Below are 267,397 nucleotides of genomic sequence, written 5' to 3' on the forward strand. Positions count from 1 at the left end.
TATTCAAAGTAAATAACTTTTTATGCTCAGAAGTTTTCACGGTGTTGATGCTGGATCATCTTCGGTCTGGAGAATCATGCTAGTTTAGCTCCAGTGCAAAGAAGCAAACCAAATTCTGACAAAATATGAAATCCATGCTCAGGTTCCAGGGTATTTGTACAAAGATGAGGCGCTTTGAAAGGCCGTATCATTTCTAGCAGAGTTTAGGAGAAACACAGACTTCTGCCCAGTAACAGGAGCAGTCACAACCCCAGATTTATTTCAACAAAATAGTGAAAATACAGTTTATATAGCGCACTCTCTTCTCAGCTGTACATGATCAGTAACATTCATTTACAACCAAACATACAGTAAAAAACCCTTCTGCTTATATATCATTAACACAATCAACACACACTAAAAATAAGAAGAAGAGAAGCATCTGGGTTCAGAGAGGTAAAGTAAGAATAAAAATCTAATACTCCAGTTATGTCCTGTAATATAATACATTTACTTGTTTCATTTCAATCCTATACATCTAAGGTTTAGTCCATGTACAAATGTATTTGTTTGCTTACAGAGCAACAACTATTAAACCATTTTTGCATTCTATACAAAACTTCTCGTCCAAAGAGCATGAGCCAACAAGGAATGAAAATGCACATCTAGCATATAAATATATTTTCCTTTGACAAGCATTATTGATCTCGCTCACTATGTACAACGACAGGAGTAGCAAATCCAACCGCTGAGACTGTACAAACCAGACGACGCACACGCACCGTCCATATTGCGTAAAAAAACAGGCAGACGCAGCATGATGCGCATTTCAGCGAGAAGAAACACTGTAAACCGAGAATGTGTGTAAACACGTCAGATGCTGAAATCATGCGTCGCCGCCGAAACGTCCTGATCTCACACTTCACGAGTGTGCATCTTTAAAGTACCAGAAAGGTTAGTCTCTGATCATGTTTGATCTGTGTTGGGCATGCACACGGTGTGACGCTCAATCAGAGCTGAGCAGATGCCGAACAGTGGCCGGAAAGTAAGACGTCAGCTTAAAAAAGCATTTGGAGACTGTGGGGCTTCATTTCTGAGAGATCTTTCTTCACCGGTCACTTAAAAACATCCGTCTCGAGTTGGTCGATGATCAAGAAGAGGCTTGTTTTGTCATTAAATGACCTCCAAACCTGTAGAGTACCATCTCTGTCCGTGAAGCGCTGAGATCCGGTCACACGGCAGAAACCTGCTCATCTGAAACACACACAGGAGAACAAGCACATGACGCTGGGTTCAAACCATCACTGAGCGCTTCATCAACACTGACCCACAGCAATGCTATTTACAGCAGCCGATGGCACTGAAACACGGCCAGGCCACATCTCACCCCACTGTTAACACAGGGAAAGGTTCATGCATGTGGTAAGTTGGATTGTCATGACTTTGTGCACTCATAGAATTTAGGGGTCATTCATACAGAATGTTTTTTTCTACTTTTGTGTGATATGTTCATCATGTTTATGTTTCTCATAAAAAACTCTGTGTTAAGTTAAAAGAATTTCAACTTTTACACACAGCGCCGCTCACAAGTTCCGAAACAGTGGACCAATCAGAAGAGACCGGAGGCGGGGCAAGCGTTGCAAGCTTTTGTTTCCAGAAGCAAATTGGCAAGACTGTTTTATTTGACAGCAACATTGCAGAGGATGCATTCTGTGCTGCGCTGTTTTACAATCCAATCCTGAGCTCTGCATTTAATGTTTTTAGATGCATTTTGTGAGAATGCCCCCTTATACTGTAAAGCACTTCTACATCACCACAGTATTGACAGATACAGTACAGACCAAAAGTTTGGAAACATTACTATTTTTACTGTTTTTGAAAGAAGTTTCTTCTGCTCATCAAGCCTGCATTTATTTGATCAAAAATACAGAAAAAACTGTAATATTGTGAAATATTATTACAACTTAAAATAATAGTTTTCTTTTTCAATATACTTTAAAAAAATATTTTTTTCCTGTGATGCAAAGCTGAATTTTCAGCATCATTCCTCCAGCCTTCAGTGTCACATGTAACATCAGGCGATCACATGATCATTTAGAAATCATTCTAATATTCTGATTTATTATGAATGTTGGAAACAGTTCTGCTGTCGAATATATCTGATCAATAAAAGGGTAAAAAGAACTGCATTTATTCAAAATAAAAATAAAAATTCTAATGATATATATTCTAATAATATATTTTCTTTACTATCACTTTTTATCAATTTAACATCCTTGCTGAATAAAAGTATTGATTTTATTTAAAAAAAAAAAAGAAAATTACTGACCCCATATTACTGACCAGTAGTGTATATTGTTATTACAAAATATATATATATATATATATATATATATATATATATATATATATATATATATATATATATATATATATAAATATATTTTTTTTTTTTTTTACTTTTTTTTTTACTTTTTATTCATCAAAGTATCCTAAAAAAGTATCACATGTTGAGAAAAAATATTAAGCAGCAGAACTGTTTCCAACTTTGATAATGAATCATCATATTAGAATGATTTCTAAAGGATCATGTGATAATGATCCTAAAAATTCATCTTTGCATCACAGAAATAAATGATCATTTAAAGTATAATAAATGTAAAAACAATTATTTTAAATTGTAATAATATTTCACAATATTACAGTTTTTTCTGTATTTTTGATCAAATAAATGCGGGCTTGATGAGCAGAAGAAACTTCTTTTAAAAACATTAAAAATAGTAATGTTTCCAAACTTTTGGTCTGTACTGTATATGAACAAACCCTTCTGGAGAAGCATTCGAAATATAGATAGGAATAGATCTGTAAAGTTTGATTTACTGCTGAATTTGAGATTTCTGGATCAAATCTTTTAAAGATATGGAACTGATGCAAATAGATGAAGTGCATTTAAATAAACCCAGTGCAGTCACTAATTCTATCCTTTAAAAAATGTTAGTGTTCAATGTAAGTCTCTACATTGGCAAATAATATTTTTAAAAAGGAAAGAAAATTCCTAGCAGGGAAAGGCATTTAGTTGTTTTCTTTTCATTAGTCTGAAACAGCACGTCATAAAAGTGTCCAAAATTACACAATTGACAAGTGCAATGCCTTGATATCACTTTACAACAAAATTCAGCACAAGAAATACTAGTGTGATGTAGAAGTAGCCAAAGATGGTGTTTTCTTGCTGTCAAATATCCTTCAGGTCTTGTGACTGAGGGGTGAAATGTGAGCCGGACGTGTTTCTCTGCTCTGCGGGGTTTGAGCACATACCCTCCTCACTATCGGCGTGAGAACGGAGAGTAACACTGGCGAGGCTGTGGCGCAGCTTGCACCTCTGCAAGGCCACGCTATACTCGGGCGGCTTTACGTGGGCCGGCCGCAAGCCTCCTCCGTCCTGCACGTCGCCCAGCGTCAGGCCCTGGTACCCCGGCGGAGTCGGGGGCGGCGCTTTGAACCTATCGTCTTTGCAGGGTGACGTTACACAATACACTGGCAGGAAGCAGGAGGAGAGGTGCAGGAAGTGACGTGATGAAGGGGAAGGAGCACGGAAAGAAACAAAACACACAGACACACACAAACACACAAAGCAAACATCAATGAATGAAACGGGGTACGTAACTCAAAAAGACATTCACTGAGACACTGACACAACACAAGCAGATTCACATTAACCCTCGAGCGCTCGACCCAGCTCCTCACATCTGTTCTCGTGCAGTAAAAGTGCTCTGTTTTTAATTTTCTGACACTCAAATGTGTCACAGCGACGCTCCTCAGTGGTAACTAGATTACAGCTACCGATATAACTAGCTACTTATTTGATCATGTGAGTTTTTTTGCTAACATGACTGATTGAATACCAGGATTTAAAAGGATGATCACTTCCTGTGTGACACAAATTTACAGAATGTTCCATTGTTTTTCAAACTGAAAATTCAATTTTTAGTCTATCTACTTGTTTTCATTGTATTTATAAAACACACACACACACACATAAAACTGACCCCCTAACACTAGCTATGAAGACACAAGCGAGCCAGCTGCACATTAATCATCTCGCGAGAGGACGGTGGACTCGTAGACTGACGCTCACCTATGAGCCCCTTCTCCGTGCTGGACGTGACGGTCTTGTACGAAGCCTCTGTGATTTGCTGATCTTGCGTCTTGCGTTTGACGGTGCTGTAGCTGCCCTCGTAGGTGTCCGACAGGGAACTGGAGGACGTCCAGCTCTGTCTGAGCTCAGATCCGTCTCTGGAGCAGCTGTCCTCCGCTGTCCCCTCTGCGATGGGGGCGCACAGGGGCGTGTGGCGATGGCTGAGCAGGTCCAGAGCTCGCTGGCCTGGAAGAGTCTGGAGGTTGTCGTGAGAGTTACTGGAGCAGGAGGTCCAGCTCCCGCGGCCGCTGTCGGCCAGCTCAGAGACGGAGGTTTGCTCGGGAACCGTCAGCTCCTCCGCGCTGCTGGACAACATCAAGCTGCTCTCCCTCACGGCAAGGTGTTGAGCGGAAGATGAACTGGGACGAAAGAAAAACACTGACTAAACACACATACATCGCATTCAGCTGTGAAACATAATGCAAGGTTAAAATATTTTATGCTGTACATATGAATTCAAACTGGGTTACATATCGATTTATCAATACATAAACATTTGCATTTGAGGGATATTGGACGATATTATAATCTTGTGTTTAAAGAGGCAAGTCTGTATACTGGATGTGTTAAATTTACATTTAATTTAATTTAAGCAGATGCTTTTATCCAAAGAAGACAATGGAAGCAATAACCTTCCCGTGATGGACAGAGAGAAGACGCATTAGTTAACTTTGAATTAAACAGCAGATAAACTTTGTTATGTAACCAAAATACCAATAATATCCAGAAAGAAAAAAATCTTAATGCATAATGCGGTACTTTTGATTATAAGCAAGCCCAAAATAGAGCAGGACTCTTATTTTGAAATGTATTACTACTTTCAACTGCTGGGACTTTTGTTATACCATTTAACAGTAAATTTAAGTCAAGTGTATTGAATGGAACACAATATGTCAATATGGTCTCTAAACGTCAATGTCTTTTATTAGTAAAATTCAAAGTTTGAAAATGCAATTTCCAAAAGCTCTCCATTACTTTAATAAAATCATAATAATAAAACAAAAACTGCTCCCACTCATCGGAATAAGGAAATAACTTTTCCTCTACCTTCTGATCACAGTGCTGTGCTTGCTCAGTGTGTCTGTCTTGTTTTCAGTGCAAATGTCTAAAGACTCTTAAATAAGATACATTCACTTGGGTAGCAACATAAAAAGTAACTCTCATTACAGCACAGACATCATGAGTCCAGCAGAAACGATTAGCACAAGCTGCTTCAGCTGGAGACGCTCTGAGGTGTTGTGGGATACACTACCTCGTGCCGGGCTGACTGCAGTGGGCTGGAGTGTGTGTGGGCGTCTCTGACCGGACGCTGATGGAGGGCGCTGGGGGCATGGAGTCCACTGAGCCGTTACTGACGATGCTGGAGCGCGAGGAGATCTCGCTGGAGTCGGACAGGTCAGACCTGCCGGAGGGTATGAGGGCATAACCTGTGAGAGAGAGAGGAGACGGACCTGAGAGCACAACACAAAGCTCTGCCTTTAATACACAACTGATGGAAAGCTCACAGTCAGATCATTACAGAGAAACAGTGAAGAAGAGCTGACTCGCTGAGCAAGCAACGATACTGTCATCATTCACTCACGAAACATAACCAGACCGTATCACACATTCAAGCTTTCTTGACATGCACCTTCAATGATTCAAATGCACAGATGAATCTGAATAAACGACGACAGGAGCTTCATCCTCGACTGAGTTAAAGTTTCTGTCTGTCTTCAGACTGTCTCACTGTCCTAGTTCTGTCCCTGGACTCGCTCCTGTCTCTCAAGAGTCTGAAGGGGGACCTGAAGCGCTTGTGTGTCTCTTCCTGTCCCTGTCTCTGTCTGACAGGTCATCCTCAGGATCTGTCTGTGGAGGAAAGCCTCACCTATGCCACCCGAGCGTCCTCCTGCCGTCCTGACGCCGACCTCGCTGGCCAGAGACGAGGACGAACCCGACAGGTTCGGCTGAGCGCAGTTCTGTCTGGGAGCTCCGCCCACTGTGAGGGAATGATGGGAATATTTCAGAAACACTGAAGCATGGATATCAAGAAAGACACAATTAACACTGTAAAGCATGACATTGTTCTGTCTCGATAATTTAGCAGCCTTCGAAATCTATGTATCAAATATAACTACTGCTTCCGTTTAGAGTAAATACATGACAAGACTTGAGAGCCACTCCTGAGCTGAATACGGCTGAAGATCAGGGTCGTACCTTTGCGAGGAGATCCCTGTGGAGAGACGGTAGGACTGGAGCTCAGGGACGAGACGGTGGCTGTGTCGTCTGCTCTCTTGATGCTGATGTCATCGGCTGCTTTCTTCAGCACCTGAGGTGAGTGTGGACCTGAAGAGAACAGCAGACTGTGTTTCAGAAAGCACTGACACAGTTCAGACAGCAGAGGGAGCCGCTAATCCACCATAAACACAATGATGCTCTGTGGTTATTTGTATGGTCACATTCGTTCGTTTCGTTTGATTTGCTACCTTTCTTCAGAGTGGTAGTGAGGACAGAGCAAGAAATGATGGAGAGAAGAAGGTATTATTATCCCTAATGAAATTATACAACCCACCTCTCAATGTTTTCGCACTATGAAGCATGATTTTCTTACTCGGTATTTATGTCGTTTTCCATTTCAAATATGGAAACATTCTTAAATCAAGATACATTAACCTGAGAAGCAAAATTACATAAGAAAAAAAAAGTGTTTCAACTTGAAACAAGAAAAAGCTATGTCGAGTTTCTCTTTGCATAAAGTTAATTTCTCTTACCCATAGACCCATTTTTTAAGTATAAACATTTAGGAAATAATTTTTTTAGAAAACAACACCTAATATTTTTTTTCTTAGTAGGTTTACTTGATAAGAATACAAAAAAATGTGAAGATCTGGTTGATTTTTCACAATTGCTCTGATAATGTTTAAAGCAAAAAACTATTAACATCTCAAATGTATTCAGAGGCTAAAAAAGTAAAAAAACATTTTAAAAAATATAAAACTCAAAATAAATAATTTGCACATGAAATACTTGAAAGTTGTATTAATTCTTAAAATTTTAAATTCTGTACAGTATAGGTTTTAATAAATTTAATACGTTTTGTATTTGTATCTTTGTGTCGTTGATGTTTTGTAGTGGAAGTGATGCTCATTATGAAAATGGTAAATAAAATATACTTCAACGTGTGCCCTTATTTTGGTTATTATGTAAAATTCTGCATCAATTATTATGAGGACTGAAATAATCCAGATGAAGATGATGATCGCAGTATTGTGTTGCTTCAGAAAGCTTGTGATGGGTCACGTACTGAAGGAAGCGGACAGGTCTTTGGCGATGCTCTTCTTGCGCAGAGGGTAAAGGCTGACGGGAGGAACCTGCAGCACCTGAGAGACGCGGTTCTGAGGCTTGGCTGAAGACACACCGGAGGAGCGCATGGACACCGGGGACATGTCTGATTTAGCTGACCGCCGCTCGCTCAGGTTCTTAGACACTGCAGGGGAAGAACACACACACAGCTGAGTTTCACTGGGGGACATCATTCATTTTGTCAGAGGCTATAGGAAAATCTCCAGTGCTCCATATTTAAGTTGAGACACTGCAGGCAAAAACACAGTTTTTTCATGCACCTGTCAATTTTGAGATTTTGGGCTTTTTGGTTTTTCATAAAGTGCTTTTTCAAACTAGTGGAAGGAAAACATCCAAAAGACACTGTTAAGTGTTTCTTTTATAGCACTTTATCTGTTTGTGTCAATAGATTTCAATTACAATACATATTTTTAAAAGCCGTTTTCTCAAAATGAGTTTTTTCTTCAACACTGAGCCATAAATCTCCACTTCAGTAGCACTTACACACACCAAACTTGACATTTTTATTCTTGTCTATATTCTGAAGGTTTTTACAGAGGGATTTGTTCATATATATTTTCCTTGATTATATACAACATTTTATTCCCCCCAAAATTGTGAAAATGTATTGTTTTCTGGCTGTTCAAAGTATTTTCTGAATTATGGAGTGACAAAAAAAGATAACCAGAATTCCCTCTGTAAAAAAAAAAAAGTGACTCTAATATGTCAAAAAAAATAAACAAATTTTTTTAAACTGACTTCATCTAGTGTTCAGATTTTTGAACTAGACGTTTATGCAAATTAGCACATATTTAATTAAATAATGCCTCATTTGCATATTTAAACATAACATTTTTTAAAACTTGTAATACAATAAATGTTTGCAATAATCAATGTAATCAATCAACAGGTGATAACTATTAGTTTTTTTTTTTTGCCCTATTCACCTGCAGTGTTTCGCCTTAACTGTTTAATTTCAAAATGTAAAGCAAAAACAGAGAGTTCTGGTAAACTATACTATATAAAATGTATAGTTGATAAGGTGGTTGTTGAGTTTAGGGCTGTAGAATATGGTCATGTATGATACGCACGTGTGCTGTAGGCCGCTTCACACTGCAGAGACATGATCTGGAACTTCTCCTCGTCCGTCTCCACCTCCAGGTGAGCCAGGTACTGCTTCACCTTACGTGCCATCTGGGCGTCCTCGTACAGCTTCTTGGCGTTGAGCAGAGAGCTGCGGCGCACACGCTTCTTGTGATTGCCCTGAACGTCCAGCAGGTTTGAGTTAGTGCTGCCCTGACTCAGAGACCTGAGGAAACGGAGCGGATGAGGAGTGAGACAAATACGCCAGATGCTTCATTCCTGCCTTCACTTATAAATGGGAGGACAGCTTTTATTTTTCTGGCCTTGCAAAGAAAAAAATGAAAATCGATTTCTGTGTTTTTCATGTATGGTTATGAGGTTCTTGTATGTACACTAGAGGTAAAACGTTTGGGGTCAGTAAGATGGACAAATAATAATAATACATTTATTCAGCATGGAATTGATAAAAAATAATTTCTTTTTCAAATAAATACTATTCTTTTGTACTTTCTATTTATCAAAGAATTCTTAAAGAAAAAAAAATTATCACTGTTTACACAAAAAAATATAAAGTTTTTTCAACACTGATAATAATCAGAAATGTTTCTTGAGCAGTAAATCATCATATTTTCATGATTTCTGAAGATCATGTGACACTGAAGACTGGAGGAATGATGCTGAAAATACAGCAGTGCATCACAGGATTAAATTATATTTTACAAAATATTCCCATGGAAAACAGTTATTTAAAATGTAAATAATTTTTCACAATATTACTGTTTTTACAGTTTTTTTAATCAAATAAATGAGCAAAAATAGCCTTGGTGTGAAGAGATTTAAAAATCTTAATTTTTCCAAACCAGTAGTGTATTTGTAGAACTCTATTTGTAAAAGTCCTTCCATTTTTTCGTGAATATGAAACATTGAACCTCATATACTTGCCACTCGTAGCGACCTATGACTACAGCAGCGTAACGTGGCCATGCAATGTGTTCAGTTCCATTAATGCAAAAAATCCACAAATAACTCGAAAGCGAAGACCATGATCCCTTACGTGATGATCAATGGTTTAGAGAATGAGAGAGAGAAAGGAAGAGACGCAGGAGATGTTGTGTCCAGGTTAATGGTCATGACACATTCAGGACATGCAGGACAGCACACTTACCCTAAACTCTTCCACCTCTTCTTCCTGTAAGCAAAGCCAACGAGAGGCAGAAAACAGGTGAACAGAAAGAGAGAAACACTCAGACAGACAGAAGCACCACCAACAAATACTACACTTGATCCTACAAGAGAAAGAAAGAAAACATACGCTGCAAGTGTGCGAGCGACTCGATGGCATTAAATGAATGACTAACTTTAGGTGAGGTCAGATTATGAAGTAGGGATGTCCTGAGCCGATATCAAGGATCGAGACTGGGACCGATCAAGCATTTTTTAACTGTTCAGCTATCCTAAACCCAATCCTTTTTTTATCAGCTGTCATGCCTGTGACATTCACCTTCAACAACATTTTCTTTTAATAGTAACGTGTACCAGTGATGCGCGGGTCAAGGTATAAACAACCCGCACCTGACCGATGTTTTCAACTAACCCGCCCCCAACTCGGACCGCAATAAAAAAGAAAAAGAAAATATTGTACCCGACCCGCTTCCTGACCCGCATTTTTTAAAAGTACTAAATGCGTCACCCCTTTATATTCATTTAATTACTTAAATAGGCTATAGCCTACAGGATAATAAGCGTTATGACCGCACATATAAGACTCGGCACAAAGAACTGGTAACGATTATGAATGTGTCTAAATTAGCAAGGAGACATGTAATTGTTTAGTAATAAACTGCTGTTTTCTGTGTCGATGAAGTTGTCGAAGCGGACTCGCCATGAACGCCAGAGAGAAACACACATTTCATATGGATTACATAATCAGAGAGTAGACTATTTATTTTAGTTTGAATATTTTCGTTTAAAAGTAGACATTTCAAGCTTTCTGTAATATATAGACTATATTTCTTTTTAAACCCACCGACTAAAAGATTAAGACACTACCTGACCCAAAATATCACCCAAGTTTCTACAGCTTTTTTCTTAGCTATTTCAGAATCTGGGGAAACTTACTGCAGTCTGTAGAGCGATATGAATGTGTGATGTACGGCATGATAAATGCTCCTCACTTCTGCTGCCCAAACTTTGTCAGCCTGTGGGTCATTTTGGTTTATTGAAAAACGATTGCATTGGTTGACATGTTTCTTGATGATGTGCTTTTTTTCTTGCATCAAATGCAAAAAGCTGTCTCTGCTTCGCCATCTACAGGAGTCCATTCGCTATTAAAAGTGCATTTTCTCCTTTTCGTGGCCGCGGCTGCTAAACCTGTGCGAACAGCGCGGGCGCTCTCAAATTTGATATTATTGGAGGCGTTCATGCACCAGTCAACAGTTTGATTAACGTACGACTCAGCCTATCGACTAACGCGTTTATTGCTCTCCTCTGAACTATTGGACATAAGTTAACAGTATGTCTATGGACGTATCCATGTATTCATTATGCAGGGTCGAATGAAAAAGCAGGACAGATGCTCAATTAGCGTGAGGCGCGACAAAGGGTAAAATTGCTGTACAGTACAACGTAAAGCGGGACAGGTGGTCACTCTATTCGCGCCAGTTATTCAGCTAATAAAGTGTAGGCCTATGTATTTCAAAATTGTGTCTAGTACTATATAAATTACAAAGGTTTAATTGGCATCTTTATTTCAAATGACCCGACTGACCGCGACCCCAATATCATTAAAAATATTTTTGGATGACTCGTAACCGCGGATCAACCCGCGCATCACTGACGTGTACTGATGAATTGTTCACAATAAAAGCCGAAGTAATTTTAGATTTCTTGTGTACTTTCAGTTCATGCTCTCTATGGCTGTGTGCGAACGTCTGCAGCCGTCACCTCTGTCTGAACATGAGCGCTGGGTCCATGTTGGCTGACGTCATGCGCACCACATTGCGTATCTCCTTGCCGATCATTCGTAACTTCTCGAAATTCACCAGGCCGTCAACACTGGAATCGTTACCTGAGAAAGATAAGAGATGACAGACAGTTTTAAGACTCATGAAAACAATACAGACACAGACACATTCGTCTGAGCGATTTGTAGGTAATCTACCCAGCACTGCACATGTGTATTTCAGAAGGTGAACTCGACCTACTGACCTTCGTGCAGGAAGGTGAGGTCTTTCTTGACCACAGGAAACAGCGGGATGATGGGAGGCTGTACGCTCTGGCTGCTCAGGATGTTGCGGTATTTGGCCATGTTTCGTGATGGGTCGAAGATGTCCTGGAGATCACGGAACAGTTTCTCATACTTGCTGGGTAGTTTCTCCCACGTGCTTCTCAGTCGAGCTACTGGAGCCAGATTAAGACCACTGAAGAGCACATAAAAACACAGCACATGAACATCACGTACGGTTCTGTACGGTCGAGTTCACACAATCAAACAGATGTTGAACCATTTCAAAAATAAGAGCGATCATAAAACTGCATTTTATGTTCTGATGAAGCTGCGCACACTGTGGAGCAAAGAGCATGTTAACTTTTTAACATGATCATTTTTGTAAATTGTCAGTTATGGATTATTTTGTCTTGTGGATAGTTTAGAAATATGGGTACAGTGTGTCTATTCTGACTGAATATAAATGTACGCGACTGTGGAAAAAAATATCTTTTTGCAAATGTTTCAGCAGCATCAAAGTTTCTTTTTATTATTATTCATATAAAAAATACAAAATAAAATGAAGATGTAAAAAAAAAATTATTTCATTTTTGTGTCCTGCAAAAATGCATCCCCTGGTGATAACCATAGCAATGAACAGGAACAACAAATATTTAATATGCATATATACCAAATAAAAATAGAAGTGCAATAAGCGATATAAATGCACACTAACAGATTAATAGAATCGTATTAAAATGTTCATAACATGCTGTTGCAATTATTTGAGAATGCATTTATATCTTCTAATCACATAAAACTGATCAGATACTAGGCTTATCTGAAGCAGAGCTGGAAATGAATGAGGCTTGGGGTAAAAATTAGTGAAAGCGCTGAATGAGAGGTTCATGTATCTTTAATAGACTACACACTCTGAGCGAGTGTCAGGTGTATCTCATATTGAAAAAGTGAAATACTTTTCTTACAATCACTGCGAAACAGCTCAACGGACTCACCTAATGATGGCAAACATGGAGTTGAAGTTCTTGCACTCGCGGCAGTGCAGGGCGATCTTGATAAAGTGCTTGATGGTCTTCATGCGTTTGAGCGCGTTGGGCTCGCGCAGGATCTCAGAGGCCACCCAGAAGGTCTCCTGGTTGATGACCTCCTCGAACTGCTTCAGATGGTTGCTGCCGCCTCCACCGCCGGGGTCCAGCTTAAACAAGTCGTCCACATACTCGGTGGACTCGATGTTACGAAACAAGCCGAAGTCTCTCATGGAGAGCTGCGCTGCCACCTCCACAGTACTGAGCTGCAGGAGCCCGATCTGACTCTCCCTCAGGAGCTCCTGAGCGTCTTCATCAGAGCAGAGCGTCTCTGTCTCCATGTTGTTCTTCAGGTAGTACCTGAGCAAACATACAAACGATGGGACTATTGTAAAGTCTTGTCACGCAAGCGCACATCACGGTGTCCCTCATGGATCCATCAAGATTTATGGATTTGAATAGCATAAAATGTTTTGTATCAATTTGGATTACACAGTATTAACATAACTAATAAACTAAATGTGATGCACACTGAAATCAGAATGTAAATGAAATCAGAATTCTTCACTCAAAAAGGAAAACATAGTATAGTTTATTTTTAACTATTTGCATTTATTTGTATTTTACAGTCATTTTCAAACCTTAAAAATTAATTGTCCACCCAACTCACAACTACTGCTTCTGTCTCTTTTTTTCTTGACAAGAATTGCATTTATTTTGGCGTTTTATTTAAATATGTCATTAAAAATGAATTGTACAGTCAGCCGTTATAAGTGTTTGTAGAGTCTGCTCTTCAATTGCACGCAAAAACACGGCGGTGCATGCTGTATATAATTTCATATAAAGGCACAAAACAAAACTATGAGCCTGCACCGCCATTGTTATGTCAGCAATTAAGCCACAAAGTTACCAAAAACATGATTAAACCTGCTTTAAACATGTGCACGTAAGTATTTGTTTGATATTTGTCAGATTTATGAACATATCTCTGATATGCTATTGTTCATTAAAGAACAAAAGAATAAAGAGCCTTCTGTAGCTTTAAGGATTCATCTACATCTAATTTCGATTTTAATGTAACTTAATTCTATTTCTGACTATTTCCTACTTGCTGAAGATGACATTTATTATAATGGGTTTATGTGAAGATTGATTAAAGTTCACTTAAATTGAAAGTTGTTACTTTTTAAAGTCTAATAAATGTTAAAATGGATAGTTCTACTATCTACAGTAATTATACTGTAATGTTGAATGGCTACTCAGTGATAAAATATCAGAAAAAAAAGTAGTAGTATTGCCACTAAACAAATATAAAAAATAAACTGTATTTATGTAGTTTCTACATTAATTTGGAAATGTAATGTGAAATTAAATTATTGCAATGAGAATGTATATTTAAATACTTTAATGTTAGGTGGGATGAATCGCTATTACCTGACTTCTAATATCAGAAAAAAATGTTTTTTAATCGACTGACAGCACTCATTTAAATCAAAGTGGTAACTGAGTCAGATCAAAAGCAGTCTGATTATATTACCTAAAATGTGTAATGTAATTGTGTTTCTAACTAAAATTTTGTCATGCAATTTAAATCAGTAACAGACTACAGTATTGTAAGTGATCTACTCAGCACTGTCTCCTGGTCACACGTCTTCACTCTGAAATGCTGTGAAATCCGCAGAAGCTTGTCCCTCCTTTAACCCACGTTTGAATGCGTATGAATGGATGTCAGTGGAGCGATGAGCTGGTTCTGCTTACCTGCCGTTGAGCTGGATGCGGTCCGCTAGTTTTGAGAGCTGCTCGGGCAGTCGGCGCTGTTTGATGACTCCTTCAGGACTGATGGAAACCTCACACAGTGAGTATGTCTCTGGAGCGGCGATGAGGCTGAACTCACTGACCACATGTGAGACGACATCTTTAGCTGTGGTGTCTTTACTGATGATGATATAGCAGCTCTGCTGGTCGGCCTTGAACACGCGGATCACCTGATCGGGAATGTCTGTCAGTGTCCAGAGGAAAGAGAAAGAGGAGGTCAGTGGCTCAAAGGTGTTCGGCTTCGAGCTGTTCACTATTTACAGATGAAGTCTTATCGGCTTGGAACACACTCCAACACACCGATGCATGTTCGCATGCTTCTGAACAAACATTTCATGCCACAAGCCCATAATCACGTGCAAACCAGTTCAAAACAGTGAGTTCAGGACGAGTACTTACAGTAGAAACCAGCCACTTCGAGGAGCCAAGAAACACACAGAAAGGGAAGACGGAGAAAGAGATATGACACATGATCCAACCGTGAAAACATCACAGCTAATCTAAACTAATAGAAAGTCTCTCGTAGCAAACATCACGCTGCATAGTAAAGCAAAAGTTCACCAAAAAATGAAAATAAGGTCATCAATTACTCACTCTGGTGTTGTGCTAATGTCATATGCCCTTCTATCGTTTTTAGACCACGAAAAGAGATTTTTGCAAACATTTAAAAATGTAATGCACACACTCTTGTCTATATAATGGCAGTTTTACTGTATATAATGTGCTGGTTTCCACATTCCTGCGCAGAGGATCTGAAACCAGCCACAAGCTTTCATTTAACACAACCCAGAGCTGAAGTTACAGTAAGGGAACATTTACAGGAATCCTTCCAACATCCTCATTAACAAATTAATATCATTTAAAAGAGCATACTTCAATGCGAACTGAGTGTAATGATTTCATTCAGCTAACTGCATGTCATTCACAATTAAATGAAAAATGTATATTATATGCAATTAGATGAACTTAGAGTATTTTTGACCAACTTGGTAACACTTTAGATTTGGGACCAATTCTCACTATTAACTACTAACTACTATTATTAACATTTAGGCATTTATTAATACTTATAAAACACATATTCTGCATGACCATATTCTACATCCCTATCTTACCTTATACTAACAATTAATCAGCAGCAAATTAGAAGTTCATTGAGACAAAAGTCATAGTTAATGGTTTGTTAATAGCGAGTAATTTAATACTTCTATTGTCTTTGAAATATTGCATAAATATGCATACTAAACTGCAAATAAGTGCATTTAAAATATATTCCTTTTACATGCAATATCGAATAAGGCACTATACAGTTCAAATTAAAATCAAGGACTTTATATGTGTTTAAGTATGTTAGGCAGCATATCAAAATAGGTGCACCTTAAAACAGAAAGGATTATTAAATGTAATAATTTCACACGTAATTTTAAAGTGATGCATTTAACTTGAAATTATTGCAGTGCACTTTTTAAAAGTGCATTTTAGTGACTTAAAGAGAGACAATTTCATGACTATGTTTCTTAAAAACACTTAAGAGGCCATTTATTTTATTCATATTTTATTATATTATATTTACTGCAAGTACAGTTTTTATAAAAATATACTTTTAGTACTTGAAGCACATTGCAAATGCTCATTCAATGTAATTAAGCACAAGTCTTTCACTCATGATGCCTGCCTTCATTCACACTGCATTACACACACAGTCTGGGAATCCTGAGCAACTCTTGTGTTCAATCAAGCTTTGTGTACCTTCAGCACATGCACTTTATGATGACGCATGTCTATGGTCATTGAATCAGCTGCGGGTGGCTGAACTCGTGCTCTGATGGTGTGAGGTCTTACCTGAAGGGTTGGTGAAGTCCAGAGCGCTGGCGGCGGGATGCAGCAGGTCAGGACTGCTGGACGACAGACTGCCCGGGATGGGCATTATGGCCACGCTGTGCCTGCACTGCTTAGTGCCCACGATACTGTCGTCCTGAGACTGAGACATGCCACCGTCACTGCAGACACAGAGAGAGACGGATTTCATCCAGCGCTAACACTAACACTGCACGTCAATGAACACACACACACACACACACACACACACACAGATAGATGGAAGAGATGGTCACTAGGGTTTCTGCAGGTTTTATTTTAAGACCTTTTTAAGACCAAGTAAAGAAAGTTTACGGAATAAATGAAATGGAACACAATACATCAAAATGGTCTCGAAAAATGTCTTTTATCAGGAACGCATCAAAGTTTGGAAATACAACTTCCAACAGACCTCCATTACTTTTTAATTCCTCGTACTAAAGAAATAAATAAAACATATGCTAAAATGGCTTCTCTCCAAACCACTAGAATTTCAAAATTAACTTACTGAAACTTCCGATCACATGACAAAAAACCTGATGTTCATCAGTATTTTTCTTTTTAATGTTTAAAATTACTAAATTAAAATACATTTACTTGAGGATCAAAATGACATAAGAAGTCTTGCTTCCTGTGACCACAATGAAATGAGTTGATGATTAAATCAAAAACAAAGATCTGCCGAAATCAACTTAATTCACAGGGAAAACTTTTCTTTCCCCAGTGACAGATATTATTTGTTCTTGTTTTGAGCATTAACTCACAGAGTTTTCTTCAATTTCTTAAGAAACATGACTTCATACTGTCACAATTCCTGCTCTGTGTCTTGCGTTTTGTGAGGACTTTTATGTTGAAATGTAGTCTTTGGTTCATGCTTCCTTCCTGTGTTTGGTTTCTGTCTCTCCTTGTCTCGTTAGTTCCTATGGTTACCCTGATGAGTCACACCTGTAACTAGTTATCCCCATGTTCTCTGTGTGTTTCAGTCCTTGTGTTCAGGTCATGGTTTGTGAGTTGTTGTTTGCTGGTTTTCCTGTTCTTTTTTTTCTCAGAGATCTGCGCAAATCATAATACATATGTTTGCATCTCAAGTAAATTTGTCTCTATTTCAGAAGTCCAAGATATTTCTATTAGAAAATAAGACAAAAATACTGAGGAAGATATGCATTTTTTAGCAGTGCATGGGATATTTAATTAAAAAGGATAATTATGAGATAAATAAAAGAGTTTAAACTATGAGATAAAAAGTCCAGAGATAAGTCAAAATCGAAATACATCTTAATTATGAGAAAAAAGTAAAACATTATGAGAAAATAAAATTGACATTAAGTCATAGTTGTGAGCTAAAAGGTAATTTCATGACACTAAGTCACAATGAGATAAATTCTGAAATATAGTAAAAAGCAATTATTCAAAATTATGATATTTTTCATTTTTAAATTTTTCATGTCACCTGGCTCTATATTAGACTAGATGTAGTGTTCATTTTGTGTGAAAAGATTGTATTTGTGTTTTGTGTTGAATTTGTGAATTTTTTTGAATGTAAGACTTTTTTGCTGTGATTAAGACCTTTTCAGGCCTTAATTTGTGTAAGGGTGAGACTTGAGACTTGTTAAGATTCTTTAAGACCCACAGATACCCTGCATATGGACATTTAGGCCGTTTTCACACTTGACTGACTGAATGGGATGAAGCCAGACCAAATGTGGATTGGCTAAAACAATAACTAGACAGCTATTCAGCAACCTATTAACATCATCCAGCAACCCTTAAGTGACGTCAAAGGAAAAATAAAGACGCTTTAGAGAAAGCATCACTGATGAATTAAGAGAGGAAATAGAGGTATTTCTGATTTGCTGTTGACACACGCATTATCTGCTGCAGACGTATTATAATGGATCGGAGACTTGAGCTGCTCGCCGATGGCCGTGAGAAATGCTGCTAAGTCTAATCAAACTGAGATGTGATGCCAGAAGCTTCAGTGTGAAAGCGCTCTAAACAGACATGAGCACAAACACAGAATGAACACACACCATGAATGAGACACAAGGCTTAGATGAACAAACACAGCAGAAGAAGACGAGAACACATGACGTCTCAGACGAGAGGAAACAGTGCTGTCTTGTGTGTAAACTCAGTGCCAATCAGACGCCGACCTTTACACAGACGACCTGACTAACATGCTGCTGTCTTGCTCTCAGAGCAGAGAGTAAAGTCAGATCTGCTCTGAGAGGACAACACTGCCTCTCCATCCATCACTCGACTCCATGACATCACCATCAACACATCTGATACTGCGGGAAACATCAATACAAGTGCACAAAGAACGCCCAAAAACACTGTAGATACAAAGTACATCACTTCAGATACACATGTATGCAAGCGCATTGCCACCACAAGAAAAAAAATCATTTAGTAAATCACAATCATGAGAAAGTCAAAATTATGAGATAAAATGTAAAATTATGTCATACTACGCCGTAATTATAAGATATAAAGCATAATTGAGGGAAATTGAAAATGATGAGATTAAAAGTAAAAAGATAAGTCTAAATTTAAATACTATTTCTTAGTTATGAGATAAAAAGTAAAAAAAAAAAAAATAGACAAAACTAAATTTTGTATTTAAAGTCAGTTATGAGATAAGTCAAGATATGATCAATGTAAAATTATGTCATACTACGCCGTAATTATGAGATATAAAGCATAATTGAGTGAAATTGAAAATGATGAGATTAAAAAGTAAAAAGATAAGTCTAAATTTAAATACTATTTCTTAGTTATGAGATTTTACATGATTATATGATAAAAATATGAGATAAACTGACCGTCAAAATTATGAGATAAAAAGTCAAAAGATAAGTCTAAATTGAAATAGTGTATCTTAATTATGTACAAAAAGTACAAAATTATTAGATGAAACAAAATTCATTTTAAGTCATAATTATGAGAAGTCAAGTTATGACATACTTTCATAATTATAAGATAAAAATAATATTTATGAGATAAACTGACATACTAAATCAAAGTTATGAAAGAAAAAGCTGACATTTATATACTTTACCTTATATATATTTTTGACATTTTAAGTCATAATAATGAGATAAAAAGTCAAGTTGTTACACAAAGTCATAATTAAAGTTTGAAATAGAAATAGATAAATAGTAATGAGATAAAAAGTCAAAATTATGATATTGTCGTAATTATGAGATTTGAAAAAAACAATTTCTGAGATAAAAGACAAAATTGTGTCATTCTAAGTCATAATTATGAGACAAAAACTTATTTAAAAAATTAAACTTTTCTTAAATTTAAGTTCAAAGTCAAATTCAAGTGCTTTCAGCACCTTGTACAAAACCTGTTTAATTTTTTGTTCTTTTGTGGCAGAAATGGACTTCTATACACATGAATATCACACCTACACCTACAGACGGATGGAGATCTACAGAAAGTGTGTGTGGAGTCACATATTGACTAAAGCTGTGATTGATGAGGAAGAAGGCGCTTTTGTCATGTTGTGCCCGGTTAGGTGTTGTCTTTTATTGGTCAGCATCTTTTCCTTATGTAAATAACAGTACAGTGTCAGTTCCTGTGGAAGTCATTCTTTTCACTTCCTGTTTCTGTTTGTCACAGGACATGGCAGTGCATACTAGAGTAACACTGTAGCATTATTCTGTGTTTAGCATGTAACCCCAACTGTATATTTAACATCATACTGTGATTAGCTGTTGGAAATGTTGTGCCTGGTTAGTATGTGACGCAGATCTTAGTGAACGCAGAGAAAGTGATACGTGTTGTGAACATGCACAAGGATGCTAAGTCCACAGTAAACACAATAATACGCTTGATATGAGGATGAAACAGCATGAAACACAATGTTCTCTTCTGGCAGAGGTTGTGAGGCACTACTCCCATTATGCCTTTATGATTATTTCATAAAAGAGAGAGAGAGAGAGTGTTAAGCAGGTGTCTCTTACCCAAACAGTCCCCTGTGCAGTGAAGCAGTCATAAAAACAGAAAACACGTGATGTCAACCAGTACAAGCATCAAGCACCTAGATGAACCTCAAACACAAGCCTGTGAAGTGCTCAAACACACTCTCACGCTCAGTCACACACACCTAGCAGGCTCACTTTACCTCAACATCCAAAAATAAAACATGCACTGTGCATGAACGACATGATGCATGTTTTAGGACTTTTAGATTGTCTGCATTGTGACACTGTACCATGTCCTAACTAGACATGACATGCGATAAAAGGTCTTTTCAGGGTTTTTTCAGGTTTTATAACACTTGCACTCTCTGTTCTATTTCTATTCTCTGTACTTAAAAAAAACACTCTAACACTAGTTCTCTTTTCTTTTTTTATTCTATCTACTTGTTTTCTTTGTATTTATTGAATAAATAACTTCACCCTCTTACAGTAGCTCTCTCTATTCAATTTCTTTCTATGTATTTTTCATTCTTTTTTTAAAAAATGAAAAACTTGCTTCTGTTGTTTTCTTATTTGTAAATCGCTTTGGATAAAAGCATATGCTAAAAGATTAAAAGTAAATGCAATGTGAATGTGTATTGTTAAAAAGTTTTAGTAATGATTATTTGCATTTATTTAAAAGCATGAAAATGACAATGGATTTACCCAAGATCTTGAAAATGAAAGTTGTGCTTTACCATCATGAAAATACTGGCACAACTCTTGCTAGTCTTAAAACACTGATTTACTTTATGCAGAATAATTGTGGGATGAAATATAAGTAAAATGTTTTCATGAGCTCCTGTAGTGACCAGTGTATCTGCATCCTCCATCCTCTGTTCATTCATAAAGGCACCAGACCGATGGATGGAGGTCTGTTTAAACCCTGTGAGGAAGTCACGCAGTGAAACGCCTTCAGAGACCTTCTCTCTGTGGTGCCAGTCGTGATGCTGTACAAAAAACCATGTCTTTACCTGAAGGGTTTCGGGGGCAGGATGCTGAATCTGGTCTTCTCCAGCATCTTACGGATCTTGTTGCGTCCTCCAGACACCGTGTTGGCCTTCATCTTCTTGCGGCTCTTTCTGTCCGAGGGAAACTCCAAGTCACCAGGTAGATCAGGGATGGAGAAGCGGTTGATCCTCCGCTCCTGAATCTTAGGGATGTGAGGACCGCCGTTCTTCTTCTCGTTCCTCACGCGGCTCTGAAGCTCTTTGAAAACTGCAACAAAGTCAAATGGATCTGCTTTTCACAATACACATGGTTTCATAGCAGCTTTACAGAAAGTACAGCCTGTCATTAAAACACTTCAACTTCAGCTTTCATTGATATATGTGTAGAGTTTGATCTTTTGGAGACACATGGTGGAAACGCTGCTTTATTTGCTAAATGTGTTTTGTGGTGCTCCAGAATTTATTTTATTTTGCATTAAATTAAATTAGCAGCTCGGATGGAAACAGCTAATTCATGGGTGCTTCCTCAAAATGATTAAAATAATCCTCAAATCCTCGTTTTCTCAAATTCAAGAAGCTGTCACATCTGCGGAAACTACTTCAACACCTGTTAGCACAAGTTAGTTCTGAGACATACCGAAGATATTTGTCTTCACAGTCAGAGAGAGGTGCGTGTTGTTCTTCAGGAAATCCATGGCTTTGGAGTACGAGATGTTCTCAAAGTTCTGCCCATTGATCTCCAAGATCTGAGGACAGACGAGACACAATGTCTTCATGCTGAAATACCGATATGGTAAATGTTGCTCCGTGCAGAGCGTGTTCCTGTAATCTGTACCTGATCTCCACGCTTGAGCCCTGCTTCTGCCGCTTTACTGGCCTCCTCCACAGTCTCCACGAAGATGCCGAAGCCGCGCTCACTGCCGCCCTGAAGGGTGAAGAACAGCGGAGACTCTCTGGACGGCTTCTGCAGGGTGATCTGACGACACTTGGCTTTAGCAGCGCACGCAATGTTCAACAGACGCAGATGACCCTTCATTTTCTGAGACACAAATAAACCAAACATAAATATATTCCATTTTATTTCTTTAAATAATTCATTATACTGTAAATATGTTCACAATTTGTAAATATTCTGATAATTGTTAATATTTTTATTCTTTAGGTTTATTATTATGACTTGTTGTTGTGCTCATATCATTTTTATTGTTTTAAATTACATTTCCATGGCATTTCATGATTTAATTTATTCCCAGTAGGGATGCACAATATTGAACTTTGCCGATATCCAATATTTTGAAACTCATTTTAGCCGATATCCGATACCGATACCGATGCCGATACCGATATATTTTCTTTCGTTTGGAAACAACACAAAGTTATTTTTTTTATTTTGGTTGGTTTTGAGCTAAAACTTACTTGTTAGAGCTAAATAAACAATAATAAAGTTGTTTATATCATGAGAGTATATTGAACGTTGGCTTGGAAAATAACTTTTTTAAAAAAAACAATCACTTTGTTGCATTTATTTATATTTATTTTCAGACAGATGCAGTGCTTATTATATTATATTACATAACATATAAGTGACCCTGGACCACAAAACCAGTCTTAAATGTACATTTTTCTAAATTCAGGTTTATGCATCATCTGAAAGCTGAATAAATAAGCTTTCCATTGATGTGTGGTTTGTTAGGATCTGACATACAGGATAGGATTTGTCTTAGATACAACTATTTGAAAATCTGGAATCTGAGGGAGCAACACAATCTAAATATTGAGAAAATCATCTTTAAAGTTGTCCAGATGAATTCTTAGCAATGCATATTACTAATCAAAAAATAAGTTTTGATATATTTGCATTTGGAAATTTACAAAATGTCTTGATGGAACATGATCTTAAATATATTTTTTCCCATACCCATACAATGTCTTTTTGGCTATTGCTAAAAATATACCCCAGAGACTTAAGGCTGGTTTTGTGCTCCAGGGTCATATATTATTTTATTATTATATATGTTATTTTAATCAGTCGTATCATTTGTATAGGAACCCTGTTTTATTGAATCAGTCTGGTTCTGTCTGACGTCGACACTCACCGAGGAGTCCAGTAACTTCTCAAAGTCCTCCAGGAACTGAGTCATTACCAGATCGCCTTCAAAGTTGTTAAAATGATTGTTTACCCACAACAACACGATTCTCGTCACCTGCCAGATCCCAAAATATGTTAACACATGCAACCCATTATTTACCACAAAAACAACACTGTAAGAAACAGAAAGAACGATGCACACACACACATACTGACCGTGTCTCTGAGACTGTCCACTTTGAACCATTCCAAAAGTTTCTTGCCCACTTCCATGGGGCTGGACAGGAAGGTGCGGTACGTCAGGAGGAAGTCCTCAATGTAAGTGGGATCCACCACTGATGGCTCCTCCACCAGATGCATGATCAGACGCTCAGGAGTGCCCTGATACAAACAACACAATGATACAGAGCATGCATGCAGACAGGGTGGTTTCTATGCTATGGTATGAGTGAAAAGAGCCCAGACGTCATCATCAGGAATCTCGTGAGCAGAGCTGGGTAGATTACGTACAAATTGTAGTCTGTTACTGATTTACAGATTGCAGGCTGAAGATTAGGTTACTCATTTTAGGTGATGTATTCGGACTAGTTTTTATCTAACTAGTTTTAAACGTATTATTGAAAGTAACATACTGATATGAAAGCAAAAAGAACTAAAATAAATTGCAACTTTTGCATTTTATCAACATCATAAAATGCATTAAATATTACATAAGACCAGGGTTCCCAAAATGGGCTTAATGTAAGAAATGCAGTGGGTTTTTGTGTTGATAAAAAAAAATATTCATTAAATAATTGTATTATGTTTGTTTACCATCATGTCATTGTGACAATTTACCGACATCTGATAAATGTATGCATGTGCATTGTTAAATTAAAGGAATATTAACTTCCTTAGAGATATTTCAAGAAAATATTTTATTTTAAGGGGTTTGACTGACACATTTTTTTTGTTAATCTTCCAGGTCTAAAATATTTTTGTCCTGCAGAATCAACACTTAAGCATAATTATTTGTTTCAATTATATGTTTGTAAATTGATTCACATTGCATTTGTGAATTAAGTTCGAGCTAAATGGTATGACACACAGTAGGATTTTTAGAAAAGAAAAAGCATTATGGAATCTGATAACGTAGTCCAGATTGCATGTAAACCCAGAACTGCTTGTGAGTGATGCAGACATCACAAAGAGCAGCCGTTCTCCAGAGGATCAGAAACTGAACCTGACCCTGAACGCCTCTGCTCTGAGAGCTCTGCCCCCACACATCCAACAGATGACGGGAAGCACCACTTCAACACCAGGGCTAAGAGACAAACCACAAATGCACACGCAGCCAAGTCCAGTCTACTGTAGTTAAAGTCACACAGAAACCCAAGCCACCACAGGTCAATAGGGTCACATTTAAAAATGAACAGCATTCACCAAACTTCCCCAGCTGATTAATCAAAGCAGATTAAAACAGTACAAGTTTTCCAAAATGTCATGTTTGAATATGTTAAAGAGATTTCATCAAAAATATTAAATAGGCACTCATTTGCATACATTTCCAGAATCTGAGAAAAACCCAGGTTCTTGTTTGATTTTGCTGACAAATGAAACGTTTTTGCAGAGGGATTTTGGATTTATCTGTTTATCACTGCAGACCGAAAAAAAGAAATCCTTACCATGTTTTCAGGAATATAATATTATACGAGTCAGGTGAATGATATATGAACAAACCCCTCTATATACACCTTCAGAACAGACTATAAACAGGAATAAACTGTAAAGTTTGGTGTATGTAATTGCTGCTGAAGTGGAATAAAAACCTCATGGCTTTTAAAGATATAGATTGAAACTGAAATATTCTAATGCAAATAGATAAAGTTTCAAATGTGCATTGTGGATGTTTTCTTTACAGTAGTCTGAAAGAAGAAATATCTCTAATTGACTAGCACATAAAAAAAGAGTCTTGTCTTAAGTCAGGTTTTAAACCATGGTAGATGAGATCTTTACCAGGGCTTTACTTTGGGGTAGTGTCTCAATGTGATGCTTACTTTTCAAATCGATCATCATTTGTTATGTTTGCCATATCCTTTTGACCAGCTTTAAACTGACCGTACTATTCGTACAAAAGCTGCCCAAAGCAATGAACAATTCTTCCTCACCTTAATGACGATGTGGCCCTTCCTGGTGCCGCTGCGGTCCAGCTCTCGGTGCTCCTTGACCATGACGATCTCGCCCTCCTCCTCCTCCTTGTGTGTGTTCTGCTCCACATGGTTGAGGATGCGGCAGTAGTCCTCTTGTGCGATGCACACAAACTGGTCCACAACAACATGAGGAAGAGCAATAAATTGATAGTAGAGCAGGAGGTTACTCTGCACCAAACACGGATAAGTATTGCACCAACTCATGAGTGGAGCACGCTCGGTGCAACATGTCTATGAGAATGAGTGTGATCGTCAGCCTCACGGCTAAAGAGGAAGTCGAGGTGGAGTCTTTATTTTAGGGAATTAGCAGTGCTGCTATATCAGGAGGCATCTGCATTTGAACCCTGACCACAGCACTGTGTGATATGTCAGTGATAACACTGCTCACTCATAACTCTGATTGAACTGAACGGAGTGTGAGTATGTAGACATTTAAAGCTTTTGTCCAAAGTGACTTGCATTGCATTCTAGGTAAATATTTTTTTATTGGTTCATGCATTATACACTGGGAATTGAACCCATGACCTCGTTAATTATTTATCTTTCAGTCAGTTCCTTGTACAAAGCTATTAAATGTTTTCAGAAGATTTCTGTGATAAAGCATGCAGCTTCTTCAAAACGTTTCCAAAAAAAAAATAAGCATACAGGTTTGGATCAACTTGAGGGTTAGTACTTCCGCAGACCATTGATGTCAACAAGAAAGATGTGTCACGATGATATAGAAGGAAACAGCGAGGGTTTGTGAAACTGGCACTCCGTGAGAAAGTTTTAACCTGTTGACCAAACCCCCAATTATGGGACTCACAGCTGAAAGTGCTCTACCTAACTTCAAATTGTAACAGTTTTCTACTTCAGTGTGTTTCACACATTTTTTTGGTTTCTTTGGAAAAAGACCAATTGGGCTTTACTTTTAATCAACCAGAGTTGATAATGCTAAAAATATTAAAAGTTATAGACACTGAAGTGCCTTAAAAATGTTTTTGAGTTTATATAAAAAATCATGAAATCAGTCCTGGAGCAATCTAGAAAAGTAATGGGTTGAAAGTCACGTCTCATGAGTTTCTATTTCAAATCTGAAGAAGATACCATGCAAAAATGAGATTCCTGCAACCATTTTTCCGATATTATGTCTAGCCCCCCCCCCCCAATATAATAAGATATTTACCGACTGTATTGAAGGGTTTTACAAACTGTTTTAGTCATTAAACATACCACTGCATAGTTTTTCCAATTATAAAACAATAGACAGAAACTTATGCATTATATAAATTATTTGAGTACAATAAATAAAATAAAAAAGATTTAACTTTGTATGCCAATTACAGAACATCCTGAGAAATTGCTAGAAAGCAGCATTTACAATGATTTCTGTTCATATAGTCAATTATCACGTGTTGACGTGCTGATGGCCAGTTATAGAGATGGTTATCATATAAATGCGCCATAAAGTCAATGATCACACACACTATTCATTTATATGCCATTCACATTGACAGCTGTGATTGCACAGTAATAGCGAGCTGATTTGGACTGATTTGCGCTCAAACAGATGGTTATCATGCAGATACAGGCACATTCAACATAAAACACACTCCCGCATATATGAAAGAAAAAGTGATCGCTATAAGTTCCGCCGCCATCCGATGACATGTGCGTCAGAGCGCGTCACGAGCGTCACGAGAGAGCGCCAGAATTAAAATAAACAATCTTCCGCATATCTTTCACTTTATTTTTTGGATCATCTCATTCTGTTTTTGACACTGTAGGCTACAAAACCATGCCATTTTTTTACTACCAAGACGCAGTTTCTGACCGAGAGTTATTCAATCATGGACACAAACACTACTGTCCATGAAGAACTGCTTCGTTGGACAAAACTTATGACTCATTATTACGATTAATCTGGTGTGTACTGCGTTTCTAATGTTCATGTTTTTATGTGTACTGCTTACACAAATGTAGCAAATACAGTCTTTATAAGCTTTCCATTGAAAAACAGCGATCTGTCGTCAGTGCTTGAGGCTTAGATCCTTATAATGATATATAGTTTGTTAAGATTAAATTTGTCCCATTCATTTAATCTATTCATAAATATTGACACTTGCAAACAAGGAGAGTTCAAGACGCCCATGTTTGGGTGCGTGTTAAGAGATTAACTTGTGCATTGTGATGCAGATATGTGTTGACCAATGAGAAGTTCACACAAGTGGTTTTCGCTGCACATTAAAGGGATAATTCACACAAAAATGAACATTTGGTCATCATTTACTCACCTTCGTGCTGTTCCAAATGTCAAAGCTGTTTGGACATCAGTGACTTTCAAAATATCATCCCTTCTTTTGTATTTTTATGTCATAATTGACATTTTATTACATAATTTCAACTTTTTATTTCAGAATTATAGCTATATGTTATTTCTGACTTTGTCATAATTTTGTTTTGTTTTTATCTCATAATTGTTCTTTATTATCTCATAATTCTAACATAATATGATATAATTTTGTCTTTTTCTCATAATTAAAATTTAATATATTATAATTTTGTATTTTTATCTCATTAATAATACATGGAATTTTATAATTTTGACTTTATCGTATAATTATGACATAGTACAACAATTTTGAATGTATAGTAATTATGAGATAATTATATCTCATAGTACATTCATATAATCAATCATAGTGTGTCTAAGTATGACTTAATCTCATATTAATCTCAATTAATTTAATAGTTTTTACACAGTTACACAGTATGTCATCATTTCAAATATATCTCATAATTCTGACTTTGTATCTCATAATTCTGACTTAATTCACAATGTCCATTTATAAAACATAATTCTGATTTCCCAAAGCATGATGTTTTTTTAGGAGCCAGAGATGGGCTTGCATGCATGCTCTCACCTGGCAGTCATCTCCTTTAGTGCACACAACCCCGTTCATGAACTGTCTGTCTAGAGAGGGTGAGATTCCAAAGCTGTTGCCCATGCACAGGATCTCTGTTCGGCCGTCTCCATAGCTGATCTCTACAGCACCATTCAGGATCACGTACCACAGGTCCAGCTACAAACACAACAGTGCACTATGATCACAAGACAGACATCAAATGAGCTTTATGGATGTCAGATCGGTTATTACAGATGATGGTATGGTGGTGAAGAACAACTGAGATGGCATTCCAGGGATCACATATATGTCAATAAAGATGATAGCTCCAGGGCATTTTTACTGGATATGGATATTTTGTTTATACGGCATATTCTGTGTGTCTCTGTTGATTTGAGCGTCTGCGTCTCAATATATGTGGATATTAGCATGTGAACTTCATCTCTAGAGCTCACTTCACCAGCTGTACGCTGAGAAAATCAACCATCGAATACACACTGAAACTAAAATTAAAACTGAAAGACTTTTACGACAACCTGTCAAAATAAAAGCCTGGTTTAACTTGAGGAAATTATGACAGAAATATATTACTATTGTATACTAAAATGTAATTCGCAAGTAATAATAATGATAATGATTATGTTAATAATAATAAGGTATTTTTCATTCATTTACACAGTTATACAGTGCTTTTGTGCAGCATCTTATTTTACAAAAGAAATAAAAATGCACTGCTTGTTGGAAATTAATTATATTTTCATTTCATTACATTTTAAAATATTGATTGAATTTTTATTCATTTAATTAGACCTCATTTCTTATGATAAATGTGTATTAAATCATAAAACACAGAATCCAGGAAAAAAGGAAAACAGAATCTAGTGGAAAATAACAGATTTCATCTAAATTAAAATGAAGCACTGTGGCGTTTAATTGTGAACAAACGAACAAACGTGGAAAAAATTTCCTTCCCCATTAATGCTTAATGAGTGAATATTAATATTTTATGATATTGAAATATTATGATAACATTTTTGACCATATCGCCTAGCCTGAAAAAGTGAAGTGGCTCCGTTAATGTGAAAATGTGTGTGTGAACACTTTGTGTGTTTGTCTCCTTCTCGTCCACACAGAAGTGTGTTTGTCCTGTTGACCTTCACTGTAGCCCACACACGAATAAGACGGCTAAATGCGTTTCCGCTCTCAGCTCTTATAAACTCATTTGTGACGTGCTTCAAAGAGTCTTCCTGTGGTCTGACATCTAACATAATTACTCGGTTTCATGATAGACTGCTCAACCTCAAAAACACCATACACAATGCTCTTTAGAGGGCTGGATTGTCAACCAGCGACTGCTTTTATTGTTGTCTTCATGAATCGTTTGATTTATGGAATGGGTGTCAATACCCAGTCCTACTAGTAATAGTGAAGCTGACATAGCACGTCTCTACCTCCTGCTTGTCCTGAAGAATGACGGTGCCTTCCTGTTCAACCACCTCGAACATCATGACCCGACACAGCTCTCTCCTGACAGACATGGTCATGTTAGCAAACGCCGGCAGCTGATGCATGAACTCCAGGAGCTGCTCTGTAGAGAGAGATGTTGATGAGTGTGATGTCTGCCTTTCATTTAGACTAACATAAAAACAAGAAGTGATTACTGTGCATCAAGTAAAGCATTGAACGGTTTGGACACACTTTGATTCCAGTAAGCAAGAGCACTTAAACAAGGTTCCTGCAGGTTTTATAACAATAAATTACGGCTTTTTAAAGACCCTTTCAAGACCAAGTAAAGAAGGAACAAATATGTCAGTTCATGATGCTGAAAATTCAGATTTGCATCACAGGAATAACTTATGTCTTAAAGTATATTAAAACAGAAAACTGCAATAATATTTCACAATTTTGATCAAATAAATGCAGCCTCAATAAGCAGAAGAGACTTCTACATTTCTCAGAAAACGACTTCACAATCTTCATTTTGCACATTTTGTAAATGTATCAAGATTTAAAATAAGTTTAGATATTTGAATCCGAAAATAAATTGTATGCAACGCATGCAACATTTAATGCCACGACTTTATCAATTTGAGACTTTACGCTCTGATTTAAGACCTTTTTAGGCCTTATTGTGTGGAACGGGGAATATGAACTGAATATGATCTTAAGACCTGCAGAAACCCTGTAGCCTGCTCTCTTTCCTCAACAACCGAGCGCTTTACCGATGTCGTCATCGGTCCGATCCACCGCATCCTTCTCCAGACACTCTCGCACCAGATCTCTGCCCAAAAGAGCCTCAGAGGAGCGCTCGATATCTTCATCCTCCTCCTCTTCCTCAGAGTCCACGGGAGCTTCAGGGAGGCCGGACAGATCCACGTCTCCCAGCTCGCTCTCCGTGGCCTGTGGAGGAACACACAGCATTGATTGCGCTGCAGTTATTAACATCAGAGACATTCAGAGCAAACTGCATCTGTCATGTGTTTACTGGCTTGTTGTGCATGTGTGTACTGAAGGTGAAAGGTTAGGTTTAACGCCTAAAGAAGCTGTTCTGGAACTGATACCAGTCATTTAATTTATTATGAATCATTAAATGGTTTACTTTGGTTTCTTTCATCCAAACCTATGACTAGTCTGTAGATTAACAATACAATGTGAATGCACATCACGCACGTAACACAATGCAATATATATATAAGGGTGGAGTAATTAGTCCACATCTCAACACTTATATTTAATCATACAAATCATAAACCTCTTATTTACTGTGAGGATTCAGACAGATCTGATTTGTGAACACTAATGCAATCATCTGATTTTCTTGTTGATTTCTCCAGTAATTAAACCACGGCCTGCATTATGCCATTCAACATGTATTTAAAACATATTTCCATGTAATCGGTGAATGTGCATAATGTGTCTGACATCATTCAGCATTTCCAGGTATATTTTCATTATATTTCTTAATCTCTTGTCATTGTGTACTTCATGATGGAAATGCATGATGATCGACAGGCTCTGATGCACTGCATGTTTTCTGATTTCTGAATGAACACTGTATCAATCAAACGTCAACTTAATTAAACCGTAAGACTGTATTTGTTTTTATATATGACCATCAGCACCCTTCTCATACATCACACATCAGCACTGGCCAAAACACAAACCGTTATACAAGCTATTTATTCTTCATCAAGATCAGATCGGTCACTAATCTATGATCACCGGTCAAAAAATAAGTATGAAAGGAAAGACAGCTAGCAGAGCTTTATTAAGCTGCCTTCGAGAGAGGAAGGACAGAAAAGGCACAGATTACTTTCTAGCGAAAGTCAGAGAGGAACCAGAACTCAATAGTGTGTCCCTAACACTTTCATACTGACGCAAAGAGACATGTTCCTATAATAACACAAAACTGTCATTATACATTCAAACATTTATACATTTATATACAGAGAGAGATAGAGAGAGATTTTCTCTGACCAAAATATATTTAACATTTATGATAGATATACTGTATGTTGTACAGAGCGAAGCTCAATATTTGCCTTCATACACCAAAATATATTTCAGTTTAAGAAAGTTTTCTTTCTGTAGATAACATTTAGGCTTTACTCATTTGTTTTTATTCAAATGTGTCTTTGAAATGTGCTACAGATAAGGTTTTACAAATCTGACATGTTCAAGTTGATTTATTTGTATAGCGCTTTCCACGATACAAATCGTTGCAAAGCAACTTTACAGAAAATTACGTCTCTACAATATTTAGTGAATGTATTTTCTTTGATTGAAACATTTGGAGCTTTTTAAATTTTTAAAAAATATATATTATTATTATTTTTTTTTTTTTAATGGTCAAAAATATAATGGTAAAAAATATATTTACGTAAATATATTTTTCATTATATTTTAGCAAATTAATTTTTTGTTTATTTTACATTTTATATTTAAGAATGTAATTGAACATATATGTTTTTTCCTCTTTGTTAGATACTCTGAACTGTCCGTTCAAAACTGGTTCAATAATTCGTTGGAGTTATCATTGAAAAATGTTCACAGAAAAAGCTTCACATGCTCAGATTCAGGTGATAAAGTTATAAAGTGGCTGTACCTGGTAGATGTCTGATAGGCTGCTGCTCCCCGAGTCACTGGCGATGCTGCATCCTGATTGGCTGGGAGGCATGTGCATCTGCTGGTGGGGGTGGTCTGTCAGGTGCATCTTGCTGAGGTCACCAGGAAGCTGTGCAGACAAGACAGGAAGTGAGAAATGTTGAATTGAGAACATCATTTATAATGCGGCTCATGAGCGACCTGTCTGACTCTGAATGTGAGTGAGAAAAACACACAGGACGACTTAATGACACGGACAGAAACAACTCATAGACAGTTTACACTTACAGTTAACTAACAGTCCTTCAAGATGAAGGTATTGGGTCCTGAGAGCCACAAACAGTGTGTCTGAGGATTGTTTTAATTCATAAATAAATAAAATTAGACATGAATATAATCAATGTTTATGAGGATATTGTTATTTTTACATTGAGATATCCATGTGACACGGAAAAGATACTGTAAGGGGTTAAGTCTGAAGTCATTTTTAATTTCAAAATAAGCATCAACTAAAATCAAACAGTGTACAAAAGAACCAAAATCTCTCATCATGAGTAAAAAACAAGCTTAACTAGTAATTTCAACCTTTTATTAGTCTTTTCTTGTCATTTACAAATAATATAGTATACGTAAAAAACGTATTGTCACGAACCTGGTTTATTTGAACTGTCAGAGTCATATGTATGACAAATAAAAATAATTTATGTATTTTATGTCAAAGTAATGTATGCATTTGCTGCATTCTTGTTTCCTGCAGTGTTTTAGTGAAAGTGTTTCACTGTGTTTCTGCTTCTGTTGTAAAAATAACCACATCATCTGAAGCTCTTTCAGTGCTTTCTGTCTGAGAAGTAACTCACACAAAGCAGAACTGGTTTGAATCAAACGCGTACCTGAGCGCTAACATTAGGATGTGTTACGAATGCATCTTTTCTTACATTTTGTTCCATGTAAAATCATTGCAGAGTTGCTCAAGAGTCAAGCAGAGGATCTGTTGATGAGAGCGCTGGTGCGTCAGGCCTTTCATTCTGTGAATGAGCCGGACAGCTGTGTAAAGGGCATCTGTGAAGGGCAAACGAGAGGCGCTGCTAATTGCTGCAGTCGTACTGTGCTCTCTCACACGAGGGTCTCTCCCCTGCGCTTCAACTAATGATGCCGGGAGATTAAATATGAATGCATGCTGCCCCACATCAGCCAGACTCCAGGACTCACGCCGGACCCGTGCACTGATGCATCTCTCAGAGACACGCTAGCATGGATAGGAAAGCATCGTATTCACATAAACTGTGCGTTTGAGCCTCACTGTAATACTGAAAGACACTCGTACCGCAGCTAATTAGGAAGTGATGTTTTTATGAGGAGGTTTTATGGGAGGTAACTCATGGGGTGCTGAGAGATGTTGTCCTTGTGGAAAGTCCACTGAATTATTCATACGTGCCCCCACACTTACGTCTAGACTAGACACATTCAGACTGACCATCACTTCATGATGGTTTAGTATTAGATCAAAAAATGCCCTCAGGAAAGGAAGAAAGCTGGTGGAAACAAAACACTGGCCTTAATAATATGTGAATAAAGTTCACATGTACATGAATCTGTGTTCACATGAATTACTTAAAGTCTAGCAACCCGTCACAAAAATATTTGTACACTTAAAAAACATAATAAACATAATAAAAAAAAAACATAATAAACATAAACACATAATGTCTCTATCGTTGTTTTGTGACATCGCACTGACAAAGCATCTGATTTGTGCTGAAAGCACTTAACAAATGAAAAAAGGCTGTATTGTAATGACGTGTATAGTCTTCACTGTGTTCATTTACACATGAGCAGCTCATGATCCAGTGTTTTCAGCATCTCTGAGAAGCTCAGTTTGTTATTGTTATTGTGCAGTGTGGATTATTATTTTTAGGGGTTCAAGTGCAGAGCAAAAAGCATGTGTCAGATTTAAAAATGTTCTATTTTGGATTTAAAAAAAAACAAACATATTTTTGCAAACTAGCTTTTTGATTTAACAGTGAATTCATTATCTATTAGGGTTGTCAAATTATTACAATTTGTCATCTATATAACTGCATTTAAATTGATTACCCTAATTAATCCCAAATTAATTTCACATCACTTTCAGACATTTTAACACATTACTGTGTTAACTAAGAAAAGCATTAAATAGACATTACAAAAAGTAGCTTTAGAGATAAATATTTTGATTTAACATTGCATAAATAATGATAATAAATTAGTAATTTTTTATGACTATTTTTACTAAACACATTACTATATTTCATATTACTAATAAGGAATAAAAAAATATATATATTACTCTCAAATGAACCTAAAAGTGCCAGTAGGTGGTGGCAAATCATTGAGTCCTTCATTCCACCAATTACTTGGTGATACATTCAGAAACAAAGCTAGTGCTTTTATTTTAATTTGCAAATAAAACAGAAAATATTGACAATACTATGTCTAAGATTTAGCACAACCTTAACTTCTTGTTCACTGAACTGTTGTATAAAATGATTATCTCTTTCGCTACCATGCAGATATTAAGGAAAAACCGCACTTTTGCTCATGTGATAATGTTAAACTATATCACATATGAAATAAATAAGACACAAACCCATAAAGGAGCTTTTTCTGTTCTCATATCTTGAATTTTATAACATATAACCATATTCTTACAGACTTCATCATGCATCATGTTCATCAGCAACTGCATCATTATGAGATGACATACAGATCTGGGCAGCTGCGTTAAATGTGTTTATCATTCTAACATTCTATCAGCTCACTTAATTAACTCACTAATAAAGTCATTTTTTTAAATGAAATGTTGTTTATTTGGTATTTCCAACAGCTCACACATGCTCCACAGCCCTGTTCTGATGATACACACACCACAGATTCAGTGCTGTGAACACGAACGGATCTGGAAACGGATCATGAAGCAGGACTCGGACACAAACTGTGCTGTTTGCTCTCCTGCAGGCCTGATGTCCAGCTGCATTAGTGCTGGATGTAATTCAGCAGCAGCGAGCCCTCTCATAAATGACCCTGCAGTGCACAGCTATGATCAATGCAGTGCATGTTTAATGCTATTACAGCAGAGAAGAGCCCTGCAGCACATGCATTAAACTCTGAGTGAACCAGACCTACACTGAGCTCCCCTAAACACAGCATTACACTAGACATGAATCATGTGTGCTGAGGAGAATGCCCTGCTTCTTTTCAACATTTTCAATTCAAACAGAAGAATTTGGGGGAAAAGGTCAAGCAGTTTGCATCGCTGGATATTATACTGGATATCAACATTTCTATTATAGAACAATATAAAATATTTCACTACTTCCAGTTAAATAAATAGTTATCCTGAAACGTGTTTTCAATTTTGCATTATCTTGCATTGCTAACTAGCGTTCATACTCGTGGTTGCCAGATGTGAAGAGCTTTAAGCCCCAAAACAAGAGCCTTTCTCCTTTAAGGATACACTTTCTGTCCAGTGTTTTATTTAATTTGTGCAATCTGGCAACCCCGTGCACGTTCGCTGATGACGATATGATACGAGTTTAGCGATCTCTCCACAGCGATATTCTGCTCACATGAAAGTGTCACATAGAAAATGTTTTTTCACAAGCCATTTGGACTGACAAGGAATACATGTGCTTTTCCAAGCTGTGACAATACAATGGGGAAAAATGTACATAAATTGGAATTGTTTGAATTTATATAAAGAGTTTCTAAAGTTTTGACCAGTTTTCGTGTTGAAAATGGCATTGCAGTGTTAGTTTTCAGTGGGTATTAACAATCTTTGAGCAAATTCACTGTGGAATCCGAGTGGCTTTTACCCATTTGCGAACAAATTGTCACTTAAAAAATGTAATGTGAATACAGATGCAAAACACTTTAACCATTATCGTGCAGCCCTGATTTCTATGATGGTTACAGCCCTGGTTTGTTTGACAATGAGGGAATTAACCCCACATTGCTTTACCATGGAAATGGTACTTTAAAAAACGAATGGCGGTCACCTCCCCCTTAGTGGGCAGGGTCAAGTGTCATATTACAAAATGCATTACGGTCTTCTAGAACCAAAACCTTTTATAATCTTGGCAACAAACATATCATTGGAAAGGTCTGAGTCTCAGAATCTCATATTTGGTGGTTATTTTGACATAGAAGTAAAATTCACAGAGAAATCTAGAGAAAAATTCATTAAGCAAAATTCTAAATAGTTTTGATGACTCCCAGTGGCTGTGTGTGGTATGACGCCCTAAATAAAATTTAACGGGGACCTACATTTTTTTCATATCAACTTCAAATTTGTAACATAACTTATTTAGACACAAGGCTTTATTTTTATACCAATTTTAGAGTAAAAACTGTAATAAAATATTTATAATAAATAAAAATAAAAAAATTAATATAGTGCATATTATTTACAGTACATTTAAACTTCTATAACTTTTTGATACTTCAATATTTTGAAGATTCCACTTTTGCCAAAATATGCAAATTTTCTTAAGACAGTAAAATTGCGATTTAAAATGTCTTGTATTGTTTTTAGTAATGATTATAATAATAACTCTTGTTTATGAACAAGCACAGCAAACCTGAACCTTTTTTTATTAAATTGCATTTTAAATTGTAGCTTTCATTGGGAAGAACACAACTACATTTTTCCCCAAACGTGCATCCCTAAAAACAACACGGTAAAAACAGCTTTAGCAACTGCATATAATTGCCCCAGCAAACACCTACAACAACTCACCACACCAGAACGTTTTGCATGGGCACAACAGACAGACAGATGGTATGTTTGTATTTAAGACAGTGCTATCCAGGGGCAAACAAGGTGCCAACCTACACCATGTGAGCACAGTGAACAGACCAGCCATATGGCACCCTGCCCTGTCCATACACTCCACGCACAAAGCCCAAGCTCTTCCTAACAAAGAGACACTCGATGTCAGACCTCAAACCTGAACCTAGAATCAACTGCGTGACGTCAAACCCATCTGATCCCATCTGCCTTCACACAACAAGTATAGGAAGATCAAAAGCTAATGATTGGGGAATCACAGATGCACACAGAGCTCAGGTCAGCATGGGTCCGCTGGGGAGGCTTTATAAAGCAAACACTGTCCTCAGAAAGATGAGAGAAAACCAAAGTGTATACTGATGGAAACAGATGACTATAAGTGGCACTGAAGCACTGAAGGCTGATGTTTAACTGGATGATGAAGCGAGGATAGGTACCGCCTCTGTTGTTCTAGGCCTTTATAAACTACCTACATGGCCCATAATCTAGAGAAAACCATGTTCTTGATGAGAACAGGCAACTTTCTGAACAGTCTTGCTGCTGTCTATTAATTTAATAACAAACTTCTAGATTCAGTCAAAACTATATAGTCCAAAGCCATCACTCTTTAAGTGTGGTTTCACAGAGCGAGCTAAAGTTATCAGATGTATGCCGACTCTAATAAAAGATATGCTCTTACCATCTGAATATTTTCCAAACAGATGCTGAGAGCTTTTAGCTGCTCTATCCTGGGAGGTTTAGGGTGTCATGTGGACAGGAAGGTGAGGCGATCGGGATCAATACACTCAGCATTAGTCTCAACACGTCCTTTTCCATCGTTAAATTATGAGTCAAGGCAAATGCTGCACTTTGAGAGAGCAGCTTACCTCCAGCTCCTGTTACTCTCCAGATCTGCTGACTGAAAGAAAATCTATGAGCGAAAGCGTGACCATCGGCAAAACACAACAACAACAAAGGTCAGAGCCTCCCAAAATGTTAAGAACTGGTGCATGTAGAGAAGATGATGGACTCACATATCACGACTGACTCAGAGGCTAAACTAATGTGTGAAGAACTAGAGGATGGTATTTCTGTTAAGTCATGTCTCAGTGATGTACTTTTACTCTGCAGTCGCTCAGTACGGACAATATCAGTTATTATAACTAGCTAAAACTAATGAAAAACATACTTTTTCGCTCTCTTTCTCTCAAGTTAGGTTAACTTTAAACTGATCAAATGCAAACCTTGATTGCAACAGAAGTCGCTCTGGATTAAAGTGTCTGCGATATGTATACATGTAAATACATTAAAAATACCGGTTTGCATTATATCTACTGCATTCTTATCAAACCGTGCTGATATAAAGTGGAGTTTCTGATCTGGGGCTGTAACAGGATACGTTTGAGTTTGAAATGACTTAGAACTGTTTTTATCTCAGTGTCTTGAAAATTCTCATGATGCAAGACTCTTAAAAAACAACAAGACGTGACACACTGCACATGTGTACAAGGTACTTCTGTGGAAGTGACGGTATTAAACGGTCTTTAAGGGGGTTTCACAGCAGTGCAACAGAAGAACCGTTGACACCAATAAAGAAGCTTTAATTTAAAGAGTGTACTGTCAGTGCAGCTCGTGTTAGCCTTCCTGAGAAAGAGCAACTGAGACACTGACACTCGTCCATGGACAGTATAGAGGAGAAAATAGCTTTAATAACACGGCCAGGCGGCTGGCTGCCAAGTTCAAAGATGGCCAGACCCCGGGACACTAATGGAGCCGGAGAGTGCAGCTGAGACACAAAGCTGAAGGCCAATTATCGGCTCCTGAATTATGAATGATGGAGATCTTCCAGCTCGGACAAATCACAGCAGGCCAAGAGCGGAGCTCGATCACTGAGACGTTATGAGGCTGCTAAACATCAACAGTGAATCACGAATGGAGAGGAGAAGAAACGTATGTCTGAGTGCAGCATTTCAACAGAAACAAATCGGGGAAAAAAGAAAGAAACGATGCAAACTCTGATTATGATGGGACACGTACAGTAATATGCATCCTATTGTGAGCCCTACATAATAAACTGACCTTTGACCTACTAAAACAGATCACAGTTGACCCAAGACTCATGTGATAGATGTTCATGACGATATAAATCTCCAGAGACTTTCACTGTATTACAGTCCCACCAGGATTATATTTTTTTACTTTGCGATAATGTTGCGTGGGATTTTAGTTTCAGACCAATTCTCACTATTAAATAGGTGCGTATTAGCATGCACATTACTAGCATATTGGCTGTTTATTAGTACTTATAATGCATATATGAATTGTCTTATTCTGCAGGTCCATATTTTAGATTCTTTAATTTGGTCCCATAGCGAATCATAGTTAATAGTTAGTGAGAATTAGTCCCCAAACTAAAGTGTGACCATTTTTTTTTATAATTAAGATAACAAATGAGATACCTAATGTGTCAGTAACTTTAAGTAGTACGGCATTTTTTCATGATTATCATGTAGCTAATTATGTAAGATTGCAACAAAAGTGCATCATTTTGTTGATATTGTATTACGTTCCACAATGATTGCATGAAAGCAAACCTGCATCACTGAAGCGACTGCAGATCAGACACATGTTGGTGAAGTCTGGACTCGACTGCATGTTGAAACAGAGTTTCGTGAAGAGAAGGGAAACCCAGAGCTACTCCTGCTATTTATTCTCTCTCCGGCTCAGAGGAAGGAAACGTCCTCTATAAACCCATCAGAGCACAAACGCATCTGACTTGCATGTTATTTTTCAAAACTATTCACTTTACTGTAACAACTCAGACTGTGACTACTGTGTGACACGCCCACTTTTCAGTATCCAATCAAATACTGTGTTTCTCTTGATGTATGTGAGGTTTGAGTGACATTCGAATAGCTCACAGTTCAGAGTCGTTGCCAGCTTGACTTCCTGATGTGTGAAATGCGGTGACTTTGCGATGCTTTGAGGATATTGTTTTGTTTGAGTGGCCCAATCAGACGAGTTTGGGGGCGGGACTATCTGTCTGACTGAACAATGGCAGATGTGGAGTGCTTGGGAAACACTCAGAAATGACACACTTTACAGACTCAAACGTTCATGTACAGTAAGACTGATCACCTGACTGATGATCATGAGCTCCATCTACACATCTACACATCTGACTTCTGATATCCACTGCATGCAGGATATTCTGTGAAACAGGATGCGTTTGAGCCGTCATCGATTCATGAGAATCAAGAAAAAAATCTTTCATGAAAGTATCAATTAATCTGTCAGCAGATGCATGAAGAAAGAAAAGAAAACCGCATTGCAATCCACAACAAAGCACAAACACACATGCAATCGACACACACCACAAAAATGACATCACTTACTTTGGAGGACCACGGCTGCAAGCAGTTGGCATAGCAACGGACGAGGAAAGCCATTTCTCAATAAGAGAGGGAAACTTTCCAGAGAACGGGAAAAGCAAGAGCAAGTTCCTCCGGGAATCCAAACGAATACACACTCGATCTGGCCGTGATGTCAAAGAACGAGCGAATCACGCAGTATCCGTGTCATCAGGGATCGCCAGAAACCAGCCTCGCAGGATCTATTTACAGAACCCCGTCCGGATCCATCAGCACTCCACAAACTTCCTCTTCACACGAGCACAACTCCAGGAGTCGGAAAACTCTACACGCTCTTCTGTCCGAGTCTGCACCAGACACCGAGCCCAATGCAGACGCTTTCCGGGGAGAACGGCAGAATCCGGCTCTGGGGCTCGTCCCGCTGCTTCATCCAGCTTCTGAGCGCACATCCCTGGCTGGAGACTCTCCCTCGAGACACATGCATCGATCGGACGCTCTGCCTCTGAAGACGCAGCGTCTAGGAGTGAGAGGAACGGAGAGGAGCCCGGCGGAAAAGCATGACATCACCTGTGCTGGGAGGGGTGGGGGGGCTGCATTAGAGCGATTGGCTGCATGGAGGAGAGGAGAGGAAACCCGAGCGCCTTTATTGATCAGAAAACAGCCAGCGTCTTCTGTAAACTCCTCTGTGCACAAACACAGTTCATAAATGACAATGACAGAGAGCATAAATCACAGCCGATTGGTGACAGAGGGTGAAATCCGCTCATTATGCTAATGTATTCCTTCTGCACGTGCACCGTGATCTGTTGCGCTCTTTTGTGCGCATGTGACAAAGGCACATTTCTGCAGTGGCATGAAGAAAAGAGCTCCTTTAATCAGGCTGGGAACACAATGGAAAGATGCACTAAAAAAAACATTGCATTAAAAACACTGCATGCCGTTTATGCTGCAGCTGCGTGAACACACTGAAGCTCATGCTTTTTCTCTGAAGATGTAATGAGAAACGTCTCTGAATCCCATGCCTGCTCGCCACAGAAGCTCAAGCATGACATCATCTCTTTCAGAGGCAGCCAATGGGAGCGCAGCACATAGAGCTTCCCGAGGAGTGAGCGAGGCGCTTCTCATCCCTCAGTTCGGTGCGCTTCAGATATTTCTCCAGATGAGACATGAAGAACATGTTTATCTTTTTTCTTTCTTTCTTTTTTCTTTTTTTTTTTTTTAAATACAAAATGTAGAAAAAAACTGAAACAAAAGATCAAAACAACATTATGTGGAAACTTTATAGAGTCAACTATTAGTGAGCCATTCATGTGGTTTGATTACGTTACATAAAAAAAATTATGTAAAATTTATGTGTCATGTGACAAAAAAGAGACTTTTATGTAATGTGTAGTAAAATCTGTGCGATTAACTTTGACAATAAAAAAGAAATCCAAACATCTGGACCAGCCTGACACAGTAATACTGACTCAACCAATGAGGAGGGACTGAGGCGGGACTTTCGTTTGTCTGACCAATGGGAACGAGGGAGGTGTCATGGGGAAAAATACACACTTCATATTTGAAATATTACTTAAAAAACAGTAATATTAAACATAATAACATGTCATTCTACTCTCTGCAATACTTGTTTATGAAGCCCTAATTCATAATGTATAACTGACAATTAAATTATTTATATGACCATTAATCAGCCAAAAGTAATAACTGTCACAAGCTTAAAGGGACAGTTCACCCAAAAATTTCAATTCTGACAGTGAGCTGTTTGTTTACTAACATTCTTCAAAATATCTTCTTTTGTGTTCAACAGAAGAAAGAAACTCATGCAGGTTTGGAACAACTTGAAGGTGAGTAAATGATGACAGAATTATCATTTTGGGGTGAACTGTCCCTTTAAGTCGACCCACTGCAAACCTGCTTTAGCTAAGTTTACATGAAAAGAGCTGCGGTGCAGCTGTAGAGAGTGTAAACAGACGACAGAAAGGATGTACTTCCTGTCTGAGCGAGTGTGTGAGAGGGTGAGTGTCATGGCTGCTGCTTCAGAAGCATTAAGACACACATGTGATTAACTGATTAATGTGAATGTGGTTCTAGCTAATAAGAGCACACAGGGAAGGGTCTGAATGTGTCTGTGTGCCCACGGCTGGCTCTCACTGTCTCTGTGGATTTCAGAAGAGTGACAGTGACGAGCCGGTGGGACAAAACCTCACCCGCAGGCTTGAAATCCATCCGTTTATTCATGCTAATCAAAATATGTGCTAGCAGCTCCCTATAAAGAAAAAACTGAGCTGTAAATTTTTTTACAATTCATTTAAAGCTTCTGCAGTCAGTAAAATCACTGGAGCTTAGTCGTTTGAAAGAGCTAGAGAACCAACATTTGTGTTTTCTATTATCCTCATTCTACTGTTACAAATTAGGAAATATAAATTAAATTCATTCAATGAATTGAAGATTTTTTAAATGAGCGATCTAGGTTAGTCTTTTTTGTAATATTATGTATATATAAATACACAAACATACATGTATATATTTTTTTAAACATGATTTATATATATATGTAATATATATATGTACATGTAATATATATATATATATATATATATATATATATATATATATATATATACACACACACACACACAGGGGTGCACATACATTTTTTTAGAGATTTGGTTTGGTCCTCACAAAGTGGCACATGGTGTGACCCATCAAATTTAACTATAAAAAAATAATTAATAATAGTGATAATATTGTAGTACTTAATTTTTTTAAAATAAAATAATAAGCTAAATAATAAAGGGTGATAATACTATTTTATTTTAAAATAAAAAAGGGAGTATTAAATACAAATACAATTATTCTATTGCAAACTTAAAAATAAATATTTGTATTATTGTTATTATTTTACTTTGAACCCTAATTATTATTTTTAATTTGAATTATTTACAGTTTTCATTTGCAAACTTAAAATCAGCAAGCTTTTATTTTGGCGGGTTGCCGGCAAGTAAGTACATGAGCTTCCAGGTTTAGTGCCGATTGTAGAGCGTCAGTGAATGAAACGACACAGTTTTGCAATGTGCTTTGAAAACGTTAGCCAAGATTAATGCTTTAAGTTTGAATAAAAATCTTATAAAGTACAGTTTGTCGCTCTTAAATGGTAATTGTGCATTAACAGAATTGGACACTGCTAGACTGGGAAACCAGCAGATGACATGACTTCAGACTCCATTCACTGTAACAAGTTTCTCCTTTTGTGTTCCTTTTTTGTTGTTGCATGATCTACTTAGTGTCTAGTACTAGTGAGTTACTGTCTGTAGGGTTCACACTATTCTTCCAGCTCTTTACTCACACACACACACTTCCTGTAGAGTGAGCTCAGATCTGAAGAGAGATGAGAGATCTCTTCTGCTATAAGTGGATGAAAATATGAAGCGGCCCATGAGGCCGAGCTGGATGATGTCATCTCTAAATATAGACCTCCAGCACAAACAGCAGCCGCAGAGATGCTCCCGCACACACGTCCCCGTCGCTCTCATGCAGCACACTCACTCGTGCGTTCGGTAAAACACGTGCATTTCTCCAAGATACAATACTGATTCTCAAGCACAGCCACAGAACACAAGACGTGCTCTGCCTGACAGTTTAAGGTCACTCTGACTTCATTACGCAGAAGGAAAGCTGCAGGCCGCCTCTGACTCAAGGATATTAAAACCTGCTAGTTCTGTTTCCAGAGTGTTTGTGGAAACTAATCTAATCATGAACATGAAGAGCAACGCTCCTGGAAATACAGACTGATGCATCAACAAGCGTTTCATAATTGCACTGAGATTCCATAAACTTGAGCACTAAAATATTTTAGTGGGAAATGCCATTAAAATTCCTTCTAAATGTGAGCAGAAACTGGTTTAAAGTGGTTATTATCATGGTTATTAGCACACTTATAAAGTGTTTCATGTGCAGTGAATGCACGTAGTTCATGAGGAAAGAAACTTGTCACAATTAATGATCATTTATTTGATCAAAAACACTAAAAAAATGTGAAATATTATTGCAAATTAAAATAATGTTTTTATATTTGAATATACTTTAAAATATAATTTACTTCTGTGATGCACAGCTGTATTTTCAGCATCATTCCTCCAGTCTTCAGAGTCACATGATCTTCAGAAATCATTGTAATATACTGATTTATTATCAATGTTGGAAACATCTTTGCTGCCTAATATTTTTTTGGAACCTGTGATGCTTTTTTCAGGATTCTCTGATGAATGAACTTTAAAAGAACAACATTTCAATAAAAGACTTTACTATAAAAAAAAAATTTATCAATCTTTAACACATCCTTGCTTAATAGAAGAAAAGTTTTTTAAATGATGTTTAAAAAAAACTAAATAAAAATTACTGACCCCAAATCTTTGAACGATAGTGTAGATTTCTATTTTAAATAAATACAATAATTTTTTTCTTTTCTGAAAAAGTATCATTGTATAAAAAAAAAAATTATATATATATATATTTAAATAAATAAAAAAATATTAACAGCACAACTACTTCCAACATCAATAATAAATCAGTATAGTATTATGATTTCTGAAGACCATGTGACTCTGAAGACTGGAGGAATGATGCTGAAAATACAGCTGTGCATCACAGAAATAAATTACAGTTTAAAATATATTATAATTGAAAACTCTTCTTTTAATTTGCAATAATATTTCACAATATTCATGTTTTTTTAGCAAATAAATGCAGCCTTGATAAGCATAACAAATGTCTTGAAAAAAGCGAGTGGGTGTTGTTATTGTTTCTTACACCGTGACGTTAGCTAATCATGAGAGTGTTGCAGTGTTTTTCTTGACAGTAGCAGGTTGACATCGCAACTCATTTATTTTTATGGCAACAGCGGGGAGGAGACATTCATAGTGGCTGCATTCAAAAATAGTAGCTATCTATTCTGCTGTTTGGCTATTTTCTGTTATTTCCGTTATTGCATCACATCTCAGAAGCGCCTCTCAAGACCCTCGAGTTCTGCACTGCGCTTTTTAAAACCATTCCTGAGTGCTGCGTCTGGTGTTTTAGACACAAAGATGTGTTCTGTGTAAACAGCCCTTCAGAGAGGCAGGAAAGTCATGATGATAACACACACAACGTCCCAGAATCCCTAGCGACGATGAGCACAAGTATTAGTCAAACGAATGATGCAGCTGTGACACAGCCATTTTAACACCAAACACCACATCAGACTGTTTACACTGACACAAACTCACCTCTGACACAGTCTGGATATTACTGGATATTAATTATTTAAATTCAGATACATACCCCATATCTGGACATCTGACCTATGTCTGAACACACACACTGCATTAAAAAGTTAGCCTCTAATGCTCATTAAGGCTGCATTTAATTAATCAAAAATACAGAAAAAACGTTAATATTGTGAAATATTATTACCATTCAAAATAACAATTTTCTATTTTAATATACTGTAAAATGTAATTTATTTCTGTGATGAAAGTTGTTTTTTCATCCAGTGTTCAGTGTCACATGATCATTCAGAAATCATTCTAATATACTGATTATCAATATATTATACTAATACTAATATATTAATATCAATGTTGGAAACAGCTGTTGTTGTTTTTCAGTATTCTTGGATTAATAAAAAGCTTAAAAGAACAACTTTTATTCCAGGTCTATATAAGTCTTTACTATCTTTTTTTTTTTTTAAAGCAATTTAACACATACATACTGCATAAAATTATTAATTTCTTCAAAATAAATAAAGGAAAAAATGTACTGACTCCAAACTTTTGAATGGAAGTGTAGTTTGTAACAGAACATTTCTATTTGGAATAAAGTGATAGAGTTAGCAGACCGAAAACAGACATAATGAACAGGTTTCCCAGCATGCCACTGGTGTTGACCCTTTGCAGGAAGTCTTGCTCTGTCTCTGCAGACTTTGAGCTTGCAACTTCAGGAAACACCTTGAGCTCTTCACGAGTAACAGAGTACGAGACGGTAGAGAAACGCATGAGCTTCAGATTGCAGAAGTCTGGTGACTCTCCGAGGCTCGACTGTCAGTCGATTGGCCAGACGTCTTGCAGACTGACAGGAAACACAACACCACAAACCTGCATTCTGCTCTTGTTTTCTATCCCATGTTTCTTTCACACTGCTGAGCACTTCACATAACGACTGAGCCTTTAATTACACACACAATCCGCTCTTTTCATTTACTCAAAACATGCAGCTCATACACTCAATGGATTGGATATAACTCTTTTGTGATGAATGTAATTTTAAAACATTATTTTTATAATGTTAGTGATCATAAAGGGGACATCGGCAGACTCTCGTGAACATGTGTCGAGGTCAGGTGCAGCTCTCCAAAAACAGACTGACATTTATGAATTAAGAATTTATGATAATTGTAAAATATATATATTTTGATGTGCACAAACATGCATTCAATTTGATGTTTTTTTTACTACATTATATATTTAGAGTCATTACATTTTAAAAAAAATAATATATTTTTTTAATGAACTTAAGAATTTGGCAGGTGGTTTTAAACTATATTTTTACCCTAATTTAATTTATTTTGAATTTTTTTCTTTTCATATTATTTTTTTTCAAAGTGTGTGCGTACATATATATTTACATGTGTGTGAATGTATGCACAATAAAATGTTAACCGTTACTATTATTTTAATTCAGTCTGATCTTTTATCTTATTTATTTAATCCTTTATTTATTATTTTTTTTACATTCTTCTGGGTTGCATGGCAAAACACTGAAATAGTAAAAATCTCTGTTTCTCATTTTTATTTATCTTCTTGTATAATATGGCTGGCAGAGAAGACAAGGGAGATGTGGATCTAAGTGCAGGACATTTAAGCAATGAAACAAAATAGCAATTCTGTATCCAGAGCTCAACCAATGAACTAATGAGTTACCAGGGGGTGGGTGTGGCCTAATGAGTGTCCTTAACAACAAACAAGAAAACAGAGCAACAATGAAGACACAGAACCACATAACCACAGTCACAGGAGAAACAGACAGGGATTGCACTGGCCCTGTTTCACTTACTGATGCAAATAACACAACAACCCAGCTCCCGAACACTAAGAGGAGCGTTTTCAAGAAATAAACCTCATCAGTCACTTTCTAACAGCGTTTAACCCTGTGAAGCCAGAGAAATCACATATTTTGGATTGTGCTGATCATTTAGAGACCTGACTCGCACATCAAATATAACTCAGTAGATCTCGTAGGATGTTACGAGACGCGCATGAAGCACATCCACAGAAGGAACAGAGGCTGAGCACTTACCTGCTACAGGACACCAGCACAGAAAGGAGAAGAACACATTCAGGATGACGGTTTCTCGCTGTCTGCACAGGAAACTACACAGCCTCCGCTAACAAACTACCAGCAGCAGATAACAGCCTCGAGAGTCCTTGTGTGTCCAACAGATTACTGAGAAGTCTAACTGACGGCTACCGATGCTATCAGGAGAAGAAACTCCCTTCTTGACTTCACTCATGCATTTCCCAGATCTGAGCACCGAGGTAATATTCCCCAACACTGGGAATCTGAGTGGAGATGGTGGTGTCTTACCGTGGCCGAGGCATCATGGGCGTCTACGATCAGCTGCTGCTCTCCTCCGGCGTTCACTTTATGGACGCGGCGGCGAGAGTTTCCCTGTAGAGCCGCGTCGTCGCTCTCGCTGGCGTTCTGCACCTGTAAAGAGCCCGAGTCAGAGACGTCAGCCTCCTGGTTGAACATCCAGTTCTTCCAGATCACTGAGAGCCTGTGGAAGCGCAGGAGACTCATCCTGACGGCGTTTACATGCTACACGGGACGAAAGAAAGCGGGTTCGAGAGACTGAGTCGGCTAGCGTCGCTCAGCAGAGCTACAGTCGGGCCACAGCTTCCTGCAGGAAGCCGTATAAACACAAATATCATCTGCGAGCAGAAGCAGCACGTCTCTAGCGAGTCCTTTGTACAGCGTGCTGTGTCTCTGAAACTGTAAATAGCCAGAGTTCAACTTCATGTACTCTAGTAGAGCATCTGAAGAACAAGTGAATCTGTGTGAAGTCATGTCTTATATCAGATCATGAGCTGTGTGTTGTTTCATAAAGGTACTTTTTTAAGATCAAGTAAAGAAAACTGAAGGAATAAATTGATGGGGATGCAAAAGGTCAATATGGTCTCTAAATGTCAATGTCTAGACAGCACATAATGAGTTGTATTAACACTTCAAAGTTTGAAAAAGCAACTTCCTACAGAACTACATTTCGACAAACATATATTCAGTTCAATTCAAGTTTTGACAAACATATATAACTATTGCGAAAATAGCGTTCTTGGAAATAACTGTATCTGATACAGTAAATACAAAAAGTGCTGTTCTTCCTCAGTATTTTTGTCTGGTTTTCTATTGCTAATCTCTAAAAGACTTTTAAATCAATAAACAATTACTTAAGAAGCAAAAGCACAAAAGTCGTCTTTGTGAGAAACTGATTAAAGTGAGGTTGGTTTATGATTAAAACAAGAACAAATTCCTGCCAGTGCATTCAGAGAAATCAACTTAATTCAAAGGGAAAACAAAAGAGAAAAGTTTTCATCACACACTGACAGATAATTGTTCGTGTTTTAAGCATATGTGACCTGAGCTGGCAAAATGAGTCACAATGAGCATTTTTTCGATAATGTGTTATTTTTATGTTCACATTCTCCGTTAAAAAACCTACGTTATCAAGTAGTCTATATCACCAAATCACGCACATTGATTTATTCGTCTATTAATACTCAAAATACCAAGCATTTTAAATTGTAGACGGCAATCATTTTTCTGTATGTTTTTTATATTTATGTAATTTAATGTAGGCCTAGTTAACTTAATCTGTATCACACAAAGAGTAGTTTTTCTGCAGATGCATGAACACATTTGACATTTAATAATCATGTTATACAAGTTCAGTAAAGCAACAAGTGACTTACATTTTAGACATAATATTGCTTGTTTTTGCTCAATTTTGCCAAAGAAAGTAGTTCTACACCAAGATCACAGCACAGTTTTGCGTCTCTGAGCAATGGACGGTGTTTACTTATTGAATGAATCAGCCATTTGAATGAATCGGTTGAATAAATGATTCAGTGATTCACTCATTAACTCATTAACTCGGTCAAATGCTTGGTTTCTGAACAAATCAGTTGAATCTTAATGACTCACTCATTAACATTCACTTGCTGTCACCTACTGACGGTTTTAATTTCACATTCGACTATTTTTTTTCCCCGTGTTTTAAATTATTTCAAATATCAGTATTCAACGTTTTATGTTAAAAACAAATCATTAAACCTATTTATGCATCTGTGACTTTAAGCAGTTTAAATGGATCCATATCCTAAATACTATTTCAGATGCAGATCCCAGAAATGTTTTCGTATGTTGGAATGAAAGACACAAAGTTCTGGAATAAGTGCTTCTTATTCTTACCCAAAGATACAAAATTGAAGAAATAATAATTAAAACTGAACACAATCTCGCTACTCGAGCTGTGTATCAACATAAACGTTGACTTCAACTTCTCCCAAAGTCATTTTCTGGTAATATATCTGAACTTTTACTTGAGTAGGACTTTCAGGTACTTTATACACCACTGGAAATTCCCAAGAATATTTCAGCGTGGAAGATGTTCGGGACAGATGAGGGAATGTATCACTTGCATGTGCTTTTGAGTCATTGATTTAAAACATTCAATTCAGTACTTGTTTGCTCTCTGTGAGACCGCTTTCTGTGAGCTCACACCCAAATCACTGACTGTTTACTTGTTTTTTTAGTTTTAAAAAATTCAATTCAGAGTTTGAAAGTTATTTCAAAGTATATTGATCACAATATAAATACGAATCAACAACATTATACATTTTAAAACACATATACACTGGGTGATGAATCATTTAGGTTTGATGACTGTAGTTTAAAATGTCAAAAAATACCCGAACTCCTCCCTCAAATGAACAAAAGTCCCCCCATAAGGGCCACCTAAAGGGGGAATTCCCCCCATTATCCAAAACAAAATCCAGGCCCTGTTAATATTATTCACTATATTAATAATTTTTTATATATATAGCTTTGTTATTAAAAAATTAGAACAAAGATGCAAATAAACAGAAGAACAAATATAAGAAATAAAATCAAATAGTGTATTCATTTTTCATCTTTCATCTAAAAAGCATTCAAGAAAAGCAAATCAAAACAAGTATAAATCACTTCAGTGTGTTCATTACAAATAAACAGACTATTAAAACTACGAAAGCAGCTCAATCAAAAGCAGCGAGTCATTCGCTCTTTTCTTTTGTTATAAATTATAAGTTATACATTAAGACCAACTGTTGTGCACGAACCTTAAAACTATACTGAAGTTTTGCTAAGGTCGTCAAGAAGCGAGAATAGATCATTTTAGATGTTTAATTACTATTTGGAGCAATGAAATAGCTAGATGAGGGCTTAATTAATTTAAATTTTTTTCTGAAAGCCTTAAATTCAACCAAAAATGTTCACTTGTTTGGTCGGTAGCTCTAAATTAGCCTGTGCACATCCCCACTCACTTTGCCAGCACAGGTCACATATTTTAATTTTGCATGTCAATTATCTTGATTTAAGGATGTTTAGATATTTGTATTGGGAAACCGGATGAAAACACTTAAAAAAGATCAAATAAGATAAAATATTTAAGGCTGTGACTTTTATCATTTTAAGATGTTTTGCACTGATTTGAGACCTTTTTAAGACCTGTAATAAAAAATCATAATTTTAACAGTAAAAAATCAGATAAATATTTTCATTGTTCTGTATTTGTGTGATTATGCTGCTTGTAAGTATAGAGTATTATAAAGGCAAGAAAAAAAATGTAACATTTTTTTTAGTAATTTACTACATAAACACCACATTATAGATAATGAAAAAAAAACTTTTTTTTCACTTTTTTGTCACATTTTAAATGTAGCTACTGTGTTTTTTATAGTAAAATTCTGGCATCCACAGAATTGCACTGAATTCACTCAACCATTATTCTGATAACGACAGACAACAAACTTCTTCATCTAGTGAACTGGAGAAGCTGAAGTGTGTATCAGCTGTGTTCAAACCCTAGTGTATCTAGACGGCACTTCAAGGCCTCATGGGTGCCGGAGACATGAAGAGGCAAGCGGTCTCCAAACATAACTCATTTAGGCCACACTCTACACCATCACATGCATCCTTTGCGAAGAAAGACAGTCGCACTGTCCTTCATTTGTAAGTCACTTGGGATAAAAGCAGCTTCTAAATTAATAAATAGAAAAAGTAATACCAGAATGCATCACAAGAAAACCCAGAGTCCAGAAAATGTTGATGTTTCTACTGAAACCTGTTATTAAAAAAAATGGAAAATTCCGGTCAAGACGTGTTTGTGCTGAGGGCGTTTATACTTGTTAAATGATTGTGCCGTTAGTCTTGTGCACTTCATGTGAGGAGTGTAATCTGTCAGATCAGTCGCTTATGAGAGAGGATGCTCTCTTAAACAGATGCTGCCTATAAAGCCAGCAGACTCGGAGGTGCACGGAGTGAAGAGACAGAGACAGAGACAGAGACAGGTTGTCATGTCGGAGCAGAACCGTCATCCATCACGCCTTTAATGTGACACGCAGCCTTAAGCATCCAGGGGACAGAAGACAGAAAAGGCAGATCTCAGTGTTCACCTCAGGATGAGTTGTGAGAGAAATACGGGAAAACTAGCTGTAAAACAAATTAAATTAAAAAAGCAGCAGCGGACGCAGACAGAGAGTGAACCGCTACAGTACTGTTACGCTAAACACATCATCCAATCAAACGAGCCCCTTTAAACTAATAAGGGCGTAATGTTAGACATATTCTGACAGAAACGTTTCTGTACAAGTCATGCACGCATGTATAATGAAATAATACAGCGCTGTTTTAAACACTGTACATGCAGTGCACAAATTCAGTGTTTCTCGAATGGCACAATATCAGTATATCAATACATCTGATGTTATAAAAACACCATCGAAAATTGAGCTGTTGCAGGAAGTTTTCCTAAACATGAGGCATGCTTTCAGGGTCAGAAATGATTGATTTCCAGGGGCAGTTTCTACATTAGTAGAGACAGCTTTTATAATTATCTTCTAAATGGATCTGTGTTGTTTTTTTATGTCAAATGCTTCGTTCAATCACAATACTATAGACGATAACCAATCAACAAAAGCCATCTTTACACTAAAAACATGTTTAATGCTACTCATGTACAGTATTATGATGTAAACAGCATTTAAAAAAAAAAAAAAAGAAAATCAGGAACTGCCTTGTTTTATTAAACGTATATACTGCGCTTGGATCCTCCTCCTCGTTTCCGTTACAATATTGAATCTGTGGGTGTGTTTTTGTTCATTTTTGCCCCAAGATACCATTCATTTCTGATTCTGAATACTCTTCATCAAGCACTTCAAAGTGTGCTCAGTCGTATTATTTGTGCTATTGCTAATTTGTTTATTTATTTCTTTTCTTTAATAATGTCAGCAGTCTATATCAGTTAGCCTTGCAGTTTTTGCCGTGGTATTTTTGTTTAAAACAAAAGACAAAAGACAAGATAATAAACTGTTTGACTTCTTGTTTTTATACCTTAATGGAACCAACTTGGAATCACTAAGAATCAGAATCAATAAGAAGAATCGGAATCAATAAAAAGAATCAGAATCTGAATCACTAAGATTCTAAAACATTCTAAATAGCCAAACAATGTTCAATTGGAGTTTGTTTGGGTGGTTGAAATCAGCCCACCAGTGCAAACTTTTCTGGAAATCGTAATTTTTTCACTCGATCAAGGTCAGATAAATTGAAAACACAAACAAACCGGAGAGCTGAAATGCAGAGCTGGTGTGAACATGTCCATTATTTACATTCATGCATTTAGCAGACACTTTTATCCAAAGCGACTTACAGTGCATTCAGGCTATATATTTTTGTTCCCTGGGAATCGAACCCACAACCTTTTGCGCTGCTAACTCAATGCTCTACCACCGAGTCACAGGAACACCATTATAATGCAGAATGCTCGAAGAACAAAAAAACTGCATTCAATATGTGTCCCACATGTTTCACTAGTCTAACTCTAGCTTATTTCTGTCATAACCATCAGTAGCAAATGACGAGAAATATACAAATTCATACCATTATGCTGATAACATTTAATTTACCATCAAAATATCTGAGTAACTTTTGAAAATAAATAACTTTGACTTTGTTTTCCCAGTTATTCACTGTCACATCTCCTGTAAACATCCTCCTCGGTGAATGAGTTTCAACAGCTTGAGCCTGATAAAGCCTGAGCTTTCATTTTCAGAGCTGATGACCGTCAGCTCATGTGAGATAAAGCTCATATAATGGCTCATTTCCTGCTCGCTGGAGAACGATGATATTATGATATGATATTATTACCCACACAACTCTCCAGCGCTCACCAGCTCTTCCCTGTGACTGATTTTGTCACCTTACATCAGAGCTGGCAAACTTCTGAGAAAGACGTACACGTCAGCAAACTTTTAAGAAGAGCACTTGTTACAGAAATCATATTTTATAAGAACATACTCATACTAAATGTAATCTTTTCAGACATTGACCAGCAAGTTATTTACATTTAAATGCAAATGTCTTGTAGTTTAAATACATATTAAATCCAAATAGCTCATCTTAAGAAAGCTCTTTGATTCACTTAAGTAGGACAAATTTTATAATAACCTTTATTGTCTTTGAAATATGGTTAGTGTACAGCTGAATGCACCAACAAACATTTATGGTAAACTAAAATATACTATAATAATTTCTAATGGAACTTTGATATCATGTATTTAAATAAATGTATAATTACAGATCTGTGATGATGAAGTTGCAATTTAGTATGTTTAACACTCTGCATTTAAAATTACAATTATTAGACATTTTTATTCATAATAATAAGTGTACATATTTAAAGTATTAAACAAAATAATATTAAAACGATTATTTAAAATGCACTTTAAAGGTTTTTTTTTGGGGGGGGGGGGGTCATTATACCATAGTGCTTTTTTTTACACTTGGAGACATATTTAGTAACAGCCTGCACCAGTGCAATCCCTTTTCTGTCGTTAAAAAAACTAATGTAAGGATTTAATAAACACAAAGAGTGAAACATTAGCAATAAAAAGACATGTTTTTTCTTCAGCTGTCCTTATTGCATAATCATTTTCCTTGAGTAATCAGGTTGCATACTTTATTTAAATCTCCAGATGTCCCAGTGGTGGTGCTTCTTTTTCAGATTTGTCATCATTTGATATTATGGCTGTAACTTTTCTCATCTTAATTATTCACTACCGGCTGACAGCCAGTGTTGGGGAAAGTTACTTTCCAAATTAATGCATTAGCCTACAATATTGCATTGCAATATTTACTAGTTATAAAAAGTAATCTGATCCTGTTACTTGAAATGCATTACCCCCAACACTGCTGACAGCTAACTAGTGGACAATAGTTGACATCTGCAGCCTAGGTCAAAAGATCAGGCGTGTGTATTAAGAAAGCATGTTGTGAGTGGACGTCAGCAGACGCCTGCTGAGAGAGGAGATGTGTGTAACGTGCCACTCACCACGATCATCTCGGACGGCTCTAAAGTGATGCATTCACAGCCTCGTCTTCCTCCACGCTGCGTCCCGAAACTGCCGTCACACAGAGAGACAGAGAGAGGGAATTAGAGTCTGAACATCTCTGGATAAATCACACAAATGTACGCTGTAAGCAGTAACGCTCATTTAAATATATTTTGAAACTGAAAAGAAAAGAGATGAAGTATGTGCACTGCACGAGTGAAGCGCATCAGGGACAGTTTTTCTTTTTGCTCTGAAAACAGCAGGATGAGATCTTGAACAGCTGGCGTCTTTAAGAAGAAAATAAAACACCGATACACAATAAGGTCAGAGCTTAATTTCACACGGCTAATTTATGTATTCAGCTGACACAAATTCGGGAAAGAACATTCATAACACAGAATGCCAAGATCATTAGACCACTACATTAGGAAGCAAGCTAGAGAAGCACCATCTGAGACGTCTGTGTGCAGGAATGGACTCTCAGTTTGTGTTCACAGATCGCGGTGCTGAAGCGTCATTACTGTGTGAGTGAAGCCAGAGAGGGTCAGAGGTCAGGTCAGATCTCTTCAGACTGGAGTGAGACTGAACCCTGCTGACAGACGAGGGGAAGAGCTCATGCGCTCCTCTCTGTGGACGAACACAAGTGCTGCAGCTCCAGTGCTGCTGTCATCTAAAGCAGACTCTCACATCCCTCATTACTGCGGTGTACAAGCTCCGCCTTCACTAGTGCTGGATCTCCTAATAAACTGCACTCGCAAGCCAATCACATATGCCCTTTACAAACCAAAAGTCTCTTAGGAAATGTACATCAATCTATTGTTTTCTGTGAGCGAGTAAACAAGATGATTTTTCATATCATTTTGAAGCAAAACTTCCTAAGACCCCAGAGGATTCACCAACTATAAACTACAACATTTGTCTCAATAAACTCATAATTTGCTGCTTATTAATAGTTATTAAGGTAGTTGTTAGTTTAGGCATGGGGTGGATTAAGAGATCTAAAATATGCTCATGCATAATAAGACATTAATATGTATTATATATTTATAAGTACTAATAAACAGCAAATATGCTAGTAATATGCATGATAATGAGCAACTAGTAAATAGTGAGAATTAGTCTCTAAATTAAAGCGTTAACAATTAGATTTAAGGAATCAAAAAGCTAATTAATTTAATTTAACAAATTATGAAAATATGAATTGTTTAGAGCCCTAAGTGTTATGTTTTTACATTTACATTAGATTTAGTCATTTAGCAGACGCTTTTATCCAAAAATTCAGTTTTATTGTCCCCCAATTCTATGCTTTTCATTTTTATTTTTCTAGTTTATTATTAAATTATTTCATTAAATGTTAAATCTTTGTGCCGAACAGCGTGTCTAATAAATTGAATTATTTAAACTTTAAAAATGTAACAATTTTTTAAATACAATAATATGTCCCAAATGATTATTTTTTTATTATTATTTAAACGTATTATCAAAAACTGTGGTAATCAAATGAAGCCATAAAAACATGAACAATTTAAATTAGTATTAAAAAGCTTATTGTTTAATTTAAAACATGGACAATAAAATGTTTTAACTCTATTATTAACTGTAACTGTTTATTCCAGTTAAAGTAAACTTTTAATGTGGTGCGTTGTGGTGAAGATCTTTGAGTTTCAGTCTATTTGATGGCAGTTTTGTGTAAAGCTGCTGAATGTCTCTCAGAGCAGCTCTGGAGATACACAAACAAGAGAAACTGTGCCACTCGTTCACACACAGACACGCAAACTTCAGATTTTGCAGTTTTAATATTCACAGACACAAGTGACATTCTGTGTGATACAGTAAATTAAAAGTTTATGACTGGATTCTGTGATTGCGGACACATCATTTCATATATAACATAAGACCCGAGCACATCAACAAGCTGAGTATGCTCAACATCAGCAGAAGTGTGTCTGAGCTCATCTTTCTCTTCCTGACACTGATAATGTTAAAACATGACAAAGCCGTGAGTCCAAGACAACACAGAGTGCTGACACTGAAGCCACAAACCACCAGCAGTTAAAACTACAAGTTCAGAAGACACAGAAAAACTGCTGTTACCCACAACCAACCGACTGTGATCCGAACAGCTCACTCACACCTCCACCAGTCCTTTCAGAATGAATCAGGTGCTGCTACAGGAGCCCAGCGTCCTCAGAGTCGCTTATCCATGACGTGAAGACCAACGCTTCTCCCCGAGAGCCAAACCGGCTCAAAGCATCCCAAATATTTCCACTCAGATTCCTCTGTCCTGCAGAACAACGTCTCGTTTCCGAGAAATCATGACTGTCATGGCTCTGAAACTTCAGAAGCATGAATTCTCAAATCCTGAAGGGAAACTTCCCGGTCTCCTTGCGAGAGAGGGTGTGTGTGTGTGTGTGTGTCACAGGAGTGAGGGCTGCTTCCTGTCTGGATGCATTCATGACACACACAGCTGGAAAATTCTAGCGACACGTGTTCAGCATTCCTCAGTGCCACTGACCCCTGTATAGGTCAGGAAACACACAGCATATACACACACACACACACTCTTCCCTTTATGTTTCAGGACAAAACACACCCACAATGAACACAAACACTCCAGCCACGAGGCTTAAATAATTAAACTGGCAGTAAAAAAGCAAAAGAAAAATACAATAGAATATAAAGATGTTTAAGCAGTTTACAGCCTACTACAGAAATTAATAATCAAATGTAAAATAAAACAGCATAGTCTTCACTGTAAGCATGAAACTTTTTTGTTTCTTTAAGCTTTAAAGCTAAGCAACAAAAATCCTTCACTCAAGAGCAATGTGTGACTTTGAATTTTTATTACATGACCGAAAAAGTAACACAGGAATAATCACCAAGTGCAGCATTTTGACACATTTTTAGATGCGCTTTTAAAAACATGAATAAATATACTTCGATAAATCAAGCACGTCCCATTTGCAAAAGTAATGTTACATGATTTTACTGATTTGCACAGGAAATTGAGCTTTTATGTAGGAACGAAAGCGCAGCGCTGCAAAAGGGGCACAATAATCATTGTATTTTCATAATCACTGGAGTCCAAAATCAAAATCAAAACCATTTTTTGATTAATTGCACAGCCTTACTGCATGTGCTGTGAGTCTCATATGCATTTGAGAATGCAGCTATTCACATTTATATAATTTCCAATATTTGTGAACATATGATTTTATGCTTTCTTGCATTTTACACAGATTTGTAATGAGAATTATAAAATGATAAAATAACATTTTGAGGGTTTAACTCTCTCAAATAAAAAGAAATGAAAACATAAATTCATCAAATCATTTGTAGAGCAAAATGATTCATTGGTTTTTATTTTACAGAGCAGTTGTTACAATAGTAGTATATTTCCTCTCTTAGAAAAAATAAATAAGAAGAATAATGTCTGCTTGTAACTTGCTAAGCTGGGTATTTTGCAGCTGTGACACAATGTGAAAAAAAAGTTTAAAAAAAGGCACATTTAAACTGTTGCAAAAACATTTGAAATAGTAATGCATCGAAATCAAAATTCTGGGCCAAAACAGAAACCAAAAATTCAGGATGCACTTTGCTGTAAACGGAAACCTAAAATCATTTCTATTTAATGATCAATTCATTATTCAAAAGACAAACTCAAACTATGCAACAAAACAAAAACTGAGTTGTACAAACATTTACATTGTACATACATTATGTCAATTTTTAATAGCAATTACGTTTCTACTGTGGAAATATATAAAAACATGAAATATAAACGGTGGCAGAACTAAAACCTTGTTTTCATGATTAAACAATAGTTAATCTACTAGTCTACAGCTGAATATAGTACTAGTTTTCTAACCATCAGGACGTCTGGTGCTGGAATGAGTAAAGAGAAACAAGAGGCATGCATTGGCTGACACACACTACGCCTGTGACATCATCACTTCACCATGCATCACACACGTGTGGAAGAGCGAGGAGAGGTACATACCAGCACCGTGCCAGATACATGTGCTCCTTGACCAGCACTGAGCCCGAGAGCAGGACGAACCAGCAGGTGGAGATGCTGTTAGCACTGGAACACAAACACAGGTCACATCAGCACATCAGCACATCGGGGTGTTAGTATCCATCATTTACTGTTAAGATTGTGTTTTCAAGGATGAGAATTCATTTGCAACAATTAATGAAATGACTCCTGACTCAACTCTCCAGCTTAACTCTTTCCCTGCCATTATCTCATCATTTAGAAGACAGCGCTTCCCGCAATTGACGAGTTTTTACGGCTTTCCGTGTTTTCACTGTTATACACTGGGGGGCGCTATTACACATCTTCTGAACGAGTACAAAACCTCCCAAACAAGAACACACATGAAAAGGACCGAGAAAGGAGCGATCTCTTACACTGAAAAAAAGTTTTCAAGCAGTACCTCATCTAATTAATAATTTGTCTTTCAATTTAGTTTACAATTATTTGTTTCATTTTTCAAATAATATTTTTTTCGTTCAAAACATTGTTGAATATAAATATTTTTCATTAAGTGCTCAACGGAAAAATATTTGTTTGGATGAATGTACAATTTCGAGCATGCCTGCGCATGCGTATTAAACAAAAAAAGCGACGACCAGCCACCTGATCTTAATTCAGGGTTCCCACACATCCCTGCAAATGTTTACCCTGCAATTCATTTTGTGTTTGAGTAGCTGGCTATGGTTCGGCAGTTGGATCAGTATTTTTAGTAGTATAATCTGTCAAGCCTTGGCAATCAGCTGTTCTAAATGCTGCCAATTTATTTAAGTTTACATTGTATTATGACGGTGTACGCAACAACTCCATACTTGCGTTCTGTTTCCAACTTTTTTTTTTTTTTTTTGGCCGGTGGATATTATTTGTTGCATCATAAAAAAAAACGATTTCTGATGGGGAAAAAAAAAAAACCTAATTCAATGCTTGTCGAATTCCACAGATTTAAGAAAATGTCAATGTTTGCCAGCTACTAAATGTTAAAAAATGTTTTAAAAAATCTGAAAATGTCAAACTCAGAAGAATGTTAAAAATCTGACACTTTAGTAGCAAGTTACGGATATGTAAAATGTTAATAAAATGATGTATTGAAAATTATTGATGTCTTTTTGGATTAGATTTGTATCAGATGCTATTAATGATGTTTCTTAATGGGAATCATGTTTTATTAAATTAATGTTTTTATTTGTATAAAACTAAATTTCTATTAACTATTCTATTAAGATAAATTAAATCTATATCTGTTGGATTGGATAAAGTTAAATATTTCTAATACATATTTCTTAAATTTAAAACAATTGTTTAATTGAATCTTTATATATTTGATTGAGAAAACTAAATTATTCTAATATTTCTTAAATGAGAAAGTTTGTTTTAATTAAATCTATATCTTTTTGTTTAGATCAAAAATAGAATTTAAATTAATTTACTTTCATCAACAAGAAAAATATACTTTCTATCAGGTTTTACTAAATAGTTTTCATAGACAGAGAAAATATTGTTTAGAGCAAGTTATTTATTTTTAATTGGTACAAGTAATAAAATATAGATGTGAACCATTACCCTAAATTTTTTTAATTGGTTGAATGAAAAAAAATTTTCAGTGTATGTAAACAGATGCACATCAGTAATAGACAGCATATAAATGAAAACTGCATAATGTTACAGAGTAAAATGATGATATAGGAAGTGGTTTATGTCTGTGCAAGCTTTGGAGGAGATTAACTGGATTTATACTTTGATAATCATACTAAATAATATCCTGATGTAGTTTTTGATATAAATATGGTTTCCTCACCTTTTTGTTCAAAATTATACATTTTTATGAAACCTACCTATATTCAAGTGTTGATAAAAAAAAGATTTTTTAAGATAGAATAAAACAGATTTTTTTTTTTGTTTAAAAGTATAGGTTTTGATCTTTATTATAGTGTATTGCTTATTATTTAGTGTAAAATATACTGGAACCCATCAAATTTTTGTGAAAGTCATCAAAAATGCTGGCGGGGAAAGAGTTAAAGACTTCAGACTGACTCCGACTTCAGATGAAAGACATGCAATTGTCTGCTGTCCAGTTTTAGTTTAGTTTAGATTAGATACTGTTTTAGTCATTTTTGTCTTTTTTCTTCTAACATGCAGAGATGTACTTACTAGAAGAGGACGTGGTTGGCCTCATAGCGCTCGTACCGGGCCGTCATGCACATGGACCTGTAACACAGAGAGAAGTGTGAGACTGTTTGATCTGCGCTCCCATCCAGAACAACTGAACTCACGTCCTGCTGGGAATGAACATCTTATTAGCTTAAAGAGTGAATGCACAATAACGTTTGCCGTCATTTTAAGTAATTTTCTTTTTCAAATAAATTAATACTTTTATTCATCAAGGATGCATTCAATCAAAATTGATAGCACAGACATTTATAAGGTTTCAAAAGATTTCTATTTCAAATAAATGCTGTGCTTTTGAACTTCATATGTATCAAAAAATCAAGGCATCAAGGTTTCCACATAAATATGCATCAGCACAACTGTTTTCAACACTGATGATAAATACGCATATTAGAATGATTTCAGAAGGATCATGTGACTAATGAAGACTGGAGTAATGATGCTGAAAATACAGCTTTGATCACAGGAATAAATTATATTTTACAATATATTCACACAGAAAACAGTTATTGGAAATTGTAATAATATTTCACAAGAATAAGCCGGTATTAAACACCCCCTAACAAAAACTAATTTTAGTCTGTCCCACCTCAGAGACTATAACCCTTCCAGCTGCATATAACTATGAAAATCAATATAATAATTTCATTATTTATACATTATTGCTGTTTCAGTGATTTTCAAGTCATGCTTTTAATTATTATCGTTACATTCTGGAGTTATTTTTTCTTTTTCTTAGTTTATGATGTTGATTGTTAGTAGAGGGTGTATTTAAACACATTTTGACTAAATTTTAGGTTGCATCAATTGCAAAGCTTAATGAATATAAAATTATAATTTATATAACATTTATATAAAATAAAACGAATGTAAGTAACACTTTAGTGACCAATTCTCACTATTACCTAGTTGCTTATTATCATATATAACCAACATATTGGCTGTTTATTCGTATTTTATAATGCACATATTAATGTCTTATTCTGCATGATTATATTTGAGATCTCCTAAGGTTGACAGAGATAATTTTCTAAAGGTTAAGCACCATCAAATGCCTGTAACTGATCACAGGAGGTCAGACTCACCTGAGCTGATGTTCTCTGAGGTGACACAGCACATCCATGTGGTACAGATGAGAGTAGATGGTGTTCAAGTCCTAGACAAGACAAACACACACACATCAGTGAGCCACACCGATGCTCTCTTAGCTCTGCATCAGATGTGTTTGATTAAGAGAAATGGAAAACATGAAGGTTTGGGAAGGTGAAATGTTTGCACTCTTGTGCAAATGAATCAGTGAATCAGCGCTGAGTTGAATCAGTGTGAACGCTGCCATCTGAACTTCGTGTGCACCGAACAATCAGACCAAGATATACCTTTTGAGTCCGCTTTTAAATGAACTCTGCTGCAGTTATATGAACAATGCTGCTCATTACAGTTTGGTACAAACCCAAACTTTATAAGATCCCAACTAAAGATGTGTGTTTGCAATAAACAAAGCAAGAGATGTAATGCTGAATGTCTCCAAACCTGTTCAGATGAAGAAATAAACTCAGGGTGAGGACATTTTCAGCACAGTTTCATATTTGGGTGAACTATTCCTTTAAATTTCTGTATAATCAAAATGATGTTTACTTTGATAACTTCTTTTATATTTCCTTTAATATTTACCTGGTCCTGTGAGGTATCTGTGTAGACACACACACACACACACACACACAGGGGTGTGTTTCCCAAAACCATAGTTGCTAACCTGTTAGGAGCTTAGTTGGTTGGCAAAGGTTAGCAACTATGGTTTTGGGAAACGCACCCCAGAAAAGCAGAATGATAGAAAAGCTCAAGTTGCACTTGACAGAGAGATAGATTTGTAATTAGTAAATTATATCTCAAACATGCTGAAACATGTGAAAACATTGTTTGCGACTGATTAAAGGAATGTATTAAATTCAAAGAAGATCACACAGTTGTGTTTTGGTGATTAAACCAATGTTGTAATTACATGTTATAATCCTGCTTCTGAATAACAGTGGTTATGCATGGTTATAAAGAAAATACTGTATGCACAACTAAGAATGACTGGCGTTACAAATGTGATCAGTTGGAGGTTTTCAAAAAATACAATTAAATGTAAAAAACTCGCAAAAGCTTTTTTTTTGCTGCTGTTACTTTACTATGTGATCAGATGCACCAGTTTTGCCTGCTGGAGCATAAAATAGGTCAAAAATCCCACATATGCACACTGAAAGAAGAAGTTGGGCCAGTGGGGAAGCACCCAGAACACCAGCAGCATGAATATAGCTGGATCAGAAGAATAATGAGGGAAATAAGTGACGTCGGTGCAGACGCAAGGAAAGTGCGGTGTGGCATGGAGCCGAGCCACGCTAAACCAATCAGAAAACAGACATTCCCGTCTTCATCTGCAGACGTAGCGGCTAGCTCGTGATACACAAATCTCTTATTCTGTTTCAGTCATGTGACTTCTCCAGCTCATCCGTCATATTTACGACCATGTTAATATCTATAAGCATACATGTGATCTGTCTAGAGGAATGTGAGAACAACACATGAAAGTTTGGACCAGGATTTACTGTAGAAGCACTAACTTCACCGTGGTACTGTGGCAGAAATATGGGATATTCATACTGAATTTGAAACATGTTAAATGTGTTAACTGAGTAATAGTTGTTAATGAGCCATAGCATGTGTGCATTTGCATTTATACTAAACGTATTCAGGCTATTGCTTTCCATACAAACACCACAGAAACCATATAGTTTCAGAACATTTCAATTTTACCCTATATGATGTTGTCACAATTTTTACAGATATCACTGTTTTTGTAAATGAATATAAAAAATGTAGATCATCATCAAAGTCAGGGAACACAAACCTGTTCAGTATCACTTCATTAACTGTCTGGTTTCTACAGCTTTCACTCAGGAGAAGGATTTAAACTAGTGCTCGACCGATATGGGCTTTTAAATGGCCGATACCGATATTGAGTAATCAATCTGGCCGATATAATACATGTTATTACAGTAAATGAGAGACATGCAGAAAATAGGCAAAACTAAATGAACATTTATTATGCATAAATATTACTGCGGTTTCAATAATGCACAAAATAAGTACTGAAACAGTTTCAAATATTTCAGTAGCTGTATGCATCATAATTTTTGACAATGCAGGTGCTACAGAGCCTCGGGCCACAGGAACAGCACCATGCGCTGGATGACATGGGAAACAGAACATGCAAATCACACACTATAACATGCTCTGACTTGTGGAGTATGCTCCCACTGCAGCAGTAAACATCAGTCCAGCGGTCAGGCCCGGGCAGATCAGCATGACGTGAAGCATGACTTGCATGACATTCAAACAGGGCCATATTCATATTTTCATGGAATATTCATGATTTTATCACGATTCTTTGTCATGTTGGTTTTGTTATTTTGCAAGTTGTCTGAGCAGCACAGCCCAACTAATTTTTTCTCTCTATTTAAAGAAAAGCAAGGCAAAAATATATATACCGGTGTATAATAAAATAAAAAAGAATGGTAGATATTTAAGCCAAATTGGCAGAAGATAAAAATCCGTCATTGTTTTATTTTTGTTATTAAAAATAAGAACAAAGATACACAGTGCTTTATTTTTTCAGGTATTTATCAGTAGCATTCAAGAAATTGAATAAACATTTATAAAACAAAACACTATGTACATCAATTATACATTGAGTCTAATTAAAACAACTGTATTAAAGTTCTTAACACAGCGATTTTTCTCTTTGTGTTTTGTTGTTTATTAACATTAAAGGGACAGACAAAATAAAAAGTTCTGTCATGTTTAACTCACTCTCAAGTTGTTTAATCCTGAACGAGTTTGTTTCTTGTGCTGAACACAAAAGAAGATATTTTACAGCCAAACTAATTTCCCTATTATAAAGACAAAGTCCTTCAAGGTATCAAAAAAAAAAAAAAGATTGGCAGATATTTAGGCCAAAGAGGGCGAAGATAAAAATCTGTGTTCTTATTTTTTTTATAACAAAGATAAAAGAATGACACATTACAACTACACATAATGTTCAAATAAAACAAGCAGTGCTTTATGTTTAGGTACAATCGGTGTATTTAGCAGAGCATTTAAGAAACTGAATGAACAAATATAAAAATAAAACACTTTATAAACTGATTCCTAAAGCAACTGCCTTAAATTTCTTCAGTCAAGAGCAGTGAGTGGTTTTTCTCTGTGTGTTTTGTTGTTTTATTAACGTTTAAGGAATAGTTCACACAAGCTGTCTGTCGATTCTGTCATAGTGTTTTATTTTTACACCATCATTTACTCACTCAAAAGTGGTTTTAAACCTGAATGAGTTTCTTTCTTTTTCTGAACATAAATGCTATTTTGAGGAACGTGGAGAACCAAACAGTTGCTGGTCCACAGTGACCTTAGTGAGTATTTTTTGCTACGAACAAATTCAATGTGGACCAGCTTCTGTTTGGTTACCCACATTCTTCAAAATATCTTCTTCTGTGTTCAGCACAAGAAAGAAATTAATACAGGTTTGGGACAAAATGACAGTGAGTAATTTAAATAATGACAGAGATGACATTTCAGGGTGATCTATCCCTTGACAGTAATGACAGTAGGCTTTAATATGTTTAATATGACGAAGGCACCAGAACCGCAGCAGATATAATGTGCACTTTAGCACGATAAAGGCTGGATTAGAATATTTGATTATTCGTTCAGTGGGTTGGCATTCGTTTTTACATTTTATTTATTTTCTTTGTTTTCTTTTTTTCACACCTGGCATCCCCCGCAAACCAGTCTTCATTCATGCTTGAAATGCTTAATCAAATATATATATATACATATATAGAATATATTATTTGCTATCAGGCCGAAACGGTTCCAAGGACTGTCAGGTAAGGTTACAGTTGTATTTCCACAAACTACGCTAAGTCCAATATAAAAAAATGTCTGAGACAGTTTGGTCTGTGGAAGAAACATTTGCGCTTATTGATATTATACCCGTCAAATCAAAATGAAGCGCAGGGGTTTAAATGAATGCATCTCTGAAAGAAAGGACTGTCTACAGAAAAGTTATCTGATAAAGAACTGTTCGTGAGTGGAGCTGATTTGATTACATTGCAGAAAAACTAAAAATACAATAAACACAATAAAAATAATTTAACTGATACCGATAATCTGACGATATATCGATATTGTAAATTCTTATGGCCACAATAACTGTGATATGAAATATCTAATATCGCAACAGTCCTAGACTGGAGTAATGATACTAAAGCTCAGCTTTGAAATCACAGGAATAAATTATATTTTCTAATATTTTCAAATAGAAAACAGTTATTTTAAATAGTAATATATTTAAAAAAGTTACTTTTGACTGGTAGTGTATGTAAGCCTATAGTTTGAAGTTAAAGATATTAATAATAATAGCGAGAATGAGATGTTTATTTGACAGTGATTTCACATTTCTTGTTTGTATAAAGGCTAAATGCAAATAAAAGGTGAACATTTATACATTTGTGCCATTTCTTCCCTCTGAAATATTACATAGTTTTTCATAAGTTAGTAGATACAGACATCTGTTTTTATGAAGCGAAGGAGAAATTGTTGCTCCACATTGCTCACATGATCTGCTTCCAAAGTTTTTTTTTTCTGTAAAAAAATGTAAAATCTAGTTCAGTTTTAAAAAACGGTTTTCGTTCTGACAGCTCTTGAGCTTCAAACATGCTCAATATGAGAAATCTCTGTTAGCCCAGAGTCACATGACAAGCAGCTGAATGAGTTTGACTGTCACATCAGGAAGTGATTCAGTGTTTTCTTGTGCTAAAACGCCTGACACACACACACACACACACACACACACACACACATATACAATGAGTGGATCAACAATAACCTAGCACACAACAACCTGCTCATGTCTGATTTTACTATAATTTTGCACATAATTCACAAGTGTATTTATTGAATATTTGTTAGTTACAATATTGAAGTGTCAGTATAAGAAATGCCATATTGACATTCGGTGTGATGTACAATGGTCCTGAAATTCACTGGACAACACTCCAACCAGAAGCACGTTTACACTTGTCTTTACACTTGTCTTTTCAGGGTGTGTATCCATTTATTTATTTGATATGTGTTTGTTTTAAAATGTAATTTTTTGTTATTTTTTTATTTGACAAAAGTTATTTAAATTTCACAAAGAAATGCGCAGCATTTTGTCTGAGAAATAATAACAGAACACTGAAATAATAACAGGACACTAATTCATAATTAAAGTAAACGATAACTGATGCCACATCTGCGACGCTTCACGACATCACCACAGAAAGACTAGCATGTTTCTTTTTCTTCTTTTTTTTCTTGACACTGGCACAAAAGCACTTTCATACATGTTTTCAAACACAACGAATCGATTGTGAGACACTGATATCAATCCTGCAAGCTGGAATGTTACAATGGAGGAAATGTTGGTGGAACTTTGGCAATTATTCTCCTGCATTTATGATGTCGACTAACAACTATTTCAGGAGTCAAAATTGCATAATCTGACAGTGACTGTCGTAACCTTGCAAAAAATTGTGTAGTGCGACTCCCTTAAGAGTACAAACTGTAGTAAGCACATGCTTAATCACTGTTATAATTATGAGAAAAAGAAAAAATCATGCTGCTTTTGTAATACAATGTTATAAACTATTATCTGGCAATTAAACGTGCACACAGTAATTCTGTTGTTGCAAATCCAGCTAATATGTCCCCAAGAGTCAAACTGTGTCAGAACGAGTTCATCATGATAATTTCAGATAACACTTAAGCAAAACATGGTCAGGTCAAAGTGTCTGAATATTTTTTGGACCCAAATTTGATCAATTTGATCAAGCTGACAGATATTTTATTTTCTTCAACTTCTCAGAAAACAAGACTTCATATTTTCAATTTGCATTTCAAATTGTATCTTGATTTAAGGATGTTTAGATGTGTGTATTAGAAAACAAGACAATAATACTGAGGAAGATATTAAATTAAATTAAATGTAAATTTATGCATTTAGCAGACGCTTTTATCCAAAGCGACATACAGTGCAACATTTTTTACCTAAAATGTGCTTAATATTAATTTACTGCAAAGCATGCATTTGCCAAGACTTAATAAACGTAAGACTTTCTGCTCTTATTTAAGAGATTTTTAGGCCTGAATTTGTGGAGGGGTGAACTGAGGATTTTTTAAGACCCACAGGAGCCATGTCAAGATTATGCATTGAACAGTGATTATAAATCGTATTGTTGAGCTCTGTAATAAAACGAACCTTTGTACTTCGAACTGATATTTGAGCTGTCTCAGGCCAAACTTAGGACAGGCTCTTGACCCAGGTTTACTTTGAATCAAGCTAATGCTGCTGTTGTGTGGTGTCGCCCAGCTGTTTTCTTCAGCTTTGATCCAGATGTGTGAATCACCTCAAACTAGAAAGAGCTCATGGCCCTCCAATGCCAGCATGCAAACTATCTGAGTAGGTTTTAAATGCTAGTCGTTGTCTAGTTAGTCAGCTCACTAGGATTTGAGACACAGCCCGCTCCTCGAGTGTCTGCACCGCTGGAATGCAGTCAAGTTTCATTGATTTCTGTCATTAATAAACGACTTTAGACGTGAAACATAGAACTTATTTCAAATGTTCACACTTGCAGCTAATGTGTACAGGATCAAGAACTGCAGTTTTGTTCTACTTCACTGAGAACAAGTCTGTGCAGTAGCTTAACATCTGTCATCGAACTACTTAAACTTATAAGGAATACAAAAACACCACTTAGAGATCCCAAACAAATAAATAAAACAGCTACAGATAAGTATATAAGATTAAACAACGAGCACGAGACAAGTTAGTTCATGCGTGAAACTTTGTAGCGATTTAGTAAAGTTACTGAGTCTTGAATCGAAACTAATCAGCTACATTGTGTGATAGTTCATTTTAGCGCGTCATGTTATTGACATCCAAAAGCGGTTCTTTTACTCATGCATGTCTGTTGGTGTTTTTACCTCAGCAGTTCGTCGTGTCGGAGGAGTTTTCAGCGCTTTCTTCAGCGATAAATCCACTGAGGAATTCATATTAAAATCTCTGATATCCGGGAATAATAACTTCATATATTCACGTGTGTCGAAAAAAATACGTAAAATGTAAAACTGAAATTAAATTAAATAAAAATGTCATCATTAACCCTTTGAAGAATCTGGGAGATCTGGCAGTGATTTGAGTTAGCTTCAGTTAGCATGTGGAGTGAAGTCGCTGCTGAAAGTGCTGTAGAAGTGAAGCGCGAATCAGAAAACAGCTAAAGTTGACAAAAAAAAAACAATCCTTCATTCCTGTAAAATTTCTCCATTCTTGACGGTGAAACATCATAAATAATCAGAGGTTTATATGATCCTCCGAACAGAAGCGTCCAGCAACAGCCCATGACTGCAGTTCAGTCCAGAGCGCCGCCTCAACAACATCCACATGATGAGCTGCTGCTACTACTGGAGACCAGTGTAATAAACTACACTCAGACAGATGTGAGACCAGTGCATACTAAACTACACTCAGACAGATGAGAGACCAGCTCGTACTAAACTACACTCAGACAGATGTGAGACCAGTGCGTACTAAACTACACTCAGACAGATGAGAGACCAGTGCGTACTAAACTACACTCAGACAGATGTGAGACCAGTGCGTACTAAACTACACCCAGACAGATGAGAGACCAGTGCGTACTAAACTACACTCATCTGACAGATGTGAAACCTGTGTACTGAACTACACTCGGACAGATGTGAGACCAGTGCGTACTAAACTACACCCAGACAGATGAGAGACCAGTGCGTACTAAACTACACTCATCTGACAGATGTGAAACCTGTGTACTGAACTACACTCGGACAGATGTGAGACCAGTGCATACTAAACTACACTCAGACAGATGAGAGACCAGCTCGTACTAAACTACACTCAGACAGATGAGAGACCAGTGCGTACTAAACTACACTCAGACAGATGTGAGACCAGTGCGTACTAAACTACACTTAGACAGATGAGAGACCAGCTCGTACTAAACTACACTCAGACAGATGAGAGACCAGCTCGTACTAAACTACACTCAGACAGATGTGAGACCAGTGCATACTAAACTACACTCAGACAGATGAGAGACCAGCTCGTACTAAACTACACTCAGACAGATGTGAGACCAGTGCGTACTAAACTACACTCAGACAGATGTGAGACCAGTGCGTACTAAACTACACTCAGACAGATGAGAGACCAGCTCGTACTAAACTACACTCAGACAGATGTGAGACCAGTGCGTACTAAACTACACTCAGACAGATGTGAGACCAGTGCGTACTAAACTACACTTAGACAGATGAGAGACCAGTGCGTACTAAACTACACTCAACTGACAGATGTGAGACCAGTGCGTACTGAACTACACTCAGACAGATGTGAGACCTGTGCGTACTACACTACACTCATCTGACAGATGTGAGACCTGTGCATACTAAACTACACTCATCTGACAGATGTGAGACCAGTGCGTACTGAACTACACTCAGACAGATGTGAGACCAGTGCGTACTAAACTACACTCAACTGACAGATGTGAGACCAGTGCGTACTAAACTACACTCAACTGACAGATGTGAGACCAGTGCGTACTGAACTACACTCAGACAGATGTGAGACCAGTGCGTACTGAACTACACTCATCTGACAGATGTGAGACCAGTGCGTACTGAACTACACTCAGACAGATGTGAGACCAGTGCGTACTAAACTACACTCAACTGACAGATGTGAGACCAGTGCGTACTGAACTACACTCAGACAGATGTGAGACCAGTGCGTACTAAACTACACTCAACTGACAGATGTGAGACCAGTGCGTACTAACTACACTCAGACAGATGTGAGACCAGTGTGTACTGAACTACACTCATCTGACAGATGTGAGACCAGTGCGTACTGAACTACACTCAGACAGATGTGAGACCAGTGCGTACTAAACTACACTCATCTGACAGATGTGAGACCAGTGCGTACTGAACTACACTCAGACAGATGTGAGACCAGTGCGTACTAAACTACACTCAACTGACAGATGTGAGACCAGTGCGTACTGAACTACACTCAGACAGATGTGAGACCAGTGCGTACTGAACTACACTCATCTGACAGATGTGAGACCAGTGCGTACTGAACTACACTCAGACAGATGTGAGACCAGTGCATACTAAACTACACTCATCTGACAGATGTGAGACCTGTGCATACTGAACTACACTCAGACAGATGTGAGACCTGTGCGTACTAAACTACACTCATCTGACAGATGTGAGACCAGTGCGTACTGAACTACACTCAGACAGATGTGAGACCAGTGCGTACTAAACTACACTCATCTGACAGATGTGAGACCTGTGCGTACTAAACTACACTCATCTGACAGATGTGAGACCAGTGCGTACTGAACTACACTCATCTGACAGATGTGAGACCAGTGCGTACTGAACTACACTCAGACAGATGTGAGACCAGTGCGTACTAAACTACACTCATCTGACAGATGTGAGACCAGTGCGTACTAAACTACACTCATCTGACAGATGTGAGACCTGTGCGTACTAAACTACACTCATCTGACAGATGTGAGACCAGACCAAATGATAAAGATTGGCTTATTGAATATCAGATCCATTTCTACGAAAAAACTTTTTGTAAATAATATGATAACTGATCATAATATAGATGTGCTCTGCTTGACAGAAACCTGGCTAAAACCTGATGATTACATTATTTTAAATGAGTCCACCCCCCAAGATTATTGTTATAAACACGAGCCGCGTCTAAAAGGCAAAGGGGGAGGTGTTGCTTCAATTTATAATAACGTTTTCAGGATTTCTCAGAGGGCAGGCTTCAAGTATAACTCGTTTGAAGTAATGGTGCTTCATATAACATTATCCAGAGAAACCAATGTTTTTTTTTTTTTTTTTATCAAATTTTTATTTATTTTTTCCTTTAGGGAAAAACATACAGACATGCTTCACAGAAATAGAATATAAATGTATATATACATCCATTTACATACATGTCTATACATAAGCATATATAATGAAGCATAATTAACATAAAAAAAAAATAAATAAATAAATAAAAAAACAAAAGAAAAATAAATAAAATCCCATGTGGAACCCACCCGCCCCTTGGATCCCGATCCCCATATCTCACTCGCAGATTAAATCTAAAGCCCACGGAGAGTGGTCAGCAAAGAGTGCCAAGCCTCTATTGCTGACTCTTTGGCACCGTGGACTGTAGCTATTGACAACTCCAAGTAAACAATATCCAAATACATTAAAAGCCAAGCTCGAAAGCAGAGTGAGTGTGGAGGTTTCCAGCGTGTGGCAAGTAGTTTTTTAGCAGCTGTAAGTCCAGCCAACAATGCCCTTCTCTTGTCCAGTGTCAATCCCAACTTTGACAAATCATTCAAAATAAGTGTAGCAGGCGTACAAGGCAGTCTAATCTTAAACAACTTAGAGAGGTTAAAGGCAACCATCTTCCAAAATTCAGCCACTGGGGAACATTCCCAGAACATGTGAAAGTAACTGCCAATCACTTTAGCAGAACAGAAAGTACATGTAGGATCATCAATAACCTTCATTAAATGAAGCTTTCTAGGGGTAAAATAAACCCTATGTACAAAATTATAATGAATTTGCTGGTGATCAGGGTTTCTGGATGATAAACCTATATTGATCCACACTTTATCCCAATCAAATGTGGGTGACAAATCTGGAACATCTCTCCTCCACACTGTGTCCAACGCCAGAGGTCTATAAGCATATCGCAGCAAGAGCCAGTAAGAGAAACCAATGTTAATGATAAATCCCCTGTTATGTTTGTACTGGCTACTGTATACAGGCCACCAGGGCACCATACAGACTTTATTAAAGAGTTTGGTGATTTTACATCCGAGTTAGTTCTGGCTGCAGATAAAGTCTTAATAGTTGGTGATTTTAATATCCATGTCGATAATGAAAAAGATGTATTGGGATCAGCATTTATAGACATTCTGAACTCTATTGGTGTTAGACAACACGTTTCAGGACCTACTCATTGTCGAAATCATACTCTAGATTTAATACTGTCACATGGAATTGATGTTGATAGTGTTGAAATTATTCAGCCAAGTGATGATATCTCAGATCATTATTTAGTTCTGTGTAAACTTCATATAGCCAAAATTGTAAATTCTACTTCTTGTTACAAGTATCGAAGAACCATCACTTCTACCACAAAAGACAGCTTTTTAAGTTATCTTCCTGATGTATCCGAATTCCTTAGCATATCCAAAACCTCAGAACAACTTGATGATGTAACAGAAACTATTGACTCTCTCTTTTCTAGCACTTTAAATACAGTTGCTCCTTTACGGTTAAGAAAGGTTAAGGAAAACAGTTTGACACCATGGTATAATGAGCATACTCGCACCCTAAAGAGAGCAGCCCGAAAAATGGAGCGCAGCTGGAGGAAAACAAAACTAGAGGTATTTCGTATTGCTTGGCGGGAAAGTAGCATATCCTACCGAAAAGCATTAAAAACTGCTAGATCTGATTACTTTTCTTCTCTTTTAGAAGAAAACAAACATAACCCCAGGTATTTATTCAATACAGTGGCTAAATTAACGAAAAATAAAGCCTCAACAAGTGTTGACATTTCCCAACACCACAGCAGTAATGACTTTATGAACTACTTTACTTCTAAAATCGATACTATTAGAGATAAAATTGCAACCATTCAGCCGTCAGCTACAGTTTCGCATCAGACAGTGCACTATAGACCCCCTGAGGAACAGTTCCACTCATTCTCTACTATAGGAGAGGAAGAATTGTATAAACTTGTTAAATCATCTAAACTTACAACATGTATGTTAGACCCTATACCATCTAAGCTCTTAAAAGAGGTGCTTCCAGAAGTCATAGGTCCTCTTCTGACTATTATTAATTCCTCATTGTTATTAGGACATGTCCCCAAAACCTTCAAACTGGCTGTTATTAAGCCTCTCATAAAAAAGCCACAACTTGACCCCAGAGAACTAGTTAATTATAGACCAATCTCGAATCTCCCTTTTCTGTCCAAGATACTAGAAAAGGTGGTATCCTCACAATTATATTCCTTCTTAGAGAAAAATGGTATATGTGAGGATTTCCAGTCAGGATTTAGACCGTATCATAGTACTGAAACTGCTCTCCTTAGAGTTACAAATGATCTGCTCTTATCATCTGATCGTGGGTGTATCTCTCTATTAGTTTTATTGGATCTTAGTGCTGCGTTTGACACAATTGACCACAACATTCTTTTGCATAGACTTGAACACTTTGTTGGCATCAGTGGAAGTGCATTAGCATGGTTTAAATCGTACTTATATGACCGCCATCAGTTCGTAGCAGTGAATGAAGATGTATCATATCGATCACAAGTGCAGTATGGAGTACCTCAAGGCTCAGTTCTAGGGCCGCTACTCTTCACGCTTTATATGTTACCCTTGGGAGATATCATCAGGAAACATGGTGTTAGCTTTCACTGTTATGCTGATGATACGCAGCTCTATATTTCCTCGCAGCCCGGTGAAACACACCAATTTGAAAAACTAATGGAATGCATAGTCGATATAAAAAATTGGATGACGAGTAATTTCTTACTGCTAAATTCAGAAAAAACAGAGGTGTTAATCATAGGGCCTAAAAACTCTACTTGTAATAACCTAGAACACTGTCTAAGACTTGATGGTTGCTCTGTCAATTCTTCGTCATCAGTTAGGAACCTAGGTGTGCTACTTGATCGCAATCTTTCCTTAGAAAGCCACGTTTCTAGCATTTGTAAAACTGCATTTTTCCATCTCAAAAATATATCTAAATTACGGCCTATGCTCTCAATGTCAAATGCAGAAATGTTAATCCATGCATTTATGACTTCAAGGTTAGACTACTGTAATGCTTTATTGGGTGGTTGTTCTGCACGCTTGGTAAACAAACTACAGCTAGTCCAAAATGCAGCAGCAAGAGTTCTTACTAGAACCAGGAAGTATGACCATATTAGCCCGGTCCTGTCCACACTGCACTGGCTCCCTATCAAACATCGTATAGATTTTAAAATATTGCTTATTACTTATAAAGCCCTGAATGGTTTAGCACCTCAGTATTTGAATGAGCTCCTTTTACATTATACTCCTCTACGTCCGCTACGTTCTCAAAACTCAGGCAATTTGATAATACCTAGAATATCAAAATCAACTGCGGGCGGCAGATCCTTTTCCTATTTGGCGCCTAAACTCTGGAATAACCTACCTAACATTGTTCGGGAGGCAGACACACTCTTGCAGTTTAAATCTAGATTAAAGACCCATCTCTTTAACCTGGCATACACATAACATACTAATATGCTTTTAATATCCAAATCCGTTAAAGGATTTTTAGGCTGCATTAATTAGGTAAACTGGAACCGGAACACTTCACATAACACCGTACTTTCTACATCATTAGAAGAATGGCATCTACGCTAATATTTGTCTGTTTCTCTCTTGTTCCGAGGTCACCGTGGCCACCAAATCCAGTCTGTGTCCAGATCAGAGGGTCACTGCAGTCACCCGGATCCAGTACGTATCCAGACCAGATGGTGGATCAGCACCTAGAAAGGACCTCTACTGCCCTGAAAGACAGCGGAGACCAGGACAACTTGAGCCCCAGATACAGATCCCCTGTAAAGACCTTGTCTCAGAGGAGCACCAGGACAAGACCACAGGAAACAGATGATTCTTCTGCACAATCTGACTTTGCTGCAGCCTGGAATTGAACTACTGGTTTCGTCTGGTCAGAGGAGAACTGGCCCCCCAACTGAGCCTGGTTTCTCCCAAGGTTTTTTTCTCCATTCTGTCACCGATGGAGTTTCGGTTCCTTGCCGCTGTCGCCTCTGGCTTGCTTAGTTGGGGTCACTTCATCTACAGCGATATCGTTGACTTGATTGCAAATTAAAACAGACACTATTTCAACTGAACAGAGATGACATCAATGAATTCAATGATGAACTGCCTTTAACTATCATTTTGCATTATTGAGACACTGTTTTCCAAATGAATGTTGTTCAGTGCTTTGGCGCAATGTATTTTGTTTAAAGCACTATATAAATAAAGGTGATTGATTTATTGATTGATTGATGTGAGACCAGTGCGTACTAAACTACACTCATCTGACAGATGTGAGACCAGCGTGTACTAAACTACACTCATCTGACAGATGTGAGACCAGTGCGTACTAAACTACACTCAGACAGATGTGAGACCAGTGCGTACTAAACTACACTCAGACAGATGTGAGACCAGTGCGTACTGAACTACACTTAGACAGATGAGAGACCAGTGCGTACTAAACTACACTCAACTGACAGATGTGAGACCAGTGCGTACTGAATTACACTCAGACAGATGTGAGACCAGTGCGTACTGAACTACACTCATCTGACAGATGTGAGACCAGTGCGTACTGAACTACACTCAGACAGATGTGAGACCAGTGCGTACTACACTACACTCATCTGACAGATGTGAGACCTGTGCATACTAAACTACACTCATCTGACAGATGTGAGACCAGTGCGTACTGAACTACACTCAGACAGATGTGAGACCAGTGCGTACTAAACTACACTCATCTGACAGATGTGAGACCTGTGCATACTGAACTACACTCAGACAGATGTGAGACCTGTGCATACTAAACTACACTCATCTGACAGATGTGAGACCAGTGCGTACTGAACTACACTCAGACAGATGTGAGACCAGTGCGTACTAAACTACACTCATCTGACAGATGTGAGACCTGTGCATACTGAACTACACTCAGACAGATGTGAGACCAGTGCGTACTGAACTACACTCATCTGACAGATGTGAGACCAGTGCGTACTGAACTACACTCAGACAGATGTGAGACCAGTGCGTACTAAACTACACTCATCTGACAGATGTGAGACCAGTGCGTACTAAACTACACTCATCTGACAGATGTGAGACCAGTGCGTACTGAACTACACTCATCTGACAGATGTGAGACCAGTGCGTACTGAACTACACTCAGACAGATGTGAGACCAGTGCGTACTAAACTACACTCATCTGAGAGATGTGAGACCTGTGCGTACTAAACTACACTCATCTGACAGATGTGAGACCTGTACGTACTAAACTACACTCATCTGACAGATGTGAGACCAGTGTGTACTGAACTACACTCAGACAGATGTGAGACCAGTGCGTACTAAACTACACTCATCTGACAGATGTGAGACCTGTGCATACTGAACTACACTCAGACAGATGTGAGACCTGTGCGTACTAAACTACACTCATCTGACAGATGTGAGACCAGTGCGTACTGAACTACACTCAGACAGATGTGAGACCAGTGCGTACTAAACTACACTCATCTGACAGATGTGAGACCTGTGCATACTAAACTACACTCATCTGACAGATGTGAGACCAGTGCGTACTGAACTACACTCATCTGACAGATGTGAGACCAGTGCGTACTGAACTACACTCAGACAGATGTGAGACCAGTGCGTACTGAACTACACTCATCTGACAGATGTGAGACCTGTGCATACTGAACTACACTCAGACAGATGTGAGACCAGTGCGTACTGAACTACACTCATCTGACAGATGTGAGACCAGTGCGTACTGAACTACACTCAGACAGATGTGAGACCAGTGCGTACTAAACTACACTCATCTGACAGATGTGAGACCAGTGCGTACTAAACTACACTCATCTGACAGATGTGAGACCAGTGCGTACTGAACTACACTCATCTGACAGATGTGAGACCAGTGCGTACTGAACTACACTCAGACAGATGTGAGACCAGTGCGTACTAAACTACACTCATCTGAGAGATGTGAGACCTGTGCGTACTAAACTACACTCATCTGACAGATGTGAGACCTGTACGTACTAAACTACACTCATCTGACAGATGTGAGACCAGTGTGTACTGAACTACACTCAGACAGATGTGAGACCAGTGCGTACTAAACTACACTCATCTGACAGATGTGAGACCTGTGCATACTGAACTACACTCAGACAGATGTGAGACCTGTGCGTACTAAACTACACTCATCTGACAGATGTGAGACCAGTGCGTACTGAACTACACTCAGACAGATGTGAGACCAGTGCGTACTAAACTACACTCATCTGACAGATGTGAGACCTGTGCATACTAAACTACACTCATCTGACAGATGTGAGACCAGTGCGTACTGAACTACACTCATCTGACAGATGTGAGACCAGTGCGTACTGAACTACACTCAGACAGATGTGAGACCAGTGCGTACTGAACTACACTCATCTGACAGATGTGAGACCAGTGCGTACTGAACTACACTCAGACAGATGTGAGACCAGTGCGTACTAAACTACACTCATCTGACAGATGTGAGACCTGTGCGTACTAAACTACACTCATCTGACAGATGTGAGACCTGTACGTACTAAACTACACTCATCTGACAGATGTGAGACCTGTACGTACTAAACTACACTCATCTGACAGATGTGAGACCAGTGCGTACTAAACTACACTCATCTGACAGATGTGAGACCAGCGTGTACTAAACTACACTCAGACAGATGTGAGACCAGTGTGTACTGAACTACACTCAGACAGATGTGAGACCAGTGCGTACTAAACTACACTCATCTGACAGATGTGAGACCAGTGTGTACTGAACTACACTCAGACAGATGTGAGACCAGTGCGTACTAAACTACACTCATCTGACAGATGTGAGACCTGTACGTACTAAACTACACTCATCTGACAGATGTGAGACCTGTACGTACTAAACTACACTCATCTGACAGATGTGAGACCAGTGCGTACTAAACTACACTCATCTGACAGATGTGAGACCAGTGCGTACTAAACTACACTCAGACAGATGTGAGACCAATGCGTACTAAACTACACTTGGACAGATGTGAGACCAGTGCGTACTAAACTACACTCATCTGACAGATGCGAGACCTGTACGTACTAAACTACACTCATCTGACAGATGTGAGACCAGTGTGTACTGAACTACACTCAGACAGATGTGAGACCTGTACGTACTAAACTACACTCATCTGACAGATGTGAGACCAGTGCGTACTGAACTACACTCAGACAGATGTGAGACCAGTGCGTACTAAACTACACTCATCTGACAGATGTGAGACCTGTGCATACTAAACTACACTCATCTGACAGATGTGAGACCTGTACGTACTAAACTACACTCATCTGACAGATGTGAGACCAGTGCGTACTGAACTACACTCAGACAGATGTGAGACCAGTGCGTACTGAACTACACTCAGACAGATGTGAGACCAGTGTGTACTGAACTACACTCATCTGACAGATGTGAGACCAGTGCGTACTGAACTACACTCATCTGACAGATGTGAGACCAGTGCCTACTGAACTACACTCATCTGACAGATGTGAGACCAGTGCGTACTGAACTACACTCATCTGACAGATGTGAGACCAGTGCCTACTGAACTACACTCATCTGACAGATGTGAGACCAGTGCGTACTGAACTACACTCAGACAGATGTGAGACCAGTGCGTACTGAACTACACTCAGACAGATGTGAGACCAGTGTGTACTGAACTACACTCAGACAGATGTGAGACCTGTACGTACTAAACTACACTCATCTGACAGATGTGAGACCAGTGCGTACTGAACTACACTCAGACAGATGTGAGACCAGTGCGTACTAAACTACACTCATCTGACAGATGTGAGACCTGTACGTACTAAACTACACTCAACTGACAGATGTGAGACCAATGCGTACTAAACTACACTCATCTGACAGATGTGAGACCTGTACGTACTAAACTACACTCAGACAGATGTGAGACCAGTGCGTACTAAACTACACTCATCTGACAGATGTGAGACCAGTGTGTACTAAACTACACTCATCTAACAGATCTGAGACCAGTGCGTACTAAACTACACTCATCTGACAGATCTGAGACCAGTGCGTACTAAACTACACTCATCTGACAGATGTGAGACCTGTACGTACTAAACTACACTCATCTGACAGATGTGAGACCAGCGCATTCATTCCCAAAGTTTTAAAATTGTTTATTTTTGTTATTTTTCTTCACGATTATTTTACTTTCTTTTATGTAAAGCACTTTGAATTACCATTGTGTAAGAAATGTGCTATATAAATAAACTTGCCTTGCCTACGCTCATCAGAGAGATGTGAGACCAGTGCGTACCAAACAACACTGATCACTAAGCGATGTGAAACCAAGGGGTATTTCCTAAAGCAGGTTTTGAAAACGTACTCTGGTAAGTTCACACATAAGATAACCTCAACTTTCAGTTCCAAAAACGAATCCAACGTTCAGCCACATATTGCACACAATGTTGTATAGTATGGTCCAATCATTTTAAAGCTTAACATACTTTTTAACGTAATATTTATTACACATTACTTGCTTATTTTACCACAAAGAGAAGTGTGGATGAGTGTTGAACACTTCATGCAACAGTCACACCTTTCTTTAGACTTACTTTGCAGCTTTCATAAAGACTACAAAATAACATCCATTCTCTAGACGTTGCAGGCACATCATTTATGCGAGTTAACTGTGGTTTACCAAAAGGAGGTTGTCTGAACGGACTCCTCAGGGTTGTGCATTATTTATTATATATTTATTCATATATAGCAGTAGTTATTGTGTGTATATTTGTATGTTGAACAAGTACAATGTTCCCAATATACTTGTCTGATCTGATTTAATCTTGTATGTGTTTTTCTATTTTATAAAGTTGTTGACCTTGGGTATAAATCTCCCTGAAATAGGACTGTGAATCTGAATTTTTTTCAATGTGATCTCACACTTTGAGACCCAGCTATGGATGAGAACACAGATGGACAGACAGATAAATAATGACAGCTGCTGCACAAAGTAACAACCAACAACATTTCATTGTAATGCTGGCATATTTATTGCACAATATTCCCATAAAAACTGGGAAACAAAGATAAGGTCAAAAAGAGAGGCATTATGTACAAATACATAAAGAAATTATATGCAGTATATACAGCTAACATTTAACAATGCATGCAAAGTAAATAAATTAAATGTTTTTTTTGTATAAAGAAATAATTAGATATAAATACACATTCTGGAGAAGACAAATGGATATAGATTATTTTTTAATACAAAATGTTTCCCAATGAAGCTACTCATAAAAGTTTTAACCAGCTAAAATAACCTGTAACACCTTGCAAAGCTTGTTTCTTTTTTTTTCTTTTTTTTTCATTAAGACTTCGATTTATGGTTTGACCCAAAATCATAAACATCTATGCAAGTCATTAACTGATTAAATGCTTGCATTAAATCACTGCAAGTTCATTTTTCATCCATTTCTCTCAGTTATTCTATCGGTAAACAATCTGTCTGCAAGCTAAGAAGAGACATGAAAAAGTTTCAGCATTTCAATCCTGAAAATAAAAGATGATTGTTGAATGTCCCTGGATCAGTTTTAAAAAAGGGTCCAGCACAAATCCCAGCGTAGTGATTGGTGACCATCAATGTCTCTTGACCAAATTATTCCTTAAAAAAGAAAACCGCATCACACAGCATGTCGTGTCTAAAGGACTATTCAAATTAAAATACATCTCTTAATAATTTTCACAGGACAGGTAAACACTTCTGTTACGGTGCCCAAAACAATAATACAAATTGTAATTCTCAGAGCTCAATCTTGGGAAATCGTGTAATGGTTTCATCTTTATTGGGTGCCTGAAAACCAAAAGTGAATATTTTACTTCAAATGTTTAATTTAGCCTGTGTGTGTGTGTGTGTGTGTGTGTGTGTGTGTGTGTGTGTGTGTGTGTGTGTGTGTGTGTGTGTGTGTGTGTGTGAGTGAGAGAGATACTGAAGGTTTGAGGTAGAGCTCATTTTCAACTGGACACAACAGGGTAAGTTTGCTTGTAAACACACAGAAAGGAATAGTACATGATCACTTACTGCCACAAACGATTAAGAACAGTCCATGATATATTCATTTAAAATCATAAAACTGATTTTATAACCAAGTCTTTGCTTCCTACATTGATTTGAAGAAGTTGCCTCGAACCGCTTCAGTATTTGTTCTTGATGTATTCAAGGGCTGCTTTGATATCTTCTTTGGCTTCTACATTCTTACATTGTGTAAAGGAAGAAGAAATAAAACAAAATGCGGTTTATGGAATTAAAAAAAGATATATACTCCATTGTGTCCATTGTCGAAAAGTGATATTCCCAGGTCACTTCTCGGGAACCTCTGGGTTTCGACCGCTGCAGCTCGGCTGTCGTCTAGTAGCACAGCGTCTGTCCTGCAGTCCGTTCACCCTGAGACTGTTCCCAATGAACACTAACTCAAGGGCCTCCCTGCTCCAGGAGTCTCAGGGGGCTTCGAGGGGCCCGTCCAGGAGTACCGAACCTGGAGGACCCGACCCATCTGCTGGTGGGGGAATGGAGTCTCTCTCGCTCTCCATGTGGCCTACAGGAGAATCTGGGCCACGTACGGCGAGTGTGTGCTCGCTATGGCTGCTAGCAGGGGCAGGTCGTTAGACTCGATCCTGTGGGGATAAAGGACATCAGATTGTTGGCATTTGCCGGAAATACAAAATAGAAAATCACAACTACTACAATACTCTTGAACTCTTACCCTAGCACCATGCCCAGCTCCTTCACATGCACCCTGGTCTGTCCTTTCAAATACTCGGCCAGCATTTTGCTCTTGAAGTAGAGTTCCTGCAGTCGGTCCTCCAGATGCATGATACACTGAAAACAACACACACACATTACACACCTCATGCCAACATACAGCGCTGTCTCCAATCGAACTACAACCTGCCTGTTCAAAATAAAAGTCTACAGCCCTGTGTGTTTTTAGGTCCATTTGTTCATAAACACTACTGATCATCACAAACTCCTCCCAAACACCTGTTATAAAACATTCGTTGTACATTAATTAACAACTACATGAATATACAGAACTGTGTTCACGCAGAAATATGATGTGAAGAGAGCACACAAACACAACTGTTTGCGCATCATTAAAATCAGCCACATGAGCAGCTAATGTACGACTCCTGTATGTCACTGTAATCATCTTTACCATGATTACAATCATCATCAACTTGATTTTATGACATTTGTTATAGCTTAATTTATTCAGAAACACAGAATTCTTAATGTTATTTGTTTATTTTATTACATGTAGGACTACAGTGCCCCCTAAATAATTTAAAGTCCTCACCAGAAGGGTGTAGGACCCAGGGGAGGGTGAAATGCAGCAATCCAAAACAGGGAAGCTAATCAGCACTCAGGCAAAAGTTTGCGTTAACACTTTCTATGAAGCCCGTATTTATAATACATTATAAGGGTATTCTTCAGGCATTATAATGAATGCATAATTCATTATAAAAAAAACCTTATAATATGTTATATCAACTCATGAATAATCATAAAAACAATTATAATACATCATAATACTTACGTATCCAATTCTGATAACATTCCGATACTATTAGGGGTGAATAGTAAATAACGGCCAATAATTAATGCGCATCTTATAAGTTAATAATGAAAGTGAATTTGTGCAGCTTGTAATTTAACAATGGCTTTGTGTGAAATCACGCAACTGATGGAAATTACAGCCGAATAGATAACTGGCTTTACTGACATGCGCATTAATTATCGGCCGATATTTATCATGCACCCGTAGATAATATCGTGCATCCCTAATCTAATTACTTCATTTATTGTCAAAGAGAACACATGATCGTGCTGGTCACATGCCGATATTTAAAAAAAAAGACAAATATCGGGCGATATATCAGCCTTGCCGATATATCGGTCGACCACTATTAATAATTGTCAGTTTCACTGTCCTTTTAAAATGTGAAAATGTTTCCGTACATAAGTGCTGATGAGTAATCAAATAAAACAGAAGCAGCGTGAGAAAGGTGCACTCACGAAGTTTGGCGACAGGTTGAGTCGGTAGAGCTGGTAGGTGGACTGGAGCAGGTTGGACACGAGGTTGGACACGAGCACCTCTTTGCCCAGCTTCTCTGAGGGTCGCCTCTGGCTGCTGGCCACCTGCACGCTCCACTTATCTGTGTCTGCGATAATGCAGACGGCCTCCGCGATGGGTTCATCCAGCACAGGATGCTGCATAACAACAATACAGCTCGTTTCAATGAAGCTTTCACAGGTTTGTTCATGCAGGACTCTCGGTGATGCTCAGGTGCCGTGGAGGGGATGTATTCGACTCTTTTCACATGAGAGAGTCTGATGACATTCTAGTCTCTAAATATGGCTCAGCTCCCTTAACAGTAGTGTTCGGAGATCGTATGCAAGGCTGTAACTAACAATTATATTGATAGCTGATAAATCTATTGATTATTTATTCATTGACCAATTTATTTGAATGGAACAGGATATACAAAAAACTAATGAATGTTAATTTATCATTTACAAATTGTCGTTCCCCATCCTGCACAATGCTGTCCCCCAAATAATGTGCAATTGTGAAAACAAACACAGTAAACTGATCTATGTAGGATATGAAGTGCATGTTGCAAAAATAGGTTTAAAATATAAACATTACACTGCAAACCCCAAACCAACGGATTGCATACCATACATAAAGTGCAAGTTAAATTTAAACAAAATAGAAAATTATAACAAAAGAAAAAACAAGTACAGACTTAGTTTTTATTAATATTTGTAATCAGTTTTTTTTTTTTTTTTCATTTTAATTGTAATTAAAGTTTTAGTAATTTTATTCTATTTTATTTAATTTTAAGTTTTAGTCCATTAGTACAACAATATAAAAAAAATAAATTATGTCTTGGCAACTAGCTGAAATAATACATTTTAATTTCAATCATTTTTCTTTAAATGGTTTTACTTCTAGTTTGAGTTTTTGTAAACTAAAATAACCCTGGCACAGATGTGATTAGTCACTAACTCTCTTTATAGATGATAATGGATTAGTTGGGTGTTTACCTGCACAGCATGGGCCAGATCCGACACCAGGTTCTGCCTCAGCTTCTCATCATTGGGGGCTCCGTGCAGAACAAAGTCTGGGACGTACGTAGGACAGTATCCTCCGAACAGTGATCGCCCAAAGTTGGCAATGCTCGGTTTAGAGTAGTTCTCCACCAGCTTCTCCCTAGCAAATAGATGACCTTTACATTTTTATTACGTCCTGCCCAATGTTGTCAAATGAAACAATGTTTATAATAAAGGCTATGAAAACAAACATACAAAAATTAGAACGTAAAAACAAAAAATCATTATTTGTAAAGCAGAAGGTAAATTCAATAAACTAATCAAGTCAGCAGCAGCACATGAGTCAGTCAGAGCCAGTGTTATAACTATATGTATCTTCTTTTCAGCTCTTAATATAAAGCATGTCTAGGGCACACTGGATTATGCACTTTCCCCACAGCAGCTCACTCTGTGTCCTTGGCTATTTGTCAGATACGCTCGTATCAAACTACTGTAAATCGATATAATTGGTATTCCGATATCGGTACAAAAAACTAAAATCGCTACAAACTTGATATCCCGCCCAGCCCTAGTACAGACACAAGCCAAACTAAAGCAGTGGTTCTGATGATCCTCTCGGCTCTTACCCAGGTAAAGGCACCTCCAGCTCATCCTGCCAGTCGGCCTGATCATCAGTGTAAAACGGTCCATCTGGCTCTTGCCTGGGCAGCTCGTGTCCGGCGTCCTCGCTCTCGCTGTCCCCCAGAGCGCTGTCCGAGCTCTCGTTGCGTGGGATCTCCCAGTCGTTCAGCGGGACTGCTTTCTTTTTCTCCCCAACGATGCCTTGTGAAGGGACACTCAGCGACATCTCGATCCCCTTGTCCTGCTCGGCAGAACTGTCTCCTGCGTCGCACTTAGAGCCGTCTTCATCCAGCGGCTCGCAGGTCTGTCTGTGCACCCTAACCTGACAGCGTAGCGCATCTTTTCCTATGCCTTTCATCCCCGTTTGAACATTTGTTTGGTTGACATCATCAATAGTCCTCGTCTCCACGGGATTGTCTTCATTGAAATACTCGTCAAACATGTCCACGCAGTCCCCTTGCGCTCTTGGACACCACTGAGACGTCTTTCTAGTGAAGGACGATACAGATGAGCCCGTTTTGCTGTCGTTGGTCTTGATTTGGTCCACTTGGAGTTTAGCCTCAACGTTACACTGCTTCTGCTGGTTGTCTTTGAGAAGCTTCTTGTGTTTCTTGATCTCCTCCTCCAGCTTCTGCTGGCGACTCTCCATGTCAGATTCAGGAGACATCGAGTCTCCGATGAGGAATGTGACTTTAGCGGAGGGTTCGTTCCCGGTGTTATCAAAGCTCTTGTCAGGGGGCTTCTTCTCTAGCAGGATATCTGATGGATGGAAGATCCTGATGGGCACGCCACCTGATTCCAGCTCGGGCCGCACGTCTCCTTGAACCTCAAGCGAGGCTCTTCTCTCGCACGGCGAGTTGGAGCCGACTTTGACCACGGTTTCCAGTCGAGTCTCGAGTCGGGGACTCCCCGCTTCTCTGCAAACGTGTGCATCTCTCACGAGGTCTGCCTCTGGTTTGGCAGGATGCGGGCGCTCGTCCTGGGCCTCTGTGTTCATGTAGGTGCTGCTCTGTAAGCTGTTGTCATCAGACGGGTAGCCGTCCTCTCCCTCGGCTCCCGGAGACAGGTAGTCTTGGCTCGGCTTGTGCACGGTGACCAGCACGTAGTCGGACTCCTCCACCTCTCCGGGGCGCAGCGACGTGGTGATGAGCGAGTTGGGCATCACGATGGCCTCGTCCACGGCGCTCTCCAGCAGGTGCATTTCCAGTAGCTCTGAGCAGCGGATGAAGTAGGTCAGCACATACAGAAGACGCTGCACCAGCTCCTGTCTTCGGCCGACCACCACCGTACGGGACAGACGCACAGGTGAGCCGATCGCCCCGTACAGGTCACCTGCAGCAATCACAACATTATCAACCAAAACTATTCATGCATAGATGCCAGGAAACAAATAGAAATCCATTGCATGTATTCCAATCTTCTTTGTTAAATGACGTTTAACGAGAAATGTTATTTTTTCTGAACAAGCTTATGATTAGGCATTATACACCACAATGCTCAACAACAATGAGTTGTAATATTTCAAGGTGTGTAAACAAAAAAAATATTTATTTATAAAGAACAAAAACATTCAAGCTCAAGCAGAGCAAGTGGAAAAAAATAAAGCAGTTAAATAATACACGCCCCTAATCACATGTAATCTGGATCTTGTAACCAGATTAAAAAAACTACTTGTAAGTGGATTACATTGCATTTTAAAATGCTTATAATCAAATTACAGTTGCTTTTTTTACGGATTACATGCAACTCATAAAATAGCAGTAAATATTCAGAATTCAGAATAGATATTGGCAGGTTCGAGTGTGTTTGGTTCAGGTTACAGCTAAACTCTTCAGGACAGCAGTTTCTGTTTGAATGCAATGTTTCCCAACCCTGTTCCGTGAGGCACTCCAACACTACACACTTCTTAATCAAACACTCATTAGGGGAGACTCTAAATCCTGAAATGGATGGGTCAGATAATAGAAATATCCAAAGTGTGTAGTGTTGGGGTGCCTCCAGAAACAGCGTTGGGAAACATTGCTCTAAAGCTCACTGTGCTAAGACATTTCCATCAACACTCCACTAGGTGGTGACATGCACACATATTTGCATGCTTCATTTACCAAGCTGTGCCCAGAGTGGGTTGTAGGGATGTGTTTTAGCCAGCATGTCCAAACTTGGTGAGGAGTGCTTCTCCAGGAAGATCTTTAAGGGTGGTTGACCGTTGGGCATGACCGTGGGAACCCAGGCGAGATGGTTTGTGAGAACCGCAGTGAGAAGAGCAGGGAGGAATCTAAAGGCAAGAGATAAAGCATGGTTACTTTTACACATATCAAGTGCGCTCAAAGGCTTGAGGAGTATGTGTGACGTTACTCAACTGGTTCTTGGAGGCTTGCTCCATGAGCAGGGCCAGCTCCCTCATGAACTGGCCGCAAAGCTGGTTCTTTTCAGGTGGACCGGACATCATGGTGAGCCAGACGGGCTCAGACACACGTGGCATGGTGTACAAGTTGCAGATGGTCGTCCTATATGGCATCCACACACAAAAACAAAAGAGCTTTTGTCAACAGCTGAAACAAAGAGCGCTTCAGTTGCACAGGGCTGCCCCAGCTGGGAAAGACCTTTGCAGCATATTTAACTTCTGCAAATGTCACGCAGCCCGGGAGAACGGGCCACGGTCCAGAGCTTAACACCCAGATGGCACTTGAAATGATCAGGAAAAACTGCAGAGTCACGAGTAGGACAGCTCCTGCAAAACAAGTGCATTTCTCCACTTTATTACACACAAAGCGAATCTCCGGATGCTCAGGAAGTCAATGGAGGAGCAGCTTTAACACTAACGGAGATCTCCCACATGTTGTTTACCGTTACAAGCAATACACGTGCTGATAAAGCACTGGGAAAGATGCAGATGTTTGCACAAACTCCCAAGTGTTGCAAACAACCAGACACTTGGAAGAAGACGACAATGTACTCCCTTCCCAAGCCGTACTACACTTCCCAGTAATGAAGTTAGTGCGTAGTGACCTATAAAAAGCCTCATGCAACAGCAGCTAACAGAAAGGCAGAACTGTTTTAGGACTGGATTAGATAAGAGTTATGAAGATCTGAGGTCTTCTTTCATGAACCTAAACCTGAAGACTGACAGGGCATGACACGCTAAATGGGATTATCAATCAAGTTAATATTAGAACGTCTTTATAACAATTATATCTACACATTTTTATTAATTATAATGAAAAACAAAATACAATAAATGTTAATTTTTGCAAAATTTTCCTCTTTAAGTGTAAGTTTAAGTTTTAAGTGTTTCCTCTTTTTCATTTTTCTCGCAAGTTTCTGGACACTGAATTTCTGATTCATTGAGTGATCACGAGACACTATACATTCAGAAAGTTGTAGTTTATCTTTCAACACACCCTCAGATGTTCATTCATGTTTATTTCGTGTTAATTCGAATGCACTCCTGCTTCGTTTGAACTGAGGCAAAGCGGGAGCGCGTGTGAACGGTCACGCCACTAAAGAGCTCCAAAACGCGATTTATCATTTGAAATAAAAAGAGTTTGCTTCCTTTTATCAAAAGTAACCTGCTCTGTATTGTCTGTCAGCGGGTTTGTCTGATGCATGAAAACATTGAGTTCGAGTCTAAAATAGATTCTACTTTCAGTACGATTATACAAAGAAAATGAAATAGTAGCACATTCAGTTTTGGGGTGGCACCTGGGGTGGCCAATCAGATGTCAGGGGTGTCCTCCACCACTGCTTCACAACCCCGAGGATGAATGCCACAGGAGGAGGGAAATCTGAAATATTTGTTTGTCTGTTCACTTGCACATTATTGACTATTCTGGTCCGTCCTGTCAGTGTGTGAGGGAGATACGGTTTCTGTGGCACTGGGGTCAGGTTGCTCTGGCCGTGGACCAACAAGCATATGACTTGGAAGTATGAGAGGGTGTATAATTGACCGCCTCTGACACGAACAGAGCTTATTTTAGACAGACCAAGACTGAAGCACAAGCTCACACGGCCTTCTGCTCGGTCTGCTCCTATTTAGAAGCATTATTATTTAACACTAACACATTAACGATCAGTTCAAAACGTATACTAAAAATAATTCATTTAAAATGTAGATAAAACAACTAGATGTGCACATGGTACATCCATTTCCATTTATTTAGTTGATGCTTTTATCCGAAGCAACCTACAAATTAGAAACTCCCACATATTTTGACATTGACAGATAATAAATTAGATTTGGCAGAGATACAACTATTTAAAAAACTGGAACCTGATGGAGCAAAAAAAATAATAATCAAAATATTGAGAAAATTGCCTTTAAAGTTGTCCAAATGAAGTTATTAGCAATGCATATTACTAATCAAAAAATATGTTTTGTTATATTTAAAGTAGAAAATTTTCAAATTATATCTTTACTCAATATCCTAATGATTTTTGGCATAAAAGAAAATCAATAATTTTGACCCATACAATGTATTTTTGGCTATTACTACAAATATACCCGAGACTTAAGACTCTTTTGTGCTCCAGGGTCACATTTTTGTTTTTATTTCTTTGAAGGCATTACGCTTCTCGTTACCCTGAACATGATACACGAGTTATCGTGTGAATCGTGTCAAAGGTCATCGTGCTCAGTGTAGCAACTCCAGCATGAAGATTATAGACTATTATAAACTGCTCGAACGCAAAGTTATCGCATGTGAAACTGCTCTCAGATCAGTGTTGTTGTGTCTCATATCACATGAGTGGATTAGTGGATTAAGTGTCCAGTAAACCTTGGCAGGTTTGGTGGATAGCAATAACAAAACACCTGGCGAGCAGCGTCCAGACATGTCACCACAAACTCACCTAAACTCATTGAGGCCGTCCACCATGCGACTGTAAGCCAAAGCTCTCTGGCTGGCATCAGCTGACTTGCGGCTCAGTATCATAGCCTTCAAACAAACAGAGAGCCACAAACACACACTGTAAGAGAGACGCAACAGATGGCGCAAGACGACGGCAAACCACAAATACGCAAATTCTGTCTAACCTGCTCAATGGCACTTTTGAGTTTGTTCATGTGACTCTCAAAGAGCGGAAAGTGAGAGAAGAAGAAGTCCTGGAACTTGGCGTTTTCTTCCTCGTTGGGCGAGAGCAGGAAGATGACACCGATAGCGATCTTCTTCTTCCTGGTGACACCCAGACTCGGCCCGCTGTTCTCATCAGACATGTTGAAGCTCTCCTCCACAGACCTGGCACACAAACACATCACAAATCTAAACACAGCCCAATGCCTATTTCAACTGAAGAGTCCCACACTGAAGTTAACCGCACTAATGAGTCCTCACTACTGCTTGTCATTTCTGAATGCTTGCATGCGTTATGATGAAGGTTAAATCTGCAGTAATTAGAAGTGGGTCACATACTATAGTCATATATATATAGTCTGAAATCGCTTGAATGTTTAAACTCTCAGACTGAGAGCGCACAGAAAGCACACGCGAACACAACCTCCAGGGACTGAAATCTTTTTGAAATCTGAACTTTTTTTTTCCGGTGATCACACATAAATGGCGAAAAACACAAAAATGACAATGCTGTTCACAGTCAGTTATGGGTATTAAGTGAATGTAAACAGACAATCAGATTTATGTCAGGATATTAGATTCGTGCATCAGTTTGTGTCATTAATGGCGATCAAACAATAAAAGCACTCACTGCTCTTAAGTGAATCTCTTGTAAAACTGCTTATTTCATTTATACAGTGAGAACTAGTTTAGCAGTTTTATTTTGACATTTATTTCCATTTCTGTAGTATGTCTTATTTCTGATGGACCTGAAAAACTTAAAGCATTCGTATCTTTGTCCTATTGTGTTTATATGCATACTAATTTAATATTTCTCATTTAATATTTTGCAGTGGTAACAATCTCATTTCAGGCAAATATAACTGCTGTGACATTGTTAACTTTCGGTCCTCTGACTGTAGATGCAGCGTGTGCACCAGTGTGTTGTAATCGCACCATCGAGGGAAGACGCCGTTCTCCAGGCTGGTGGTCTGGCTGCGTAACCAGCGCCGCTGGTAGCTACTCGCACAGCTGCTGGTGAGAGACGAGCCCGGCGATGGAAACGGGGTGATCAACAGGCTGCTTAAAGATGCTGTCAACAGAAGAGAGGAGCAGTGAGTCAGTGTGTTCACATCTCCATCACGCAAGAGCAAAACACACATGGCAAAAATAAAGTACTCTTGCATGACGTGCAAACAGAAGGATGAACTACTCCGTGCATGATTTCTGAGCCTCTGAACACTTAAATGCTCTGTTTACTTATTTATTTTGCTAATGCAGCTTACACCCCAAAAAGGAAATTTGCTTCTATTTGTTTCTTCATCAGATTTGGAGAAATGTAGCATTGCATCACTTGCTCACCAATGAAGTGAATGGGTGCCGTCAGAATCACAATGCTTCTTCTAGTGAAATAGTGCATCCCGTGGTCCTCTCACATCAATTTCTATAGAATTTTGACTATTTTGACTTGTGTCTGATCTTGAGCAGATTTTTTTTCTGATTCGGACTAAACAACTTTTTCATTGGAGGAATCATGATTATGGATTATGTATTTCAGCAGGAAAACAATGGTTTAAAGTCAATGTCTTAATGGTTTGTTTCTTAGAATCACACAGCTTTTGTCTTCTCCAGATGTTAGATGATGGACTGGAGTGCTGTGGATTATTGTGATGTGTTTATCAGCTGTTTGGACTCTCATTCTGACGGCACCCATTCACTGCAGAGCATCCATTGGTGAGACACTGATGTAATGCTACATTTCTCCGAATCTGATGAAGAAACAAACTCATCTACATCTTGGATGAACTGAGGGTGAGAACATTTCAGACATTTTTCATTTTTGGGTGAATTTTGCTTTAAGAAACACCCCATCACCTGTGAACCGAGCTCTGATGAAGCATTGATAGCATCACTTCAGTAAGAGAGGGATGTTCAGAACGAGGTGACGCGCTTATAGAGCTCAATAGAGATGAAACTTGTGTGTCGACCCTGAATTAGCTTCCTCATTTACTAGTGCAGGCAGGCAGCTTTGGGAACTGCTAAATATAAACGTCTGTGCATGTGATGCTGCATTAGCCAGAGCGAGAGATCCCAGCTATGCTGCCCAGGCCATCAGGCACTTTCCATTGCACAAGCTTTTCCAGCTCTGCTGCATTTACATAAAGCTGTGAATATGAAAGGAATAGTTGACCCAAAAATGAAACCATCATGTTGTTCCAAATCATGGTACTATTACATACTATGGAAGTCAATGGCTACCAGCAACTGTTTAGTTACCAACAGCCTTCAAAACATCCTCTTTCATATTCAACAAAAGAAAAAATAACTGAATAATTGGAATAACTTGAGTGTGTAAATTCATTTTGGGGTGAACTATCCGAAGCGCAGAAAGCCTGCTATGTAAATGTGGTCTGCATGTTGTGTGTGTCTCAGTTTGTTTTACTACACACATACTGAAGCTCACGTGACGCTCGTCTGCGGCTCACTATGAGGACATGAACATATGAACTTCCTCTCTAGAGCAGCTCTGAGAGCCACTTCACCAGCATTTCACCACAAACACACTTACTCACTTATGTGAAGGTCCAATTCTCTCCATCAACTAGCTATTAACGGTGACTTTTAAGGTGGTTGTCAAGTAATTAAGGGATCTAAAATATGGTCTTGAAGAATAAGACATTAATTTGTGATTTGTAGTTACTAATAAACAGCCAATATGCTAGTAATATGCATGCTAATAAACTAGTTGAGTAAAGGTTCTGTTTAACTTAGAACTTAATTATGACACTATATATTTTACAATAGAATGTACTTCATTAAAACTATGTAATATCACGTTTTGTCTGTTTTAATTTAAACAGTAAACCTCTGTTTTGCAGCACTTTGTTTGCCAAAGAAATGAATTGTTAAATTTACATTTGATTACATTAATAAAAGTGTTGGCATGAATACAATTACCCATGATTTTGATAATAAAACTATTAAATCAAAATTAAAACAAATTCTTAAAAAACGATAAGACATTTCATAGGGTACCATTATTGTAAAAATTTTAATGCATTGCTAAAGCTTTACGAACTCCATGATTAGATATCATTATTAAAGTTTTACTCAACTATTAAAATTAAATGCAAAAGAAAACACATACATTTAAAAAAAGGGCCCTAAATATGACATTGTCTTATTTGTGAATAAGCCCATCTCGTGCAGTAGTTGTGTGTCTGAATGTCAAAGTGTCCCGAATGACACATGCATGTGTGCACAGACTCACCGGAGCGAGCGATGCCGCTGTCTCTCTCATCATGCAGTCCTCGGCCCGGCATGTCCATGGGGTTACTGTGTCCTGAGAGGAACAGAGACAGTCACACATGGACGATTTACAAGAGTTTGCTTATCCCTTCCCACCACCAGTCCAGCCATCTCATCACCACTGTGATCTACCTACACATCAGCACAGACACATGCACACGCAGCAGGCAGGAGAGGGCAAACCAGTGCATTATGGGGGACGGGGGAGAAAGAAACCCTGGGCTTGTCAAAGCTAGAGAGATCACACCAGAAGAGATCTACCAGTTACACGTCCTAAATGCTGTCACAAAGCACAAGCAAACTCCTTAGATGCACATGCATAAAACACTAGTGCCACATGCACACGCTCGTGCACACACACACACACACACACACGCGCCAACCTGAAAAGAAAGAGGCGCTCTTGATGAGACGGAGAGGGCCTTGCTCTGAGAGCGCCCGGCGTGGGCCGCAGAGCTGAGAGAAACCTGTACGATACCGCGGTCAGGAGCGCAGGACGACAAATGAAGAGAAAGACACACATCCAACTGTTAGTTCAGTACAGGAAGAGACACACAGATGCTCAAACGTCTGGAATCATTCATGTTTTAATGTTTTTGGAAAAAAGTCTTGTGTTCACCAAGGCTGCAACAGTACAACAGTAATGCACATATATCTTCATAGTCCAGTCTTCAGTGTCACATGATCCTTCAGAAATCAGTCTAATATCTAACATTTCTGATTATTTTCAGTTGAAAACAGTTGTGCAGCTACAAATATCAAAAGTCTAGGCCAAGAATCATTAAAAATTTTATCAAGGACGCATTAAATTGATCAAAAGTGACTGTAAAGCCATTTATAATTTGACACAAGATTTCTATTTTTTTTAAATGCTATTCTATAACTTTCTATTCATCAGAGAATTCTGAAAAATAAAATGCTTCACAGTTTCTACCGGAATATAAAGCAGCACAACTGTTTTCAACATTGATAATAATCAGAAATGATAGATGTAAGAATGATTTCTGAAGATCATGTGACACTGAAGACTGGAGTAATGGTGCTGAAAATACAGCTGTGCATCACAGAAATAAACAGCATTTGAATTGATCAAATGAACACAGCCTTGGTGAGCAGAAGAGACTTCTTTCAAAAGCATTTTATAGATGGTGATAACTCCACACTTTTGAGCAGTAGTGTATCTGAAGCTGTCAGGATGACACAGACAGACAGATGTATGGCAACACCACACAGAACAAACACAGAGACCAAATCTATGAACATTTTATATTCTGTAATCTGTGCAGTCAGTTTTGTGGGTTCTGCACACAAATTCAGATATACATGATAGTTTGGCAACACAAAAACATGTGCGGGTCATAGTTCAGCCTAAAACCAAAAATGACATTTTGCACGAAAAGAAATCAAGCCTATATTTAAGAACATGAGGATTTCTTGTATTGAACCATTACAATTAATCACACTTTCTCTCTCATTACTGTAATGTTTCAGGATGTCTGAAGCTAACAGAGGATACAAGTGCTATATTTTGTCTTTTTCCTTTAACCCTTTGGTGCATGATGTCCACTGCAATAGGCAGGTCTTTAAAAGTCTGAGATATTACATCCTTACCCATAATTCTATACCAGTGTCCTCTTTTGCTGTATTTATGACAGCATAAAATCTAAATGAATGATAGAAGCGGCATCAAGTAGCAGTGAAATATTTACCACAATCTGCTTTTGCATTTACTTTCTAAATCAACATAATTTTGGTGTAATATAGGGAAAAAAACTGCTTAATTTCATTTAAAATATATATATATATATTCCATGTATATATTCATAAACAATAAGCTATTTTTTTCTTTAACATCAAAATTATGATTTTAGGGAGAGAAAACTTTACTTTTATATTTTATGTAAATACTTAAAATTAAAGCATTTTATAATACAACTTATTTATTAAAATTTACCTTTTTTTTATTTAAAACATTAAGCACATTTTTCCTTTCCTTTACGAAGATAAAAATGCTTCGCAATGTCTCAATTCATCCCTAGAGGATGTGACAATTATACGGTCATTCTTTATTTCTGTATATGTTTCTTTATACCTCGTAAACTACCAAAATCTAAAGGAAGAGCTATGACCTGGACATAAGGTCATAAACAAACACAGAATCATAATGTTTAAAACAGCAGAGTGATTTCATCGAAGACTTGGGCACAATGGAAGAGCACAGACATGGAAGAAAACTTGGGATCATAAACCTAAAACAGTGCTACAAATGGTTCTGGCAGCTGAAGCTGATTTGGTAACAGAAACAGTATTGAAAGTGTATGCAGTAAGTTCTTGTGGTACCTATGCTGCCCAGGAAGCCGCTGGCGGCGGTGTTCTGCTCGGGCCGCAGCGCGCCGGAGTCCTGACTGATGAACTCTAAACTGTCCTGCAGTCTGTTGAGTAATCAAGAGGAGCAGTGAGGCAATGGAGCACAGCCAGTGTACTGCTGAACACGTGTGTGTGTGTGTGTGTGTGTGTGTGTGTGTGTGTGTGTGTGTGTGTGTGTGTGTCTTACGTGTTCAGGCTGCCGTAGACGCTGCCGCCCGTTCTCGCTGTAAACACTTTACTGAGCATCAGCTGCGGAGGAGATCTGGGAACACACACACACATCTGATCAGCACAAGCTGCTCATCACACACACACTACATCTGCTTGACATCTGTACACTCTCACCTTATCTGGTGGATCTTCAGCGTTGAGCCTTTGTAGCTCATGGCCACCGAGCCGAACATCATTTCTCCGAGCATGTTCGCGTCTGATGAGCACCGAGAGGAGCCCTGACACAGAGACAGAAGAAGCCAAGCACAGGAAAGAATGTTATCTATCGGTTCTTGGTTCTAAATAAATGCGACTTATAGTCCAGTGCGACTTATATGTTTTTTTTTCCTCATCATGACGCATTTTTGGACTGATGCGATTTAAACTCAGGTGTGACTTATACCGTATTTTTCGGACTATATCTATACAATATAGTTTAGCAATATCATGCAAGCAGAGTTGTTTTTTCGCAAATGATATTGATTTCATGCAGCATTGATATTAAGTGGTGTGTATTTTACGTTTTTGCTCTATTTCACTAATAAAGCCACTGGATACCTGTTGAGTGTTTCTGAGCCACACAGCCATATGTTCCTGAATGTATCCACACTTTGAATTAATTAGGTGATTCAACAACAGTCACTCGCTTCGTCCACAAATTAAACAGCAATTTTGATGAATAGGTTAAATGGAAACATGGCAAAAAAATATATATATATTATTTAGATTTTTTTTATTTATTTTTTATTAGTTGGCTTGTTTATTTCTCCGCTATTTAACCGTTATCATTAGCATGTCGTTAATGCATCTAATTCTAACGTTTGGTACCATTTCTATTCAAAATTGAGATTTCTCGATTTATAAAAAACTAAATAATTGCAAAACATTCAATTCAAATTAATCAATAAAATCAGAAAGATCTCTCTTAGTCCTAGGTCGAATAAATGACTCAATCACTCACTCCTTAAAACGCCACCTACTAACGGTTTTAGCTTCATATTTAATAGGGTTTAATATTCAAAAACTCTGATCTCAAAGCATTTTTGTGATTTGGTGTTTAATTACATCTGAATGCTTCTGTAGAGCAAAAGTGGATTTTGTTGATACTGATTTTATTCGAGAGAGTGAGAGAGAGCAAGAGCGAGAGCGAGAGAGCGAGCTAGCGAGAGAGAGAGCTAGTGAGCGAGAGCGAGAGTGAGAGCGAGAGAGAGAGATAGAGCGAGCGAGCGAGAGCGAGCAAGCAAGCGAGAGAGAGAACTAGTGAGCAAGAGAGAGCGAGAGAGAGAGCGAGCAAGCGAGAGAGAGAGCTAGCGAGAGCGAGCTAACGAGAGAGAGAGCTAGTGAGCGAGAGCGAGAGTGAGAGCGAGAGAGAGAGATAGAGCGAGCGAGAGCGAGCAAGCAAGCGAGAGAGAGAGCTAGCGAGGGAGAGAGAGCGAGAGAGAGAGAGAGCGAGCTAGCGAGAGAGAGAGAGAGCGTGAGAGAGTGAAGGCTTGTGGGGGACTCACCTGGAAGCGGTGTTGTTCCTTGGGCTCGGAGGCGCAGGACGAGCTGCTGTCCAGAGAACTGGAGCTGCCACCTGTAGGCCTCAGCTGACAACACTTCCCAAATATCTTCGCCTGTGCCTCTCCACACACCTTCTGCAAACAAAACACGGACAAACTCAAGAACCCAGCGAGACGCTCATGAGTGCAGTCACTAAACCAGAGGAACACACCGGTTCATCAGCGCTCTGCAAAAGACATCTGAGCTGCATGTTTCTCTGGAGCCTGGATGCAGAAGAAATCTTAAACGGTTAATAGTGAATCAATTGCAGCTGATAATTGTTTTTAAAGGAGTGAGGGGAGAGTCTGAATTGAATGATGAAACCATCGCAAAACAAATAAACATGCAAGAAACAAACAGCGAGACCAGTTTAATATGAATAGTGATCAGATGTCTCTTGCGTATGAATTGGTTCTTTAAATGAATCATTCCAGATGACTCTCAAACGAATCTCAATCAGTCCGATTATTAAAACAGGCCTTTATTGTAGTTCAGAGATTTAAGTCCATGCAACCAAAACTGATGCTTTAATAAGTTCATAATGACTTGTGATCCACATGAATGGAGCCTTTTAGTCCAAATCTTGTGAATCTGTTCATCATATAAAGTGATCATGCCTTATAACTATAGTCAAATATGATGGACTCAGCTGTGCTTGATTAACGCAAGAGCGGTTTGCTCACAAGCGTCACTAAAGTACATTCAAGCTTCTGTTTACCGTATCTGATGTGTGTCAAAGTTTAGGCGAATGAAATCTGGTCATCATGTGTCTCTACAGCAGACTTGGATTAAACCGCTTGATTCATATGGATTGCTTTCACAAAGTCTTTATGAACATTTTGAAGCTTTAAATGTTTTGTTTGCATAGACTTCAGGAAGGAACTTGAATCTCTAAACAGCCAAGTGTATAGTTGAAGAGCGATGAGGAAAAGGCTGGAGTTAATGAGTGTTTCGGCTGTGCGTGCCAGGCTCAGTGTCTCTAATGGCTCATGGCGAGTCTCGTCCTGCTCTGTGAAGAGCACAAAGGAACTCAAGCATGTGAGACGGTCATATGACTTCCTTAACAACTCGTGAGCAGGGCTGTTTGCTTACTCACTCTCTTCTGCTCCCGATCAATGACTCTCTCTCTCTCGCTCTCTTGTGAAACAATATCCTCTGCCAAAAGCGTCATGTGATTGCAGCCGCAGCTCGGCTCCATATCAGCGATCAGCAGAGCCTCACCCGAACACATTAGACAGGCTGTTTATTATTCAGACGACAAACCAACAGCAGCTTGAACCTGCAGTAAACTCCTGTGAACATGCAGCGGAGTTTAAAAAGCTTGGTGTACTTTTATGAGTTTTTTTTTTTTTAAGCTCCAATCACAAACACTAGTTCATGACAATAACTTTTACTGAACCTTCTGATCACACTGCAAAACAAGAGCTGCTCTTCCTCAGTATGTGTGTCTTGTTTTCAGTGCAAATGTCTAGAAGTTCTTGAATCAAGACACATTTAAACGAAGTCTTGTTTTCTGAGAAGCTGGTTAAACTTAATTAAGTTTAAGATCAAAACAATAACTATTAGCAAGTTTTCATTCCAGACTGACAGATATATTTGTTCTTGCTTTAAACACATACTCCATTTTTGTTCAGTTTCTCAGAAAACAAGACTTGCATCTCAAGTAAACATGTCTTGAGTTAAGGCTGTTTATATGCTGAAAAATATATTGTTGTTTATAGTGCATGCAATATTTAATGCGCTGACTAAGTCTTTCTGCTCTGATTTAAGACATTTTAAGGCCTGAATTTGTGGAAGACTAAGAGGTGTAGAAACCCGGTTGAGTACACGAAACATTTCGAAACGGCCATCAATTTTGCAACTCTTGATGAACTGAATTACTCAGAGTCACATGTTCTTTTATCTTTATCACATTCAATCCAGACAGTTTGTTCTGCCAAGAGGAAACACAGATACGAATTCCCTTCACATTTCAGATGACAACATCAGGTGTGGAAAAAGTAGTTTTTTTGGGTGAACCGGCTTTTGCACAGAAACCACAGCCGCATGACATCTGATGACACACAGCTAGCAGACGTAACACACAGCTGGACACACCTTCAGTCATGTGAATGTGAAAGAATGCGTACACGCTCAGAGTCAGCTGATGCTCTTATTACTGGAGATAAGGCCTCGGGTTCACACAGCACTCACCGTGACCGGGGCATCTTCTGAGCTTCTCTTTCTGGTGTCCGAGTCGAAGAGGACGTTCCTGCCGCGCCGCTCACAGTCCTGGTAGACGATGAGACGGATCTGGCTGGGCTCCAGCTCCGGCGACGACCAGCTGACAGACACAGACACCAACATGAGCACCACAAACACCACAAACACTCTGACTCTTAACTAACAAGCTTCCTTCAGTCATCAGCTCAACCCTCTACAACGCCAGTCAATCACTCATACGTGTGACTAAACATTCACTCTGGGGGAATAAATGATGTAAGGCTAATTAGAAGTTTAGCACAGATATATTTTCTCTCGATGCTGTTTAATGGATGATCTCAATGGATTTGTATTTGATACACCGTAAACTCTTAGAGGGTTGCTGCTGCCACTCATCTAACCAGGAGCCTTGAGCGGATCGAGAGGGATTTTGAGCGGGATGAAGGCAGCGAGGGCAGGAATGGCATGGGTACGAGTTATTTCGGTGCTCTGCGTCAAGGCAGGTGAAGAAAAGCCCAGAGCGCGCGGCTGTTTACTCCTCACATTCCTGATGACTGGACTCATTCGCCATCCAGACACGGAGCACATCATCCGCTTTATCAGGAATCGAGACAAACAAGACACACAACCACCCCCTTTAAAACACCAAAACCATGCCAATATCTTACACGCCAAGGGAGACATACACTATCACACATTTAAATAATACATTCACAGCATTAATGCAATAGACCTTTTTATTTCACATTAATAACATAATTGGATTTGCAAGATCAATTTGAAATTGATAAATCTGTTAAAATCAGTTTTGAGACTTTAGAGGGAGGCTTGGATGAAATTGTTCTGTAATCCTATAGTCGTATGTTTTTCCTCAAACAAATAAATTATTAAAATCATAGGAATAAAATCAGTGAAAACTGTACTACACACTCCCAGTAATACATTTTCTCAAAGACTGGTTACTTAGCTTTCAGTAATTATACACAATTGATTGGTTAGTAGCAGATTAACAGTCAATTAGCAGCCAATATCTACCATTTTTTAATTATCTGTATTGGTTGATAAATATCGGAGGTGGGACTTTTATATTATATTGTCCAGATGAACAGGAGCATTCTATGTCTTCATTCGTTAATTTCATTGTTTAATTTTTCAGAATAAATGCTGTTCTTTTTAACTTCTTATTCAAAGAATCCTGAAACATTGCAGCCAGGTTCCCAAAAAATTAAGCAGCATAACTGTTTTGAACACTGATAATAAATCAGCATAGTAGAATGATTTCTGAAGGATCAAGCTTTATTAATCCCAAAGGGAAATTTATATGTCACAGCAGCACATGACTACCACACAAAATATATAATGAATGAATAAGAAAAATCTAAACATTCACATCCACAACCATTTGTTTTTGAGAATTAATTCCACAAGGCATTACAAGTATTGTAAACAACTGACTATAATGCAGTCTATGGTCTTCTGTAGCACTGATTATACAGTCTAATAGAAGCTGATAGAAGGAAGACTTCCTAAAACACTCCTGATGACAGCGGGACTGAATTAATCCTGGGCTAAATGAACTCATAAGGGCTTGGACTGCTTCATGAAGATGATGACAATTATGATTCATCACGGAAACCTGTTTCTAAATCATTCTATCCTGCACGGATGAAAACTCAGCGTTGCATTACAGAAATAAATTATATTTATAAAATAGTTTTAAATCGATAACATTATTTCAAATTGTAATGTGTAAAATTCTTCTCACTATTTTTCAACCCCAAACTTTTAAATAACAGCGTGTTTGTTTAAATCAGCCACTGGTCACCCTACTTTCTAATATATCAGCATCAGCCAACCAAAGACAAAAACAAACAACAACAACTACATTTTATACTGGTAATAAATAATGCAAAAAATATAATTCCCAAATAGTAATGAGGGTTAGTTTCAGGGGGACACAGGTGACAAGATCTAGACTATTATCTTCACGGTGATCCTGTGTGCACTGCTCCAAAATGAGAACGAGTCCTTAAGCTGCTGGACATTACATAAGTCCTGATCATCAGCTCACAGTGAGGAGGACGAACACAACGACAGCTAAACCTCACTCAAACACCACTACTACACGGTTACTGTTAATGACAAGCAGATACAAGCGGTCGTAGGGTACCTGGGCATCAGAGCGTTTCCACCCTTGTGCTTTCCCATCCTTCCCAGCCCGAAGCTCGCTCGTCCTCAGAACAGAGCGCTGCTAAGAATAGCAATGAACTAAATTCACAAAACAACATGAGACTGTCAGGTGACCTCCATGCTGAGCTGGACAACCCCGGACAAAGACAAGAAGAAGACGCGCCGCTGGACGCGGTGAAACTGAAGAAAGTGTGATATGAGCATAGAGAGGCTGACGCGTCTCCTCCAGACTCCTGCGAGCGGAGGTCAGCGTCTGAACATGTTGGGAGCGAGCGGCCCTTACATGAAGAAGCCATCCAGACCGCGATGCACTTCCTGTCCACTAGCTGGGGTCATTTTTGAATGCATGCAGTGGGAATGTTTCCAGGCCGTATTCCTGTCAGCCCGCTCCAGCGAGGACAGTAATAGCTCAAGCTCCGTGAATGTGCACATCAACTTACAGCATCGGTCACTAAACAACACACACACACACTTCACTTTCTGCAGTGATCGAATCCATCCAAAGCCAGAAATATCAGTAAAGTGTCAAATTAAGACTGACAGCATGTTCAGCTCATAAGTAGGGTGACACGATCCACAACACTGACTTCACAATACAGTTTCTGACAAAATGAGATTGAAGACCATTTATAATCGAAAACATCTCCTTTTATTATTTCTCAGACAAAATGCTGCACATTTCTTTGTGAAATTGAAATGTCAATTAACAAAACTAAATTGAAATTGATGAACAAAATCACAAATCAAATAAATAATACAAATATCTACAACATTAAAACTTTTCCCGTGCACTTTTCCACCAAAAAAAAAAAAAAAGACAAACACTGGATTTTACTCACTATCCAAACAAAGCTTTAAAAATAAAATTTGTTGCATAAGATGCACCTAACAATCATTTTTCACTTATAAATACTTTCAGTGACAGGATAACCTCTAGTGGAGTTTGCAGAGGAAGTCATCTGTTCATCAGTCCACACTGACAGCACAACAACAGCTAAAAGACTATGTGTAAGACCAAATCTTTTGGAGTGAGATCAGTGGGATTTCACTGGGAGCACGATCATTCAAACACAGCATGACATTACAGGACAAGCGGACGTGTGCATTGTTGGAAAAGCCTCTCGTGCAGACCATCTACAACACGACCACTAAATCTGACTGTGTGAACACCAGCTTCAGTCCTGAACTCTGACGTCCTATGAGTGCACCACCACAGTCCACACTCACATGCTGTACGGTTCGAGAACGAGACATCACTGAAGCACATCATCATGAATCACACACGGAGTTATCGTCTCATCTCAGACTCTCTCTACCTGTCACCAGCACACAGAAACAGACGCTTGATGACAGCAGAAATACTTCAGTCACAGAGTGCACAGACATAAACCCAGAGCCCTGTGATTTCAGCGATGCAGAAAACAGGCCGAATCAGGGAATTCAGTCACAAAAAAGGGAATTTACTGTACAGCACATCATTTGGATGAATAGTAGGTCTGTTCACAATATTGTCTGTGAATACTGAAGCACAGAAAGACTGTAGTAAATGAAGTCTGTGTGTCGTGCATGTCTCACTTTTTCTCTAGTACTACACACACACACACATACTGAAGCTTGTATGTGTCTCAATATAAGAGTAGGGCCCTATAATTTCTGCAGTGTGGAAAACACTGATGGAATCACAGAATCCAGTCATAAAAATGATTAAAATTAAAAGTGATGTTTTCAGCATCTGCAGTCTAACTAAAGGAGGATATAAACACATGAACAACACCTCCAGAATTGCTCTGAGAGTGACATCATTACCATTTGACGGTTTCATTTGAGATAAACACACAGAAGTAAAACTCTACAAATCAACTCGCCAAAATAAAAGTCTGGTTTAACTTAAAGAAACTGTGACAGGACACTACTACTACTACTACTACTTATAAAATTATTAAAACTTTATTTAAGGAATAAATCACACAACTTTTCTTCCATGTTCTTATTGTAATAGTAAACTTTATTAAACTTTATTAAAATTTAAGATAAACTAACTTTTATGCCATTTTTTGATTACCAGAAAAAAAAATTACATTACACAGAAACAAAAACATCTAACAAATAAAAAATACATTAAAATAAAAAATTATTACAATTTAATTAAACCATTCAAATGGAATCCAGATTTTTTTTTTTTATAAAATAAATAATAGAGTTTCAGAAAAATAAAATATATTTCATATGGTCCTAAAAAGGCATTGCAATTATATAGTAGAATGTACTTTTATAATACAAATTATTTGAGTTGTTTTTTAATAGTATACATTTTGCACATTTTAATCTTAACATTAAACCTCTGCTGTGCAGCACTTTGTTTGCCAAAAAGGAATATCTATAATACATTATCATCAATATTTTTCTATAATATTATTTAAATAATACATTTGTTTTCATTTAAAATTTCAGAATTAAAAAAAAAAATCTAACATTCCACAGGGCAATAATACTGATGAATATTTAAACTGTTAAAATTTTAAAGAATCCAACCAATTACACTTCATTTTTTATCATAATAATGTAATTAAACCACTGAAATTTGATTTTTTTTTTTTAAAACAGATTTAGGACAAATTCATAGGACACTAGATCAACCGTACACAATTAATCAACCGATTTAAATAAATAAATATTACGGTTTATGCTGGCTTATTGCTGCAGTTGCATGGGAAACACTATATTTGCTTCAAAAGCGTGTCTGATGTGTGTAGAGATGCATGAAGTCTCCGGGTCGGGCTGAAGGTAAACACTGGCAAAATTTCGGCCTCAATCAACAACGATCTGTCCTGCCAAAGCACCAGAAATGTGAGCTGCTCTTTGATTCTTCACCCATGTAGCTAAACTATACAGATATAATCCAGGATGAGAGGTCAGAAGGTCACTGCACACACACTGTCCTGATCTTACAGCACTAAACAACTACACTGCTGTGTGAACGGTCACTTGTCCTAACATAACTTTAGAAGAAGAAGAAGAAGAATGAGCTTTATTGCCAGGTATGTTTACACATACGAGGAATTTGTTTTCGTGACAGAAGCTCCGCAGTAAAACAGAATGACAGCGACAGAACATAAAACACATAATAAAAGAATAAAAAATACAAATATGTAGACAGTGAATGACAATATACAAATGACAATTGTAGGCAGGTATATTACAAAGTGAAGTTATGTATGTACATATATATTGTGTGCAAAATTTAAGTGTATACTAAGTATGTGTGTTAGATAAATAAAGTGTGTGTGTATATAAATATAAAGTGTAGTGTGTTCGCCATTATTGTCAGCTGTTCATAAGATGGATTGCCTGAGGGAAGAAACTGGTCCTGTGTCTGGTCGTTCTAGTGCTCAGTGCTCTGTAGCGTCGACCAGATGGCAACAGTTCAAAGAGGGAGTGTGCTGGATGTGAGGGGTCCAGAGTGATTTTGACAGCCCTTTTTCTCACTCTGGATAAGTACAGTTCTTGAATAGATGGGAGAGTTGAACCGATGATTCGCTCAGCAGTCCGGACTACTCTCTGTAGTCTTCTGAGGTCAGATTTAGAAGCTGAGCTGAACCAGACAGTTACTGAAGTGCAGAGGATGGATTCAATGATGGTGGAGTAGAACTGTTTCAGCAGCTCCTGTGGCAGGTTAAACTTCCTCAGCTGGCGGAGAAAGTACAACCTCTGCTGGGCCTTTTTTACGATGGAGTCAATGTGAATGTCCCACTTCAGGTCCTGAGAGATGGTGGTTCCCAGGAACCTGAATGACTCCACTGCAGTCACAGGGCTGTTCATGATGGTGAGTGGGGGGAGTGCAGGGGGGTTTCTCCTGAAGTCCACGATCATCTCCACTGTTTTGAGCGTGTTAAGCTCCAGGTTGTTGAGACTGCACCAGACAGCCAGCTCTTTTACCTCCTGTCTGTAAGCAGACTCGTCACCGTCCTGAATGAGGCCGATGAGTGTGGTGTCATCTGCAAACTTCAGGAGCTTGACAGAGGGGTCCTTAGATGTGCAATCGTTGGTGTACAGGGAGAAGAGCAGTGGGGAGAGAACGCAGCCCTGGGGAGCTCCGGTGCTGATTGTACGGGTGCTGGATGTGTATTTTCCCAGCCTCACTAGCTGCTGCCTGTCTGTCAGGAAGCTGTTGATCCACTGACAGACGGAGGTGGGCACGGAGAGCTGATTTAGTTTGGGCAGGAGGAGGTTTGGGATGATCGTGTTGAAGGCCGAGCTGAAGTCCACAAACAGGATCCTCACATAAGTCCCCGGTCTGTCTAGGTGTTGCAGAACATAATGCAGTCCAATGTTTACTGCATCGTCCACAGACCTGTTTGCTCTGTAGGCAAACTGAAGAGGATCCAGCAAGGGTCCAGTGATGTCCTTCAGGTGGGCCAGCACCAGTTTTTCAAATGACTTCATGACTACAGACGTTAGAGCCACAGGCCTGTAGTCATTTAGTCCTGTAATTTTGGGTTTCTTAGGGATGGGGATGATGGTGGAACGTTTGAGGCATGAAGGGACTTCGCACAGCTCCAGCGATCTGTTGAAGATCTGTGTGAAGATGGGGGCCAGCTGGTCAGCACAGGATTTCAGACAGGCTGGTGTAACACAATCTGGGCCTGGTGCTTTTTTCCTTTTCTGCTTCCGGAAGACCTGGCGCACCGCATCCTCGCTGATCTGAATTGCAGGTGTGGGGGAGAGGGGGGATGCAGGAGGTGAGAATGGTGAGAGTGCTTGATTGGAGAGGTGTTCAGGATGGGTTGCAGGAGCTGTTAATGGTGTGAACGGTAGTTTGGAGAGGCATTCAGGGCTGGTTGCAGGAGTTGTGAAGGGTGTGAATGGTTGTGTGGGGAGGCGTTCAGGGCAGGTGATGGGTGTTCTTTCAAACCTGCAGTAAAACTCGTTCAGATCGTCTGCCAGTCGTTGATTCTCTACGGTGCTGGGGGGTGGTGTCTTGTAATTGGTGATCTTCTTTAGACTTTTCCACACTGATGCGGAGTCGTTGGAAGTGAACTGAGTCCTTATTTTTTCAGAATAATTCCTTTTTGCCACTTTGATCTCCTTTTCCAATGTGTATTTAGCCTGTTTATACAAGACATTGTCCCCCTTCACGTAAGCATCTTCTTTGGCCTGACGGAGCTGTCTGAGTTTTGCAGTGAACCACGGTTTGTCATTATTGTAAATTAGTTGAGTCTTTGTAGGAATACACATATCCTCACAGAAACTGATATATGATGTTACGGTCTCTGTGAGTTCATCCAGATCGGTGGTAGCAGCTTCAAAAACACTCCAATCAGTGAGGTCAAAACAAGATTGTAAATCCTGCTCTGCTTCATTAGTCCATCTTTTTACAGTCCTTGATACAGGTTTAGCTGATTTTAGTTTCTGCCTGTAGGACGGTATAAGATGAACCAGAAGGTGATCAGAACGTCCCAAAGCTGCTCGTGGAACAGAGTGAAATGCATCCTTTATTGTGGTGTAACAGTGATCCAATATATTACTGTCTCTTGTGGGACATGTAACATGCTGTCTGTATTTTGGCAGTTCACGGGACAGATTGGCTTTATTAAAGTCCCCGAGAATGATTAAAACAGAGTCCGGGTGTTGTTGTTCTGTGTCTGTGATCTGACCAGCGAGTTTCTGTAAAGCTGAGCTCACATGCGCTTGAGGATGGATGTAAACACTGACCAGAATGAACGAGTGAAACTCCCGCGGCGAATAGAACGGCTTGCAGTTAATGAAGAGTGTTTCGAGATTTGAGCAGCACGTCTTCTTTAACACAGTTACATCTGTACACCACCGTTCATTGATGTAAAAGCATGTCCCGCCGCCGCGCGATTTCCCAGTGGATTCTGATTCACGATCCGCTCTAAACAGCTGAAATCCCGGCAGATGGAGCGCGCTGTCCGGTATGGTGTCATTCAGGCAGGTTTCCGTGAAACACAGAGCAGCAGAGTGTGTGAAATCCTTATTTGTCCGAGAGAGCAGAAGGAGTTCGTCCGTTTTGTTGGGTAGAGAGCGGAGATTTGCCAGATGGATGCTAGGCAACGGCGTTCGAAATCCGCGCTTCCTGAGTCTGACGAGCGCTCCCGCTCGCTTCCCCCGTCTGCGCGTCCTGAAGCGCTTGATCAGCGCCGCCGCTCCTCCGATAACAACGTTCACTAAAACATCTGAATAATTGAAATCCGGTAAAACATCTTGTGGTGCGTTCTGCCGAATGTTCAGCAGTTCTTCCCTGGTGAAACTGATGGCAGGAATATAACTAAAGACAGGACAAACTAACAAAAACACAAAAACATATGCGGAGCTCGTCACGGAGGCAGCCATCCTGTATCGGCGCCAGCGAGTATCATCACTTGTCCTAACATAACTTTAAAGGGACAGTTCACCCAAACATGAAAATTCAGATAAATACAATCAGAGTTATATTTAAAAATGTCCTGGCTCTTCCAAGCTTTATAATGGCAGTGAATGGGTGATAATATTCAATAGTCCAATAGAAGTCCAATAAACTGCCCTGATCCACAACTCCACAACTCCAGGGGTTAATAAAAGCTTCCTGAAGCGAATCACTGCATTTTTGTAATAATATCCATATTTAAAACTTTAAAATTCTGCTAAATGTTGTATCACAATGTTATTTGTAATGGAGAGGAACCTATGGGGGCACGGTTCTGCCAATAACAATGTCTATCATACACTCCTTTACCTTGTTTCTTCGTGATTTTGTACTTGTGCTCCTCTTTGTCAAAGTAGATACCGTTTAATGCTGTCCTGATTTACAATTGTGTTCATCAGTTCTTCCATTTTACATTGTACTCTTATTTTCACGTTTGTGAGCTAGTCTTATGATTTTGAGATGTTCCCGGTCTCGTAATATGAAAAAAAAAAATACCACTGTGGTTCTCAAACTGGGATCCATGACCCACTAGGGGCCACAAGATGACTTTAAATTATATAAAAGATGACAAAACAAGGTTTAAAATAAGCAAAACAAGCAAGAAATCAAGAAGCATGCTGAAATAATATTTCTTATTTTAATTTGATCCCTTAACAACTATCATTTGTATTCAATTAACTGAAATAATATTTATTTAATTTAATTCATTTTTATCTTGGACAACCATGACAATGTATGTGGGAATTGTAAAAGTGTAAATTCTAGATGAGAGAGTAATGGAAATTAAAACAAATAAATCATTAATTTTTTAACAATAAATATAATATTCTATAATATTTTATATTTTTATCTTGATTAAAACACTGCATTTAAAAAATAAATAAATGAATATTATATTCTATATTTTTTTCAAGTAGAAATAGCTACTTAAGTAAAATACTAAATAAAAAATAAACAAACTGAATATTATATTCTATATTTTTTCATGTAGAAATTTTTACTTTTGAGTAAAATAATAAATACAAACTACAAAAGTCATTTATATTCATTAGTCATTAAACTCTAAAGCATGCAGAACACGGAGTTATTGTTATTATGAAATCTAATTATTTATTTGATTGATTTCATATTGCCACTTCAAGTTTCAAAAAATAAACAGTCTGAAAATAAGGACCTTTGTCATTATAAATAGAAGCATCAGCAATAACCAGCAGCCTCGGAGTCTTTCCTCAATCACTTAAGGATAATTTAAAGATTTAGAATAAGATAATGTCACTGTGCAACAGAAATGAATCCCTCTCCAAATGCAGATCTGGGTTCTTCAGTCCGATTCGTGCACAAGGAGCAGCACACATCTGATAGCAGGATGAATATATAATGTGCATCTGCACAGATTTGCGTCCGTGTGTGAGCTGCTGCACGTCTCGACGCGTGAACCCACTGACAGCACGCGGTCACGCGCACGCACGCACGCGGCATATCAACGTTTTTTATCATCGCCAACATAAAATGATGACTACATTTAGAGAAAGATAGAACAAACTCGCAAACGGAGCAGGGGACTGTAGGCTCGTCAGATCCGGTGACATAAACCAACAAAGGGTCGCCAGACAGTGTCGACTGAAGCCAACTAACGTTAGCATGAAGCTAAACATTCAGACTACAGATGAAGATAACCTTACGTAACCATAAACACACGTCTCCAAGCCACATACATCCACTGAACGTCACCAAACTTTTTCATATCAATTTAGGTGAATCTGTTTACGTTATTGCTCTCCGGAAGCTGGAGATGAACGCTAGACTCGTAACTTACCTGAAAACCACGTCGTCTTTGTTGCATTTCGCAGGCGGTGAGAACGCGTTTCTTTTGTTGAAGAGTTTGTGAAATAACGTGGGAGGCATAATGGACCCACAATTTTGAAGGAAAAAATCCTTTTTTGTGCTTAATTCTTGAGGCACACTCGACTCCCGCAGACGGACTCCATTTGTGTGTCAGTCATATGACTGCAGTTAGTCACACGAGCTGCTTGGCAACGCCACTGCTCTCTGATTGGTCAAGTATCCGCTGCGCTCCCCTCCGCTCTCCTGATTGGCTGATATTTTGGTTCATAGACCACGTGGTCAGAACGGCTGTGTTGATGTTTTGTGGACGACGCATTTAATCTGTATTTCACGGGCATTTCCTTCTGTTTATGTTCGACGATACGCAAAAACATTAAAAGAAAAACCAAGTGTTCGTCTTTTAGTATTTATTCACCTTTACTTAAACATGCAATTTAAACCATTTAATTTTTAAAACTCTCTTTCCTTTTAATACCTATATTTGGCAAGTAACAGTTAAACATCTTATTCTACAATCACTGCAAGGCATTGACTCCATCAGTTCATCTTAATCAGTTTAAATTAATTGTTCAGGTTTATTCCAATAGTTGTATATTTTTCAGCTCTTGTGACTGATTGAACAGTTTGACTCTAATGTGTAGGTATTAATCCATCTCGAGACAGTGTGTCGAAATGTAAACTAAGCGCGTGTTGACTGCCCTCTGCTGGTCAGATGTGATGACCCTGTGATCTGGGCTTCTTCACTTGTGAGAGGGATATAGATCAGCATGTTTGGACACTCAGACAGAGGTTATCTATAAATAAATAAAAAAATGTGGCTTTTCTTTTTCTGCAAAACGTAAAAAGGAAGGGTTTTCTCATTACCCTGTTGATGTCATGCTGTATGTGTAACCACAGACTGTGATATCATCAGGAGCATTACTCATTTCTAGTAGAATGCAAGAGGGAAGCAATTAGTCACGCAGACATGAATGTGACCATACATAGACATAATATTATTAATCACCTTTTTCACAACAGGGGAAAAAACTACAACACTAGTATTCAAACAGAGCTTTATAAAAAAAAAATATAATATAAAAAAGAGGGGGGGGGGGGTATGTCATATACTGTATTTATAACTTTAGTGGAGTGTAACTCAAGTACCTGATGCAATATCTCATGCCAAGGATTCAGAAGGCACACGTAAAGGAGAAAGGTTGAGAAATATATTATTCAGTAAATTCTTTGTGATGATTTTAAACAGAGCAGTATATCAGCACATATTATACAGTGCTGCTTGTCAAAAGTTTGACATTATGATTTTTAAAGGTTTTTAATAAAGTCTCTTGTACTCAATAATGCTCAAAGTAAATGACAGACAATTGCAATAAATAAAAACAACACTTTTTTGTAATATGTTTTAAATTGTAATTTATCCCTGTGATGTGTGTGTTTAATAAAAATTAATGCATTTTATTCGGCAAATATGAACAACTACATTTATAATGTTGTAAAAATTTATAAAACACCCCTCTAACGGTATAAATAACATTTGAATGGTCTGTGTATATGCATGTATAAAGGCCTTACCAATTAGGTTACATGAAAAGAATTTCTCTTCAGCAGGGTTTAATGATAGTTCTGCAACTATATTAACAACAAGGCGCTAAAACATCTGTGTGAACTGCATCAGCCAGCCTTTACTGCATTAAGAGCAGCTATGAATGATAAACAGCCATGACATACAGTATAGAGAATGGAGGAGAGGTTTGGAGTCTGTGGCTGTGATCTAGAAGAGTTGAGTTCTTCACTGTGTTCATCATCCCATCTTTACCCACTAACACCATCCCTTAGTCTGAGGGTCACTTTACAGTCCACATGCCCTGCTGAGAGCAGATGAGAGCGTTACACTGCTAGACCCAGTCTGACTCGTACAGCTTTATAGCTCTGGACTCATGCTTTTATACAGTAGCTCTGGAAACAAATTTATCGCTTTAGTATGGTTCATTCAGCAAACATAATGCTCATCTTCCACAATGCCAGTGAAGGTTTAGCTCATGAATATTAAGTAGTTTGTGCTGCATTGCATGATAACATTCCACATGTGTGTCTGAGATTAAAATGAGGCTGCACCCAAAATCACACATTTCAACAGTATGTGACAAAAGAAATGTGTCCAAATTTAGAGTATGCATTAAAACAGTAGGTAACACTTTCCCGGATGAATGATTTCTTTCAGTGAGATTCTGAAGTGTGCATGTGACAGACACGTTACTATCCCATGAGGCCAAGGGACAGGATTTGTGAATGGCAGTGAACTGACGCTGGAAGCTCACATATAATGATAACATGGCAAATTGCTAATATTTTCACACATAAAGATTTAATTGATTTCTTTCCCAAGTTGCATTGCCTGCTTTAAAATATGAGACATCAATGTTTCAGGAGTTCAGGACACAAGCTTATTTGATAACTGTTTTATTTTCTATTTGGGTTTATGTATATGCTTTATTTTTTAAGATAAACTTTCTTTCCAAGTCATTTTCCAAGTGTGTCCTGACATAACAATATGCAAAGATTTGATTTCAAAAACAGCCATTAAACTAGATCTTATTCATTGAAATCTGCATTTAACCTCACAACAATCTCAGAGTAAAAAAGTGGTGCTAAAATCTGATTTTGTGGTGGTTGTGCATTAAAATGTAACTTTTATCATCTTAAGTGATGAGGGATTATGAAAGTCTTACAGTAATTATTGTTGATGACCAAAGAGTTAATTCTATCCTTGCTTAGTTTAAGTATTTGAAAATACAACATTCACTAGAAAACTACTAAAAAGTAATCAAATATGAGTTACACTATTGGAATAATCACATTTTAATTATGGTCAGTTTTAATCTGGAACCTTTCACATTTCCAAAGTAACCTTCCCAAGACTGGTGACTTTTATAAAGACTGGAATAAATCAGATCTTTATGCAAAAACAGCAGCAGAGTTCATTGCATGAAAGACTCACGACTTGCAGATCAAAATAGTTTGAGAAGCGCACATATAGTTAATAAAGCGTGAAGTGTGTAATATGAGGAAGTTAATTTAGAGCAGCTTGACCCAAGTGTTAGCTACTTTTCTGTTACAAACTCAAAGTTATCTACGTTTTCTTCATTAACATACTTTTAAGACTTAGGAAACTGGGACACAGCAACAATCCTAAAGCTCGTTTGAAAGGCAGACAGTTTCTCTTCATTAATATTCATGATTCATGCAGGTGACCGGTGTAACTAGTTTATCTGACAGAAATGTTTTCGAAAATATTCTCACCTGTCTTTGTTGCATCAGTATGCTTGAACTTATAAAGCTGGCTACCTCGTTAATTATCGCAGAATTAGATGTGAAAATACAACATTTAATCTTCATATTTACAGTAACTATTTATAGTTCCATCAGCTGAAATCTGCATATTTTTATTCACATTTAAAAATGCATTAATAATGTTTTGATATAGTAAACATAAAACGTTGAAAACTGATATTTGAAATTATTGAAATTGAAACCGCTAGGCGGCAGCAGGTCGCTGTTAAAGAGTCATTTAGATTGAACCGAATCATTTAAATGTTTGATTCATTCAGGATCGAAACACCATCATGTTGCTCAGAGACACAAAACAGCTCTGTGTTCACTGATCTCTATTATAGATCAGCGACTGTGGCTTTGTTTGGATGTATTTATGTTGCTGCATAAACAGACAATATGGATCTCTTAATAAACTTCTAGTTTATTGAACAGTTGTAAAAAAAAGCTCTACATTTATAATCGGAGAGAAAAAATGGACTCTTCATGTGAAATTTATTTAGTATATGAAGTGGTATAAATATATATACATTTTCTGTCCCCATGTCTTGAAGTTGTGATCATTCTGAATGTATTTTAATATTTTAATAGACTCTGAATAATGCAGAGAAAGAAGCGCGCACTGCTAAACGCGCACGCGCACTAGACTTCACGTAATGCGTGCAGTTTTTTTCGTAATGAATATTCAGCAAAACAGCTTGTCTAAACACTAAAATGCTTCTGCTAAGTGCAACCCTATCTTACCTGTTTCCCAGTAACCCTATTGGTAATTTAACTATTACCAGTCATTCATATATGTCAATAATTAAACGAAAATAAAATGGAATTACCAACGAAAACGTGTTTTTCTTATAATTATCCTTTAATTAACCTAATCTCCATCAAATACTGCTTGTATGTTACCGCTTTTCTTCCTCTTCTGGCCTCCAGAAGGATAAGTCCTCTTCATGTTTATATTAGCACGTGCACGAGTAAAACTAAAATAATAAAAGAGCTGGGAAACCCCCTTTCTTCTTTATTAGCCTATCTGTTATTAAATACTTATATAATGTAAACTGACATGCTTACAAATGTCACGTGAATAAGTCTGCAAACCTATAATTGAACCAAATACTTCTGCTCAAGTTACTAAACACTGGTGACGTAGCTGTGAGACACAATGTCGTCATCAGATCCAGAGACCTTCAGGAAGTGTTGATTACTGGAAGACTTTGGGCTTGAAATGTCTCTCGTTTTCATGTTTGTTAATGTAATGTAGGGATTCCCAGACATTTTGGTCAGCAAAAACCCTTAAAATAAAATATTTACTAGAAATATCTCTGAGGAAGTTAATACTGACTTCTACTTATTAGAGAAGCATGATCAACTGTATAAATATCATGTGAACACCTTCACCAATAAGACTGCTTATGATGCATAGGTTTGGACCGAGTAGGGAACTCAATTAAATTGAATAACTTATATACCTGATTATATTTCATGCATTAAATCTGATATTGTTGTTGGTGACCTGAAACCTGATGATTTTATTTCACCTCACTAAACTGACATTGCAATTGCACTAATAGTAAGCCAGTATGTACAGCACATCCAATAATTACATTCTAACAAGTTCTTTTTTGTCTGTATACCAAAATGAATGATTTATTCTCATAATTCTCATCATTTGTGACTGGAATGGACAGCACCATTCACACAGGCTGCGGAGTAGAAAACAAACAGAGCTAAACCCAACAGCGACCACATGCAGGCCGTCCTTTTACAACCAAATACTGCTGAACCGTAGCTCAACTCTCCTCGGACACAGTGCAGCTTGGGAAGAGGTTCAGGATCCTCTGTTTCAGTGCTTCTCCACCAACATCTGGTACTTAGAAACTTCACTTGAGAAGTCAGTCTGTGCCACAAATCTTCAACGCCAATAAACTCTCCACATAGAACAGAACAGAAGAAAGTCATCCATTAAACAGCACTAAACCAGTCCATCCCACTTTATAATACGGTCCGCCGCCTTTAAGGATACTGGAACTGTGGATATTAAAAAAGCGACAAAGACCAAGTTCTCGTCCTATATCTATAACATGTTTTTTCCTGTTTGAAGAAACAAAAAAGGAGATTGGATCTCCATGTATCCAAAACAGAAAGAAAGAAACATGCCACCGACAGCAAGAGAACTGCCTCACCAAATATAATGTTCTTTTTTTGTTTTTTCTTGTTTTTATCTGAACTCGGAGGCATATGAGAGGCGTGAGAGAGGCTGGTGCGGACACAGAGGAGGGCCGAGCGAACTTAGTCGATGTCCATTTCGGGAAGCTTGGCCTCTGTGGTGTCTGGGGCGGCTTGGCTCTTCTCGGGGTTGCCCGGTTGTGCCTCTGACCCCTCCTGTCCGTTCACAGGGCCGTTCTGTTCGGCCGCCGTCTCCTCCTTGGGAGGCTCCACTTTGGGCTTGGGTTTGGTGACGATGTGATTGCAAGCAGAATACAGCTCCTGTGTGATGATGAAGACACAGTCAGAAGATTCAGTTCAAGAGGACACACATGGGTCAGAACCTGCTAAGGGCTAATAATGAAACAACAGGTTTAAAAAGGTTTTATTCACAGCAGGAGCTGCATTTTCATGGGCTTAAATAAAAGCATTGTGTTTTTATAAGACTTTGTGCATCAAAACCGCTCCTCACCTGGTAAAAATGAACTTGATATATTAAAGTTTGCAACAGTAAATGTTACAGAGCGTAACATTCTTCACAAGCCAAACTTGTGAGTGTAGTCAACTTAATTCTGCAGAATATGTTTAATGTACTACACCAAAAGCATGTTTTATAATCCTCACAAATCAAACATATTCTCAGCCCTTACACACATTATCATGTCCATGAAGAAGTGTAAAACTGCAGGAGTGCGGTTTAAGTTTTTTTAAAAGGAAGCTGCAGAGCGTGGCGTCATATATTATGACGTCTGAAGAAACTTTGCTCGCTCAAAGTCTAGTGTGACCGCAGCTTTAGGCTGGAGGTCAGTTTCCAATGTTAGAATAAATACATCGAGATAAAACTCACAAGCATCAATTTCTTCACTAAATACCTGCTGCTGGATGCGAAATAAATACTACATTATGATCCATATTTTTTCTAATTGACAAATTTGAGTATCATGAAATCTATGTCTGTCAAAAAAAAATAATGTGCAAAATACACAGTAGTATTTACATGCATGCATTTCCTGGAAAAACCACAGCAGCAGATGTCTCGACTACGTCATCAAGAAAACTGCAGCCTGAGCGGCTTCAGCGTGCATCAGTGATCACAGACAGTAATGTACAGAATACACAAGAGGTTTTTATGCACAATGCACACGTTCTGACTTTGATTCTGCATTCCTTTACTTTTTTCATAATTTTGGCGATCGATCGGAACCAAGAGATCTTGAGAGGAGTCATATGCTGACATCTCTGAATCTTGACTTTTTTTTTTTTTTTTTTATGATCAGTATCTTTCACTGTCTTCAAACTTGGTTTCATTTTACTATAAAACATAATACATTTCTGCATGGTATGTTACGTGTAATTACCCCTTATCTGATTTGGAGTCATATGGATAACTAAATAGTAAATGAAGTTAGTACCTTTGTTTTGGCCTGGATCTCTTGGGCTTTCACCACAGGGTCCTGACTGAGACTCTGTTTGCTCTGCAGATTCATACTGTTGTTCATCCAGGTCATGGTTTCATTCACCTGCTTCTCCACCTTCATCATCTCCAGCTCATCCAAATGATCATACAGCTCATCCTGAGTTCAGAGATCACAGAAGGGGGATTCGTCCAAAAGTTTTCAACAATGTTGCCCCATGAAAGAAACGAATGGGGTTTAAAAGCCACTTAAAGGCACGGAGCCTGATTTGGTTCAAAAACATTTTTTGTTATGCTGGTTGAAAATCTCTTAATTCAACTGCACTGACATATTGTATGAGAACAAAACACCAGCCGAATAATGACACTAACTTTGACACTGTTTTAAGAATATTCTTAATCTTATTTTACTGTTTGCTAATGTGAAGCTGCTTTGTATTGTATCTGTATTGTATAAATACACGTGCCTTGATTTAATGAGTAAAGCTTACCTTGGCCTTATAAGCCTCTACGACTTTCATGTACTGCTGGATCTGCCTCCCGAGCTCGTCGAAAGCTTTCGGACGCTCCTCTGCCTCCCTGTATCGGTTCAGAATCGGCTCTCCCAGTTTCTAGAAGCAGATGGTTTTGTCGGTTCATTCTTTCATTCTTCTCGAAGGTCAATGAATCAGGCACACATCCACACCTACCTTCAGCTCCAGCAGTTTATCGATGTACACTTGCTTCTGCTGGTCCTCTCCTTCTTCATACAGCCAGTTCTCAGTGTCCTCCAGCTTCAAGGAGAAAGAGTCTCGATCCTGAATTGAAAGACGTTGCTTAATGAAAACCATCAGGTCTCTTTATGAATGAGGGCAGATGCATGAAGACACTCACAGCCTCGCTGACAAAGTTCTCCAGCACGCCGTGCAGTTTGTCTCTCATTTCATAAACGTATTCCTCCACGTAGTTCTTTGCATCGTTTCGTTCTTTCTCCAGCTTATCCTGCATAATCATCTTCCCCTACAGACGAGAAAACACAGCGTCAGAAACCAACTCTAGTAGAGGCGCCTGGATCATTTATCAGTTATTAAGCGTTTGTTTCTTTTAGATTTGTATGATTAAATGATTGTTCATTTTCACTTACAAACCCACTGCAGTTCTTACAGTTTGAGAAACCCCTGGTGTAACGTAATGTTTAATGCATTTTATGATTGGTATACATGCTTCAGTTTAGTTTATTTACATTATATTTAAATTTGGTCATTTAGCAGATGTTTTTATCCAAAGCGACTTATAAATGATGACAATAGAAGCAATCCCAACCAACAAAAGAGCGTTTATTATAGTGTTATATTTCAATGTGCCGCATTTTGTCCAAGCAATAAATAAATGACACATTTAATTAATAATTTGTCTCTAATAATTTTGTAAAAAAATAAAATAAAAAACAACAACTTGAAATGGAATGGTGAGTGAATAGTTATTAACCTACTGATTAATAAGTCATTTTTATATTTCACTAAGTTTATCAAGCAATATATGAAGAACAGACCGCTGCTTGGTTTTAAAAGTGACTTGTGTGTGAGTGGGGTTTCATACACATGCAAAAGGACACAAATAATTCAGTGTTTCTCCTAAAGCTGCACGATTAATCGTCAAATGTTTACAATCTCGAATCAAAAACCCACATCAGCTTTTTTCTGAATGACAACGATTTGCCCGTGTCTGTTAAACTCTAGACAAAGTCATGCCAAAACATTCAAATCTGAGTTCACGATGCCAAAAACAGCTTTGCTAACAGCCTTTTCAACCCCAGTCATGTTAAAACAATGGTCCGAGTGCCCTGTACCTCATTCTCCATGAACAGATTGAGCGCTTCAGAGTCCAGCTGCCAGTTCAGGCTGTTCTCGATGGGCAGATCCACCGTCTTCGTCTTCACTTTGGCTTTCTTGGCTTGTGGAGGCTGTTCACTCTTCTTCTCCTCCTGTTTGTTGTCTTCTGTTGAAGTCTAAAAGTCATTATAAATCACAGTTAATTTCCCATATATCATTGCCAACATTAAGTGTTTGAGAGCAGTGGTGGGTTGTGGGTTTCTAATGGTGCCCAATCAAACTTTGTTTTGCCATTAAACAGACGAAGTGATGCAGTAATCCAACGCATTATGTCTGTCTAATCAATCGCATGACTCTTCCTGTACTGGATATTTATTTGTTTCTCTCAGTTTTCCTTTTCACCTTAGTTATTTCTCTTGCCACAAACATACATTTTGTTATAAAGCTGCTTTGAAACTTTGTGTATTCTGAAAGACAAACATGATTGAAACTATGCAGTGCTCAAAACTGTCCTGACTAAAGCATTAAAACCACTACAATAGGTTTCATGCACAAACAAATTACACAATATAGATATAAACCACAGTTGCTCATCTTTTACTACTAGTGTCATTTGAATCATTTTGTATGAAATCGGACCCATGCAGTTCATTTTTGGGTTGTCAGTGCAAATTTTGGGTTTTCTCCTACATAAGCCTGCTATAACAATCATGTGAGTGCACAAATAATGCCATGATTTAATGTCCCCTTTTTCCTTTCCTGTGTTATTTTTACATTTAGATATTTTATATGACACTAAAAAAACAAATAATAAAAGCATCAGTGTGTCAGTAGGAGTGAACCTTGGCTGTTTTTACATGCACCACAGGCAGGCTGCAATGAGAAATGCATGCTGTATTTGTTGAAATGTTGTATATGATGTGTTGGTGTCACACACCTCCATGTCTTCAGTGTCTGATTTCTTATCAGCATGTTCTTTCTGATCATCTCCTTGAGCCTTCTGTACTTCCTGATCCACTTGCATCTTGTTCTTTAAGGAGCAAATACAATGATTGTTCACAGGGTAAATGGAAACGGCTGGCCACAAACACACTTGAGCTTTAGAAAACATTCTGAATGATCATACACTCGTTTTAGCATCTCACAAGTGGATGTATGGAAGACTATTTCCACCACAGGATGAAAAATTAAATAAAAATAAATAATGGCAACTGCGACTTTCTAGGCTCACAATTCTGACCTTTTTCTCCCTTTTTGAATTCAGAGAAGAACAAAATCTGATTTGTGAGTCTAGCAACTGCAAGATACAAAACCATTAGAGCTGCCATCAGCAGTGATGACTCTACCTCGTCCTCTTTGGCTGGAGTCTCCGTGTCCATGGGCTCCTCTCCTTCTGCAGACTTCACGACCTCCACCAGCGAGGCGCTGGACACACTGAAGACCCCGTGCACATTCACACGCACCTTCACCTTCACCTTCGAGCTCTCTCCTGACGGCTGAGGAACCACCTTCTGGATGTTAAACTGGCCTGAGGTCAAGCATAAAAAAAATCAGATCATGGGTTGTGACCCTGGACCACAAAACCACAAAAGTGTCAACATTTCAAAATTGAGATGTACACATCATCTGGAAGCTTTAATAATCTTTCCATTGATGTGTGGTTTATTAGGACTGTCTGAGATACAACTATTTGAAAATCTGGAATCTGAGGGTGCAAAAAAATCTAAATATTGTGAAAATAATTTTAAAAGTTGTCCAAATTAATTCTTAGCAATGCATATTACTAATCAAAAAATATGTTTGGATATATTTACGGAAGTTGACTAAATATCTTCAAGGAACATGATTTACTTATTATCCTAATGATTTTTGGCATTAAAGAAAGATTTATAATTTTGACCCATTCAATGTTTTTTTGGGGGCTATTCCTACAAATGCACCTGAGACTCAAGACTGCTTTTGTGCTCCAGGGACACACTCCTGGTTCTCTCGATTAAGCATAACTGTCTGTGAAGCTGCCTCACTGATTGAATCCTGAAAACACTGTTTTCATTTGACATCTACGTTATCTTGCATTGATAACAAGCCTCCACAAGCGTTCTTGTTTGGGGTTGCCAGACACGGTTTGCAACTGTGGTTGCTGAATCAATGCACTTATACTCTGTGCTGCATTAATGGAAAATCATTAAACGATAAAAAATAAAACAGGGTTTCCACCGGATTTTAAGATCAAATATAAAACTATTTTTTTTATAAAATTCAATATCACATAAAAATATCACAAAATAAAAATGTACAAATGCACATATTGTAAAATAAGATAGAACCGGTTTGTTTGTTATTTTCTCACTTTATTAGAGTAAAAGGATCGGCTTCGGAATTTGATTTTTAGTTTTTATTTTTGTTTTGCGTTTGGAGAGAATTCCCAGCATACCTATGGTAGGATCCGGATATGGCAACTCTTTGGGATTGTTGTAGTAGGCCTCCAAAGAGAAAGGCTCCCTCCGGTAGAAAGTTAACACTTTAGAGAAGGGGGCGGCATGGTTCTTCTGGAAAACTTCGCAATCACTGCAGTACAAGACAAAACGTGACTGTTAAACAGTGAACTAAGAAAGTTAATCAGACACACAGAACAAAGAACGCACCTGATGCCTTCATCGGCTGCAGACGTCCACTTCAGAGAGATGGGGTAGGGAACCACTTCTGTGATGGAAAACTCACGCACTTTGAAGGCGGGTGACAGGATTGCACACTGAGGAACAATAAACACTGGTTTGCAACACTAGGAAACACTGTAGGCAGTTATTATGAGAAACAACTGGATGCAAAGCAACACAAAAGCACTGGTGGTGCAAACTATCACAGCAAGTCATCTTCAAGAATCTGTGGTTACAAAATCACACTTAAGAAGCAGGTTATAAAATTATTTCATCTGATAACTATACATTTAAAATGATATTAAACAGCTTCAATGTAGATCCTTGGAATGTGCAATTAGCCTGGTAGGGTTGACTTTTATTAATAAAAAAAGCTTAGATACTAAATTATACATTTGATGCACTATTTCATCTCTCTGTCTGGGTTTAAAGCAGCAGAATAATGAGACATTTCTAATGAAAATAGCCATCATTTATACCCTTCCAGTCAAATATTTGCGTTGCAAACATCTTTAACTTGTCAGTGCTGGCAAATGTCCATGGTATAAGCAGAATAATGCATGACTAGCGGTACATTATAATTTTAGTATTATTGTTTTTTTTTTGTTTTTTTTTAAATTAAATACAATTTTAATGGCAGCAACTGTTATGCATGCATTTACTATCTTTCAAATAAAAAGTGTGATGTATATCTAGTTTATATCAGCCATGTGTCACTCTGTGCTCTAAGATATCTCCCATCAAAAGGTCCATGTCCAAGAACTAACCTGCAGTGCACATCCTCTGGCCACAGCCTCATCTGCATTCAACGTGGTACTCAGCTCCTTTCCGAAAAACTTGCTGATTCGGTCTTTGATGGCTGGAATCCTGGAGGCACCGCCTAGGATCTCCACCGCATAGATGTCCTCCTTCTTCAGTCCTGGTTATAGGAGGGAAACACACACCACCACAGTTGCATCTCTGCGTGACGGGAAAGACTCGCTGCTGAAAGCTCAAGGGCTTGTACTCACTGGTCTGATCCATGATGCTGCGCAGCGGAGCCTCCACCTTGGCCAGCAGATCTGCACAGAGCTCCTCAAACTTGCCTCTGGAACAAAAGAGTCATCAAGATATTATTAGACGAGGTATTTTAACCAATCAACCCACTGACATCATAATGCACAAACATCTGCGTCACGGCTCAGTGCCTGATTTACACCGCTGACATCGAGCGCCCAGTTCAGCTGCTGGCACGCGGTCACTGACCTGTTGAGTTTGCCCGAGACGTCGATGTCATTCATGAAGCATTCAATGTTGAGCGGCAGGTCCGAAGAGTTGGCGCTCATGAGTTTCTTCAGCTTCTCACACTCCTGGTAGAGCCGCACCAGAGCGCGGGGCTTCGATCGCACGTCCAGCTTGTACTTCTGAGCAAACTCCTCACAGAAGTACTTGACCAGCACCTCATCGAAGTCTTTACCGCCCAGCTCAGGGTCGAACGCAGAACCCAGCACCTACGTTAAACAGCCAATCGACGGTCAAACTGTTGCTAACAATTAGAAAATTGTGCATTTTAACAGTGCATTAAAAACGGTTTCTTAAGAGTCAGTCATATAGCATATGCAAGCTCAAAAATACAACAGCAAGCATGCTAAAAGATTTTCAAAGCCGCTACATAAACGACATGAAAGCAAAACTTATGGCACTAGACAAAAGACATGCACGTGTACACTGACCAACAATCTGGAGTCCTACATTTCTTATGTAATTCATTTAGTGTTAGTCTGTTTCAAAATCAGTGCTTTAACCCTTGAGTTTTCCTTATTTCGTAGTAAAAACAGACTGAACACAAGTTACTTTTTTTTTTCTTATAAAATTAAACTATTTTGTCTCAGTAATTCATAGTATTTAAAATTTTAAGGGAATTTCATGATGCTACACAACTTTATCAACCAAAATGCTTTTTTTTTTTTTTTTTATACAGAGTTAAGCAAGATAAACATAATACGGTCAAGATGGCAGAGAGACCCGTGTGGTCCAGTATCTAAACACATGTGAAATACAGACGCTTCGATGTATTAACAGAATCATGTTTCATTGAATAGGTTATTCATTGTCCTGTGATAAAGGCCAGATCTGTAAGCATTAGCAGAAACAAAGATGCCAGAATAAACCTGTAGCCGCTGTCGTCATCAGAGCTCAAGATAATTACACATCATTTGTTTTTGTCTAAAAGCACATGGAAAACTTTATTGTAGCTGATCTCGTTAATCAACTTGTCAAATTTAATATGGATAATCTAGAAGCTTGACCCACATCTAATAATAGGAAATAAGTGATTGAGTATTTAAATCTCAATTCATGTTGTTTTAGTATCAAGTATATACTAGTACAGATTGTTGATATTTTAAGATTTTACATTTACTGTTTTAATCTTATTACAATTGTTATGTGCTTTTGTAAATTCTATTAACTTTGGATTATTTTAAATATTACTACTTATGCTTAATTTAATTCATTTTTAGTTTCTGTTCAGCTTCATTTATTTTTATTCCAGTTAATAACTTCACGGTCAACTTAAACATAAAAAAAACATAAAATCAATTTAAGTTTTCATATAATAATTTGTTTGAATAGTTTTAGATGTAGTTGTTATAACACAATAATAACCTAACCCTGACCTGAGTATTAACAAGTTGTGATGGTTAAGAGCTAACACAATGATAAAGTATGTGGAGCAAGGCCTCACCTTCAGCTTGCCCTTGTTAAAGGCACACACAGACACCTGGTACCCAGCGTGACCAACATCCACGAACACCACAGTCCTGGGCTTCTCCTCAGGAGCAGGCAGGTCCTGTTTGTAGATCCCATACGCCAGCGAAACTACAATCACAGTCAACACATTCAGCTCCTACATCTCTGGTGTGGAGATGACCAGCAGGACATGAAGCGGAGAATATGACAGAAGTTTTCATCTGAAGTATTGTACCTGCTGTAGTGTCGTTCATGAGTCTGAGACAATTCAGACCTGCGATCTGTGCAGCATCCATGACTGATCTTCTCTCGGCATCAGTAAAGAAGCTGGGAACCTATACAGGAGCATGAGAACAAAGAAAGAATGACTACTCACATGCGTCATGCTGTAAATACAACACCTAAGAAATAAAAACATGCATAATGCAATATTGTGACTCTGAGAACAACATTATTGGTGTTACTGGGACTGATGATAATGCAGAAGAACAAACAGAATCAGAAGAACTTAAGATCGAATAAGAGACGAAAAACACTGATGTGTGGTGAAGGCAGTGATGCTTCTCATAAATCAAATGTATTCAAATCAGCTTTACATAAAATCATAAAATGATAATATTTACAGGTGAATCTCAATAAATTAAAATGTTGTGGAAAAGTTAGTTTCTGTAATTTAACTCAAATTATGAAACTCGTGTTTTAAATGAATTCAGTGCACACAGACTGAAGTAGTTTAAGTCTTTGGTTCTTTTAATTGTGATGATTTGGCTCACATTTAACAAAAACCCACCAATACAATGTTTCAACAAATTAGAATATGGTGACATCAGCTAATCATCTCAAAACCCCTGCAAAGGTTTCCTGAGCCTTCACAATGGTCTCTCAGTTTAGTTCACTAGGCTACACGACTGCTGATCTGACAGTTGCCCAGAAGACAATCGACACCTTCACAAGGATAGTAAGACAAACATTCATTGCCAAAGAAGCTGGCTGTTCACAAGCCAAATTATGTTTTACTCTACTACAATTGATATCAGAAATGTATCATATTCATAAGTGCAACAAACCATTTGCATGTGAAAGTAGAAACACGTTCAATTCAGATGAAACTTCTGGCCTGATTATAACGTGCATGTTAACTTATCACGCACTATCGAATATAACAATATCCTCCAGGATGTCAGCGCGCTCCTAAGCAGTTATGAGCAGCCAGCTGTGTAACGGGAGTGAAATCTTTTATTTTTGTTATCACTATGGCTATTCGACTTCTAAAAGTGTGTTTCCTATACATATCAAAATTGACCGCCACAAATACATTTCCCAAAAGGCTTATACTTCGCTGAATAAAACGAGCACTTCATTGTCATTTTTATGTCATCTTTCCTGTAATGACTGATAAAGTATTTTGTGAGCAGCGTTTATTAGATTCCAGCCGATATATCGAGAAACTGCTATATCTCTGCTCCAACAGCACCTCCTGCTGGCAGAGAATTCATCTGCAGTCTGAGGGAAACACTGGTGTCTGTCAGTTAACAAACTAAACCCATGCTTCAGAACTGTTTTGAGAAGGTGCTTAAGTTTTGAGCCATGTACTGTTACACTAAATTAGGCTACTACTACTACCATTACTATCTTGCACCATGCAAAAAATAAAAATCGCTGATTTCGAAACATCGGCAAGTGAAGAAACCACATCGGTTGATCTCTAATTTTAAGTATACTTAGAAAGCCGGAAGAGGCGTACAGAGATGACGCAGTCTGCCACAGGTTTTTTGAGCGCGGCTTCAGCGGTCTCCTTCAGTTTGGTCAGCAGCATGGCAGTGACCTGCTCGATGCTGAACACCTTCTCCTCCTCCATATACATGACCTGTGAGACGGACAGCAGAACGAGTGTGAAATAGAGCAGCGGTCACAACACACACGTGACTTTCTGACATGATCTCTGCTGTTTCATTAGTCTTACCTTAATACCAGTGGTTCCAGTCGGCATCTGAGCCAGATCATAGACCAGGCTGGACTTTGCCGCCTGAACATACGGGTCAGTAAACGCCCGTCCATGGAAACGCTTAAAACCCTGCACAGTGTTCTTGCAGTTTGTGACCACCTTGTTATGAGAACAGAAAATAGCATTACAACTTCTCCCAATCCATGCAATGCGTTTTCTTACTCATTTAAAATATATAACATCTACCTGGCTTTTGGCGGCTGCCCCTACCGATCGATTACGAGGACCGAATGACACGAATGACCTGAAAAGAGCACATCAACACACCTCAATACATAATGATCTAATAAATCATTGTTCTTGAAACTGTCACTTAAAAAAACAACAACAAAAAAAAATTAAAAGGCCATTCAAGATTAGGATGAGTTTGTAGAAATGTAGCATTGCATCAGTGTCTCATCAATCGATGCTCTGTAGTGAATGGGTGCCGTCAGAATGAGAGTCCTTACCTTAACAGCTGATAAAAACATCACAATAATCCACAAGTAACTGCATCAGTTATCGGAAAAAAATGTCTAAATGAATTTGTTTCTTACAAACACGCAGCTTTTGTCTTCTCCAGATGTTAACTGAAAACCATGTGGATTGTTGTGATGTTTCTATCAGCTGTTTGGACTCACATTCTGACGGCACCCATTCACTGCAGAGCATCCACTGGTAAGCAAGTGACACTACTACATTTCTCCAAATCTGATAAAGAAACAAACTCATCTACAGCTTGGATGGCCCGAGGGTGAAAAACATTTTCATCGTATTTCTTGGTTGAACTATTACTTTAACTAGTAATATTTCATAAGACTGGTGTATCATTGTTAGAAACTATGCACATTTTAAAACCCATTCAACCATTTTAATATAGTTACAACTTAAAGCATGCTTTAATACACAACATCACTATTTATTAAGATTTTCTCTTTGAAGTAATGTAATGTTAAACTATCAGTAGTTGATTTACTACCTTGTCAGTTTGACTGTTAAACAGAGGTTCTGTTTGGTCTTTGAGGGATTGTTTACAACAGAGAAAAGCATCAACTACAAAATACCAGCCTTACATAAATTACACTGACTTATCTTAGATCAGCTTGCCCATCATCTTTTCTTTACACATTTCGTTGGTGCATCAGCAACTATAATTCAACATCAGTTGATATTTTGAATAACACGCTTGAAAGTCACGCTAAAACTTATTAATTAAAAGAATGAATAGCTCTGTCTGTCAGTTTCAGAGCGGTCTTATTAAAATGTGCTAGAATGTTCCTGCTGCCGCCGGCGTGACGTCACAGCAGCAGCACGAGCCACGCTGTAGCACAAAGCTAACGGCTCTCTCATCACAATGAAACACTGCTGACATACTTACAGGCGATATTAATGCGAAACTATAACAAGGGGAGCATGTCTTAACCACTCAGACACTATTCAGATCAAATAAAACGACATGATAATAAAAAAACATGCTTCTTTTACGGTCCGGGCTTCTTAATTTTGATATCACTGCGTGAAGGGATTGTGACAGGTAGGTTTTACAACATAGAGAAACACAATCAGTCTTTAAAAAGAGGCAGAATGTAAGAAGCAGGACTTACGGTGTGCATCGGTCGCTGTATTCGTTCGCTACGGTCTCTATTCCACCGGCTCTGGCCACAGCAACATAACAGCTCTGGAAGCCCACATCAAACCCCACAACCGACATCTTCACTGGAAATCACGACTAAAATACTAGCGGGAAGTGTCCTTTTAAAAATATATAACAGTCACGGAGGAGCGTCGTTTAGTTTGTTATTCCTAAAAGTCGTGTTTAGCGCGATCTCATAGCTCTAGTGAGTCCGTTGACTTGAGTTGATTGCAGACCGGCTGAAGGGTAAAGCTGCGGAGTTCACGTCAACCGTTTTATCGCGAGAGTTCGGGAGTTCTAGACAGCTCTGGAGCTTTCCGTGGGTGACGTAACCACGACAAAACCAGCCAATCAAGAGCGACGGATCAGGGTACGTCACGGTTATTGCCTTCAAACTAAAACCAAAACCATTTTTATTATTACTTTAAAACAAACATAAAACTAAAATGAAATAACAATAGTTGCCAAGGCAGCATTTATCAGGTTAATAGTTTAAAATATTTTATAATTTAAAATAACTAAAGCTAAATAAAGTAACAACTATGAAAGTACAAAACACACTAAAATTACTAAAACAGAAAATATAAATATATAATTTAAAATATTAACAAAAACTAGAATAGTGTCTTAGTGGTACTGCCTGGTTCTCATGAAAGCATATACTGTGACTCATTAAATATAACTATAAAAATACTTATTAATAGCGACAATAGTAATATTGCATTTATTTATTTTGTGTTTCAATAAAATGTGTGAAATAAACAAAATAAACAGTAATAACGCTATTATATTTTTAAAATAAACTGAGTATAAAATAAAAATACAGATATTTTATAGCAGACTTAATTTTTTTTCCCCATCACTTTGAAATCTAAAATCAGCAAGCTTTTATTTTGGCTTTTATTTTCATTTATTTATATTATTATTATTTTTTATTATTTTAATTTTTTTTGGATAAGATGTTTTTAAAAGTTTATGGCCGAATGGATGTTTATAAAAGTTCAAGTTGTTGTTGTAGATGGAATATAAATCTTCTGTCTTATTTTTCAGCAGAATTAATCTCATTCTTGCCTTAAAGGGATTTTACAAGGAAAAAATAAGTGTTGGAGCTGAACTCTGCAGGACCGAAGTGTTAGACAGAAGGACAATCTTATTTAGATTGATATGTAAGGAGTTTTTCACTCTAAATTATGTTATTTCTAGGACTCCAGTAAAGAAACACCAGGCCAAAAAAGAATGAATACAATTCAAATAAATTAATAAATAAATACAGTAAGATAACATGTATTTGCACTTTTGTGCAGTCCCATGTCTTAGGTATCTCAACTACATAAAATTGACATTTAGAATTTATTTTAGTACATCACGTCAACAACTGGCTCAACCATTTCAGCCCTAACTTGTGTTTGCTTCACAAACCTAAGATTTTTATGCCGATTGCCGACCATTTTTGGCCAACGAATGCAAACATCCAGAGTCAGGAGAGGGCCAGGACGATGGAAAGAAGATTGCAGAAACCTGTTTTGTTTTAATGGATGAGATGTTGGCCTTCCATTCCCCCGTTTCCATTTTACATCTGTCAGTGTTTTAAGTAAAAGTCAGACATAATGTAACCTTTGGTGTAAATGTTGGATGCACTTCAAGTGCTTGAAAGAAGATGGCTGTGAATTGCATCTCCATCATTCAAAAGGCACGCTCAAAGAGTGACTTGTGGAAAAATGTGCACAGGTGCTGGTGAGTCTGGATTCTTAAAAGGTGTCATAATGTGCAGAAGTCAATTAATGGCTCCCGCAGCTTTACCAAATGCTTAATGATTTGGGAGAGATGCAAAACCTGCACCAACCTGGAGCAGGTGCTCTTCTGACATTAATAGGGCCACAACCTTTGGCAAAATTGCCTTGACTTCATCAGCTCTTGATGTATAATTCTGTGAATTGGCCGTGGCATCCTAAAAGCCTGTAAGATGCACCAATACAAGAACACTAATGTCTGGACATTTGTACAACAGAGGACACAAACTTCGAAATGAGACACACCGTATGGCAAACTAATTTCAATATAGCCAGGTTTGGGACATGAGAGAATGAGCGGCATGATCATATTTACACAGCGTGTTTTTATTTTGGTCACGCATGCACAGAACTAATGTGCAGTGCACGCCTAATAATAATAATTTAGCAGTTTCAAATATACAATTTCATATGATAATGAGTATAATTATAATAACGCAATAATTAGCCTCGACACAATATAATCGGAAACCATTTGTTAAAAAACATTATTTTTAAATGTAATAAAATGTATTTTCTCAGAGGGTGTGGAGTTTTTGAAGTTAATTTCTGTGTATGAAAATCACAACTAGTTTGTTTGTTTGTTTGTTTATATAGCACAGTTTAATACAACTTACATTGCCCAAAGTGCTTTACAGTCACAAGCTAAACAAAAAAATAACAAGAAAATGACAGAGATAGACATATCCACCTCACATAGACACACATAAACATTAACCCATTTAAAAGTGCTCTCCATTTGAATTTAAAAGATGTTGTTTTAACACAGCTTTGAACATGTGTAAAGATTTGACAGATCTAATAGATTGAGGGAGGTCATTCCACAATTTAGGGCCTGCTCGAGAAAAAGCTCTATCAGCTCTATGTTTATATGTTGTCCTGGTGTGCACAGCAGATGTTGATTTTCTGATCTCAGGGATCTAGAGGGGGTGTAGATTGCCACCAAACCGGACAAATACACAGGAGCTAGATTGTGCAAGGCCTTAAAGACAAGTACAAGGATTTTATAAATAATTCTAAGTCGTAATGGCAGCCACTTTAAAGAAATTAATAACGGAGTCACAGATTCATATTTCTTTGCAGACTTGACCATTTTTGCAGCAGCATTTTGGATTTTCTGTAAACGCATAACGCATAAGTGCTCGAACATCAACTCCATAATAAAGGGAATTACAGTAATCCATTCGAGAAAAGACAATGAATGTAATTGCTCTCTCAAAATCTGAACTAGATAAAAATGGTTTAGTCTTAACAGACATAAATTAAAAAAAAACAAGATCTCACTACAGTGTTAATTTGTCTGTCTAACTTTAAATCACTATCCAGAACAAATCCGATTTTTTTGTTTTTACATTAGATTTAACAAAACAAGTCAAAGAAGTTGCATTCAAGCACTGCAGCACCTCATTCTTTCTAGGGCCAAACACAATAACATTTTATTTACATTAAGCTTTAAAAAATTTGCAGCCATCCAATCCTTAACATCGTGTAAGCATGCTAATAAAGTGTCAAGTGAGTTTGAATTCAACTCACTCATAGGCAAATTAATCTGCGTATCATCAGCGTAGCAATGGAATGACACTTTATATTTGCGAAAAATAGCCCCTAAAGGTAGCATATAAAAGGAGAACAGAACTGGAGCAAGAATTTAACCTTGTGGGACTCCCCAAGGAAGATGTAATCTTGAAGAATTACAGCCCCCAATATTAACAGAAAAAAATCTTTCCGTGAGATATGATTTAAACCATTTGAGAACATTACCTTTTATGCCAACCCAATGTTCTAGGCGGCTGATCAAAATAACAGCTTAAAAACAGCTGGACAGGTGCCCTGGCTGAGGCATTTATAGTCAGATTCAACACCGTAGTCCCTACACTAGCAAAAATCTGCTTAAAGCTGCAGTAGGTAACTTTTGTAAAAAATATTCTTTTTACATATTTGCTAAACCTGTCATTATCTCCTGACAGTAGAATATGAGACAGATAATCTGTGAAAAAATCAAGCTCCTCTGGCTCCTCCCAGTGGTCCTATTTCCATTTGCAGTTACTGACCGCTCCAAGTAAGAAAACAACCAATCAGAGCTGCGGTCCGTAACTTTGTTTGTGTTCAAAATGTAGAAAAATGTATATAATAAGCGAGTACACCATGAATCCATTTTCCAAACCGTGTTTTTAGCTTGTCCTGAATCACTAGGGTGCACCTATAATAAGTGTTTATATTCAGACTATTTTAGATTGCTTCAGGGGGTACCCCAGCGGAGTAACCCAGTACCGTTGTGATTCTTCATACACTCTCAGAAAAAAAAGTACAAAACGGTACCTTTAAGGAACAAAATCTTGTCACTGGGGTGGTACCCTCAAAGGTACATTATTGTACCTTAAAGCAGAGGAGCAAATTTGTACCTTACTTTTTTGTACCTTCTAAGGGCCAATACTGTACCTTTGAGGATCAATAATGTACCTTAGACAAAGGTACAATAAAGTACCTCTGAAAAAAGGTACAATTTTGTCCCATTAAGGTACCACCCCAGTGACAAAGTCATTTTGTACCTTTAGGTGGCAAAAAAGTTCCTTTTTATTCCCTAAGGAGTGAAAGAAAATGAAGGCAAACAACAACTAACTGCATTTTAAGACATTTATTTTAGTCCTTAAATGGAAAACAGTTTAATTCACAGATTCAATAATAATTCATCTCACAACCATACAATGTAACAACCCAAAATAAAATGTAACAATGTTTAGGATGTCATGTCTGATATAAAAACATTAAAAATAATTAATTACATTTTTTTAAGAAGCATTTCACTGACAAACTTACTGCCACTCCAAAAACAAAATGAACAGCGATATCAGAGAATAAATACAATGGAACCATTTATATTTTCCTTCTTTCAATTTCATGAACATCACTAATAAGAACAGCAATATAGTGCAGAAAAACATGAGTTTTTTTTATCAAAGACCAAGCAAAACACTTTAGCACACCACACCAAAGTAAAGAGAGTAACATAACGGATAAACTAAATGACACTTGATGTGTTCTGGATTAAAAAACACAAGCTTTGAGCTCATCCACAACCCTCTACAGCCCTCCCAACACAGCTTAACATAAATGCCCCATACTAACACACAGTTTATCATCGACACAGTATGTATCTGCTGTAGCCTTCTCTGAATGTACCGGGACAGGCTCGAGGGTTAGTGTCACGTTTTCTTTCCACTGCTGAACAAATCGGTTGAATTTGGCTTGCTTCTTAAACGACCCTTCAAAGAGGCATGAAATCATCCTCTCACTCAATCCATAGTCCACTGCTTCTCCATCAACATCATTATCTAGACAAAAGAGAAAAGAAAAACAGCAATGTTAACCACCACTTTGGTAACAACATACAACAATTTAAAAAGGCAGACTGTAACGTTAGTGTAAGTCAATGGGGAAAAAGTTCGAGTCTAGTTAGCGCGAATGACGCGAATTGAGCGTTTCGCGCGACACGCGCGTTAAGCGCGAATGGTGCATTTAAGCGTTTGACGCGATTCGCGTCTGCCGCCCGAGTTGAAAAATTTGAACTTGGGCGTCAATTCGCACCGCGTTAACCAATCAGGAGCCTGCTAGGAGTCACTCATTCAACATGGAGAAACAACTGATGCTGTCGGTGAGCAGTCAGCCAGAGCTTCATGACAAAAGTTCATATTTCAGGAATAAAAAGGACCTAACGATATATATATATATATATATATATATATATATATATATATATATATATATATACACATATTAATAGATTAATTGAATAAAGGACAAATATAAGAAACGTTTCGCTTTACCCCAAACGAATTACATTTTATCTTGAACCACTAGAGACATCAGAGCCAGCGGCAAATGTCAGAAGGTCTATCCGAGCTGAGGCTGCTCTCGGCGGATACATGATGATGGCTGGCTTGACCGCAGTCCGCTGATCATGTGGAGCTCATGTCTCCGAGATCGGCGAAACACATTTTTTAAATAGACGCTGTCTTTATAAATAAACCGCATATTTAAAGACTAAATCATACTTTCAAACAGTCACTGGCTATCGATAGTCACATTCCGCCCAAATGGCTTTGCTTTAGCTTTAAAATATTCCAGAACAAGAGACTGTTGGGCGGCAAAAAGGTTTTTTTTTATTTTTTATCGTTCTCCTCTGACGCAGTCCAGCTAGCTCACATAAGTCAGAACAAAAGATTTTTCGGCGGCAAAAACGCTTCTCATCCAACTCTGACGCAGTAGTTTTACAGCTAAGCTATAATGATGTGGAAAAAACGTTTTTGCCGCCCATTAGTCTTTTGTTCTGAAATATTTTAATATTTCACGTTAACGTTAACTTTTCGGCTGCAGAGTTGGATGAGAAGCGTTTTTGCCGCCGAGAAGTTAACGTTAGCTCGATGGTGAACTGTAGCCAAGATAGTACTGCTACTTATAATAATAATATTTATTTATGCTATAATTATATAATAATATTTTAACTAACGTTAACTAGTTAACGTTAATAATGGCAATCGTCAACGTGAGTCTAGCTAGCTAATGTTGACAGAGTATGAACTTGGCTAGCACTAACATTAACAGTAAAAGTTAACTTCCAACTTTGAATTAACACCACAAACACTGATTAAAAATTCAAATTACCTTTGAATTAACTTTTCTCCTCTTCAGTGACCTCTGTCCCCAAAGTAAATAACTCCGTGATTAAATCTTCCGTTGATAAATGTCGAAGGGCCATCCTCCCACCTTTGATCGACACTGACAGAGACTGACAGTTGGATCATTGTCGATTCACTCCTGTATCCTTCCGCGCTGCAATATTTATGCTTCCGCCGAGTCAAACTCTGGTTAGCCTGTAGCTAGATCCTTTCAATAGAACACAACTTAAAGCGTTAACAATTATTTGTCTGTTTTATTCTAATATAAATAGGGTAAATGGTTTGAAAATCAAATTCTTCAATACTGTTTGTGAATATAAATGATTACATAATCCTCATTAACATGATTAAAAATGATTCAAAGGGACATTTCACAAAAAAAAAAAAAAAAAAAAAAAACATTCTGATTTATTTTGCCCATATCTCAAAACTTCACAGTTAATTTAGTTTGACATTATTGAGTTTGATAGTATAGGTTAACTTGTGTTTCTATATTGAGAGATGACATTTTCAGCATCCAATAATTCCTGCCATTTTATATTTAAACATTAAGGTACAAATATGTAAGGGACAAATATGTACCTTACACCTCAAAAAGCTCACAATGTACAATGGAAGGTGCATAATTGTACCTTAAAGGTGCACAATTGTACCTTAAAGATACATTTTTGTACTTTTAAGGGTACACATGCAAAGTTTGTACCTTAGGGAACAAAAATGGACCTGTATTGTACCTCTTTTTCTAACAGTGTAGACGTAAAGAGAGAGAAGTAGTTCCGGCTACGATGTTCTTCCGCGAGACGCAAGCATTTCTGTTTATTAACCGCTAGAGCGTCAAAAGTTACCAACTGCAGCTTTAAAAAGATGAGGTGACAAAACATAATTTTTAGATGACGAAGGCTTAAGATGTACAACAATATCCGCCCAAACTGGAAGGGTAATGAGATCGAATTCTCTCCATTCTGTGCTACAAGGCACAGCCAGATCAAAAGACGGAGTCACCGGTAGTTTTGGTTTTGTAAAATATAGACCAACCATTTTATCATTAAAAATTTTCACAAATTTCAAAAAGTCTTCACAATTCAACTAGTTATTGGATGGAAAAAAAATTAATTTACCGTGAAAATGTATTGGTGCCGAGGTCTTCACGGTTTATATTGACTTACTACATGTTAACCTTTTATAGTCACCTCATAGATAGATTATTTAAACAGTCAAAAAGATGAAGCTTTTAGATGCCACGCTTTTATTTTCCGACATTAAACCGGAAGTCAGACTCACTCGATCGCGTCCAACATGGCGACTCCCATGCACAGACTGATCGCTCGGAGACAAGCGTGAGTCATTTCACACATTACTCGAGTTTTAAATTAAATTTGTAACGTATTCGATGTGTTAATTATTTCAGTAGTCGTCTATTTGAGTCCGTGTGTTTTGATATCAAGTTTAAAGTCGTTTAGTTATACTCTCAAGGCTCACGAGCGCGGATCTGTTGTTTATCTTCTTTATGTTCTTTCTGTGTCTTCTCGTTATTCTCACAGGGAGGCAAACAAACAGCATGTGCGCTGTCAGAAGTGTCTGGAACACGGACACTGGTCCTATGAGTGCACTGGGAAGAGAAAGTATCTTTATAGACCTTCCAGGACAGCCGAGCTGAAAAAGAGACTCAAAGACAAGGAGAACAATCCTTCGGATGATGTGGGGTAAGAAACGCGACACAACACAAAACGTTCACACACTTGAGTGGTAATATTGAACGTATGAGTCAATGATTTATAAGAAAATACCCTTTGCTAATAACTAGTTGCGAAAAAAGGATCGTTTTGTCGCGTTTTAATGACGTTCTTTTTGACGGAGAGCGACATCTACAGGCGGAAGCGCAGAACTGCTACAGAATGGAAAACCACAGTCAAAACAGTTTGTTTCTGAATAATTCCTTCAGAGAAATTAATTTTGAAAGTTCTTTTATGATGGTAAAAAATGCCTAATTTGACAACGCTGAGTTCTAAAATATCAGTAAATGCTTTCCATTAACATACATTATCTTCAGAAATCTTTAATATACTGATTTATTATCAATGCTGGAAACTATTGTGCTGCTTAATATATTTTTCTGGAACCACTGATACTTTTAAATGAATAAAAAGTTTTTAAAAAAGGAGCATTTATTTCCAATAGAAATCAGCTTTTATTCCGCTAGGATGTGTTAAATTGATAAGTGATAGCAAAGATTTATATTGTTAGAAGAGATTTATATTTTGAATAAATGCTGTTCCTTGTTCACTGCCTGTAATTCTGCATGAAGTAACGTCTTGAGAATCATTCATACGTGTTCAACTCACATCTTCACTAGTACTCAGACATGAGTCATGTCTTTGTGGTGTTTTCTGCTGATAAAAGGACAATGTGTGACTGCATCACCTTACAAGTGGTTGAAAAAAAAAAATTCTACAAAATGCATCATATTTTTGAGAAAGTGTGACATGCTTGAGCAAAACGAGCGTTATTTTGGGAATCATCAGTGCCCCAGAATTAGTAGGAAATTAGAAATGGATGTGATTCAGCAGATATGATGCAGGGCGGTGTTATCAGTCACATTTAAACCCTACTTTCTTGACACTTTTTAGAGCTGGAATAATGGCACGCAGTGAGAAAAAACCTAAGAAAAAGAGGTGAGTCGTTGTCTTTTTGGAAAACGTCTGTGTTATCTATATAAACATGTTATAATTAATGCATTATTTTTACAAAGTGGAATCACAGAATGTTATATGTATAAAATTACTTCGAGGGAATCAATAAACTAATATTTTCCTGCATGCTAAGTCTGGTATGAATTTCATTTAATTGCACTTGTAGGGTTTTTAAAAATGTTTATAGTATATTCGTTATTTCTGTCCAAAACAATTAACAAATTGGATTCATTCATCATATTCCATTCATCTTTGTTTATTAGGATTATTTTTTTTTAATTATTATTATTGATTTCAAAGTTTGAGTACTGGGTTTCAGAAGTATAATTATGAATGTAGTACAGAAACGTTTAGCAGTGTAATATTAATTTGAACTAATGGTATAAAGTAGCACATCTGCTGTTTTCTTTCAGGTCCTCCTCCAGTTCCAGCAGCGGCAGCAGTGATTCGTCCAGCTCTTCCAGCGACTCTTCCTCGGACAGCAGCGACTCGTCCAGCTCCTCATCCTCGTCTGAAGACAGTAGCAGTGACAGCGACGACAGCTCCAGCTCTTCCTCCTCCTCTTCGTCTTCCTCCGCTTCTGACTCTGATTCCTCCAGCAGTTCTGATCAGGGCCCTCCAAAGAAGAGAAAGAAGAAGAAATGAGGGTCCAGTTCATCTGATTCGAGTCCAGAACTTGTGTCATATACATTGATGGAATTGACTGTCACTTTGCTATTGAATATGTGAGAGTAGGATGGGAAGTCATGTATAAAAAGAAATTGAGACATATGTATGTATATTCTCATTGTTTTGTAGAATGTGAAAATCAAACACTTCAGATTTGCTTATTTACAACTTTGTTTTCTCTCCATGTCAGAGTGTAGTGGTGTCTCAAACATGATTTATTCGTTCATACCAACATCAGTTGATTTATTTCACAGCTTTCTGACCATTTTTTTTTTTTTTTTTTTTTTTTAAGGACTGACCATGAAGTAGGAATTGTGGCATATGTACAGGCTGAAGCGCATTAACATTGTCTTCATTTTAAGATGGTCTTATGAAATAAACTGATTTCTTACACAAAGAAATGCAATAAAAGTGAAATTAGCAGTGTCAAATAATCAGTCGAAAATGTAGCACGTCTCATAAGAAAACCACAAAAAAATATCTGGAAAGCCTTATGAGAATTCATTTACAACCATTTAGTCTGCTACACAAATATAATGGCAAAATAATTATTTTTATTAAAACTAGGGCTCTCAAATCCGTTAATCACTGGATTTTGTTTACATAAGGTGTGTGTGTACTGTGTATATTTATATGTACGGGTATATGTTTAAGAAATGCATTTTATATATATGTTTACACGTAGATATTACTAATCAAAAACGTATTTTTGGATGCGAATAATCGCGATTAATCGATTTATTCGAATATGTTATGTTTATACCATAGTCCAACGATTTAGATTTAGCGACAAAACATGCAGGGAATTAATATTTGAGAAGTCACAACATTGCAAACTATTATTATTTGAACGGATAAAAAAATCTGATTTATTAAACCTTAAAAACGTTCAGTTATTGAGTAGAAATGAGTTTAAAAGTAAACTCTGCATAAGTTTTTTTTTTTTTTTTTTTAACGTAATAGAGAAGCTGAAATTGTGAGGAGTCTGATAACACGACCACAATGCTGTCTGTTTAGTCTGCACACTGGAGTTGAGACGCAGTCCTTCTGTAGGACGCTCTCGTCACGTGACCAGGTTAGTTTACGAAGCCGAGATCAGCCGCAGCCAGATGCGCGATGATCTCCTCAAAATGATCGTGTTCTGCTGGAGAAATCAGTCCGACACAACCATGACGAGCAGACGACCCTCGGCGGTATGGCTCACTTAAACAAGCTGTGTCTTTTACAGCATTTACGTGTTTCTAGTTGGTGGGTGACACATTTATTGGGACGCTACAGCAGATCAGTGTGAAGCGGATTGAGACAAAGGGAAAGGCTTTCATAAGCTAGAATGCTTCAGGCCTAAAATAAGCCAAGAGGTAAGTGGGCCATAAATTGGGCGATTGCATAATTGAAAAAGATCCACGCTCACACAGTAACATTTGATGCTTTATTCAGGAGACCAACTGTAACAAGTTGTTAAAGAAGCAGAGCTCGCGTTGTTCCTCTTTCCGTCCGATCCTGAACACTCGCTCACATGCCATCGACTCGACAAAGCATTCTCACAAACAACCTTTTATTCGTTTTTATTCAGTTTTCGGTCAGAATTAATCGTGGGCAGTTCGTGTTTGCACTCGTATCATGCAGCGCGCTCTCGGACGCGGCGTTGCTCTTTGATGCCATTTTGGCATGTTTATTACTAGAAATGAGCTTTTACGTCATTTGAGCTAAGGAGTTTTACCTTCTACACGACGTTAAATGCTAATGGGATAGTCACGTAAACATACCTCCTCGACTAGTTCAGTACTGATCGATTATTATTAGTATTATTATTATGAAGTCCAGTTGACTTTTGACCCCCGCGCTGTATCTTGTTACATTTTCTGACTCTGACGTTAGCGCTTCAACGACGTCACGGCGTTACAATGTTTCACCTTCCGCGGAAGTCACTCGACGTCACTAACTTGACCGAATGTAAACACGGTCGAACGGCTTTAGCTTGACGATTTTAATTTTAACCTCATTTCGGTTCAGACTAGGTGCTGGTGTGAATACACATTTTTTTTATGTGGGATCGACTGATTTAAAGAGCAAAATGAAATAAGTTGTTTAGGCGTGGTATATTTGAGAGTAGTGTGTGTTGGCTTGATAGTTGTTAGTGTTATTTTCATTCTTTCCATATTATATAACGTACTTTTTTTTTTTTTTTTAGGGCAAATCTGTTGCATTTTCCATGTTTGGGGGCCATTTTAAAGTCAATAGCTAGAGCAGGAACAAGGCTGTGTTTGGAGTTCATATTTCTGTACAGTCATACTGTTACTCACTGTGGGTTAGAGTAAATGTGCTCTGTATGCAAATTGTCTTTATGCAGCGAGTACTTGATTTCCTGCTATATTTGAGGTGTGTTCCAGTTTTCCCTGCTGCCCTGCTTCGTGTACCTCGTAGGGTGTTTGCTAAGTGATTAGGGAGTTTGTATTCTCAGTCTAAAGGGTAACGCAACAGTGCATCAAAAGTAAATGATCATGTTGATAGTGGCAACTAGGCAATGGTTTCCCACAATGCAATGTTTTGACCTCACCTTTAATACAGCCCAACAGTAGGGTTCTGGAAGTAGAAATCCTGTCTTTTATTTTTCTATAATGGCACTGATTTTAAACATTATCTTAGAAAGCTTTAAATACAGACCTATTGTGAGCTATGAAGTTGTTAATCAGTGGAATGCTGTATGTCTGTATAATTTCAAATAAACATGTTTAATAGTAGAGTTCCTGGTGGAAAACTACCCATGATTCTGTTTCACTGTTCGAAACATTCATATTTTCATACTTTTTTCAGGATTCTTTGATGAATAAAAAGTAAAAAAAATAATAGCAATTATTTAAAATCGAAATCTTTTGCAACAATACAAGTCTTAACTGTCACTTTTGATCAATTTAACACATCCTTGCTGAATAAAAGTATGAATTTCAATAAAAAAGAAAAACATTTACTGACCCCAAACTTCTAAATGGCAATGTAGATTGTTACACAAGATTAAAAAAAAAAAAATTGTATGTATGTAAATATGTAAAATATTTTATTCATCAGATAATCCTGAAAAAAATATTAAAGGGTTAAAAAAATGTAGCAGGCTCTTTCCAGCTTTGATAACAAATCAGCATTTCTGACGATTGTGTGAGACTGAAAACTGAGAGTAATGATGCTGAAAATTCAATTCGACTCAAATAAATAAATAAAGTCTGTTAAAATAAAAACACATTTTAGAAGATATTTTTAATGAAAAATTAAACTCAGAAGATAGCTGTGTTGGAGACAGAGCAAATAGGTCAAAAACTAAAAAGCAACTATGCAAAAAATATCAAAATACTTATGATGTTTCGATCGCATGACCTTTATCAGGAAATGTATTTTAAATTGCAGTAATTTTACACAATGGTATTTTTGATCAAATAAATGCAGCTTTAATGAGCAAAAGAAACTTCTTTAAAAAAACATTTAAAAAATCTTTCAGATCCCGATCTTTTGAACTTCACTGTGTGTGTTTTGCAATAAACTTGTTTCTATAATCAACATCCATAAAACAGGAGTTATACATCATCTTTTGTTCTTAATTTGATTGCCATTAGCAATGCTTCATGGGATTGTAGTTCTTTCCCTCACTAAAGCCATTAAGTCTTGAACCTTTTTGATTTTATTATTTTATTTATTTTTAGTGGGTGCAATTCTCCTCTTTAATGGCTTTTAACTCTTTATTTTTTTGAATCCATATGGGAAAAATAACACGAGAGAAAAAATAAATGTTTATATTTTTAACGATTCATTATTTTACCAGACTGTCAAATGTTAGCACATTTATACACAACCTTTGATTAAAAAAAGAAAACCATTTGCTGGATTCTACTTTTAGCAATAATAGTTTCAAATGAACGTTTGGTTTAAAGTCTGTACCGCTGTATGCCATCCAAACATTAGCTGGTGTTCACATCTAACTCCTGCAGGCTCCTGACACAGATGTGAATCTGGATCTGGGACAGACCTTGTGCTGCTTATGTAACCAAATGAAACGCGCACACATTGACCCTGTGTCTGACTCCTGCCCGTACACGATCATCAGAAGACGTGCACCCAGAAGAGACCACGATGTTCATTGATAAGCCAGTGACAAGAGCTGTATTGTTGAGCGTGTATGAAAGCCGTTATGGGTCTTGACTCTCTGCAGGGCTTCCTGTTTCAGTTGTGGTACGTGGCCTGACCATTTCCTCTGTCTGTGTTTATGACTAGAAAGAATGTGGTCGACGCTTTGCAATGTTTTGTCATTGTCAGTTTGTTCGAGCTTCTGCAGCATGTAGGTCATGCTACAAGTTGTTCTTTTATTTTTGAGAAGACTTTAGTTGTTGTTGTTTTCAGCTTGAGCAGGGCTGGATGAGTTATTAACTGCAGTAACGTCCCGTCTGTAAGAGGAGTAAAAGCCTCTTTTCCAAGAGAGAACTGACCATTCTTTCTGCTGTGCCTGAGGCCTGTGTTTCTGGTGCATATAATATGGAAAGTTTTCCAGATGATTGCGTTACAGTGATAAGGGTCATGCATAACACAAGAGGTCATTCTACCTGAAAATATACTGTATAAATTCATAGCAAAGAGTTTTTTATGAGTAAAGAACAAAATAATTATTGGTTCTGTAATCCTGTTATTTTGTGTATAGTCAATAAAGATGTTGATTAAAACGCGATTGAATGAACACTTTAACAGTGCACATTAGTCTGTGCACACTGGGAATCGTAGCTTCCCAAATAAAGGCCAGGTAATGCTGTTTTCACGTACAGTATGCAGTGAATATTGCATGAATATGAAACGGTGGCAAACTGAATATATCGCACATGCATCAAAATAATGGATTGACAAAGTTTGCAACATGTTTCATTGAATGTTTATTAGATATGCAAAGACTTATCAAAACTTGTATTTGCTGAATTTCAATGCTATTTGCCAAAAAGTACTTGTCTTTAAATTATTTGACTGAACTGTTAAAAGAAGACTTTAAACTAACGCAGACTGCGCAAAGGAAACTCCTGTACGTCTTTGCCGAGATGTTAGTGTTCTCAACGCTGTCAAAATAAAAGTCCTGTTTTCAAAACTTACCGGAATAACGATAATAATAATAAAAAAGAAGCCAAAAATGATCATGTACTAATTGTAGTTTGTAGGTGTTTAAACTCTTAATTTGCATTTTACCCACATGCAGGCTTGACATAATTTTATTTAATTTGGCTTATGTTTATGATACAGACTACTGTGCAAAACTGTGTTTTTGAAGTTGACAAATTATGCAACTTTTGAAAGGTAATTTAAAAAAAAAACAATTTTTATTGTTTTTCTTTGCACCCTCAGATTTTCAAATAGTTGTATCTTGGCCAAATATTGTCCTCCATACAAACCATACATCAATTGAAATATGATTTATTTACTCCGCGTGCACCTTTTTAATCCTGACATTACTCTGCGTTTCTTAAGGTGTCTACCTTAATTAACTCCCTGTTGGACAGATGCAGTACACATGTTTGTAAACACGACAGCAGTTCAAGGTTACTGAAGGGTCAGTTCCACACCAGCAGTCAGAAATGACAAACGCTTCATTTGGAAAGGGTGTTGATTTCGTGACTGCTCGGGTAGATTCAGTAAATGTATTCTGTGAAGGATTTGTCAAGCTTTTTCAAACCATTAATGTAAATGAATCATCGTTCTTCAGTTCTACCAAATGGCGCAGTGTTGGTTTTTGCGAGTGGCACGTGAGGACAGAACAACACCACTGAAGGGTTGCACTGTTACTGTTTCCTGTCTCATCAAATTCATACTGGAAAATTGGATTTGTATGTATCATCATATAATTTCCCCATCTAAAACATCCTTCAGAAACACGGACTGTAAGACAATCAGCACGTGCACCTGGCTTTGGGTTGTAGCTTGTGTGCGTGACTCCTGCTCACACCCTGAGTACACAATCCTCAGAGATATCATCATCATCACACACAAAGTCAAGAGATCCCTGGCCACTGTTCAGTTTACACCAATTCACAAATACAGTGTAAAATGGAAGAGATATGGAAGGGACAGGAAAAACTGTGTACATTCTTTTACTGTAGAGTGCAAAGGGTTTTTTAAAAGAAGTTAATATTGCACAGGTGTGTGTGTGTGTGTGTGTGTGTGGTTTACTGTCAGGTTATTGAAGTTCAGATCGCATTATCTTTAAAGTCAGCCTTAAAAATGTATTATTATCTAGAGAAAGTACAATAATGTCCAACCTGGAATAAGAGCTATATTGTCTCTCTATACTTTATAAACTTTATAAATTAAGATAAGCGCAGACTTCTTTCAAACATGGTGATCATTTACATAAAATATGGTGCTATGGGGATATTGCTTTACAGCAACTAAAATGTTCTCTCGGCTTCTTGGATATATTTGCATTTTAGCAAAGGAAACTTAAAAAAAAAAAAAAAAAGCATGCACACTTTGGTTATTCCCTTAACTTTATTTGCATGTTACATAACCATGCATGTCCTCATTTAAAAGCTTAAGGATCTTGTTTACATCACTGGGGAAGCCTGATTGGTCTTGATTTGCTTTATTAAAGTAATTAGGGATCTTGTGCGTCACTCAGATTGACAAGCAAAAATGGTCCATTTACCTCTTTCAATATTGTAGCAATATGTGATGTCTTTTTCCAACCCAGTAGCGTTCTGTTAATCAGCTTGGATTAGTAATGAGGAGTTCACCAGTTGTAGAGGAAAGTCTTTCACCTTCATGTGAAATGACTGGATTCTGCTTATGGAAATGTACCGAACAGCCATAAATTTGCTCTTAAAGTTGTACAGTAATGAATAGGATATAAGAAATATTTCCAGCTTATTCTTCAACATGAAAGTAAGCCTATGGGTGAGACGTCTGCTTCATAATGTTTTAATAAAATTCAATAAAAACGTATGTCTTGACACAGTGACAACAAATACAATCATACAGAACTGAGGAATGGTCAAAAGACTTTATAAAAAAAAAGAAGTTGTAAGGTTTCAACTAACTTGGTTTAGTAAAGTGTACCCCCCCCCCCCCCCAAATATTATACCAAATCACTAAATGGTTTCAGATGAACTTATAAAAACCTATATACATATAGATATATTAGCTCTATTACTCCGCCCTCAATGTTGCGTGCTTTAGAGCTCTCTTGTTATAATGTCTTCAGTTCTCACTATTAACTGTTAACAATGCATTTTGCCTTAATACACTTCTAATTTTCTGCTTATTTATAGTTAAGGTTGTTGTTAGATTAGGATTAAGGGATCTAAAATATGAGCATGCAGAATTAGACCTCAATATGTGCTTTAATATAACCAATAATTAACTATTTAATAGCAAGAATTTGTCCTTAAATGAAACTTTTATCGTGAAGATGTAGGATTTTGATGAGATGGAATGGATCAAAATGTAAGTTATTTTTATAACCCCTGTGGTCAGCTTCGACTAAAAAGGTATTCTGGTTAAGGCTGGTGTAATGCATAAAGTAAGACTGGGCTAGCTGCTAGTTGGTCAAACTTAGACAGTCTTAACATAGTGGCTATGTTTTACAGCTGGTCTCAGAACGGTTAGACGTAATTGTTTTTGGTGATTCCCATATTGCATCTAATTGCCTCATCACCACCTGGGCTTACTAATGTTTTTGCCGTGCTTTCCCTCTGGACCTGAAGGAAAATGGCATCTGGCCCTTTAAGGAAACTGTGCTGATGATGTTGGCTCAGACCCAAGTGGGGAAGGGCATGTGTTTACTGAGAGACAGCAGCTGATTGGCTGCTGTGGCTTTTAATGTCACAGAGGGGAGTGGCTGAGTGGCATAAAATAACATGTCCTTATATGGGCGCTTGTGGACTGCACCATTCTCCACAGGACTCGAGGGGTGTTTGCTCTCAGCGAAAAGATTTATGTAGGCAGCTTACTACCTCATGTGGATGTAATACTGATAAAATGTTGAAGGATGAGTTTGTTGTTAGTGTAAACTGTGAACCCAAGCTTTTTGAAGGGGTATGTTATCTGCTTGTTACATTGTGATGGTCTAGTGGTTTCTAAGATTTGGTATGGATCCTCCTGCTCTAGTCCTGAGCTGTATGTTGTAGCAGTGTCTCCTCTGGTCAGCAGTGGTTTGTTCCTCAGACAGACTGTATCCTCCCCTCTCTGAGTCAGGTTTATCTCAACTCCCAGGAAATACAGCAGCGACGACAGAAGTGTGAAAGCTGCCGATCAAGAAACTGTTGACGCTATTAAACGAGGGAGAAGAGAAGAGCTGAGAAGAACCATCAAGTTGTCTGGAATCTTCTCTTAAGTCCTCTTCCAATGGTTGATTGGTTGAGGCCATGGCCTCTCAGTCAGGGTAAGCAGCCATGTTTTCAGTGAGTAACTCCTCTTGTAGTCACAGCAAAGTTTTAGGCCTTCTCACAACAATTTGTATACCGTTTGTATCTATCACAAACTGAATCTTGACTGTTTTTGGTTTTGAAATGAGCAGTGCACTGTAGCAGCTTTGCCAAAGAATATTATATACAGACCGGACAGATCATAATCTGGATTATATCACTGTCTGAAGCACCTTTGAATATGTAGATACTTGGGTGAACATGAATAAAAAATGCTTTTCAGGATAGCGCATGTGTAGAAATCGGTGAAAATGTAAGCTCCTATACCTACACAATCATTAATGCTCTGAACAGAGCAAGACGTGAAAGTAATTCTTGCCAAATGAGAAACTTCCCAGTAATACGTAGTGGAATAAAAACCTGTTTTACATTTGCATCATAGGGTTTAAAGGAGAGCCTCCAGGTTCAGGATTTAACCAGGTTCTGACATTTCTTACAAGCTTAGCCCACCAAAAAATAATAAAATTGTTGCATTAACAATGTATTCAATATTCTATTTATTAAAGCCAAATATGAAACTGTTGTTTTTAAGAGTTTTACATCCAAAATAACTCAAGGCAGTAACAATTTCAACAATATATTTTATTACTGGACTTATGTTCAGTTTTTCTTTTTAATAGCTTACTTTTGAATTTTCCGGATCATCAGTCGTGGAAGCTCTGTAAACATTGGTCACAGACACAGATTAATCTTGTATTTCACCAAGCTGATTTCAAGTTTTATTTTGACGTTACAAAGTAATTAAGTGTGTGAGTTGTTTACTTGTTAATTAGTCTTCCCATGAACCCTGTTATATTGTTCATTCAGACTGATTCTAGAACGCAGACCTCACTGGAACATGAAGGGGAATTATAGCATGAACTAACCATAGCGGATCATAATCAGTTAAATCCAATCATATCGTTGCCTCCTTTCACGTGACTTTCCCTCGTTCTTTCTCCATTAACCTCCACCAAACTCTCCGCACGCTTTAGTCGATCTGTTAAAACTCAATGGGCTCAGGGGAGACTCCTGATGTCACTTTACCTGCTGATGTCACAGTTGGACAGACTTCCTTTGAAAAATGAGTCATTTAGACACACTTTAATAATATATTTTGTAATATTTGTTTGTTCTCATCCATTTTGTTTTCAGGAGGCACAGAGGAAATGCCCCCCCACAGACACACAAACACATACATATGTTATACACACACATACATACATACACACACACATACATATATTATACACACACACACACAAATTGGCTTATCTTTGTAAAATGGCACAGCTTTTTACTAAGATGCATTCATATGTGATATGATCTGCAAGAACTACACTTAAGAAAAATCAAGCAAGCATTTTCTGATAGAACTTTAGTAATTAAAACTAAAACGTGTTAAATATGTGAATTTTTTATTTTATTTTTTTATTCGTCATACTAACTGAACTTAGCTTGAGACATTGTTGGTCAATTCTTCAGTAAAACAAAATAACAATAATTTGGTTAAGTTAATACTGTTTCTACTACTAAAAACAACATAAAACATGGTAAGGTCTGGCTTTAGTCAAAGTGATTGGCATTTTGTGTATAAGCTCCGCCCACTACTGAACTCTAACGGAAACACTGACAAGTGAAATCCAGCAGTGTATTAGCCAGCAGCTAATGATAGACATTATGTAGTTGCATGTGAGTGATTCACTCGGATTGTAGAGGGTTGAGTTTAATGTCATGTGAATCTGTGATGATGCGTCCGGACAGATTTGGGGTGTTGCAGAACACCGTTTGATTCTTGCACGTCGTATGAGAGATCGTAATGAGGAAATTTCTTATTTGCAAAACTATGAACGTCAAGCCCAAAGTATTCTTCTCTTGTGTGTGTGCTACGGTCTCGGAGACCACACGCATGACTGTTTTCATCATCAGCACAGTCCACTCATGTGAGCATACATATCCCGCTTATTGATTTATTTTTTGTAATTCTCATTTTTCAACTGCATATATTCAGATGGCTTAACGGTGTCTTATGATTTCAAAACTCAGATTGAATTGTTGGATCCAACCAAATTGCAGTTTACAGTATAACATCATCATCAAAATGCTATTTAAATTAATCAGGTCTGTGCATAGATGAGTTGCACTTAATTAATTAATTTTTGTTACATGTACTCAAGCATTTGTAGTTAAAGGAATAGTTCCCTCATTCTGTCATCCTTTACTCCTCCCCCTGTCTTTCCAAACCTGTATGTCTACCTTTCTTCTGTGGAACAGAGTATTTTGAAGAATTTGGGTAACCAAACAAACAGTTGCTGGAAGCCATTGAATCCAGATCAGTCAATACTGTGAGACTCAATGGCTGCCATTAACATCATTACAAACGCTCTTCAGAATATCTTCTGTGCTCAACAGGAGGAGGAAACTCATACAGGTTTGCGGGTGAGTAAAGGAGGACAGAATTGTGTCTCTATAAAATGTTCAAGGTCCATAATTTCAAATACTTTTTGTCTGGATTTAAGGTAAAAAAAAAATGCATGTCTGATTAATTGAAATCCTGAAACTTACACGGCAGAAGTAAAGCTGGCAGGCCGTACGGGTTGAAACGTGGAGGCGAGGACATTGACAGAGTGGTGCTGTTTAGTTTGGACTGAGCTGTTGGTAGTTTTAATAAGCAGTGTGTACACACCGGCTCATCAACCGAGATCGTGAATGCTTTGTCAGAGACGGTTTGATTAATCCAGTTTTGTTGCAGTGCAGTGTGTGTCATTGGTCATTTGAGTGGTTTGCTATTGAGCTTTCTCAACACGACTATCAGCTTCACAAAATAAACCAGGATCTAATACATCAATAGTGTCTCATCTAAAAACAGCCGAGAATCACCCCCTCCTCTCGACGTGACGCGGCGCAGTGCTGATCGTAGCAGTCATGCTTTCCTTCTGAAAGGAAACCAGGAGGATTTAACTACCCAGTTTTTACTCTTACACAGTGTCCTTTAATTTAACAATTCTTTCTTTCTTTTTCACCTTATTTTGTCCTTCTTTGGATTTTGTGGTGAAACCATAAGCAAAGTGAATCTGTAGTTCAGGTTTTATGGAAGTACAGTGAATGGAATGATTAATTCATTGTCAGTTTTCTATGTCTTTACATAAGCATCTTTTCTATGTAGTCCTGAGCTAAAAAGTTCAGAAAAAACCTTTAAATCTGTGTGAGGCTTTTCTTGTAAATTAGCATTTCTGTCAGACTCCTGTGAAAATATCATTGGGTGTTTTTGAGAATTCAATAAATGACTCGTAACGGTTTCATTGACATCAAAATGAAACGACTGAAGCCAACGCAGGAGCCGCATCGCTGTGCATCCGAAGTCTTCAACAAGAGTTGTTTTCAACCTGTTGTGTTTTTTTTTTTGTTTTTTTTTTTGTTTTTTGTCTTCAAGAAAAAATGGCCTTTCTGAATGACTTGTAGACCAGATTTAGCTAATTACTGAACTACATGCCTCAAAGACTGACGTTTTTTAGGAAATTTCACATCGCACCATCGATTACTCAACACATATCTCACATAACGTAATGTTAGCAGTCTTTCATGTCTCAACTCTTGAAACAACCTCTTTCTTTTAAGGTTTCTGTGTGCTTTAGCATATTATTCCATCCACTGTGCTAAATATCGGCTGAATGTGTAACTACTTTGTACAGGGCAAATGACGACTATAATGTTTGGTTAGCTGAAGCATGCAGTGCAAGACATAGATAGACCGAATTAAAGTCAGTATTACCAATAAGCGTGTCTAATTGAATTGCAAAATTTGAGCTACATGACTGTTGTCTGTTATTCTGAGAAATGGCCCAGCTCTTGATTTCTGAAGGGAAAGCACATCAGCTTGTCTCAAGTAATCCTGTCCATTTGTTTCCATTTGTTGTTCAAATATGTAACTCTATCTTGGTAGATGAAGGTGTAGATGAAGGTGTCAGGAAGCTATTTTTCTCTAATCCTTCATTGCTTAGTGACTCTTAGTGTCTCTGTTGTTAGCAACATGAACCGTGAAGACCGGAATATGCTCCGTATGAAAGAAAGGGAAAGGAGAAATCAAGAAATCCAGCAGGGAGGAGAGGCCTTTCCAGCTAACTCTCCCCTCTTTCCTGAACCTTATAAAGTAAGTTCATTTTGTTTCTTCTTTTTTTCCCCATTTTATTATCTTTTCTTTATTTATTATACTATTATTTTGGCCTGAAGACCTCGTCTAATGTTGGATTGTTCCTTTTTGGCTTTTATGCACAATGAATCTAGCTCATTAGCAAAAACAGCACTGTGGTGAGACAGCAACTTTGGTCATTATATAATTACTGGAAAAATGTATGCGTCATGAAAACTTGATTGATTTGGGTGTTTCAGTGGTTTAAAAAAAACTGTGAAATTTACAGTAAGAACTGCAGCTGTGCTAGCCAGAACTTTACTGTAAAAGTGCAGTGGAAAAATGAAGTATTTCAGATTTAACTTAAAAAAAAAAAAAAAAAGTTAATTTACCAAAAATACGAATACGTGGTTTTTTTTTTTTTTTTTTTTTTTTTCAGCTTTTATATCATATTGGCAACCACCTGCAATGCAGTAAACATCAATGCATGTTCATGATGTGTAACAAAACCCTAACGTTCATAACGGATAAATAAAAAAAAAAAGTTTCACACTTGACAATTCACTTGCCACAGATTGAATTCACAAAATGAATTGTTCTGTTTTAAATCCAATATTTAAACATTTACAGAAAGGCCAATGTAATGAAATCGCCATTAATTCATATAAAACCAAGATGCTCCAAAGTAATTGCTAAATGTGAGCATGCATCCAGATGTAAACATTATCCAGTCACAGACTAATGCCATTAGAAACCCTTCCAATCAATGCTGGAAATCTCACATCTTGCTGTTTGAACTCTAACAGTTATTACAGGGTGTTTTATGGGTAAGTACTTGCATTGTTGGATGCATCAGCTGGAGTTTTTGTTAACAGTATGGTTCCTTATTATACAAATAAGAGTTAGTGGCGTGTTATCTTGTTATCAGAAAATCTCCTGTTGCCCACTGTGTAGTTATTCAGAGATAATCCATGTGTGGATGAGTTTGCAGGTGTGAGGAAGGAAAGACATTCCCAATAAGAACTGGTCATTGTTTTTCTCTCTTTGATTACGTGAGATCATCTGATGTACAGTGTTCCATGAAATAATGTCAAGAGAATACCTTTTTTAATGTTGTTGTCCTGTCCATAGCTTTGAAAAGCTTTGTTAATGGAATAGTTTTTTAATTTAATGTTTGAATCGTTACATTTTATTACAATGTCCACCTTTTTTTTTTTTTTTTTTTTTTTTTTTTTTTTTTTTTTTGTCACGGACATTTTGCTATTTTTGTTTTGTATATTTTGTATATTTTAAAAACCTCACGAAAGCACCCGACAAGCACAGTGTTGACCCGTCTGCTTTTTAAACAGAAAGTCTGGCGGGACATACAGAAGGACTTTTATCCGTTTTTTTTTTTTTTTTACCATTTTCTGCTACTCTTTCTGTAAAGTATACTAGAATAAAGTTTGGAATTGGAAATGTCATTTTAATAATTTGAGTCTATTTTTAGTATTGAGGTGATCCGACATCAGTTGCTGCAAAAACCAATTTAATGTCATCGCATTCGTCCTGACCTATTTGATTTAGTTTTTTTAATTTTCGATAGTATTTCAGCATGTGAAATACTATCAAACCTCTACATTCATGGGGTTTTTAATTGGAATTGGACTGATATAAAGCAGCAGTGGGTCACATGTGAAAGGAGATTACAGTCTCTCTCAGGCTAATCTTTGCTGCTAACCAGCTTTGCTCAGCGGTAAGTGCTTCACTTTGCTGATGAACCTGTCATAGGATGCAAGAAATGTGCCCTGACAGGTAGAGAATCCAGACAGCCTACAGTCCCGTTATTACCTTCATGTTCCCTCTGGGATAAGATTACGTGGTGTGTACTAACAGTGGAAAACCCCTGCTTGGATGCGATGTGCTACTTGTTTATTCTGGATGAACAGAATACTTGGGGCAGTAATGCAAAAACTACTTCACATAACAGTCTGCTCCTGTACAGATCAAGATCTAAAACAGGACATGGAATAGTGAATCCTTGTGTATTATTTGTCATGTGATTCAGTATTATCTCTAAATCATGTTTAATTGTTGCAAGGATCAGACAACAAATGGGGAATACAGTGCCCATGTTCCTATCTCTGACGTTTCAAGACTTATGCAAACACTGTGGAACAAGCAGATAAAAATAATCATTTTGGATTGTTTACGGATATCTTTTTGACTCCAGTTTCAAATCATATACATTTTAGTGGATATTCAAGCTAATATCCACTAGGAAAAGCTAGATACAGACTGTAGTTTAATAATGTTTAGTGATGCACCAAAATTTTGGAGGGCAAAAGAGCTATTTTTGGTTGTCTCAGTGATCCGTTGGTGATTATGTAATGTTACCTCGGGACAGGCATTCAATATCCATATACTAAATAGCCAGCTAGAAAAAAATAGCTCTATAAAGCAGCATTTTGCTAAATGTGTTCTATTGCATACTCATTATAGATTTAACTAAACTGTTACCTTCATTATTTAATGAACATTTGAGTAAATCTGTAAATATTTTAAGTTTTTAGAAATATTATTAAATACTGCCTTATGGGCAATTTAAATGTTTGACAACTTGGCCTTTATTTGAGTGTTAATGATTAAATAATGATGATGAATGAATTGATGAGTAAATAACATTTATTTTAGTTTTTAACCAAGTGCATCCAGAATTTCCAGTTTCAGTCCAGAATTTTTATTTGCATTGCATCGCATCACTAAAATAACTTTATAATGATATATGATAATGCAATGTTTCTGCCAAAATATCAAGGATAATACAGTTAGTATTACTACAGTAAATTTAATGAGGGCTTGCGAACTTTGTAGTGGCACCAGTTTGACTTTAAGCTTCAAAAAAATAAATAAAGTGTAAAATGTGACTATTTAGGCTCCGATAAGACTGAACATGTTTGTTCAGTGAGAGGCGCCTTTTTAATTTTTGTCTTCTATTAGAAGTGATTTATTTTGTGTGCTGTTTGCACAACCTGGGCTCCTTCGTAGGAGTTCTCCGAATGCACGAAGTTTAAATAAAAAAGGTCTCTCGGAGTAGAAAAGTGCCCAAAGTCAATCAGGTTTTTTTTTCTTTTTTTTTCAGTCGAATGAATTGAGAGGCCGGCCTTAATTTCTGCTTATATGATGTTTTACTTAACAGCAAACCAAATATTTTAGAGCACTTGCGTTATAATCCTTGATCAGACTGACAGGACAGCTGATTCAGTGCTTGCCTAACATCACACACAAAAAAATCACATTGCTCTTTACTAAATTAAAAAAGAGTCACCCAGAAAAGTGCAATGCGTTGCACCTTGCATTTTCAAACCTGAAAAACGCGTTCTGTCTGCCTGAAGCGTTTGAGTTGTTGTTCTCGCACTCATCTCCAGTCTTTCTCACCTTGTCCTTTCCTCCCAACAGTCCTGCAAGGAAGATAAACTCTCAAGTCGCATCCAGAGCATGCTTGGAAATTACGACGAAATGAAGGAGACCATCGGTGAAGCCCCAATGTCCAAGCTCATTCCCAAAGCCTCCAGCTCCTCCTCGGACGATAAATCCAGCCAGAGTCAGAACAGTAAATGGACTCCTGTTGGCGGCAACTCTTCCTCGTCCTGCCCATCCTCCTCTACTTCCTCCTCCTCGCAGAAGCGCCCGTCCGTGCAGGGCAGCCGCAGCGGCGGTCAACGGCACGAGCGAGACTACAGCAGCAGCAAGAAGTCCAGCAAGCACGGGTCAGAGCACAAATCCAGCCCGGCCAAGAGCTCCGGCGGACACCCGCGCAGCCGCACCAAGTCACCCAGGGACAGAGAAGCCAACTGGGACTCGCCCTCAAGAGTTCACTCCTTCTCCAGTGGACAGCATCCCAGCCAGAGCTTCCCGCCCTCACTCATCAAACCAAGCTCCATGGTCCAAAAACCCACCGCCTATGTGCGGCCCATGGACGGCCAGGAAACAGCCGAACCCAAGACCTCCTCGGAGTCGTACGGTGGCCAGTCGCACAGCAGTGCCGTGGGAGAAATGAAGCCTAATGGCAAGGCTTCGCTCACCAAGCTCAAGATCCCGACGCAGCCAGTCGATGTAAGTCATGCATGCTGAATTTTTCCCCCTAATATTAATGAAAGCATTGACATCATAAGAAATATAATTTCTCTTGATACACTGAGATAAAACAGAGCTCAAAGGTAAACGACAGTGGACTTCTCCTTTCATTTTTCGAAAGGTTGTACCTTTGAACTTGTTGCTAAATTTGTCATTCTGACATAGAAATAGATTATTCATGTGATTCACACAAATTCAAGGAGTTTTTAATGTATATCTCAAAGGAACTGACTGTCTTCAGACAAGGTTTTGGTTGCACTTTAGTTTGGGGACCAATTATCACTATTAACTACTTATTAACTATGACTTTTGCCTCCGTAAACTCCTAATTTCCTGCTTAATAATAGTTAGTAATGAAGTTTTTTTAGTTTAGGTATGGGGTTTAAGGATTAAGGGATCTAGAATATGGTCATGCAGAATAAGACCTTAATATGTGCCTTATACGTACTAATAAACAGACAGAATGCCAGTAATATGCATTTTAATTAGTAACTAGTTAATAGTGAGAATTGGTCCCTAAACTAAATTCTTACGAAGTGATTTTGGTGACACTTTATGTATAATTCATTCTGAAGGTATTTATAATGTACATTGTAATGCACTATATATTTTCATAAATAATTGTAATCATAAAACGCATCATAGAAGTAATTAAAAGTATTTTAACAGTGGTCATAAATATTTATGAGGTCATACAAGGCATAATTAATAATGGTGCGACAATAAATCGGTTGATTCTGTTTTCCAAATGCTTCGCGATTCTCTCTGGAATTGATTCTGAGCTTTAGTTTTCAACAGTAGATGGCGCTCTAGGCTAGTTTTTAACCGGACACTCAAATGCTTGTCATGTAAGTGGTTAAATGTACTTGCACCATGGCTTTTTTGATGTGAGATTAATGTGAACTAGTTGACTGCTGTATTGCTATGGCCGATATATCGGCCGATAATTGGCATTTTTCCAAATATCGGCATCGCCCAATAAGTTTTTCTGTTTGGCCGATGTATTCGAGGCGGGACTTTTATTTTGACGGCGCCTGAGCACACACACCTTTTGTTTTCTGTTATACTGTCTAATACAGATGGAAGTCTGTCTAATAATCAGAACGGTTAAAGAACGGAATTATGTATACAAAAAGTATTAAAGCAATTTAGCTTTTTTTATTATTAGTAATAGAAAGGCAAACATCACAATACTTTCTCGTTTGCTGTCAACATTCAGCAAATACGCATTTATATAATTTAATAAAATCTCTGAATGACTAATGAAAATGTAATTTCACAATCTTTGCAAACTTGGTCGAATGCAGTTGTGAGAAGTGTGTATGTGTATCCAGATGATTGCCTAAATATTAAAATAAATACAATCAATACAAACCCTTGCTTTACAAGATATCGACATCGGCTGTCAAAAAAAACTATATCTGTGGACCTAATGTAAGCACAGCCCACTGTGAACAATCTTTTAACTCACTTCAACCTTTTCAAACCTTTTATGTTAGGTTCAAGTTGTGTGTGTAAAGAACTGGAAGCAAGCAGAATACGGCTGTTTCTAAAGCATGCAGTGCTATTAAAAACTTAGCTCAGAAATCGATTTATCATCGCACCCCTAATAATAAATGCATGATATATAAAAGGCTGTAAGTCACTCTGAATGTGTTTATAAATAATTATAAGCATAGACAATTTTACACTTTTATTTATGTACATGCTAGGTGTTGTGGTGAGTTAGTTGTATAATTGTATTAAAGTTTGACCTCTTTACAATAACATTAGCAAGTTGCATGTATTATTGCTCTACTCCAGGGTCTGACAACTTAAAAAAATGTAGTTATACTTGACCCTGTGGTCCCAAGCAGCCCTGTATATGTGATTGATTGATTCTGTAAGCAAAGATCTGCATGCTTTCGCTCGTTCCTGCAGGGTCCAGTGGGAGATGCCAGCTGTGTTGATGAAATTTTAAAGGTAAGAACAAATTTTATTGGCTGTCAATAGTGAAAGAAAAGTTCACTGAAAAAGTAAATTGTTATCTTTACTGACACTTGCTATCAAAACATATGTAAAATGTAAAGTGGCGCTAAGATCTCAGATTGAAGGTGCAAATTCAACTCCTCTATGAAACATCAGCCATGAAACGCATGTTAATGTCATGGGTAAAGGAGGCCTCCATTGAGTTGTCAAAGCATTAAAGGAAAATATTGTTCAAAACGAGCTTGGTCTCTGGTTTCTAACTCGAGCTCTTTCGATTGCGTTTTTGTTTCTCCATCAGGAAATGACTCAGGTCTGGCCTCCTCCACTAACAGCCATTCACACGCCCTGCAAGACCGAACCATCCAAATTTCCCTTCTCCACCTCTAAGGTCAGACATGAAAGGGTCACGGAGCAGCAGGACACCTGAAGCACACTCGCCTCTGTCCATTCTTACCATGTTTGGAAGATATAATAAAAACAATCAGTCATTCAGAGTATAATACCTACATGCATTAATACTAAAAACATTTACACCCGTAATCTGCACGAAGTCATGAAGCTTTCGATTGTTCTGCAAACAAATGATGATACAGTTTCAGAAAGTGTACATATTAATTTTAAACAACTTTATTTGTAATACACGTGTCACTGTTATCTTTATTGTAGGATGCCCAGCACCCGTCTTTTGGGGCACAAAGTAAGTTCTAGACATCTTTTTATGAGACTGGCTCTTTTGCAGTGATGTATTTTGTGTGCTGATGATTATTTTCCTCTCTTAGAGAAACTCTCAGGGAAGAGCGCGTCCAGCAGTCACACGTCTAAACCGAGCGACAGCGACCAGAAGTGAGTCACAGATTAACTAAAACCTACTTGTTGTGTTAGAGCTTTTTCTTTTTAAACTAGTTGTAGAGTTCAGTCAAGCATTTCTTTTAGATCTGCAGACGACTTGAGCCTTTCCTCCTCTTTTCTCCTCTAGTATTATATATTAAGGATGTTAAGCTCTATGAACAACATCTGTCGGTTACTACAGAAATGTATTTTTGGACTCCCTCAGTGGTAAAAGCTGTTGATAGTACAATGGTCGTCAGATTGACTTTCATTGTAAATGAAACTGATCCTCTTTTGTGTTGCTCTTATTTCAGCACGCTGCATGAAGATCTGAAGCTCAGCAGCAGTGAAGACAGTGACGGAGAGCAAGATCCTGCTAAAAACCCCTCCAGAAACACCTCAACAAGGTGACTGTCAAGTTTACCACAACTTTTATTCCACTGCATATGGTAACAGTGAAATATTTTAACATGCACAATTAGGTTAAGGTAATGCTAATTTTGTCTGGACTACTTTCTGGACCATAATGCATTTTGTTCTGGCTGAGAAATGCATGTTTTGACCGGAAGGTACAGTCTTGCTAACATGTGAAGCAACTAACCACATTTTGTGGGATCTTAAGTTCTCTCTTCAGTTATAGTCCGTGCTAGAGACTTAGGAACAAATGGTGCAACCAAATAAAGATACAAACTAGCTAGTAGTTTCTAAGGCAGAATGTAGGAAGTAGGTCTTAAGGCCTAAAAAAAATGCTTAGTGGTATTAGTCAGATATGATGTTTAACCTCAAAGATCTGATAGCAAACACAAGCAGAAGTTATATTGACATGCTGTAAATGTCAGTGTATCCTTACTTTTATCTACTTTTGCGTCATGCAGCTAATGGTAAAAATTGCCTTCCATTGATTTCCACATTAAATAACATTAAGAGTTTCTATTAGTTCTCTGTTAAAACATTAACTAATTAATCATACATTTTCCTGTAATGGTGATTAATCACATCTTATGTTAATTAGGAGATTCAATGTGAAATTATTTTTTTTTTTAATGCTAAATCAACAGTATATAATGACAGTATATATGTATATAAATATAATAGCTTATTTTTACGAAGTACTAATAAATGAAGGCAAGTATCACCAATTCTGAAGCCTTGGATATTGGTGGGTGGATTTTCTAAAAATCAGTTTGGGATAAAATGAGGAAATCTAGCCGGTCGGTAAACACTGAAGTTGTGCCATCATTTAAAGAACATTAAAAGAATATTAACTTAATTTATGTAAGGTGTTTAGGGTGTTTATAATATAGTGTGTTGTTAATATAGTGTATGAAGAAATATTAGGATGTAATTTTATTTTGCACATCCATTTTTTGCAATAAATGAGAAAATACTTAAACCTTTTGATTTTAGTTAGTTAGCAGCAAAAAAAAAAAGTTTAGTTTCCTTTTAACAGCACAACCTGAAATGCGTCAATGATTATTTTAATGTGAGTATAGGTCTTTATAATAATATTACTTATTTATATTTATTCATAGTAATAATTTGACTTATTTCAACAATTTATTACTGTACAACTGCATGTCTTTAAAAAAAATAGTTCATTATTTAGCACTAAATAATGATGCAATTAACATTCAGTAACTATTTAAAATGAATAGTAAAAAGTAAATACTGATTAAAAAAAAGATTGCAAAAATATTAATTTATTATTACAGATTTTAGGCATGCTGTTTAGATCGGGTTTGTGTTGAAGAGCCACTAACCAAAGTAATTTTTCAAATAATGTTTTCTTTCTTTAAATGTAGAGTCGTCATCATCACATCATATGTGTCTAAAAGATTGAAGTGAAACATGAGCTCATTGGTACAATTCAGTCAGTCTGCTAGTTTATTACTCCTGCTCATGCACTTCAGTAAATATTTAGCTCATGCATAGTTATAAATAGTAGTGTGTATGTTGTAATGTAGTGCCCCTTTATGTCCAAACTAGGCTTTACAAGTTGTAAAGAGATGCACATTGCTCATTATGAAAGCTTTTGATAAATACTTGGATTTGTGCCTTTGCACAACTGAATGCATGAGGAAAGATGTAGCCAACAAGAAGGTAATAATAGTGTATGTCTACCCCAGTAACAACAGTAATAACAGCGAGGCTGCTGATCGAGAAGACACCAGCAGTCACAGCGGTTCGGACAGCAGCTCTGGTTCAGACAGCGAGAGCGAGGACAGCTCTACAGACAGTGAGAAAGACGAGCCCCCTCGCCCTGCGTCACCCGAGGTGAATCGCCTTCACACACACACACACACACAGGATTGCATTATGATACAGTGTGTAGGTTTGGGTATCATTTTAGTGATTCCAATTCTGCTTTTCGGTTCCAGTTCTTACCAGTTTCGATTCCAATATGGTAAAACATTTAGATATCAAACATTTATTCTGTGTTTGCGCAAGCATTCTTTTGCAGCTGAATACCATGAACAAAAATCAGCAGTCTAGAGAATAAAAAAAGATGAGCAGCCGGAAGGAACTTTTGCTTTTGGTTTTAGCAAAAATAAGAATGCAAAAAACGAATAAAGATCGTCAGTATTAATTAACATTAATTAGCAGTAGCATGAATAATACAAAACAGAAATGTAAATCAAATTTAAAATTACACTGTAGGTTTTTTTATATAAATAAAATGTAGATTAAATATTAAAGTTAGAACCTTTTTTTATTCAGTGAGTGATTTTTTTTTTTATGTTTGTTCTTTGACTGCTGTCACTTTAAGACTGAATGCACACGTGTCCTCTTTCTCAACAGTTTACATTCACTTAAGACAAATCCAACTGTTTTTTTTTTTTTTGTTGTGAGCGTATTTTAACTAGAATTTATGGTAATCATACAATCTTTTTTTTTGCTATAAGTTAACACGTTAAAAGTATATAACACAATTAATGTAGCACTGAATTCTCTTTCACTGACAAAAACACATAATTTTGTCAAAATGCCCATTTTTGGTGAGTGCTCTCGTAAACCTAGTCTTAAATGAGTTGGAAAGTCCTAAATGACTGTAAAGTTAAAGAGAGAAAACCACAAGTATGTCAGATCTGCGTCAGGTTTTAAAGAGACGGCGCTTCTTCTAAAGTGAAACTTGATGGAAATCCGAGAACAAAAGAGAATCAGTCACTTCTCTGCTCGCTGATTCACTTTTGTAGCTTGAATAAAGATTAATCTATATGAGACCTCAGAAGCAGTATTGGTATCAATGATACTGCTCTTCATTAATAATAGGCTACTTAATAAGAATGAGCCATTTAACAAATTAAAAATATACCATCTTTGTTTCTACACTAATTTGGAAATTCATTGTAAATTATAACAATATAAACATTAACATGCAATGAATTGCATTGCAATTATTATAATTTTTTTTTTTTTGATTGACCGCACTAACTTTAACATAATATTTGTGTATATTTAAGCGCAAGACGATGTGAAAGAGAACTCAATTGGTTATTCACACACTATATGAATTGAAATGCGTGTCTTATCGGATCTAAATTTCTTGTAAATATAGAACCGGTTCTCACTCCCCAACCCTAACAATATCATGCATGTATATTTCCCTCAACTTTGTTAGACCGTTAGTTTATGCTAATTAGGCTTTATGCTAAACTGAGTTTGATGTCGCACTCAGTGCAAGTTTCCCTGTTTGACATCACAGCGGGAACAGCCCACGGCTAACAAATGGCAGCTGGACAACTGGTTCAAGAAAGCCAACAAGTTGTCCCCTGCTTCTCCGGTGGAGAACCGCAGCACGACGCCAACAAAGTATAAGAAAGAGGGACGAGACGCCAGCTCCAGCAGGATTTACAGTGGCTCGGGTTCAAAAGATGTGACGCCGTCTGCCGGGCGAGACCTCCGGCCAAACCAGAAGGGGCAAGACAGGCGAAGTCAGAAGTCTCCGGCTCAGAGCGAGGGGGGAAGTCAGGGCGGGCGGCGAGCGGTGGTGGGCAAGAAGCAGCCTAAAAAGCCAGAGAAGCCACCCGTGGTGGAGGAGCCGAAGGGTGGGCTCAAAGTGGAGACCGAACCCTCGCCCGAGATCCCGTCACACCTCAGAGTCCGTGCACCCAACAAGGGCCCCCGCAAACCCAACATCAAGAAGGAGCCCAAAACCTCCTCTCCGCGACCGGCACCAGACAAACGCAAGAAAAAGTCCCGGGAGTTCATCGAATCTGACTTGTCATCGTCGGACTCGGAGGGAAACGAAAGTGTTCCCTCGTCTTCGCAGACGCCGAGAGAGCAGTACGCAGAGAACCCGTCCGCCCTGTTCTCGCCCATGCTTTCCCCACTGAGTGACCAAGAGGGGAGGCTGGTGTCCAGACTGCTGGTGCAGATCGACCTCAATCTGCTGTCCAGAGTGCCTGGTCGAGTCTACAAGGAAACGGAGGTGAAAGTGGAGAGGAGCTCCCCTCCCCAGGGCAAAGACTTCCAGAAACAGCCTGGAGAAAAGGCAGCCAGCAAGGGGAAGAGAAAGCACAAGGTTGGTGGAAGATGTTTTTATTTTGGGGTATATTTAAAGAGACTGCTGCAACACCTCCTTGTTGTATTTCCCATCTCGTTAAAGCCCACCTTCTGCTCTGATTGGTCAGCTTGTCAAGTCTGTTGTGATTGGTCAACTGCTTAAAGCATGCTGAGCATGGGTTTTGGTTGTATGCTTGGTTTAATTGTGAACGCACACTATTGTTCAACATTTTGGAGCATAAGAAGTCTCTTATGCTCACTAAGGCTACATCTGCTATTGTGAGATTTTATTGCAATTGAAAGATCTATTTTCTGTTTAATTATACTGTAAAATGTTATTTATTTCAGTGATCAAAGCTGTATTTTCAGCATCATTAATCCAGTCTTCAGTGTCACATGATCTTCACAAATCATTCTGATATACTGATTTACTGCTCAAGAAACATTTCTGATTATTATCACCGTTGAAAACCATTGTGCTGCTCCATATTTCTCTTTAAAAGATTCTTTGATGAATAGGAAAAAATACAGAATTGATTTAAAACCTAAATATTCTGCATTTGTTTTATAAAGTCTTTATTTGCCCTTGCTGAATAAATGTATCAATTTAAATAAAAAAACAAATCACACTTATCCTAAACTTTTGAATAATAGTGTATCTTTTTATTAAATCTTGTTTCTTCCACAGAATGATGAAGAGGGTCTCAAACCAGACAGTAAGAAGTCCAAACTGGATGAAAAGTCATCACACAAACCCAGTAGTAAAGAGTGAGTTCATTCTGCTTTCATCTAACTAATTTTACTGGGAACTTTATGCAAATGCATTATTTAAATATTTTGTATTATGATTTTAAATCTCAGCTTAATGTGCATATGCTTATGAGCTAGCAAATGGAAAATCTATGCCTTTAAACCGCTGAAACGTCCATCCAAGAATGTTTTTAGTCACATTTTAACAATGTGTATTCCATTGGTGCAAAAAAGACTCCCTAAGGGACACATCTAAAACCATTCTAGTTACAAAAATGCACCAATGTGTAAAATCCTCTTTTATTTTTGTATACCGGAGTAGAGTCTTCAGAGCAGTGTAAATAACTGACGTTCTTCCGAGCTGTTTGTTAATCCTGTTAAATGTTTTCTAGCTCATCTAAGCGTGCTCAGGACAAAGAGAAGGAGTCTGCGCCCTCTCCTTCCATCACGCTGCAGCGGACGCCCAAATCAGAGCACCAGGGCCGCAAGCGGACGCTCAGCCAGTCCTCCGCCTCTGTTCCCAGCAGCAAAGACAACAGCAAGAGCAGCTCCAAACACCACAAGCCCTTACGCAGGGATGCCAAGGTGTGTGTGTGCGTGGGGCCAGTGTTTACTGTCTCCACCTTTTGCGCTACACATCCTATATTGTGTGTGTACAGTGACGTATGGAGCATCTGGAGGTTGTGCAACACTTTTATAAGAATGCAGTACTAAACTGACAGTTGTGTCCTGTCAGCCTCAATGCAAGGACAATTTCGTATTTTTAATACGTGCATAGTTTTACATTCTACATAAATGCATGTACGCCACCTTTTCATTGTCTATGTGCGTGCCTTTTAGACTTTGTTTTCGTATTGTGAGGGTTTCTGCAAAACCATTAATTCAAAACAGAAAGTCTTTTATTCATAGTCATGGTATTAAATATTGCATGCATTGCTAAAAAAAGGGCAACGTGTTTTTGTTTTCCAATCTACACATTAACTTGAGGTGCAAGATTTAACTGAATGAGTGTTTAAGCTTTACACATCTGTCAGCTGGGAATGAAAACTTGTTTTCTCTTTGAATTGAGATGTTTGTTGGCAGATGTTTGTTCTCATTTCAGTCACAGATTCACTTCGTCTTGATCAGTTTCTCAGAAAACTAGACTTCTTATGGCATTACTAATATATCTCGATTTAAGAATCCTTAGACATGACAGGTTTTGTTTTTTTGTTCTTCAGGAGAAAAGCTCTAAAACGGAGAATCCCATTGCAGTGCCGCCTCTCTCCGATGGCTCTAAATCTAGATCCAAACTCCTGTTTGAGGACCGGTATGATGTTCATCTTTTGTCTGAATAATCGCTTTGATTTATTCCTTAAGATCCTTTTACACTGTGTGATTGTGAGTTAAAAGATTTAATGTTAATGCACGTTAATGGTCTATTACTGAGATGTTTTTTTTATGTCCCACTGAGAAGCCATACCTTAAAACAGTATTCCTTAAAAAAAAAAAAAAACTTGTTTAAACTCATTTTATTTTCAATGCATGGTGAAATTTCATTGGTCTAAAATCTGGCAACACATAGTGGGGGATTCCAGCATCATTGGCTGTGACTATTTTCATTTATTATTTTGCTGTGCATTTCCTCCGTCTTTATTTTTGCACACAGTGTTGTCGTTTTTGAACTTATGATGTGAAGTAACAGCCAGTCCTTCATCTAAATTGCAGGGTTCATTCGGCTGATCATTACCTTCAAGAAGCGAAGAAACTGAAACACAACGCAGATGCTCTGGTGAGGCTTTGTTTACTGGCCTACGCCTCTCGATGTGCGTGTCAGATAATCTGCATGATATATCTGTGACCCCTGACCTTTTGTCTTAGTTCAACATTGAGAGCGACACAACAGGTGCTCTCCTCACACGAAGCACATGGGTCAGTTCTGTTTCTTACTCTGAAGGGGTTTCAAGCATCAAAACAAATGTTTAATGCAACCTTAATTCTTATTTTTTTGCATGCATTTTTATCATGATTTACAGAAGACAACCACTATAATGTCATTCAGTGTAACAATAGTTCACATACCAAAAAAAATCTTGTCAGGCATATTTCAAATAAGACATTCGATGACAAATAGACCTCCAGTGCAGCCCCTTTACATCATTTACATCTTCACCAGTATTTGCCACATGATTTTGTTATTTAAAATAGAAAAGTATTTAGTGCGATCACTTTTTCTTTTATATATGAAAACACTAAATTCTCACTGTTAACTATTGATTATTAGAATGCATTTTACTAGCTTATTGGCTGTTTATTAGTGTACATATTAATGCATTATTGTGCATGCACATAATTTAGATGTACCTAAACTAAAAACTCCCTTACTAACTATTAATGAACAACAAATTAGTAGTTTGAGGTAAAAGACATGGTTAATAGTGAGAGTTGCTCCTCTAAATAAAGGTTGATCATATATACGAATAAGTATAATTGCTTAATTTTCACTTAAATCTATCTGTTGCGCTGAATGAAGACCGAACATTATTTCACTATATTTTTGACATGTTGTTTAAAGCATTGAAGTAGATGCTTTACTTGCATTTAATATCCTTTCTATGCATAGAAGTTTACATTTTAATTTGATGGGGACACCAAAATGGGACGTCCCGTCTTTGACCCATATGTCAAAAATCTGTGTCCGAAATAAATGCAGGCATGAAAGCTGAGAATAAAAGAAGATTGATTGTCCTTTATAGCACATCTTTGCATTCTCACGCATTTCGTGACGTAACGTGTGGAGTGGAGCTTAGAAGTGTCTGTATCGAGTTAGTTTTGGCTCTGACGTGCGTCGTCTTTTCCGCAGATGGACCGGTTTGAGAAGGCCGTGTATTACCTGGACGCTGTGGTGTCTTTCATCGAGTGTGGAAACGCCCTGGAGAAGAGCGCCCAGGAGGCCAAATCCCCCTTCCCCATGTACGCAGAGACCGTGGAGCTCATCAAGTAAGCGGTCCCCCAGCATCTGTCTTTCTTCACTGTGCTGTCAGAGATTGCTGACACGCGTGTGTTTGTGTGTTTGTGCAGGTACACTATGAAGCTGAAGAGCTACATGGCTCCGGATGCAACCTCTGCAGACAAACGGCTAGCGGTGCTGTGGTACGTAGCAGAAACACAGCACTTCTGCACGAACACAGCAACTCTGAATGAACACGAGAGAGAGTTTGAGAAAACGATCATGTGAACACAATGAACTAATAATCTAATGGATTGAGTTTTAAATCATTGTAAATGGGGATGTCCCGATCAGGTGTTTTTGCCCTCGAGTCCGAGTCATTTGATTTTGAGTATCTGCTGATACCGAGTCCTGATCCGATACTTCTATAATACATTTAAAAAAAAAAAGAATAAAGAAGAGCGACGAAAAAGATCCAGGATGTTCAATAAATTACATTTTGAAATATATTCAAATAGAAAACAGCTATTTTAAATGGGCTAATAAAAATATTTCAAAATCTTACCATTTTGCTGTACTTTGGATCAAATAAATGCAGGTTTGGTGAACAGAAGAGACTTCTTTAAAAAAAAAAAACATTAACAAGCTTACTGTTCAAAATCTTCTGACTGGTAGTTTAGGCAACTTACATTTTTCTCTTATTTTCTAGCTTTTAATTGGCTTAGAAATCTATAAATGCTGGACAATAACAAATAATGATTTGTTTATATACTACAAACACTGTTTATCACATAATAAGGCAGAATAGTTTCTATGTCAATTGCTTTGTTCATATACTTTATTTATCACCTGCTGGAGATGACTTGAAAAACAATTTATTGTCGTGATGGTATATTAATGTCTCCGTGTTTGCATAAGTTTCTGTTTTCCTGTGAAAACCACGCTCTTGTCCATATTTGGAGTTTCCTGATATCACTATCAGTGTGAGAGCGCCCTCTAGCTTTGAGTATGAATGAAACGCACACTGCAGGAGAGTTTAGCGCTTTGTGATGTTCATCTCGCTGTATTCTGGGTCCGAATGAAATATCAGGTCATGTGCAGACTATCATGTCTCTTTGAGTTTGAATCTATATTTATTCACACCAAGTGATGTCATGCCGCACGTGTTGCTCTTTCTGTGAGGAGTAAACAGGTTTTTGGTCCCAGATGACTTCTGTAATATTTTTTTCTGTACTATGGAAGTCAATGGCTACCATCAACTGCATGGCTTCTCGCATTCTTCAAAATATCTTTTAAGGAAACTTAGTAAATGGTGAATAAGTATTGACTTCTGTCAGACTGTTCCTTTTAATGTATTGTCAGCGTTTGATCCCAGTTGTCTTTGTTTGACTCTAACTGTGAGTTAATGTGGATGTCAAATCTAACCCGAGGATCTCTCTCTCTCTCTCTCTCTCTCTCTCTCTCTCTCTCTCCCTCTCTCTCCCTCTCCCCCCCCCCCCCCCCCTCTCTCTCTGTAGTCTCAGGTGCCAAGCGCTCCTGTATTTGAGGCTCTTCAAGCTACGCAAAGAAAGTGCTCTGAAATACTCTAAAACACTCACTGAACACTTGAAGGTAACGGGATGTATTTTTTAAATGCTGTTTATTTCTGTGATGCTCCGCTGTATTTTCAGCATCATTCCTGCAGTCTTCAGAGTCACATGATCTTCAGAAATCAGAATAATATGCTAAATTTGCTTCATAAGAAACATTTCTATTACTTAACTGTCTTTTATATTTAGCAAGGACACATTATATTGATCAAAAGTATGACATTTAGTTGTTGTTAGTGTTTCTCGAAATCATAACATACACCAGATGTGTTAACGACGGTTTAACTTATGTATTTTTCCAGAATTCGTTGAGTAATACCCAAGCTCCGTCTCCTGGAGTAGCAAAGTAAGTTGCATTAGTTAAGTTTATATTATTTTATTTTTGATGGTGTTCATTTAATAGAAATGTAACCACAGCAACCTCATCTCAGTGTGTGTATACACTCGTGACTCTGTGCTGTGTGTCCTGCAGTAAGTCTGTGGGAATGCCGTCTCCGGTCTCTCCGAAACTGTCTCCTGGCAGTGGAGCCAGCTTCTCCTCCAGCAGCTCCAGCCAGAGCGCCAGCTCCTCCGTCACCATCCCACAGCGCATCCACCAGATGGCAGCCAGCTACGTCCAGGTCACCTCCAACTTCCTCTACGCCATCGAGGTGTGGGAGCAGGCCGAACAGCTCGCCAAAGAGCAGAGAGGTGTGTGTTGTTACTTATGCCTCTTTCCAATCTTCCTGAAGCTGTACTGAGGTGCTTTTGTGACTCCACACATCTTTTCTGAACTTTATTCAGTCTCTCGGTTTCTAAGCAAGCAGGAATTTTCATAGAAAGCGTTGCATTGTCTTTTGCATTATTTCCTTACAGTATTGATAGATTACAAGTTTGATATAATTACAAAATGTAATTATTAATGCCAAGCTTTTCATGAAAAGTTGGAAGTACACTGCCATAGAAAAGCTTGGGATCAGAATGATTTAAAGAAGTCTCTTCTGCATTTCTCATCAAGGCTGCATTTATGTGATCAAAAACAGAAAAAACTGTGATATTGTGAAATATTATGGCCATTGAAAATGCTGGCTTTCTATTTTAATGGACTTTAAAATATAATTTCTTCCTGTGATGTGCAGCTGTATTTTCAGTGTCACATGATCTTCAGAAATCATTCTGATATGAGGATTTATTATCAATGTTGGAAAATACTTTGCTGATTAATATTTTTTTTTTTGGAACCTGTTAATTATTAATACAATTTTTGTTCAGAATTTTTAGAAGCAAAGATGAATAAAGTAAGGTGCTGGTCATAAACTTTCTGACGATATTCTAATTATATTTCACTAATTCCATTCAAAAAGTAAAACTTCACTGAAAATTCTTTTAATTTTAATGTTTATAACTGACAACTAAGGAAAACCCCAGATTCAGTATCTAAGAAAATTAGAATATTGTGAAAAGGTTCAATATTGAAGACACCTGGTGCCACACTCTAATCAGCTGATTAATTCAAAACACCTGCAAAAGCCTTTAAATGGTCTCTCAGTCTAGTTCTGTAGGATACACAATCATGGGGAAGACTGCTGACTTGACAGTTGTCCTAAAGATGGCTATTGACACCTTGCACAAGGAGGGCAAGACACAAAAAGTCATTGCAAAAGACTCTGGCTGTTCACAGAGCCCTGTGTCCAAGCACATTAATAGAGAGGAGAAGGGAAGAAAAGATGTGGTAGAAAAAAAGTGTACAAGCAATAGGGATAACTGCACCCTGGAGATGACTGTGAAACAAAACCAATTCAAAATCAATGTGACTAAGGCATGAAGACATTACAATGTTGTAAACATTTGATAATATGACTTCCTGTAAAAACAGTGTGTATTGTGAAAAGCTCAATGTCTGTTCCTGCTCGTATTGTCATGTGTTTCCTGCTGAATACCGATCAATTTCTTCCCAGCAATAACGCAAGAATGTCTTTTTTTTTTTTCTTTTTTTTTTTTTTGCTTGCATGAATCCACCTGTTAAAGGGCCGTCAAGTCTGACTTCTTCTTTTGGTCTTTCCTGCAGAGTTCTTCTCTGAGCTGGACAAGGTTATGGGTCCGCTCATCTTCAACACCAGCAGCATGACTGAGCTGGTGCGGTTCACACGGCAGGGCTTGCACTGGCTACGACTGGACGCCAAGCTCATTCAGTAGAGCCATCTATCCGTAGTCCCTCTATGCCTCGATCTGCCTCAGACGTCCCTGTGACACTGTGTTCATTTCTACACCAGCTTGCCAAAAATGGAAGCACTCGAGCCCCGCCCCTCCACCACAGACCCTATGAATATTCATGAGAGGGGAGGCGGCCAAACCGGACATCTGTCAGAGCGTTCACTGCATCGTCCTGCTCACATCACCGGCTTGTTTAGCAAAAAAAAAGCCTGGTTTCTTACTTTGCCTGTCTTTTTTGATAATTTTCTGCTAGCTGTAAGCAAACAAGACTAATAATTGGATGTTTATAGCTTTTTATTTCAACCAGAGTACCTCCTTTTAACCAAAGGTGCTTTTAAAATTGAGGTTTTCTTTTTTTTATCATTTTATCGTGCCTTGTATTTGATATACAGGAAACTAACTCTCTTGAAATACACATCTAGAAAGGTTTGAAGCTGAAAGAACATCATGCACTCGGCAGATAATGAAAGCAGTGCCAGACTAAGAGACTGTCGGGCACCATATCAAGGCATTATTCCTAATCTCTTATTTAGTTTTTTGGCCTGTCTCATCCACAGACGCCGGTCATGTCTTCTTTGTATACATCACTACCACAAACTCCCAGGCCAAGATTTTTAGTCGAAATGTAGCGCTCACTCACATAGGTGTCACTTTCTCACTATTGATTTTCTGGTATTAAACGCAGGAGTATTTTATTACCGTGGCTCAGCCTAATAATAGATTTTATTTAGATAATGGCGAATTGTTCCAAGTTGCGTTTTTTCACTCTTGGGCATGGTAACAGGGTTGCAATACGAGATAAGAGACGTATTTCTATTGTATATGAAAATATCATATTTAAATATTTAATGTGAGTCTTGAGGTTGCCTTTATAGTGTCACAGTCACCTGTGTGTTGCAGTTCTTTGAAAAGTCCTTGCAGTCGAGTGGTGATATATTTATGTGTGCTGTTGAGAATAGCAGTTTATATATGTACATATTAGCACAGACCGGCCTGCAATCCACACACGCAGTTCATCAGATCAAAACTCAGAAGCGTTTAGCACCGAGAAGAGGAAGGCGGGGAAGTGAAAAGTCAATCCACCGGATACGAAATGCTGGAAACTTGGCGTCTCTTGCACTAGAATCTTTCCTCTAAACTGTTTCTTCTGTCTATGCAGATGCTTTTCTTGCTCGTTTGTGGAGTAGCTAATGAAGACTCCTGCCAATTGAAATTGTCATCAACTTTTAGAGGTTAAACGTATTTAAAGGCTGGCGACTAGATGCATCACTAAATGCGCTCGCTACCTTTCAGAATCCATCATTTTGATTTAGAGAGTCAGTAAATGCAGTGTGTTATGGGGTGAGGTCTGTTAATTGTGCTTTTATGTAAATGAATCCATGCACTAATTTGATTTCTGTACCAGATTCATCATATGAACATGGGTTGTTAAAATGATTTTCCCTTCTCCTGACATGAAGTTGTTGTGCTGTCTTTTTTTTTTTCTTGTTTTTACCATTTTAATCTTTTCTACTAGAATTCATGATAGTGCTTTTAGAGGATTCGACATGACTGATTGATTTAAATCCATGTTTAATTATCTGTGTGATCATAACTGTACCCAAGCTGAGAGTTTCTATCTTATTTTTTTTTTCTCGTCCTGTTGGAAAATAACACTCGCATGTTTCTATTTAAATACTAAGCTGTACAGATGTACATAGAAATTCTCTTTTAGGATAATTTTTCTTTTTTACAACGATTTAACATTTGTATTAATTGTAAATAGAATGTGAATATATTAAATGCACATTTTCTTTTCTCTCAACAGAACACTGTATGTTAGTGATGTCCGTACAGTTATGTTCAGATTTGCAGTGCTATATGAACATGGCTTTCTGTCGTTCAGGTGATGTTGGTCCGGTTGAAATGGGCTAAATGCAGTTGACCAGAAGAAAGATCTGCCATTATTGACATAGGACTGCTGTCTGAAGAGAGGAGCATCATTGTTCTAGATGTCTGTGTGTAGGACTCATTCTCAAAGCAATCATTGGCAAGCAGTATAAAATCAATTTAGTTTTAAAAGTATTGACCAGATGAAATCTACATATATATATTCATATATGGATGCAATATGATCTATGATTTTAAAGGTACTCTTATGAGCCTCGATTATCCAAACTTGTAATAACTTGTAATTTAAACACTTTTTTTTTGTTTTTTGGTGAAGTGAGTATTACTAATGGATTTTCTGAGTCTGTTGCGAATCATCTTTGTATTTTGCTGTATTGAGAATAAAATATATATGATTAAAGAGTTCTGAATTTCTTTTCTTTCTTTTAAAGGTGTTTTGAGGATTGGTGTGAAGGGGAGTACACTATGAATTTTAATGCATAAGTTGGGCCAGATGGAGAAAGAAATGCACCAACAAGTGTTTCAGCATTTTAATCACCTTTTCACAGCTCGTGTTAATGATTCTGTTATGTGACAAAAGAGGTTTAGAGCAGTGCTGGAATTAATTCTACCAGTGTTGGGGAAACTTACTTTTAAAAGCAATGCATTGCAATATTGCATTACTCATTGTATCTGTTACTTTTCATGGAAAGTAATGCATTACGTTACTTTTTCATTACTTTTTGTCGCCGAAGGACATTATATTTTAGTGAATTTCTCTGAGACCCTTCAAGTCTGGATGGATTCTGGGCATTACAGAGATATCAAATGTTTGGAGTTTTTATTATTTTTTGTTATTTAAGGGGAGACACTGCAGACAAAAAGCACCTTTTTAGCTTTTTGTTAAAGTGTTTTTTTTTTTAGACTAATGGAAAGGAAACATCTAAAAGACATTAAGTGTTTCTTTTATTGCACTTTATCAATACATATTTTTAAAGGCCGTTTTCTCCAACTCTGAGCCATTAATCTCTATGACATCAGTAGCAGTTGCACACACCAAACTTTACATATTCATTCCTTTCTATATTCTGAAGGTTATTACAGAGGGATTTGTTCATGTAATTTTCTTGATTCTATACAACATTTTATTCTTATGGAGTGACAAAAAGAGATAAACATCTGACTCCAATATGGCAAAAAAATTAAACAAGAAATTTGAAACCAGCGTCATCCAGTGTTCAGATTGCAGTACTAGAAATATATGCAAATTAGCACATATTTAATTAAATAATGCTTCATTTGCATATTTAAACATCACATTTTAGGAAACTTGTAATACAAAAAAATGTTTGCGATTATCAGTGTAATCAATAAACGAGTTATTTTGATTACACTATTCACTTGCAGTGTCTCGCCTTAAATCTGGATCATTTTCAAAATGTTTGTTGAAAATAGACATATCAGAATTTGTTATGACAGGGCGTAATTTTCATATTCTGTAGAGCATGTTAATCTGGCATTTTTGACAAACACATGAATTTATAGATCAATATTCCGATGAAATATAAGATATTGTTATGAAAATGTTGCCAATTTATTACTCCCATTATTACACTGTTTTTTCTTTGCTCCAAAAAGAACACATTAATATGCAAATTAGATGCAGTGTATAAATTCATTATATGTCCATTTTACACACGTATCTTAAAGTGCGTTAGTATATCAAATCTGTTATGTCTTTCATAACATAGTACAAAGTACAAAGTTTGGCTTAAAACAGCCTGAAACATAAAAACTGATTGGTGCAAGAAAAAATTATACATTATATTTGTCTATACATGCCTCTTAATGTCTATTGTGGGTTTTATTATTTATTTATTTTAATAACCTAGTGCTGGCGTTCTCTATATAAACGACACAGAATAAAATATGAATTAAAAAAAATTCTCTATGTGTTTATTATGCTTTATTAACTTTTTTTCTGGTTATCAGGAGGATATTACATGTTTACAGTTATGCAGCATTAACATTTACATAAACAAATATGAGGGCCTTTGATGGACAGCTCATTAACTTTCTCCTGTTCGCGCCCCGCCCCTTTGTGGCCCCCTCCCCGCCCGCTGATTGGCTCCCGCACAGAGGAGGCGGTCGCTTCACTTTTCCTCAAGACACACGGAGTTCTGCTTTAGTTTCGTTCAGAACACTCCGTTAACGGTGTCACCTCGACAGACACACCGCGGTGATGAAACGCGCTCGGAAGCGTGCAGGTAAGTTTGATAAAAGAGTGCTCGAATCGCTTTGTATAAACTTTACTTCCGGTCACCAGCTCACAGCAGCAGGTGGATAAAATAGTGTGTCCGTAAATGGGCTTTTAATATGTGGAATGGATTTATTTATTTTATAAGATGTTTATTCATATGCATGCACTTTTAATACGGGATTAGTGTAACGCTATTACACAAGAGGTTTTTGTACAGAAGTGCATTATATTCGGGGACTTTGTCCCACCAGGGAAAGAGGTAATCACGCAGAACAGATTCTGACCATCTAATTTCCCCCTCTATGTAATACATGGATAGAAAGAGAGATCAGAGGATTGTAGGGTATTTTGGCAAATGGTCTGTTCATAATACATAAGTTGCATCACTGTGGGTCACTAACAGTCCAGTTTAGATAAATTATTCAAGATGAGTTTAGAGAGTTGAAAATGTGACAGCTCTGCTCTGCATTGTTCGGAGGAAACCAGACTCTGGCGATGAAAACTGCCTCCCTGTGTTCTCTGTAGCAGGCTTCGCTTGATTTACGAATAGCATGGCATGCACATGCACCTACTAAAAAACATGCAACACGCAATGCATCCTCGACTCCTGTCACAGATTCAGAGCATGCATGAGCCAGTTTTACTGTCACAGAGACGCTTCCCATGCTTGCATTGTCATTGAAAACACCTGTATCTGTTACAGGTGCGTCTATGCTCACACGCTGACAAATATCTCTTGTATAACTCAAGGAATGTCTGTTGAGGAGGTCAGGATTACAGTAATCATCTGCTCGCTGTGTAACATTCAGCAATGCTCTTTGGCACGAGACAATCCATTTATTGTTGGGTGTTACTGTAAGGTTCAGTAGCCGACATCCCAATGCAAACTGGTCTGTCCAGGCTCTCTGTCACAAAAGTGTTTATCTATAAAATGCATCTTGAACTGCAGCTTCTGACATTGATGTTCTGAGTAAAAACAAAAAAACATTTAATTTAGAAACTTCCTGTTTGATTATCATTGCGAGTTTCAAAAGCTTAAATTCATGTTTTTTTTCAAATGCTGACACACTCACGTGGAATGTACCATTGGGTCATTTACACTCATTAAAAATGCCATTATGGGCAGATGTTGGTCAGGCATGAAGGTAAACCGATCCTACGCAAAGTCACCTGAGCTTTTGTTGTAATAAATATGGTTAAAGTGTTAGTAGGATTGCCAGGTGTATACTGTTAAGACTGCTGTCTAGTCTTGTCATCTTTTAAGTTAACGAACCGTTCATTCAAAAATTAAACTCCATTCCTCATTTAGATTTTTTTCATGAGAGTGGAGTACAAAAGGAGAAATGTTTCAAAGGAGAAGTATTTTAATGAAAATGAATGGGTTTATACAGGTTAAGTACAACATGACATGCAAGATGAGAAAATGAAGTCCAAGATATTGTTTTTGGAAAAACCACTGGATGTTTCTTGGAATCTCTTCTTATCGTTGAATGAACTGTTTAGGTTTAGTTTCCTAACGTTGGCAGAGTAAGCCATGTTTACATCAGAGAACTTGCACTTGGAAGATGGAAGCAAAATTAATGTGGATTTTTACATATTCAGAGAGAAGCGTTCGGTGCACTTGCCCATGCAAACCCAACCGTTATGCTGCTGGAGAGTTTTGTGGTAGGTGATGTAGGTGGTGCACTGCTAGATGCTTGTGAAGGTGTTCTGGGCGGTTACTTGGTGCTTCGTCTCAATGACATCGGTGTCGTGATGCATAAAGCACAGGTCTCACAGAAGTCACCTTCATACCAAGCCACTTCTAGTGTGGAAAACTCCCAAACACTGTTTTCCTTTCAAAATGACTCTATTTCACCAAGAAGGGCTAAATCCGATCACATCTTCAAGGGATAGTTCATTTTGTCATCATTTACTCACCCTCATGTCATTGCTGTTTGGATTATGTTCCATTCTGTTGGCTTTTATTTTGATACTCTGTTCTGTTTCCAGTTGTCCCGGTTTCTCTTCTCGTTTCATTTAGGTTTTCTCAGTTTTTGATTATGTGATAATTTGTTTCTGTATTACCAAAGATTATGACCTGTTTTCATTTAGTCCCTTATGTGCATGTACATGTAGCCCTGTGTTTTTGTTCGTATAGGTCGTTGTTAATGCATATTGTGTTGAATTTATTTAGTGATCGTCTGTGTATTTTAGAATACGTCTTCATCATCGAGCGTGTTGATAGCATTCACATTGTTACAGGTATGTTAGTTTCTTTTTTCAGCTACAGGTAAAAGAAGTTATGTTGGTAACAAAATTGCCGTTTTTTGGTTTTATTTTGTTTACTATGGAAGTCTGTGGCTACCAGCACAACACGTGTGTGTGTGTGTGTGTGTGTGTGTGTGTGTGTGTAAATGATAACAGAACTTTCATTTTGGGTGAACAATCCCAGAAAGGGCATGCAACATTTGATCAGTGTTTATGTCAATTTGCTTTTGATGCAAGTCAAAATATTTTCTCATCAACTGAAACTGAGATTCTTCAGGCCTGATAACTCAGAGCAGATTATATAATAATACAAATAATATTATTAGTGTCATTTGTAACTAAGACAGAAATCTGTTACTAATTGTCGTATAATTCTTGCCACTTTGTGCAAATGTATGAACACAGTTATGTGAAAATAATGACAATTTTTTTTATTTAAAAAATAAAACCTATTATTAATATAATATGTGAATTTCTTTTCTAATTAGTGCATGCTTTTTTGTTTACATTTGTCATTGTTTTACTTCCACAGTCCACTTTTTTCAGTCAGGTGATTAAAAATACTGTTTTAACAAAACAAAAAAAAAAGAAAGAAAACATGATTCTGAACCTTTTTGCATGTTCAGGAAAAAAGTTGGTAATATCATATGAAGTTATAAGATGGCAAAAGAATTGTTTGCCTAGAGCTTGACACCCCTAAATCCCTCGGCATTTTTATGTCTCTTCGTTCTTCACGCACTCATGATCATGTGACCCACTTCATGTGTAATTCATTAAATGAAGAGCTGTCTACATGAACTAGTGTAACTCATAAAGAGAAAGCAGCATGATCCAGACTTCTCCTGGAGAATTTGACTGATTGCTTCAGCGTCTCTGAGTGATCAAGCATGAAAAGCCTACTGTTGGACAATGAGACTTCTGACATTATAATGCACCCATCTTCTGAAAAAAGTGCCATTCTGTTTGTCCAGCAAAAGTTGCACCACTTTAATGGCAGGAAAACAAACTCTGGCTTGGACATGGATAAACTTGAATTTCAGTTTGGGGTGAATCTAACACAAATAAGTTCAATTATTGACATTATTGCAATTAATTAGCCTGAAGCTAGATATCTGAAGCTGTGTTCACACTGATGGCGATTCAATCGGTTCAGGTTTGCTGGTTTGGTTTCTAGGAGTTTTCTCCACTTTGTTGCATTATGTCGCTGATGTGTCTTGCTTAAACCAGTGTGATTTTAGCTCATGAAAGAGGTATTCATAATGCTGATATGCGGTAGGCTTGACATTTAATTACAGTGCATTTCAGGCATATTTCAAACACCAAGAAGTCTGATATAAGAGAGATGTAACAAACACTGCATGCCTCTTCCATCTCTCGACTTCCACGTTTTTATCTTTTTCATCACTCTCTATAGTCATGCATCTCTGAATTAATGCCAAGTAGCAAAGTTCACAAGCACTAAACTGTGGCAGTGAAGCTTAATCTGAGTTTTATTCCACTCGCTTTCTTCTGCTGTAAAGGCTGCTCTTTGTCATCTGCTGTAATTAGCAAGAGTGCAAGGATTAAACACATGAGTCCCATTCCTTCCATATTAGGATTTTAATAGCAGCTATTATCTTCTATTACCTTATTTTTACCTTCAAGGCCTTTGTGTCGAGCTTCAAGCGTCCTACGCAGTGGGAATGATGAACAGCAACGCTCAACTTTCCATTAGCTGTAGTTTCAAGGAAGCACATCAACACAATTATTATATATATTTCTTTGCTTTCGTAACTGACAACCGTGTCAAAACCTCACATTTAAGTAATTTAATCTTTATTAATGTATTCAGTGTTTTTGCAAACCAATCAGAGGGCATGTACCATCTCTTCAGCTGATCAAACTGTCCTTATTTGCAATTCAAATTTGAGAGGAACAAATGCAAATGTTAGTGTATGTGCTTGGTTGTCTTGGCCGTCGTTATATGACTTCACCTTTGCTTCGTTGCATGATTGTCTGCGATCTCAAGGTCAGTGAACAGGAATCCAGAAAGGAATGTTTGAACTGACAGACATTACGGTTATTTCTTCATAATATTAATAAAGGCTTGCTAGCAGTAAAGAGAAAACTCATTATCCAAATTATATTTCACCCCAATGTCAAAAAAAGAGTGAGGGAATTTTAATTTGCTTTAATGAAAATGAAAAGTTTTATGCAAAAGTAAATGCCTTTACTAAAAAGTGTCATATTTCAGCATAAATAAAATTTAGCTCAACATAATATTATATTTGAAAATACAGCTTTTTTTATTTAATGCATTTAATGCAATCAATCATTCATTCTTAAAAGTCCTAAAATAAGCTTCACTTTCTTTGTCAAACTGTGTTATTTTAGTATCATTGGGATACTATTATAGTTTTTATTAATATTTTGAACTTGTTTTATTTTTATATTTTAATTTTAGATAGCACTTTAGTAATATTGTTTCTTTTTAGTATTTTTTTTAATGTGTCTAATTTTTTTTATACATTTTTATTTATTTTAGGTTAATCTAAATTTAAATGAGAAATGTTTTCTTGGCAGTTAGCTGAAATAAAAATATTTGATTTCATCTCCGTTAAAGTGATGATGTTTTTGTTTTTTTATGGTTATCATTTTCGTTTTAATTTCAGTTAACTATAATAACCCTGGTGCAAAAAGTTTTTTTGGGGGAAAACGATGACCCTGATTGTAAGGTTGACGTTCTCATGCTCTTTTAAGAAGGCATGTGGACATCAGACTGGTGACATGTTGAGGAAGATAAATGATTTTTGCATGCGTGTTTTGGAGCCGATATCATGAATTAACCTAATAATCAAAAGCCTTCAATCCAGAAGAAGAAGTGTCTGAGTGGACCTGATCTCTATAATTTTGTATGTATTGTAGACATATTCAGTTCTGTGTGGATCATGTATAATTAGTAGTGAGCTGAACTGTTTGATTGACAGCTGAGTGTCACCTGATAGCAACCTCTTCCTGGCTTGTCCTTTCAGAAACGGTAATGTGAGAATTTCAGCAATTTCCACTCCCCGGGTAGGATTACTGATCTGTTTCCAGCGTATTTTCCAACGGAGTTGCAAAAGGAGAAAAGTACACCTGGTAGTTTTTTGTCTTTAGTGAACTTGAAATGATTAACAGGCCTAGCGGTTTTTATAAACATTTGGCATTGCCATTCGTGGACTCGTTTTCGTTGAGTTCCTCTGTGAGGCTTACATATTATGTAAGGGAGTATAAAAATGAAACTTTGTCCTTATGGGCTTTAAACAGAACATTTCTGTGTAATTGAGCGAGTGCGGTTCACCTGTCACGTAATGTGACGAGTCCCAGTCAGCACAAGTCCTGTCACAAACACATTAGCAACAGAAGTTGAGTCATCAGAGAAAGTTTTGTGATGAACGTTAACAACCTGAGTCAGTGTGACATAACACTGTATGTGCTCGTGTTGCATGTGTATGTTTATCTCGCACATCATTCCCATCCCATGTTATCACCACTGATAAGGACTCCATAAGACGGCTGTTAGATTACATGAGAAGAGACAATGAACATCCATGCATCTGTCGGGTTGCGTGATTGTCACGAATTTGTGCCAACTTCCAGTGATTTACCAGCCTAAGTTTTATCATTCATAATTTATTTTGATTCAGCTTTGCAGAAATAGTGATAATAAATGTGTATTAATGTTTTTTTTTATTACATTTAAAAAACAAAATAAGATGATGCTATAAATATGAAACTAAAAGCACCATTAGGTCTTAATGAGTGAGTCATTCATTCAACCTATTCATTCAGATGCGAAGCGTTTCGCTGTTAGAATGGTCCACTGATTCATGCAGTATTGAAAAAGTTCTGCTGTGCCTTCGTTTGGATCTATTTGCGTTTGCGAAATTGAGCAAAACCGACATTGCTTACCAGTGTTTGGAATAACGGCGTTTAAAAGAACGGCGTTAGGTAACGACGTTATTTTTTCAGTAACGCAGTAATCTAACTAATTACTTTTCCCGTCATTACAACGCAGTTTCTTTATTAGTCATATTTCAATTTCACAAATAAAAGTGCAGCATTCTGTCTGGTAAACTGTAAAAGGACTCCTTTTCGTGTGTAAAATCATGAGCAAATCTTATCGTGAAATCAGTGTCGTATCACATAATGATTTTAGGGAATCGTTACATCCCTATTAACTGATACAAATCTTAACAATCTCACTATGATAAAACACGCCAGTGCTCAACAAACTTATTATAAATAATGATCAGAAAAAAAAAGTATTATCTGCAAAGTTATTCAGTTCATTAAAATGTAGCATTGCACGTCAAGATGGAATGCAGAAAAAAAGCCCATGAGACTCTACAGTAACATTTTGGATGCCAAATAAATGATTTCCAGGTGTGACTCCAGGTGGCATTTTGTAAACCAGTTCTAGGAATACAAGAAAACATCTTTATGAAAGGATGTGAATAACTATAATCAGAACTCTTTTGTTCTTTCTAGAGCAACTATCAGTGACAGGAAAGAAAGACACTTTGTGACGTCATTGAATTAGATCACTGGAGCGCCTCGAGAAAAGATTGCGTCAATGTTCCCCTCCTGACGCCTTTTGTGCCTTTCCCTAAGGACCGTCCCTTCATCTACCTGCTCCTCTTCCTGTATTCTCATGGCTTGTAATTGTGAGTTTTTAGGTAATGAGAGAACAGTATCAGGGTCCACCATTATTCCTCACAGTATCTTTATCATGGCTGACAATAAGGATCCTGCTACTAGTAAATTCCCACTACTTTTTATTCTGTTGTGTTCTTGCTATAAAGCCCAGCCTCTACATAGACTTCAGGAAGAATGACAGATCTCAAAGTGGGCCATTTCCTCACCGACGCTGTTTACGGTCTTTTGTTACACTTGTTCTTTCACCTTGTCCTGTTACCTAAGCGAGGCAATGTGAAGAATGTGACATCATTTGGCACAAACATTTCTCTGGTTAAAGTTTAGTTCTTGCGTGGCCTTTCGTGGTTTTCATTTGCATCTGTAAAACTGTTGTTCTGGAGATGTAGCAGTTTTTTTTAAATACTGTGGTGTTCTTTTAAAGTGTGAAATTTAAAAGGCCTAAATGTACTCTACATATTATCACAAAAGCTAAAACTGTTAATTCCAATATTTACATGCTAAAACATTTTTAAAATCAAGCATTATTTATCTGTTAGTGAATGCATTGTGAACTAGCATAAACAATGAATGACTGTATTCTTATTACAGTACAAAGATTAATAAATTCTGTAGAAAATATATTGTTAGTTAATCTTATTGTAAAGTTTTTACTGAATAATTATGTGTCTGTCTTTGTAACTTTGTTTTGAGTGTGTGTGTGTGTGCGCGCGCGCGTGTGTGTGTGTGTGTGTGTGTGTGTTTGCTTGACCTCATTGTTTCTAAAGAGAGTAGTGACTTTCAGGATTTGGATACAATCACATTTTATCCTTCCATGGATTTATAATTCATTTTTTTAATTCTCCATTCATTAAGCCCCAACTTAAAATAATGAACTGCCTTCTAACAATCTTTTGTGTATTTCTGATTCTATGAAGGATCTTTATTTAAACGTGTCAAATTCTGTTACCTGTCACAATAAAGTTTTTTTTCTTTCAAAATCTTGAAATATTTAGAGAAGTGCTAGCTGAGGACCCCAACTGTGTCGATTGAACATTTTATAATCAGTAATAGTATCTTCAGCATGAATGAATTTAACATGTAATGTAGACAAGTATTAACTGATTATGTTAATGAGTGAATTCATCCATTCTTCAAGTGCATAAGCATGTTTTCTGAAAAAAGTTTGTTTGGTTAGTCAAGTTTCAAAGGGTTTTTGGAGCATTGCCACTGTCTTAGCAAATATTTTGCATTGCTAAATTGCCTATTAGCAAATGCTACTGCAAGTATTTTCATAATTTGCCTTGATCCACTTTATACTGTTGCTTGTCAACTGCATTAAAAGTCTGGGTCAGAGCCAATAAAGATAATCCCAGACACCAATCCTGACGAGACCAGGTCAAAAATGTGATTGTGACGTAGATCGGAGTAAGAAAGTCACGACTTTCCCAATCATTTACTTGAAGAATGTGACTTTAGAAATGTAGGGCAGGACTTTATAAACCAGCTGTAAAGGAAAGTAGTTTCAGAACATTTTTTTTTTCAGGTGAAAGGTAAATAAGAGTTTACACTGTAAAAACAAAACCATAAATGCTCAAATATATTTTGAAATAAGTTTCTGAAAACGTTTTGCATTTGCATCTGTAATACAAGTCACGTTTTTATCATCTGAAACTGACTGTGACTTATATTCCAAAGTGTATTATACGATATAATGCAATAAACATCACGCAAAATATACGTAAAGCATACTCCTTTGTATTGATGCCGAATGAGAGAAGTGTGCTTTAACCACACGTTAGTTTCACTTAAAATAATATATATATATATATATATATGTATACAAAGTTTAGTGTTTGTTTATGTTTTGTTTCACTTCACCAGTATTGAACATTATTTATAAATGCAGTTATGAAATGATTGACTTTTCTTCATTAATCGCACGTGTGGACAATCATCTTGTTTGTCGAGCGATCTTCTCACATGTTTACGAGCGCAGGTGACTGATGGGTGATGCTGTGATACTTCGAGTCTGAGTAAAGGTTAAGAATAGCTCCCCTTTGTTTGTGGAAGGCTTTCTGTGAATTCAGAAGTTGAACTAATATGATATGGCTGAATAAAATCTAATGTTTAAATTCATATGGGAGTGTCTGACTATTGATTTCAGATCTTGAGACACTGTCGAATGGACATTGCGACTTGTATCTTGCAATTCTGACGACTTCTCTTTTTTTTATTTTTTATTGTGAGATATAAACTCACAATTGCCATTACAAACTCAGAATTGTTAAAATATAAAAACAAATCAGACTTTTTTTTTCCCACTCAATAAACTCCAGTTCTCAGAGTAGCGACTTTATATCTCACAATTCTGACTTTATAAGTCACATCTGTCAGTATCACACAAGTCTGAGGAAAAAGTCAGAATTGCAAGATAAAGTCATTATTATCTTTCTATTTTTTTATTCAGTGGCAGAAAGAGATTTCCATACTGTTGAGAGGAGACATGTAATATTTCCAAAAAAAAAGTCTTCCATTTAACCTGTTAACTGTCACTGACGTTTTTGAAGATAGACTTGAATGTACATGATACAAACCTACATTTTTATATTTCTCGACTGAAAACATTTTGTAACATGATTTTGATGTGCCATTTACATGGTAATGCAATGTCTGATTTTAAAATGGGTTTCAAAGGATGAATTTTGAGATTTTATGTTTTCAAGTGATATATAACTTCTGATGATTTCTAAAATGTGATAGAGAAAAAGGCAACGAGGAAGTCTGTTTTTTAAAAATAGGTCAAAGCTCCTTTTGTAATGTAGATTTCTGAGGGTGCACTCTTGTCATAAATTGATCTATTACTTTTCCTATATAACTTTTAACAAAAAATATTGGTATAATATATATTTGGGAGTCTTAGACCTTTCCAACGATATATAGTTTGTCAAGATTAGATTAGATTTGATTGTAATATAGTATAGTCAACGTAGGCTTCCCGTATCGGGATGGGGTGACATTTAACAGGTTAATCTCGTTGTCTGGGAGAACCCTTTCCTATGGGAACAGCTCTACATAAGTTCTTCTTGTTCTACCAGCTCAAATGATTTTGAATGGAATAATGGGCTGGATGATGAAGCCTTTACAGTATTCGAGGGGAGGGTCGGCCCATCTCTGAGAGGCCTGTGCTTGGCAGCTTTCTCCGTGCAGGGGACTCTGGGCCCTCTTTATTCTGAAGCTGGCCGGGAATGCAAGGCCTTTTTTTCACTCCTCAGACACCATTATCAGCGGTGAAATATTCCCTCTACTGCACCCATTGTGCGCTCTCGGGGTGGACGTCACAGAAAGGAGGCCCATCCTGCTGGCGTTTGTCTGAGGAGAGATCTGCTGCGCTGACCAAACAGCCAATCAAAGTGAACTCCAGAGGAGAATGTTTTCCAGGATATGCCTGCAGAGAAGGTTAAAGAGTCTCTGGTAAGAGAGGCTTGGCGACATTTCTCACAGCATAACGTAGTATACAACATAAGAGAGAAGTACAGCGTATGCTTCTGATGCAGCCTAGCAAGCTTTATACATTTACACAGGATGGTGATCTGATCAAAGGGTTTGTCCTGGATCTAGAACCTCTGTTGTTTCCTCTAGCTCTTGTGCATATTGTTACTAGTTTGTGTCGCACTTCCTTCCACTTGAATACTTCCCTGTACTCGTGCCTAGAACAGCATGTAGCGTTTCCTGCACACAAACACCCATGTTTCTGTACTGCAATATGTAATTAGGGCATAATGTTCTCATTGTCAATCAAGAAAGCATTGTTTGTTGAATTTATTTGCTTAATCTGGATTTTTTAATTGCTTGCTATCAGTGTAGTCTGGTGATAGAAGGATAAGCAAGGTTGAAAATGAACAATCAAATAGGTTATATTATATAAAATTGATGCTTACAGGTTATGTGGATCAAAGACTTACAAATATAAATTTAAGGTGGAATCTTTTATAAAGCTGGCATTTTTCCGAAGTACATAATCCATCTAAGAGTTCTCACATGATTACTGCCAGAATGTTTCAGCCCGGTTAAAACCGCATTCCAGACATTTTCAATCAGTCCTTCATCCGAGCACCATTTCATCAGGACTCTCATTAAAGATGTCATCATTGATCAACCATGCCGCTTCTCATTTCTTTATATCTTTCTTCTTCTTGAAAAAAAAAAGTTTTGTAATATCTAATTGCATGCTCCTTTCATGGGACTTATATGCATTTTTTACATTCTACACCTTGTTATACACTTTACCAAACAGTTTCATCAGTTTCCTGATTAGGAAAATTGATATGTAGGGGAAAAAATAGCAAATGTTGCTCCTTTCTAGTTTCAAGCTTTCTTTATTAAAGAACTTAATAGTCATCCTGACAGTGAGCTGGTAAATAGGACTCCAGGAAAGAGCTTGGAATTAAAGGAATTTTTCACATGAAGGCTGAAATCAGATTGCTTCGTAATTATTTTAGGGGACTTTTAAGAGTACTGCACTGTACCAAGCACTAAACTTGAATGGAATTCAAACACATTCTTTCAGGGGAAGAAGTTGTAATTCACACACATCTCTCGTAGAGATCATAGGTGCATCCCAAATGGTTTACTTCTGCACTGTTTTATGCCATTTTGTGATAAAGTAGTGTGAATAGAGTAAGGTGCATTCACATTGAAATCCCAGAAAGAAAAATGCATTTCAGACACCCAGATATTGCACTTACTTAAAGTGTGCAATGTTGAACTCTTCATACACTCAACCGTCACAGCTTTCCTTACACTGTATCCTAACCAGACGTGCAGTGGCATTGCAGCATGTGATAAAAGGTATCTTTTCCATGTTAGCCTGAGGTTTTGCCCCAACCAACCAACCTTGACAAGCGACAGCACATTCTATTTTAGAAACCTTCTGCAACGCCGTGACTGGAACAATAGCATGCATCCTGTGACAACGATATTATCAAATACTTCATGTGCTTTATTCGATGTTAAAATTGTGTAATGGGAGTCTAAATATTAGAGCCCGACCGATATGGATTTTTGGGGGCCGATGCCGATGCCGATATTAACTTGAAAAGAGCCGATTTATAAGCCGATATTTTGATTTTGAAAATAAACTGGATATTAGACCCATTTGCTATAAGCTGCACTTACATAACATTCAATGGCAAAATATCTGCCTGTTCTATGTATGTGGGCTGTATAAACCATTTTCCAGAAGGGATTTATGTAAAAAAAAGCCTTAGATTACGGTCTCAATCACTAAACAATTGCACATCAAAAGTATATATTTTTTAACGATCAAAAAACAGTCTGATTTTAAACATTTAACACTTTTACTTTCTTCCAGTTGAAGCTGATTTTAACAGTCTGTGTGTGTACTGTAAATAAATTATAATACTAAAGTTAAAGTTAAAGTATTTGCAGAAGTAGTCCCACACTTTTGCTGCTACATCATTCACCTTTTTCAGCCATCTGTAGGGCAGAAAGAGAGACATAGAAAGAATAAGCATGTGTATTAATAATATCACCATGTATCATTACTCATGTCATCATTAGAATTATAATAATAATAAACAGGGATCTCCTACATAGGCAAAAATGAGAAATATATATATATATATTTTTATTTGTCAAGCAATAGGTATTAACCTCCTTATATTTAACAATATTATTTCAACATTTTCCTGTTATGTCTGTAAAGCTGCTTTGAAACAATATGTAAGAAAAAAAAAGAAAAGAAAAAAGCGCTTGTTCAGCTCAGATTTATTTACATGTCCCCTCTGATTTAATCATTTCTGACGCACCTACTGTAGTTACTGTAACTACACTATATTTGCTCTCACAGACACATTCACAACGGACCCGTATATCTTCTCCTCTTCTCTTTGTGCAGTCTGAATCAAAATGGTTAACGTTAGTGCAATGAACACACCGCTGTCAATTTTGAGAAGAACCACCTTCAAACAAGTTAATAGCAAGCATTTAAGGGGCCTGCTAAAAAGGAAGCTATATTAGCGTTAGAGTAACGTAACCAGCCTGAATTCACCAAATTGTTCCCTGGGCCTGAGGGTAGCCTCTTCTTCCTTGCTTCTCTCTTAATTCTCATCAGCAGGACTAGCGCTATCGCTCGCTTCTTACAACGGGACAGATACATGTTTGCTGCTGACCGAAAAGAGGAACAACAGACTATGAAAGAGCTCCCGCTAAAAGTTTTTAAAACTCCGCCTACGCCATAGCGCAGAGCAGGGCAAATCGCGTTGTATCTGAAAGGCAACGCTAAACCCAGCGGCCAAGCGCTGTGCATACCGCACTGCGGTCAAGCCAGCCGCACTTCAGAAAAACACCGTCAAGCCAGCCGCGAGTGAAATTTATATGCGCGTGTATTACTATAATTACGGCAATAGCAGGAACAACAGAGAGGGAACGCGCTTTCAGAGCGCTTTTCATCTATACGTTCAGATTTGATCTATGACGACCTTTTTCGCCCATCTGCTCTAATATTCGTGTAACTTATTGTTTTCCTTGACTGCTCTGTATTACTATAATTTTCAGCCTTTCAAAGCATTACAATTATTAGTAGAAAACGAGATATGGGACATTCACTGATTTAGAAGACACTTTTTTATGATGAGAAAGAAGCAATTAAAGGTCAGTTCTTAAAGAAGACATCCCATACTATATCCATACCTCACATAAAACCATTTTACTGGAGACTTTTAGAGATATAGGATAATATTACACTTTACAAGTCTTTAAAGATCCCATTTCTAACAAGTAGAAAAAAAACAATGGTCAGTTCTTATAAGGGACTTCGCATACTATATGCAAACTTCATATCAAACCATTGTACAACAGCATTTTTGAGATATGGGACATTATTACACTTTAAAGGGTTATAAAGATCATATTTCTAATAAATAGAAAAAAAACAATGGTCAGTTCTTATCAGGGACGTCCCATACTATATACACAAAAAATCATTTTGCTAAAGCATTTTTGAGATATGGGTCCATATGGCGATTAAGATGGCTATAAAGACCCCTATAGCGGAGTACAAAACTTTTTATTCACAGGAAGAAGGAGGCGGAAACCGGCCATCAATCAAATAAGGCTTTTAATAACAAAATAAACACAAAACACTGCGACAGCCCTTCACGGACGACTGTCGCTTACAAACAAAAACCAAACACAAACTAAAATCATGGCCTGGCCTGGCCCTCTCTCGTTGTTCACTGTCGTCGCCCCCTCTTTTGTATCCTTCCATCTCCACCGTGGGACGCGAGACCGGTGAGTGGAGCAGGCGTCGCTCATTTCCAGTCACTCCACTGGCCTCATTCCGTTCTCATGGCTCGCGGCCCCGCCCCACTCATCACAACCCTATTTCTAGAAAAAAAACAAAGGTCAGTTCATATAAGGGACATCCCAAACTATATGCAAACCTCATATCAAACCATTTTACTTCAGCATTTTTGAGATATGTGTCCATATCGCGATTTAGAGGGCTATAAAGTCAACATTTCTAATAAGTAGAAAAAAACAATAGTCAGTTCTTATCAGGGACATCCCATACTATATGCACACTTCATATGAAACCATTTTACTGCAGCATTTTTAATATATGGGACAATACAATGATTTAAAGGGCTATAAAGACACAATTTCTAATAAGTAGAAAAAAACAATAGTCTGTTCCTATAAGGGATTTCCCATACTATATGCACACCTCATATCAAAACCTTTTACTGCAGCATTTTTGACATATGGGTCCAAATGGTGATTTCGATGGCTATAAAGACACCATTTATAATAAGTAGAAAAAAACAATGGTCAGTTCTTATAAAGCACATGCCATACTATATGCACACCTCATATCAAAGCATTTTACTGCAGCATGTTTGAGATATGGGTCCATATGGCAATTTAGAGTGCTATAAAGACCCCATTTCTAATAAGTAGAAAAAAATAATAGTCAGTTCTCATCAGTGACGTCCCATACTATGAGCACATCTCATATCAAACCATTTTACTGCAGCTTTTTCCAGAAATGGGAAATTATTACACTTTAACGGGCTGTGAAGATCCCATTTCTAATAAGTAGAAAAAAACAATGGTCAGATCTTATAAAGGACATTCCATACTATATGCACAAATCATATCAAACCATTTTACTGCAGCATTTTTGAGATATGGGTCCATGTGGCAATTTAGAGGGCTATAAAGACAACATTTCTAATAAGTAGAAAAAAACAATAGTCAGTTCTTATCAGGGACGTCCCATACTATATGCACCCTTCATATAAAACCATTTTACTGCAGCATTTTTAAGATACGAGACATTTTTACACTTTAAAGGGCTGTAAAGATCCCATTTCTAATAAGTAGAAAAAAACAAAAGTCAGTTCTTATCAGGGACATCCCATACTATATGCACACCTCATATCAAACCATTTTACTGCAGAATTTTCGAGATATGGGACATTATTATATTTTAAAGGGCTATAAAGATCCCATTTCTAATAAGTAGATAAAAACAATGGTATGTTCCTATAAGGGATGTCCCATACTATATGCACACCTCATATCAAACCCTTTTACTGCAGCATTTTTGAGATATGGGTCCAAATGGTGATTTAGAGTGCTACAAAGACCCCATTTCTAATAAGTAGAAAAAAACAATGGTCAGTTCTTATAAAGGACATGCCATACTATATGCACACCTCATATCAAACCATTTTACTGCAGCATTTTCAAGATATGGGACATTATTACACTTTAAAGGGCTATAAAGATCCCATTTGTAATAAGTAGAAAAAAATAATAGTCAATTCTTATCAGGGACATTTCATACTATATGCACACATCATATCAAACCATTTTACAGCAGCATTTTTGAGATATGGGACATTATTACATTTTAAAGGGCTATAAAGATCCCATTTCTTAAAAGTAGAAAAAAACAATGGTCTATTCCTATAAGGGATGTCCCATACTATATGCACACCTCATATCAAACCATTTTACTGCAGCATTTTTGAGATATGGGACATTATTACACTTTAAAGGGCTATAAAGACCCCATTTCTAATAAGTAGAAAAAAACAATGGTCAGTTCTTATAAAGGACATGCCATACTATATGCACACCTCATATCAAACCATTTTACTGCAGCATTTTCAAGATATGGGACATTATTACACTTTAAAGGGCTATAAAGATCCCATTTCTAATGAGTAGAAAAAAAACAATGGTCAGTTCTTATAAAGGACATGCCATACTATATGCACACCTCATATCAAACCATTTTACTGCAGCATTTTCAAGATACGGGACATTATTACACTTTAAATGGCTGTAAAGATCCCATTTCTAATAAATAGAAAAAAACAATGGTCAGTTCTTATCAGGGATGTCCCATACTATATGCACACCTCATATCAAACCATTTTACTGCAGCATTTTCGAGATATGGGACATTATTACATTTTAAATGGCTGTAAAGATCCCATTTCTAATAAGTAGAAAAAAGCAACAGTCAGTTCTTATCAGGGATGTCCCATACTATATGCACACCTCATATCAAACCATTTTACTGCAGCATTTTCAAGATATGGGACATTATTACAATTTAAAGGGTCATAAAGATCCCATTTCTAATAAGTAGAAAAAAGCAACAGTCAGTTCTTATCAGGGATGTCCCATACTATATGCACACCTCATATCAAACCATTTTACTGCAGCATTTTTGAGATATGGGTCCAAATGGTGATTTGGAGGGCTATAAAGACATAATTTCTAATAAGTAGAAAAAAACAATGGTCAGTTCTTATAAAGGACATGCCATACTATATGCACACCTCATATCAAACCATTTTACTGCAGCATTTTCGAGATATGGGACATTATTACACTTTAAATGGCTGTAAAGATCCCATTTCTAATAAGTAGAAAAAAAGCAACAGTCAGTTCTTATCAGGGATGTCCCATACTATATGCACACCTCATATCAAACCATTTTACTGCAGCATTTTCAAGGTATGGGACATTATTACACTTTAAAGGGCTATAAAGATCCCATTTCTAATAAGTAGAAAAAAACAAAAGTCAGTTCTTATCAGGGACATCCCATACTATATGCACACCTGATATCAAACCATTTTACTGCAGCATTTTTGAGATATGGGTCCAAATGGTGATTTGGAGGGCTATAAAGACATCATTTCTAATAAGTAGAAAAAAACAATGGTCAGTTCTTATAAAGGACATCCCATACTATATGCACACCTCATATCAAACCCTTTTACTGCAGCATTTTTGAGATATGGGACATTATTACACTTTAAAGGGCTATAAAGACCCCATTTCTAATAAGTAGAAAAAAACAATGGTCAGTTCTTATAAAGGATATGCCATACTATATGCACACCTCATATCAAACCATTTTACTGCAGCATTTTTGAGATATGGGTCCAAATGGTGATTTGGAGGGCTTTAAAGACATAATTTCTAATAAGTAGAAAAAAACAATGGTCAGTTCCTATAAGGGATGTCCCATACTATTTGCACACCTCATATCAAACCATTTTACTGCAGCATTTTTAAGATACGGGACATTATTACACTATAAAGGGCTGTAAAGATCCAATTTCTAATAAGTAGAAAAAAACAAAAGTCAGTTCTTATCATGGACATCCCATACTATGTGCACACCTCTTATCAAACCATTTTACTGCAGCATTTTCGAGATATGGGACATTATTACACTTTAAATGGCTGTAAAGATCCCATTTCTAATAAGTAGAAAAAAACAACAGTCAGTTCTTATCTGGGATGTCCCATACTATATGCACACCTCATTTCAAACCATTTTACTGCAGCATTTTTCAGATATGGGACAATACAATGATTTAGAGGGCTATAAAGACACCATTTCTAATAAGTAGAAAAAAACAATAGTCAGTTCTTATCAGGGACGTCCCATACTATATGCACACCTCATATCAAACCATTTTACTGCAGCATTTTCAAGATACGGGACATTGTTACACTTTAAATGGCTGTAAAGATCCCATTTCTAGTAAGTAGAAAAAAACAATGGTCAGTTCTTATCAGGGATGTCCCATACTATATGCACACCTCATATCAAACCATTTTACTGCAGCATTTTCAAGATATGGGACATTATTACACTTTAAAGGGCTATAAAGATCCCATTTGTAATAAGTAGAAAAAAAGAATAGTCAATTCTTATCAGGGACCTCCCATACTATATGCACACCTCATATCAAACCATTTTACTGCAGCATTTTCGAGATATGGGTCCAAATGGTGATTTGGAGGGCTATAAAGACGTAATTTCTAATAAGTAGAAAAAAACAATGGTCAGTTCTTATCAGGGACGTCCCATACTATATGCACACCTCATATCAAACCATTTTACTGCAGGACTTTTGAGATATGGGACATTATTACACTTTAACTGGCTTTAAAGATCCCATTTGTAATAAGTAGAAAAAAAGAATAGTCAATTCTTATCAGGGACCTCCCATACTATATGCACACCTCATATCAAACCATTTCACTGCAGCATTTTCGAGATATGGGTCCAAATGGTGATTTGGAGGGCTATAAAGACGTAATTTCTAATAAGTAGAAAAAAACAATGGTCAGTTCTTATAAAGGATATGCCATAGTATATGCACACCTCATATCAAACCATTTTACTGCAGCATTTTTTAGATATGGGTCCAAATGTTGATTTGGAGGGCTATAAAGGCATCATTTCTAATAAGTAGAAAAAAAACAATGGTCAGTTCTTATAAAGGACATGCCATACTATATGCACACCTCATATCAAACCATTTTACTGCAGCATTTTTGAGATATGGGACATTATTACACTTTAAAGGGCTATAAAGATCCCATTTCTAATAAGTAGAAAAAAACAACAGTCAGTTCTTATCAGGGATGTCCCATACTATATGCACACCTCATATCAAACCCTTTTACTGCAGCATTTTTGAGATATGGGACATTATTACACTTTAAAGGGCTATAAAGACCCCATTTCTAATAAGTAGAAAAAAACAATGGTCAGTTCTTATAAAGGATATGCCATACTATATGCACACCTCATATCAAACCATTTTACTGCAGCATTTTTGAGATATGGGTCCAAATGGTGATTTGGAGGGCTATAAAGACATAATTTCTAATAAGTAGAAAAAAACAATGGTCAGTTCTTATAAAGGACATGCCATACTATATGCACACCTCATATCAAACCATTTTACTGCAGCATTTTCGAGATATGGGTCCAAATGGTGATTTGGAGGGCTATAAAGACATCATTTCTAATAAGTAGAAAAAAACAACAGTCAGTTCTTATCTGGGATGTCCCATACTATATGCACACCTCATTTCAAACCATTTTACTGCAGCATTTTTCAGATATGGGACAATACAATGATTTAGAGGGCTATAAAGACACCATTTCTAATAAGTAGAAAAAAACAATAGTCAGTTCTTATCAGGGACGTCCCATACTATATGCACACCTCATATCAAACCATTTTACTGCAGCATTTTCAAGATACGGGACATTATTACACTTTAAATGGCTGTAAAGATCCCATTTCTAATAAGTAGAAAAAAACAATGGTCAGTTCTTATCAGGGATGTCCCATACTATATGCACACCTCATATCAAACCATTTTACTGCAGCATTTTCGAGATATGGGACATTATTACACTTTAAAGGGCTATAAAGATCCCATTTCTAATAAGTAGAAAAAAACAATGGTATGTTCTTATAAAGGACATGCCATACTATATGCACACCTCATATCAAACCATTTTACTGCAGCATTTTCGAGATATGGGACATTATTACACTTTAAAGGGCTATAAAGATCCCATTTCTAATAAGTAGAAAAAAACAATGGTATGTTCTTATAAAGGACATGCCATACTATATGCACACCTCATATCAAACCATTTTACTGCAGCATTTTCGAGATATGGGACATTATTACACTTTAAATGGCTGTAAAGATCCCATTTCTAATAAGTAGAAGAAAACAATGGTCTGTTCCTAAAAGGGACGTCCCATACTATTTGCACACCTCATATCAAACCATTTTACTGCAGCATTTTTAAGATTCGAGACATTATTACATTTTAAATGGCTGTAAAGATCCCATTTCTAATAAGTAGAAAAAAACAAAAGTCAGTTCTTATCAGGGACCTCCCACACTATATGCACACCTCATATCAAACCATTTTACTGCAGCATTTTCAAGATATGGGACATTATTACACTTTAAAGGGCTATAAAGATCCCATTTCTAATAAGTAGAAAAAAACAAAAGTCAGTTCTTATCAGGGACATCCCATACTATATGCACACCTCATATCAAACCATTTTACTGCAGCATTTTCAAGATATGGGACATTAATACACTTTAAAGGGCTGTAAAGATCCCATTTCTAATAAGTAGAAAAAAACAATGGTCAGTTCTTATAAAGGACATGCCATACTATATGCACACCTCATATCAAACCATTTTACTGCAGCATTTTCAAGATATGGGACATTATTACACTTTAAAGGGCTATAAAGATCCCATTTCTAATAAGTAGAAAAAAACAAAAGTCAGTTCTTATCAGGGACATCCCATACTATATGCACACCTCATATCAAACCATTTTACTGCAGCATTTTCAAGATATGGGACATTATTACACTTTAAAGGGCTATAAAGATCCCATTTCTAATAAGTAGAAAAAAACAAAAGTCAGTTCTTATCAGGGACATCCCATACTATATGCACACCTCATATCAAACCATTTTACAGCAGCATTTTCAGATATGGGACTATATGGTGATTCTTTGGGCTATAAATATCCCATGTCGCTCCCACATTATCTTAAGTGTTCTTAATACCTGTGTATATACAATGTAACTACATGTGTACGTAATATATAACACAGTGTAAGTATACATTGGTATATAGTATCCATGGCTATAATATTTTTGTAACAACCCTCAGAATGGTTTGTGCAAGTACAAATGTATAACAGGACATGTAAATCTACATTTTGTAACAACAATATGTATAAGAGTAATTTGAACCATTTGATCCAGGTGGTGGAGATGGGTGGGTTTAGGGTTCTGTAAAGTGGGAGGAGTTGGTGCACCACTTTAATACCCGTGTACTTACATGGTAACTCCTCAGGAGCTGTCGACTTCATTTAAAGTGCAACATTGTGGACACCAACCACATTTTATATGTAAAGCCTAATTTACTTGCCACTGCAGTGTAACATAGGGGTAATTACATAATAAATTGAATATTGCTATTAGTCCTGTTACACATTTTTACTTTCTTACCAATAAATTTTATCACCAATGTCCTGTTGCACATTTGTACTTACACATACCATTCAATGGGTTATTACAAATATGTAGTTACACAAACATTAGAGCTATAGATACTATGTACCAATGTGTACTTACACTGTGGTTACATACTACATACACATCTAATTACTAAGTACACAGGTATTAGGGACACAATATAAAGTGGAACCCCCATTTCTAAGAAGTTGAAAAAAAAAAAAACAATATTTAGTTTGTATATTGGAGGTGCCAAACTATATTCACACCTTATATAAAAAAGTTTTACTGCATTTCTAGCATTTTGCAAAGATGTTTTTCTGTTTTTCTGAAATGTATTCTGTTTCAGAGGCCTAGAAAGACCCCATTTCTAATAAGTAGAAGAATACAATGATCAGTTAGTACATGGGACATCCCACAAGCACACCTTATATAAAACTATTTTACTGAAGTATTTGGTGTATAAAGATATTTTACGATAGCAATTTGGGGTTAAAAATCAAGAAAATCCTCAGAAACTCCAGTTTTGAGAACTATTTCAAATAAGTTTAAAAAAAGGCCATTCCTTCTAAAGTTCCTCCTACATTTTAAGCACACCTAATGTGAAGTCTGTGTACTGTGGCAGTTTGTAGAAGCATGCATTCATATAGAACAAAACACTCAAATACATTTTAATATTTCCTAATTTTTTGCAACCTATAGAAATGTTTTTTTCAAATACTTAAAAGAAATAATGGCCTTTTCTTACAAAGTAGCTCATATTCTATCAGCACAGATAATCTGAAGTCTGTGTACTTTGGCAGTTTGTTGCATACATCCAAATTTAAAAATATTATATATATATATATATATATATATATTATATATATATATATATATATATGTATATATCTCAGACTTCAGACTATCTGTGCTGATAGAATATGAGCTACTTTATATATATATTATAGACTGGATATTTTTTCCCCAGTTTTGAGGTTTATATAAACATCAGGTTAAATACATACAGTAGATAAAAATAATGGCCTTTGCATGCAAGGCACTCCCTATTCTTTCAGCAAATATGAAGTCACACACACTTGTCTGTCACACTATACTTCACACACTTTCTAAACACCAAATATGGAGTCTTTGCTCTGTGAAAGTTTAGAGTAGCTTGCATTCAATGGATGAATGGATCATAGCGTATCCCCAGTCTTGTTTCTGGAAATCTCACTTAAAGTTCAGTTCCAACCCTAATCTAATTAAGAGTCAGGAACAATTCATAGTTACAGAAAGGTTTGCTGGAGCAGGATTGACACTGAACTCTGCACGAAGGTAGTATTATTATGTGCCTTTTAAAAATAGTAAGTGTTCCTACTTATGTAGTTAAATAGCATTTTGTTGAATTAGAATACATGTAAGTCCAAACTGCAAAAGTACCCAGATTTTATTTTAGCTGTGCTAATAAAGTAGGAGGTGCCTTGCATGAAATGGGCATCGTTTTCCTCTACTTTTATAAGCTGACATTTCTACATGTCTCAAAGTTATGCAAAGTCTCAGAACTGACTCTGAATGCATGCAGTTCCAGATTGGTAAACTGAAATGTTTTTTATAATGGCTGCACATATTTGGTGATGTCCCTTATGACAATTGTTTATTATTATTATTATTATTATTGGAATAGATAAATGTAATGTTTTATAACTCTATATGTGAAATACTTGCTAGCTCTTAAAAAAACCATACAGTAAAATGTTTTCCGTGGATTTACTCATAGATTTTAGAAAACATTACATTTCTCTATGAGCCTCTGAAGTGAATATACCCTTTATCTTTATAGCCCCCTAAAGCACAATATAGGTCCATATCTCATTAATGTTGCAGTAGACTGGGTTTTATATCAAACCATTATGTGTGCATATAGTATGGGATGTCCCTTATGAGAACTGACCATTGTTTTTTTCTACTTATTAGAAATGGGATCTTTAAAGCCCGTTAAAGTGTAATAATGTCCCATATCTCAAAAGTCCTGCAGTAAAATGGTTTGATATGAGGTGTGCATATAGTATGGGACGTCCCTGATAAGAACTGACCATTGTTTTTTTCTACTTATTAGAAATTACGTCTTTATAGCCCTCCAAATCACCATTTGGACCCATATCTCGAAAATGCTTCAGTAAAATGGTTTGATATGAGGTGTGCATATAGTATGGGAGGTCCCTGATAAGAATTGACTATTCTTTTTTTCTACTTATTAGAAATGGGATCTTTATAGCCCTTTAAAGTGTAATAATGTCCCATATCTTGAAAATGCTGCAGTAAAATGGTTTGATATGAGGTGTGCATATAGTATGGGACATCCCTGATAAGAACTGACTGTTGTTATTTTCTACTTATTAGAAATGGGATCTTTACAGCCATTTAAAGTGTAATAATGTCCGATATCTTGAAAATGCTGCAGTAAAATGGTTTGATATGAGGTGTGCATATAGTATGGGACGTCCCTGATAAGAACTGACTATTGTTTTTTTTCTACTTATTAGAAATGGTGTCTTTATAGCCCTCTAAATCATTGTATTGTCCCATATCTGAAAAATGCTGCAGTAAAATGGTTTGATATGAGGTGTGCATATAGTATGGGACATCCCAGATAAGAACTGACTGTTGTTTTTTTTCTACTTATTAGAAATGGGATCTTTACAGCCATTTAAAGTGTAATAATGTCCCATATCTCGAAAATGCTGCAGTAAAATGGTTTGATAAGAGGTGTGCATATAGTATGGGATGTCCATGATAAGAACTGACTTTTGTTTTTTTCTACTTATTAGAAATTGGATCTTTACAGCCCTTTATAGTGTAATAATGTCCCGTATCTTAAAAATGCTGCAGTAAAATGGTTTCATATGAAGGGTGCATATAGTAAGGGATGTCCCTGATAAGAACTGACTGTTGTTTTTTTCTACTTATTAGAAATGGGATCTTTATAGTCCTTTAAAGTGTAATAATGTCCCATATCTCAAAAATCTTGCAGTAAAAGGGTTTGATATGAGGTGTGCATATAGTATGGGATGTCCTTTATAAGAACTGACCATTGTTTTTTTCTACTTATTAGAAATGATGTCTTTATAGCCCTCCAAATCACCATTTGGACCCATATCTCAAAAATGCTGCAGTAAAATGGTTTGATATGAGGTGTGCAAATAGTATGGGACGTCCCTTATAGGAACAGACCATTGTTTTTTTCTACTTATTAGAAATGGGATCTTTACAGCCATTTAAAGTGTAATAATGTCCCATATCTCGAAAATGCTGCAGTAAAATGGTTTGATATGAGGTGTGCATATAGTATGGGCCTGTCCTTTATAAGAACTGACCATTGTTTTTTTCTACTTATTAGAAATTATGTCTTTATAGCCCTCCAAATCACCATTTGGACCCATATCTCAAAAATGCTGCAGTAAAATGGTTTGATATGATGTGTGCATATAATATGGGACGTCCCTGATAAGAACTGACTATTCTATTTTTCTACTTATTACAAATGGGATCTTTATAGCCCTTTAAAGTGTAATAATGTCCCATATCTTGAAAATGCTGCAGTAAAATGGTTTGATATGAGGTGTGCATATAGTATGGGATGTCCCTGATAAGAACTGACTTTTGTTTTTTTCTACTTATTAGAAATGGGATCTTTATAGCCCTTTAAAGTGTAATAATGTCCCATATCTCTAAAATGCTGCAGTAAAATGGTTTGATATGAGGTGTGCATATAGTATGGCATGTCCTTTATAAGAACATACCATTGTTTTTTTCTACTTATTAGAAATGGGATCTTCATAGCCCTTTAAAGTGTAATAATGTCCATATCTTGAAAATGCTGCAGTAAAATGGTTTGATATGAGGTGTGCATATAGTGTGGGAGGTCCCTGATAAGAACTGACTTTTGTTTTTTTCTACTTATTAGAAATGGGATCTTTACAGCCATTTAAAGTGTAATAATGTCCCATATCTCGAAAATGCTGCAGTAAAATGGTTTGATATGATGTGTGCATATAATATGGGACGTCCCTGATAAGAACTGACTATTCTATTTTTCTACTTATTACAAATGGGATCTTTATAGCCCTTTAAAGTGTAATAATGTCCCATATCTTGAAAATTCTGCAGTAAAATGGTTTGATATGAGGTGTGCATATAGTATGGGACGTCCCTAATAAGAACTGACTTTCGTTTTTTTCTATTTATTAGAAATGGGATCTTTATAGCCCTTTAAAGTGTAATAATGTCCCATATCTCGTAAATGCTGCAGTAAAAGGGTTTGATATGAGGTGTGCATATAGTATGGGATGTCCTTTATAAGAACTGACCATTGTTTTTTTCTACTTATGAGAAATGATGTCTTTATAGCCCTCCAAATCACCATTTGGACCCATATCTCAAAAATGCTGCAGTAAAATGGTTTGATATGAGGTGTGCAAATAGTATGGGACGTCCCTTATAGGAACAGACCATTGTTTTTTCTACTTATTAGAAATGGGAACTTTACAGCCCTTTAAAGTGTAATAATGTCCCATATCTCGAAAATGCTGCAGTAAAATGGTTTGATATGAGGTGTGCATATAGTATGGCATGTCCTTTATAAGAAATGACCATTGTTTTTTTTCTACTTATTAGAAATTATGTCTTTATAGCCCTCCAAATCACCATTTGGACCGATATCTCAAAAATGCTGCAGTAAAATGGTTTGATATGATGTTTGCATATAATATGGGACGTCCCTGATAAGAACTGACTATTGTTTTTTTTCTACTTATTAGAAATGGGATCTTTATAGCCCTTTAAAGTGTAATAATGTCCCATATCTTGAAAATTCTGCAGTAAAATGGTTTGATATGAGGTGTGCATATAGTATGGGATGTCCCTAATAAGAACTGACTTTCGTTTTTTTCTACTTATTAGAAATGGGATCTTTATAGCCCTTTAAAGTGTAATAATGTCCCATATCTCGAAAATGCTGCAGTAAAATGGTTTGATATGAGGTGTGCATATAGTATGGCATGTCCTTTATATGAACTGACCATTGTTTTTTTCTACTTATTAGAAATGGGATCTTTATAGCCCTTTAAAGTGTAATAATGTCCCATATCTTGAAAATGCTGCAGTAAAAGGGTTTGATATGAGGTGTGCATATAGTATGGGACATCCCTTATAAGAACATACCATTGTTTTTATCTACTTATTAGAAATGGGATCTTTATAGCCCTTTAAAATATAATAATGTCCCATATCTCGAAAATGCTGCAGTAAAATGGTTTTGATATGAGGTGTGCATATAGCATGGGACATCCCTGATAAGAACTGACTGTTGTTATTTTCTACTTATTAGAAATGGGATCTTTACAGCCATTTAAAGTGTAATAATGTCCGATATCTTGAAAATGCTGCAGTAAAATGGTTTGATATGAGGTGTGCATATAGTATGGGACGTCCCTGATAAGAACTGACTATTGTTTTTTTCTACTTATTAGAAATGGTGTCTTTATAGCCCTCTAAATCATTGTATTGTCCCATATCTGAAAAATGCTGCAGTAAAATGGTTTGATATGAGGTGTGCATATAGTATGGGACATCCCAGATAAGAACTGACTGTTGTTTTTTTCTACTTATTAGAAATGGGATCTTTACAGCCATTTAAAGTGTAATAATGTCCCATATCTCGAAAATGCTGCAGTAAAATGGTTTGATAAGAGGTGTGCATATAGTATGGGATGTCCATGATAAGAACTGACTTTTGTTTTTTTCTACTTATTAGAAATTGGATCTTTACAGCCCTTTATAGTGTAATAATGTCCCGTATCTTAAAAATGCTGCAGTAAAATGGTTTCATATGAAGGGTGCATATAGTAAGGGATGTCCCTGATAAGAACTGACTGTTGTTTTTTCTACTTATTAGAAATGGGATCTTATGTCCTTAAGTTAATATTCCCTCAAAAATCTTGCAGTAAAAGGGTTTGATATGAGGTGTGCATATAGTATGGGATGTCCTTTATAAGAACTGACCATTGTTTTTTTCTACTTATTAGAAATGATGTCTTTATAGCCCTCCAAATCACCATTTGGACCCATATCTCAAAAATGCTGCAGTAAAATGGTTTGATATGAGGTGTGCAAATAGTATGGGACGTCCCTTATAGGAACAGACCATTGTTTTTTTCTACTTATTAGAAATGGGATCTTTACAGCCATTTAAAGTGTAATAATGTCCCATATCTCGAAAATGCTGCAGTAAAATGGTTTGATATGAGGTGTGCATATAGTATGGCCTGTCCTTTATAAGAACTGACCATTGTTTTTTTCTACTTATTAGAAATTATGTCTTTATAGCCCTCCAAATCACCATTTGGACCCATATCTCAAAAATGCTGCAGTAAAATGGTTTGATATGATGTGTGCATATAATATGGGACGTCCCTGATAAGAACTGACTATTCTATTTTTCTACTTATTACAAATGGGATCTTTATAGCCCTTTAAAGTGTAATAATGTCCCATATCTTGAAAATGCTGCAGTAAAATGGTTTGATATGAGGTGTGCATATAGTATGGGATGTCCCTGATAAGAACTGACTTTTGTTTTTTTCTACTTATTAGAAATGGGATCTTTATAGCCCTTTAAAGTGTAATAATGTCCCATATCTCTAAAATGCTGCAGTAAAATGGTTTGATATGAGGTGTGCATATAGTATGGCATGTCCTTTATAAGAACATACCATTGTTTTTTTCTACTTATTAGAAATGGGATCTTCATAGCCCTTTAAAGTGTAATAATGTCCCATATCTTGAAAATGCTGCAGTAAAATGGTTTAATATGAGGTGTGCATATAGTGTGGGAGGTCCCTGATAAGAACTGACTTTTGTTTTTTTCTACTTATTAGAAATGGGATCTTTACAGCCATTTAAAGTGTAATAATGTCCCATATCTCGAAAATGCTGCAGTAAAATGGTTTGATATGATGTGTGCATATAATATGGGACGTCCCTGATAAGAACTGACTATTCTATTTTTCTACTTATTACAAATGGGATCTTTATAGCCCTTTAAAGTGTAATAATGTCCCATATCTTGAAAATTCTGCAGTAAAATGGTTTGATATGAGGTTTGCATATAGTATGGGACGTCCCTAATAAGAACTGACTTTCGTTTTTTTCTACTTATTAGAAATGGGATCTTTATAGCCCTTTAAAGTGTAATAATGTCCCATATCTCGTAAATGCTGCAGTAAAAGGGTTTGATATGAGGTGTGCATATAGTATGGGATGTCCTTTATAAGAACTGACCATTGTTTTTTTCTACTTATGAGAAATGATGTCTTTATAGCCCTCCAAATCACCATTTGGACCCATATCTCAAAAATGCTGCAGTAAAATGGTTTGATATGAGGTGTGCAAATAGTATGGGACGTCCCTTATAGGAACAGACCATTGTTTTTTCTACTTATTAGAAATGGGAACTTTACAGCCCTTTAAAGTGTAATAATGTCCCATATCTCGAAAATGCTGCAGTAAAATGGTTTGATATGAGGTGTGCATATAGTATGGCATGTCCTTTATAAGAAATGACCATTGTTTTTTTCTACTTATTAGAAATTATGTCTTTATAGCCCTCCAAATCACCATTTGGACCCATATCTCAAAAATGCTGCAGTAAAATGGTTTGATATGATGTTTGCATATAATATGGGACGTCCCTGATAAGAACTGACTATTGTTTTTTTTCTACTTATTAGAAATGGGATCTTTATAGCCCTTTAAAGTGTAATAATGTCCCATATCTTGAAAATTCTGCAGTAAAATGGTTTGATATGTGGTGTGCATATAGTATGGGATGTCCCTAATAAGAACTGACTTTCGTTTTTTTCTACTTATTAGAAATGGGATCTTTATAGCCCTTTAAAGTGTAATAATGTCCCATATCTCGAAAATGCTGCAGTAAAATGGTTTGATATGAGGTGTGCATATAGTATGGCATGTCCTTTATATGAACTGACCATTGTTTTTTTCTACTTATTAGAAATGGGATCTTTATAGCCCTTTAAAGTGTAATAATGTCCCATATCTTGAAAATGCTGCAGTAAAAGGGTTTGATATGAGGTGTGCATATAGTATGGGACATCCCTTATAAGAACATACCATTGTTTTTATCTACTTATTAGAAATGGGATCTTTATAGCCCTTTAAAATATAATAATGTCCCATATCTCGAAAATGCTGCAGTAAAATGGTTTGATATGAGGTGTGCATATAGCATGGGATGTCCCTGATAAGAACTGACTTTTGTTTTTTTCTACTTATTAGAAATGGGATCTTTACAGCCCTTTAAAGTGTAAAAATGTCTCGTATCTTAAAAATGCTATTGTAAAATGGTTTCATATGAAGGGTGCATATAGTATGGGACGTCCCTGATAAGAACTGACTATTGTTTTTTTCTACTTATTAGAAATGTTGTCTTTATAGCCCTCTAAATTGCCACATGGACCCATATCTCAAAAATGCTGCAGTAAAATGGTTTGATATGATTTGTGCATATAGTATGGTATGTCCTTTATAAGATCTGACCATTGTTTTTTTCTACTTATTAGAAATGGGATCTTCACAGCCCGTTAAAGTGTAATAATTTCCCATTTCTGGAAAAAGCTGCAGTAAAATGGTTTGATATGAGATGTGCTCATAGTATGGGACATCACTGATGAGAACTGACTATTTTTTTTTTTCTACTTATTAGAAATGGGGTTTTTATAGCACTCTAAACTGACATATGGACCCATATCTCAAACATGCTGCAGTAAAATGCTTTGATATGAGGTGTGCATATAGTATGGCATGTGCTTTATAAGAACTGACCATTGTTTTTTTTCTACTTATTATAAATGGTGTCTTTATAGCCATCGAAATCACCATTTGGACCCATATGTCAAAAATGCTGCAGTAAAAGGTTTTGATATGAGGTGTGCATATAGTATGGGAAATCCCTTATAGGAACAGACTATTGTTTTTTTCTACTTATTAGAAATGGTGTCTTTATAGCCCTTTAAATCATTGTATTGTCCCATATATTAAAAATGCTGCAGTAAAATGGTTTCATATGAAGTGTGCATATAGTATGGGATGTCCCTGATAAGAACTGACTATTGTTTTTTTCTACTTATTAGAAATGGTGTCTTTATCGCCCTCTAAATCATTGTATTGTCCCATATCTCAAAAATGCTGCAGTAAAATGGTTTCATATGAAGGGTGCAAATAGTATGTGACGTCCCTGATAAGAACTGACCTTTGTTTTTTTCTACTTATTAGAAATGTTGACTTTATAGCCCTCTAAATCGCGATATGGACGCATATCTCAAAAATGCTGCAGTAAAATGGTTTGATATGAGGTTTGCATATAGTTTGGGATGTCCCTTATATGAACTGACCTTTGTTTTTTTTCTACTTATTAGAAATAGGGTTGTGATGAGGTGGGCGGGGCCGCGAGCCATGAGAACGGAATGAGGCCAGTGGAGTGACTGGAAATGAGCGACGCCTGCTCCACTCACCGGTCTCACGTCCCGCGGTGGAGATGGAAGGATACAAAAGAGGGGGCGACGACAATGAACAACGAGAGAGGGCCAGGCCAGGCCATGATTTTAGTTTGTGTTTGGTTTTTGTTTGTAAGCGACAGTCGTCCGTGAAGGGCTGTCGCAGTGTTTTGTGTTTATTTTGTCATTAAAAGCCTTATTTGATTGATGGCCGGTTTCCGCCTCCTTCTTCCTGTGGATAAAAAGTTTTGTACTCCGCTATAGGGGTCTTTATAGCCCTCTAAATCGCCATATGGACCCATATCTCAAAAATGCTTTAGCAAAATGATTTTTTGTGTATATAGTATGGGACGTCCCTGATAAGAACTGACCATTGTTTTTTTCTATTTATTAGAAATATGATCTTTATAACCCTTTAAAGTGTAATAATGTCCCATATCTCAAAAATGCTGTTGTACAATGGTTTGATGTGAAGTTTGCATATAGATGCGAAGTCCCTTATAAGAACTGACCATTGTTTTTTTCTACTTGTTAGAAATGGGATCTTAAAAGACTTGTAAAGTGTAATATTATCCTATATCTCTAAAAGGCTCCAGTAAAATGGTTTTATGTGAGGTATGGATATAGTATGGGATGTCTTCTTTAAGAACTGACCTTTAATTGCTTCTTTCTCATCATAAAAAAGTGTCTTCTAAATCAATGAATGTCCCATATCTCGTTTTCTACTAATAATTGTAATGCTTTGAAAGGCTGAAAATTATAGTAATACAGAGCAGTCAAGGAAAACAATAAGTTACACGAATATTAGAGCAGATGGGCGAAAAAGGTCGTCATAGATCAAATCTGAACGTATAGATGAAAAGCGCTCTGAAAGCGCGTTCACTCTCTGTTGTTCCTGCTATTGCCGTAATTATAGTAATACACGCGCATATAAATTTCACTCGCGGCTGGCTTGACGGTGTTTTTCTGAAGTGCGGCTGGCTTGACCGCAGTAAGCAATCTGTCAAAGCATCTTTCAAAAGTGCATTATGTGTATCTGCCTAGCTAGCTCGTCTCTGGTTGTTGCCCCATCTACGTCAGGTATGTATGCTAAAATCATGTTGAATCACGTTGTTCACGTCATTTAAAATAAATGTAAAATCTCAGTGGTTTGCTAACCTTAAGTAGAAATTCTGTTGATTTATTTTGGGAAAAATGAGAATGAAATCAACATATTTTCTACTTGTTTTTAAAATTCCAAATAAGGAAAAATCTGTATTATGTAAACATTTATTTGGCTAACTTAAATGCACAGCACCTAGAGTTAGTTTACAAAATAGCCAATTGCCACATTTTGCCACCTTTTTATTTTATATATATATATATATATATATATATATATATATATATATATATATATATTAAGCTGCAGCTACTATGAACCAACCAACCAAGACAAGCCCAGTATTAATTTTACATAAAAATGAATAAAGAAATGTTAATTCTGTTCTCAACTTGTTATTGAGGACCACAATGGAAATACGTCCTGGACTTTATGTTTTTATCCTCGATTGTATCTGATGCCTTTTTGTTTTTATGTTTACTGTAAGGCTTTCTTGATATAATTAAATAAATCAAATCAAATTCTTTAAAAAAAAACACACACACACAACACAAAGTACCGATAAGAATACCGTTAAAGTACCGGACCGTTAAGCAGTATCGGTAAGAGTAGTAGAAAATTTCCCAGCCACTCATTTCACATCGGGGCAGCAACTTCAGCAGCTCAAAAAGGGCCTCTCACAAAATCAGATAGAGGCCCTCGGTTGTTGACATTTTTTAAAAATTACATCAGGTATTATTAACTCCACTCCAATAAAGGCAGCCCATGTAGCCCTGATCGGTAAAATCGGTTAATAATTGATTAATCAGAGACTCTCCTTCCCAGTACAGTCAGTTATCACTTCTTTGGTCAAAGTAAGGCCCCTCCAGCCGTCGTTACAAATCTCCTCACCTATTCAGTATTGGAAAGGGCCACAGGCCCCCTTCGGTCGTTCTGACAGCCCTCCATCCGATGCATCAAATCACGCCTTGTATCCAGTCACAAGGGGGACTCTCCCTTCCTGTGCAGCAGAGCCGCAGCTCCCTTCAGACGCAGCGAGAGTCCCTCCATCAGTCGCATTTTCTTGCTTACTCCGCATCGGACGGGGCTCCCCTCCCGGTGCAGCAGACCCATCGGCTCCCTTTGGTTGCAGGGTCATTCTTCAGTCTGTCATTCTGAGTATGAAGCATACTCGGTGGTGGACGGGGGATCTCCCTCCCGGTGCAGCAGAGCTGTTGGCTCCCTTCGGTCGCAGTGGGAGCCCTCCATCCGATGCATCAAGCCACGCCTCATATTCAGTCGAAAGGGGGACTCTCCCTTTTGGTGCAGCAAAGCCGCAGCTCGCTTCGGACGCAGCGAGAGTACTGCTTATTCAGGATCGGACAGTGCTCTCCCTTCCAGTGCAGAAGGGGCGTGGCTCCCTTCAGTCGCTGTGAGATCCCTTCATCAGATGCTTCAAATCATGCCTCATATCCAGTCGCAAGGGGGACTCTCCCTTCCGGTTCAGCAGACCCACGGCTCCCTTCCATCACAGGGTGAACCCCCCGTCTGAGTTATGTTGCATGCTCAAGGGTGGACAGGGATCTCCCTCCCGGTGGAATAGAGCTGCTGGCTCCCTTCAGTTGCATTAGGAGCCCTTCATCCGACGTGCCAAGCCCCACCTCGAATCTCATTGCCTATTCAGCATCTGACGGGGCTCTCCCTTCCGGTGCAGCAGACCCACGTCTCCCTTTGGTTGCAGTGTGAACCCCCCGTCTGAGTTATGTCGCATGCTCAATGGCGGCCAGGGATCCCCCCCCCCCCAATGAGGTACAGCCGCTGGCTCCCTTCGGTCGCAGTGAGAGTCCTCCATCAGATGCATTAAACCGCGCCTCGTACTCTGAGAGCCGCAGCTCCTCCATCAGTCACTTCTCTTTGCCTTCTCAGCATCGGACTAGGGCTTCTCTTCCGTTGCAGCAGACAGTATTTACGCTAATGTTTGCATTATTATTATATTAAATGTCAGCTGCTAGTGGCAAGGCAAATCTTAATTTAAAATTTATCTTAATTTAATTAGTTAAAAAAAACTATTTAAAAATGTCTATTTATAGGCTAAATGAGCCTAGGTCTATTTAGAGTGCTGAGATGTTAAGATGTCACAGATTTCTTTATTCAAACTTCTGAGTGGTCTAGTCTACGTTAGTTATGAATAAATTATGTTAAAATGTATAAATGACTCATTTTTGACAAAATGCAAAAGAGCTGTGTGTGCGCACATTTGAATAACGTCAGGCTGTAAATGGGTTCGGGCTTTTAAAAAGCTGTCAATCAAAATTTGCTTGTCGGGCTCGGGTCCTTTCGGGCCTAACTTTTACAGCATGGCCCGATTACAGCTCTATTTCAGATTAGATGTAAGGGTGAACTTGTGAATTGCTTCTACGGGCCATAATGTAAGATGCAAGGTAATGGGGCCTTTTATACATTTTCTTGTTTCTTTAGAAATAATTAATAGACAAATGGAGTCTTTAAACGCCTCAGATGTAAAGTTATTCGCTGTCAAAGTGACGCCAAAATGAATTGGAGTCAATGGAATGCTAACAGCTAGTGGGGGTCTGCTAACCAATGGCGGCGCCCAGGGATGATTCAATAAAATATGAAACCCTGCCCCCTGGTGAAGTGAGTGCTGTTATCAGATTAACCTGGAAGTGTCTGCTCACACTTCCGGGGTCACATTTTGCTACGAGACCAATGCAAGCTCACTTCACAGCCCAAGTGGAGCAACGATTGATCTGTGCTGTCAGTAGTGATGAGAATCGTTAAAAATTTTCTGGTTCCAATTCCGGTTCGATTAAAATCATTAAACAACTATTAAAAAGTTGTGATATAGAAAAATGAACAGTACTCAACTACTCATTTATCAATAATGTTTACTAATTACTGTCAACCTAATTTAAAGTTTGGCAAAATTCAACATATATTATAGTTCACAAATTTTCAGATTCCGGTTCCATTTAAATGAACTTTTAAGTTTTTTACTATTTTACTTTCATTGAATGTAGTTTTCCTGTAAGGTAGTAAATGTAACATTGAGTCAGAGGCGTTCATGACATAGCCCCCCACCCCAAAGGAGCGGCTTCCAGATGCTCAAAACAATCTAGGAGGGCGGTGGAGCGGAGGCGGAATAGGGGGAGGGACAGAGGGCCTGGTCTGGACATGCAGTGGCCAGGGACCGGGGCAGAGCAGGCAGAACTGGGCCTAACATGGAGATCAGGAGCCTTTCCTGGACATGACATGGGAAACAGGGGCCCTTCCTGGGCCTGACAGGGGAAACAGGGGCCCGCCGTGGGCCTAACTCGGGAACAGGGGTCCACCAAGGCAGAGCAGGTGGCGTGGGAGCCCACCAGAGTGGAGCTGGAGCCCACAGGGCAGAGCAGACAACCACCACAGCTGAGAAGAGGGGACAAAAGCCCACCAGGGCAGAGCAGACGACCACCACAGCTGAGAAGAGGGGACAGAAGCCCACCAGGGCGGAGCAGAGGACCACCACAGCCGAGAAGATGGGACTGAAGCCCACCAGGGCAGACCAGACGACCACCATAGCTGAGCAGACGGGACAGAAGCCCAACAGGGCAGAGCAAAGGACCACCACATTGGAGTTGATGGCACAGGAAAGCAAGTCTGGTCAGGTGGGACTGAAACAGAGAACATAAACAGGTTAATAGTGGTTCTGGTTCCTCTGTGGCCGTGATGAGATGATAGCTGGCCTCCGTGGCCGTGACAGGGCAGGCGGTGAGTTCATGGAGGACCTCCGTGGCCGTGACAGTATAGACAGAGAGTTGGTGGATGGCCTCCGTAGCCATGACCGGAACGAATGAGAGCTCATAGACGGCCTCCATGGCCGTGACAGAATAGGACGAGAGCTCTGGAAGTTTGGCTGAGATGTGACAGGGAAATGGAAGTGTGGCTGAGATGTGACAAGGCTCTGGTAGATCCGTGGTGATTTGACTGGGTTCATGAAGATCAACTGTGACTTGACTTTGCTCATGAAGATCGACTGTGACCTGACTTGGCTCCTGAAGATCGACTGTGACCTGACTTGGCTCCTGAAGATCGACTGTGACCTGACTTGGCTCCTGGAGATCGACTGGGACCTAACTTGGTTCCTGAAGATCGACTGGGACCTGACTTGGTTCCTGAAGATCGACTGGGACCTGACTTGGTTCCTGAAGATCGACTGGGACCTGACTTGGTTCCTGAAGATTGACTGTGACCTGACTTTGCTCATGAAGATCAACTGTGGTTTTACTTGACTCATGAGTGTTAATGGTGACTTGACCTGACTCTGGTTGGTCAGCGGAGACTTGACCTGACTCTGGACGGTCAGCGGTGACCTGACTAGACTCTGGGATATCAACAGGGACCTGATCAACGGTGACCTGACTAGAATCATGAAGTTTAACTATTGTTTCGATTGACTCTTGGGTGTTAGTGGTGACCTGATTTTGTTCTGGACGGTCAGTGGAGACTTGACCTGACTCTGGATGGTCAATGGTGACCTGACTAGACTCTGGGAAATCAACAGGGACCTGATCAACGGTGAGCTGACTAGAATCATGAAGTTTAACTGTTGTTTCACTTGACTCATGGGTGTGAGTGGTCACCTGAATTGACTCTGGAAAGTCGACGGGGACCTGACTTGACTCTGGAAATTCAACTGAGGCTGTCGGCCATCTTGTGCAGCGGCGCTGGGCTGGCGGCCATCTTGTGCAGCGGTTTTGGGGCTTTAAAGTTCTCTGCCTCTCCCACAGTGAAAGGAGAACCACATAACAAGAGTGCAAAGTCCATTATGTCCCTTAAGCTGCCATTAGACTCCCCTCAAGGTAACCATGATTTTACTGGTTCATTGAGTCCAAACCGGAATAAATCTTTAAACAAGACTTCATCGTCTAGAGGAACTCGATATACCAATTCACAGAACTGTTGAACATAGTCTTCAATAGATCGATCGCCTTGCCTTAGATTTAACAGCTGGTCGACTGGATCTGTGGTTAGGCTGGATTGGTGATATGCTGACATTGAAACCGGAACCGATACCTCAGTGACAAGGGGATACCAGGCTGCTGGATCCTGGTATGGGGAAGTCTTCTGTAACACTGAGTCAGAGGCGTTCGGATCCATGTCCAGAATTTTATTAAGAGAATGGTCATACAGGCAGAAATCAGGAACGGCGTCAGGTGTGTTAGGGATATCGAGAATCATTAACGGTAACAAGCGGAGATCGGGGCAGGCAGCCGAGAATCAGAGTCGGTAACACAATCCAAGATCAGACAGGGGAAAAACAAACACAAGAGAAAACGCTCGGAAATTCTAGACAGGTTAAACAAGACTTTGCAATGAGTGAGAGTGATTGTGCTGCTTTTATGTGTGTGTAAATGAGGTGCAGGTGTGGCAAGGGAATTGGCTGATGAATGAGGTGCAGGTGTGGCAAGGTGATTGTGATGCAGTGACTCATGGGGAATGTAGTTTGGGTGTGGTGCAACAGTATGAGAGGTGATAGTGTCCAAGTGACATCTGGTGGTTGATGGGTGGAATGGTCCTGAGTGGAGTGCCCTCTACTGAAGTTAATGGGCACTCCATCTAATGATTGTGACAGTAAGTAGAAGAGGCAAAAGGAAGAGGAGAGCATTCCTATTCAGATTATGCTTATTACTTGGTGCTCAGGACTATAAATATGCCCTGGTATTGGTCTAGATGACGTTAGATGAAATGAGAGCACATGTTGAAAATAAGTGAAAATAAAGTGTCTCTGCTTCCTTTTGAGGTTCAGAGAGAACATCAAACCAAAGTGGAACAAAAGGGTATAGAATGTAAATGGATTTAAAAATAGACTGTTATTATTAACATAGGGTAATCAGTCTGATCTTAGAAACAATCAGTAGCACTAGTGATTAACTGTAAGATTTGTGTTGGGCAACACACCATGGTTGGTCACAGCTGCTGTGTGTTCAGCTCCCATGCTTAGACCATACCGAGTGTACCTTGCACTTCGTAGCGTGTTTAATCACTGTGCTACCCCAATAAATTAATAATTATTCTCTAGATAAACAGTTAAATGTAACTACATTTAGATGTAATTAACTAGTAACTGATCAATAGCATTCAGGAAGGATACATCTAAGTTTGTTACATTAGCTGAGAAACATTGAAGATAGGGAAACTGAGAATATAGAATGTGAAAAATCAGAAACCAGAAATTAGGTTAAATAAATTCAAATTATTTCACACTGCATACACAGATCCTGTATTTAAAAGCTTAAAGTAAAGGATTTTGAACCATAATTGTTAAAGCTATTGAGTAGCTTAGCCTAAGATGAAACAATGCTAAGTCATGTTAGCTTTGCCGCTTAAGATGGTCCTTTTACAACATGGCACCACCAGGTGACTTGTGTGCTATGTGGAGTAAGCACTTCCTGTGACAAGTCGTTGTCATTGTAACCAACGCATGCTGGTGCAATTAAAGCATTTTAGTATCTGCCTATTTCATAGAAGTTGCCCACAGTTTTAAAATGTGGTGCATTCAGTCCTTCAAGGCTTGTGGCATTAATTAAGCACTTCTGCGAGTGCTTCTCTAATTTCACAATAAACTTCTTGCGCTTGTTTAAAGAATAAAAAAACATGTTTGCTGTAAGTTAAAGCCGGTCTAAATAAATATGTAATTATGTGTGTCTCACACATGAATATTGAAGTACAGTATTGCACCTTTAGATTCACTCAGGTTGCTAGGCTTGTATACAAAGATGATTTGCATCAATCTAATTATAATCTATAAGGCCTTGATGCTGTAGAAAGAGGTGCATCACTCAAATATACCTTTATATAACACACTGCTCTGACATTTCTTAATCAGAAACAGTTTAAACAATACTGCAATTTTGTGATTTCTTCACTAAAGCAGATTAATGCAGTAAAGTACAGTTTGTACATGCTGCTGAGCTGAGATTTCTTTGTCAGAACAGACTTAACGCTTAAATACTGAAATTAGGGTTTCTTCACTTAAATCAGATCAACTTTACAGTGATACCATTAAGCATGAAATACTTAAAGACTCTTTTAAATCCCAATATAGGTTCCAATTCGATCCCCTATTTTATATGCATTTAAAAAAGCCACCAAATGGGGGCAAAAATGCATCAAGTCACGCCCTATTCTTCCCTGGATTATCTATAATTCCCCTCAAGCATACGCTGGCACACAATTTTAGGCTGACACACTTTTAAACTCATAACCTTTGTTTTATCATACCTCGTCCCCCACCTATTACTGTAATGAATCAGCTCAAAGGGGAAATATGAATAATCAATCATAACTAGTTGTGTGTTTTACAGATAACACATCTTTTTAAAAAATTCTCAGTAAATATTGTGAAGCCCTTGGCAAACCACAATTCTTTCATCTGTGCAATCATTCCCCCTTTTGATACATGGATCTTATGATACTGTGATACTTACTATGATATTTATGTCTACTTAGCATAATGTTGAAAGAAATGTTTGGGAAAACAGGGCATTCCAACAACAGATCTCCACATGCTATTAACAGCCTGACGCCTTCCAGTTGTTTTTCTCAACTCCTGTGGAAAAAGACTGCATGCTCTGTAAACAAGGAGAAATGTCAAGATTAATGTCAACTTGTGTGCAAGTGGTGCTTTTACTATTATCTTCAGTCTGATCCGCAGTCATATCAGCCCTAGCATTTCCTGTTGAAAATAAACTTTTATCATTAGTATGCGCTGCGCACTTATAAATACAAATTTTGTCAGGCAATAGAATAGCCTCGGGCAGGTCTGATACCAGAGGCGCATTAAGTATCAGCCTCCCTTCTGATTTCAAGAATTTTCTGTGCTTCCACAAAGCACTAAAGTCATGCGTGACCCCGAAAGCATAAAGCATAGACCCATCCACAAACAGGACATTGTCACAATTATCAAGTGGTATGTCTAAAAGGTCTGGATGTGGTGTGCACAACTGTTCAACCGCTGACAGACAACAGTGATTTTCCTCACCATCCTCCTGTGTGGGCAGAAGGGTGGCAGGATTCAGAGTTGTGCATCATTTTACAGTTATGTTTTGCATGTCCAACAAAATTGTATGATACCTCAGCCATCGGGCTGTAGACAAATGTGACGTTCTTTGCTCTTGCAACATCATGGATACTACGTGTGGAACCATTGAAGTCAAATCAGAGTAGCTTAAATTCTCTCGAGGCCATCACAGCCAGCTCGGCCGCTGCCACTGCTCTCAGGCAGTGTGGAAGTCCTGCAGCTACAGCATCAAGTTTTGTTGAAAAATAGGCCACAGGTCGCAGTCTGTCACCATGAGTCTGCTAGAGACCGGAAGACATAAAACCATTCTTTTCATTGCACTTTCATGTTATCAAATGCTTTCTCAGCCTCGCTTGTCCAAACAAGTCTGTCACCTGACCTCAGCCTTTTCCCTGTCATTAGGGCTTGTAAAGGCGGCTCAAAAATGCATAATTAGGAATGAATGTTCTGCAATAAGCACACATCCCCAAGAATGACAGCATCAGTTTCTTTGTAACTGGTTTTGGTACCTCTTTTAAGGCCCGCACCCATTTCTCAGACAGTGCTTTGCTATTTGGTTTGATAACATGTCCCAGGAAGGTAACTTCCTGTTTCACAAACTGCAGCTTCAAAAGACTAACCTTGTGTCCCCCCTGCTCAGGATGCTTCAGGATAGTCACAGTGTCAGCAATGCAGATAGTCTTATCTTTGGCACAGATTAATAAATTATTGCTCTTCCCACAATTTCGACGGTATTTCTGCCAAAGAAATATCAATGTCTGAGGCAGAAATAGCCCCCACCCCATTTTTTGTGACATCATTCTTCACAACAACAGTCACAGTTCTCACAACCTGCACATCAAAATCACAGTTTAAATGCTTCAACACTTTTGCTCTGTGCTATGTCTGTATCAACTTCAACCCAGTCTGTGGCCTGTAGGCACTTTTGCAAAAAAAGCCCTAAATCTTTCCACTGCTGCTTTATGACATTCGACAAAGATAGGTGGGGAACACTCTCTTCTGTCATTAAATAACACTGCAATTGTTCATTCAAACTCAGAGAAAGTGCACACATATTCTCTGTCCAGAAGATCTTGTCAAATTTCACACTTTCATTCTCCACACCATTAAACCAAGTTTCTTCATACTCTGAGTCTCGCTCAACTATACGACGTGACATGCAATGCATTTTATCAGGCTTCAAAAACTCTGTGCTGATTGGTGTTGTTCGATCCTAAGCCAATTTCAAAATCATCTCTACCCAATCAACTTTTTTTATCTGCCATTCGTAAGCCACTGCGGCACAAATTTAGAACATGTCATTTGTGGTCCTTCCTCAATGCTAATTCCATAGGAATCAGCACTGGTGGTCAAATTTAATTCACACATTAAATCTCTGGCCATTAGAGGAGGGATCAAATGGCCTGAAGCTGAAGTGCTTTCAAACACTTTTCCTGTCATTTTCGGCACACATGGCAAGTCACATGGTCGTAAAGTGCTCTGGCAAGCCGGTATCGACTTAAAAGTTAATTATTACTCCCGCGACTATTATTCGGAATCTTTGCATTTGAGAAAACCCTGTGCTTTTGTACATTTTTAAAAAATCATCAGAAACACTGCTCAAAATTTCAACATTCACAACATTGTTCAAAACACACAAAGATTTGCAAGCACATTCTTCATTGCAGATAGTAGAAAGTAAATCAGTGTATGTGTTTGTGTGTGTTTTGCGTGTTAGAAATAAATGTAGCATCCGTCTCAGTTCTTGTGAAGTCGTGCTGAACTCTTGGCACAGTAAAAGCTTTTCTTTCGCAAACCTTTCGCTCGCGTCCTGTGGATCTTGTAACATAAGATGTGCCATCACGTCTCTCATATCCCTGTCCAAGCTCTAAAAACAAAACAAAACAAAAAAGCATTGGCCCTTCCGGACCCGCAACTTCGACCATCAGATTGCTTATGTTTTCGGCGCTGTGTCTTTCGGAGCTGCGACGCTGATCTTTCCACTTTTAATCGTCTTTGTTCTTGCCACTCATGGCCTGCTGGTGCTCGGTCTTTCTGAATCAGTTGTGCTGGGAACAAGTTCAGATGCGTTCCCGAAAATGTCCTGTTCTTCGTCATGTGCACTGCTGCGTCTGCCACTGCTCTCGCTGTAACTCGTGCTGCATTTTGTGCTGGTCTTTGGAACGGAGAGCAGTTGAGATCATGGTCAAGTTTCAGGGCTGTCAGCTCTGCCACAGGGTAGTGATGTTTATAAGCCGGCGGTGCTGACCTGATCTCGGGTGCATATTGGAAAACACAAACACACTTTTCATTAGTAGCATTTTGCTCCGGTGGAGCTGTTTTCTCACACACATTCTCTTCCATCTTTTTCATTTCACCCCTACATGCCAATTCTTTCTGCATTTGCTCATGTTCTTGTCTTTCAGCCCCTTCTAACCAACAACCTATAGTCTGAGTAGCATTCTGTTTTCTCACATACATTCTCTTCCATCTTTTTCATTTCATCCCTACATGCCAATTCTTTCTGCATTTGCTTATGTTCTCGACTTTCAGCCTATTCTAAACAAGAACCTATAGTCTCAGTACATCCTATACACACGTGACGAACACATACAACAACCATTCTGTTTCTTTTTTCTTTTGTTCTTTTCAACTGACCCTCTCACAACATTCAGTCTTACTTTACTCAATGTCCCTTCTTCAGGAAAATCATGATATTTGATCAGCTTTTCACTTATGCCCATAATTCTTTTTCTATTTGACCGAAAACTGGTGTATAAAAATTTTGCTAGCTTACTGTTTGGTGATCCCATGTTGGCTGACTCCAATCTCTTCTGGATTTCCTTCGACGTACGTCTATAATCTGTTAAACATATTCAACAAATCCGATTTTGTCACCTCAAATCGGCAAGGTTAGCAAAAATGCTCTGTAATTACAGCTTACTCAAAATCTTCCCATGAGTGCTTTCCAGCGTTCAATTGATTCTAGTTCACCTAATCAGCTGTGGCTCTTCCGTCCACCTACAAGCTAGTTTTCGGCATAAAATTGACTCGACTTCCCCATGTTACAATTTACCCCTCGAAAACTTTCTCTGCTCGTACCAAAGCGATGGTCAGCCACTATGGTTCACACACGGTCATATCAAATTACACCACTCAAAATAAACAATTTACAGTCTCTTACCTGAGATGCTTTTACTGCCACTAGGTTCTTTCTGATCTCAGCTGAGTCACTCTGGCCCTGAAAGCAGATTTGGCTCTTCTCTCTCAATTTTCGAGGTAAGACCAGAGTCTTGTGGTCTGAGATGATCATTTCGTCAAATCCGCTCAGGACCAGACGAAACCACCATGAGATCCCACTATTCTGACACCAAATTTTTGTGGCAAATATAATTACTAACAAATAGCATCTCAGTGTAAGAGACAAGGAATCAAATTATATTTAAGGAAAGAAGTTTATTTTCCTTAAAGAGGTACGTTCACTGTTTCAGCAGCTACCCTGAAACACAACAAACCTAAATCACACTGAAAACAGACAGCCTTATTATACTGTTATCACGCCCACTTCTTGCAAGGCTCCTTCTCTGTCAATTTCCACTTAACATCATAAACCAAAACTAGCTGTTTTCAGAAAACACAATGGTCCTCCTAACCCCCTGGGCGTTTATTATCTTCACACCCGTGAGGTCAAAGGTCTTTATTTATTGCTAACGCCTCTGTCTTTCCTGAGTAAATTACCCACACTAAAGACTTCAAAGGCTCTTTGTTTTACTGTGTGATGTCTTCGTTGCATTTCAGGTGACAAACATACATACTGAGAGAGAAACACAAGCTAAATCAAAAGGAAAAAATGTAAATATATGAAAACCCACCAAATGTCTAAGAAAGTAAATAAGAAAGAGTAAAATAAAAAAAAAATCTACAACACACCTAAATGTCTCGCCTGTTTGAAAAAGAGTCCTGATGCACTTTGGGGCTCCAGTTGGTCTCTGCTGAAGTGAGTTGATGAGAAAGACCAGTTTTAATCGGAGGATCTTGATGAATGGAAAGTCAAGGCCGAAGCCCTGGCGCAAGCTCAGGGTGTTTTTTAAGGCTCTTAGCTCAGGATCTTCTCCTGGAATTCCTGAATCTAAAAGGACCGCCCTGATCTGGTGAACAGTTATCTATATAGAGTGACTATGTCACACCCTCAGGATTTGAGTAAGCCAATGAGAAATGGTACCTTTTGGAGGGAAGTTTTACAACTCGGTCTCTAGTATGGTGTCCTGCATATGAAATAAGATTGTGGGGTTCAAGAGAAGAATCTTTTAGTTTCTTATAAACCTAATGTGTTGCATAGGTATCAACATATTGTAAGGGAGACAGGTCAATTTAGCTCAAAGGCAATCATTTAAGATTTTAAAGGGAATTTTGACAGAATCACTGTTTTACAGCTGAACACCAAGATGGCCAGAGATTCATTGAACGAACCGTATAACATCAACTCTGCAATGGATATTAATATCCAAAGTATGGTGAAAACACTATTAAATTAGCACAGTTACAAGATTGTCCGTTTAAGACGTTAACTTGTAAGCACAAAACACAAGATACTTCTCTTTTCAACATGAATAAGGCTTTATAAAATCTAAGACATATAAACTAATCTAACACATAAACACACACTCACACATTCACACAGGAAAGTTACAGGAAGATAGAAAGCATTGCATTGAGTTCCTCAATGAGGTTAAAATTATATTAGATACACCAGCTTATCTCAGTCTAGAGGTACGTTACTTGTGTTGACTGTGTAAAGGGTAGGGGTGTCCCCGACTAAGGATTTTCATGACGAATCGGAATTTTAGAATCTTCCCGATATTCGACTGATAGTCGAATCATATGTTTGGGGTCGGAGCAAAATACATTAAAAAAAGAGTCAAGTCAGACATTCGACTAACATAAATACTGATGTTAATACACAGGGAAAATGTTTAACGATCACCTTGCAGATACAAACAGGGTAAATAATGTTTTATATTTTGATTAACAGAACACTTAACATCGACGAAACTATAACAATTATAGTGCTCTCATTATTACATTAGGCTAAAACGTTAGCAGTTGATGTTCTGCATTCCTGTTTTGAGCTGCGCGCGCTGAAGATGACCAGTAGAGTGACGCATTTGATAGCAAGTTTTTAATCAATGGGACTCAACTCATAATTTCATATAGAATACGCTTCATTATTTATACAACATAACATTAATATTAAGACTTAAATTTGCAAAAATTTGCAATTAAATTTGCAAAAAGGGCCTGGATGCAAATGAACAAATCTGCAGGGCCTTGAATGCGAACTCCTTTTGTGGACGCATTCTTCACGAAACAATGTGCAGAAACACTGCAGCTAAACCCCACAAATTCATAGCATTTTAATATAATGGTCTTCTCATTATAATAAAATGTATATAACAGTCCCATCATAGTTAATAATATTCTGCATTGTAGCTTGACCTGTTCGCACTGTGCGCTGAAGAGATATCACCCTAGTACTACAATGAACCGCTTGACTCAAAACCAAATGCATCTTATATCAGGTAAATAATATATCCACAATATATATACACCGGCTGAAATGTTTTGTAATCACTTGTACCCTACCTGTTCGAAAAAATCCAGTCTCTGCCTGTGTCAGTTTGAATATTTTTTTATGTTTTAAATCCCTGCCGCCAAGATGCTCCTCTGTCGGTCACGGATTATGGAGAATGAAACAAATCTATAGGGGTGGTTGAATTCATTCACGCACTTTAAAATATTAATTTGAAGCTTCTTTCTTTTCAGATTTTTACAGCTTAATCATAATAGGCTGTATATTAACTTATTGGAATACAACAACACTTTTTTTATCAACACTTTTATGTTGACGACGGTCTCAAGTCATTCTTCTCAGAAGAAAAGGCACAATTTGTTAAAGGCAACTCCAAACATGCTGGCTCAATCTAACCTTAAGTTGCAAACAAAAGCTACCTGATGTGTCAGAGACAACAGATGCTGAGATCGCTACTTTCCTGGGAGAGCTACATGCCACAGGTGACAAACCAGTCTTGCTGTCTGTCATAAAAGACTGTATGGAGTTCTATGCTCCAGTGCTGAACACCGATACTGGCCAGCCCCTGGGTGAGCTATTCGATGAACAGTGCACTTCTATGACAAGCGAACAGTTACTCTTACACTGTAGTAACATTGCAGTTGACATATCTCAAAGTCAAGCTGACACAATAGAACAGCAGACCAGAGAACAGTCTTAAAGTAAAGCCTGGAATAGATTTAGGACTGGCAGAATTAAAGCCTCACGCATGAAAGCTGCTTGTTCCACACCACCTGAGAATCCATCACAAAGCCTCATCAAAAATATTAGTTACCCTCTAAGCGCAGGCTTTACAAGTAAAGCAACCACTTGAGGGTGTGATCATGAGCAACAGGCACTAACTTGTTATCATCAGAAAATGAATTCACACAAATTTCAGATGTGAGACCAGTGGTTTTGTAATAAATCCAGAACTGCCTCACATAGGGGCCACACCAGATGGGATAGTACATTGCGACTGCTGTGGTGATGGTGTAGTCAAGGTTAAATGTCCGTTTTGTGCACATGATAGCATGAGCTTCAAAGAATGTGTTGATGGCAGACAGGGGCGTCGGACTGGGGGTAAAACCAGTACTGATTACGATGGCCCCAAAGGAAGAGAGGACCCTTGAAAAGTGTGGAATATATATTTTCACGGGTGGGCCCATTTGGACTGCCTATGCATAGTGCCCAGGATCTTGTGCAGCGCCCCTGATGGCAGATTCTGTTTGGGGGAATCTAATGGCAAATTACAGCTCAAACATTCACATGCCTACTTTTTTCAGGTCCAGACACAGATGCTTGTATGCAATAAGGATTTTGCTGATTTTGTTGTATGGTCAGAAAATGATGTACACATAGAGAAGATAGAACCAGATATTGGACTCTGGGAAGTAATCAAGTCAAAATCTAGGGATCTTTTTTCCAAAGGCCTTCTCCCAGAGCTTGTGGGCAAACTTTTCTCAAGGCCATGTCCATCAGCAATGCCTTGCTATTGTGTGCGGGTGGCCCCAACTTCAAGAGCAGACAGCTGTAGTTTTCCTCGATTATAACTGGGTGTTACAACTTTTGCACATTTTAACCCTACACTCTCTTGTATATTAAAACCTCTGTCTGCCAAGATGAAATCACCGGGGTTAAGTAGCTCGAGTAAGCCTGAGTTTTCTGTGACATGTTTATCGGTAGTGCACCCTCCCCATGCCTTAGAGAGGAAAGAAATGGATCCCTGAGGTGTGATGCCCATAAGGTATTTGATAGTGTTATGGTGTTTATATGAAGACCAAGTGAGACTGCGTGCTGTCAAACTTGAAGGTCTCTCTATAAAAATTTCAAAACAATAAATTATTATGGTCACTCTTGACCCAAAATGTTGTTGAAAGGTTATTGGCATAGACTTAAAAAGCTCATCTCTCCTTGGCCAAAAGATAAACTTCTTAAGTTTCACATTCAAGTATAACACAAACAAAGGTTTTGGACACGGTAGAGTGTGAAATGCCAAATCTGTAGGCAAGGTCCTGTTTTTTTCTCATCATGCCTAAGTGTGTCCATGCTTAACTTTTCTGTGGCTAGCTGACATTTCAGAGTAATATTGTCAGTAAGTAGTCTCTGGTGATCAGCTTGTATTTTGGAGCACACTTCAGATGTGAACGCATCTTCCTCAACAGTCTCAAAAACATCCACAACCTCACTGTAAGCCTCTGTTTTGTTCATCCTTGGGCTGTCTTGCTCCTGTGCCACACTCCCTGTGTTCTTCGCTGCTGCACCCTATTGTACCTAGCCATTATACATCCTTTTCTGGGTCTCTTTTCTGGGAAGTCTGTTGCTTTCTCAGCCTTTCCTATCTAACCTGTCTCTCGCCAGCTGTTATGTAGATATGATGGCTTACCTAAAAGAAATCCACACAAAAGGGACTGTTCACCCTCAACCTAATACAAGACAGGGCTCCAGACTAACTTAACTTAGTATAAACTTTGTTTTGGGGATCTGGCTAACTTAAACCCATGTGTAATAAATGTAATAATTGTCTCAATTTATGGCAGCTTCCTCTATTTGAAAGAGCAGTTTCAACAACTGTTTACACTTAACGTTACAACTAACCATATGTTAACAAATTATGGGGACAGACTTTGCTGTGAGGTAACATTAAGTTCCCTTTCATAGGTCACTTAAATGCTGCGGTGATGTCACTACGTATGGGAACACCTTCGGTGTGACGAATGTCTGAAGCCCTATACCATCCCGCCAATCCTGTTGGCCAAATAGCGCTTGGCACCGCCCCACGCATGCGTATGCATATATACCTGGTGCCACGCCATTTCACTCAGATTTCATTCCTTCAGTAAATGAAGCGAATCTTCTGTGCCCTAAATATTCATCTAGCGTTCTCCAGCGATTCTTTCGAGCAGTCTACTACTCTCCACGGACGCGATGAGTTTCAGGAAATGCAAGGAGCCGTGTACAAGGTACATCGTGAAGGGGGACACTCATGACAGGTGCGTAGTTTGCCTAGGTTTGCACCACGCACAGGCGGCGCTTAGCGGCCTTTCTTTCTGTCCCCAATTGTGATGGCCTGCGGCTCAGAACACTGCGCTCGAGGGTAGATGTATTTACTGATGTTAAGGAATTACGTTGGGCAACGGATTTGGCGCTACGTGCTACCAAACATACTGCTCGTGCAGTGGGCCGTTCTATGGCCGGTTTGATCACGGTTGAGCGCCACCTATGGCTTAATCTCACCGACATTAAGGAAAAGGACAAATCTTTTCTCATGGACGCCCCTGTTTCCAAGAACGGTTTGTTCGGAGAGGCTGTCACTTCAGTGGTGGAAAAATTCAGGGCAGCGAAACAGAAATCAGCCACTTTCTGTGGGGAAGTCGTGGCCTAATGGTTAGAGGTTTGGACTCCCAATCAAAGGGTTGTGAGTTCTAGTCTCGGGCTGGATGGAATTGTGGGTGGGGGTAGTGCATGAACAGCTCTCTCTCCACCTTCAATACCACGACTTAGGTGCCCTTGAGCAAGGCATCGAACCCCCAACTGCTCCCCGGGCGCCGCAGCATAAATGGCTGCCCACTGCTCCGGGGGTGTGCTCACAGTGTGTGTGTGTGTGTGTGTTCACTGCTCTGTGTGTGTGCACTTCGGATGGGTTAAATACAGAGCACAAATTCTGAACTTGGCTGAATGTCACTTCACTTTCACTTTCCGTGAATGGACCGTTTATGACGGCTCGCACAGCCACCACTTTTTCGCTAGCAAAATCTGTTGAACACGGCAGCCTAATTCCTGCCGTGAACACGTTTCAGGATTATGCACAACGAGATGCAACGACTCTTATGCATACACTTCCTCTGTGCACGGACGCCACAAGCTTTTCGTGCCCGGACATTTTAACGTGTGTGACAGCGTTGCGGGAAACGGACATTTTGAGACCGCTAATATTGTTTTGGGCCGCGTGGTAACGCTTGCCCGGCATTTCTTGATGGGTGTTACGCACGATTTGTCACGGATACACCATTCAGTTTCGGAAGGGCCCGCCTCCTTTCCACGGAATTCTTTCCACGGTGGTGAAACCGATGGACATAGCGGTGCTGTGACAGATGTCGGCTCTGCTGAACAAAGGGGCTATAGAAGAAGTACACCCCTCTCAGATGGAGTCAGGGTTTTACAGCCGTTATTTTTGGTACCAAAAAAAGACAGTGGATTACGACCCTTTCTGGATTTACGCCATCTGAATCTGGCACTCAGGCCGGGCAATTTAAAGATGTTGACGGTAAAATCTATTTTTGTCTCAGATTTAACCAAACGACTGATTTGTCACAATCAATCTGAAGGATGCATACTTTCATATTCAGATCATAAAGAGACACAGGAAGTTCCTCAGATTCGCTTTAGAGGGCAAAGTGTATCAGTACCGCGTTCTTCCCTTTGGCTTAGCTCTAGCTCCCCGTACTTTCTCAAAATGCATGGACGCAGCTCTGGCCCCGTTGCGGCTCCTAGGCGTCCGTGTTTTTAACTATTTGGACGATTGGCTGGTGTTAGCGCAATCACAGACTCAAGCACACTCTCATAGGGATCTTGTGCTGAATCATTTAAACAGCCTGGGCTTACGCACAAATTTCCAGAAAAGCGTTTTAATCCCCTCTCAACGGATAACCTTTCTGGGAATAAACTTGGACTCTCGCGCGATGACAGCAAAGCTTTCTCTACCATGCGCTCAGTCGATTGCGTCATGCGTGCGGCGCTTCAAAGCGGGTCGCACAGTGACAGTGAGACTGTGCCTCAGACTTTTAGGTCTAATGGCAGCGGCTCTTCCCGTAGTTTGTCTGGGATTACTTCACATGCGCCCTTTTCAGTAGTGGACGAAAAGACGAAACATTTCACCCTGTTGTCCTCCGCATCGAACGATCTCGGTGACACGGCGGTGTGTGATGTCGTTAAAACTATGGATGACAGATTTTCGGAGAAGCGAAAGTGGATTTATTCACGTCGAACACGATGTTGCCCTCCATCACCCCTGGGCTTGGATGCGTTAGCGCACAACTGGCCCAGGACCAGTTTGTATGCGTTTCCCCCAATTCGTCTGATCCCAGCGGTATTATGCAGAATACGGCTGGACAGAGTGGAACAGCTGCTGCTGGTGGCTCCGTGGTGGCACACACAGCCGTGGTTTCGGATCTGATCAATCTGTTAGCGGGCTCTCCATGGGAGATTTTCCCCTGGGACAAGATTTTTATCGCAAGCACGAGGGCTGATTTGGCATCCCAGGCCAGATCTATGGAATCTGTGGGCGTAGCATCTGAGCGGAATAAGTTAATATGTCCCGGTCTTTCTGCTGAAACTACTGAGACTATACTGAATTCTAGAGCAGCTTCTATGAGACGCTTATATGCTTTCAAGTGGAGACAGTTTACAGCCTGGTGTGAAAAACGTAATGTGGATCCAGTTTACTGCCCAGTGGCTTCAGTACTGGAGTTCCTGGAGATTTATCCATTGTGTTGCATGGTTTATCAGGGCACCCGTTTGAGCCCTTGGAAACTGTACCGGATAAAATCCTGACTTTGAAGACACTTCTTCTTATGGCTTTATCCTCCCTCAAGAGAGTTGGGGGTTTACAGGATCTCTCTGTCTCACCCTCATGCATGGAGTTTGCACCGGGCTCTGTGAAAGTGTTGTTGCGACCAAGGCCTAATTATGTCCCTAAGGTCGCATCTAATCCCTTTCGCTTTCAGCAGGTGGTCCTGGAGGCTTTATCCCCTGCTGTGGCGGGGTCTGAAGATCTAAGTCTTTGCCCTGTGAGAGCTTTAAAGACTTATGTGGATCGTACTGCCCCATGGCGTGAGTCTGACCAGCTATTGTCTGTTTCGGACACAAGAATAAAGGCCATCCGATTACAAAACAGTGCATGTGGCTGGTGGAGGCAATATCTTTAGCCTATGCGGTGTAACAGAAATGACTCGAACCAGACAAATTAAAGAGTCTATCAGGGCTGTGTTTGAAACACGGAGCCGAATTCCTCAGGAAGTCATAAATCAGTTCTAGTGCCACAAGACCCAAGCAAGATGACCAACCAACTTTTTCACAAAACAGCTTTCAACATTAACACCACTAGAACTATTATTGACAATTTTAATTCGCAGAAGAGATTGTCAAATGTGTTGTTCGTAATTGAAATGCAACGCTGGACATCACATGAAAACCCATGAGAGTACTGCACAAGTTCCATTGACTTCTCCCACCCAGCAGAACCAGACTGAAATTCCTAAGGGGGAAGGGCTTTAAACATTTGGTCTCCACAGAACATCCCTATGTCAGGGAATGACAAAGAAACTGTCTTTTGTACATATAAACGGACCAGAATGAACTCAAAAAGACTTATAAATGAATCAGTCCATCGCTTCACTCCATATTCATTTACGTGTAACCCACACATTCGACTATCATGTTATAATCACTTATTGTGTATGTCTTTTGATAACTATAGCATACATAGTCATGTCTAGTATCGATATAATCGAATCTGCTTGCTTGAATTAGTTCAGACAATAATTTATCTGTCAAATATATCATAACCTGGTTATAGGAATCATGTCCAAAATTGGACCCTGCAAGAGTGGGAAAATTCGGAGCACATGCTTGGTAAGATAAACATATGATTTATTATACCCCCGAGCCAAGACAATATCTGATTGGTCAAGACAACATTTGAGGTGTGGCCAACAGGCCAGTTTAAATACTTAGGACACCATAAAATCTAGGCTTTTAGTCTCTAGCTGTGCTTCTGCTATTAGTCATGTCTGCTTTAAGTATGCTTTTAGTTGTTAGCTTTGCTTCTGCTACTAGTCATGCCTGCTTTTAGTTCTAGCCTTGCTTTTGCTATCAGTCATGCCAGCTTTTAGCTTTGCTTCTTAGCTTTAGCTTTTAGCCATGCTGTTTGCCATCACTGTTCTTTGAGCGCGGTTCCAGCATGCTTCAGTCTGCACGCCTGCTGCTACTTAGCCACGATGAGAAGAAACACAACTTAGTCTCGGCAAACTTTATTTCTTTTCTTTTCCGTTTGAGAGTTTCGTGTTCTGAGTTAAGTTTTGTAACGTCGAGTCTCCGGTGCCTGACCCCGGGTGCCCGTTCAACTTCCCAGGACGTCACTTCAATGACTACTGAACTTCCAGCCAATCAGCGACATCGGAAACCAAGGCAATGTACCCTCAGACATTTGTGCTGGTGTATCTAATATAATTTTAACCTCATTGAGGAACTCAATGCGAGGGTTAATTAAAGGGGGGGTGAAATGCTATTTCATGCATACTGAGTTTTTTACACTGTTAAAGAGTTGGATTCCCATGCTAAACATGGACAAAGTTTCAAAAATTAAGTTGTACGTTTGAAGGAGTATTTCTGTTCCAAAAATACTCCTTCCGGTTTGTCACAAGTTTCGGAAAGCTTTCTTCGAGTATGGCTCTGTGTGACGTTAGATGGAGCGGAATTTCCTCATATGGGTCCTACGGCACGTCTGCCGGAAGAGCGCGCGCTCCCGTATAGCAGAGCAGAGACAAGACATCCACTGACCAGAGCGAGAGCGTCGCGGAATGTCACAAAAGAAGTGTGTTTTTGGTTGCCAGGGCAAGACAACCCTGCACAGATTACCAAAGAAAAAACAGCATTAAGGGACCAGTGGATAGAGTTTATTTTTACAGAGCATCTGTTTGTTCCCCTGCATTTCGAAGATGCTTGTTTTACAAACAAGGCCCAGTTTGACGCCGGATTTGCACATCCTTTATTTCTTAAGGATAATGCAGTCCCAACGAAAAAGGGTCACGATCGTGTGTTGGAACCGCAGGCGGTGAGTAAAACTGCTTCAAATATCTCTGTGTTGTTAACTTAGCTATCGGTGCGTAAGCACATCAAGTAAACAACATGCGATGTTGTCATCAAACTGCACTTTCCACATGTACAGCTTAAAAAAAAAAAAAAAAGATGACAAAGTGGAACTTATTCATTTTCCAAAACTGCTAAGCAAATATATACAGTTTAAGTGCAATTTCACATTTTGCTGTTAACTTGGGATTCTATATTTCCATTCTCTTAAATTCATCTTTCCCTAACTTTCGATCTTCCTGCAACTTGTGTGAATGTGTGAGTGCATGCGTTTATGTGTTAGATTAGTTTATATGTCTTAGATTTATCCAATAAAGCCTTATTCATATTGAAAAGAGAAGTATCTTGTGTTTTGTGCTTACAAGTTAATGTCTTAAACTGCCGATCTTGTTACTGTGCTAATTGATAGTGTTTTCACTATACTTTGGATATTAATATCCAGTGCAGATTTGATGTTAAACGGCTCGTTCAGTGAATCGCAGGGCGTTTCAGTGATCAGCCGTGAAACAGTGATTCTTTTCAAATTCCTTTTAAATTATTAAATGATTCCTTTTGAGCTAAATTGACCTGTTTCCCTTACAGCGGCGCGCGGGCTCTCTTCGCCCTTAGGAGTTAAAGCTCATTCCACAAGAGCGGTGGCTTCTTCTCAAGCTTTTCTCAGTGGATCTTCTATGGATGATATCTGTGCTGCGGCAGGTTGGTCCTCACCGAGCACTTTTATCAAGTCTTACAGTCTGGACGTGAGGATGGCTCCTGGCTCCCGGGTTCTCTCCGCTTGAGCAAATGCTTCCTTGGATCCCAGCTATCAGGTACGTCAGGCGTTATGGTATAGCGTTCCCATACGTGGTGACGTCACCGCAGCATCGAAGTGACCTATGAAAGGGAACGTCTCGGTTACGTATGTAACCATGGTTCCCTGAATAGGGAACGAGATGCCGCGGTACTGGCCGTGCCATACCTTGATAGCTTTCTTCTTCTTCAGTCATGAAATCTGAGTGAAATGGCGCACGGCACCAGATATATATGCGTACGCATGCATGGGGTGGTGCCAAGCGCTATTTGGCCAATAGGATTGGCGGGATGGTATAGGGCTTCAGACATTCGTCACACCGAAGGTGTTCTCATACGTGGTGACGTCACCGCAGCATCTCGTTCCCTATTCAGGGAACCATGGTTACATATGTAACCCAGATGTTCTGGGTTCTAAAAACTGTAACATTAGCCTAGCTACTTGTGATAAAATGATGGGAACAGACCTTGCTGTGAGGCATATTTCCCTAACGTTACCTGTAGCAAAATGATGAGAACAGACTTTGCTGTGGGAAGTTGGCTGAAAGTTTAGTCTATTTATTCTAGCTAGCCACAAGTCTCTCCTGCACTGGCTCAACACCTCTGTCTCCTTCCCTTCACATTTTCTTATCTCACTCCGGGATTCTTATTTCTGTTGTTAGAACAGCCGTGTATTACACAACACACCATTGCGCCGGTAAAAATAAATAAATAAATACAGCGATACTACAGACGATGCCTTGCTTTTTTTTCTTTCTTTTTTTTGACAGACTGACAGTTCCCGTGGTTGCTATGTCAACAAAATGGCCGCCGTAAACATAGATGACATAGATCAAATAAACCCTATTGTTCAAGTGGTTGTGCCCACAAATTTTTGTTCTATAGTTTTTGAAGTTGATCATGAAAAATCTGGTCTGGTCACCCTGTTGTAAGAAAAACCTATGATCAGATTTTGTGTTATTTCGTGACATTTCAGCTTATATTAAAAAGTGTCATACTTGTTAAGTTACTAGTAAGCCCAATCAGAATTTGAAACCAGTTCCGTTAAGTCCAGTTCCAGCAATTTGTGAACCCTTTGAACATGTTGTGATGGATTGTGTGGGTCCTTTAACATGTTCAAAGTTTGGAAGCAACGTAAACCGACTGGGTCGAACATGATATTGATGTGGGTAATGCTTCTCCTATCAAACAACATTATTATCGAGTTTCACCAGAGAAATGAAAGTTGATGGAAACTGAAACTGAATATATGCTGGAAAATGAGATAGCGATTCCATCAAATTCAGACTGGGCATCTCCTTGCTTGCTGGTTGTAAAGTCTGATGGTTTGGTAAGGTTTTGTACCAACTTTTGGAAAATTAACAGTGTGACAAAGTCTGATCGTTTCCCACTTCCGCATATGGATGATTATATTGACCAAGTTGCTGCTGCCAAATTTGTACCCAAGCTTGACCTACTGAGGGGGTATTGGCAGGTGCCTTTGAGTCAAAGCGCTCAAGAGATCTCCACATTTGTTATTCCATCTGGCCTTTATTCGTACAGGGTCATTAGTTTTGGGCTGAGAAATGCACCTGCCACCTTTCAGCGGCTGATGAACAGGGTGGTTTCAGGCCTTGAGGGGTGTGCGGTGTATGATCTTGTAGTGTTTAGTGGTAGTTGGGATACACATTTAAAACACTTGGGTGCTGTCTTGAGGCGTTTGTTGGAGGCCAAATTGATGGTGAACCTGGCAAAATTTAGTTTTGCCCATATCTTACCTTGGTAATGTGGTAGGGAATGGAGAGCAGTGTTGCCAGATTGGACTAAAGATTTCCAGCCCAATTACAGCTTAAAACCCGCCCATTTAAAAAAATACCAGCCCAAAATACATACTATTAAAACTGTTTTAGAATAAAAAAAAAAAATTCTTATTAAACAACCAGACTAACAAATCTTTTATATGTTTATACAACACACTGACATATGTATGTAGCATGAGTATGTAGTTACAGCGATGTTGTTTTTAAAATATCAAATCGGGTAATATTTGAGGATTAGTGTTCAATTACCGTTATTTTAAAAACGTATTTCAGGCTAACGTTAAGTTTTATAAACACGGGTTGCTGTTGCCTTTTTACGTTACATATTGTCCATTTTTTCACTGATCTAATGTTAACTCATGTCATATCGATGACTTTCAGGTAGTACAGAGACAGGCTGGTAACAGGTGATTTTCAGCTCGCACCGCACTATGGGTCAATTAACTGTTACCAGCAGTAATTAGCATGTTAAATAAATGTAAAATGAAGCTTACTGTTTATAATTCTTACAATTACATATAGTAATATAATTATGTATTATAAATAATATACCTATTATATCTAGTATCATTCTTACAATACTTATTCATGTACACAATATATTCAGGTTTAAAACAACTTAAGCATGCTCCTATATAAACATGTACACTGCCATTCAAAATGATGCTGAAAATTCAGGTTGGCATCACAGGAGTATATTCCATTTTAAAATAGAAAACAGTTATTTTAAATTGTAATTATACAATTAACTATTTACAGCAATTCATGAATACATTTCTAATAAATGTAATAGCATGACAAGCATTTTGTATGTGTCCTTTCTTTCATGTTGTCCTTGCATAGTCTCCACCGTGGTTTACTGTGCTGCATGGGGATGCTCCACTCAGTCAGAGAAAGGTGTGCGAATGTATGGCTTCCCCGCTGACATAGAGAGGAGAAAATAATGGTTGGCTCAAGTCAGCAGGAGCAATCTAAATACAAATAAAAATTACAACAACAAAAAATTGTTAGGTAATTATACTTACATTTATTTGCACTTTTTTACATTGACAATGTTTTACTAGAAATAAGGAACAAGCAAAGCCTTGCAAAACCCAGGGAGCTGAGACTCATGGTGAGACATTGCAGGGAGTCATCAGTGTTAGCCTTGGTGAGCAGAAGAGACTTCTCTTGAAAACCATAAAGAAAAGATTCCAGATTTTTGACTGGTTTTGAACATACATGAGCAACATTAACAAGATGATCCTCCCTTTCAGCTCAGAGAAGGATGTTGACAGCAATGTTCCCTCTAAGCTGCGCGCGTGCGCGGCCGCGCAGGCCAGTCGAAGTAGTCGCGCAATAGATTTTTCAGACCGTGCACATTTTTAGACTGCACAAACAATTTTTTTTTCCAGGGGTTAAACATCTGAGCATCAAGGCGATGTAATAAACATTTAAAATACTGAGATGTGACAACCAAGCCGGATGTACGTTAGAATGTTTACATACAAGTATCCTAGGTTACTCTTGGCGTGCCCCAGCAGTCATACAGTAGGCTAACATGGCGAAGAGAAAGGCAGAGCAGGTGCCCCAAAAAAAGGCCTGCCTAACGTTTAAACGTGAGTGGCTAGATGAAATAGTCCAAACTGACACAAAAGATGGTCCAGGTAGGATAAAACTGTCAGACATATTTACATATGAAGAAACGAGTGGCGTGATCTGCAAATTCTGCTCGGAGGCCAAAGTGAAAGGAGAGTTCGCTCGGGGGAAACATTGGTCCGAGTGGAAGCTTGATTACCTTAAGCGTCATCTGACACAGAAAGTCCATGTAGATGCATTGAAAACATTAAGACTTAGACATGGGAACTCTATTGATAAAATTCTCACCGAAACTAATGAATCCCGAGAGAGACGAATTCAGAGAGCACGATCCGACCCTGAACAAATAAAAATATTGATCGACAATGTGATGCTAGCAATTAACACCAACATGTCCATGTTATCAGTTCAGGATATACACGATCACATGGCAAAATACGTCGACCTACCTCAGAGTTGGAGAAGCAAAAATTATGCTTTTGTATTTGTGGAATGCATCAACTCAGTTGTGCAGACTGAGATGATAAGCAGCATAAGAAATGCTCGTGTCCACACACTAATTGTGGATGAAAGTACCGATATCTCAGTGCATAAGATGCTTGTGCTTTACATTAAGTTTCGGGAGCAAACTGATTTCAGTTACAAGACAGTTTTTGCTGGAATCATTCAGCTTTCAGGATGCACTGCAGAAAACATCCTTGATGCCATTACCAAGTTCTACGCAGACCATGCGCTAGACATGAACAAAATGGTCATGTTTACTTCAGATGGTGCTTCTGTCATGTTAGGCAGACATAAAGGAGTAGCTGCTTTACTGAAGCGTCAGGTACCCCACCTGACTGAGCAACACTGCGTGGCCCATAGGGAGGACTTAGGAATCGATGACAAATGGAAAGATGTCCCTATAATGAAAGAGGTAGAAACGCTACTCCGGACAGTATACTCCATGTTTTGTAGATCATCTGTGAAGAAAGCCAAATTCACAGAGATGGCAGAGGTTTTAGAAGTGGATTCGCTGTCTTTTAGACCTTTGAATGAAGTGCGTTGGCTGTCACGCTACCAAGATGTGCACGCTTTTTTGCGAAATTTCAGCGCGTTGATATTTATTAATTGCTCACAGTACTGAAATGTGTGCTCAGAAAAAAAATAATTTGCTCAGTGCTGAAAAAAATTAGAGGGAACATTGGTTGACAGCAGGCCCAGGATGAAGAAGAGGAGGAAGAACACGTTTAACAATTTTCTATAAGCTTGCCATGTGTTATAATAAAAACAATGAACATGACTACAATAATATGCTAAATGTTATTAAAAGATTCCAGTTTGCAAGAAGTCTGAGTGTCTGACTCTACACTAGAGGAACTCTTTTCTGAAGAAGATCAGGTGCTGAGAAGAAGCCTTGTTCTACAGCAAAACACTGCATCAAGCCTCCTGTCCTTCCCTCAGAAGAGCCTGTCTTCTGCTGCTGGGGTAAGAAACACCCTCTTCCTCTTCTCTATTAGCTGTCCTGCACCTAACTCTGCCTCCTCAGCACTGTCTGAAAGAGTCTTCTCCACAGTCAGTAATCAGAAATCACAGATTCTTCTGAGAAAGTCAGTACGCTAATTTTCTTAAAAAACGTTGTTTTTTCGGGTGGGACAAATAATACAGGAGAGATGCTAGAAATCTCTATATTGTTCATTTTTCATATCTTTACGCTTTATGAATGTTTTTCTTCTGAGAAGCTCAAAAATTATGGTTCTTTGGTAATTGCTTTATTGTTTAGTTTTATCCTCTGATAGTGAGCACAGAGCCCTGATCATGACATGCAAGAAAAAGAAAGAAATCATGTCCATGATTTACTAATTCGTTCCCTCTATGTACTAAAACGTGCACGATTACTTTTACATTTCATTGATTTGCTAAATCGTATGCACAATTTACTAATTCGTTCTCTTGATGTATAAATAGTGTACACGTTTTAGCAAATCGAGGGAATGAAATAGAAAATCATGCGCATGAATTAGCCTAAATTTTTTTCTGCATGTCGTGTAATTAAAGCACATCACCACCAGACATTTATACCAGGAGCCTCTTATACGACGCTCACAGTTTTACTTTGTGCAGTATCTCTGTGCAGTATCTGCTGAATTGTTTCATATCTATTTATCATGTATTTTTTGTTGCACTAAATTATGTTGTATCAATAAGTTTACTGATAATTATTTTTAATTTTCACTAATAACGTCATTAACCATCTCCCCATCTTTAAGACAAAAATGTTCTATTGTTTATATTGTGTAATCTATGAATTGATGTGTTCAGTTTTCTGTGCTCATAACTTAGTAACATTTTGCATGGTTAAAGAACAGGTGCGATGTTCAAAATGTTTTGGCTTAGTATTTGTACAAAGTAGTGCTGAATAAATATTGATTTGTGAATGAATGCAGCGTGTTTTTGTCTATTTTATATTAGAATGTAATGTTTTTGTATTTGTTTGCATTGCATGTATGTAATTAATGTATTAACTATGAATCCCCTATAATTAGATTACAATTAGATTTCATAAGGTTTATTTTTTGCACCAGAGATGGATTGAGTTTATTAGTTCTTTATGTATTTCAAGGTAATGGTGAGGTGAAAATATGAATTACCAATATGATCCTGTAATGTCACGTCCTCATAACGTGCCAGTTTGGTCGTCAGGACATACTCATCACGTTCCAGTGACGTTCCACTATAACGTCGCCACGACGGATATGGGAATCACAAAGTTACGTCACTGGAACGTTATATGGTACGTCGCTGAGACCAATTTGGTATTTTATAGGAACGTCCTCATAACGTGACAGTTTGGTCGTTGGGACGTACTCATCACGTTCCAGTGACGTTCCACTATAACATCGCCACGGCGGATATGGGAATCACAAAGTTACGTCACTGGAACGTTATATGGTACGTCGCTGCGACCAATATGGTACTTTATAGTAACGTTCTCATAACGTGGCAGTTTGGTCGCTGAGACGTACTCCTCACGTTCCAGCGACGTTCCACTATAACGTCGCCACGACGGATATGGGAATCACAAAGTTACGTCACTGGAACGTTATATGGTACGTCGCTGCGACCAATATGGTACTTTATAGTAACGTTCTCATAACGTGCCAGTTTGGTCGCTGGGACGTACTCCTCACGTTCCAGCGACGTTCCACTATAACGTCGCCACGACGGATATGGGAATCACAAAGTTACGTCGCTGGAACGTTATTTGGGATGTCGCTGCAACGAATATGGTCTGGTCCAGTTACGTCGTCACAACGTAACTGTGTTAGCTGGGAATTAGCCTACAATCTAAACAAATTAAATTAATTAAAAACAAACTTTTTTTTTTTTTTTCGAAATCTTAATTACTGCCTTAATTACTGCTGTGGCCTTCAGCTCTTCTGCATTGTTGGGTCTGGCATATCGCATCTTCCATTTTACAATGCCCCATACATTTTCTATGGGGTTAAGGTCAGCCGAGTTTGCTGGCAAAATAAGAACAGGTTCATGGTCCATGAAGGGTTAGTTCACCCAAATATTAAAATTATGTCATTAATGACTCACCCTCATGACGTTCCAAACCCATAAGACCTCCATTCATCTTCGGAACACAGTTTAAGATAATTTTAAATTTATACCGAGAGCTTTCTGTCCCTCTATTGAAAATGTATGTACGATATACTGTCCATGCCTAAAAAGGTAATAAAAACATCTTCAAAGTAGTCAATGTGACATCAAAGGGTCAGTTAGAATTTTTTGAAGCATCGAAAATACATTTTGGTCCAAAAATAGCAAAAAATACTTTTTTTTTTTTCAGCATTGTCTTCTCTTCCGGGTCTGTTGTGAGCACATTCACTGCAGTGTAGTGATCGAATCACTCGATGTAACCGGACCTTCTTGAACCAGTTCACCAAATTGAACTGAATCGTTTGAAACGGTTTGCGTCTCCAATAAGCATAAATCCACAAATGACTTAAGCTGTTAACTTTTGTAACGTGGCTGACACCCCCTCTGAGTTAAAACAATCCAATAACCCTGAGTAATTCATTAAACTGCTGTGAAGAGATAACTGAAGATGAACACAGAGCCGAGCCAGATAACGAATGAAAGATTGACTCGTTCAATGGATTTGGGCAATGAGAAGAATTTAAAAAATGTCAACGGGTTGTAGTCTGTGCAGACAACAACAGGTTGACCTAAACCAACATAAACATCAAAATGTTGTAATGCCATTAAACTTGCGAGAGAAGAAACTGATAGGGTGGACCACACACTCCACATCATCCTGTTGGAGGACAGCTTCTGCACCAACTGGACTTGGATCCAACTGTAATGAAAAAGGCCTCTCAAACAAGGTGAAACAAGGTCAGAAGAAGAGCACAATAAAGATTTGAAATTTTCAAAAGCCAGTGCACAACTTGATGACCAAACTTATTTTGCCTTGACCTCTAAAAGATCAGTAAGTGGTGCATCAACTGAAGAGAAATTACGACAAAAGGAACGGTAGTACCATACCAATCCTAAAAAATTCATAAGCTCTTTTTTTTGTTAATTCGTTATAAGACTTCTGGTTCTGCCTGTTTTAATGCCCATGTTGAGCGGGCATTTTCCCTCGTCTTGCTTTTAAAAGATGACACTACCTTGACTACCTTTACTCTCCAGCATCATGGGTGTGCGCACTGGCCTGGTCAGAAATGGGTTTACCTCGGCAACATTCAAACCTCCCAGGCAGTTGCTGGAGAGATTTGACTCAACGATCTATAAATCAAACTGGTTTTGACTGTACAAAGTTGGTCCTATCTTTAAATAGTTCTAGAATTGTTCTATAATAAAGACGTTTTAATCAGTTCTGCGGGGATTATCTACATTAAGTTCGTATTAAAAGGTAAACGTGTTTATGCTATTAGCCTACAGTTTTATTTTGATGTACAATTCTGATGTTTGATCATTTCTGAAACATACTAGCTGATGACGATTCAGTGTATCATTCAGTCATTATTTTATTTAAAATTAAAAGAAGGAAAAAACGAGAATTCATGTTGATTTGCCCAGTGGTCTATAAGTTAAATAATAATAATAATTTTACTAATGATAATATAAGAAAAATAATTAGTTGGTAATTAAGCACAAATTTGTAAGTTGCCTACTAATACAAAAAGAAAAGTAATGAAATTATTTGAGAATTGGCCTATTAGAAAAGAACTGTAGTTCTGACAATAGTAGCACAAGAACAATAAAAAATGATGTCCCCTTCTGAGGTTTCCGATGTAGACCTTGTGTTTTATTAAAATTATCATTTATATATAACATAAAAAAAGATGCACTGGATATACTTGGGGCAAGCCTCGTGCTCTCCAATGTGCGATTTGTTAGTCTGGTTGTTTAATAAGAATTTTTTTTTTTTATTCTAAAACAGTTTTAATAACAGTATGTATTTTGGGCTGGTATTTTTTTAAATGGGCGGGTTTTAAGCTGTAATTGGGCTGGAAATCTTTAGTCCAATCTGGCAACACTGCTCTCCGTTCCCTACCACATTACCAAGGTAAGATATGGGCAAAACTAAATTTTGCCAGGTTCACCATCAATTTGGCCTCCAACAAACGCCTCAAGACAGCACCCAAGTGTTTTAAATGTGTATCCCAACTACCACTAAACACTACAAGATCATCTAAATATACACCGCACACCCCTCAAGGCCTGAAACCACCCTGTTCATCAGCCGCTGAAAGGTGGCAGGTGCATTTCTCAGCCCAAAACTAATGACCCTGTACGAATAAAGGCCAGATGGAATAACAAATGTGGAGATCTCTTGAGCGCTTTGACTCAAAGGCACCTGCCAATACCCCCTCAGTAGGTCACGCTTGGGTACAAATTTGGCAGCAGCAACTTGGTCAACATAATCATCCATATGCGGAAGTGGGAAACGATCAGACTTTGTCACACTGTTAATTTTCCAAAAGTTGGTACAAAACCTTACCAAACCATCAGACTTTACAACCAGCAAGCAAGGAGATGCCCAGTCTGAATTTGATGGAATCGCTATCTCATTTTCCAGCATATATTCAGTTTCAGTTTCCATCAACTTTCATTTCTCTGGTGAAACTCGATAATAATGTTGTTTGATAGGAGAAGCATTACCCAAACATCATTGATATCTTGAATGTTCCTTAATATGCTTTGTTGTTCAAATTCATTCATATTACACGTCACCAGACATCAGATTTTTTTTTAATCCTACCTCGAATTGCAATTAGTCAAATAGAGAAATTATGATGTATAACAATTTTGAAAACCATTCTTAGTTTTGACTCAATAAGCAAACGTTGCATATAACACACACACACACACACACACACACACACACACACACACACACAAACGAATCATACCTGTCAAGTTTTGAATTTGAAAATAAGGGAAATTTTCCGGCGCCCACCGCGAGCAGTCCCACCACCCCAACAAAGCTCCAGTATCCCTTACATTTTAAGACAGGTGTTATAGCCCAAATGAAAACACAAAACGGTATATATGAAGAGCATTTATTTAAAGGCTTATTTGCATATTTTCTGTTAATTTTACATTGCTTGTCTTTACATTTACATTTTATTTTCATTCCACACATTCTTTTAATTTCATATTGCTTTTTTTTTTTTTTTTTTTACAGTTTTTCTTTTCATTTCACATAACTTTTCTTTTACTCTTTTAGTGAGTTGTTGTACAAATTTGTTGCAGACTTTGCATTCTTTAAAAAAGTAAATTCGCTGTCGCATTTATCACGGTATTTACACATGGGTTTTGGTTTTTTGGAAGGTGTGCCTTCACTCTCTATCGTAGCATCCATCATCCGTCTCTGTTTTTTCTTTTGTTGTTGTTTTTCCCACGTTATAACCATAGACAGTAAAAGAAATGGACACAACGACCCCATTGGAACTCAATTGAGACAAATGAAGCCCAGTTTTAGCGTTTTTTAGCACTTCCGTTTCTGACGCGCAGACTCAAACGAAGCTTGACGACGTCAGCAACCTGTCTGCCAGATGTAAATCTTCGAGTAGCTGTGTGTGCAAACTGCCATCGTTAATCTTGCAGAGACGGCGAGCTTGAGCGGGGAGTTCTTTGTCGTGAGTGAGCAGGAGTAAGTATTCTGATTAATTATTTTGTATAGTATTTTAAAATGTAACGCCAGTACGCCATATTAAGTTAATTGCCTGCGAGCTTCTCCTCCTGTCTGTACGGTAATGCGACAGAGAGCCGAGTGGTTATGACGCAATCGTTAGCCTATTTTTTACAAAAACTGTTTATAAGGGGCCATAATGTAACATAGAAGGTAATGGAGCCCTTTATACATTGTCGTGTATCTTTAGAAATAAATAATGGACAAACAGAGTCTTTAAACGCCTCAGATGTAAAGTTATTCGCTGTCAAAGTGACGCCAAAATGAATGGGAGTCAATGGGAATGCTAACGCAAGTGAAGTTCTGCTAAAAGATGGCAGCCCCCACCCGACTTCAACTTCCGGTCGAGTTCCTTGCCCCTTGGTTGTAACTCATGTCATCTGACCTCACACACCCCTTGCGACAGGCTACTGCAGGTGGCAGTTATCGCGAGACTATAACAGAGCTCAGATTGGGAATGTTTTTTTTTTTTATTATTATTTTATTAATAACGCAGGTTAAAATTAAAGAATTAAAATACGGGAGATTTACGGGAAAATACTAATACGGGAGGACGGCGGGAAAGAAGGGTAAAATACGTGACTTTCTCGGCCAAAACGGGATACTTGACAGGTATGAAACGAATACGATCAATGTGTAAAATACATAGACAGTAAAAGAAGGTAAAATACATAAGTTAAAAATAACGTCCGGGTCGCCTACTTTGGAACACACCCACTTCCGTTTAAAGTGACGTGTTTCCCAATGTCATCATAGCATTTCCTGTTGAACATTCATTTTAAGTTCATGAGACATTTGGGCACGGTGCTAAGTTATTGATCGTTGATCTGTTGATCTGACGTCTATCATGTCGAGTCGCGCTCTGCGTAGGCTGAAGGGCGAGCAGCGAGCTCAGGCCGCTTTAAACACGCTAAAACTAACTGGTGAAGATGAAGAGGAGCAGACGAAGGGTGACACAACTGCCCATAAGCAGAAGAACATCAGCAACATATTTGAGCTGGTAACGTCTGGGAATGTGTGTTCGGGGCGTCGCTGTGTATTATTGCAGTGGTGCCGAGGTTGGATTAGACGGTATACTACTGTAACGTTACATGTGTAACACCATGATATACTAGGTGCTTTAAAACGGCATTGATACTGCTAGGGTACTAATCCGAAAGTTTTTTTCTTTCTTCTTCTTTTATTTGTATTTTTTCATTTTAAGTAGGCCTCAGGGAACAGACTCTGGGGACAAAAAACAAATCAAATGCAGTTCATGACCCCTTTTACGACTGTTAAAGTTGTTTTGCAGTTCACCTAAATAGTCCTCAATTGTGACAAATGAATTCCAGTGTGGTAACGGTTTATATGAGGTCATATGTTAATACGTAAAAATTTGACTGCAATCAAACAATGGCCGTTTGAAGTTGTTTAATTTGGAGTATAGCATGTCATACTGCTTTCATGTCCGCTGCCCATACTTATATAAGTGTTGATAAATGCAGTTTTAAATGTCATGCTTTGATGCTGCTGTCATGATATAGTATCTAATGGTGTGTGTCAGATTGGTGAGGCTGATGTGGATGTAAGTGTGTCAGATGAGGAGACAGCAGAGAGAATCAGTGACATAAAACCAGGAGCAGCTTCACTAGAGAAAGATGCCGTGAAGGTAAGAACCTTTATACATCATCACTATCATCATCCTCAAACATTAACATGCAACTGTGACCTGTTTGGAGTTTGTGAAATGCAATGTTCCGAACATTTGGCAGTGTATTTTAACTAAATTATTTTAATTCCCCAATTCAGTTGATTTTCCTTTTTTTTTTTTTTTTTTTTTTTTTTTTTTTTATTATTATTATTATTATTTTTTTTTGTAGGATGAGAAGTCAAACAAAAAAAAGAAAAAAAAGAAGAAAAAGGCTCTTGCTGAGAATGGAAGGGTGAGACTTTTATTTATTTCTGTATGTGATGTTTGAATGTATGTATGTATTTATTTACTGAAACATTTGAAAGGTTTTTTACTTTTAAAATATTTATATAAATATTAAAAATGTTGTTCTTCACTTCAGGTACCGAAACCCGTAATTATGTAACTGGTATGAACTGAACTGAATCAGAATGCAGATATCGGTGCCTCTTAAATCCCTGAGCTATCGATTTAAATATTTGTCCTCATTCTCTGAAATGTACGCAAGAAGCATGGACATCGCTAGGCTTTTTTTTTAGCGGGGCTATAGCATTTAGCTCCATTAACTGTACACACATTTGCAAGCGCCTCAGAGTCAGTCCCCTTAAATTTCATATGAAAACTGCGGCAGACCTGTCTCCACCCCGTCTTTCAGCACTTTCTTCAATCCGCAGACTGCGGCGTGAGCGGAATCAAACAGAAAACAGAGGACACAAGATGTGTTTGCCAACAGATTGTTAGAATATCTGTATCTGTGCAGTTCTTTGTCATGAATACAGTTCTCAAAAGGTAAAGGTCAAAATTTAGCCCTTAAAGGGTTAGTTCACCCAGATAGCAAAATTATGTAATTAATAACTTCCCCTCATGTTGTTTCAAACCCGTAAGACATCCGTTTATCTTTGAAACACAGTTTAAGATATTTTAGTTTTAGTCTGAGAGCTCTCAGTCCCTCCATTGAAGCTGTGTGTACAGTATACTGTCCATGTCCAGAAAGGTAAGAAAAATATCATCAAAGTAGTCCAAGTGACATCAGAGGGTCGGTTAGAATTTTTTAAGCATCGAAAATACATTTTGTTCCAAAAATAGCAAAACGATGACTTTATTCAGCATTGTCTACTCTTCCGTGTCTGTTGTGAGAGAGAGTTCAAAACAAAGCAGTCTGGATATCCGGTTCGCGAACGAATCATTCAGTTCACCAAATCGAACTGAATCGTTTTAAACGGTTCGCATCTCTAATACGCATTAATCCACAAATGACTTAAGCTGTTAACTTTTTTAATGTGGCTGACACTCCCTCTCAGTTCAAACAAACCAATATCCTGGAGTAATTCATGTACTCAAACAGTACACTGACTGAACTGCTGTGAAGAGAGAACTGAAGATGAATAACGAGCTGAGAAATGTTACACTTGTGTAATAAGAAATATTACACTTGCAATTTCAAAGTGAAGGCTTATAATAGACCCTGTGGTGACTGATTTTTATTTAAAAGCTCTGATATTTATTATTCTTATTAGACAACCAATCAAATTCTTCCCCAGAATGCGACATACTTAGCAACAGGTTGGCCTCACCTCAACACTAAGATGAAAGTGTCTATCTCTTCCTCACTCAGAGTTGATCTCAGATTGGTCCTGTATCACTCTTAAGCCAAGAATACATTTCTAGAAAAAATTCTTAGAATCTTTAAGAATTATGGCCCTGGTTTAGATTGGATGAAAACCTGGAGGCTTGAGACTGTCCCATAGACTGTCAAGTAAATAACAACCCTAGTTACAGAAGTAAATGCAGAGGGTATAAAGTAAGAGATTATGCATTTACTTATAGTGTGATCTGCTACAGAAGCCAGCCAAATTATGCACAGGTATTATAAAAAAAAGAAAGCAGATTTTTTAAACTTATGATCAGAGATGTATAGTAACTGTATACTGTACTTAAGTACTAAAAGGCGGTATCTGTACTTTACTAGAGTATTATTTTTTTCTCCTACTTCCACTTTTACTTCAGTATATATTTTCGCTGAGTTTAATACTTTTACTCCGATATTTTTTTATGTGCTGCATCGTTACTCGTTACAATTATAAAAATGTTACGAATAATCCCATTACAAATCCACATTACCACTGTCAGAACTGTATAGATGGCAGGTTTGATGAAGATGGCACATGAGCGAATCAAGCGAGACTGCGCGTGCTGACTGAACTGCTGTGAAGAGAGAGATGAACACCGAGCCGAGACAGATAATGACTCGTTCACGAGTCAAGAACCGGTTGCATCGGTTCTCGGGATCACCAGTAGTTCTTTCTGACAGTTCGATTCAATAAACCAGTTGAAGAAACAGTTCACCGATTCTATTGTGCTCGACGTAATGGCGTCATTGGCGTTGACTGCAAGCCTCTAAGCCTTCGGTTTACCTGGGCTCATAACATTAGCACAGAATTCGGTTCACGAATCGGACGCATCTGACAGAAACGGTTCTTGACTCGTGAACGAGTCAGTCTGTTGTTCGTTATCTGGCTCGGCGTTCATCTTCAGTTATTCACATCAGTTCAGTCAGTGTACTGTGTGAGTAAATTAATTACTCCGGGATATTGGTTTGTTTTAACTCAGAGGGAGTGTCAGACACATTAAAGGGGGGGTGAAATGCTATTTCATGCATACTGAGTTTTTTACACTGTTAAAGAGTTGGATTCCCAAGCTAAACATGGACAAAGTTTCAAAAATTAAGTTGTACGTTTGAAGGAGTATTTTTGTTCCCAAAATACTCCTTCCGGTTTGTCACAAGTTTCGGAAATTTTTTTTCGAGTATGGCTCTGTGTGACGTTAGATGGAGCGGAATTTCCTTATATGGGTCCTGAGACACTTCTGCCGGAAGAGCGCGCGCTCCCGTATAGTGAGGCTGAGCAGCACAGACATTTCACTGATCAGAGCGAGAGCGTCGTGAAAAGTCACAAAAGAAGTGTGTTTTTGGTTGCCAGGGCAAGACAACCCTGCACAGATTACCAAAAAAAAAACAGTATTAAGGGACCAGTGGATGGAGTTTATTTTTACAGCGCATCAACGGAGTTGTTGCAAGTGTTTTTGTTTGTTCCCTGCATTTCGAAGATGCTTGTTCACAAGGCCCAGTTTGACGACGGATTTGCGTATCGTTTATTTCTTAAGGATGATGCAATCCCAAGGAAAAAGGGTCACGATCGTGTGTTGGAACCGTAGGCGGTGAGTAAAACTGCTTCAAATATCTCTGCCTCCTTGTTAGTGCGTCCCCTCCCATGCCAGAGACCCGGGTTCGAGCCCCGCTCGGAGCGAGCCGTTGCTGCTGCTGCTTTCGTTCAGTTTCAGCCTCGGGATCTGATTCTGGATCATAAATAAACGGCTGAATCTGACTGTAAGCCATGGTTTGTTTTGGATGATGGGTTTTCCCTCACGGTAATGTCATAGCTTCCACATCCTCTCAACGCAAAAGCCTATTCGCGCTCGTGATTCTTTACCTCCGCCCACACGTCACGCCTCCAGCCAGTCGTGTTTTTCCGGGAAAAATCGGTACAGACTATCTTTCTCTTATGAATATAATAAAACTAAAGACTTTTTGGATTTATGAAGGATGCAGTATTACTCTATATGTACTCAAGATTAACAGGATATTGAGTGAAAATGAGCATTTCACCCCCCCCCCCTTTTAAAATAGTTAACAGCTTAAAGGTGCCATATGCAGAAATTGAGGTAAAAATATCCATAACATGACCTACACGCATCAAAAGAATGAGAAGAAATAAGTGAGATGATGTCATTAAAAAAAAGTCAAGTTATAGTGCTGCAGAGATATCAACCTTAATTAGCATTAGCATTACTAGCCCCGGCCCGACAGGTGTTGTAATACCAGTTTCGGCCGTGGGAGGCGGTATGCGGGCAACATATCCAACAGCCAACCTACAATACACGAATAACTCGCAGGGCTTGTGGGCGTGTACTTGAACCTGATGTCAATCCTGTGGAAAGTACAGCCCACTACTTTCAGTTCAGGGAAAAGAGCGGAAGGCACTGCTTTTAATCGCTGGAGAAAACTGATGGACCAGAAAAAAATGAAGTTCTACTCCGAACTTGCAAGTTAGATGCTGTTAGTATTTCGCTAGAAGTTTGTTTTATATGTTTGTGTATTTGTTTTCGGGAAGTTATAACATAGAAATGTATCGAAGGCTGTTCGATAAACGTGCTAATGTTAGCAATGGCTAACCGTAGCTGCGTTTGATAATTAGCTAGCTATAACCTAACGTTACCCATTTTATTATATAGGGCTGTGCATGTCTTTACTCAGACTAAGGCTCTGTGCAGTAACTGCCGCTCAACCTGAACCAGTGTTGCCAAGTCTGCGGTTGTTTTTCATGTCCGCGGTTTGAAGCAATCCCAATACCAATAACGTGATATTTAGCCCTTAAAATGCTAATTTTACCAGGGAAACCCTTCCCAAAAATTCATATTTAACCCCGGGAAGCAATTTTTATCGGGGAACCTCCTGGAAACGCGATTGGGCTAGTTTTAAGAAGCAACTGGGCAGGATTTGTTGTGAAAATCTGGCAACCCTGATCTGAATGCTCGTGCTGGAGATATACTTCTAATTACAGGAGCGTCTTTACTGATGAGAGGTGCATGAAAATCGCATTCGATTTTTTGCACAGCCCTATATATCATAACTAACCTGCTCTTTCTAGTTTGTTGGTCTCCGTGTCCTCTTTGCTTAGTTGTTTTTCTGTGCGTGAAAAATTGATGTGTGGCGTGAAAGCGTGTGAAAAGAGTCAATTGCGTGTGTCTCACGGTGAATGCTTGAGAGTTGGCACATTAGTTCTCAAGCAGAATAAAGGACAGGTTGATTATTGCTGTTTAGCGTTGTATTCATCTATGATGTGTCCCTGTTTGCCTACAGGGACATAAATAAATAAATTAAAAGTGATACGTGGACCAAGGTGTCTGAGATTGTTCATTTTAAGTAAAGGATCCTAATATTTCGTCCACAACAATATTTAATGAGGTTATAACGCCTTGTGGTTAGTCTGCACGAGATCAACAAGCTTGTTTGCTTTGCGGCCGCTTTAAATACAAAATAAGCATTCGATCTACGTTAGAGCGTCTGAGCGCTCACAAATCTTTCTGCAGAGTCGTGAGCAGAGCGGCAAGAACGATTTTTGACGCTCTAGACGCCTGCGGTGTGAACGCACAGTTAGGCTTCTGCTATGGCTGTAGTGTTGTTGTGAAAGTAGGGGCGGAGCATTGAGACTATGCCGTTTCTCGTTTGAGGCTTTATTGAGGCATACTGCCCCCATCTGGTATGGAATGTGGAGTATGATTTGATATTTTTTTGCCAAACATTACAGATGGCACCTTTAAGTCATTTGTGGATTAATGCGTATTGGAGACGCGAACCGTTTAAAACGATTCAGTTCGATTTGGTGAACTGGTTCAAAAAGATCCGGTTACATCGAATGATTCGTTCGCGAACCGGATATCAAAAACTGCTTTGTTTTTAACTGTCTTACAACAGAAACGGAAGAGAAGACAATGCTGAATAAAGTCGTAGTTTTTGCTATTTTTGGACCAAAATGTATTTTTGATGCTTCAAAATATTCTAACGGACCCTCTGATGTCACACTACTTTGATGTTTTTCTTACCTTTCTGGACATGGACAGTATACCGTACACACAGCTTCAATGGAGGGACTGAGAGCCCTTAGACTAAATCTAAAATATCTTAAACCGTGTTCCAAAAATAAAATAAAATAAAAGGTCTTACGGGTTTGTAACAACATGAGGGTAATTGACATAATTTAGCAAATTGGGCGAACTAACCCTGTAACCGTTTTTTTTTACAAAAAGTTAGTCAAAGGAATTGCGATTGTCCTTTAGGTTAATCATTTGAAATAGTAAAAACAATATGTTCAAACTTTTGACTACTTTCTTTAATAACTACATAACACAATACTTGTACTTTTACTTTCAGTACTTGAGTAGTAAATTTTAAAATCGACTACTTGCAATACTTAAATACAAAAAATTTTGAATACTTTAGTACTTCTACTTAAGTGTGGTGCTTAAAGAGCACTTCAACTTCTACTCAAGTCACTTTTTTGATAGAGCACTTGTACTTTTACTCAAGTATGGTCTCTAGTACTTTATACATCTCTGCTTATGATACAAGCCCTCATATTTTGCTTGTAGAGTTGTCACTGTAATACACACAAGTTCTGACACCTCTCCCTTACACTGATTACCTTTTGCTAGTGCCTTGATAACTTTGGGTATGTAAAATCTATTAGGTGTCTCCCGTCAGCTTGGAATTATGTTGAACGTCGATCTAGAGTGACTGCTGAACATTCGGCAGAACACACCACAAGGACGAGCAAATGGGGAAAGCGAGCGGGAGCGCTCGTCAGAATCAGGAAGCGCGGATTTTGAAACGCCGTTGCCTAGCATCCATCTGCCAAATCTCCACTCTCTACCCAACAAAACGGATGTACTCCTTCTGTTCTCTCGGACAAATACACTCTGCTGCTCTGTGTTTCACGGAAACCTGGCTGAATGAAGCCTATCCTGGACAGCGCACTCCATCTGCCGGACTTTTAGCTGTTTAGAGCGGATCGTGACGCAGAATCAATGGGGAAAATTGCGCGTGGGCGGGACATGCTTTTACATCAATGAACGCTGGTGTACAGATGTAATTGTGTTAAAGAAGATGTGCTGTTTGTCAACTGCAAGCCATTCTATTCGCCGTCGGAGTTTCACTCATTCATTCTGGTGAGTGTTTACATTCCTCCGCAAGCGCACGTAAGCCTGGCTTTACAGAAACTCGCTAATCAGATCACAGAGACAGACCAACACCCGGAATCTGTTTTAATCCTTCTCGGGGACTTTAATAAAGCCAATCTCTCCCGTGAACTGCCAAAATACAGACAGCATGTTACATGTCCAACAAGAGACAGTAATATATTGGATCACTGTTACACCACAATAAAGAATGCATATCACTCTGTTCCACAAGTAGCTTTGGGACGTTCTGATTCATCTTATACCGACCTACAGGCCGAAACTAAAATCAGCTAAACCTGTATTAAGGACTGTAAAAAGATGGACCAATGAAGCAGAGAAGGATTTACAATCTTGTTTTTACCTCACTGACTTTCTGTGAGGATATGTGTATTTCTACCAGGACTGATTTAACTTACAACAATGACAAACCGTGGTTCACTGCAAAACTCTGCAAGACAGCTCCGTCAGGCCAAAGAAGATGTTTACAGGAAGGGGCTAAACAGGCTAAATACACAATGGAAAAGGAGATCAGAGTGGCAAAGAAGAATTATTCTGGAAAAATAAGGATTAAGTTCATTTCCAACGACTCAGCATCAGTGTGGAAACGTCTGAAAGAGATTACCAACTACAAGACACCACACCCCAGCACTGTGAAGAATCAACGACTAGCAGACAATCTGAATGAGTTTTACTGCAGGTTTGAAAGAACAACCATCACCTGCCCTGAACGCCTCTTCGCACAACAGTTCACACCATTCACACCTCCTGCATCCCCCCTCTCCCCCACATCTGCAATTCAGATAAGCGAGGATGCTGTGCGTCAGGTCTTCCGGAAGCAGAAAAGGAAAAAAGCACCAGGCCCAGATTGTGTTACACCAGCCTGTATGAAATCCTGTGCTAACCAGCTGGCCCCCATCTTCACACAGATCTTCAACAGATCACTGGAGCTGGGTGAAGTCCCTTCATGCTTCAAATGCTCCACCATCATCCCCATCCCAAAGAAACCCAAAATTACAAGACTAAATGACTACAGGCTTGTGGCTTTAACATCCGTAGTCATGAAGTAATTTGAGAAACTGGTGCTGGCCCACCTAAAGGACATCACTGAACCCTTACTGGATCCTCTTCAGCTTGCCTAAAGAGCAAACAGGTCTGTGGACGATGCAGTAAACATTGGACTGCATTATGTTCTGTAACACCTAGAAAGACCGGGGACTTATGTGAGGATCCTGTTTGTGGACTTCAGCTCGGCCTTTAACGCGATCATCCCAAACCTCCTCCTGCCTAAACTAACTCAACTCTCCGTGCCCACCTCCGTCTTTCAGTGGATCAACAGCTTCCTGACAGACGGGCAGCAGCTAGTGAGGCTGGGAAAATACACATCCATCACTTCCCAGCTGAGGCAGTTTAACCTGCCACAGGAGCTGCTGAAACAGTTCTACTCCACCATCACTGAATCCATCCTCTGCACTTCAGTAACTGTCTGGTTCAGCTCAGCTTCTAAATCTGTCCTCAGAAGACTGCAGAGGGTAGTCCAGACCAGTGCTTGAAAACGAAAACAGTTAAATCTGTTCACTCCGAGCAGAATCGATATTTTAATGGTTCTGTTCTGCGTTCCTCTGATAATATTACCATTCTGAAACCGGTTGGGGAGGAAAAAATTCCGGTTAATAACGTTATTTTTTTTTAAACAATATTATTTGCCTAATAATAATAATAATTTGATAATAATAATAAAGTATAGCGTTTTCCTTACTCAAAAAAAAAAAAGGAAATACAGATCTAACGTTTACAGCTTGCACCAGATTTTGTTCAAATGTAAGCTAGGCCTACTTAAAGAAAAAAATGCTATTTCATGCATACTGAGTTTTTTACACTGTTAAAGAGTTGGATTCCCATGCTAAACATGGACAAAGTTTCAAAAATTAAGTTGTACGTTTGAAATACCCCTTCCGGTTTGTCACAAGTTTTGGAAAGTTCTTTTTGAGTATGGGTCTGTGTGACGTTAGATGGAGCGGAATTTCCTTATATGGGTCCTAAGGGCACTTCTCCCGGAAGAGCGCGCACTCCCGTAGAGCAGAGCAGAGACATTCACTGATCAGAGCGAGAGACCGAAATGTCACAAAAGAAGTGTGTTTTTGGTTGCCAGGACAAGACAACCCTGCACAGATTACCAAAAAAAAAAAAAACAGCATTGAGGGACCAGTGGATGGAGTTTATTTGTACAGAGCATCAATGGAGTTGTGCAAGTGTTTTTGTTTGTTCCCTGCATTTAAAAGATGCTTGTTTTACAAACAAGGCCCAGTTTGACGCCGGATTTGCATATCGTTTATTTCTTAAGGATAATGCAGTCCCAACGAAAAAGGGTCACAATCGTGTGTTGGAACCGCAGGCGGTGAGTAAAACTGCTTCAAATATCTCTGTGTTGCTAACTTAGCTATCGGTGCGTAAGCACATCAAGTAAACAACATGCGATGTTGTCATCAAACTGCACTTTCCACATGTACACCTTAAAAAAAAAAAAAAAAAAAAAAACGACATTAAGTGGAACTTCATTTTCCAAAACCGCTAAGCAAATATATACAGTTTCAATACATACCACATAGAGACGTCCTGCTGTAGTCGTTGCTGCTGCTGCTCTTGTTAAATTTCAGCCTCTGGGTCTGATTCTGGATCATAAATATACGGCTGAATCTGACTGTTGTTTTGGATGATGTTTTTTTTCCTCACGGTAATGTCATAGTTTCCAGATGCTCTCAATGCAAAAGCCTACTCATGCTCGTGATTCTTTAGCTCCACCCACACGTCACGCCTCCAGATGCTCGTGTTTTTCCGGGAAAAAACAGTACAGACTATCTTTCTCTTATAAATATAATAAACTAAAGACTTTTTGGAGTTATGAAGGATGCAGTACTACTCTATACGTACTCAAGATTAACAGGATATTGAGTGAAAACGAGCATTTCACCCCCCCTTTAATGTAAGCTGAAGCTGAAGCCTACTTCTCTCATTTGGCACGAATCCAAATGTTTCCATGTTCCCGACATATCTGGATGCTAAAATGTTATTTAATATAAAGAATATAGAATAATAGTAAATGTTTAATAAGTAACGCTGTATTTGCGTCTGACATTCGGACTCCACAACAAAATAATTTCAATTAACAGTATTTAGAAAAGACCAAGAATTACAAATATAAGAAGCTATAGCAATATTGGGTTTCTCATTTGACACAAAATCAAAGCTTCCGTATTCGCCATGTATTTGAATAACAAATGATTATAAGAAATAGCCTAATGTTTGTAAATATTTTGTGTCTTCATTATGTCTATTTCTGAATGAAATATTTTTTTTTCTCTAAAAAACATATATACAAGTTTCTCTCTCTCTCTCTCTCTCTCTCTCTCTCTCTAGGCTATATATATATATATATATATATATATATATATATATATATTAGGGCTGTCAAAAGAAGCGTGTTTCGCATTTCACGCATGCGCAGTGTGACAAATTATTCAGGTCAGGAAAGTCTCGTCGATCTCTGAATTCTCAAGATAGACGAAAACACTGAAGAAGCTAAAGGTTTTACCCCAGTTACTCTCCAATACATTCATGCCAAGCTCGATAAACAGAGACGACTTTGGTAGTTGATACGCTGGAGCTTCTTCCTGTTATAGCGTCCTGTGTTTCACAGTGCGCATGCGCAGAACGCCTATATGCAATACAGCGAAAATTACAGCTATTTGGAAAAGCATATGCATTTTACTTGGTTTTACTAGAACTTGAAGCCTTCATAACATGAAAATATCGATCCTAAAGTATTGTGGCAGAGCAAATGATCACCTCCCAAAAGCAAGAGTGCCCAGAGTGCTGCTTATGTGATGGTGACGCATGTTTGTGTTTCTGAGTTCATTCTTTCAAGTTTCTCTATGCATAATTTCATAGATATGTGGCTATATTTAACCACTGGTTCACCTAAAACTCTTACACTATCTGTAGTTAAATGGCATGGTTTGATATAGTGCTCAGGTAAATTTGATCTAAGTAAATGTTAAACTTTTGAAATTCAGAAAAAAAGAACCACATATTGATGAATCAATACATGAAAATTATGTATCTCTGTCCTGTTATTTATCTTTTGGTATGCATTTCAGAAAAAAAAAAATTATTAGGATTCAGGTGTAATTGCAAATAGTGATTAATCCTGATTAATCCACTGAAAATTCTGATTATTTTGATGAAAAATTTTAATCATTTGACAGCCCTTTTATTTATATATATATATATATATATATATATATATATATATATATATATATATATATATATATATATATATATATATGCACACGTGTATATACACACGCACACGTGTATATACATATATATATACAGTTGAAACCAGATATTTACATACACTTAAGAAAAAAGCACAAATTTTATTTCTTTACTGTCATACATTAAATCAGAGTAAACTTTTCTGTTTTAGATCAATAAATATTAACATATTTTTTGCATTTTGTTAAATGTCGGAATTGAGCGAGGGAGTACTTTTATGTATTTTTTTTATCACTTTCATCAAAGTCAGAAGTATACATACACTAAGTTCAATGTGTCTTTAAACAAACAGAAAACTCCAGATGATACCATTCTGAGCTTAAGAACCATGAGCTGAAAGGTTACTCTGGGAGGATAAAGCCATTACTTCAAAACCACCATAAAAAAGCTAGACTACAGTTTGCAACTGCACATGGGGACAAAAATCTTAATTTCTGGAGACATGTCCTGTGGTCTGACGAATCAAAAATTTAACTGTTCAGCCATAATGATAAACGGTATATTTGGAGGAAAAAGGGCGAAGTTTGAAGCCTCAGAACACCATCCCAACCGTGAAGTATGGGGGTGGTAGTATAATGTTGTGGGGATGCTTTTCTGCAGAAGGGACTGGTGCACTTCACAAAATAGATGGCATCATGAGAAAAGAAAATTTAGTGAATATATTGAAGCAACATCTGAAGACATCAGCCAGGAAGTTAAAGCTTGGGCGCAAATGGGTCTTCCAAATGGACAATGACCCCAAGCATACCTCCAAATATGTTACAAAGTGGCTTAAGGACAACAAAGTCAAGGTATTGAAATGGCCATCACAAAGCCCTGATCTCAATCCCATAGAAAATCTGTGGACGGCACTGAATAGGCAAGTGAGAGCAAGAAGGCCTACAAACCTGACCCAGTTACACCAGTCAAGAGGAGTGGGCCAAAATTCCAGCAAACTATTGTAGAAAGCTTGTGGAAGGATACCCAAAACGTTTGGCCCAAGTTAAGCCGTTTCGGGGCTATTCTACCAAATACTAAGGAAGTGTATGTATACTTCTGACTTTGATGAAAGTGATAAAAAAAATACATACAAATTATCCCTCGCTCGATCCTGACATTTAACAAATGCAAAAATATGTTAATATTTATTGATCAAAAACAGAATAAGTTTACTCTGATTTAATGTATGACAGTAAAGAAATAAAAGTTTTTGTTTTTTTCTGAAGTGTATGTAATTATCTGGTTTCAACTGTGTATATATATATATATATATATATATATATATATATATACGTGTATATAAATAAATGACTTTTTAAACCGTTTAACTGATTATTAATCGGTCAAAATCAGCTGAGTTTGCTGCACTCAGAAACCGGTGACTGTGAACGAATCAGCAGAGCTTGTACGAGCTTTTGTCATCGTTAAATCGGGATGGATTTTTCCGTCCTGTTCCCACAAGATTTTATCCCTCTCCCGCAAAAATGTTATTTTCTCCAGCTCCCACCCGTGAACGATCAAGTTTTGTCCCGCTACCGCCTGCAAAATCCCGCGGGTAAAGTATGTTTTTTTTTTTTTTTATGCATTGCATATTCTGCCTGCTACTCTGTTATTTTTAGGGGCCAAGCACCGAAGGTGCGTAGGCACCTATTGTAATCATTGGCGTTATTAGGGGCCAAGCACCGAAGGTGCGTAGGACCCTATTGTAATTGTTCCCGTTATTATTCTTGTTCTTCCGCCGCAAGTCTATGGCAGCCCATAGAACCGATTGCGGGAAAGTTGTATAATTTGGCACACTGATAGAGGACAGTCCCAACATTAACTATAGCATATTTGAAGTCTCTAACTCCTACTCTCTAGCGCCACCACTTGTCCAAACTTTCAATGTTTGTATGCTAATAACTTTTGAACCGTAAGCCAGAAAATTGAAATTCTTTTTTCCTCTGAATCCTTGGCTCATGCCAAGTCGAATAAATCGCAAGGTTGAATTTTTTCGCTATTTTCGATTGTTCGAAAAACCTACTTTTTCGAACTCGTCCTAGACGGTTAGTCGGATTTTCACGAAAATTGGCTCAGACCATCTTCAGACAATGCTGGCTAAAAGTTATGGAATTCGAGTTGATTCGTCTAACCGTTCTCGAGTGACACGTGAAAAAATTTGACGATAAAAACGCAAAAATACTCGTGAGGCTATATCTTGGCAACGGTTCGGCGTATTGAGACAAAACTTGGTGTGTGTTATTATAAGCATGACTTGAGACTATCTGCAGTGTTTCGACACAGCGCCACCTAGTGGTCAGTAGATATGAGAAATGCATCTTTTGGTTTATAACTTCTGAATGGTTTGGCCAGAAATCACAAAACTGGTCTCTTTAGATTCAGTGAGTCATGTCGAGTCGAATGATATCCAATTTTCCCAAGTCGGCCATTTTAGGCGTCGGCAATTTTGAATTATGATTTAAAATGCAGTATTTTTTGAACGCAGCATTGTATCGTTTCGCAAATAATTACAAAAATATTCGGCTCCATGCCCTGAAGGTACACAAAGTTTGGTGGCAGCGCCACCTTGTGGCCAATAGTTATAATGAAATATCACATAAATGCTAATAACTTTTGAATAAATTAGACTATTAAAATTAAAATGATCTCACTACATTCTGTGGGTCATGCCGAGAGCATTGATACCAATTATGCGAAAATTGGCAATACTTCCTGTCCGCCATTTTGATTAATGTTGAAAACCTACTTTTTCGAACTCCTCCGAGACCGTTAGTCCGATTTTCACCAAATTTGACATGGATCATCTTCAGACCACGCTGGCAAAAATTTATGGATTTCGTATCGATATAGAAAATGGTTCTTATTTTGCGCATCAACGAATTTGCTGGAAGGGTGCCAAAATGCGCTTGAGGCTGTATCTCCGCAATGCTTTGACATATTTGCACCAAACTTTGTATGTGTCATCGCCACGTCACACTGACCACGCCTCATAAATTTGGTGACAGCGCCACCTATTGGTCAAGAGTAATAAACCATTCATTAACAATGAACATTTACACTTTAAAAAATGCTAATAACTTTTTATTGCATTAGCCTATTTGAATGAAACTGGGCTCAAAATATTCCCTGGCTTATGCCGGTAACATAGATACCAAATATACCATAGTAAGCTGAACTTCTGGTCCGCCATTTTGATTTATGTTGAAAACATACTTTTTCGAACTCCTCATCAACCATATGTCCGATTTTCACCAAATTCAAATCAAATGATTTTTAGACTATGGTAACTCAAAGTTATGGATTTTGAATCGATAGACAAAACCGTTTTCGCATACCGCATCGACGAATTTGAGGCACAATGAGAAAATGACACTTGAGGCTGTATCCTTGGAATGCTTTGGCATATTGACACCAAACTTTGTGTGTGTCATTGAAAAGTCACACAGAGTACACCAAATTGATTTTATAACAGTGCCACCTATTGGTCAAGCTTGATAAGCCAAGTAATCATGCTACTAGAGGTGGTATTATGATTTTTTTTAGCCATTTCAATTCCAATAATTCCAAAATTGCTGTTATTGCTCATTAATGTATTTGGTGTGATGCTTCATGCGATGCTTAGCTCCTACATTTGCCGTTGGAGTGCTTGGCCCCGTAATTGCTGCTTGCAGCTATATTTTCAATTGCTCCCCTGTTGAATATAAATTTAAAAAAGAAACAAATGTTTCATTTGATTTGTGTTTAATTAAATGAATGAAAGGAACGAACATGGAACTTAGAACATAGAACTACAGTAAAAAAAGTAAGAAATGTAAATAAAAATATAGCTGCAAGCAGCAATCACGGGGCCAAGCATTCCAGCGGCAACATCAGGAGCTAAGCATATGTAGCATCAGACCAAATGCAACAATGAATAATGAAATTAATAATTGCATGATTGTAATTGAAATGGCTGAAAATCGTTAATAAAAGTTCCACAGCGAGGAGCTAAGCATGGCATGGAGCATCAGACCAAATGCAACGAGTAAGAAAAGCAATTATTGGAAGAGTGTAATTGAAACAGCCAGTAAAACTCCAGTAAAATGATGCATTATCATTTTTGGAAAATAGGTGGCGCTGTAATCAAATCGCTTTGTTGTGTTCTGTGGGAGGTGACAATGTTGTGGGCAATTTCTTTCAAAATACTTACAGACCTTTAGGGCAATGAGTCGAACATGCCCACCGAGTTTCGTTCCGATCGACTTCCATTAACCTTGTCAAATAGGTGCTTAAAGTTGTTTGGCCAATGGCGGCCATGTTTTTTAAGATAAGTGAAATTCCTCATAGAGCACTTGTGCCATATCAATTTTCAAGTTGATTGGATCAACGGTTGCTTAGTTATAGCCATTTGATTTTTTTTCATCCTGTAGCGCCACCAAGTGGCAGATATGGAAAAAAAATAATAATTTGACTAAAGTTTTTGTTCATGCATATGAGATCTGAGTTTGGTGAAGATATCTCATTTTGTTCCCGAGTTATAGCCTTTTTCGTAAAATTGGTCCACGAATTTGAATGTTTTGGGTCACCTTGTTTTTTGTTCAGTCTTGATCAAACCACTGCAATAATATTCTGTGGACTCTCTAGATCAATAATTTTCAAAAATATGTTGCATTTTGTCCTTTGGTTAGCTATAAGAGGTCATTTAGGAAAGGGCCGTGGCCACATGTAACCTAAAGCCTATAAAACTGAAACAAAAACTCAAAACTTTATGAAACTTGGTTATAACATGTGAAAGATGACCCACCAAGCATGCAAAGTTTCATTAAGATCAGAAAATAGCTGGTGCTATAACAGTTAAAATGGCCTAAAAAACAAAAGATTTCTGTTGTGAATGGCATTAAACTGCAAAAAAAAAAGGGGTAATATAATCACACATGCATTAGATCTGTATTTTTTCTAAACAATCATGCAAAATTTAACAGAGATTAGGTAAAAAAGAACACTGTAATATTTATAAAGCTTCAAAACCCAGTGTTGAATAAAAAATTGCAATTATAACCACTAGATGTCACCGGAAGACCACTAATGAGCTCAGTAAAGACTAAAACATTACAGTTTATGGGCTTGTTGAGGGATTCATCTAGAAGAAATGTATATTACTATTATTTAATATTACTGTTCAAGCATTTCAGATCACATTGAGTCAAAGTTTACCAATTTATTCATACAGATATATCTAATGTTTATAATTATGCCAGATTATGATTGCAATGAAACCTGAAAAATGACATAGAAGCCCATAAAAACAGAAGACTTGCAATAGGTTTTATCACCCATCATTTATTTTAATTATCTATATATATAACAAAATGTGTGCATCTGTGTGTGGGTTTAAGCATGCTTATTGAGTATTAATATAGTAGTTTAAACATTTCATGTTTGTGTGTGTCTGTAATTCTGTTCTATTCTTTTACTGTCAGCCATATCTAGGTTATTTAAAATCAGTGCAGTACTATTATCTAGACTGTGAAATTATACATAAGTTGCGTATGCTTCTTTGGAATGAAATTAAGACAACATATAACAGTTATAAAGGTTAAAGAGACAGTGTTGTATGATAAATTGCATTTACGACCACTAGATGTCACTGGAAGACCACTAATGGGCTTTGCAGAGATATAGCCTCAGACTCATTTTGTGAAGATGCCTGACATCTGAAGCAGCGCTGTACAAAAACGGTTTCGTCTATTGACACGAAATCCATAACTTTTTGTCAGCACGGTCTGAAGATGATCTGATTCAATTTTGGTGAAAATCAGACAAACAGTTGAGGATGAGTTTAAAAAAAAAGGTTTTCAACATGAATCAAAATGGCGGACAGGAAGTTTTGCTTAATATGACATAATTGGTATGTATGTTGTCGGCATGTCCCAAGGAACATTTTGAGACAAGTTTCATGATAATAGGCTAATGCAATCAAAAGTTATTAGCATTATTGGAAATGTAATAATTAACGGTTATTGATTGGTTTATTACTCTTGACCAATAGGTGGCGCTGTGACCAAAATGATGTGGCGTGGTCAATGTGATGTGACAATGTCACATATTAAGTTTTGTGTAAATATCTCCAACCTTTGCAGAGATACAGCCTCAGATGCAGTTTGGCATCTTTCCAGCAAATTCGTTGGTACGCTAATTGAAAACGGTTACGTGTATCGACACAAATTCCATAACTTTTTGCCAGCATGGTCTGAAGATGATCCAAATCAAATTTGGTGAAAATCTGAGCAACGGTCTAGGAGGAGTTCGAAAAAGTAGGTTTTCAACATGAATCAAAATGGCGGACAGGAAATTTTGCCAAAATTGACAAATGGGGTATCGGTTTTCTCGGCATGACCCAAGGAATCTATCAACATCAGTTTTGTTACAATAGGCTAATGTATGCAAAAGTTATTAGCATTTTTCGAAAAATCGTTATAACTATTGACCACAAGGTGGCGCTGCCCCCAATTTTTTTGTGTACATTCAGGGCATGGAGCCGGACATTTTTGTAATTATTTGCGAAACGATACGGAACTTCATTCTTAAGATACAGCAATTTACAACTAAATTCAAAATGGCCGACGCCCAAAATGGCCGAATTGGGAAAATTCGGTATCATTGGACTCGGAATGATGCACTGAATCTAAAGACACCACTTTTGTGATTTCTGGCAAAACCGTTCAGAAGTTATGAGCAAAAACATGCATTTTTCATATCTCCTGACCACCAGGGGGCACAGCGCCGAAACACTGCAGGTAGTCCCAGGGAATGGTTGTTATAAGACCCACCAAGATTGGTCTCAATAGGCCAAACCGTTGCGGAGATATAGCCTCACGTTCACGTTTGCGTGCTTTTCGAAGAATTCGTTCATGAGCTATTCGGAAACGGTTTGAGAAATCAACTTGAATTCCATAAATTTTTGCCAGCATGGTCTGAAGATTATCTGATTCAATTTTCGTGACAATCGGTGCAACGGCCTAGGACGAGTTCGAAAAAGTAGGTTTTACGAACAATTGACGATAGCGAAAAAACTGAACCTTGCGATTTTTGAATTTCGGTGTCCATTTGACTCGGCATGAGCCAAGGAATCACAGGAAAAAAGAATTTTCATTTTGTGGCTTACGGTTCAAGAGTTATTAGCATCAAGTTTTTGAAAGTTTAGACAATTGGTGGCGCTAGAGAGTTTGAGTTAGAGACTTCAAATTTGCTACGGTTAATGTTCAGACAGTCCTCTATTAGTGTGCCAAATTATACAACTTTCCCGCAATCGGTTCTATGGGCTACCATAGACTTGGGGTGGAAGAAGAAGAGGAAGAATAATAATAACGCCAACAAACACAATAGGTGCCTTCGCACCTTCGGTGCTTGGCCCCTAATAACGCCAACGATTACAATAGGTGCCTACGCACCTTCGGTGCTTGGCCCCTAATAATAATAATAAGAACCGGAACAAAAACAATAGGTGCCTCGCACCTTCGGTGCTTGGCCCCTAATAACGCCAACGATTACAATAGGTGCCTACGCACCTTCGGTGCTTGGCCCCTAATAACGCCAACAAACACAATAGGTGCCTTCGCACCTTCGGTGCTTGGCCCCTAATAATAATAACGCCAACGAAAACAATAGGTGCCTACGCACCTTCGGTGCTTGGCCCCTAATAATAACGCCAACAAACACAATAGGTGCCTTCGCACCTTCGGTGCTTGGCCCCTAATAATAACGCCAACGAACACAATAGGTGCCTTCGCACCTTCGGTGCTTGGCCCCTAATAACGCCAACAGAAACAATAGGTGCCTCGCACCTTCGGTGCTTGGCCCCTAATAACGCCAACGAACACAATAGGTGCCTTCGCACCTTCGGTGCTTGGCCCCTAATAACGCCAACAGAAACAATAGGTGCCTCGCACCTTTGGTGCTTGGCCCCTAATAATAACGCCAACAAACACAATAGGTGCCTTCGCACCTTCGGTGCTTGGCCCCTAAAAATATACCTATTAGGCTATAGTATAGCCTAATGATTTACATAATAATAAACCTGGATTTATTTCATGTTCAAAGAAAAATTTGCCTATACTGCTTAAGAATGCCTTCTTTTCCTCAAACATTAAACAAACCAAAAAAATAATTTTTCCTCAATAACAAAATAGACCAATTTTAAATATTTAGCTAAATGAATAAATAAAAAATGAACGGAATTAAAAAACAATTTGTAGACTACGACTACTAATGGAGTCTGTGCAGGAATAGCATGTCGTTCATTGATGAGGGCTTCAGATTAATCCGTCTCTGCCCACTTATGCGACCGCAATTACTGAAAGCCCTCTCCAATGGTGCGCTGGGAGCTGGAATGCAAAGTAACCTAAATGGCGTGTTACTTTGCTTTATTTCGGAAACTCTTGACATCGCTTTTTCCACCACTGGATCTCTCGCTATTTCAGAATGGAATTACATGTCGCTGTCTATGGTTTCATCAGCATCCTCCCATTCCGCAAAGTCGATTTTATTTAATTTTAGTCTATTATAAATAAAGGTTTATCTGTTTTTAGTAATTTTATTTTGCTAGATATTTCCACTTTGCGGGAGTCCCGCAAATAACTTAATTTTCCCGCAACCCGCACACAATAATATCTTGTCGTCCGCATTCACCAATCAAATATTATCTTGCGACGCGCTCTGTTGCGCTGGGTCCCGCGGTACTCCTAGGTCTCTACTTGAGTGTTGAATGCACATGCACCAACGCCTAGAAAAAATAGGCCCTTTTTGGTCTTAATCTGGCCCTGAAGGCGGTGCATTGCCATTGAGACTTGACTTGGTTCACAGCTGAGCGGACATTTCACTCGCTGCCTTCAGCATCACATTTGCGTATGCTGTACCGCTGGAATTTGTGATTTGGTTGACAGCAAATTTCAAATATTAAAAGGAATGATAAAATAACGTTATTAACCGGTTAATGTGCATTTCAAATTTTGGATTCTGTTCGGAACTAAAAAAATTCATTTAGTTTCTGTTTCTTGGTTCTGTTCCTGTCAAAATATCGTTTGTTTCCGGTTTTCATTTTCGTTCATTGAACCGGTTCAGAGCCCTGGTCTGGACTGCTGAGCGAATCATCAGTACAACCCTCCCTTCTATTCAAGAACTGTACTTATCCAGAGTGAGCAAAAGGGCTGGCAAAATCACTCTGGACCCCTCACATCCAGCACACTCCCTCTTTGAACTGTTGCCATCTGGTCGACGCTACAGAGCACTGAGCACAAGAACGACCAGGCACAGGAATAGTTTCTTCCCTCAGGCAATCCATCTAATGAACAATTGATGATAACTGTGGAACATGCTACACTTTATATTTATATACACATAAACGTATTAATCTAACACACATACTTAGTGTACACTTAATTTTTGCACATAAATATACCTGTACATACATAACTGCTTTTTGTAATATACCTGCCTACAATTGTCAGTTTGTATATTGTCATTCCTTACCTACTTATTTGTATTATTTTTTTTTAATTCTTTTATTATGTGTTTTATGTTCTGTCGCTGTGATTCTGTTGTACTGCGGAGCTTTTATCAATACAAATTCCTTGTATGTGTAAACATACCTGGCAATAAAGCTCATTCTGATTCTGACATATTGAAGAAGCACAAATCGGATTTAAAAAGATCAGCTTCCATGTGGTTTGTGCTGTTCACACTGTCATGAAAAAAACAGATCTGAATAGCATGTGAAAATTTTTTTTTGCCTACATTTGCCAGCAGTGTGAAAGTAGCTGTAATAGCTCTTTGGCACTAAGATGTTACCTACAGCAGCTACAGAAAGAAAATATTAATGGCAGACTGCAACTTCTCAGGGCTTTTGACATGCTAATAGGGCATAGAGCATCATAAATAGGCTGGACTTTCACGGAGTATGACATCATAGTCTGGAACCGCTTGTGTGGGGAGACTGTTTATGATTCTTTGGAATTATAAAACAATGAGTGAGTGGATTTTTACCATTGTAGGCTGGTTGTTTGAACAGCACTGTGTCTTTGGCCCCACGAAAACCTTTGGCCAAAGTGGGCCAGCTGGGGCGAGAGGAGTGGTTATGAACAAAGGCGGAGTTTCTCCGAGTCTAGAGAGCATCAGCCGCGGATCATTACAGAAAGATAAACGCTTTAACACCAGTATTAAAGACTTTTTAAAATAAGTTGCGCTCAAAACTCACTCTTAGTCAGCAGCGAGTGTTTGAAATAACTTGATCCGATGTGGATTATAATCACCACATGGCAGAAATATTTAAAAGTAATGTAAAAGACTATGCACGCAAAACATTAACGTTACCATAGTAAACATGGTAAATGCAACCACTTGGAGAAATCAGACGTCAACCTCTTATTCTTTATCACAATTATGTTTTTATTTAGTAACATTTTATCTGTCATAAGTCTCATCCCAAGAGTTTAGCTCCATGTTGCCTATCATAAAAATGTAGTTTTTTTTGTTTTGTTCGGAGCTTTAATAGTAATAGAGATATTATCATTCTTTCTAGATGTGACGTACAGGCTACAAATAAACAGAAACAGACTCGACTGAATAAGCAGGCTATTTTCATAAGCGTTTAAAATACATAAAATAGAAATACATTTATTTCTGTGCAATTTAATTTTGGGTACTGATAAATTAATTAATTGTGATCAATGTATCACTTATTCTATAGTAAAACATTGATGCTTTTGAATTAGAATATTTAACAAAGCATGCAAACAAATGGCCATTTTTATCATGTTCGTTTTGTGATCACCCTATTTCCAGTGACTTATTTCCTAGTTTTCTGATAACTTCTCTTTGTTGGTGAAATGATGGGGTTTCATGACGTTGTTCCTGAGAGGCGTTTAAAGGTCGTGTTTTAGTGAAGTGCAGCAGAGCTTCAGGCTCGACTGTGGAAACCCTGCGCTATTCTGGCCTCAGCGCTACTGGCCCGAGGCTTTTAGCCCCGCCTGGCCCGTTTTAAGCCCTGGCTCCCACCGGCCCGACAGTGGAAATGCGGCTAATGAAATCTGCTTTGTGATCTGACTGTGGTTCGGCACACTGCATTGAGTGGCTATGTTTAGTTCTTAATTATAGTGTCTGTTCTTTTACTGAACTAAATAATAATTTTTATTACTATGAAAAATCTGAACGAAGTTGGGGGGGGTCGGTATAGGCAAGTGACGTAACAGACTGTGCTAACGGTGATACCGTTGTTAAGCCGCAAAACACTATCACAGCAAGCCTAATTCTAAGCTCCGCTACATCATAGAAACTGGGAATCACTAGTACCAATTTTTCTGCAATCTATCTAGGCTTACAGTGCTTTTTGGTAATGTAGCCTTGATCCTTTTAATTCATTGCAGCAGTGTTGCAAAAGTGCCCATATTTATTAATTCATGCAGTGTTCCAAAAGTGCCAATATCTATTATAACGGTAGGTCTGTTTATCATGTGCCTAATGTGTCTAAAGCCGAGTTCAGAATGCACGATTTTAGCCCAGTTTTTGGCTCCCCGAAAGGTTTTGAGAACTCGCCGACAAATGCCCGAAATCGCAGGCAAATTTGTGTTCGTTCACGCAAGTGACAATCACGCAGTGTGAATGAGCATAGACGCGATCTGAGAGAATTGCCGATGAGTCGCTGACGCCCGTGAGATATTTGGCATGCTAAATATCTGGACCTGTCTGCGATTAAAAAATCATGCTGTCTGAAAAGTGTTCTGACAGAAAACTACATTGGCGATGACCAACAGCCAATGAGAGAGCAAGATACAGAGCAGCGGGGAGCTCGGGGAGGAGTTACAGACCACAATATCGGCAAGCATGGCTTAATTTCTGAAAAAGGCTTTTTTTCTCTACCTATTTGGAATGGAAGATAAATTAGTATAAATTTAGCAGGAGCACCCGTGTCTGTTTGACGTTTCATCTGAGCTATCGTAGTCTCACGTGAAAACTCCAGTCTTGCACATGTGATATTGCGTTGTTTCCTTGTCACATCTCGTGGGTGTTTGGTTGTGAAACGTAGTTTGCGTGCCAGACAGAGTTGTCGACAATTCTTCATATTGTAAAGACATGCAGTGTGAGACCTTCTGTCGACGATCCATTGTGCATTGTGAACACAGCAGTGACTGAATGCAGTTTGAGATAGTCATGCAGTGTGAAAAGAACAGTGACCCAAATACTTTGAAAATTGTGCAGTCTGAACTCGGCTTAAAACTCTCTTACCATGGTGTTTGTGATTTTTAGGATGATTTGAGTGTGGGAGATGATATTGATGCTTTCTTGGAGACCCTGGAGAAGAAAAAAAGCATATCATACCAGAGCTTAGACAACAGTGCCTCTGAAAACAGACCTGTACTGTACGTGGAACACAGGTGAGGAGCATGCATGATATATTTCTGTGCCATTCAAATGTAAAGGACAAACATTGCTAAAACTTTTATTTACTATTAATTATTTACTTATTAGCATGCATATTAATAGCAAATTGGCTATTTATTAGTACACACAAAGCACATTTTAATGACTTATTTTGCTTGACCTTATTCTGAATCCTTTATGACTACCACATACCTAACTACAGTACTGCAACTACAGTACTGCAACAACTACCTTACTAACAATGAGCAGCAAATCAAGAGTTTATTGAGAGAAAACTCTTAGTTAATAGTGATTTTGTGTTCTCTAATCTAAAGTGTTGCCCAAATATTTAATCTTAAATGATCTAAATTTCTTCTGGGTCATAAAGGAATCTGAATCCAGAGACGGAGTTGAAGAGGTATTTTGGCGTTCGGGCTGTTCTGGGAGACCAGAGGTAATTTCATAGTATTATTTTGAGTTTTATGGTTTTTACTTTCAGGTAGTTTTCCTTAACCTGTTAACTGTCACTCACGTTTTTGAAGATAGACATGAATGTGCATGATACAAACCTAAATTTTTATAATTCATGACTGAAAACATTTTGTAACATGATTTTGATGTATCATTTACATGGTAATGCAATGTCTGATTTTAAAAGGGGTTTTGAAGGATGAATTTTGAGATTTTATGTTTTCAAGTGATATATAACTTCTGATGATTTCTAAAAAGTGATAGGGAAAAAGGCAACGAGGAAGTCTTTTTTTTAAACAAAGGTAAAAGCTCCTTTTGTAATGTAGATTTCTGAGGGTGTACTCTTGTCATAAATTCATCTATTACTTTTCCTACATAATTTTTAACAAAAAATATTGGTATAATATATATTTTGGAGTCTTAGACCTTTCCAACGATATATAGTTTGTCAAGATTAGATTTGATTTGATTGTAATATAGTATAGTCAACGTAGGTGTCCCGTATACGGGACGGGGTGACATTTAACAGGTTAAAGGGGTCATATATTGCATATATAACATTTTTCCTTTCTCTTTGGAGTGTTACAAGCTCTTGGTACAAGAAATTTTTTTTTTGTAAATTTTCAAAGACTAAAGTCTTAAATCCAAAGAAGTATTCTTTATCAAAGTTAAGGGCCCTGGTATACTTCTAACGAAATCGAAAAAAGAACTGAATTTCGAACAAAATCAGGCGGCAGTTCGAAACAGCTCATCAAAGCAAACTATCTGGGGAAGTTCGCTTTGGCTCCTAAACACCTTTGCGTTTCCATTGGTCCGTGGCGGAAACTCCACCTTCTTTGACTCGCAATTTTTTTTTTTTTTGCCTCTGTTCGTTCCGAGTGTGGAAAAATATCCAAAAATATACTAGGAAAAAAATTATAAGAATGAAAATAAATAATCTTAAGGGGAACAATAATGAATATAGCTGCAAGCAGCGATGGCGGGCTCAAGCCATCAGTGCAAATGCCACCCCGGTGGCCTCAGGTAAATTGTGCCCAGCGGTCACATGCATTTACAATAACCCTCTGGCAGTCAGGTTTTAAGGGATATGGCAGTTAAAGGGTTTATCCGAATAATCTAGTTTTTGAAATCACATACACAGAACAATATATACAACTTTAGTAAAACTTTACAATAAGATTTCATTTAAACAAAAATTTATACATTTTTAAACATTAAAACATTTTTTTTGTGATTTTCTTTTTTTCCAAGCACATTTTACCAATTCCAAACCATATCAATCTTAATAACTACCATTCTTTTTTTATTTAATCATTTATGAGTTATATATAATTGTCCATGAAAGCTGGAAGAGAAAAACTCCTTATTCAGGTGTGCAGAATTATTAGGGATGTTTTCTTTTACAGATGAAATGAGCCAAAAAATAGTTTTAACTCAAATTGAAAAGTCAAAAATTATTGAATCCCCATGAGAAATATCAAAACTTAATTGCAAAGTTAAGACATGACCATTGGACAAAAAATGCTGACTGGGTCACAGGGTCAGAAAAGAAGAAGAAAAAGAAAAAAAAAAATAGGTGGAGAAGAAATGACAAAAGAATTGCAAAAGAATTAAGAAAGAATGTGAAGATACATTTTTAGTCTATTCTGCAAGACAGACTTTTCAGGATAGGAGATGGAATAAAAATAAGCTCCTAAATCTAATTCCATATTCTGGAAGATATATTCCTCAAAGCATCGTACAAGAGGAGGTCGTTCTGGTCCCACAAGAGTCACTCAAAACCTTCATAAAATTCATAAAGCCTATATATAAAGTCTTAATATATAGTATTTCACAATACTTCATGCTATTCTAATTAAAGGTACAGATTATATGACCTAACACTTTTTTTTCTGACCCTTATATCCCAATAAGTATTTTGCTGTCCAGTGGTCATTTCTTAAATTTACAATTACTGTACTGCTCTAATTTTGAATATTTCTCATGGGGATCAAATAATTTTGGATTTATCAGTCTGAGTTAAACCTC

The 267,397-nt window shown here is 38.0% G+C and overlaps 6 protein-coding genes across 27 annotated transcripts in view; 3 read left to right on the forward strand and 3 right to left on the reverse strand.

The window, feature by feature from the left end:
- Positions 1–230: 230 nt before the first annotated feature.
- LOC113063840 (rap guanine nucleotide exchange factor 6-like) lies at positions 231–70,269 on the reverse strand. Of its 12 annotated transcripts, XM_026234208.1 has the most exons (32): positions 69,818–70,269; positions 62,839–62,909; positions 61,736–61,792; positions 59,552–59,635; positions 55,551–55,620; positions 48,488–48,610; positions 32,691–32,819; positions 30,808–30,985; positions 30,037–30,173; positions 28,604–28,762; positions 25,659–25,811; positions 23,728–23,892; positions 23,519–23,626; positions 22,258–22,461; positions 22,060–22,168; positions 21,447–21,690; positions 20,476–20,487; positions 16,487–16,644; positions 15,044–15,058; positions 14,588–14,828; positions 12,800–13,189; positions 11,786–11,997; positions 11,522–11,645; positions 9,744–9,767; positions 8,587–8,804; positions 7,458–7,640; positions 6,371–6,499; positions 6,042–6,152; positions 5,427–5,601; positions 4,115–4,533; positions 3,295–3,513; positions 231–1,233 (listed from the first exon to the last, which is right to left on the reverse strand). In XM_026234208.1, exons 1-32 carry the CDS (start codon positions 69,920–69,922, stop codon positions 1,211–1,213), a joined length of 4,749 nt encoding a protein of 1,582 aa, XP_026089993.1. In that variant the 5' UTR covers positions 69,923–70,269; the 3' UTR covers positions 231–1,210. The 12 variants fall into 12 exon arrangements, with proteins under 12 accessions (XP_026089993.1, XP_026090001.1, XP_026089994.1 ...); XM_026234216.1 differs by lacking the exon at positions 48,488–48,610; XM_026234209.1 differs by lacking the exon at positions 20,476–20,487.
- A 12,537-nt stretch (positions 70,270–82,806) lies between these two features.
- On the reverse strand, positions 82,807–111,905 carry LOC113063842 (folliculin-interacting protein 1-like). 3 transcript variants are annotated; one of them, XM_026234221.1, is made up of 18 exons: positions 111,704–111,905; positions 101,265–101,394; positions 99,035–99,166; positions 97,665–97,768; positions 97,507–97,581; positions 97,293–97,384; positions 95,336–95,419; positions 94,915–94,986; positions 92,601–92,736; positions 91,628–91,829; positions 91,444–91,529; positions 88,956–89,102; positions 88,701–88,870; positions 86,601–87,927; positions 85,969–86,134; positions 84,934–85,128; positions 83,621–83,736; positions 82,807–83,531 (listed from the first exon to the last, which is right to left on the reverse strand). In XM_026234221.1, exons 1-18 carry the CDS (start codon positions 111,790–111,792, stop codon positions 83,453–83,455), a joined length of 3,402 nt encoding a protein of 1,133 aa, XP_026090006.1. In that variant the 5' UTR covers positions 111,793–111,905; the 3' UTR covers positions 82,807–83,452. The 3 variants fall into 3 exon arrangements, with proteins under 3 accessions (XP_026090006.1, XP_026090007.1, XP_026090008.1); XM_026234222.1 differs by lacking the exon at positions 111,704–111,905 and adding an exon at positions 103,444–103,810; XM_026234223.1 differs by lacking the exon at positions 95,336–95,419.
- Positions 111,906–116,062: 4,157 nt separating this feature from the next.
- Positions 116,063–129,755, reverse strand: LOC113063843 (heat shock 70 kDa protein 4-like). The gene is made up of 19 exons (XM_026234224.1): positions 129,465–129,755; positions 128,068–128,125; positions 127,840–127,980; positions 127,621–127,743; positions 126,112–126,211; positions 125,872–126,005; positions 124,392–124,636; positions 124,157–124,233; positions 123,914–124,065; positions 123,135–123,241; positions 122,924–123,057; positions 121,836–122,017; positions 121,427–121,519; positions 120,507–120,665; positions 119,552–119,677; positions 119,368–119,475; positions 119,170–119,289; positions 118,677–118,838; positions 116,063–117,546 (listed from the first exon to the last, which is right to left on the reverse strand). Exons 1-19 carry the CDS (start codon positions 129,569–129,571, stop codon positions 117,349–117,351), a joined length of 2,526 nt encoding a protein of 841 aa, XP_026090009.1. The 5' UTR covers positions 129,572–129,755; the 3' UTR covers positions 116,063–117,348.
- Positions 129,756–137,139: 7,384 nt separating this feature from the next.
- Positions 137,140–139,724, forward strand: LOC113063844 (zinc finger CCHC domain-containing protein 10-like). Its single transcript, XM_026234227.1, has 4 exons — positions 137,140–137,296; positions 137,501–137,662; positions 138,587–138,631; positions 139,063–139,724. Exons 1-4 carry the CDS (start codon positions 137,256–137,258, stop codon positions 139,292–139,294), a joined length of 480 nt encoding a protein of 159 aa, XP_026090012.1. The 5' UTR covers positions 137,140–137,255; the 3' UTR covers positions 139,295–139,724.
- Positions 139,725–140,358: 634 nt separating this feature from the next.
- On the forward strand, positions 140,359–173,035 carry LOC113063845 (AF4/FMR2 family member 4-like). Of its 8 annotated transcripts, none has more exons than XM_026234230.1 (21): positions 140,359–140,511; positions 151,765–151,888; positions 155,306–155,962; positions 157,904–157,945; positions 158,250–158,339; positions 158,618–158,648; positions 158,731–158,794; positions 159,094–159,186; positions 160,906–161,053; positions 162,456–163,301; positions 163,971–164,050; positions 164,425–164,617; positions 165,253–165,341; positions 165,740–165,803; positions 165,893–165,943; positions 166,875–167,011; positions 167,093–167,164; positions 168,479–168,572; positions 168,853–168,896; positions 169,023–169,240; positions 170,598–173,035. In XM_026234230.1, the coding sequence occupies exons 2-21, from the start codon at positions 151,769–151,771 to the stop codon at positions 170,723–170,725; spliced, it is 3,261 nt and encodes a 1,086-aa protein (XP_026090015.1). In that variant the 5' UTR covers positions 140,359–140,511; positions 151,765–151,768; the 3' UTR covers positions 170,726–173,035. The 8 variants fall into 8 exon arrangements, with proteins under 8 accessions (XP_026090015.1, XP_026090014.1, XP_026090019.1 ...); XM_026234229.1 differs by having other exon boundaries at positions 140,374–140,676; XM_026234228.1 differs by lacking the exon at positions 140,359–140,511 and adding an exon at positions 146,643–147,716.
- A 67,412-nt stretch (positions 173,036–240,447) lies between these two features.
- The window catches only part of tcf25 (TCF25 ribosome quality control complex subunit), a 278,696-nt gene continuing 251,746 nt past the window's right edge, over positions 240,448–267,397 (forward strand). Inside the window, exons 1-6 of one of the 2 annotated variants that reach the window (XM_026234236.1) lie at positions 240,448–240,724; positions 241,268–241,372; positions 241,584–241,646; positions 250,530–250,583; positions 264,785–264,912; positions 265,287–265,352. In XM_026234236.1, the coding sequence (XP_026090021.1) occupies positions 240,572–240,724; positions 241,268–241,372; positions 241,584–241,646; positions 250,530–250,583; positions 264,785–264,912; positions 265,287–265,352 (569 nt within the window). In that variant the 5' untranslated portion in view covers positions 240,448–240,571. The remainder of the gene's footprint in view (positions 240,725–241,267; positions 241,373–241,583; positions 241,647–250,529; positions 250,584–264,784; positions 264,913–265,286; positions 265,353–267,397) is intronic. The other variant, XM_026234237.1, reaches the window with a different exon arrangement.

This window comes from Carassius auratus, chromosome 46 (genome assembly GCF_003368295.1).
Source record: "Carassius auratus strain Wakin chromosome 46, ASM336829v1, whole genome shotgun sequence".
Classification (NCBI taxonomy): domain Eukaryota; kingdom Metazoa; phylum Chordata; class Actinopteri; order Cypriniformes; family Cyprinidae; genus Carassius; species Carassius auratus.

Excerpts from the sequence above, each read along its gene's own strand:
- LOC113063840 (XM_026234208.1), bottom strand. The coding sequence starts at position 69,922 with ATGAAGTTATTATTCCCGGATATCAGAGATTTTAATATGAATTCCTCA. Across the intron at positions 30,174-30,807 it reads TCGGACCGATGACGACATCG|AGCAGCTCCTGGAGTTCATG; the intron begins GTAAAGCGCTCG and ends CTCTCTCTACAG. Across the intron at positions 28,763-30,036 it reads TTCTTCAGGACAAGCAGGAG|CTGGACCTGTGGTACGTGAT; the intron begins GTAGAGACGTGC and ends TTGTGTTTGTAG.
- LOC113063842 (XM_026234221.1), bottom strand. The coding sequence starts at position 111,792 with ATGCCTCCCACGTTATTTCACAAACTCTTCAACAAAAGAAACGCGTTC. Across the intron at positions 99,167-101,264 it reads CAGAAGATGCCCCGGTCACG|AAGGTGTGTGGAGAGGCACA; the intron begins GTGAGTGCTGTG and ends TTTTGTTTGCAG. Across the intron at positions 91,830-92,600 it reads AACGGCGTCTTCCCTCGATG|GTCTGTGGAGGAGAGCTTCA; the intron begins GTGCGATTACAA and ends TTTGTGTGCCAG.
- LOC113063843 (XM_026234224.1), bottom strand. The coding sequence starts at position 129,571 with ATGTCGGTTGTGGGGTTTGATGTGGGCTTCCAGAGCTGTTATGTTGCT. Across the intron at positions 124,066-124,156 it reads CAGCATCATGGATCAGACCA|GACTGAAGAAGGAGGACATC; the intron begins GTGAGTACAAGC and ends TCCTATAACCAG. Across the intron at positions 117,547-118,676 it reads AGATCCAGGCCAAAACAAAG|GAGCTGTATTCTGCTTGCAA; the intron begins GTACTAACTTCA and ends ATCATCACACAG.
- LOC113063844 (XM_026234227.1), top strand. The coding sequence starts at position 137,256 with ATGGCGACTCCCATGCACAGACTGATCGCTCGGAGACAAGC. Across the intron at positions 137,297-137,500 it reads CTGATCGCTCGGAGACAAGC|GGAGGCAAACAAACAGCATG; the intron begins GTGAGTCATTTC and ends TTATTCTCACAG. Across the intron at positions 138,632-139,062 it reads AAAAAACCTAAGAAAAAGAG|GTCCTCCTCCAGTTCCAGCA; the intron begins GTGAGTCGTTGT and ends GTTTTCTTTCAG.
- LOC113063845 (XM_026234228.1), top strand. Across the intron at positions 155,963-157,903 it reads TCCCGACGCAGCCAGTCGAT|GGTCCAGTGGGAGATGCCAG; the intron begins GTAAGTCATGCA and ends TCGTTCCTGCAG. Across the intron at positions 168,897-169,022 it reads CCGTCTCCTGGAGTAGCAAA|TAAGTCTGTGGGAATGCCGT; the intron begins GTAAGTTGCATT and ends TGTGTCCTGCAG.